This window comes from Phacochoerus africanus, chromosome 7 (genome assembly GCF_016906955.1).
Source record: "Phacochoerus africanus isolate WHEZ1 chromosome 7, ROS_Pafr_v1, whole genome shotgun sequence".
NCBI classification, from domain to species: domain Eukaryota; kingdom Metazoa; phylum Chordata; class Mammalia; order Artiodactyla; family Suidae; genus Phacochoerus; species Phacochoerus africanus.
Window position 1 is genome coordinate 91736387 of NC_062550.1, and position 243793 is coordinate 91980179.

At 41.9% G+C, this 243793-nt stretch overlaps 2 protein-coding genes across 11 annotated transcripts; one reads left to right on the plus strand and one right to left on the minus strand.

The window, feature by feature from the left end:
• Positions 1–52835: 52835 nt before the first annotated feature.
• Positions 52836–121848, minus strand: VEZT (vezatin, adherens junctions transmembrane protein). 10 transcript variants are annotated; one of them, XM_047788253.1, is made up of 13 exons: positions 121726–121848; positions 93451–93585; positions 89737–89823; positions 88499–88537; positions 84471–84646; positions 80898–81173; positions 78025–78162; positions 73852–73999; positions 67406–67737; positions 63546–63739; positions 59301–59401; positions 57613–57820; positions 52837–53881 (listed from the first exon to the last, which is right to left on the minus strand). In XM_047788253.1, exons 1-13 carry the CDS (start codon positions 121759–121761, stop codon positions 53367–53369), a joined length of 2385 nt encoding a protein of 794 aa, XP_047644209.1. In that variant the 5' UTR covers positions 121762–121848; the 3' UTR covers positions 52837–53366. The 10 variants fall into 10 exon arrangements, with proteins under 10 accessions (XP_047644217.1, XP_047644209.1, XP_047644208.1 ...); XM_047788252.1 differs by having other exon boundaries at positions 78025–78174; XM_047788254.1 differs by lacking the exon at positions 121726–121848 and adding an exon at positions 108313–108400 and having other exon boundaries at positions 78025–78174.
• Positions 121849–122388: 540 nt separating this feature from the next.
• On the plus strand, positions 122389–242909 carry FGD6 (FYVE, RhoGEF and PH domain containing 6). The gene is made up of 21 exons (XM_047788262.1): positions 122389–122426; positions 128235–130653; positions 162281–162434; positions 178082–178149; positions 178235–178265; positions 192984–193135; positions 195515–195671; positions 197789–197876; positions 213379–213429; positions 218775–218833; positions 218916–218987; positions 219665–219733; positions 220717–220800; positions 221710–221789; positions 227734–227836; positions 228319–228465; positions 229463–229565; positions 231755–231882; positions 236420–236548; positions 237478–237626; positions 241541–242909. Exons 1-21 carry the CDS (start codon positions 122411–122413, stop codon positions 241575–241577), a joined length of 4296 nt encoding a protein of 1431 aa, XP_047644218.1. The 5' UTR covers positions 122389–122410; the 3' UTR covers positions 241578–242909.
• The last annotated feature ends 884 nt before the right edge of the window (positions 242910–243793 follow it).

Consider the following 243793-nt stretch of genomic DNA (forward strand, 5'->3'; position numbering starts at 1 on the left):
CCTGGATTGGTCACTTCATCTTATCTCAGGTCTCAAGGATGTCACCTATAACTGCTCACAAAGTTTAGGCACTCTGAATTCTACATTTATACTGCTTTAGTGATTTCGGTTCCTGCCTTATATTCCATAGGAACCTCACACTATGAACATTCTGGAGATGTGAATTCTTCATGTGTTCATTAAAATGTCTGTAAATATCTTCTAGAAATTGATCTTTATGACAATGATGTAAGTAATTTAATGGACCAGTTATAGTTTAAGTGTTGCTTTAAATACTTTTCCCTTTTAGAACTTGGTAAAGCTTCTTTTCTTCACAATAAGGTGTTTTGCTTCTATAGCATTTGGAATTAAAAACTCTCCACTTGCCACCTTATTCATGGATTTCGCTACTAAACATTTCATACCCATTTCCATAACAATTATGCTGCCTGCTGAGTGTGTCAGAATAGAATTTGGTGACTTCAGGAGTTTCAGAAAGACCCTGTCTGCTCGGGCCCCCTCATCTCTTATGACTCACCCCTTGTTTGCTGACCTTCTGTCTCCAGGGCCATTGTACACATTATTCTGTGACTACAACCTCTTGTCTCAACTATTTCCATGACTGGTTTCCTCTTATCAGTTTAAATGTCACCTCCTAGGAGAGATCTTTTGTTCGTTTGTTTGTTTTAAACAGTTTTATTGAGAAAAAATTACATTCCATAAATTCATCCATTGAAAATGTACAATACAGTGGTTTTAATATATTTATAGAGTTTTGCAGCCATCACCATAATCTAATGTTAGAACATTTTCTTCATTGCTAGAAAGAAATTTTAGCAGCCACTCACCATTTCCCATCCTTACCTCCAGTCCTAGGCAACCACTAATAAAACTTCTGCCTCTATATGTGTTATTTCATGACTGGCTTTTTTCTTTCACATAGCATAAATCTTTCAAGGTGCATCCATGTTGTAGTATATATTAGCTTTTCCTTCCTTCTTATGGTGAAATAATATTCCATTAAATGGGTATACATACCCACTTTTTGTTTCTCATTCATTAGTTGATAGACATTGAAATTTTTTCTACTTTTTGGCTGCTATGAATAATGCTATTATGAACCTTCATTTACAAGTTTTCATGAGGACATATGTTTCATTTCTCTTGGATAAATACCTAAGAGTGGGATTATGTGGTAACTCTATTTTCAATTTTTCAAGGAACTTCCAGACTATTTTCTAAAAGAGCTTTTTCTGACCATCCATTCAAAAAAAACAAAAAACAAAAAACAAACAAACAAAAAAACCCCTGTCCTTCCCTTTCCTCACTCTAGTGATGACTTTATTTATTTCTTCTTAGCACCAATTATAATCTGAAATAAATTTTTATTTATGGGGTGTGTGCAACTAGAATGTGAATTCCATTATAGGAAGGCCCATATCTGCCTTATTCACTGCTCCACCCTCAGCATTTAGTATGTGCCTAGTGCTAGTGAATTTTAATAAATATTTGTTGAATGACTGAATAGTGAGTGAAAAAGATTTTTGGAAATATTTGTGTCAGGCTATTGGGAAAGGGTAGAGGGGATAGCGTGGCTGGGACAGGGTTTTAAGAGAGCCAGCCATAGAAATTATAATCAAAGGTGTTGTAGCAGTTAGAATATATTTTTGCTAAAAGTAGAGTAAGGATGCTTTGCTATAGCAAGTAATAGAAAAATACCATTTCAAATTGGCGATAGGATGGGCTCTAGATGCAGTATAGTTGGTGGCTCAGGGATGTCATCAAGGACCCAGGTTCTTTTCATCTTCCACTTGGCTGTCCTCGGCATCCTTTCTTCCAAGGTGATTCCCCTGGTGGCTACCAGTGACACTAGCTACATGCTCCTTTTCATGTCTAGCAAGGAAAAAAATACCCTCTTTTTCAATAAATAGACTTTCCTTTCAGTTTCTTGAGGCCAACTTTGTCACAGGTATACCCATGAACCAAAGGGTTGCAAGGGAATCCCATGCATTTTGAAATTAGACAACTCAGTATCTACCCTTGTAAATGGGATTGGACTCAGTGAGGAGCAAAGAGCTGAATGAACTGGAATTTGTTAGAAAGGAAGGAAGGGACAGAGAGTGGATGCTGGGTAGGCAACCAACACTGGGGCAGACAGAACTTGATTGGGGTGAGCAGCAATCTTTAAAGGTCTGATCAATAGGAAAGAACATGACAGCAGAAGAATTTCCAAAACTGTGGTGATATTCAGTGAAAGAAATGAGGGAGAAGTACCCAGGCCAGAGGCCAGCAAACTTTTTCCTATAAAGGTCCGGACAGTAAGTATTTTAAGCTTTGCGGGCCATACAGTCTTTGTTGCAATTATATTACTCTACCATTGTAACATGAAAGCAGCCATAGCCAACACAGAAACAAATGTGCATGGCTGTGTTCTAATAAAATTTTATTTACAAAACCAGGTAACAGGACATATTTAGCAAGCAAATTGTAGTTTGCCTATTCCTAGCCTAGACTTTGGAAAATATCATATAATTATCCTCACTATTGGAAGTTAGAATGGCATTTTCATTCTTATTTATGCCCTTATACAAGGATACTGACTAATTCTTTTCTAAGCTTGAGGATTCAACTTCTAGATATGTAATATTTTTTTAGCCCCTACTATATGTCAGGCTCATTTGCATTTCATTCTTTATCTAATTGCTCTCTTACTGCTTTCAAGATTTTCTGTTTGTCATTGGTTTTTGACACTGTACCAGATGCTGGAGTATCCGACTCTCCTAAGGTATACACTTCTTCTGTCAGTGTCCTTTTAACTGGGTCTAAATCTTTGCTTAAGTATCATTTATTAATGTTGGATTCTTATTAATCGACTCCTATATGAGCCTTTACTTTCTTCCCACATACTGCAAATGCTGGCTCTGGCTAAGGGTTGCTAAAGTTCTCTTCACCTCTAACCAGAGTATTTACTATTTACAGCTTCTTAGTGAGAAAGCCCACTCTGATTAGGAGGATTTACTGATGTTTGTATTTTTCTAAATAAAAGTAATTCATGCACATGGCAAAATTTTGGGGAGGGAGATTTCCATTATTTACAAGTAAAATTACATTTATATTACATGGAAATTAAAATTTTTCCTTCCTCTCAACCTCTTATTCCTTCTGCTGGTATATCCACAGCACAGAGTACTTCGTGTATTCTTCAAAATATGGTGGAGTTTGCATCCATAGACACATTTCATTATTTTTCTCTCTTTTATTATGGGCAGTTTAAATTTCTAGTGAAAAAAGTACTTCTTGTCCCAAAGTTTGAGCTAAAAACAGAGCCCTCATTTGTGAGGCCCTATGTTGGGCCATAAGGCTTCTGAGATCCCCTTTAGGACTAACTTATAGACAGACTTACAGACTTAATAAGTCAGCAAAGTTTGAATTGAAGTAAAAGTACATTCCAAATCTTCATTTTCTGGGTAGATGCCAGAATGTTCAATGTCCTAGACTTTAATATTGCCGAGAAATTGTCCCCTTGAATATTTGTTAAATGAAATTAAATCTCCAAGATAAGGAGTGCCTGTCGTGGCTCAGTGGTTAACGAACCTGACTAGTATCCATGAGGACATGGGTCCAATCCCTGGCCTCGCTCACTGAGTTAAGGATCTGGCATTGCTATGAGCTGTGGTGTAGGTTGCAGAAGCGGCTTAATCCAGCATGGCCATGGCTGTGATGTAGGCCGGCAGCTACAGCTCCGATTCAACCCCTAGCCTGGGAACCGCCATTTGCTGTGGGTGCAGCCCTAAAAAGACAAAAAAAAAAGTCCAAGATGAGAATTATATCCATGAAACAGACAAGGAGATGATTTCCCACCACTTACACCATAGAGTGTTTACCTTCCTCATCCTTTCCCTGTCTCCTTTGATAAAAGTAACTAAGCAAATGAATACAAACCATCTGTGGATGATATTTTGGAAACTTCACACAAGCCCCAAACACTAAGCCTCAGGACTAAGTCCTGCCCCTGTGTAATTTCATCCTAAGCACCACGGACCATTTCTTGGCAGAGAGTACTATCTGCTTTCAGCAAATCTGAAGGCTCTGAAAGAGAGAAAGCAAAAGCAAACCTCAAAAGCTGCCTCCAAAAGGAATTCATTATTTACTTATTAGTGATCTTTTAAACCAATCCCTCTTTGGCACATCTGTCATCCCATCAGAGGGGAGTCCTGGTGAGAAGGCTCAGCAGCTCGCAGCAACAGGAAGAGGAATAAAAAAGGAGCATGGACTGGGACCCTTGTTGCCAGGATCCAGTGTGTAGGGAAACACTGCCAGAAGGAAGGCAGCCGCTTTAGCTAGAGCTCCTCCTGCAGTGCTTGATGGATGGTTAGGGTCCTCCCTGAGGCTCCTCACAGGAATTAGAACACTGGGTTGCCCTGGGTGAGTGAAAGGGTAGGCAGTTTATGAAAAGAATGTGCTTTAGGTGTCCAAGGCTTGAGCCTATTTCTGCTTTTTTCATTGATTTGGTCACTTTGCTCCTCCAGCCCATCTGTTAGACTGCAGGTTCCTCTACTAAGCCCAAAGCACCCCTTTTATAGATTGAACTATTCCTATTCTTTCATTACATGGTGAGCCCTTTTATTGAACTTTACATTAGGCTGCAGATATTCTATTAAATAACATCCTTTAGCCTCTGTTCTCCCATCTGGGAAATTGGATCCATAGTGTTTATAGATGGATTTATGAGGACTTGATAATAAAAGCAACATTTTTAGAGAACATTCAAGTGCCTGGCTCTGTTCAAAGTGCTTTACATATATTAACTAATTTAGTGCTAACAGCTCTGTAAGGTGGATACTGTTGTTGTCACCATTTTAAAACAAGGAAACTGGGGAGTTCCCATCATGGCACAGCAGAAATGAATCCGACTAGGAACCATGAGGTTGTGGGTTTGATCCCTGGCATTGCCATGAGGATCCAGCATTGCCATGAGCTGTGGTGTAGGTCACAGACGCAACTCGGATCCCGTGTTGCTGTGGCTGTGGAGTAGGCCGGCAGCTGTAGCGCCATTTGGACCCCTAGCCTGGGAACCTCCATATGCCGTGAGGATGCGGACCTAAAAAGCAAAACAAACAAACAAATAAATAAATAAAAACAAAACAAAACAGGGAAACTGAGCCACAGAAAAGTAGAGAAGGAGTTCTCTTTGTGTTTCAGTGGTAACAAACCTGACTAGTATCCATGAGGACGTGGGTTCGATCCTGGGCCTTGCTCAATGGGTTAAGGATTTGGCATTGCCATGAGCTGTGGTGTAAGTTGCAGATGCGGCTCAGACCATTGCTCTGGCTGTGGCATAGGCCAGCAGCTGCAGCTGGCCTGGGAACTTCCATAAGCCACAAGTGTGGCCCTAAAAAAAAAAAAGGAAGAAGGAGTTCCCGTCGTGGCGCAGTGGTTAACGAATCTGACTAGGAACCATGAGGTTGCGGGTTCGGTCCCTGCCCTTGCTCAGTGGGTTAACGATCCGGCATTGCCGTGAGCTGTGGGGTAGGTTGCAGACGCGGCTCGGATCCCGCGTTGCTGTGGCTCTGGCGTAGGCCTGTGGCTACAGCTCCGATTCAACCCCTAGCCTGGGAACCTCCATATGCCGCGGGAGCGGCCCAAGAAATAGCAACAACAACAACAACAACAAAAAAGACAAGACAAAAGATTAAAAAAAAAAAAAGGAAGAAAAAAGGGTAAAGAAATATGTCCTTGTTCTCACAATTAGGGAATGGAAGAACGAGGTTCAATACCATTAACAGCCTAACTCTACAGTGTTTTTAAACCATTAAGCAACATTAAAAGCATGTATTTAAGGCTTGGCACATAGGAGGCTCCCAATAAATGTGATTTATAAATATAATTATTATCACAAGACTGAAAAATGTCCTGAGTGCAGTGGGATCACCTCACTCTGGGCATTCCTAGATGCTTAACAGCCATCTTGTGTCTAATAAATAGTGTCTTGCATCTAATAAACAGTAGGCCTGGGAACTCCTATATGCTGTAGGTATGGCTGTAAAAAAGAAAAAAAGTATAGGGACATTAAAATCAACACCTCCTTCACCACACAACTTCCACCTATCCAAATATAGATGGTTCTTGAATCCATGTGTGTATTTCCATCTCCCTCACCCCTGCCCTAGTCCATCCTCTCTTTTAGACCACTGACAGGATGTCTTAACTGGTCTCCCATGTTTAATTCAGTTCCTTACCAATCCGTTTGATCATGTCACCTCCTTGCTTTGTTACTAAACCCTTGTATGACTTTGCACTCATAAGATAAAATTCTTGATACAGCATAGGAAGACCTGCCAATCCCTCCAGCCTCATTTGTGCCCCTCTGGACTCAAGCTACACTGCTTTCTTTCAGTCCTTTATTCACTTAGCCCACAGTCTTCCTCATGGCTTTTTGTATATATTTTTGCATCCAGTTGGAACACAGTTCAGGGTCAACTGCCCACCCCTGATTCAATCAGCCAGGCCAAGGCATCAGGGCCACATCATATAGTAATCATGACGGGCAGAGCGCATTCCCATGACTGTCTAGTGTCGTAGTGAAGTGGGAGAGGATGTGTCTCAGAGAAGAGGAATCTTGATCAGCTGAGAGGTATATACCAACCTTTCCTTCAAGGAAGATATCCAGGTGGAGGCAAGGTGACTATCCACCAAGAATGTGATGGAAGGGAGCCCCATACTCTTAAAAGCTGTAACCTGGTGACTTCTATCACCTCAGCCAAATCAATGACCATGAATTTTTCTTGTTCTAAATGAGTCATGTTTCTGTCTTTTTTTTGTGGCCAGATAATATCAGTGATGTATAATCAGGATTCAGGCATGGTGGTCAGCAAAAAAGAAAGCATTGTAAGGGAATGGATGTGGCCCTCAAAGGAAAAACTTGATGATCCAGTTGAAATTTAAATATTATTTTACAATTTATCATTCTTTAGATTATTTCTTATGCCTTAACAATAAATTACTTTGAGATTCTAGGATACACCATTGGGGAAAAGAGAATTGAGAGGAGTGAATTATTCAGTTTAGCAGTCTACACCAGCCAATTGATCTGATAAGTTTTTATTGCAGTTATTCACTTCACTTGGTCTTTTTAAAATTAAAAAAAAAATTTTTAATTTATTTTTTTCTTTTTATGGCCACACTGGAGCATATGGAAGTTCTCGGGCTAGGGGTCAAATCAGATACAACTGCAGGCCTATGCCACAGCCACAGAAGCACCAGATCCGAACCACATCTGCAACCTATGCCACAGCTTATGGCAATGCCAGATACTTAACCCACTGAGCAAGGCCAGGGATCAAACTCACATCCTCATGGACACTATGGCAGGTTCTTAACCCACTGAGCTACAACAGGTACTCCACACCTAGTCCTTTTTTGATGGATTTGTCTTTGCTGAGCAGCGGTTATTTCCAACAGTAGTTTTTAAAAACTACAGATTAGGGAGTTCCTTCTGTGGCACATTAGGTTACTGATCCAGCATGTCTCTGGCAGTGTGGGTACAATCCCCACCTAGTGCAGTAGGCTAAGTATCTTATGTTGCTGTAGCTGTGGCTTGGATTTGATCCCTGGCCCAGAAACTCCCATATGCCACAGGTGTGGCTGAAAAAGAAAAAAATAAATAAAAATTTTTAATAATAATAAAAAAATTACTATTAGAAAAGCATTTTGTGGAGTTCCCTGGTGGCCTAGCAGGTTAAGGATCCAGTGTTTTCACTGCTGTGGCTTGGGTCACTGCTGTTGCTCGGGTTTGATCCCTGGCCTGAGAATTTTTCCTATCGTAGGAGCAGCCAAAAAATAAAATAAAAGGAGAAAAAGATAGAAAACATTTTAAAATGAAGAGAAAAACATTTCGTGCCTCCTATCAAAGCATCTTAAAAATAGGAACGCATACAACGTCCAGGGTGAAAGTCTCCTGCTTCTCAGCCTCACCCTGCAGAAATTATCTCTGTTAATAGCTTGATGTATACCTCTATAGATCAAAGATCAGAAATTCGGATAATCTGGAGTTCCCGTCATAGCCCAGCAGTTAGCGAACCTGACTAGGATCCATGAGGTTTCGGGTTCAAATCCTGGCCTCGCTCAGTGGGTTAATGATCTGACGTTGCCGTGAGCTGTGGTGTAGGTTGCAGGTGCGACTCAGATCCTGCATTGCTGTGGCTCTGGTGTAGGCCGGCGGCTACGGTTTCCATTGGACCCCTGACCTGGGAACCTCCGTATGCCATGGGTGCAGCCCTAAAAGACAAAAAGACCAAAAAAAAAAAAAATTGGATAATCTAAGAGTGAAGCTGCCAGGTAGGAAATAGGGTGAACTCCCACCTGTAGGGAGCAGCCTCTATGCAGGGCCAGAAGGCTGTTCCCAAAGCTTGCTATATTTTATGATTTTTTAAAAGAAAGCCATAAATTCAGATTTTTGTGTGAAATATGCTGATATTTTAAATTTGGCAATTCAAATTCTGACTAAATCAAGCATTTCTGAGATATCAATCTGTAACCTCTGTGTTAGACTTTTTTTTACTCATATGTAGTTACTGTGTGTGTGTGTGTGTGTGTGTGTACACGTACTGCATATGGCTGCAGGTGGTATATACCACACAGCCAGCCTTTGTGGCACCATTGATATGTAGAGCTGTGCTGTCCAGTATGGCAGCCACAGCCACCTGTGGTTATAGACCATTGAAATATGCTGTAAATGTAAAAATACACACCAGATTTCAAAGACTTAGTACAAAAAAAGAAAATGTAAAATATCTCACTAATCATTTTTATATAAGTTACATGTTTAAATGTTAATTTTTGGATAAACTTATAAAATTCACTTCACTAAAATTAATTTCACCTGCTTCTTAGTCTTGTTAAGGCAACTACTAGAAAATTTAAAATTACTCATAAGGCTCACATGTGGCTCACATTTCTACTGGATAGGCCATTGTGTAGAGAGTACCTCCAAGTCTCTGTCCTATACAATTTACAAAATCATCCATAGTATCATCCTACATGTACTATTTAGAGGCCATTTTTAAAGAGCTACTGCTTAGCTCTAGAGGTTAGGGAAGTAAAGAGTAAAGAAACTGTACAAGGTAAGCCTGCATGTGTAAGCTCTCTGACACTTAGGAATCAGGGTTCCCCTACCTTTCTCTAAAAAATTTAGGGTCGCTATGGGGTAGATAATTCAATTCAGATTACTTCAGCTGGCAGCCTTCATGGAAGTGAGTGTAATCTGCAACCAAACCAAAGTCCTTGTACGCTTAGAGCTGTTGACTTAATTAGGACACGTATCTATTGCAAGCCTTTTAAATATGCTCCACAAATCTGCAGATGTCCCCTTGAGCTTTAAGTAGTGGTTCATGTATCATTAGTTTTTCATTCTCATTCATAAAATATCTCCCAATTTTAATAAGTTTCATGATACTATTAAGGCTTGTAAAACTTCTAAGCACTTGGCAGCCATAAATGTCAAGGGAATCAGATGTTATCAACTATATCTTATAGAAGAGACCATCTGTGTCTCAGGGCTAGAATTAGGGCTCAAAAGTACCTGTAAATTGACCCAGAATCTTCTCAGTCAAAATGAATCTTTATTAATATGTAATTACATTAACTGCAAATCGTCCCTCCTAACTCTCCTTCCTTCCCTCAATAAATCGTAGCAACAAATGAATTGGCAGCACAAAACCCAAAACCTGTTCCTTACTCAGTGGAATTAGACTGAAACTGTTTGTGAATGTCGATCTGAGATTTCCTTCTATGCATTGTGTAAATGTCTGTTTTTCACCTGAATTGTGAGCGTGAGTATTCTGTGCAGGAAGTAGCAATTCTTTCTATTGCTCCCAGGTAAATAAGTTCATTACCGTGAGGATTTCTGGGCGCTTTGCCATCACCTTGGTCTACACATGTCATTTCCAAAGCATAAGGCTATCTCTGGCACCTGTAAAACGCAAGTCTTTTCCTCCACAGTTACCTGAGGCAGTAAGTCCAACAGTTTCTTTAAACATCTTTGTGCCACCTTCTCAGTGCAGACCAGAGCAGGAACAATGATGACTTATGTTTTAGCGTGGCCTGGTGATTTCTACAATAAGGATGCTGGAGTCTTGGCTAGTTAAAAATCCTACCATGACTGTTTATTGGCCTCACCTAAGAAATAACTGAACGTTTGGGATAAGGAGAGGTTAGAAGAGTTGGGAGAAAAAATAAACACTTAGTCTCTTCTAAGGCCATAATTCCTAAACTTTGGAGAATTAGTTTCTGGTGTCCTAATCAGTTGAATTGTTTGCACTTACATAATCTATGATTTCTTAAAACCTTTGTAAAGTTCACATCTTGTTTTTTAACTAAAGTGAAATTAATCAATTTAAAGTTACTTTTTTTGTAAGCATAAGAAACATTCTAAAGGAACTTGAAGATGTTAGAAGGTCATTAAAATATGGCTCAGAATAACTTAATAACCATTTCACATTTGCACAAAGTCTCTGTTGAAGAATTTTAAGCTAGAGGTTTTGTTTGTCAAGAATGAGACTAAAACATTAGTATCTCTAATTAGATGTAGCTAAGCAGTGAGTTAGCTTGATTAATTTTGATCAAAATTGTGGAGCTTTTATTTTTTATTTTTTGCTTTTTTTAGGGCTACACCAGTGGTAGGTTCCCAGGCTGGGGTCCAATTGGAACTGTAGCCGCTGGCCTATGCCATAGCTGTAGCAACACAGGATCCGAGCCACCCCTACACCACAGCTCATGGCAATGCCAGATCCTTAACCCACTGAGCGAGGCCAAGGATTGAACCCATGTCCTCATGGATACTAGTCGGATTCATTAACCACTGATCCATGACAGGAACTCCGAAATTGTAAAGCTTTTAAAATTTTGAGTGCATTTATGTGATCAGTACACATATTACAGAATGTGTATGATCACATATATCTTTTTTTTGGGGGGGACAGACATCAAAACTGTGTTACTCTTGGAGTTCCCGTCGTGGCTCAGTAGTTAACGAATCCGACTAGGAACCATGAGGTTGCGGGTTCGATCCCTGGCCTTGCTCAGAGGGTTAAGGATCCAGCATTGCCGTGAGCTGTGGTGTAGGTTGCAGATGCGGCTCGGATCCCGCGTTGCTGTGGCTGTGGCGTAGGCCAGCAGCTACAGCTTCAATTCAACCCCTAGCCTGGGAACCTCCGTATGCCGCAGGAGCGGCCCAAGAAATGGCAAAAAGACCAAAAAAAAAAAAAAAAAAACCAAAAAACAAAACTGTGTTACTCTTTAGGGTTACCATGGTTTTATTTCACATATGCTGAAGTTATATAACTTTTTGCTATAAATAGTGTCTTTATGTCAAACTGTCTTACCTCCTTGGGTTTTTATGAGCCATGTCACCTGAAAAGAGCTTACAGTCTGTCTCGGGCATTCCCTGATGTCAGTACCATGTCCAAAGAAGCCAGAGGGATATTCAAGGTCTATAAAATGAAGTTCAAGCAAATGAAATGCGTAACACAGGACACAACCTAAGTGCAAGATACTAATTTGAGATTTCAAGCAGAGATGAATTTTAGTTTTCGTGTTATTCTAGAGTTATTTTTCCCTTCTAACATAAGCTGGATTTCTTTTAGAAAAAGAGCCAGAGTCAAGCTGTTGAACACAGGCCCGTTTACCTGGAAGGAGCACATGCCGACTTATTTGTATTTAACTTTTTATAAAAAAAAATCCTAACCGTTTTAAAGTATACAGTTCAGTGGCATAAGTGCATTCACATTGTGGTGAAACCATCACTACCATCCATCTCCAGAACCTTGTCACCCATCAAAGAATGAGTCCCCATTTCTCCCCTTTCCTAGTCCGTGGCAACGGCCATTCTACTTTCTATCTCTATGAATTTGACTACTCTAGGTACCTCATATAAATGGGATCATGCAGTATTTGTCCTTTTGTAACTGGCTAATTTTACTTATCATAATGTCTTTAAAGTCTATTCTTGTTGTATCATGAGTCAGAATTTCTATCCCTTCGAAGGCTGAAAAATATTCCTGTGTGTGTGTACCAAGCACACACCATATAGATACACACACCATATTTTGTTTATCTATTCATCTCTTGGTGGACACTTGGATTGCTTCCATGTTTTAGCTGTTGTGCATACTACCACTACAAACAAGGGTGTACAAAGATCTCTTCAAGATCCTGCTTTCAGTTATTTTGGGTATATTCCCAGAAGTGGAATTGCTAAATCACATGGTAATTCTCATTTAAAATTTTTGAGGGACCACCGTACAGTTTTCCATAGCAGGTGTACCATGTGACATTCCCACCACCTGTACACAAGTTTCCAGTTTCTCCATATCCTCACCAACACTTTTTCTTTTCTTTTTGTAAACAGTTGCCATCCTAATAGGTTTGAGGTGGTGTATTTAACCTTTTAAGACTGTCTTTTTCCCATTTTATATTCTTGCCTCCTTTGTCGAAGATTAACTGACCATAGGTATCTGGGTTTATATTTAACTTTTTAAAAATCAACTTTATTGAAGTACAATTTATTTGTAGTAAAATGCATGCATTTTAAGTGTATACCTGATAAGTTTTCACAAATGTATACTCTTATATAACCACCACCACTATAACCAAGATATTGATAATTTTTATCACATCAAAAGTTCCCATGTGTCCTTTCCCAGACAGTCCTCTCTGCTCCTGGCCCCAGACAGCCGCTGCTTTCTGTCACTCCTTTTTGGGTGTGTGTGTCTTTTTTAGGGCTGCCTCCATGGCATATGGAGATTCCCAGGGTAGGGGTCTGAATCAGAGCTGTAGCTACCAACCTACACCAGAGCCACAGCAACGCAAGATCCGAGCCACATCTGTGACCTACACCACAGCTCAGAGCAATGCCGGATCCTTAACCCACTGAGCAAGGCCAGGGATAGAACTTGCATCCTTATGGATGCCAGGTAGATTCATTAACCACTGAGCCACAACCGGAACATCACTTTCTGTCACTCTTTTTTTTTTTTTGTCTTTTGTCTTTTTTTTTGTTGTTGTTGTTGCTATTTCTTGGGCCGCTCCCGCAGCATATGGAGGTTTCCAGGCTAGGGGTCCAATCGGAGCTATAGCCACCGGCCTACACCAGAGCCACAGCAACGCGGGATCCGAGCCGCGTCTGCAACCTACACCACAGCTCACGGCAACGCCGGATCGTTAACCCACTGAGCAAGGGCAGGGACCGAACCCGCAACCTTATGTTTCCTAGTCGGATTCGTTAACCACTGCGCCACGACGGGAACTCCTGTCTTTTTTTTTTTTTTAAGAGACACACCCACAGTTCTGAGGCTAGGGGTCCAATCAGAGCTATAGCTGCCAGCCTTCACCAGAGCCACATCCAAGCCGTGTCTGCAACCTACACCACAGATCACGGCAACGCTGGATCCTCAACCAACTGAGCGAGGCCAGAGATCAAACCCACAACCTCATGGTTCCTAGTCAGATTCATTTCCGCTGGGCCACAATGGGAACTCCTGTACATGTATTTTATTGAGTCATGGTTTTCTCTGGATAGATGCCCAGGAGTGGGATTACTGGATCAAATGGTAATTCTATTTTTAGTTTTCTGACGAATCTGTACTGTTTTCCACAGTGGTTGCACCAGTTTACATTCCCGCCAACCATGTAATAGGGTTCCCTTTTCTCCACACCGTTTCCAGTGTTTATTGTTTGTAGACTTTTTGGTAATGGCCATTCTGGCCAATGTAAGATGGTATCTCTTAGTAGTTTTTATTTGCATTTCTCTAATCATGAGTGATGTTGAACATCTTTTCATATGTTTTTTGGCCATCTCTATGTCTTCTTTGGAGAATTGTCTGTTTAGATCTTCTACCCATTTTTTGATGGGGTTGTTTTTTTGGTATTGAGCTGCAGAAGGTGTTTATAAATTTTGGAGATTAATCCCTTGCTTCATTTTGGAAGTATTTTCCCCCATTCTGTGGGTTGTCTTTTCATTTTGTTTAGGGTTTCCTTTGCTGCACAGAAACTTTTACGTTTAATTAGGTCCCATTTGTTTATTTTTGTTTTTATTGTCATTACTCCAGGAGGTGCATCTGAGAAGATATTGCTGTCATTAATGTCAGAGAGTGTTTGGTCTATGTTTTCCTCTAAGAATTTTATAGTATCTGGTCTTATGTTTAGGTCTTTAATCCGTTTGACTTTATTTTTGTGAATGGTGTTGGGAAGTGTTCTAATTTTCTTTTATAACATGTAGCTGTCCAGTTTTCTCAGGACGTTTTATTGAAGGGACTGTCTTTTCTCCATTGTATGTTCATGCCTTCTTTGTCATAGATAAGTTGGCCATAGATGTGTGGGTTTAATTTTGGGCTCTCTATCCTGTCCCACTGATCTATATTTCTGTTTCTGTGCCAGTACCTTACAGTTTTGATGACCATAGCTTTGAGGTATAGTCTGAAATCAGGGAGCCAGACTCCTCCAGCTCCATTTTTCTTTCTCAGAATGGCTTTGGCTATTCTGGGTCTTTTGTGCTTCCAAACAAACTTTAAGATATTTTGTTCTAGTTCTGTGAAAAAATGTCCTTGGTAATTTGATAGAGATTGCACTGAATTTGTAAATTGCCTTGGGGAGTATAGTCATTTTGATAATATTGACTCTTCCAATCCAAGAGCATAGAATGTCTTTCCATCTGTTTGTGTCATCTTTGATTTCTTTCATAAGCATCTTATAGTTTTCAGAGTACAAGTCTTTTTTCTCTTTAGGTAGGTTTATTCCTAGGTATTTTATTCTTTTTGATGTGAGGGTAAATGGGATCATTTCCCTAATTTGTCTTTCTGATCTTTTGTTTTTAGTTTATAAAAATGCAGTCAATTTCTGTGTATTTATTTTGTAACCTGTGACTTTGCCAAATTCATTGATGAGCTCTAACAGTTTTCTGGTAGCGTCTTTAGGATTTCTAGGTATAGTATCATGTCATCTAAAAATAGTGATAGTTTTATTTCTTCCTTTTCAATTTGGATTCTTTTTCTTTATTTTTCTTCTCTGATTGCTGTGGCTAGGACTACCAAAACTATGTTGAATAGTAGTGGTGAGAGCACCCATCCTTGTCTTGTTCCTGATCTCAGCAGGAATTCTTTCAGCTTTTCACCATTAAGAATGATGTTAGCTTTGGGTTTGTCATATATGGACTTTATTATGTTGAGGTAAGTTCCCTCTATGCCCACTTTCTGGAGGGTTTTTATCAGAAATGGGTGTTGGATTTTGTCAAAAGCTTTTTCTGCATCTATTGAGAGGATCATGTGGTTTTTATTCTTCAGTTTGTTAATGTGTATCACACTGATTGATTTGCAGATATTGAAGAATCCTTGCCTCCTATTTGATCATGATGTACAATCCTTTTAATGTATTGTTGGATGCATTTTGCTAGTATTTTGTTGAGGATTTTTGCATCTATGTTCATCAGTGAAATTAGCTTGTGATTTTCTTTTTTGTGGTATCTTTGTCTGGTTTTGGTATCAGAGTGATGGTGGCCTCATAAAATGAGTTTGGGAGTGTTCCTTCCTCTTCAATTTTTGGGAATCTTTTCAGAAGGATAGGTGTTAGCTCTTCAATTTTTGGGAATCTTTTCAGAAGGATAGGTGTTGCCTGTGAAGCCATCTGGTCTGGACTTTTGTTTGTTGAAAGTTTTTAATCACAGTTTCAATCTCAGTACTAGTGATTGGTCTGTTCCTCTTTTCTGTTTCATCTTGGTTTAGTCTTCGAAGATCATATGTCTAAGAATCTGCCCACTTCTAGGTTGTCTGTTTCATTGGCATGTCATTGCTTGTAGTAGTCTCTTATGATCCTTTGTATTTCTGTGATGTCCATTGTAACTTCTCCTTTTTCATTTCTAAGTTTATTGATTTGAGTCCTTTTTTTTTTTTTTTCTTCATGAGTCTGGCTAAGGGTTTATCAATTTTTTTGATATTCTCAAAGAATCAACTTTTAGTTTCATTGATCTTTTCTATGGTTTTCTTCATTTCTCTTTCATTGATTTCTGATCTGATCTTATTCTTTCTTCTGCTAACTTTAGGTCTTGTTTGTTCTTCTTTGTCTAGTTGCTTTAGGTGTAGAGTTAGGTTGTTTATTTGAGACTTTCCTTGTTTCCTGAGGGAGGGTTGTATTGCTATAAACTTCCCTCTTAGAACTGCTTTTGCTGTGTCCCATTGGTTTTGGATTGATGTGTCTTTGTTGTCATTTGCTTCTAGGTATTTTTTAATTTCCTCTTTGATTGATTCAGTGATCCATTGGTTGCTTATTACAATGTTGTTTTGTATCCACATGTTTGTGTTTTTTGCAGTTTTTAGCTTGTTGTTGATTTCTAGTTTTATAGCATTGTGGTCAGAAAAGATGCTTGATATGATTTAAATTTTCTTAAAGTTACCAAGGCTTTATTTGTGGTCCAGACTGTGATCAGTTCTAGAGAATGCTCTATGTGCCCTTGAGAAGAATGTGTATTCTGCTGCTTTCAGATGGAAAGTTCTATAAATATCTATTAAGTCCATCTGGTCTAGTGCATTATTCAAGGCTGTGTTTCCTTATTGATTTTCTGTCTTGATGATCTGTCCATTGCTGTGAGTGGGGTGTGAAAGTCCTCTGCTATTATTGTGTTATTGTCTGTTCCTCCTTTTAAAGTTGTTAGCACTTGCCTTATATAGTGTGGTGATCCTATGTTGGGTGCATATATGTTTCCAATTGTTATATCTTCTTAGATTGATCCTTTGATCATAATGTCCTTCTTTGTCTCCTATAATATTCTTTATTTTAAGGCCTGTTTTCTCTGATATGAGTATTGCTATTCCAGCTTTCTTTTGATTCCTGTTTGCATGGAATATTTTCTTCCAACTCTCAATTTGTATGTGTTCCTAGAACTGAAGTGGGTCTCTTGAAGACAGCATATATATGGGCCTTGTTTTTTTATACATTTATCCAGTCTCCGTCTTTTGGTTGGGGTATTTAGTCCATTTACATTTAAGGTAATTTTTTTTTTTGTCTTTTTGCTATATCTTTGGGCCACTCCTGCGGCATATGGAGGTTCCCAGGCTAGGGGTCCAATTGGAGCCGTAGCCACCGGCCTACGCCAGAGCCACAGCAACGCGGGATCCGAGCCGCGTCTGGGACCTACATCACAGCTCACGGCAACGCCGGATCCTTAACCCACTGAGCAAGAGCAGGGACTGAACCCGCAACCTCATGGTTCCTAGTCGGATTCGTTAACCACTGCGCCACGACGGGAACTCCCCAAGGTAATTATTGATATGTATGTTCTCATTGCCATTTTATTAACTGTTTTGGATTTGTTTTTGTTGCTCTTTTTTCTTTCTTCTCTTGTCCTCTTCTCTTGTGGTTTGATGGTTATCTTTAATGTTGTATTTGAGTTGCTTTTTCTTATTTGTGTGTGTATCTATTGTAGATTTTTTGTTTGCAGTTACCTTGAAGTGTTGATATAGGAGTCTTTATATATACAAGGTTGTTTTAAACTGTTGGTCTCTTAATTACAAAGTACATCTCCAGTATCCTGCATTTATACCCTTCTCTTCTTACAATTTCTGATTTTGGTGACATATTTGTGTGTGGATGATTTCCTACCTTTACTATATGTATGCCTTTACTGGTGAGCCTTGTCCTTTGTAATATTTTTGTTTCTAATTGTAACCTTTTCTTTTCTACCTAGAGGAGTTCCTTTAGTATTTGTGGTAAAGCTGGTTTAGTGGTGCTTAATTCTCTTAGCTTCACTTGTCTATAAAGCTTTTGATTTCTCCTTCAAATCTGAATGAGAGCCTTGCTGGGTAGAGTAATCTTGGTTGGAGGTCTTATCCTTTCATCACTTTAAGTATATCATGCCACTCCCTTCTAGCCTGCAGAGTTTCTGCTGAAGAATCTGCCAATAACCTTATTGCAGTTCCCTTGTATGTTACTTGTTTCTTTTCCTTAGCTTCTTTCAAATTTTCTCTTTGTCTTTAATTTTGGTCAGTTTGATTAATATGTGTCTCAGGGTATTCCTCCTTGGGTTTATTTTATATAGTACTTGCTGTGCTTCCTGTATTTGAGTGAGTGATTTCTTTCCCATGCCAGGGAAGTTTTCAGCTATTATCTCTTCAAATATTTTTTCTGTCCCTTTCTCTCTCTCTTCTCCTTCTGGCACCCCTATAATATGGTTGCTGGTGCATATAACGTTGTCCCAGAGTTCTCTGAGACTCTCTTCATTTCTTGTCAATATTTTTCTCTTTTCTGTACTGCATCAGTGATTTTGACTAGTTTATCCTCCACCTCGCTTATTTGTTCTTCTGCCTCCTGTATTCTGCTCTTGGTTGCTTCTAATGAATTTTTTATTTCAGTTATTGTATTTTGCATCTCTGCTTGCTTAATCCTTAAATCTTGTATTTCTTTGTTCAGAGTTTTTTGTAATTTATCAATCTTTGCCTCCAGTTTATTTCCAACATCTTGAATCATCTTCACTATCATCAATCTAAAGTCTTTTTTATGGAGGTTGATAATGTCCAGATCACTTAGCTGATTTTCTGGATTTTTTTCTTGCTCCCTTATCTGAGTCGTAATTCTCTGTCTTTTCATTTTGTATAGATTTCTGGTGTGGTCTCCTTTTTGCAGACAATGTAGCTGCAGCCTCTCTTGCTTCTAATGTCCGTCCCCCTTGTCACTGAAGTTGGTATAGGTGCTCTATATAGGCTTCCTAATGGGAAGGACTGGTGCCTGCCGACTTGTGGGTGGGGCTGATTCTTATCCCTCTTGCGGATGGGGCTTTCTTTATCTCTGGGTGAGATTAGAGGTGGCTGTGTGCCTGGGAGGGGGGTCTTTAGGCAGCCTGTTTGCTGATGGGTGGGGCTGTGATCACTCCTGGATTATTGTTTGGCTTGAGGCTTCTCAGAATTGATGGGTGGGGCCAGATTTTTCCAAAATGGCAACCTTGTCTTGATGTGGCCTCCTTTTTGTCTTCTGGAGTAGCAGTGCCTTTTACTTTATTTTGTTTATTTATTTATTTATTTATTGCTTTTTATGGCTGCACCTGTGGCATATGGAAGTTCCCAGGCTAGAGGGTGAATTGGAACTGCAGCTGCAGGGCTACCCCACAGCCACAGCAACATGGATCCAAGCCACATGTGCAACCTACACCACAGCTCAGGGAAACACCAGATCCTTCACCCACAGAGCAAGGCCAGAGATTAAACCCACATCATCATGGATACTAGCTGCTTTCATAAGCCGCTGATCCACAACAGGAATTCCCTATCAGTGCTTTTTAAAAGGTTCCCTAGATCATTTTAATGAAAAGCAATTGACTGGATGATCTTACAGAACCGTTCCAGCTTAAAAAAAAATACCATGACTTCATCTGCTAGGTTAGAGGTACTTTATTACAGTTTAAATTTAGGAATAAGAAATATGACTGATATTGTAATAATTATGATAATGCTAGCACTAATATTTATAGGCAGAGAGTTTCTTACCTTAACATGAAAAGTAAGTTTGTTGCTCTCGTTCAAATGACAGTTTACACAAGAGAAAGAGACTTAGGACAAATGAAGTGGGGCAGAGGCTGCATCTGTACATGTCTTTTGAGAAATATACTAAATAGAGAAGGCAAAGGTAGCTCATCCACTAATTTTACTATAGAAAAGTGAATAACTTCCTAAGATTTCAACCCATATATGCACACACAAAAAAATCTACTTTCAGTTTTCAAAATACATATCCCTGCCACTATGAACAATGAACAATGAGTCTTATTCTGTGGTAGGAAATTCTTCCCACAGTACCTGGCAGGTGATCAAATATCACCCAGTTCCTGCAAGCCTATTTGATCCTGCGAGTCTTGGCAGACTGTGTGTCATTGGTTTATAGTCTGTACTTCCTATAAACTTAATGGTAGTTTTAAAAAAATAAAAGTACCAGCATAATATAAATGTATGTCCTCCTTACATTGCTTTCATCTGTGACATCCAAATCAAAGCCTTGTCATCTGAGGTCTTACTAGATCCCTGTAAGAGAATATCAATAATTATTCATGATCACCTAAAACAAACAGGGTCTCATTCAAACACTGGCTATCAGTGTCTGACTTTCAAACCAAGAGCAAGGCCTCAGCCTGCCTAGCTGACTGTCCACTGGGTGACACTGTTGAACCATGTGAAATAAATGTGCTTTGTCCCTGGGCCAGCAAGCTCTGGGAAAGACTGCAGCCAGATGGAGTCCTGAGGGTCTTGGGGAGGTTCTGCCTTCCTTCAGGAGCAAGGCAAAATGATTCGATTTTCTTTGTCTTTAAAGGGAAAACACGAGGTGAATTGGTCTGATGTTACCATGTTGTATGTGGGTTTCTGTGGGCAAAGCAGTACAGAGAATAGACGGGATTGTCCATGATAAATTAATCTTCATTTTCCTGATAATTTAATGAAGGCAGGAAACTTGCAAAGAGCATTGTGAAAACTCAGCTGATGATTCATTTTAGTAGTGTACTCAGACGTGTTGGGTGGGACAGTTCTTTATCCAAAGTGTTCATTCTAAAGCAAACGTGCTAGAGTGTGGGATGTGCATTACCTGGGGCTCTGAAGATGGACAAGATTGTCTTTTTACAATGTTTTGTACAAATGACTGTGTCATGGTATTACATTATTCTGTCCATTCTGGATGTTATCTCTGTCTTCAAAAGGAGAAATAGACAGGGAACAACAAAGACAGTAGTGTGATTCCGTGTGATCAGTAGAAATGATGAAAGTATGTTATGACAGGAGTTCCTGTCATGGCGCAGTGGTTAACAAATCCTACTAGGAACCATGAGGTTGCGGGTTCGGTCCCTGCCCTTGCTCAGTGGGTTGGAGATCCGGCGTTGCCGTGAGCTGTGGTGTAGGTTGCAGACGCGGCTTGGATCCTGCATTGCTGTGGCTCTGGCGTAGGCCGGCAGCTACAGCGCCAATTGTGCCCCTAGCCTGGGAACCTCCATATGCCACAGGAGCGGCCCTAGAAAAGGCGAAAAGACAAAAAAAAAAAAGTGAAGAAAAAAAAAAGAAATTATACCATAAAACTCAGTTTTTAAAAAGTAGTTTTAGGTTTTTTCTCCTTTACTTTATTTGATATTATTTGATCCCATCTATTTTTACTAAATCAGTGTATTTATATTTTATTACACTTAACAAAGGTTCAGGGGAGGGGAGGTTGATGTTTAAAAATACCCTAAAACTGTAGTAGTATCTTCTTAGGGAGTTCTGCTTGGCTTCTAAGAACCTCGAAATACAAACAGGTTGTCTGGCCACGTGCAGATTGGGCTTTCACTCTCTGGGACTCACAGCAACATTGAGCAACACAGAACAAAGGGCCATGGAAGCAGGATATGAGGCTTTTGAGCTGTAAGTGGTTCCTTGTCCACTCTTTCCTCATTTCAAGGCTAATTCAGGCCTGAACTACCACACCCAGGCAGCCTGCCTAGGACACACTCTAAACATTTTGATATTTGATGTCCTCTTCAGTGTGTATTAAGGACATTTAATCAAAGTTTCTCTGTTCTCTACGCAGCAGGTATTCTCAACCATTTTATCAGCAGAAAGGGTAAAAGGATTTATGAGAGGAGGCCCTGGGCAGGGGAAGTTAAGAACTTTCTGGGACTCACCAGAGCAGAGCAGATTCTCCTGGAAAACAAACCCAATGTGAATACCTCTGGTGTATCTGCCTTCTTCCCCAGGGAGTCACAATGAAAGCAAAACTAATGAAGGAATGGGATAAAGCTGTGTGCACCCACAGGGACTCCAGAAACACCCTTAGCTGTCTATCTCTGTAGAGATGTGCACAAGATCCATTTATCTTCCTATTTCTTCTGCCTTCTTAGTGTTTCAATCACAAAGGTCTTTAGAGATTTATCTGGGTTTTTCTGTGAGAAGCCAGCACCACAGATTATTTGAGGAAGGGTTCTACTGGTATAACCCAATTTTTGGAAATGTAGAAAAGCATAAAGAAGGAAGCAAAAATTATTCATACTCTACTACCCAGAAATAAACGCTGTTAATGGGTTAGTGTATTTCCTTCCAATGTTTATACACATACACACACACACACACCCTGAATTAGGGTCTTAAGGTACATATAATAATATATTAAAAGCATTTCCCTATATCAGTATTGTTTCTAAATTCTATTATAGCAATAGCACTTATGTTGACTAAATATATTTCAATATATGGCTGTACCATGATTTATTGTTTAATAGATCTTTTATTGCTGGATATTAAATTATTTTAAAGAAGAACATTAAAAAGTTAGAACTGTAAAATGCTGGCGTGCATAGCCTTGCAGACAGTGAGCTCTCCTTTTCAGAGGCCAAACTATAATTTAGGGGATGTCTTAGAGAGAAGTCCTACCCTGCAAGGGTGACTTTTCTATTCTCTGGTCCTGTTTCTCACAGTATTTTCCCTCCTTCCTTGTGCTTCAGTCTCACCTTAACCTTAACGTCCTGGCCATCTTCTTCAGTGATTCTGAAAGCACTGTTTTTTTTTGTTTTTTTTTGTTTTTTTTTTTATGATTTAAAGAATGTTTTATTTTTTAACACACTGCCTCTGAATTTTCAATATAAAATCAAATTGCAAATATCTAATCAATCTTATTGATATTACTCTTTATACAGTGATAAGGGAAGCATATGCAGACACTGAGCATTGAATTATTGCACACAGAACTTTGTATCTTCTATTTCCTTTAGGAAATGTTTCCCAAAACAAAATTACCAGATCAAAGGGTATGAGCAGTGTGGGAGACCTCTATACTAGAGGAGATCGATTTAGCAGTAGAAATCACAAGCATGGCTGTTTCTGCATTTACCAGTGGGTGCTGAAAGCACTGGTTTTGCATGACTGTCTCTATCACAAGGCTTTGGAGCCAAGGTCAAGAATCCCTTCCCTAGCCCATCTGACCAGATACTCTCTAGGCCCAATAAACTTTTCTGTTTAATAGTTGAGTAGCTTGGCATCACATCATAAAAATGACCTAGGCCTTTAATGTTCTTTAAAATGGGATACTTTTTAGGATGGGCACAAGAAAGAGTTGGCAGAAGTTTAAATGTTTAGAACATGAAAAAAAAAAAAGTCCGTGAGAGGAATGCTCTTTGTGTACAATAGCATTAATATGTGTAAATAAGTGTGAAAATAATTCTGTTATGTCATTAGTTATAAAGTTTAGCAACACTGCTATTACCTTCTTCAGTGCCTCAATTCTGACCTTAATCTCTTTCGGGCAGAGATACTATTCTTCTTATTTTGTTGCATTCTTTATAGTAGCTACAAAATCAGTATTTATATAACTTATTTGTGCTAAAAGAGTATATTTGATATTTAGGATTCAAAATCAAAGGACATCCCTAACTTTTTCCAAAAGCCAGCATGTAGCTTCATTTCCTATTTGGAGTCTTCCTACTCTGCCGTCTTGACCGCCTCTAACATTTCCTATTTAGAGACTGCTCTTTAAGCTATGTGAGTAAAACTAAGCCAGCGATTTAAATTCAAAGAAAACCATTAGATATATTTCAGTAACTTTTATCATCAACCAAAGGGAATAAGCCACATTGTCCTAGGAATGATGTGTTTACAGAGAATTATAAACTCGATTCTAAATGTTTCTAATAGAACGTTGACTTGCAGAGCTTCAGACTCAAATAGCTGACTGACCCACTTCTGATCTGCCCTTTTCTCATCTTCTCCCAAGCTGGGTGTAACTTTGCACTTGCACAGAGGAACAGTGTTCTTTGTTTAGGGTCAAATTGCCTAGGTTTTAGAAAAAAAGACTTTTAGATCAAAATCTTCTGTAGCAAATTTCTTTAATGATCCTTTTCCTTCCTCATATCTCATGGTTTTCTCCTTTGACATTGAATTTGACTCAAATTTAGTACAGATGACTAATAATAACTTCCAGTAAATAACATTTTAGCTTGTAAAGCAGTCTGTATATCTCATTTTGTTGAATTCTTATAACAGTTCTGTAGGGTCAGCAAGCCAAAGGTGGTTTATCTCTTCCTAACTGAGGAGCCTGAGTTTGAGTGGTCAAGTGGCTCATCTGAGATTACACAGCACATCAGTCTTGGGGTTGGAATGGTAACTGCCAATCCAATACTCTTCCTACCGTACATAAAAAAAGTAGAGGTGGTGTAAAGTGATGCAATCATTGTGGAAAACAGTATGATAGTTTCTCAAAAAAGTAAACAGTAGTATCATATGACCTAGCAACTCCACTTCTGGGCGCATACCCAAAAGAATTGAAAGCAGGGACTTGAACAGCTATTTGCTTCAGAACAGCATTATTCACAAAAGCTAAAAGGTAGAAACAACCCAAATATCCATCAAGAGGTGAAAGGATAGGAAGTTCCCTTGTGGCACAGCAGATTAAAAAGATCTGGATTGGGGAGTTCCGGTCATGGCACAGTGGTTAACGAATCCAACTAGGAACCATGAGGTTGTGGTTTCGATCCCTGGCTTTGCTCAGTGGGTTAAGGATCCGGTGTTGCCGTGAGCTGTGGTGTAGGTCACAGACGTGGCTCGGATCCCACGTTGCTCTGGCTCTGGCAGAGTCCGGCGGCTATAGCTCCAATTAGACCCCTATCCTGGGAACCTCCACATGCCGAGGGTGTGGCCCTAGAAAAGACAAAAAGACAAAAAAAAATAAAAAAAAGATCTGGTGTTGCTGTAGCTGTGGTACAGGTCACAACTGTGGTGTGGTTCAGTCCCTTACCAGGGAACTTCTACATGCCATGGGTGCAGCCAAAAAAAAAGTAGATGAAAGGATAAACAAAATGTGGTATATACCTACATTGAAATATTATTCAGCCTTAAAAAGGAATGAAATTCTGATACATGCTGTAACATGGATGAACTTTGAAGATACTATGCTAGGTGAAGTAAATGAGACCCAAAATGACAAATATCGTATTATTCACTTATACAGGTACCAAGAACAGTCAAGAAAATAGAAAAGTAGCTACCAGGGCCTAGGCTTAGTGGAGAATGCAGTGTTCTTGTTTAGAGGCGACAGAGTTTCAGTTTGGAATGATGAAAACATTCTGTAGCTGGATAGTGGTTATGATTGCACAACAATGTGAGTATACTTAATGCCTCTGAATTGTACCCTTAAAGTGGGGAAAGTGGAAAGTTTTGTTATATATATTACACCACAATAACAAAAATGACAGGGGGGCAGTTAGGAAAAGCAGTAAATCTTGATTCTGGCCCTGGTTCTGCCTCAAACTGGTTGGGTGTCTACAGATAATTAACCTTTTTAATGAAAATTTTCTTTTCATTTCTTCCTTCCTTCTTTTCTTCCTTCCTTCCCTCCCTCCCTCCTTTCTTTCCTTCTTTCTCTTTTTGCTTTTTAGGGCTGCACCTGCAGCATAAGGGAGTTCCCAGGCTAGGGATCGAATCAGCTGCAGCTGCTGGCCTATGCCAAAGCCACAGCAATGCCAGATCCAAGCTGCATCTGCGACCTACACCATAGCTTATGGCAACACCAGATCCTTAACCCAATGAGCGAGGCCAGGGATTGAACCCACATCTTCATGGATCACTAGTCAGGTTCTTAACCAGCTGAGCCACAACAGGAACTCCCCGAAATTTTTTTATCTGTAAATCAAGTGGGACTGGATTAGATGATCTAGGTATCCTTCCAACACTAACAGTCGTCAGAAAAATGCATTTTTCTGAGGACAAACCATATTAAGATTTCTATTGGGGTCTCACCTGATGGTTGAACATTTGTGGAAAAAATACATCTCTCAGACAAGTGATAGAGAAAAATTGACATTTGCTATGCTTTCAGAAGTAGGAAGAAGTCCAGATAAAAGGACTAGATGCTTTCTGACTAAAATAATAATAATAATAGAAATTCCTGCTGTGGCACAACAGGATTGGTGGTGTCTTGGGAGCATTGGGACGCAGGTTTGGTCCCCTGCCCCACAAAGTAGGTTAAGGATCTGATGTTGCCTCAGCTGTAGCTTGGGTGGCAGCTATGGCTTGGATCTGATCCCTGGACTGGAAACTCCATATGCCGCAGGGCAGCCGAAAAAGAAAAATTATAATAACAATAATAAATTATAATAATTATTAGTATTATTTAGGCACCAATTAGAATCTAGAGTATATCAAGTTTGGTGGGTACAAATCAACCTCTTATACAAATATAGTTTATAACTTAAAGTAAACAAACTTCGTTTTAATAAATACCATTTCCAATTACAAATATTTATCTGAAGGATACAAGTCAAAAGCCCTTGTAACCATCACAACCAATCTTTGTATATCTCTAGAAAGCTCTTTGCCCTTTGTATCAAACAGCCCGAGAAACTCGACTTCATGATAACAAACCACCAAATAAGTGTAAACTTTATGGTGCTTATGGGTCAATTAATCTTTTTCCTGTTTTTTTCTTTCTCTCTAAAGATATCTGTTTAACTTTGTTTAAAATAACTTTGTTCAAATTCCTTATCATTTCGCTTAAGAACGCTTTTTGGAAATAACTCAACATTCCACAGACCTAGTGTTCCAAATAGATGGAAGAGCATCACGAATAAGAAGTGAGGATGATTTTAATGGCCCTCTCCTTGTCTCAATCCCTCCCTGCCCTTCTCGTCCTTCCACGGTCCCATGTCACCCTAGAGGCAGCAGGAGAGTGCCCCAGGCAGTGACTGGAACAAATCAGGGCCAAGTGGATGGGCTGTGATCATGTCAGGGTGAAGCTTAGACTGGGGACATAGATACGGATCACTTGGGGATCTGGGCTGCTGCCGGGTCAAGAGTGACTAGGGTGTGCATAATCTTTTTTCTTAAATCTAAGAGGTACTGGCTTACTGAGTATTTGTCTTGTTAAATTGCTAGGCTTTGCATCAATAATAATTTGTAGCCAGTGTTGAATGAAAGAACACTGGCCTTACAATTTTGTCTTCTCGCTAAAAACCAGAAAGAGAGAGGATGAACTGCACAAAGGAAAACGTGTTCTTTTGATCTGGATCGTGAAGGAGTCCAGATGTTGAAGAGGGCGTTCCTGGTTGGGGGCCCCTCCTGGAAGGTGGGCCTCTTCAGTGTTCTGCCACCAGCCCTCTTTGAACTCCACACATCCGCTCTTTCCCACACTTCCGCTCTTTCCCACACTTCCCTCTCTAAACTAGTGACCCCTGAAACTTCATCCCAGTCCAGACTTTTCACCTGAGGCTTGGAGCCTCTCCACTTGGAGATCTATTAGGTACCTCAGAGTCAGCAAGTCCAAAGACAAAATTCTTCTGGATTATAAAATGTAAGGTGGAGAAGGCATGAGGAGAGATACAAAAGATGAGATTATAAATAATGTAAGGCCTTGGGTGCCATGAAGGGAAGAAGAAGGAGAAACATGAACTTGATTTTAAGAGCAGTGAGGAACACTGTAGTATCTTATACGGGAGTGACATGATTATACAGCATGGTTTAGGAAGATCTCTCTCTTTTTTCTTTTTTCTTTTTCTTTTTTTCTTTTTTTTCTTTTTGCCTTTTCTAGGGCTGTTCCCAAAGCATATGGAGGTTCCCAGGCTAGGGGTCTAATCGGAGCTGTAGCCACCGGCCTACACCACAGCCACAGCAACACAGGATCCGAGCCATGTCTGCGACCTACACCACAGCTCACGGCCACGGCAGATCCTTAACCCACTGATGGAGGCCAGGGATCAAACCCACAACGTCATGGTTCCTAGTCAGGTTCGTTAACCCCTGAGCCATGACAGGAACTCCCAGGAAGATCTCTTTTGATCCAATACAGATAGTGAAACCGAGAGAGATGGAACTGTGGGCAGGGAGAACTTTTAGGTAGCAATTGAAACAATCTTAGTGAGAGAGGAAGGAGGCAGCAGATCTGGAGAGTGGACTTTTGTTTGGGCCAGAATGTTAAAGGAGGCACAGAGGGCCCCATAGCTAGTGAGGTGGTACCACTGATAATGTCTACGGTCCTAGGAAAATGCTAGGGAAGACAGCAGGGCTGCTTGGTCACCTGTCCTCTCTTTACCTAAAGAGTTTCATCTCACACTAAACCTCCTTCATTCCCTCTTTCCTCAGTATTTACTGAGTGCCTACTATGCACCAAGCACTATTCTTGATACCAGAGATACAGGCATTAGTAAAGAGACAAAAATTCCCTGTTCTTCTGGAGCATATATTCTAGTAGGGCAAGAGGTAGTAACAAACAAATATTATGTTGGGGAGTGACCAATGCTCTCATAAAAATAAAGTAAGATAAGGAAAAAGAGGGATAATGAGAAAGAACAGCAAAAAATGTGACCCCAGATTGCTGCTTAAAGAGTACTGTGTTTTGTTTTAGTGATTCCTGTAAGAATTAGTTCCTTCCTTTCATACCCCCAAGTCTTTAGAGTGAAAAATAACTAGCCCTTATAAGATATTAAAGGAAAACGAATCCCAGGTGGATTCCTACATATATAGAAAATAATTGTTTTTTGGCCATGACCACGGCATGTGGAAGTTCCTGGGCCAGGGATTGAACCCCTACCACAACAGTGACCTGAGCCACAGCAGTGACAATGCTGGATACTTAAACCACTGAGTGGCCAGGAAGCTCCTAGAAAGTATTTTTATTGAGATGTGGAGTTCCCATTGTGGCATAGGAAATGAATCCGACTAGTAACCATGAGGTTTCGGGTTCAATCCCTGGCCTCGCTCAGTGGGTTAAGGATTGGTCGTTGCCGCGAGCTGTTGTGTAGGTCACAAATGCAGCTCAGATCCTGCGTTGCCGTGGCTGTGGTGTAGGCCAACAGCTGTAGCTCCAATTCTACCCGTAGCCTGGGAACCTCCATATGCAGCAGGTGTGGCCCTAAAAAGGAAAGAAAAATTAGTTTTATTGAGGTGTATTTTGTATTTGATGAGAGAGACTGATTGCTAGGCTTTAAAGAAGATCTCTTGGAAGAGCCTTGAAAACTTTATGCTAAGTGAGGGAATCCATACGCAAAAGGCTACATGTTGTATGGTTCCATGTATATGACATGTCCAGAATAGGCCTATCCATAGAGACAGAAATTAGATTAGTGGTTTCTGGACGCTGGGGTCAGGAGGAAATGGGAAATGACTCCAGTGGGCGTGGGGTTTTTTTTAGGGGGATGAGAATGTTCAGAAATAGATAGTGATGATGGTTACACAACCTTGTGAATATATGAAAAAAACACTCAATTGTACAATTTAAAATGGAGATACAATGTTGATTATATCTCAAACATATTTTAAATGATTGGGAAAAAGGACTCTTCCCCAGTGCCACCTTCAAAAAAATGTCAAGAAGAATAGAATATAGTCAGAGTCAAGGCTGAGTCATAAAAATTACTTTGGCTAAAGAAGATATAAATTGATTTGCATGCAGAGTTATACAAATAGCATACAAATTAGACAACTGTTGGGTTCAACCAGCAAATGTTCCTGAACAAATTATTTTTTCCAAAGCTCAAAGACTTCCTACCTTTCTGAATTTCTAAACGTACTTTCTTTTTTGTTTGTTTGTTTCTTTTGTTTTGTTTTTTGTCGCCATTTCTTGGGGCGCTCCCGCAGCATATGGAGGTTCCTAGGCTAGGGGTCAAATCGGAGCCATAGCTGCCAGCCTACACTACAGCCACAGCAACTTGGGATCCAAGCCGCATCTGCGACCTACACCACAGCTCAAGGATCCTTAACCCACTGAGCAAGGCCAGGGATCAAACCTGCAACCTCATGGTTCCTAGTCGGATTCGTTAACCACTGAGCCACAACGGGAACTCCTAAACATACTTTCTATAGGCATTAAGACCTATATTTTGTTTCTTTTCGTCTTTTTTTTTTTTTTTAAAGCTGCACCAGGCTAGGGGTTGAATTGGAGCTGTAGCCACTGTGTCTGTGACCTACACCACAGCTCACAGCAATGCTAGATCCTTAACCCGCTGTGCAAGGCCAGGGATTGGACCCGCATCCTCATCAATACTAGTTGGGTTCGTTAACTGCTGAGCTACTATGGGAACTCCTATATTTTCTTTCTTAATCAGTTAAGGATCTTTGGTTCCAAGCAATAGACACCAAGTAACTTAAATGCAGGGAATGGTTTTTGAAGGATTTGGGGAATTCACGGAGTCAAAGACAGACTTCATCATCTCATTAATAAGACCCCAGATCAATAAGAAGACCCCAGGAGAGCAGAGCCAGGGCAGCCCCAAGCATCTCAGCAGCAGACCTTCTTCACAGTGCACTACTGCGAGTGGCATCAGCTTCTAGTACCATCCATCCCAGTATGTCTGCACTTTGTATGCAGCCTGTGAAACATGACGTCTGATTGGCCTAACTTGAATCACATGTCCAATAACATACAAAGTATTATCAAAAAATCACATGATCTCAAGTTTTGAAAAGGTTTTAATATGTGCAAACCTAAACTCCATAGTGTGACATGAATGGAAAAGCATAGCTGTTGAGAATTCAATGATTTTGAAAACCTGCTTCCTTTTTATAATGCTTCTTGTTGGTAAGGCTTGGTAATCCTTCCATCAGGACTCTTACTGGGTAAAGTGTTGAGAATCAAATTGCTCTTTGTGCTTCCAAGTAAATTACCTTTTCACCACTTTCCCCTGCCTGGTAACTTGGTGATTGGTTGGGAGAACTGAGCAAGTGAGGCTTAGGGAGCTTCAGTCTTCACACTTTATCAGTAAGAGCCATAAAAGATGGGCCACAGAGGCATAACTGCTTAGAAGTATTGTTATGGACTCCTACTTCTCCTCTAAGGAAAAAAAGTACTGCATAGAATTTATTTTATTTTTATTTTGTCTTTTTAGGGATACACCTATGGCACATGCAAGTACCCCAGGGTAGGGGTGGAATTGGAGCTGTAGCTGCTGGCCCATACCACAGCCACAGCAACGCTAGATCCGAGCCCCATCTGTGACCTACACCACAGCTCACGGCAACACCAGATCCTTAACCCACTGATTGAGGCCAGGGATGGAACCCACATCCTTATGGATCCTGGTCAGGTTCGTCACCTCTGAGCCACATCGGGAACTCCTGCACAGAGTTTAGGAAAAGAATTAGTATCAGAGTTTGGATTGTGTGCGGCTCAGCCGGTTAAGAACCTGACTAGGATCCATGAGGATGCAAGGTTCCATCCCTAGCTTTGATCAGTGGATTAAGGATCTGGCATTGCTGAAAGCTGCAGCATAAGTTGCAGATGCAGCTCCATTCAACCCCTTGCCTGGGAACTTCCATATGCCACAGGTGTAGCCCTTAAATAAATAAATTTTTAAAAAGACAGTCTGAGGAAAACCAACTAAAAATTAGGCAATTATAAATAACTGAATTCTCAGGAATTCCCATCGTGGCTCAGTGGTAACAAACCCAACTAGCATCCACGAGAATGTGGGTTCGATCCCTGGCCTCACTCAGTGGTTTAAGGGTCCAGCATTGCTGTGAGCTGTGGTTTAGGTCACAGATATGGCTCAGATCCCTCATTGCTGTGGAGTAGGTTAACAGCTACTGAATTGATCCCTAGCCTGGGAACTTCCCTTATGTCACAGGTGTGGCCCTGAAAAAGCAAAAAAAAAAAAAAAACGGAATTTTTCTTCCAGGTTTATTGATACATACCTGACATACAGTACTGTATAAATTTAAGGTGTGCTGCATAATGAATTGATTTACATACATGGTGAAATGATAATCACAGTAAGTTTTGTGAACAAACCATCATCTCATGTAGATACAAAATTAAAGAAATGTATAGAGTTCTCTTGTGGCTCAGCAGGTTAAGTATCTGGTATTGTCACTGCAGCGGCATGGGTCACTGCTGTGCCATGGGTCTGATTCCTGGCCTGGTAATTTTTGCATGCCAAGGGTACCGCCAAAAAAAAAATGTGAAAATAAGAAATAGAAAAAAAATATTCTTCCTTGTGATGAGAACTCAGGAATTACTGTCTTAACAATTTTCTTGTATAACATAACAGCAATTTAAATTATGTTTATCAGGTCGTACATCCCTAGGACTTATTTATCTTATAACTGGAAGTTTGTACTTTTTGACTGCCTTCATCCAGTTCCCCCTCCCAAACCCCCAGCTTCTGAAAACCAAAAATCTGAACTCTTTTCTCTGAGTTTGTTTTTAAAGTATAATTATCCTACAACACTATGTTAATTCCTGCTATATGACATAGTAATTCAATGTTTCTATACATTTCAAAATGATCACCAAGGTAAGTCTAGTTACAATATGTCACCATCCAAAGATAGTACGTATTTATTTACTCTCTTCCCCACATTGTACATTTTATACCCACCACTCATAAATCTCCCTCACCTATTTTTTCTATCCTCCTTCCCTCCCCTTGCCTCTGGCAGTCACCTGTTTATTCTCTGTACCTATAACTCTATCTGTTTTATTATGCTTGTTCTTTTTTTTTTTAGTCTACCCCCTTGGCATACAGAGGCTCCCAGACCAGGGGTTGAGTTGGAGCTATAGACACTGGCCTACGCCACAGCCACAGCAATGCCAGATCTGATCCCCATCTGCAACCTACACCAGAGCTCACAGCAACACCAGATCCTTAACCCACTGAGCGAGGCCAGGGATCAAACCAGTATCCTCATGGATGTTAGTCAGATTTGTTTTTGCTGAGCCATGGTGGAAACTCCTGTTTTGGTTTTTAGAGTCTACATGTAAGTGAAATCACACAGCATTTCTCCGTCTGACATTTCACTCAACGTAATACTCTCTAGGCCCATTCATATTGTCACAAATGGCAAGATTTCATTCTTTTTTTATTGCGGAGGAATATTTCATTGTGTATATATACTACATCGTCTCATCCATTTGTCTCTTAATGGGCACTTGGTTTCCTTCCATATCTTGGCTATTGAAAATAGTGCTTCAGTGAACATAGGGGTGCATATGTCTTTTTGAATTAGTGTTTTCATTTTCTTCGGATAAATAGCTAGGAGTGGATTGCTGGATAACTTGGTTGTTCTATGTTAATTTTTTTGAGGAACCTCCATACTGTTTTCCATGATGGCTGCACCGATTTATATTTCCACCAACAGTGCACAAGTGTTCCCTTTCCTCCACAGTCTCGCCGACACTTACTAGGTGTTACATACGTGTGTGTATGTAAACAAAATAACCATTCTGACAGGTATGAGGTGAAATCTCATTGTGGTTTGGATTTGCATTTCCCTGATGAATAGTGATGCTGAGCATCTTTTCAAGTGTCTGTTGGCCATGTCTGTTCCTTCTTTGGAGAAATTTATCTTCAGATACTTTGCCCATTAAAAATTTTTTTTTTATGTTGACTTGTATGAGTTCTTTGCATATTTTGGATACTAAGCTCTTTTGTATATATAGTTTGCAAATATCTTCTCCCATTCAGTAGGTGGCCTTTTCATTTTGTTGATATTTTCCCTTGCTGTACTAAAGTTTCTTGGTTGGATGTGGTCCCACTTACTTATTTTTGCTTCTGTTTCCCTTGCCTGAGGAGCTATCCAAAAAACACTAAGACCCATCGATGTCAAAGCGCTTACTGCTTATGCTTTCTTCTACTTTTCTGGTTTCAGGTCTTATTTATGTCTTTAATCCATTTCGAATTTATTTTTGTTCTTGTTGTGAAAGAGGAGTATATTTGATTATTTTGCGTGTATCTGTCTAGTTTTTCAAACACTCTTTATTGAAGGGGCTATAGTTTCCCCATTGTATACTCTTGCCTATTTGTCATTGATTAATTTCCCACATAAGTGTGGGTTTATCTTCAGGCTCTGTTCTATTCCATTGATCCATGTGTCTATTTTTGTGCCACTACCATACCGGATTTTTTTTTCTTTTACCATACTGTGTTTTTTTAATTGATTGAAGTATGATTGATTTACAATATTGTGTTAGTTTCTGGTGTACAACAAAGTAGTTCAGTATCTATATATTTTCATATAATATATATATTCTTTTTCATTTTGGATTATTACAAGATATGGAATATAGTTCCCTGTGCCATACATTATCATTGAATTTTTCATTTTGTTTCAAGTCTAGCACCTCCTTTAGTCATATCTTTGAAATCTTTTTTTACCAAGCTAAACTATATCCAGCTTTATCAAAGATACTTTTCATAAACAATCATAGTATTTCAGGCAGGACATGGGCAGACAATCATTAACAGTATACAGCAAGTTTCAAACTCCCTTTTTCGATGGACTACCAAAATCAGAAAGCCACTATAAAACCCATGAAGTCGTCAAGTAATGCCCTGAACAGGGAAAGGTTAGAGTGAGGGTTGACATCTCACATTTAGCATATTGTTTAACAGCCTTTCTCAACCTGACCCTTACTTTCAGGAAATGGAAATGAAAATGGTAGAATGATCAATCTGAAGATCCACAATCTAAAAAGGGAACCGCTGATCTTTTGAGGGATGCCATCTCAATGGTGACACTGGAAGGTCCAAATTGCCTGACATTCTGGTAACCAATTTTGTAAGATCAAGTCCCAGTAGGTCTCTCTGGGCTTAAGGGAGTCAAGCCTATGCTGAAGGTGGAGAGGGAGAAGAGGGCATAAAAAACTAATTTTAGTTTTCCACACCACAAGGCACTTGTGCCAAGATGGCTAATGTGTGTCAACATCAAGGAATCCCTCCTTCCTGGGAACCAAAAGGAATTCTGAAAACTAGATGGAAAAGGTTTTTTTCCCTGTGCCAATCCAGCTTCAGAGACATTCTGTTAGTGACATGTGCCCTTCCCCCAAAACAGCAATGAAGTGTTCTGTGTGCTAACAACATAGCTTAGAAAAAAAAGTAAAACAAAATTCCGCACTTTTATAAAACTTGATAAAAAACAGTATTTCAAACTGTGCAGTCACCAGAGGTACAGTTATCAAAAGTGCACACACTTCACTTGGCACCTCCAGCACCTTCAGCTCTCCGTGCCTGGTCTGTTTTGGCGTCTCCATTTTCTGAGGGTTATTCCCATCCTTGCCAGCATCAGCTTGCCCCTTTACCCCTTTGGGTACCTTCTCTCCCTTCTTTGCAGGGGAACTCCAGGGTCCTCTTAATTCCAACTCACTATTCAATATTTTCCTCAGACATTGGATAAAGAGGCATCTTGACTCAATTTTCCCAAATAGAACTCTTAATTCCCCCCCACATCTGCTCCTTCCAGCATATTCCTCATTTCAAGTGGCCCGCACCCAGTTTACTCAGAGCAGAAGGACTAAAATAATTCCTGACTTCTCCTTTTTCCTACCCTACTTGCAATCCATCTGCCAACCCTGTAGCCTCTTCCTTCCTAATATATCCAGAATCCAAGTAGTTATACCATTTCACCACCTCTGGGCATCATCCTCTTCGATCATCCTCCCTGCCTCTGCTCTTGCCCCGTCTACTGGCTGTCCTCCATGCAGAGATCAGCATAATCTTTATAAAACATAACTCAGATTACAGCACTTTTCTGCCTGGAACCCTCTAATGGGTTCCCGTCGCATTTGAAATGAAATCCCACATCCTTTCTATGGAGCACAAGGCATCTACTCTAGCCCCTGGCAGCCTCTCCTCTGCTTGCCCACTCAGCTCCTGCTGCCCTGACCTCCTTGCTCTTCCCACTCAGAGCCTTTATGCCTGGTGCTCTTTGCTGGTTGTTCTCCAGGTAGTTGCATCGTTTATTCTCTCACATAATCACATCTCTAGACAGATGCCACCCCCTCAGTGGCCTTCCCTTTCTGCTCTATTGAGAAGAGCCCCTCTCACTCCCCACTCCTCACCCAGCTTTGTTTGGTTCATAGCACTAATCACTACTTGGCATCTTATGTGTCTACCAGTTTATTATCTGATTCCCCCAGTGAAGGCAGGGACATTGTCCTTTTTGTCCATTCCTGCATCCCAGTGCCTAGGAGAGTGGCTAGAAAAATTGTAGACTTAAATAAATATTTTTTGGCAGAGTGAATGAATACTCACCAATCCTTCCAATAGGAATGTCAAACCTGTTTTTACTTTGCTTTGTTCCTTTCACTTATCAACAAAGTCTTTGTCTCAGCCCTTGGCAAGGCCCCAGGCTTTTATACAAGGCAGGAATTTCCCAATTAAAAAATAAATATTTGAGACATACAGGAAAAGAATATCCACTGAAATCATACCTTTTCACAGAACTAATTCCATGAATCTTGACAACAATCAATCCTATGAGATGATGTTGCTGTTTTACATATAAGGAAACTGAGCCTTCAAAGAGATCACACATCTAAGGGGTGGGGCTGAGGTTTGAACCCAGGCATCTTGACTCACAGTCCAAAATGGAGAACAGGAGGTGTCATTGGCAGCGTTGGGATATAATCCATGGGTAGATAGGGTGGAAAATTGTTTCCTCTTCGTTTTTCTGTAAATGCAAATTTTTAGGATTCCTACGGGAGAGCATTTTGGAGGTGTCTACCTATTCTTCGGACACATATCCCTTTTCCAATCTCTAATTAACTGAAAGAGTTGCTGTCTGGAAAAATATTGGGATATTGCATTAAGGTTAAGTGGTAAGTGCTTGAAAGGGCAGTTGGAATCTCTTTGCTTTCATTTAGTCAATATTTGGTCACCACAAGGCCATATTTAGTTTGAGGGAGCAAATCAGGAATTGTGTGCTTGGTTTGAGTTGTTTGTAAAAGTCTTTCAGTTCCAGTCAGTTCAATCCCTAGAACAATGGTATAACTGGTATAGTTTAAACATTTGACCTCTCACTACAATCAACCAAATAAAGTGGAACAGACTGCATCCCACAACTAGATAGTATCTCTTCAGTTTACAAAGTACTCTTGCAAAAAGATTCTCACATCACTTCATGAGTAATGAGGAACTGAAACAGTGAGGACAATGGTTTGGGGGTGGATGTCTAAAGAAATGAGATTAACAACTTTAATATGTGAGTGAACACTGCACAGAGGAATTACTTGCCCATTTAATTGACTACTTGTAGAACTTCTGTAATTAAATGAAATGCAGACTGAGTGGCTTCTGCTGCTTGAAATGGTAATTAGGATTCCTTTGGGTGAAGTGCTCACTTGCACACGTGTGTGTGAATGGGTGTCCTTGTATGTGGTGACCTATCCAGGAAAATAAGAGAAAACTAACAAACTACATAGAACAAACATCTAATTTGAAGTCAAAGAGACTTTTGGGAGAAATTTGTCTATGATTTTATTTATTTACTAAGAGACTTGGGCCCTTGGCCTAGATATTTAATTTATTTAAGAACTACTCCTGGAAGTTCCTGTCGTGGTGCAGTGGAAACGAATCTGACTAGGAACCATGAGGATGTGGGTTCAATCCCTGACCTCCCTCACTGGGTACAGGAGCCAGCATTGCCATGAGCTGTGGTGTAGGTGGCAGATACAGCTCAGATCCTGTGTTGCTGCGGCTGTGGCGTAGGCTGGTAGCTGTAGCTCCGATTAGACCCCTAGCCTGGGAACTTCCATATGCTATGGGTACGTCCCTTAAAAAAAAAAAAAAGAAAGAAAAAAAGAACTACTCTCCTCATCTACAAAATGGGAATGGGAATACTTATCTCACAGCGTGATTGTTGTGTCTAGTATAAAGAAGACCACTCAGTAAATGTGTAGTGAATTAAAAATTATTTTCATTTGTTACCATCCATGTTAACAAATTATTGTAAAGTCAGTAGTTCATTTGGATTGCTTTCAATGCTTATTCGAGTATTCTTAATATAATTTACTTATTATATTTGAACATGAATTCATTCCTAAGGTATATCTTGGGATATGTAAGAAATCAAAAAGAAATATTAACTTAAAGACAGGGATAAACAGGAGCCACATAACAAATTAAATAAATGTGGCCTATACCCTTCTCTGATATGTAGCTCATAAGGGTGAAAATGATCAGGCCTGGATAGTTACTCCACTGGAAGCATCCTCGCTTTGGTAGCTGTAGGAACGCTATAGGAGCCCATGTTCTGTTTACTGCACAGCAGATAAAAACTTCAAACTTCTCCAGTGCACTCAGAGCTCAGTTAAGTAGATTCTCAAGTCTACAAGCAAAGCAAAGTGAACAAAAAGATCCATTGATCTAGTCAATGATAATATTTTAAGCACTTGCTTCTTATGGCAACAGCTGAGGAGGGGTAAGTTGGTAAACATCAAAACCATGAGGAGTGCAGTGGTTTGGGAAGCGGATCTGAAGACAGCGTTACCACTAAAAATCAGGCAAAACGTCCTAGGAGACTGCAATAGCATCCCAAGTTGTCATAAACATTTGACATGTATTCGTCTCATCTTAATTAGAAATGGGAACTACTTCACAGGACCATATGGAAGTTCCTGGGCCAGGGAGTGACTCTGAGCAGCAGCTATGACCTACGATGCAGCTGGGGCAACACCAGATCCCTTAACCCACTGCAGCTGGGCTGGGAACTGAACTCACATCTCCACAGTAGCCCACGATGCTGCAGTCGAATTCTTAATCCACTGTGCCACAGTGGGAACTCCAAACATCTTTAATTTTGATGTAGAAAAAATTATATTTTTCCTTTTGTTGCTAAGTTTCCTCTTTTCAGGAAAGTCAATAATAACATACAATTCATAGGATTATCATGAAGATTAAATAAATACATGTGAATATATGCAAAGGGATTGGGACAATACTTGCCACAAAAGAAGCATTCAATAAATATTAGATGTTTGTGTGTCAAAGAACACTATCAAGAGAGTGAAAAGGCTACTCACAGACGGGGAGTAAATATTTGCAAAGCATATATCCAATAAAGGATTAATATCTGGACTATATAAAGAACTCTTAAAACTCATTAACAAAGTATACAAATAGCTCAATTCAAAAAATAGGCAAAGGATGTGAGCAGACACCATATGTCCTAATTCTGTCCCTCTGACCAAGGTTCTTTGTAATAAATTTAGACTGAGGTTTCATCCCTGGGGTAAAGATCTGGTGTTGCCACAAGCTGTGGCATAGGTCACAGATGCAGCTCTGATCTGGTGTTGCTGTGGCTGTGGCATAGGCTGGCAGCTGCAGCTCTGATTCAACTCCTAACCTGGAAAATTCCATATGCCACAGGTGTGGCCTGAAATTCTTAGACCTCCCCTTTCCTATACTGCACATTCATTACATCAGCAAGTCCTACTGGCTCTACCTTCAACATATATCCAGAATTTGATTGCCCCTCATTTCCTTCACCGCCGCCAACCCTCATCCCTCACAAAGATTTCTGCGGTAGCCAACAAGTCTCCCTTCTCCCCATCCCTGTCAGACGTCCACACTGAAGAATGCTTTTTAAACTTAATAACCCTCTAACAATCTAAGCCAAATCATGTCACTCCACGGCTTAAAACCCTCCAATGGCTTCCTAAGCCAAAGTAAAAGCCTTATTCATTCCCAGGCCCTCCTTGACTGGCCAGGTGCCTTTCTTACTGGACTCCAGCCATACTTACTTAGCTTCTGTTCCTGCCTCAAGGCCCTTTCACTTACTGCTTTTGCAGTATTTGTGTTTGTACCTATGTGTGTGCTGGTTCCCTCGCTCCCCTCATACCTGACCATCCTATATAGAAAAGTACTCTGCATCCTTCATATCTCTCCTGGCTTCATTTGCGAGGGGCTGACCCACCCAACATGTGAAGTCTGACTCCCCTGTAGTATTCAGTGAAGGCAGAAGCTTTGTTTTGTTCACCGCTCTGTCTTCAGCGCTGAGAACAGAGCCTGGCATGCAGCACTCACTCAGACTAAATGGCCGTTACCGCTTCAGTTTAAAAAAGAAGAAGAAGAAGAAAAAAAAAAAAGGTGTTGGGAGGGTGTGCAACTTAAAGAGTTTTAATGAATATAGAATATGTGATAGATAAAAATTCTTCAAAGCATGGAGCCTATGGGGAAAATAACATCAGGGGTCCTCAGTAAAATTCTGAGAACCTCTGCATTAGATAGTCTGGGTTTTGAAGTTCAAATGCAATTCAAACTCAACATGATTTCAGTACAAGAAACTTTTGAATTCTGGTATTATGTCTAGTCATACTATGGCCTCTGGACATACACAAATTTTTTTTTGTCTTTTTGCCATTTTTCTTGGGCCGCTCCTGCGGCATATGGAGGTTCCCAGGCTAGGGGTCCAATCGGAGCCGTAGCCACCAGCCTACCCCAGAGCTACAGCAATGCGGGATCCAAGCTGCGTCTGCAACCTACACCACAGCTCACGGCAATGCCACGCCGGATCCTTAACCCACTGAGCAAGGCCAGGGACTGAACCCGCAACCTCATGGTTCCTGTCGGATTCCTTAACCACTGCGCCACGACGGGAACTCCCTGGACATAAACAGATTTAAGGTTTTTCTCTAATGTTTGCATTTTGACCCGTTTATTTCCACAAGGACAGAAGATTGCCTCCTTTCCTCCAGGCCCCAGCTTCAACCTACGAGGTGATGACTTACACAAATAAATATAATCCCCAAATAACAACAAAACCGTGCACATTTACAGCTCATTGATTTCTTAAGCTACATTTTTTTTTCCTATTTACAAGTGTTTCACATTTATCCTGGTGAAAAAATTGGCTAAAAGTTACCCATATGTCTCTGTTTAAGAGGATTATGACTGTTCAATTCTTTAGATCTTATAAAATATTCGCATACATACTGTACATAGTAAACTTGTCACTGATTATAATTAATCATGTATCAAAGCTTAATCTTCTAAATTCAGGCAAGATAAGTTGCTTCATGGCTAATAGCCAGGCATGGGCATTAAAGAATAAAGCATTTCAGATCAAAGAACCACACCAAACTCTGTTTCAGCCAGGATTGGCTAGAGATGGTCCTAGAGGAAACAAGAGATTCTTTTTTTTTTTTTTTTTTTTGCTGAAGTGAAGATAAGCCAGTAAACTCTTTTCCCAGAGAAAACGCTGCAATCAGACATCCCTTCATGATGAAAAGATTGCTAACTAAGGGGAAAGAAGTAACATGTAATTATAGAGAACTACTTTTGAATTCTTATACTCCCCTATGAAGTACTTGGATTGCTTTAAAATATAAGGTATACTTAGTTCTTAGCAGGTTATGTTCTGTGCTGGAACCAGCTACATTGTTTTAAAACTGCTATTTCCCTCCCCTGCCACCTCTTCTTATCCTTTCTAATCTCTAAATTTGAACAGTTTTCAAGACGTTCATCTGGGCCTAAATATAAGCTCTCTTGCACCCTGGAACAGATGACAGATTGACTTTCATAGTAAAGTTATAGCTCTTTATTAAGAAATAGAAAATCTGAGAATTTTACTACTGGAAGAGGATTTTAGAGGTCTAGTCCAATTGATAATTCACAATTGTTGGGTTTTTTTTTTTTTTTCCTATAGAGGAAACTGTGGATCATTATGGTTAAGTGATTTGCTTGAGATTTAGAGAAGTAGTTTTGTCCATAATCCAACTCTACTGACTTCCAAATTCAGGGCTCTACTTTATCCTAGAGGCTAGCTATAAAATGAAATGTATGCACAAGCAGTTTAACATAATGGTGAAGAACAGATGTTGGTGTTTTTTAGAATTGATTGGGATACTGGTTCTGCCACTTCATGTGTATGACTTTGAGTGAGAAAACTATTGAGCCTGTTTCTTGTCTTTTTTAATGACCGATCCCACGGCATATGGAAATTCCCAGGCTAGGGATCAAATCAGAGCTGAGGTTGCCAGCCTACACCACAGCCACAGCAACGCCAGATCTGAGATGCGCCTGCGATCTATGCCGCAGCTCACGGCAACACCAGGTACTTTAACCGACCAAGCGAGACCAGGGATTGAACCCATATCCCTATGAGTACTAGTCAGATTCTTAACTAGCTGAGCCACAACAGGAACTCCCCTGAGTCTATTTATCTTTAAACAGTTTATTCAGGTTCTAGGAACGTGTTTGATACCTAATATTATTTTGTATATAAAAATAAACATTTTCTTGAGGGACACATTTAAGATCGCACTTCAAATAAATAGGACTAATTTTCATATGATCAGATTCTGAAAGTGTTTTATTAATTTTTACAGATGTACCTTCGGGGAAAATTGCTATTTGCCAATTTTATTTTCAATGGTTATAACACATCTGCTAAGGACCTTCAAAAGCAAATTGTGAAAACAAAGAATGATTATCATATGGAATATTTCCTACCCAATGACTTCAGAATCCTCTAACTATATAAAATCTACCTTATCTCACAATTTTAATTAACAAATCCCAGACAAGCGTCAGATTTCAAGAACTGCCTTTACAAATACTTATTCCTTGCCTCAAATCTTTTCTGCAAAGAGGCAGCTTATTTATTTAAAATAAAAGTTCAGTTCAAGGATGGCCACTTTCTCTTTAACGGGCATTCAGTTTGCAGAATCACTGTGGAATTACCATGAATGTTCCCAAGACTATAGCTAAGCTTAGAAAAGTTTAAAACGAATCATTCATTCCTTTGCAAAGGACAAGTATGGTCCATTGGATGTTAACTCCCTTCTTAGTTCGGTATGTCTTTTCTGTCAAGGAGGTCATATAAGTCAACAGATATCACAGGATTAGAATGTATCCAATGGTTGACAGTCACAGAGAATGATGACAATGGAGCTTTTAAACCTAATCTGAATCTGCTGTTTTCACTCCGATAAATTATCATGTCAGGCACTTGAAGAGAAAACAAACAAAACTTGGACTAATGAATCCAAGTCTTTCCTAGACAACTGCTATCTTTTGTGGGTATGTTAACAAATTTTGAAAACTGTAGTAGAAAATAGGGACAGAAGGAAGAGAAAAGGAAGTTTTATCTTTTGGCTAATTCATGTTGCAAACATTAGAATTAAAAAGGTACAAAATATAAAGAAGTACAGATTTTATTGGAGACTTCTTAAGCTTAGAAGGAATAACAACATAGATATGTGCAAACCTATCTTGGGTTTTTGTAAAATCTTTTGAAACAGTTGACAGAAATGCAATATGATGAAATACATAAAGAAATTACTGTTTTTTAAAAGGGTTATACTCTCAAGTCATCAGGTAGGGTTAAAAATGTACAGTTTTACTACATAAAACATAAAGTATCAAAAAGTAAAAACTAAAACATTTCTGAAAGAATATTCTCAAATGATATTTAAAAAATATGGCATAACACTCAAAGTATCTAAAGTGAAGGGAGACTTTAGAAACTTACTGTGTAAACAAGCCTGAACTCTGTAGGACCGTATACAAATTCTTATTTTTAGTGTTCAAAGAGAGTACGAAGGCCCCCGGCAACTGAGGACACTTGTTGCACATAAGTATAAGATGGGCTATGTCAAGAAATATAGTCAACTGCGCTCACAGATGAGTGCACTAATACAAGAATGCTGATGTTAGAACCTTTTCATGTTTGGGTAAATAGAAAATGTCATAAATTCTGGAAGAAACGGAAAATAAGGCTCACCTATTCTATGTAGTTCATTAGAGAAAAATAAATGAGAAGACTTGAGGCTTAAATTATGAGTGAATTTACAAGACAATAAAGGCATTTAAATCATTTAGCTTTGAAAAGGAATCAAAATCCAAAATTATCAGATCCAAAATCTACTGTTTAATCAAAAAACATATATATACATAGTAATATATATAGTGTTTTGATCTATGCAAATACAAAAACATTATGTAAAAAGAAAAACGTGGAGAGGTAAGTGCAAACCTAAGGTTACACTTTAAAAGGCAAAAATAATAGAGTCCATGGGATGAAGCATCTATGTAATGAATGTAGCAGAGAACTAATCCCAGGGTTGAGTTTTTTACAATGAGCCTCAACAAGCTCACAGTCCTGTGTTAAAGGATGCCCCACTGATCTAATTTTTCTGATGTGACAAGGCTTGGAAGAACAACACAGTTTGGGGCTCCTTTCACACAGAGTCCTTGATTAGTCTACAGTTATTTCAAACATGGTCTAAATCTGATGAAATGCCAGTATCACCAAAAGTATATATTTTCACTGTGTACAATAACCTTTGGATTTGGGGTCTTTTCAGTGCCTTTTCAGAAGACTTGTCCTCCAAATTAAAGAAAAACATGTATATAACTACAGTGATGTCAGAGTTATGATGTGAGACCATTAGGTGAATCACCTAGGTCAGATTATTTTAAAAATCTAGAGCAGCAGAGAACAAAAATAAACTTGCTAAAAACCTTACAAAACACTTTTGTAAAATATGAGGTATCAAGTCATTTCCACTCTCATCCTAGCTTTTCATCAACCTAGCAAATTCTAAGATAGAGCCTACAATGAGTCAACGAGGGGCAGTGTATCTACAAATGATGCTAAGGTTCTTCCCAGATCTGAACCTCAAAAAGCAAGCTGAAAGCAATATGCTAAGTTCAGTAGCAGATTAAAAGGGCAATCAAGAGTTTCCAAAAAATAAGAGTTTAGAATCACTTGGCAATGTAGTCTGAAAGCAAAGATTAATACTTTTCTGAAACTATGAAAAACTAGTTAAAAATTATATATATATATATTTGTGTGTGCGTGTGCACACGTGTGCACTTTTTAGGGCCACACCCATGGCATATGGATGTTCCCAGGCTAGGGGGCCGAATCAGAGATACAGCTACTGGCCTACACCACAGCCAAAGCAAGGCAGGATCCGAGCTGCGTCTGCGACCTAAGCCACAGCTCACAGCAACACCAGATCTTTAACCCACCGAGGAAGGCCAGGGATCAAACTTGCAACCTCATGGTTCCTAGTTGGTTTCATTTCCGCTGTGCCACAATGGGGACTCCTAGTTAAAAATAATATTAAAAACACTGATAAAAATAATATTGTTGAGTAGAAAGTCCTTGAGAAAAACAAAAACAGAAATTATTAATTTGGGGGAGAATTTATTTTTGGTGGCTAAGTTCTTTAACTTAAAAATAGAGACCTAATAATAAAGGTTTCAAGAACAATTCTCACTGGCAATTATTAATAACCATATTTATTACACACCACATTTCTATTGCAGTAAATTACTATAATGTCAAAGTCTGATAAGACTTTATCTTATTGTCCACTGTCATCCTTCTATTTTAGAAGAATTAACCAACCACTTCTTGCTAACACAGAGACACAGATACAGAAGAACGCAGGATGTCTTGCCAGCCTCAGGTAATCTTCGGTCTTCGTCCTCTTGATATTCCAGGAATGATGCGCGAGTTTAGGTTGGTTCTAGGATAGGCCCAGGGGCCTGGTTTGATCTGGGATCCCTGGGACCATACCTAGAACAAACCCAAACAAACCAAACTCCTTGGGATTGCTTTCAGCTCAGGTAGACTTCTGGGCTTTTCACTCGTATGGACCTCCAGGGCTGTACCAGGACCATAAGCCAGTCTTTAAAGGAGTGGGAAAAACATATCTGGAATTTTCTATACATTGCCAGATGCTAGTACTGTGCCCGAGTAAGCATTATTTAAGTCATAGCATGAATAAAAGGTACAGGTTGGTGAAATAAAAATGCAGAAAATACTGAGATTTAGAAATGGAATTATTTTAGGAGTTCCCGTTGTGGCTCAGCGGTTAACGAACCCAACTAGCATACACGAGGACTTGGATTCAATTCCTGGCCTCGTTCAATGGGTTAAGGATCTGATGTTGCCCTGAGCTGTGGTGTAGGTTGCACACGTGGCTCAGAACCCGCGTTGCTGTGGTGTAGGCCGGCAGCTACAGCTCCAATTGGACCCCTAGCCTGGGAACCTCCATATGCCGTGGGTTCGGCCCTAAAAGCCAAAAAGACAAAAAAGAAAAGAAAAGAAATGGAACTAATTTAGATTTACTTGGTAGGGGGAAAAGAATATGTAGTTTCTTGGGATATTATAAAAGGATAAACTGGTAGAAGACACATTCAGTTTTTAAAAATATGTTCAATGATAAAGTAATTTGTTGGTAGCTTTAAGAAATGCTACAAAAGTGAAAAATATCAAGTCCAATATAGTAAAATTATCCCTTGTTTTTAGAAGCTCTTAAAATATAAATGAGAGGGTAAATGTATTTCTATAACATCTTAGAATATACTCTTTTAAAAATAAAATATTCCAACGTGTACACAACTTAAATGCTGCCCTATTACAATACTATGTTTGATACATGCCAAATGAAATTCAGTAAATGGGGTGCAACAATTTAATTGCTGATAGGTTAAAATATATCAAAATTTATAGGATTAAAACATACCATATATATTTTAATTTATCACACATTTTAGTATATGCATAAAATCAACTCCTTATTCACATTAGACTTTTGTATATGAATATATCAATTCATCCTCTTTTTGGTTTATAGCAATTACACTAAGTAGACTCACTTCCCTCTTACAACTATTCTTGAAGAGAATCTTTCTCCATATACCACCAACTCAAGTTTGGCTTCATGACTATTCTGTAATGGCAGTCTCAACTCAAAAAACTGGTTTGGATCATCTATTTTTTAATAAATGTTGTATCACAATTCCCTTTCAGTAACACGGATAACTGAAAGCTGACTTTGAGGCATGGCCATAAAATAAGCAGCCTGATTTTCTGATTACCTTGTATATTATGGAAAGATGAATCAACATATGATTACTAAAACAGAATCAGCCTAACTTGGTAAAACTAAGTTGGTTCAATGCTAATCCCAGACAAATACCCCTTCCTAGACAGATTTGAATTTTACTTGCAAATATCATAACATGCGAATTTAATGTTTATTTTTCACTTGAGAAAAATCATCATACTTGATGAACATATTATAATTTAAACATGCAAAATACATAATGACAGTGGGACTTCAGTCATTCAAATATCTGTCAATATCATCAGATCTAACACTAACTTTTGGCAAACTTTTAACATATATTTTTGAATGAAAATAATGTCTTAAAAATCTGCATAATCAAAGAATAAATTATTTGGCCTGTCTGGAGTCTAAAAACCTTATTACTTCTCAGTTCTCTATGGTATTAATAATGAAAATTTCCTTATTTTCCAGGGCTCAACCTACTTCATGTTTTGGAAATGAAGATACAGTTCTCTAAAAACAAAACCAGCATAACAAAAACAACCCAGCCAAAGAAATTATTAGCAGCATGTGGTATTTAATTCAAATAGAAAGCACTATAGAAAATGCTAATTCAAGTGGACTGGTTTTAATCAGAGCCAAAAAATTAGAGGAGTGAAATATATAGAAGGTAAATATATGGAAACAAAATGGTTCATTTTGTACACTAACAGCTCTTCTATTTTGAGAACAGCTATCTAATTTAATACACTTATTACTATTGTTTTGGCTACGTCCATCATGTGGAAGTCCCCAGGGCCAGGGATCTAACCTGCGCCACGGCAGCAACCTGAGCCACAGTAGTGACACCATCAGATCCTTAAGTTCTCTAGGAAAGTGGGATACCTAGAATGGCTCATTCCTCCAAATATTTATTTAGACAGTTCTTACTAAATAAGCCATGCATGTTTAGTCTCAAACCAATAGCTTTAGAACATATATCTTGGTGAGCAGAGTTGAATTCTATTTACAGTGCTTTAAGTTTTATGTATGTATACTATCCTAGAATAGTTAGCAAGAACAAACTATATAACATTTCCCTAAAATACACACAATGATCTGTATAAAGATGACAGTCAAATTTTCTTGTATAGCTGAATTCATTAATGGAGAGTCCTAGAAATATCACCATATAAAAACTAACTAAATACTTTAAATATATGGCAATAACACATTCAACCAAGTATTTTTTAGCAAATTCTTAGTAAAGAACTAATAAACAAACCAAAAAAAGTATGTTAAGCAGCCAAACAGGTACCACAAAGTCCATGCACTTTACTGACAGAAAAGCCCCTTAACCTTTGTTCAGTCTACTTACTCTTATTTCAGACACAGTTTAGCAAGCTTGGCAGTCTGGTTTCTCAGTCCACAGCAGATTAGAAGCAGCAAATTAGGGGCCTAATGCAGGAGGCAGGCATACAAGACAGCAGCAAAAAAGTGACAGCTGATTATAAGGTAAAATAGAGAAACTATGAAAAACAGACATAACTCAAAAAGCATAGCAATGCAAGGTCACATAGAAAGGGGCATTATATATCTCAGTAGCCCCTGAGGGTGATTTCTGTTTATCACCCATGACAGGAAGTTATGCTCTTAAAGATGACAAAGAAAAAATGGATAAGTAGAAATACTTAGACTATTTCTTATAAAATTGTTTAAAAATTAATGATTAAATGGATTTGCCTCAGTTAATTGAAAATTTAACTTATGCAATTAAGTTACCTGTCAATGATGACATGAATGGGAGTTCCCATCATAGCTCAGTGGAAATGAATCTGACTAGCATCCATGAGGAAGCAAGTTCAATCCCTGGCCTCGCTCAGTGGGTTAAGGATCCAGTGTTGCCATGAACTGTGGTGTAGGTTGCATACGTGGCTCAGATCTGGCATTGTTGTGGCTGTGGCATAGGCCAGCAGCTACAGCTCCGATTAGACCCCTAGCCTGGGAACCTCCATATGCCTTGGGTGTGGCCCTAAACAGAAAAAAAAAAAAAAAAAGATAACATGAATGAATTGTTATGATTCATTTCCCCCCATATTTTCTCTTCTAAAATATTCAAAGCTTCATTTTCTAACTCTAAATGTGATCTGCATAGATACATTCTTATAGACAGGATTCAAATCAATCTTCAAGCTTTCTCTGGTTTTACTCATGGCATATCTACTTTAGTTCAAATAATAAGTTAGCTGAGCTATATACCACCGTCTTACGGTATTTTTTTTTTTTTTTTTTGCTTTTTAGGGCCACACTTGTGGCACATGGGCGTTCTCAGGCTAGGGGCTGAATCAGAGCTACAGCTGCCAGCCACAGCCACAGCAATGCAGGATCCAAGCTGCACCTGCAATCTACACCACAGCTCACAGCAACACTGGCTCCCCAACCCACTGAGCAAGGCCAGGGACTGAACCCACATCCTCATGGTTACTAGTCAGATTCATTTCCACTGTGCCACAATGGGACCTCCCAGGTATTTAATTCTTGTTTTGTTTGGATATAGGAACAGTATACTATGATTAAACCAGATCAGTTGAACTTTTCTTCCCACATGATTTCCAATAATTTATCAAAATACTTCATATTTTACATTACTAATGGTATATTAGTAAAAGTCAGTCACCAGAGTGAGATGTGCTCTAGGGTTACTTCTGATTAACACTCCAATGACTTATAATGTTATGAAACAGAACTTGATCCCTTTTATGCTTTAACATTAAAAGCTTTACCATTTTTATTGCATGAATCAGAATATTACTATTTATTTTGCAGAAAAACTAAGTTTTTAATTTTTTGACCTATTATACTAACATATTTACTAACTGATTGATTACTAACACAACCAGATCTGTTTTCCAGCCTCAGAAGTTTTATTTCCTTTTTAACTATCCTGAGAAGTCAGAAATCACAAAAACATCGTTTAGCAATTCAGAGAATTTGAGTTTTTCTGGGAAAACTCCCCATGATATTATTATATTAGCTGCACCCACAGCTTTTATATTACTTAAAAAATGATTTTTTAGGGCTGCACCTGCAGTATATGGAAGTTTCCAGGCTAGGGGTTGAATCGGAGCTGCAGCTGCTGGCGTACACCACAGCCACAGCAACACCAGATCTCAGCTGCATCTCTGACCTACGTTGCAGCTTGCAGCAATGCTGGATCCTTAATTCACTGAATGAGGCCAGGGATTGAACCTGCATCCTCATGGACACTATGTCAAGCTCTTAACCCATTGAGCCACAACAAGAACTTCACTCATAGCTTTTCAATGATGGATCTAGGATTTAAACTCAGGCCTGTTTTTCTGTATTGAACTGTTAAAACCCATTTTCTTAAATTTCCTTGGTAATTTGCCTTAAATGTGTTTCTCTTGATTACTTGCCTCCAATAATTTCAGAAATCAAATCTGAGTCAATGCATCTGTTCCTAATGAAAATTATTCAGATGCTGTAAGTACAATTAATATAATGAGGACTTAATTTATGAAGTCAGATAATACAGACAAATTGTGAAAATAAGCAGCGGACTGCAAATCAAAGATTATCAAGAGTCTGGCCCTAGACAGGCCAGATATATAGCATTTTAGTGAAAGCTGAAAGAAAAAAAGGATTTAAGATATGATAACTGTCACCAGGAGTTCCCGTCGTGGCGCAGTGGTTAACGAATACGACTAGGAACCATGAGGTTGCGGGTTCGGTCCCTGCCCTTGCTCAGCGGGTTAATGATCCGGTGTTGCCGTGAGCTGTGGTATAGGTTGCAGACGCGGCTCGGATCCCACGTTGCTGTGGCTCTGGTGTAGGCTGGCAGCTACAGCTCCGATTCGACCCCTAGCCTGGGAACCTCCATATGCCGCAGGAGCGGCCCAAAGAAATAGCAAAAAGACAATAAATAAATAAATAAATAAATACATAAATAAAATAAAATAAAAAAGATATGATAACTGTCACCACATCACTCATTGCCATGACTTTCCTAACAATAGGCAAAGGATAAAAACCTTGTCTTCAAGAGTGACCTTAGTGCCTCTTTCATGCATTCTTATGTTAAGTACTAGGTTTAAAATAAACTATGGAAATATTTATATTAAAAGCTGTCAGAATATTACTCCTTACAAGAATTCTTGCTAAATTTGGAGAGCATGATTCTAAGTTTTCCCCATAAAATATGTTTCCCAGAGGGCTTCTTTTGGACATTGGTTGGCATCTATTAAAACTAGTTACATCTACGTTAAAACTAGTCACTTTGTCTAAAACTCATAAGACAAAGTAAAATATTCTCATAAAAGTATAAGAATATCTACATTGACTTGTTTTATTTCCTAACATATTCATAGAAAGAAGAACAAAATCCTAGCAGAGGATACTCTTTCACCATACTATTTTACTAAGCAGAAACATCACCTAGGTCTCATTCCCAAATGACTGATTAAGAATAACTGAGCAGGAGTTCCTGTTGTGGCTCAGCAGTAACGAACCTGACTAGCATCCATGAGGACTCAGGTTCAATCCCTGGCCCTGCACAGTGGGTTATGGATCCAGGGTTGCTGTGAGCTGTGATGTGGGTCGCATGGCTTGGATCTAGCATTGTGGGGACTGTGGCACAGGCCAGCAGCTGCAGCTCCAATGCAATACCTACCCTGGGAACTTCCATATGCTGCGGGTGCAGCCCTAAAAAGACCAAAAAATACAATAAAAATTAAAATAAGACCTCCAATGTATTCTAATGCAGATGGCCCCATTAAGAAGAAGGAAAAACACTGACTTTTAGACTATTCTATAAGAAAATTAGGAATTTTCACAAGGAAGACAATATTTTCTCTTAGAAGTATTTTAAAAGATGATGAAATTTAAAAACTACATAAAAAAGAACATTCAATTAAAGTTACAAGACCCTTATCATGATTTCAAAAAGCAGAATTTTCATGGAACTAAGTAACAACAAGTAAATAAAACATTAGACTGGAAGATTAGAAATTCCTGATGAAGACTAGTCTTTCAAAATTAAAAAGCATCACCTTAAAGAGCACTGTTTAAAACTGATATAATATTATGAAGGTATTTTCCCCAACTGGTGTAATAAAAATGGCATAAAAGAATTAAAAATTATTAAACTCTAATTCTTGTGTAAGGTCACAGATTAAGAGAGATTACTAAATTTTCCCATAATTCTTCTAAATTCAAGGAAAAAAGTATTTCGAACTAAGCAGTTTAAAATGGAAATAAACTCTAAGCATTATTATTTAAGAATACAATAGTTACAACACAGGATTTTTTCCTTAAAATTTAGCTAACTATTTCTAAGTGATAAATTAGGCCCACTCTAAGATATTACAGCTCCCAAGAGCTTAATTATGGTTAAGTCTCAAAATTTCTGGCAACAGGCAGAATTACTTATAGTATAAAGTATTGCTACTATTCTTATAAAGCAAAACCAAGTTTTTCCTCAGGACAACAATAAATTTCCTTAGATTATTGGGAAAAAAAAAATCCCCTTTGGTTTATGAAAATTTACTCACTTGAAGTGCTAAGTTATAGGAATTCAAATACGTTTCTTAACTCTCAAGGCATACTAGGTTCTTAATTTCCTTCCTAGAATAGCAAGCATAAATTGAGTTTTTCCTACATTTTCCTCAAATAATGTCTATAAACTATGTCAATACATAGGCACTCTAGGTATTAAAAACCAACATAACTCCTGAAAATATCACTCTTTGAAAATGTAATCACAATACAAAACAGATGAGATTGTACAATTTGGAAAGCAACCCCTTTTAAGAGGTAGTTTATAAATAAATAAAGTGTTAAGGAGACAAGGATGCCTTCCAGGAAGCTGATAGGCTGTTTCCAGAACCTTATTAAAGTGAAGAGGGTAGTGCCTCAGGCTGGAAATCAGCAGCATTATAACCTGCTGGTTAATGGCAACATTTATCTCTAGGCAAACGGATAAAAGCAACTTTCTGCAAAGCTGGGGATAAGGCCTTGGACTAGTGGGATCCCACTTTGATGCCATCTCTTTTAGTTGCAACAAGAACAAAAAAAGATAAACACACAAAAATTTGAAAGGGTAGTTCCTAAAAAGGTACAGTATTTTTTCTTAAAAAGATCATTAGGAAATCTTAAAATTAACTACTGAATTCACATACAAACAAGGAAACATAAGACACATGTTATCATGTTAACACCCAAGTACTTTTGAAACTACTTTTTAGTTCCAAACCCCAGTACGCATCAATTGCATGAATTCAATTTTTTTTATTCAGAACGTGTATTTTTGTTTTACGACAGGTATAAACAAAAATAAAATACAAACAACTTGTTACTGACATAATAGCTGCAGTTATTAACTGCCAGAATACAGTAAAAATGAGTCATACTAAATGTAGATGTTCTTGCAACAGAATTATCCCAGTCATTTTATGGTAGTAAATTCTGGCAAGAAATGATAAATTCATTTGTTATTAAAGATACTTAAAGAATTCCTAAGATCAATCAGGTATGCTGCAAATAAAACAGCAGTTTATTCAAAAGAGCCCTTACCTTTCTCTTATTTTCCTAAAAATCTGCCATTTATAGGTAACTACTATTTTCAGATCAGTTGTTCAAACCAGGGTTCTTCCTGTAAATTCACATCTTAGCTTTAAAAATACAGTAAACTTACACTCATTTCCCTTTCCAGTGGACTAGCTAGTCTTGAAGTTAAAATACTTTCACCAAAAAAAAAAAAAACCAAAAAAACAAAAACCAAACAAACAAACAAAAAAACCCCAGCCATTTAAAATCCTTCATGTAAATCTTGGTTCTTACTTTTCTTCTACCTCATTTTTATTTTCTTGTATTATTTGTTCTTCCTCCTCATCACCAAAAGTCTGTTCCTGCATGGTGGCAAAGGAGAGAGATCTAGCAGCCACTTCTGCAGCGAGGCCAGCAGTGAAGGTAAAATCCGGTGACAGCTGTAGCTGTGCCAGCCTCTGCTTGATGGAGGGCTGGGATGAGTCCCGGGGAGTTGGTTGGGAAGGGGCCAGGCCACCTACATCTGCCTGCTGGGACTCATCTTCACTCTCACACTGGTAACACACTCTTTCTTCAGCTCCTTGGAAGAAGACTTCATTTGCAGAATTGTCTTTATTTTGACCATCTAGAGGGTTTTCACATAAATACTCAGTCCTACTACTTATTTCATTGTCAGTGGTGGAGGGTTTACTACTTTCCTCTTCAGTATCATTTTTACCAACTTTCCCCATATCTGAATCCACTGATGATTCTGAATTACTTATGGGTTCCACTGGGTCTACAGGAGAGAAGGATTTCAACACAGCTTCAAAGGAAAAAAAAAGAAAGAAAGAAAGAAAAATAATAACTAAAAACCCGGCAATGATTTAAACTTTAAACTCCCAGTATTTTTTTCTTAATAAATAAAAAGCTAAATAAAACTTTCTAGTAAAATCAATGTAAATTTATAAAACCAGAGACTATTATAAGAGATTAAATGCCTAAGTCATGAAATGAGATGGGGTTTTGATGAGTATTTTATGAGAATTTTAAAACAGCTCACGTGTTCTCCTACTCAAAATATTAAAGCAGTGGTTCTCAACGTGTGGTCCTTGAACCAACATCAGTCCGCATCACCTAGGAATTTGGTAAAAATGCAAATTCTTCAGCTCCACCCCAGACCTACTAAATTGGAAATCGACTGAGGACTGGCTGTGTTCTACAAGCCCTCCACTGGGTTCTGATGCACACCAGCATTTGAAAACCACTGTATTCAAGAATAAGCAGTGTTGTTTTCACTGATAGTGTCTTTGATAAAAGCCCTAAGAGTAATCCAGGTAATGATCCTATCATCAATACATATATATTTACAAGTTAAAACAGCATGGGAAAAAATACAACATACAATTCAGCTCATTTGCTGACCACCTAACAAGACCCTGATGAAAGTAAAGCCACAACTTCTACACATTTTGTAATGCCACAGAAAAATATAAAATTAAATAAAACCTGCATTCCAGATCAACTACTGTACAAAGCATAATACATAAATATTATATCCATACGGCAGAAGTTGTCCTTTCAAGGAAAATGAAGTTTTATTTAGCCCCTCTTGATGTTAGTAGGCAGTGGGTTGCTTGCTAGGCAGTCTCTCCTCCCAGTATGAGGGGTTAGTACAATACAATATGTTATGAAGCATGACGGAAGAAAAAGCACGTCTTCAAGATCTGGCGTTTATTTAAAAAATTATTTTGTAAAACATGTCCATTTCCAAGAAACAGATCCCTAAGCTGCAGTAACTCCACTAGAGAAGCAGCAACAACAGAAAAAAAAATGGCCACAGCAGGTTCCAGTGTAGAATTTCCCTCTCTAATTCCATTCGGACTTTACCCCTGTAGGCAGAGACGAAAACAACTCTGGAAGATGTACTGAAATTTTTCACGGGAAAGGCATTTTATGGTATCAGAAGATTTTTACTTATTTTCACAAACTAAATTAGCATTATTACCTTTGCAAATGTAAACTATCAAAAGCACATACCTGAAAAAGAGACACATTTCTCTCATCATTTTATCTTTACCCATTCTGTTAAGTGGATAAATTTAAAGCTATATGAAGACAATACTAAACAATAGAAAAGAATACCAGTTTATATACAATGCTATTTTCAGACTTCTTGTACAGTGTTAGTCTATAAGTCTGCTTAATTCTAAAAGAATGCAACATATATGAGAAGTTGTTCGATATTTCTGATTATTGCTAATTAAATGGGGGCATATAATCTGCATCATGCATCAACCAACTAGTGGGTTAACACTGCTAGAATGTAACCTGCAGGAAGGTGGAGATTTTTGTCTCCTGATCTATGTGCTACAATACAGCAGTAAATAGTATTTTATATCCACTTGAGTGAATAACTTGCTGAATGAATACTGTGGGGGATAATCAAGACCCTATTTAAGGAGACCGTAATTTAATTACAGAAACAACAACAACAAAAAATCGAATGCACAGAAAACAATAGTGCCTAAAACATAAAACTCTTAATTTCTTTTTTTTTATCTTTTTGTCTTTGGTCCTTTTTAGGGCCACACCTGCAGCATATGGAGGCTCCCAGGCTAGGGATTGAATCAGAGCTACAGCTGCCGGCCTACACCACAGCCACAGCCACAACAATGTGGGATCTGAGCTGTGTCTGCGACCTACACCACAGCTCATGGCAACGCCGGATCCTTAACCCACTGAGCGAGGTCAGGGATCAAACCCGCAACCTCATGGTTCTCAGTGGGATTCATTTCCACTACGCCACGATAGGAACTCCAAAACTCTTAATTTCTGATTTACATAGGCCCAATAAATGAATAAGCAGGTTGCAGGAACTCTATTTTCACTGCTGCTTCTGGGGAGTTCTTAATCTACTTAATACTTTGCTGCTCAAGATTTCCTTTCATTTCACTACAGTGGCCCTCTGGTGTGAGGGGCTGTGGTGGCAGTGGTGGCAGGGCTGGGGCTGTAAGAGGAGGACTCATAGCGGGAGACTGGTGGAGAGGACAGACAGCATTCTTGGTAAAGGGATCGCTATGAATGTTTTTCGTTAATAACAGCAAGTTTGTGGAACCATTGTCTAACTAGATAGATTTAACTAGAAGAAATAATTTATATCAGAAATAGTAGAGAATATAACTGCATATGATGGGCTCATAGTGGAGGGGCTTGAAAGCAGGACGAGGAGTTCAAATTCAGTATAGTAAGAAAAGGGGGAACCACTCTCGGTTTTTAAGATAGTTATTATCAATGTGCTGTTTGAGAAAAATATGAAAATAGCTTGCGAGAGCAGATGGAAGTCATCATAGAAGCTTAGAAGCTATCTTCTAAGAATGACTTCCACGTAAAAGGTACTGAAAGTGCAAGTCAAAAAAAAAAAAAAAAAAGAGGCAAGTCACCTAAGAGGCTGTTGTAATGTATGAGCATAATCTTATGAGGACATGGGTTATAAAGGGGGCCAATGGGAAGAAGGAGGAAGGATAAAATCAAGAAATGTATTATCTGGACAAGGGAGAAGAGGATTCCTAAGAGAAGCAAAGAGAACCATGAGGAACTTGCCAAGGACAGGTAATCTATATACGTCTAGTGAAAAAGTGAAAGGGCACAGAAGACAGTTGATTTTGAGGCTCCACATGCTGTAAAATGGAAGGGAAGCCCAACTCTATCTTCTGAGAAATCCACAGGAATTCATTCCTGAACTAGGAAGTAACTAGTGTGATATCGCTGAGTACTCGGCTTCCCCTCTTTTCTTCCCCTGCCTCCCATGACATTTGATTAGAGAAAAGAGGGTGGGAAACATACAGAAGTTTAAGGTTAAACTTTGGTATTATCAGTTATCCTCCTCTGTCCAAATCCAAGTATAGAGATATTGTGCACAGAAGCACCTCCTCTTCCCAGCCACTAAAGTGCTCAAATCTAAGTAACCTAGTGATAGAGCTAAGGGCCTGTGTCTTTTTGTGTTCTTTTTTTTTTTTGGTTGTTAAATGTTTGCTCATTTGTTTTGGCTCTGCCTGCAGCATGTGCAAGTTCCTAAGCTAGTGATTGAACCTGTGCCATAGCTATAACCAGAGCCACAGGAGCGACAACGCCAGATCCTTAACCTGCTAAGCCACCAGGGAACTCTGGGCCTGGGTCTTAATAGTCAGCATAGTTTTATTAATTGAGTTTTATTAAAGTAATTATCATATCAACATAAAGAGAACAGAGTTTAGAACCTCAAATTCACTAAATTTGAAAACTTTCCAACTAATTCACAACTTACCCACTTCAAAACAAATTTAGTGTAAAAATCAAATAACTGATGGAAAACTATGATTTCATATTCCAGCTTGATTATATGCCCCTCTTCTTTTATTAATCAAACTGATTTTGTGTCTAGAAGAAAAAGTACTAGATTTACTGTGATCCCTAAAATTAAAACCATAAGAATTGTATAGCTAAAATAAGGTTTATAGTTCAAGAGAAATGAATCCCTTAATTGAAATAATCTTTGACTCTGAAGTCAGTACTTACCATGATCACTAAATAGAAGTTGCTTCCACTTCTGCCTTTCTGCCTCTGATGCTTTAAATCCCAGCACAGATTTTAGTTCTTGGAGTACCCTCTTGGATTCTTCATGCTCACGCTTCTGTCTCTCTCTGTCTTCTTGAGACAAGTAATAAAAATCATCCTTTCCGAAATCACTGTCCATATCTATATCATCTACATAAGCTTCTAACTCCTGAAAATGAAGAAAATAAAAAGCACTTCATAAAAAGCACTTCAAGCAGACAATTTTCTAGTAGCAGTCATTTATTTACACCTATTAATTTCTAAGATTTAAAAAAATAAAGACTCTTGGAGCTCCCACTGTGGCTCAGTGGTAATGAATCCAACTAATATCCATGAGTATGCAGGTTTGATCCCTGGCCTTGCTCAGTGATCTGGCATTGCCATGAGCTGTGGTGTAGGGTGAAGACATGGCTCGGATCCCACGTTGCTGTGTACAGGATTTTTACGTATGCACACATACTGGCAACCACTACTGTGATCAAGACAGAAACATTTCCAGCCTCCCAGATGCACTAATTAAAAAAAATTCTATTACAGTTAATTTACAATGTTTTGTTAATTTCTGCTATACAGCAAAGTGACTCAGTTATACGTCTATATATTCTTTTTCATTATGGTTTATCACAGGATATGAAATGTAGTTCCCTGTGCTATACAGTAGGACTTTGTTTATCCATCTTATATATAATAGTTTGCCTCTGCTAATCCCAAACTCCCAATCCTTCCCTCCCTACCTCACCTTCCCCTTGACAGCCACAGGTCTGTTCTCTATGAGTGTTTGTGTTTCATAGATATGTTGATTTGTGTTATATTTTAGATTCCACGTATAAGCAATATCATATGGTTTGTCTTTCTCTTTCTGACTTACTTCATTTAGTAATGGTAGTCTCTATGTCTAACCAAGTTGCTACAAATGGCATTATTTCATTCTTTTTAATGGCTCAGTAGAATTCTATGGTATATATATACACCACATCTTCTTTATCTATTCATCTATCAATGGGCATTTAGGTTGTCTCCATGTCTTGGCTATTAACGAGCAGCTATGAACATATGGGTGCATGTATCTTTTCACATTATAGTTTTATCTGGGTATATGCCCAGGAGTGGGGCTATTAGATCATATGGCAACTCTATTTTTATTTTTTTGAGGAACCTCCACACTGTTTTCCATAGTGGCTGCACCAATTTACATTCCCACCTATAGTGTAAGAGGGTTCCCTTTTCTTTACACCCTCTCCAGTATTTATTGTTTGTAGACTTTTTAATGATGGCCGTTCTTACCAGAGTGAGAGGGTACCTCACGGTAGTTTTGACTTGTACTTTTCTGATAATTAGCGATGATGAGCATCTTTTCATGCCAATGCACTAATTTTTAATGTGTTTAATCACTTTTGAGTATCCAATAAATGGACAGTTAGATAAAAACAAGAAAATCTGCTGGCAGATTCAATGGATTCAGGTTCAAAGCACTAAGAACTAATGATATTATATAAGTTCAATGCATTGTATTGTGTTTTTGAAGCTCTTTAAAAATACAAATTCAACAACTTATTCAACAGTTATTCACGTCACTTCCAGAGAAAGGTTGGTAAGTTTTGTATGTAAAACTCTTCTTCAGGGAAGAAAAGGGCAATTTGCACCCTTACCTGCTCCTCAGGGATTGGATCTTCGTCTGCAATATGTAGAGTGGGCTGCACCAAGGGTACCATAGTACAGCGTGGGTTTTCACATGCCATTTCAGCTTTGCCTTACAAAGAAACAAGGAAATGAGCGAACATCTATTAAAGTTTACAAGAGCAACACCAGTAGACTTACAATTTAAGTTAAATCAAACTTTTAGAGAAGAAAACCTGGTTTTTCTCCCCCTTTTTAACCTTACCATGTATATGGCACACAGTAGGTACTCTAATAAATACTCACTGAACAGTCAACTTTGTTCATGGTATAGAAACAGGCCCGAGATAGACCATCACTCTTCCCTACAAAAAACAAACTTCAATCTTGCACTTCATTTATACTATTTGGAGAAGTTAGAATTGGAAATGAATTTCACAAGTAAACAGATTGAAAAGATCATCCAGGTGAGCCTAACTTTGATTAATTATTTAAAACTGGTGCTGGGCTTCTAATCTTGGGGTTACTTAGTCTTATAGTTGGATATCCATCTTTTACCACTATCTCTCTACTTTTAAAAAGTGGGGGTTAAGCTTCTAGATTTGTTTTTTGTTTTTTTTGTTTTTTTTTTTTTTTTTTTTCAGATCTTTACCTTTCAAGAGTAATGATAGATAAATGGTTGGGACCTGAGTTGAGGAAGACTCTCAGCTGACATGAGCTGGTATGGTCAAAGCAAACTAGGCTACAGGATGAGAACTCTCAGCATGTGTGAATCAGCAGAAATGTGACTTAGCCCATAGTGTCAGGTGACTGGTTACATAAAAAGAATTGACTAAAGTGCAGCGGCTTGATGTGGGATCTCAGTTCCCAGATCAGGGACTGAACCCAGACTATAGCAAAGACTATAACCTAGCCATTAGACCACCAGGGAACTTTTCAGTAAGTGTATATATTGAAACTAGTGAGAGCCACACTGCTCATAATCACAAAAGAGAGGAACAAATACAGAAAGGGGGAGGCCAGAATAAACTGCGTGGTATTGGAATTGAATTGGAGGTTTTGGTATGAACTCATGGTTTATAACATATGGATAGACAGATATAGAAATAGAGACAGATGTTGTGTCCATGTGTATACACAGATGTATCTCTTAGCTCTGTACACTGAAAAGTGGTAAAAGGAATAACATCCCAGTGGTTGTGAGCATACCTAGTACCTTCATTTCTAAATGGCATTTTCCACTTCAAGAAATGAAGGCTTCTTGGAGATAAGGCTGATGTTAGGGCTGGAGGCAAGGAAAATATAAGACAAAGAAGTATTCAAAGAATGATGGTGACATGAACCAACTTGAATGGGCTCTGTCTGGCCAAATTTCGGACAACCTGAGAACAATAAAAAATAACATACTATGATTTACTGAATAAAATAAGGATCCATACATCCATACTGATATAAATAAGTAAATAAGTGGCAAAGGGTGATGCTTAACTTTATAATAGCACATCAACCAGTAAGTGGAAAAGGGAAATGGAATTTAAAAATTATCATTTAGCAAACATGACAGTAATATCCAATTAAAGCAAGAACTACCAATGGATGCGAAAACTAGTGGGTGAAAAAAATTTAAGCTAATTTATTTTATTCACTCATAAAATTCACTTTTGGGGGTATACAATTTTATGAGTATAGAAAAATTAGAGCCATGGAATCAATACTACCACCACAATCATGATACAGACCAGCTCTATCACCTGAAAACATTTATTTATGCTTCCTCTTTATACTCTATTCCTCACCCTCCATAGCCAACAACGCCCAGTAACCACTGATGTGTTTTCTGTTCTTAATAAATTTTATCATGTTGAGAATGTCATATAAATGGAATTACTGGAGTTCCCTGGTGGTTCGGTGGGTGAAGGATGTGGTGTTGTCATGGCTGTGGCTTGGGTCACTGCTGTGGTATGGGTTCAGTCCTTGGCCCAGAAACCCGCATGCTGCGGGTGCAACCGGGAAAAAAAAAAAAAAAAAGGAATACAGTATGTGGTGATTTGAGTCTGCCTCTTTTCTCTTTTGATTAGCATAGTGTATCCTCCATCTTAATGATACATCAGTGGCTAATTTCTTTTTTTATTTCTGAGTAGTATTCCACTTTGTGGATGGGTATAATGGCTTATCTCTTCATCAGCTGAAGGACCCTTGGGCTATTTCCTGATTTTGATGGTATACTGTGAGTTTTTCAAAAATGCAAACAGAAATATTTAAAGGTAGTAGGGTTCCATGTATGTATCTTAAATGGTTCAGAATAATACCACAAAAGAATTTATAGACCAGATACACAGAAAAGGCAAATGTGGTAGAATGTCAACAATTAGGGAATCTGGATGAAGGGTACTTAGAATTATTCTTGTAATATTTCTATAATTTTGAAATAACTTAAAAAAAAGATATGGCTAACTGAAGCACCTGTTTCTTAAAAAATTCAAATGAACAATTTTTTTCAAGCTGTGTAGCCAAGGCTACTATGGGCATTTTAGCAAGAAAAGCTTGTGAATACTTGTATCTTACTTCATATCATTATCACCTATGAGCAAAAAACATGTCTACAGAGGATAATCAAGAAAGGGCTTATCACCTGCCCAGTGATCTGGAGTCAGTTTTAACCATCATGTTTTAGCAACTGACCTAAGATTCAGCATCTCAGAGTATGCTAAGGGAGGGGTGAATGGATGCATCTTTTAACATTCAGTGGTCTAAAGAGAGTTTCTAATATAGAAAATGTACTTAAAAGCTCTAGAGTTAAGTCTTATCAAAAAATTTATGTGCATAAATATTTGCAAAGATTAAAAATCCTTGGCAAATTTAACCTTTGGAGAAAAAAATTATTCACCGTACACATTTTCAAAATAAAGGAAATCTATTGGTACTATCAATTAGCACGTTAACATTTCCTTTGAAAAAAGTTAAAACTGGGGTTCTCTTGTGGCACAGTAGGTTAAGGATCTGGTGTTGTCACTGCAGCAGCTCAGGTCGCTCAGGTTGGCATGGGTTCGATCCCTGGCCCAGGAACTTCCACATGTCAAGGGCATGGCCAAGAAGAAAGAAAAAAAAAGATAGAGTTCCCATTGTGGCTCAGCAGGTTAAGAACCTGACATAGTGTCCCTGAGAGTGCAGGTTCAATCCCTGGCCTCACTCAGGGGGTTAAGGATCTGGCATTGCAGCAAGCTGCAGCATAGGTCACAGATGCAGTTCAGATCCAGTGTGGCTATGGCTGTGGGTGTAGGCTGGCAGCTGCAGCTCTGATTTGACCCCTAGTCTAGGTACTTCAATATAGTGCAGGTGTGGCTGCAAAAAGGAAAAAAAAAAAGAATAAAAAAGATAAAAAGTTAATACTTTTACTAAGAACATAAAACAATCACCAGCAGGACGATAAAGCATTAATCACCTTCGGCAGCCATCAATTTCTATACATAAATCTGATTAACCTCATCCTAAAGTTCCAAGGGATAAACATGGTATTGACGTGTAGCACAAATTTAAAAATTAATATGCCAAACATTTACAATGAAATTAGTGAAAGTAATAAAAAATATAAAATCTGGGTCGAAAGGAAAGCAGTTTTACAGAAAATTTCAAGACTGCCTCTTTACCTAGCGGTACAAGGCACTCTGATGTTACTGTTAAACACACTTAGTACTAAGTGGTAATATTAGTACTACATAATTATGGCATTTAAATACTGTTTCCGAACGACTGAAGTATTTTATCTTAAAAATAAACTCTATTTCCAGCCCCTGACTATCAAACTCGTTATTACACTAACTGGAAAAGAGTTTCTAATAATGGATTAATGATATTAAAACCTATTCATTTATTTAAATTTTGTTAAGAGGAGGTATATGGGAGTTTTCCTGTGGCAGAGCAGGTTAGCTATCTGGCATTGTCATTGCTGTGGCTCTGGTTGCTGCTGTGGCACAGGTTTGATCACTGGTCTGGGAACTTTCACATGCTATGGCCATGGCCAAAAAAAGAAAAAAGAGAAAGGTATATGATTCAGGGCATTTTCAAATCATACTCATTTTTTATTTATAAAAATAAGAGCCAAGACTTTCTATTCAGTGTCAGTTTGTACATGTTGAGTTCTACTTTTTTTTTCAGTAAACTAAGAAATTTTTGCCAAGTCAGTCTTATCACGTAGACAAGAAGTTAGCTAATAAAATCTCGTCAGGAAAGAGTAAACATGTCTGATGAGTACACCAAAACGACTCTCTCGTAGGTACCTTTTTTATCTGTATTTCTTCGTAGCAATTTGTCCACTTGAGAAATGGCCTCTTCCCAGCAATTGTTGCTTGCTTGAACATGGGGCTGAATCAACTTAAATTTCTGGTCTAGGATTTGATAAGCTTCTGACACTAGTTCTTGTGTTTCTTTAGTACAAACAAGCTTTTCAAGTTCATCCTCAAGAATTATTACCCTGAGTAATAAAGAAAAACAAACAGATTTCTAAACTATAAAATGAAATGTGTAATTCACAAGGTTTATTTAAGAACTAAGCATATAAGATGAAGAAGTTCTGGACATGAAAGGTGGTGATGACTACACAACAATGTGTATTTTACCACAATTTTTAAAAAAGCTTATAAAGAGTATCATATATTTATTCAACAAATATTTCTTGTATACATACCAGGCATTTTACAAACTGATTTCCTACTTATAAGAAACTTATCCCAAATCAGAAACATTATCAGCAATGTCATAAACAATTATTTTTATTTTTCTCTTTCAGCCACCCTTACAGCACATGGAAGTTCCCAGGCCAGGGATCAAATCCGAGCTGGAGGCACAACCTACACCATAGCTGCAGCAACGCCAGATCCTTAACCCACTGCGTTGGGCCAGGATCCAACTGGCATCTCCACAGAAACAAGCCAGATCATTAACCCTCTGTGCCACAGCAGGAAGTCCAATATAATTTAAAAAAATAATTCAAACTAACATTTTATTTTCATTTTACAGGTGAGAAATTAGGTCTAGAGAGCTGAAGAACTTGCCCAGGTTATACAGCTGAGAATCTGTAAAGCTGGGCTAAATCTAGGCACAAAATGACAGAGAGATGAAGAAGGGATTATAAGAATTTAGAAGAGGGGGTAGTTACTACCAGCCATGGGTACAGATCGGGAACGGCTAAGGAAAAGGTCCTTCTGAGGTAGCACCGAAGGATGGGAAAATCAGAGCATGTAGAGAAGATGAGGAAGCTCCCTCTAGATGGCACATGGGCAGAGGCCTTTACACAATTCAGCTGCCCTGGAGGAAAAGGGAGAAATAAAGACAGAAAGCAGACCGGTCCGGTCATGGCCAGCCCTTTCTGCAGCGGGTTGTACACAGTCTTTAGTCTGAGCCCCTATACTCCAAAACCAGTGCAGAGAACTTGTTCACAACATAGAAACTCAAAGATTTCAAAACCAAACTTATGGTAAAAAAAAGGGGAAACACTGTGAGGAGGGATCAAACGGCAAGTTGGGAATGACATACACGTGACCATGTATGGCATGGCTGGTGACAAGGCCCTACTGTATGGCACAGGGAAATCTACTCCATACTCTGCAGTAACTTACATGAGGAAAAAACCTGAAAAGGAATCGATGTAAGTCTATGTATGACTTACTCACTTCGCTGTACGCCTGAAACAAACATAACGTTGTAAGTCAACTACACTCCAATAACATTAAAATTAACAAAACAAAACCAACAAAACCCAAAAAACAAATATATGCCTCAGAAACAGCATCTGGCAGTGAGCACGCCAGAAGATGGAAGGACAGTTAAAGGGTCAAGCCCTAGTAAGCCAGGGAGAGTGGGAAGAGCAAAGAGCTCAAGAGGGAGGGAAAAGTGAAACAGAACGGTTTTTAGATGACTCCCAGTTGTGTGAGGTGGCGCTAAAGAACAAACCAGACATGATGGTTTGTGATGGGTTTACTCTGTAGTGAAAATATTTTGAAAGGTGACATACAGTGGCATACAAGAATATTTCTTTTTCTTTTCTTTTTTTTTTCTGGCTGTGTCTGTGGCATTTGAAAGTTCCTGGGCTGGGGATTGAACCCAAGCCACGGCAGTGACCCAAGCTGCTGCAATGACAATGCTGGATCCTTAACCTGCTTCACCACAACAGAACTTCAGATATTTCATTTTTAAACAGAAAGCAGGTAGTTCCCATTGTGGCTCAGAAGGATGCAAACCCAACTAGTATTCATGAGGATGAGGGTTCGATCCCTGGCCTCACTCAGTAGGTTAAGGATCCGGCATCACCACAAGCTGTGGCACAGGCTGCAGACTCAGCTTGGATCTGGCATTGCTGTGGCTGTGGTATAGGCTGGTGGCTACGGATTGACTGGACCCCTAGCCTGGGAACTTCCATATGCTGAAGGTGCAGCCCTGAAAAACAAAAACAAAAACAAACACCCCAAGAAACATTCTTTCCATGCATCATCCAGAGTTCCTGACCAGGCACTAAGCCCTTGTCATTTTCATGTCCGTCCAGTGTAGCACTCTTTCTTTCTAGGCCATCTTTCCACATGCTAATGCATTCCATCACACCCATATATATACATTTTAGGGCCCCACCTGTGGCATATGGGAACCAGGCTAGAAGTCTAATCAGAGCCGTAGCCACCGGCCTACGCCACAGCCACAGCAATACCAGATCCTAACCGTGTCTGCAACCTATTCCTCAACTTGGGGCAACATTGGATCCTTAACCCACTGATCAAGGCTAGGGATCAAACCCCAATCCCCATGGATACCAGTCAGGTTCTTAACCCTCTGAGCCACAACGGGAACTCCCTGACCTGTATATTTCTGATTCTGTTGACAAGCATTACTTCTTTTTTTTGTTGTCTTTTTGCCTTTTCTAGGGCCACACTCGCGGCATATGGAGGTTCCCAGGCTAGGGGTTGAATTGGAGCTGTAGCTGCCAAGCCTACACCAGAGCCACAGCAACGTGGGATCTGAGCCTCGTCTGCAACCTACACCACAGCTCAAGGCAATGCTGGATCCTAACTCACTAAGGAAGGCCAGGGATGGAACCCGCAACCTCATGGTTCTTAGTCGGATTCATTAACCACTGAGCCACAACGGGAGCTCCTTTCTTTTCTTTTTTTTTTTTTTTTAACATTACTTCTTTATAGACCCTGATTTGCCTATCACAACTTTTCACTGAAATCTTTTCCTTTCATGATGATCCAACTTTTGCTACTCACTCAAGTAGAGATGCCTTGTCTCCCATATGCCCTGTGGGAGACAGGGATTTCTTAGGCCCACAACGGACCCCTGGAACATCCTTGACTCATAGTTTCTTATGTTTTTCCCCTATGTCTTAACCATTACATCAACCTTATATACACATTTCAGACTCTGAACTAATAGTAAAAATTTATCTTCAAGTGTCTCTTTGACCTTAATCATCTATCCGTGTACATTGCATCCTTCTTCACTCCAGTAAACTCGCCTTTTGATTTTACTAAAACTTCAAGTTCCTTTTACCCATTTTCTTATCTTACAAAATAAACTGCTGTCCTCTCCCTTCCACTTCTTACCTGGTATCCAGGGTCAAGTACATCAGCTACAATCTTCTCAACTCATTAAATCCCGATGACCTTCCCCTGATTACAACACAACATGAACCCAATCATTTATTTCATCCAGTCCAATACTATGAGAATCTGCTGCAGAAAAACTTCACCGAAATGACTGGACCATACATTTTACTAAGGTGGAGTGCTGACAAATGCCACACAAAATGGAAGACCGGTAAATATAAACTGTGGATGTTACATTTTAAGTATTCAACTGGAGTAATGCATTACTCTTCAACTACATGTAATAATACTTCCCTGCTTTTGTCCTAGTTTTCTAGGTTTTCTGTTGAAGTCAGGAAAAGTAAAAACTATAAATGACTCCCCAAAATTACAGTACTTACAAATCACTGTTTGCTGTATTTGTAGCTATAAACCATCCTTCGGGCTGCGTGTCTCAATGTCGTTGCTTCTTTTTAGCTAGGACACAAACTCACAACCACAATGGCACAAGAATGAAGCTTGCTACTTATGGGAACATTTCCTTACACAACTTCTAAACTTACTCATTCAGTAATGCTTTTAGATGGAGCTGTAAGCTGCGTACTGCTGTATGAACATTATTCAGTTCTCTTGACTTTTGCTGAGTTTTGGACAAACGCTGGGGCACTGACTGGTGCTGAGTTTCAAAGTACCGATAGAATTCATAGCTGCGCTTAAGCTCTTCTAAGCAGGCAGAGTGAGCATGAGGTAGACCTTGCGTCACATCAGATAAGATACGATGAGGCGAAAGTGCTGGAGTAAGTAAGGGCCCAGGAGGTGAATTAGTCGTAGAAAGTAAAAGGGATAACCTCCTGAAGAACTCTGAACTCTGTGCCACCCACAGTTGGAACAAAACCTAAAACAGACAAACACCACCAAGAAAAAAGGGTGAGATCAATAAAATACTAGCCAACATTCAAAACAAACTACAAATTTGTTTATCCTAACTTATGGTTTAAACTTTTTTACTTTAAGTCATGAACATAGCTGAGTTTGAACTACTCAAGACACACAAGAATGTTACATCAAATTATGCAGTCATGGCACATGGGAACTTCTGATCTCAAAATAGCAGCTAACATCAGTGTATAATTTAGTGTAATTCTATCCTAAAAGAAAAGTCAGAGAAGTGTTGATAAAATGAGACCTAACTACAAGTGAGTGTTCTTTGATGAATTATTTTAAAAACATGCACTAAGGAAAAAAGGAGATAGTAGGAATGATGGACCTATATAAGTCCAAAGAAATGGGTCAATGATGGATCCAGAGTTTGGGGTTCAAAATCATACCATTATTTTGGGCTAGGAAATAGCTAAGAAATAGCAAAAATCAGTCATAGAGTGATCATACTCAAGAATGTCTGGCATGAGAAACTATAGTATTCATTCTTGGAATACACCCCATGAATCCAGACAGCAAAAAATTTCTCCAAATGGCCCTGTTCAAGAGGACAGTATCAAACAAAGACACAAGGAAACAATCCAGTATGAAGAGGAGTTAGCACACAACAAAGAAAGAATTGAACCATTCTGGGTAATTTAGATTCCAATTTTTTACAACCATGAAAATGGACATTATTTAAATTGCCTTATTAAATGAATTTTTCAATTATGCAAATAATGAATTGAGATAATTTAATGAAAATCTATTTTACTATTCTTTTTTTTTTTTAAATGCACAAGGCGAAAATGCCAAATTGCTAAAGATATGCTCTCTAGGAATTCTTAAACATAATTACAAGTCTATCTCACAAGTCTCCTTATTTAACCATTAAATTTTGTCACGAAAATGATCTTGTCACTGCTGTGGCCTGTGGTGTGGGTTCAATCCCTGGCCTGGGAACTTCCATATGTCATAGGTGCTGCCAAAAAAAAAAAAAGATTCTCTTTACTTTTTCATTCAGCAAATTTTTCTTGAGTGCCTGTGATGTACCAGGCAGTATCCTAGGTGCTAATAATACAGCATAGAACAAAAGTGAATCAGAGTTCCTGCTGTGGCTCAGTGATAACAAACCTGACTAGTATCTAAGAGCATGTGGATTTGCTACCTGGCCCTGCTCAGTGGGTTAAGGATCTGGCGTTGCCGTGAGCTGTGGTGTATGTCACAGATGTGGGTTGGATCCTGAGTTGCTGTGGCTGTGGTGTAGGCCAGTATCAACAGCTCGATTCAACCCCTAGCCTTCGAACTTACATACGCTGCAGTTGTGCCCTAAAAAAGACCAAAAAAAAAAAGTGAAACATATCCCTGTCCTGATGGAGCTTATATTCAAGTGGGGGGAGGGGGGTGATAGATATTAACAAGTAAAAGGTAAGTTTCTTGGCTGAGGGGGTGTGGGGAAAGTCGAGCAGGAAAGGGGAACAGCAAGTGTGTGTCTATGGCTGTGTACATGAGGGAAGAGGAGGAAGAAGCACAGGGAGCAGGGGCGGCTAGCAGCGTCTCCAAAAGAGTGCCACCTCCACGATTCGAGCCACCATGAGGGAAGAGAATTCCAAGGAGCGAGAGGATCAAAAGCAAAGTCCCGTCCTGCGAGGATACTTGGCTCATCTGAGGAGCAGCTAGGTCAGTGTGTCGGGGAACATGAAGCACGGGGGAGTGTGGTAAGTGATGAAGTAACTCACTGAAGAAAATCTGGTTTTTACTCTTAGAGAAAGTGGGAACCACAGGAGGGCTCTAAGCAGAAGAGTCGTATGATCCGAGTTGTGCTTTACCAGGATCATGCTGGCTGCTGTGTTGAAATCACAGGGAGCTGAGGAGCAGAGGAGACTACTGGGAGTTGCTGCAATAATCCAGGTGGGAGTTAACAAGTAGCTCACACCATACTGTTCGTGGTAAGAGGTAAGCAGAGGCAGACTCTGATTATACTGGGAAAACAGAACTGGCAGAATCTCTTGACAGATTGGTTGAGAATAAATGTGTTGATACAGATGACTCCAAGGTATCACACCACAGCAACTAAAATAAGTTCGCATTGCTTACTGCTATATTATCCAATTAAACCAAAATTCAGAAATATAGTTTTTTTCTATTTGTTCATTGAATAAGAGAAGCTGCTGTGGATGAGGGGATAACCATAGTTTATGGGCGATTAGGAAATTTTGTTGGTTTTTTTTTTTTTTTTTTTGCTATTTCTTTGGGCCGCTTTACTGTTCACAGGATATTTATTTATTTTGTCTTTTTGCTATTTCTTTGGGCCGCTCCCTCAGCATATGGAGATTCCCAGGCTAGGGGTCTAATCGGAGCTGTAGCCACCGGCCTACGCCAGAGCCACAGCAACGCGGGATCCGAGCAGCGTCTGCGACCTACACCACAGCTCACGGCAATGCCGGATCGTTAACCCACTGAGTAAGGGCAGGGACCGAACCCGCAACCTCATGGTTCCTAGTCAGATTTGTTAACCACTGTGCCACGACGGGAACTCTGGAAATTTTGATTTAAAGCATTTTCACAAAATACAGGGTGTTTTTTAAAAGCAGGAAGTATAAAGAATATAATTAATAATATATATTATAAAAGAAGTTAATTAAGGAATTCCTGTCATGGCTCAGCAGTTAACAAACCCGACTAGGAACCATGAAGTTGCAGGTTCGATCCCTGGCCTCACTCAGTGGGTTAAGGATCTGGCATTGCCATGAGCTGTGGTGTACGTTGCAGATGCAGCTTGGATCCAGCATTGCTGTGGCTGTGGCATAGGCCAGCAGCTGCAGCTCCAATTCGACTCCTAGCCTGAGAATCTCCATATGCCATGGGTGCAGCCCTTAAAAAAAAAAAAAAAAAAGTTGTTAGTATCTTAGTATTTTCTTATACGTATTTTTTAAAACAGAGTTGTGGCCATACTGAATATACATTTGTGTAACCTGACTGTTCCACTGGTTTCTCCAAGTGTTCATAAAATCTCTATAAGCAAGTTGTAGCTGCTACACAGTGGTTCACCATGCTGGATATACCATAATCCATGCAACTATTCCTCTACTGCTACACATTTAGGCTGTGTTCCATTTTTGACTATCATAAGCAAAGTTGATAAGCAACCTGGTACAGAAAGCTTTGCTATATTTGAAATAATTTCCTTAAGAAAGATTTGCAGAAATGGGGTTACTGATTCCAAGCATATATAATTTTTAAGGCACTTTAAGTGCCAAATTGCATTCTGAAACAAAGTTTAAGGAACTAAGGAAACCTTTAAGAAAATTATCATATCAGCCTCAGAAAAAGATGGTGGCAGCCAGGACTAGAGTGGAGGGGAAGGACTTGAAAAAAATGAATGAATTTAAAATATATATATATACATATATTTTTTGTCTTTTTGTTGTTGTTGTTGTTGCTATTTCTTGGGCCGCTCCCAAGGCATATGGAGGTTCCCAGGCTAGGGGTTGAATCGGAGCTGTAGCCACCGGCCTACGCCAGAGCCACAGCAACGCGGGATCCGAGCCGCGTCTGCAACCTACACCACAGCTCACGGCAACGCCTGATCGTTAACCCACTGAGCAAGGGCAGGGACCGAACCCGCCACCTCATGGTTCCTAGTCGGATTCGTTAACCACTGCGCCACGACGGGAACTCCTAAAATATATTTTGAAGGTGAAAGTGACACAAAAATCTATTCATAGCTTAGATGTGAGGGGTAAAAAGAGGGAAAAGAAGGATGGTGCCCAGGTTTCTAGCTTAATAAGTTGTGTGGTGCACTTGTTGAGAGGAGTTAGAATGAGGTTAAGAATAAGGGCAAATTTCAAGTAACAAGGAAAAAAAAAAGAGAGAACTAGAAGTTTTACATGGATCTGAAAATTTTAAAGATGTTATGGTTTATAGTCTCAAAACAAAATGGAAATTGAAAAGTATGCTGTTAACTGCACTTGCACTGATTGCCATGGTATCAAGTGAAGTTTAAAGACTAGAAACACACGTTTCTGTAACTGCTTTAAATTATGTTTTTTTGGTTGTTGCCTTTTTTTTTTTTGGTCTTTTTGCCATTTCTAGGGCTGCTCCCACGGCATATGGAGGTTCCCAGGCTAGGGGTCGAATCGGAGCTGTAGCTGCTGGTCTACGCCAGAGCCACAGCAACGCGGGATCCGAGCCGCGTCTGCAACTTACACGACCGCTCCGGGCAACACCGGATCGTTAACCCACTGAGCAAGGCCAGGGATCAAACCCGCAACCTCATGGTTCCTAGTCGGATTCGTTAACCACTGCGCCACGACGGGAACTCCAAATTACTTTTTTTCCATGCTATTTTTTTCTACTACTAACTCTAGAGCAGGTCACCAAATGAATATACCATAAATCATTACCAATCTCATTACTGAACTTTTGTTTCCAATATTTGCAGCCTTATTAATATTATGAACATATTTTGCATATATCTTTGACTACTTCCCAAGATGAATCTGTAAGCTTAAAACTGAGTAAAGGGTACACATCTTTATGAAGGCTGGTATTCACTGCTAAAGCGAAGCAGTTTATAATTTCTCCTCTAGTATGAGGTCTCTCAGAATCTTCACTAACAATGAATATTATCAGCTTTCGATATCTTTGACAAAATGTTTACTTACCGTGTTTTGTTTTGTTTTGTCTTTTTAGGGCCACATCCATGGCACATGGAGGTTCCCAGGCTAGGGGTCGAATTGGTGCTGTAGCTGCCAGCCTGTGCCACAGCTACAGCAACCCCAGATCCGAGCCGCATCTGCGACCTACACCACAGCTCATGGCAACGCAACGCCGACCCACTGAGCGAGGTCAGGGATCCAATCTACATCCTCATGGATACTAGTCAGAGTCGTTTCCACTGAGCCACGACGGGAACTCCTAGTTATTGTTTTTATCTGTTATTTTCATTACTAATAAGGTTGAAATTTTTTACCATATTTATCGGCCACTTCTAGTGTTTCTTTTGTGAACTGGCAATTCATGCACCTGACCTATCTTCAATAGACTTTAGTGCTCTTCATACTGAAAGAATTCGAGCTCTTTGTTATAAATTATTACATTTTTTCCTGAGCTTATTTACGTTTAAAGTCTGCAGCACTTAAAGTTTAGAAGTTTAATTCTTATGTTAAATATATCCTTTTATGTGGCTTTTTTTTTTTTTTTCCTTTTTAGGGCTGCACCCACAGCATATGGAGGTTCCCAGGCTAGGGTCTAATCAGAGCTATAGCCGCCAGCCTGTACCACAGCCACAGCAACGCTAGATCTGAGCCAAGTCTGTGACCTACACCACAGCTCAGGGCAACGCCAGATCCTTAACCCACTGAATGAGGCCAGGGATTGAACCCACAACCTCATGGTTCCTAGTCGGATTCATTTTCATTGCACCATGACAGGACTCCTATGTGGCTATTAATATATGAAAAAACTCTTGTTCTAAACAAGAGATTTTGGAGATTTCCCAAGGGAAGATATAGATCTTACAAGTTTTTTACACATTTGTTGGAACAAATGGCTAGTAAATAAAATCACTCATATTGGGTTTCTATTAAATTTACTTATGATATTTTCAAATGCTAATTTAATACAAGAAATACTTAGAGTAAGAATTTTAAGTATTTTAATATGAAAATACAAGAATCTCCTCATCCAGGAGTTCCCATCATGGTGCAGCAGAAACAAATCTGACTAGGAACCATGAGGTTGTGGGTTTGATCCCTGGCCTCACTCAGTGGGTTAAGGATCCGGCATTGTACTGAGCTGTGGTGAAGGCTGGCAGCTATAGTTCCAATTAGACTCGTAGCCTGGAACCTCCATATGCCATGGGTTCGGCCCCACAAAGACAAAAGGCCAAAAAAAAAAAAAAAAGAATCTCCTCATCCAATCTTTATGATGCTCTCCATCTTTAAAGGCAGCTTCAAAAACATCAGTAAAGCTATTATGGTAGCAGTATCCAGCAAGCAACAAAAGGCACAAGGTGATTTAGAGAGCACAGGAACAATCCAACCACATCTGTCTTTTCTCCATCCCTCCCTGTCCACAAATAGAATACCTTCAATGCAGGCAAGCTGAAGCCATCTGTAAGGTTATGTGCTTCCTCTTCTGAAATCTGCTCTTCACTAAGTCCAAGGCCCAGCTCCTTAAAAGGCACCACACAGATGTAGTTGGTTACATTATCACTCTCAGAGTTCAGGGGGTAGGTTAAATTAGGTTAAGGCAATCAACAAAGCCTTTTCATTAAAGCCCAAAGGGTATAATAAACTGTCCAGAATGACCTCTACAAATCTTCTGAACTTTGAGACATACATGTTTAAAAAAGAAACTAATCTTAAAATCTAATATATGAATATACCTCAAATCCTATAGGATGCATGAGAATATCTTTATAGCTAAAGAAGTAAAAGTTCAACACTTAGCTAAAGTGCTAATTTAGTTCTTTCTGACACCTACCCTTTGAAACTATATTTTGTACCTTATTGCATTTGTACTCAGGCCTCACCACTCCCTAGCAGATACTTCTCTTTTCCTCCCCATCTGCATATTGCTGGCCATCATTACCTGATGGTTATTTGAAAACTTACAACTACTGATATACATGACACTAATAAGCCTATTCCATTAGGCTGTTTGACATAGACTGCCTTTCTGTTTCTGCCTTCCTCTTCTGCGTGGGCCTCTATCAACATTACTGTGTGATTTCCCCCTCTTTAACTGTTTTTGCAAAGAATTATATCCATACAATTCTTGATATCTGAACTCTTCCTGCATTTATAGCATATTCCTTTTGGTCATATTATAATAATCTTTTGATAGAGTACTAGGTTGAGTCTATTTGAGTATTTATACTTCCATTTTTGAGACTGGTCTGTAGTTTTCATTCTTTGTAATACATCATGTTTCAGAACTGAGAGTATAGTATCTGCATAAATAAAATGATGTAGAGTAGCTTTCTATCTAATCTTTTCCAAAGTCTGAAATATTAAAAAAAAAAAAAAAAAACCCATCTGGACCAGGGAGTTAAACATTTTCTTTCATTCACTTAGTTTTTGAATAAATAATATATTCACAGAATTAAAAACTTATAAGGGGTATAGTAAAAATTGCTTCCTATTCCTATCTCTTAGCCACCTAGTTCCCCTACTCAAAGGCAAAGGCAGTCACGGTTACCAGTATCTTTAAGATATTTATGGATACATACAAACATAAAAGCATATCCAAATATAAATGTGTATATACATGGGGATATATATGTATATATACATACATGCACACACACTCTTATTTATCCCCTCATAACACATACATACAATCCTATGGACAAATGGAAGGGTAGTATAAATACTGCAATGTGCACTTCGCTTTTTTTTTAATTTAAAAGTATAATTTGGAGATCATTCCACAACAGCGTGTCAAGAACTTTTACCATTTTTTTTATAGCTGCATATTTTCCATTGTTTACATATATAAAGTGATGTTTGCTTTTTTAAATGCAAGTCTTTTCTTTTCTTTTTTTTTTTTGTTTTTTTAGGGCCGCATCCGTGGCATATGGAGGTTCCCAGGCTAGAGGTCTAATCGGAGCTGTAGCCACAGGCCTACACCACAGCCACAGCAACGCCAGATCCGAGCCTCATCTGCGACCTACACCACAGCTCACGGCAATGCCAGATCCTTAACCCACTGAGTGAGGCCAGGGATTGAACCTGCAACCTCATGCTTCCTAGTTGGATTCATTTCCTCTGCACCACGATGGGAACTCCAAATGCAATTCTTTTTATTACATGTCTGATCTCAAATTTTTGAATTCTTCCTAGGTAAGTTTTAGAGATTTGTATTTTGATATGAAGTGACCCATTTCCCCTACAGTTTCAAAGTTGTGGCCATCCAGTCGCATATACTATCCCCTTATAATAATTTTTTGTTCTGTTCTTATTCCTAATCTTGTATATTTCTACTCTTTTTACTCTGGGCAGGCATGCGAGGATTTATATACCTTACTGGCCTTTTCAAAGAAATGGTGTATATTTTTTTAATTCCTTAAGGCTTCTGGTATGGAGAATATAACCTGGCTCTGTCTACTTCTGAATCATACCTCCTATTCCAACTCCCAATTTACTGTGCTCCAGTCTTAGGGTATGATGGTCCTTTTTCTATAATCATGCTCAATTCACTCCTGCCACAAGCTTTTTATATTCGCTGGTCCATCTGACTAGAATTCCACCTTTCTTCTCATTCAAATTTCAGTTTAAATTCCCCTGTCATCCAATCGAAAACAGCAACTCACCAATCACTATCCTATTCCCCTGGGTATCTTGTCTGTCTTGGTCACTGATAGGTCCCCCGTATTGAGATAAGTGACAGGGAACTCATACAATTTGCCATCTTTGTTAGGCCCCCTCACTTCCCATCCCTCACTAAACTATAAGCTCCTTGAGGCAGGAACTGTGTCTATTTTGTTGATCATTGTGTATCTAGGGACTAGCATATCTTGGCATAATATTCACTGAGTGAATAACTACTTACAGTTAACATGCCACATTGTCATCTTTCTATCTGTTTCTAAATGTTTGCTTCCTTCTACTTGAAATGCAGACTTTTATCTTCAAGGCCACTTCCTACTCATTCCTTGAGGGTCAACTCAGATGTTATGTCCCTGAAAGCCTTCTCTGACTTCGCAGACCAAGTGCATTGTCCTGCTGTGCTGGAAGGCACCCTGGGCACTTACACTGTATTGTGAATATCTATTGACTGTACTCAAAAGTCTTTAAAAGTAGGTAGTACAAGTTGTTGCCCTGTCTTCCGGACACAGAGCAGGCAGGTGTTTTGTCAGTAAAGGAACTGAACAGATAAGTTCTTGGCTAAAATGAAAGTGGTTTTTCTCAGTTTCCGAAGAGACAGCACAGTATGGTATTAGTGTGTGTATAAGTCTAGACAGAGTAAATCTATCTATACACACATATACATACATATATAACATACATACATACAAAGATTTTGAAGTCCTATGTCTTACAGTTAAGACACAGCTTCACCTCTTACTAGTTGTGTGACAGTAAATCCCATATAAATTAGAGATTTTATTTAGTTTCCTCATAAAGTGGAGATAAGAAAATCTAGCTGGAAAAGTCTCTGTAAGAATATAATGATAGGACACAAAGCACTCTATAAACTTTTAAGCATTATATTTATCAATACTACAGTACCCAGCATACTGAAGGCACAGTCTTAGCATCCCATGTATTCATTCCTTATCTACAAATTTGAACTAAAGATCTTACAAACTTTTCTTTTTCCTTTATTTTGTCTTTTAGGGCTGCACTGAGGCATATAGAGGCTCCCAGGCTAGGGGTCTAATCAGAGCTACAGCTGCCAGCCTATATACCACAGCCACAGCAATGTGGGATCTGAGCTGAGTCTGTGACCTACACCACAGCTTGGGGCAACACCAGATCCTTAACCCAGTGAGCGAGGCCAGGGATTGAACCCATGTCCTCATGGATACTAGTCAGGTTCGTTAACCACTGAGCCATGACGGGAACTCCAAGATCTTATAAACTTTTATTTTCTGACTAACAGAACTAATTTCTTGATTTAGTAAATTTAAGAGACAGCCTTATTGCCAGGCAGTCTTTAAGTGCTTATTATATACTGTCTAAGCACCTTATTTGCACTAATTAATTTGCTCTAACAAAAACAGTCAGAAAGACTGCGTTATTATTGTCATTTTACAAATAAATAAAACAAGGTACAGAGAGTTAAGAAACTTGCTTAAGCACTCATGCAGTGACTGATACAGCCAAAACTTAGACTTAGCCAATCCGACTCTAGAGCTTCTGTTTTTTTAAAAGGGAAGGATTTCCTGTTGCCAGTTTATTTCCATGTCATGATGCAAAATTGCCATGTTCAGTAATGTTTTAAAAATGTCTGACCTAGGGAAGGTAGGTTCTTTTGACTTTATTCTTTGGACCAGCAAAGGGAGAGACTTCAAGTTTTTCCTTGTTAAAAACGAGCCACATGAGAGCAGAAGAACTTTCTTCCTGTCTTTTACTGTCATTCCCCCTGGAATGCATTTCTAGTTTTAAAAAAAAAGTGATGATGGAAATCAACCTCAAAATAGGCAATTTCAGCTTATAGTTAACTTTCACAGGATACAGCTGTAATGTATAGATATTATATTCAGGACTCTGGAAACAATATTTTTTTCTTACATATAGACAAAAAAGGATATTTTTTCAGCATATATAGGGTAGCTAGCCTTGCTGCTTGAAAGTTGGCTCTTACAGTCCTGTAGACAGCTTTCCGAAGACCGATGAGATGCTGACTGGGATGCTGTCCAGCTTTATTAAATGGGCAAGCAGCACTGACCCTGTCAAGCAAACTTGAAAAGTAAAATGTGATACAACTGTACAGGTGTCCTAAAGTTTTTGTTTTCTAAATCCACAATTCTATTAGTCTTAGGAAACAATTCCTTTTTCATGATTTTCATTAGAAAATTATTATAAATATCCCAACTCAGGTCTCATAAGTAGTTATTTCCCTGAAACATTTACAGCCATCAGAAAAAAGACAAATTGAAAATTTAAAATCTCAAAGAATAAAAGCTTCCTCTGATATGTGGAAACAATGAATTTTGATTGAAATATAGTAGAAATGTAGGAATACTTAAGTCTGAAACTACAATTTCTTATATAGACACTTTCTCTGCTGGAATAATAATACTGTGGTACGACTTTACATTTCAAAACCTATCTAGAGTAAGCATGAAAGCCTTAATTATAAACACTTTCACATTCTTAATATACATTTACACATGTTCATCAATCTTATTTTTTGTCATTTGTACAGAACAATCGAATACTGTATAGAAATACATTCTGTACACTCATAAAAGTAGGGTAAAATGACTTACCCACCTGCAGCCACTGGCACTTACCTACTTAAAATGAAGTAGGGGACGCAGAAAGATAACAGGACCAGTGGCCAACAGGGGAATGCAAGTAGAAAGGCAAAGTAAGGGTTACTGTGTGGTAGCGTAGCTACTCTCAAAACTGTTCAAGAGGAAGCACATTTACTAGCACTTTCCAAAAGATCAGTGGGGGTACCTATTTACAACAATGTTATATAATAGATTATGCTTTTATAAATGAAACTCTGAATGATTTCACATTACACAGCTGTCACGGCAGTAGGTTCGTCACCTAACTAGTAATTTCTCCCAAGAGCAAAATAAAATATTGGAATCTATAAATGTCTTACACTATAACCACAAGTTTGCAAAATAAGACATCTAACTCAAAATTTTAGAAAATGTTAAACCAAACTAAAACACATTCAGGCATTAAAAATTAAGAGAAAACAGGACAATGGCTGATAGGCTTATTTCAAAATAAAGGAATGAGGCAAAAAAGGATTAAATTATTTGCTAGAGAGGAAAAATTGAGGCAGAATAAAACAGCACTGATGTTTGTGTTCTATTTTATTAAATCAGCCTTTAAAATATTTCTAAAAAAATCATGGTTCAATTTATTATTCCTCATAATTTTTCCAATCCATGTCCCAGTTAGATGGAGAGAAGTACTATTTTTCCAAAAACTGTCCTGCCTATCTGCATTTGAATAGATAGAAGTCATAAAGCAGAGGGAAATCCTGTCTAACTAACCCATTTTAGCTCTTCATGACAATTCTATACTTATGTGTAAAGGTGGGACAATGACAAAAGGCACAGGATCTTCTATACATGTGTAAGCATTAACTGGACGCAAGGCCACTTAACCAGGCAGTCCTCTGGATAAAATGCTGTATAAATCAGGATAAAAAGGAGCTACTACTTACTTAGTATGATTTTTAACTTTTAAAATTTGACCATTAATATTTGCTACACTCTATTAACAAGAAGTGGCCTTTAACTACCATAGAAGGATAAAAATTATTAGCCACTGAGGACTGTAAACATTTTGAAGGGAATAAAATCTCCCTTATGTCTCAGGAATTTTAAACACTGTTCCAGAACACAACAGAGTGAAGAATGAGATGGGCTACTGGAGACTCTTCAACTTCCTTGCTTCATGATGTTTCAAATACAGCTTCTATACCAAGATTATTTATGTACTACTCTAGAGCAGAGCAGCGAAGGATGCAATGCCCACCAAATGTTCTTCTGCCCTACTCTTTTCATGAATTTCTACATACAACTAATTAAGAGCAATAATTGTTTTTTATCACATACTTTCTTCCACCTACAGGTTGTAAAGGTTGTATGAGTTATATAAATTATTAAATATACTATAGTACTATTGTCATCTGTATTTACTTGGCAGCCCAGTGTACAGAAAAAAAGCTTTAGACTCAGACGGAATGAACTTGAACATGTGCTCTACTACTTGTCATCATATGCATTTAGTTGTATGCAAAATTGTCTAGCACAGTATATGGAACATAAGTGGTGCTCAATAAACTTATCTTTCCCTTTAATAATAGAATAAGTAGCCTAACTATCCAGTAGCTCAATACACTTACAGCTACACTGGTGAACATTTAATGTCCTTTGGGAATGTGAAATATCATTATTTGCATGATATTCTGAGGGCATCAGTGCCATAATATCTGCTAATATTTACCTAAAGAATATTATTAATACATGGCAAGATTTTTCAAAATGAATTCATGTCAGATACATTATCTATAATGTAAACTGAGTAAAGAGAGCATGTGGCAAGTGAGTAAAGGGAACAAACATTTAATGGATAACTACTACATGCTAGGTTCAAGGTTCTCTATTTTATATATACATACATAAATATATGTAAAAATGCTGTTAGGGTCTCTCTATGTATTATCTCATATAATCACAGGGTAACACAGAAACAGTCATAATTCTCAAAGCACTCTGGTTTCTCATAATAGGCAAGCAGAATCATTCTACTTATTAAATATAGCATATAATATATTTATTTCTTCACTTAGCAGTTAATGGACTTTAAGAAGTGCTAAAACGAAATCTAGTTTTTTCTGTAAATGCAAGACAAAAATGAAAATAGGTAATAAACATTCTAATTTATGTAGTAGAAAAGAATTATTTAAAAAAATGAAAAATGAACTCACAGTGTAAATCCTCTAGAAATGACTTCAGTTTCTTGAATAAGACGTAAAGCTTTTCTTACGAGGTTAGTAAAAGCTCGGCTATTTGTTGTTATATCTTCCAAATGGACAATGTATTTTTTTAAGGTTATCTGTAGTCTGGCTGTCCTCCATAATCTCAAAGCTCTTATGATCAGATAAACAGATAGAATCATTCCCCATACCAGCCAGGAAGATACAATCCACCAAGTGGGAAGCATAATGAGCAAACTAATGAAGGCAAATAGCATTGAGACATCCCTAGAACAGAGAAGCCAAGAAAATGATAGCCATCAGTCCAGAGAAAGATGAATTACTTTAGCCAGTAATTCAGGTTTTCTAAAATAGATAAAATGCTAGCTTCTTTCTAAAGCATGACTTTAAAAAATATATTTTAAAAGCAAAGTGAGGAGTTCCCTGGTAGCTTAGCAGTTAAGTATCTGGTGTTGTCACTGCTGTGGTGCAAGTTCAACCCCTGGCACAGGCATGGCCAAAAAAAAAAAAAAAACCTAAAAAGTAATATGAAACAGTTGAAAAATATCTAGCACCACTGTCTAGTTGCTAGACATAATTGTCGAGAGCTAATAAGTTTATTAGGTAAAGGACATAAACAGGTGCCTTCTGAAAAAACTTAAAAAAAAAAGATATATGGAGTTCCCGTTGTAGCACAGTGGAAACAAATCCAACTAGGAACCATGAGGTTGTGGGTTCGATCCCTGGCCTCACTCAGTGGGTTAAGGATCCGGCATTGCTGTGGCTGTGGTGTAGGCTGGTGGCAACAGCTCCAATTAGACCCTAGCCCAGGAACCTCCATATGTCGCGGGTGTGGCCCTAAAAGGACAAAAAGACCAAAAAAAAAAAAAAAGAAAAAGAAAAAATGTACTCTTTAATCTAAAAGCAAGTTGCAGATTTAAAACTTCAATTTTAGGAGTTCCTTTGTGGCTCAGTGAGTTAAGGATCTAGTGTTGTCACTGTAGCAACCTGGGTCACTATTGTGGCACAGGTTCTATCCCTTCCACATGTCGTGGGTGCAGCCAAAAAAACAAAACAAGACAAAATCCAATTTTAAATATAAAAGTAAAAAACTTTTTTTAACTGATTTTTATTTAAAAACATTAACTTTTAGAGTTCCCTGGTGGCCTAGTGGGTTAAGGATCTGGCACTGTCACTGCTATGGCTTAGGTCACTGCTGCAGCATGGGTTTGATCCCTGGCCCAGGAACTTCAAGATATTATGGGAATGGCCAAATAAAATAGCAAAGCCAAAAAGACCCACTAATTTTTAATATTAAAATACTTTACTATTTTGAGGTATTATGAGGTCTTTTCCCCTAAAATCAGACTTCGATTATTTGTACAAAATCAAATCATATCTAAAGAAAACAAAAGCATTTTTCCAATTAGAAATAATATACACTTGATGAGTAATTGTTTTCAATGAAGTCATCTAATTTTAAATAATTATCATCTCAATTCTAGAATATATATATTTATTGCAGCCTATGATATGGATAGGTTCTGTATTTTTATACACTTTAACTGAAGTAAAAATATCTATCACATTTTTTAAAGTTAGGTCAATACAAATCTATAGACTAAAATACATCTTTAAAGCAATGAAGCTTTGATGAAACTCTATATAAAAGAAAGAGGTAAATACACAGGAGCTGTACCTGAGGACATCTGAAAAACAATATATGAAGACAGTTATGATCAATCTATAAAGTCACAGGTAAGAATGCCCTAATTTCCCTTGGAATCCTTTACTGTTAGAAAATACTGTAATATCATAAAGCAAAATCTCATCATATACTTTTATGTATTTATAGCAAAGTTTAAAGTATTTACAGGCCTCAGAGTAGTTTAATCACATTTGTGGCTAAGGAAACTTGAATGTAAAATTGTAAAATTCTTAAAACCTATGGTTTCCTCCAGCAGCTTAAGTTGTTCTGTTTTAAAAGTGTAAGATGCTTTGTTTCATCATGATGGCATCTGAGTGACTACACATTTGGAAAACACCACACGTTGCTATCTGTACAATACGAAGCTTCTTTTTTTTTTGTCTTTTGTCTTTGTTGTTGTTGTTGTTGTTGCTATTTCTTGGGCCGCTCCCGCGGCATATGGAGGTTCCCAGGCTAGGGGTCGAATCAGAGCTGTAGCCACCGGCCTACGCCAGAGCCACAGCAACGCGGGATCCGAGCCGCGTCTGCGACCTACACCACAGCTCACGGCAACGCCGGATCGTTCACCCACTGAGCAAGGGCAGGGACCGAACCCGCAACCTTATGTTTCCTAGTTGGATTCGTTAACCACTGAGCCACGATGGGAACTCCCGAAGCATTTGTTAATGTGACAGGAAAGGAAGATAAATTCAGAACACTGAGGACAATAAATTAACTACCTGTATAACTTGAAGAGTTAAAGCAATAATTTAGTTCACTTAGTAAACTTATACTTCAATAGGAAAAGGATAATAAGAGTTCTATCTATATACTCTCTTTTTGTTATTTATATATATGTCTTTTTTTTTTTTTTAACAGATTTTGGCCTGAGACTTCTGCATTAGACACAAATTCTTCAAACGGCTGACAAGTTTTAAGACAGTCTGAACTGTCTCTGTTCCCTGTGATCTCTTCTCAGCCGACAAAGCAGGAACTGACTGTTTACCTCAATGTCCCATCCTATGCTTGGTGTCTCTACAATGTGATGACGATATAATCTGTTAGTTGTAAAGAAACATAAAGTACTGGAACATATGTGTATAGGCATACAGGTAAGACAGATTATTTTTCAGCATATGCTGTACCCTCTTGTTGGATTGTTAAACACAGAACTAGGAGTTCCCGTTATGGCTCAGTAGAAACGAATCTGACTAATATCCATGAGGACACAGGTTCGATCCTTGGCCTCAGTGAGTTAAGGATCCGGCGTTGCTGTGAGCTGTGGTGTAGGTGAGCAGCTACAGCTCTGATTCAACCTGAGAACCTCCATATGCTGCAGGTGCGGCCCTAAAAAGACAAAAAAAAAAAAAAAAAGGAAGAAAAGGAAAAAAATGCAGGAGTTCCCATTGTGGCTCAGTGATAAGGAACCTGACCAATATTCATGAGACAACGACATGGGTTCGATCCCTGGCCTTGTTCAGTGGGTTAAGGATCCACCTTGCTGTGAGCTGTGGTGTAGGTCACAGACACAGCTCTGTGTTGCTGTGGCTGTGGTGTAGGCCAGCAGCTGTAGCTCTGGTTAGACCCCTAGCCTGGGAACTTCCATATGCTTCAGGTGGGGCCCCAAAAAACAAACAAAAATCAAAAAACAACAAAAAAACCCACACAACTAATAATACCGAGTTGAAATATTTAATAAACAAGTTGGATTTTTTTCTCCCTTCATTTTACGTAGTATCTACTTTAGAAAGTACCTCTTTTGAAAAGCTCTGGCATATCATTACATTAATCACAATGCTAAAAATGTTTATAATGCCTTTACAGTAGAGAGCATGATGATGGGATTTCCTCTGCTAAGACTACATGTAAGCAAAGGATAGATGTTTTTTGGACAGTACCAAATATTAGGGGTTGCCAGGGAGCCAAGTGTTGGAAGGTATCCATTTTCCTGTTGTTGAGATTGCCCTGCAGACAGGATACTGGGATCAAGTAGCTCAATCAGCTCCACATCCTCTTGTAACAAGACTTCCTGTTGCAGGATGGTATTTAGTGAGTCGAGTCGGAATCCAATATCCTTGCCATTAAAAGACCGGAAGAGAAGTTTAAATACATGCATAATTTTATCTTCAATATTAAGCTCCTACCATATGAATAAAATTAGAGGTAGTATAGACTGCAAGAAGAAGAAGCAATAGTCCATCTGTTTTCAGTATGACACATAGGGCTTTATTTTTACTGTAAAAGTGAAACAATAAAGACGGAGGTAGACATTACTGAGCCACCAGAAGTGGCTATTTTTAATAAAAAGATGTTAAGTAATTACAGATTAATAAATCTGTGGAGTTAAGCCTAATTAATTACATTGTTGGAAAACAACATGGAAAAGACAATACTGTGACAGAAAAGATGCTGTCCCTGGATACTGCAACAATACAGCCAATGTCTAAGAACTACATCAGGATGAAGGCTTTCTAAAAATGGACATTCAGATGTTAAAAATATATCAGTAAGGAATGTAATGCAAATGACACTCACATGTGCAGAGCACTTTCTAGTTTACAAAATGCTTTCACATATACCAGCTCATTTACTCCTCCCTTTTTTCCTTCTACCCATTTAATAAGGAGTATCTTACACATACCAGGCAACATGCTTGAGAGTAAAGACATAAAAAAATGAACAAGATGTACAAGTTTTCATTCTTAAAGAGTTCATAGTTTAATGGAGTAGTTACAGTACGAAGTGCGAAGAAGTGTGATGAGGTATGACTAGGTTATTACGGAAATGGCATAAAGGACCAAAACTTGCAATAGTCAAAGCAAGTCAAAGAGGGGATACCTAAGCTGAGTCTTAAAGCATGAACAAGAACTGACCCAATGAAAGAGTTGGAAGAATGGGATGAAAGAGAATGAAAGCAAGCCTCTTCAAGTTTGAGGACCTGCAAATCACCAATACTAGTTTTGTGCAGAGTGTACACGGCGCAGAGGTGAGAGATGAAGTAGCGATGTTAGAGCAGATACACTAATTCCCACAGTAACCCCAGGATGCACATTTTCCTCCTCCCGTCTCCATTCTACAGAGGCGACAACTGAAGCTCCCAGAAATAACTTTCCGGAATTCTGATTTCAAACCCTAAATCTTTGGTAATTGACTCTTTCCCTGAATATAGTCTATCAGAAAATTTCAAGGTCTATATTGTAATAAATTTGGGAACAGAGTGATCCTATTGTACATTAAAAAAATAAAAAGAACATTAGTGGACAAGGCAATTAAAGTAAAACCAGTTAGGTCTGGGGTTGGCTCTTAATCACTTCCATACCCAGGCTAGCCTGAGTCCATCTTCGGGACTTCGGCAGGAATGCAGTGATCCTGACAACAAACTATGAGGACACAGCCTCTTGATCATGAGTAAGACATCATTTTTATCACTTTTAGATAAAAAGATGACAATGTTAGATCTATTTGGATGTATTTCTTTTTAATTATCAAAAAAAAAAAAAAAAAAAAAACCCCTCAGTGGAATATTGATCTTCCTTTCAGCCCAGTGTGGCTCTTCTCTGCCCCCCTGCAGCTTATGGAGTTCCCAGGCCAAGGGACGGATGCAAGCTGAAGTTTGAACCTACACCACAGCTGTGGCAATGCTAGATATCTTCACCCAGCTGGCAGGGGTTGCGTGCCAGTGCTGCAGAGATGCCAGTGATCCCTTTGCACCATAGCAGGAACTCCTGGTGTGGCTTTTTTGCCATCTACTGACATACCCTGCCCATACTTCTGTAGCACTTCTATGTTTCACCTTTGAACTACTGCCTGTCCTCCCTTACAATCCTAACTTTAGAAGCTACTTAGTTTTCTGACTTTCCATCCCACTTTCATAGAGAGAACAGCACAACTCACTTTATACTACTGTTGGAGATGGGGAGGTGGGCAGTGGGCTGCAGGGTAGCAACTGCAGGTGGGCAGTGGAAGGCAAGGAGGGCAGGAGGTCAAACATGGCAGCTTTCCAAGTATTCTCTGAAATAAATCTTCACATATTGGCCTTATAGTTCACTTTGGATTTCCCAATCAGACATGACCATATTTAAATACATATATTAAAAATCAAACTTTTGCTACAAAACCTCGAAATCAGGCCTTTTTTGAAAACCTTATGTATTCATATATAGGTAAGTTTAAAGAAGCCTACTTAAATTCAGGCTAAGGCTGAAAGAGAGGGGGAAGCTTAAAGTAGAATGGGAGCTCTCCGCCTTCACAGATCCTTTTCCCGGACATGCTAATTAATCAGGTCCTCACTTTCTTCAACACCACTCCTTGGTTCAGACCTGTTGCAAAACTGGGATAAAGCCTCCCCAGACCAGTATGATGTGAGGCAGTATTATGGGTGTTCTGTGCAGGAGGGGAGGGGTACTATATGAAACTTGTCTCACTCTGAGTGCTGAGACGTAGTATCTGGGTGTATGACTTAATCCCACAATTTAAGCAAGTTAATAACCTTTCTGTTCCAGTTTCATCATCTGCAAAATGAGAATAGTACCCACTTCATAGGGCTGTTGCAAGGATTAAAGAAGTCAGGACTGGTAAACTGCTGAGAATATCTGGCACACAGTTAAGCACTAGTAAGTTTTAGCTATTAGTCTTCTTAGCACACATGAAACAATTAAAAATACAACAAAGAAAAGCATACATAATACAAACATAGAACATAGCATAGATAATAATTATAAGGTTGTTGAAGAAAATCAGAGAGCCACTAGGCTGAAGTTTCTAGAAAAGGCCTTCAGGAAGAGCTAGTATTGCTTATTGAAAAGATTCCAATAATAGAAAAATGCAAAGAATTTCACAGTATAATAGTACAAATATAGACATAGAGAATAGGTAAGGTATAAAGGAAAGAAAGACTATATTGGGCTGATGAAAATGCTGGTGGATAAAGCTGGAAAGGTAGATTAGGGCCAGATTACGCAGACTCTTTTAGGCCAAAGTGATAAAATGGACTTGATGTGATGGATAGTGGGGATCTTTATAGAACCTAAACAGAGAAATGGCATCAGAAGATAACTTAGGAACGTCTCTGCCGGGATAGAATGAAAGCAAAGCTAAAGAATAAAGAAATTTGGCTTCTAGGGATGGAGAACCGAACTTATTCATGTGTCAATATGTGTCAATGATCTTATACACTGTTTAATATATAGTGCTATTTAAAAAAGTTGATGAGGATCAAATGAGAGAACGTGTGAAAACATTTTATAGGCTAAAAAGGGCTTAAAAAGTGCCAATATCATTAATATCATAGTTGCTATAATGAATTTTTAAAAAATCTTTAAGAAGTACTACCTTAATAAAAATGACTAATGTGGAGTTCTCTCATGGCTCAGCAGTAACGAACCTGACTAGGATCCATGAGGATGCAGGTTCAATCCCTGGCCTTGCTCAGTGGGTTAAGGATCCGGCGTTGCCATGACCTGTGTTGTAGGTCGAAGATGTGGCTTGGATCTGGTGTTGCTGTGGCCGTGGCGTAGGCCGGCAGCTGTAGTTCCAACAATTTGACCCCTAGCCTGGGAACTTCCATATGCCGCAGGTGCAGCCCTAAAAAGCAAAAAGAATAATGGTGAAGTGTTCAGCTATCATGGAGCAATTGCCAGCATCTTTATAAAAAGAAAAGAAGGACTAGCTCAGTCTGTATAGCTAAGATATTTTTAATATTTCAAAATCAAGGGCAAAAGTCAAGCAATCTCATGCCAGATGCCCCAACTAAGTGCTCCTATAGTTCTCCACAATATAGGCACACAAGGGATGCATACAGAAGCTGGCACTTTACACTGAAACATGACATGAAACACGTGACCAGTGACAACTGGGAGTGAAAAGATAAGGACTATGCGGACTATACTTAAACCACAGAAGATGTATATGGATCCATATACCTTACCACAGTTCTAGTACCACTGAAGAATGAGGATGGCTCCACCTGGATAGAGATGATATTTTACATAGATGACAAGACACTTCACTGGCCTTCTCAACACACCTACAAAATGATACCTGAACAGAGAACTTGCCCTTATTATGGATTGCTACAAAGTAATTTTAGTCAGTCAAAACTAAAAGAAACTCAAGCTAGAGAGGTGGTACATTGTAATGGAAAGAACCTGGGCTTGGAAACTGAGAGACCTGAGTTCAAATTCTGACTCTATCACTTTCTAGCTGAACATTCTTGAACAATTCACTTAATAAGTATTCTTAACCAAACTGAAATGTCTGAACTTCAGGCTTTCCCAGTGGTAAAATACACTAAACCTTATACAGCATTTGGATTACTGAATCAAAATTGTGAAAGCACTTTGTAAACATCGCTTTACAGAAGACAATGTACAAGAATGATAATTGTCATCATAAGGTCACAGGCCAGCAGAAGATCCTGAAACCTGATCACCTGTGAGAGCCATGAGAATTTTTAAAAATTAATTAAAAAAAATTTTTTAATTAAAATTAATTTAATTTTTTAAATCTATACTACCTAGGACATAAAAACGTTGAGGTACTCCCTCCTGGGGCTCAGAGATGAAGCAAGTATTTGGGGCAACTCTGTGATTTATCAGTCTCAGAGGACTAAACTTTATATATGAAATTGTCAGAGAATGATAGATTAATGATAAATAAATTAGGGAGGAATCACTTTTGATTTTGCCCAAACTTGGTAGGCCTAAGCTATGGAATAGACAGTAAAGTTGCCAATGCCAAGGGGAGAGATGGCACTAAAAAATCAATTGCATTCCTCGCCGAGAGGAATACCTGTCTGTGGAGGAAGGCGGCAGCAGGAAATGAGTAATCTAACAAACAGGGTTTCAGTAACTACCAGAATATCCTATTTTAAGTAGCTTTTAACCTCCTGGAAGACCTAAGAAACAATATTAATGAGTCCAAATGCAAAGATCCACAGTTATTGAAGAACTCCTTCCCCCCGCTCCCGCCCCCGGCTTAGGTGATACAAACTTTATGTATTTAACACTTCGTGGAGTGAACAGTCTCCTTTTGGAGAACAACCCAGAATTTCTAATCAAAATCAGTCACTGCTCAAATCAGCAGCAGAACAATCTCTGATTCATCGATTCTCCCATTAACAAACTGAAGCCCTGAAAAGTGTCAAAAATTAGAGTGAACACTTACCAACTTGTGAAGTAAGTCATCATTCTTATTGCACTGAGCTAAAATCCAACTTTTGATGATTTCAGCCACTTTTAACAGGATGCCTTGCTGAAGGAGACGAATGACATTGTATAGGATTATTAAACCATACTTAAATAGCAGAAAAACTTCAAATAACTTACTTCTAATTAATCACAATTTTCATCAGAAAAGGAAAGAAAAAAAATCATCTAGGGTATGTGCTTCACCAGTATTTATCAGCCTTCTTATTAGATCCCATTTGCACATCAGGATCATTTGGAGATTTTAGTTAGAAAGATACTCCTGGGCCCCCCAACTAAAAGTTCAGATTCAGTAAGTTTGGAATGAGCCCTGGAAACCTAATTTTAAAAGAAGAGTCAGAAGTCATCGTGAAGCAGCCAATTTTTCTTGGGCACACCATATACTATCTAGGTCAGCGTGAGGATGGTGGATGGGTATGTAGTTCAAAACAAAACCCAAGTACTCCAAGTTCTCAAATATTAAGAACATTTCATTCTACAATACTGAGGCAGAAAGATATTTTACTCAATTTTAGAAAAACTGTCTCATATCAAAATAAAAGTTATATTACTGAATCAATCAAAAATTTAATTTACCTTAATAGCCCATTTCCTGTTCAGGCCAGTAAATGGAGTTTACATTCATTGAGGGACTACTATATCCCAGGTACTGAAAAAGGGTCATGGAAACAAAGATGAATACACATAACTGCTGTTTCAGGAACTCAGAAGAGACAGTACAAATAATTGCAAACCAATGTGAAGTCTGGCAAACTGTGGGAAAAGAGGTCAAGAGGAGCTGACACTTGAGCTGAGCCCCAACAGATGAGTAGGAATTTAATAACAAAGGAGGGAAGGACATTCCAGGCAAGGGAAAGGACGAGTCAAGGAGAGAGAATGGAGGCACATGCCATGGGGATGGTGGCACAGTTTGAGAGAGCTAAAACCCCCCAGGAAGAAGGGCATAGTAATGAAATCTAAGGTACCATGAAATAGGTTTTAAAAGACTCTGGTCTTATGAATAGTTTAGAATGTAACCTATAGACTGTGAGGAGTCACCAAAGGTGTTTATGTAAGGAAGAGAAAACAATAAAAATCAGCACTTTAGAAAAATAACTGGCAACAGTGCAGAGGCTGTGCTAGCAGGAAACGAGGGTAGCCAAGAAGCGTGATTAGGGGCCATGATAGTCCAGCTAAATAATGATAAAGGATTGAACTAGGATAGCAAAAATGGCAATAAATAAGGATTTGATTTTAGAGATAAAGAAACTGAGTCAATAAATCACTTAGTGAGCAAATCAATGCCGGAGTGATGGGAAATTGTAAGATAATTGAGAGTGTGGTAGTTTGGGAATATAGAAAGAACACTTTGTTTCAGAAGTGCTAAGAAAAAAAACCCGCTTTAGACATGTTGAATCTGAGTTTTCTGGAGCCCCGGCAGATGCAAATGTCTAACAAGTATCTGAAACTCAGTGAAAATGGAGAAGGGGGCAAAAAGGGGACAAGATCCCTCAGAGAAAACCGGCCGAGGGGACTGATGCTAAAACGCTATGGAAGGAATGTTTAATAATAATCACAGGAAAAGAAACCAGAAAAATATACAGAGAATGAATATTCATCGTAAGAATACTAGTACAGACTACTCAGTAAGTACTTAACAGTCACATTTTTAAAAAGTTTAAAAAGGTGATTGATGCTAATAACTGTTTCACCACGAACTCAAACAGAAAATTTGCTTCCCGAAGAAAATTACTGGTACCTTCACAGCTTGAACAGAATTTGGGTGAAAATTCTAAAAATATATCTTCTGAGAAGAAACAACAAATCTTTCAAAAATTTCGCTGCTCTAGATTTAGAAAAACTCCATTTTAGTAAGATATAGCTCGTACAGTTGAAATGTGTAACATAAAGGCTAAACAAACTTCTAGACATGTGGTAATTTTAGAAAACACCCTCTGGCTATGCTTTTTACCATTCCTTAATTTCTGAGAGGATGAAACTTTTAACACTTATTTATTTATAAATTAGTAATGTTTCCATATGTAAAAATAACTGTCATAAATGAAAAAAATTAAATACTTACAAAACACAACTTGGTGCACAGGTGCACCTGCCTACAGACACACACAGACACACACACACACACTAGAGGTCAACGTCGGTCTCCTACCCAACACTATCTCTTGGCCTATTCTTTGTCTTTTGAGGCCAAATAATCTTAAATACAAATTTTAATCTATAAATAATCTTTATAGATATATTTTTAGATTTTGCTTTCAAAACTTTTCCCAGGAACATTCATATTTGAAAGGAGCAAGAAGAAAGGGTTTAAGTACAGAGGACTAGCAAAACTGGTTCTAGTCCCTAACTCCACCTTGTTAGTCAAAAAAAACATTTCTCTGGTGTTTACTCAGCTGTTGCAAGGGGGCCCACCTTAGTTACCTCACATTTTAGAATTTTTTTCTAGGAGGAAGGAAAGCTCCTTCCCTCTCTATCACAGAATAAGTGACTAATTGAAAACTTTAAAGCCTTCTCCTGAAAGTAACTCAGTCTTATAATAAAACACTGATTAAACTAGAATGCTCAAAAGAGTTCCCTGGGGGCTCAGTGGGTTAAGGATCCAGCATTGGCACTGCTGTGGTTTGGGTAGCTGCTGTGGTGCAGGTGCAGTCCCTGGCCCTGGAACTTTCACATGCTGCAGGCGAAGCAAAAAAAAAAAAGAAAAAAAAAAGAAAAGAAAGAAAACCAACCCAGAATGCTCAAGAAATGAGGTAATCTGGTTATATTTTTTTCTAGCAAACTAGAATTCCTTTTGCTAAAACTGAAATGTACTGGAATATTTTCTTATTTTAGTAAATACAGCCAATAGAACATAAATCAATCTAGTGAATGCATTTTTTTTTTCCTTTTTATGGCAGCACTTGTGGCATATGGAAGTTCCTGAGGTAGGGGTAAAATTGGAACTGCAACTGAGGCATATGCCACAGCCATGGCAACACCAGATCCAAGCTGCATCTGTGACCTATGCCACAGCTTACAGGCGTAACACCAGATCCTTAATCCACTGAACGAGGCCAGAGATTGAACCCACATCCTCACGGACACTATGTCGGGTTCTTAACCCACTAAGCAACAGAAGGAACTCCTAGTGAAGGCACTTTATAGAACATCTCAGCCTCACAGTGCTGTACATTAGCTCTAAAAAATTTACTGTATAAAAGTAAATGACATTGCAGGTAGAAAGGGCACGAGATATTTAGGTAAATATACCCACTCCATCACATATCCTTGAAACTGTTTATGAAATACTAATTTGCTTCTTATAATTTGGATTCTCCTTTAAAAATGTTTTTAAAAATTCTACCTCAAGAGTCCTACAGTTGCATTCTCATTAAGGTTTTAGTTTATTTTTCTGGTTTCTTCCAGATAACTTCAATATTTAAATAGGTGATATTTTAAAATCCTCAATCATATTTCATTATACAAATCAACCATGAGATAGTCCCAAATAGAGAGCATTCATGTTTATCTAAACAGACGTACTACTGATGAAATAAAAATGAAAGTCTTACCAGCGTGGGGGAGGACATGGAGGTGCCAACAAGGTGGTTTTTGCAAGGATAAGAGTAAAGGCAGTTTAAATAATCAGTAAAGAACACAAGATTGAGTCATAGAGATGAGTATGCCTTCTTACTTTTGGCAGCGCTCTTGCAGGAGGCTTTGCTTGTCCCTCTGTCTCTGTGCATTTTTCTGGTTTTGGTGACAGAGAAGAACATATTTCAAAGTCCGTGTGTCCCAGATCCTGTAAGTACTGGTAAAGTGGAGAATTCTGAAAGAGACATAAAATATAGTCCAAGATTGTTACTATAGTTGACCCTTGAACAACATGGGTTTGAACTGCAGGGGTCCACTTTTATGAAATTAAATACCTCTTTCAAAAATAAATACATACCACCGCACTTCATCATGGAAGCTGGCTGAGTCCCTGGAAGGGGAACTGAGAAAAGGGGGCCCCGTTGTAAAGTTATACAGGGGTTTTCGATAGTGCAGGGGTCAGTGCCACTAAGTCCCCTATGTTTCAGGGGTCAACAGTATTTCACAAGTTTCAGAGACCAAATTCTCTATTACGACAAGAATGCCCAAATTCTTTAAGGCTTATTCTATAAAGAACTGAATTATCTGTCACGATGCTACTTAACATTAAAAAAAAGGTCAACAAACGATTCAAAAAAGTAACCCAAAAAAGGAAAAACTCAATAAAACACAGATTTTTTTTTTAAGGGACTACCAAGAAGAAAAAATGAATTTAGGAATATAAATAGGTTTGTTAAGCAATTTCTTTGTCCAAAATTTTGTAGTATTAAAATAGATCGCTTCAAAATAGCTAACCCTGGCTAAAGACAGCCCCAAAGAGAACCTACAGTGAAAAATAGTTATTACTTGAAGCGAAGAAGTAAGCAGTGATCGTCCTGTATCATTTATAATTTTAACATGCCATCAATTGATTAATTCATTCAGGTACAAATGTGTGTTATCAATCATATGCCAGCACTGTAAACAAACTTAAAACTCCAAGAAAGTTACCTAAAATAAGCTGACATACAAGCGTATGGCAAATGAGAGATAGCATAGGTTAATAACACAAACTCTGAAGCCAGACTACGGGTTCAGAGCCTAACTCTACCTCTTGCTAGCTTGGCAACCCATGGCAATGAATAATCCTTCTATGCTGTGGCTGTCTCCCCTAAGAATAGGAATAATAATTAACACCTAGCTCACAGGATTCTTATGAGGACTAAATAAATAGAAAGCATTTGGAACAGTCCCTGGCACATAGTTTATACCTCAATTTATACCTCAGTTTTATATAAGCTCTGTGGAAGGAGCACAGGTTTTGGAACAGACCAAAAAACGAAGTAAAAAGAACAAAACCACCCTAACTCCATTAAGCCGAAACATGGTCATCACTATTGGGTGAAAACCCACAGGACAATTCTTCCTAGATCAATGGCAAGCTTAAATTTTAACTTTTTGTCTTCTCTAAAGCACAGAGTTAGCAACAGGTTTAGAATAAATCTTGGTTCCATTCAACAATATATTTAATACTTAAGAAAGACCTTCTATCAGGTGTTGGAGATAAAATAACAAAAGCCACCAAAACTGACAACAAACAGCCATGCAGATGACGTAGTGCTATGTGGCAAAAGCTCATCTCAGTTAAGGTTCACAACAAACTCTAAATTATTACCATCATCACTACTGTTGTTCCCATTTCATGGCCGAGGAAACACTGACTCAGCTAGAGAATGCAGGTTAAGTCTGACTGCAAAGCCAATGCTCTGAAATATGCTGTATTACCTGAAATTACAAATAGTCCCTCCAGCATCTAGAGAGGAAGACACCAAAGAAGCTTACCTATAGTTTAGCACAGAGACACCAAGCAAATTAATAAGTATAGGACTGTACTGGTTGCTATGGAAAGAGAGGAGCAAGGCAGCCAACTTAGACCAACACTTCTAGGGAATATATATTTGAGTCTGGAAAAATGAGAAGAGTGGGAATTTGCTGGACTGATAGCAATTTACTGGCTATCAATTTGAAAGAACAGGAGGATGAATCAAATGCCTTCCTTTTAAGCTATGCTTAACCTCTCCTTTGAGAACAAGAAATAAACATTTTTTAAATAAGGAGGAAGAACTTCAAGTCTTATCCCTGTATCAGACTTAAAATCTCTGATGGCACAAATGGTTCATCTTTTTTATTATCCATAATGTATCTTCAAATATTGCCCTAAGTTACTTAATCTGCATTTTCAAGCTGAACTGTGAGCTCCACACCCTGCTCTGCCTCCAGAGCGGCAAAAAACCAAGAACACTAGCTCTTTGGGGCTGACCTTTTGAAAAGTTTACATACTTTAAAAAAAACAAACTTGTTTTTAAGGCAATGGAACCTTTTCTTCAAATGAACTCCCATGGGGAAGAACAATAAATATGATGGATCAAAGTGGAGTTACTCTAACTCAAGGGTCATCAAACTTCTTCTGTAAAAGGCCAGATAATAAATATTTTGGCCTTTTCAGGCCACACAGTCTCTGTTGCAACTAATCAACTTGGCTGCTGTAGAGTGAAAGCAGCCACAGCCAATACACAGACCAGGGAATGTGGTTATGTTCCAATAAAACCTTATCAATAGAAAATTTGAACTTCTTATAATTTTCATGTGTTACAAAATATCACTCTTTTGGTATTTTCCTCAATCATTTAAAGATGTAAAAGCGTTCTTTGTTCACCTGAGATATAAAAACAGGCAGGCACAGAGGGGTAAAAATCTGGCCCAACAGCTTGTTTATTGACTCCTGACTCAAGGTCCACGGCAAATTGTTCTCTGGGAAAAGGCTTGGTGGGCAGGGACAAGGTTAATTTCTTTGGCTTCAGATTTTAACTCCCTTTCTTACAGCACACTTAGCTGATGCTGTCTGCATTGACTCCAGTGACTCTTCCTATTCCAGCTTTGTCACGGCTCACAAAATAACAAAATAGAGTACCTATTAACATTTGTGTGTGTGTGTGTGTGTGTGTGTGTGTGTGTGTGTGTGATTAAACAGAGGAGAGAGAAGGAATATTTTGTTCTCCCTTTTCTCTCTGCACATCAACTAAAGGCATACGCACTCAGTTTGACCACCATAGTCTGCAACAATTGCTATTTCGTGTTTTGCAAAATAGAAGCATTAATTATTTACCTTGTACACTGCTGATAATGTCCAATAGTGTCATTGGATACAGTAATTCTATCAGTAGCTTATCTCCAAACATGAAACGTCTCATTAACTTTTTGGCTGCTTCACAAGCTGAGGGTCAAAAGTGTGGCACATCCATTTGTGCTATGCAACTATGAATGATGTCTTAGCAGTTCTGGTTTCTTCCATATCTTTAGTGACAGAATTTGTCACTTTCAGCCTAGAAAGCACTGTTTTATAGTTCTTGAAAATGCTGGCTTGCCAAGGCCATCACTGCGCTTTGACTAAGTTTTTGGCAAAATTTCAGAGTAGACCCTGGAAACCAGGGATGCAGGTGCTGCAGGTCCACTTAAATATTAATTCCAGTCATCCTCTTATATCAAAAGTTTGCACTCTTCTTGCTTTTTGGCTGTCAATGCAAATTGTATCACTTTCTAACATATATAAACTCAGACTGTATGAATACTAAAGCTCTATTTACTATGTTTATAGTAGTATTCTGCGTTGTAGCATTTATTTTACTGTTTTATTTCTACTTTTATGATTCAGTCACCTTTGAGCCAAAAGAAAATTGAAAATCTAACCAATGAGGAGTTCCTTTGTGGCACAGAGGGTTAAAGATCTGACAATGTCACTCACTGTAGTGGCTTGGGTTTGGTCACTCACCTAAGAATTTCCACATACCATGGGTGCAGCAAAAAAAATTTTTAACCAATAATAATACATAAATGAAAAACAAACATCCTTTGGTTAATGAATTGAATGTTAGCCAAGATGAACTGGCTAAGGCAGACCTTGTAACACATGAGCAATTTTTAAGAATGCAAAGGGATTTTTAGTAAAATTATTATTTTATATTAATTTTTAAAATGTTTGGGATATAGAATTATCTTTTTCTCTGAAAGTGCCAAACAACCTGTTCACTCTCTGAAAGCTCTCAGAGAATGGAATCATGACCAGTGGTGCTCAATTTTGTTTTTTGGTTTCAAGACTGCTTTATGGTCTTAAAAATTATTGAAGGTCCCACAGAGCTTCTGTTTATGTTGATGTCTAATGATATTTATCACATTGGAAATTAAGGTTGATCCAACTTTAGAAAGGGGCTTTTTTTTTTTTTTTTTTTTTGGTGGATGGTAAGGCAGAGTAGGTGGTGAGAGGTAATTTTCTCTAATAACACATTTTTCCTTGGTTCATGCAAAACAGAACCACAAATGTTTCAGTTAAGTTGTTTTCTTAAAGAGAAATTATTAGCACTGGACTCAGACTGTAATTTTGTCGTATTAGAGAATGTTACTGCTGCCAAAAGAAATATGAGAAACCCCAGACACAGCATGTGGGAGCTTATCCTCAGGAAATCCTTGTGGTCTACTATTCCTGTAAATTTTAGCTGACAGAAGATACACATCATAGCACCAGAAAGAATTCTGCTAAACGAAAAAATGCCACAAGTCTTTGGTTGTGCTAAGATTGTCCTGATGGCTGAAATATATTTTTGTAAGAAAAAGAAGCTAAAATAGACAGGAAACCCCAACATTTTTGCTGAACAAGCACTGCAATAAAACGCCTAAGTCCAGACTACCTGCTCTTCATGCTTCCCCCAAGATAACAGATCCCACACGAATGGGTATATAAAGTCTGAACCACTCCTTTCATGCACTGTTTATTTTCTGCATGGTTTATGGTGCATTCTGTAGAAGTGCTGGTACAATTATTGCTGGTTTGCATTTAAAAAGGAAGATTAGTGCAGAAATGGAAGTGATGGGTAAAATGCTTTTATCATTAGGTTCTCTCTTCTAAACTGCTTTAAGCTCTTATAGATAGAACAAGATATAACCTTTCAGGTTTAAATACTAATAAACATCCCCCGTGTGGCAGGTAAGATCTAGGCACAGGGGCAAAAATGAAATAGGTGAGGCCTTTGCTAAAAGCATGATACATTCAGGTTTCAAGAGTACTAAGGAAAATACTGAGCAGTTTGATACTTTCTAAGTAAGCTACCATATTTCAGGAAAATCCTCTCTGGGTTTTAGCTGCCCTGAGTACAAAATAAGAATGCTATGGCATTCTTTTTTTTTTTTTTTGTCTTTGGTCTTTTTTTGTTGTTGTTGTTGCTATTTCTTGGGCTGCTCCCGCGGCATATGGAGGTTCCCAGGCTAGGGGTTGAATCGGAGCTGTAGCCACCGGCCTACGCCAGAGCCACAGCAACGCGGGATCCGAGCCGCATCTGCAACCTACACCACAGCTCACGGCAATGCCGGATTGTTAACCCACTGAGCAAGGGCAGGGACCGAACCCACCACCTCATGGTTCCTAGTCAGATTCGTTAACCACTGTGCCACGACGGGAACTCCCTGCTATGGCATTCTTAAACTTGTTCAAGTGATAAAACAAAAGTTAAAATGTTCTTTGGGAAACAACATAAAAGAGTGGTATGTTAAAATAAAGAACTCCGTGTTAACTCAGATGCCATTTTATCAAATGTAATCAGCCAAATCTAGAATATGGAAAAGTTACAGATCAAATTACTCAGTTCCTTCAACAAATAAATGGTTAATAAAGGTAGAGGAGGTGGAGAAAACTGCTAAAGACTAAAGAGACATAACACCCAAATGTGATGGGTGGACTTTGTTGGGATCCTGGTTGGAACAATTATAAGTAGGTTTTTTATTTATTATTATTTTTTTTTGGTCTTTTGTTGTTGTTGCTATTTCTTGGGCCGCTCCCGCGGCATATGGAGGTTCCCAGGCCAGGGGTCAAATTGGAGCTGTAGCCACCGGCCTACGCCAGAGCCACAGCAACGCAGGATCCGAGCCGCGTCTGCAACCTACACCACAGCTCACGGCAACGCCGGATCGTTAACCCACTGAGCAAGGGCAGGGACCGAACCCGCAACCTCATGGTTCCTAGTCGGATTCGTTAACCACTGCGCCACGATGGGAACTCCATAAGTAGGTATTTTTGATACTTGAGGAAATTGAAACACAGACTAGGTTTTAGACAGTATTAGGGAATTATTAATTTTATTAGATAATTGTATTGGGGTTAGCATTTTTTAAAAAAGAGAGAATGTACTTATCTGTTAGAGACGCATACTAATTACAGGTGAAATTAGGTAATGTCTGAGATTTGCTTTAAAATACTCCATGAAAAAAGGTGGGGGTGGAAGGGGAAGAGATGAGACAGACAGTTTGGCAAAATGTCAGCAACTGCTCAAGCTGAAGCTGGGTGATGGGTACATGGAACTTTCACTGTTATTACTCTCCTTTTATGTATAATGTTGAAAGTCCATTATAAAAAGTTTTAAAAAATCAGATGCTAGGTTTTCCTAGAGTGTGGTATAAAAGATTTAAGAAAATACAATGGCAGAAAAATGTAGAACTGAAAAATTTTAATTTTAATCTGGGAAAAATAAAACTTTATTAAACTTTAGAATTGAACACTCAAGCCTTTATAAACTTCCATATAATGGTAGTGATACTTTTTGTATCTACTGAAAGAGAATATGACAAAAAGCAAATGTTAATTTAGTGACATCTGTAAATGAACTTGAGTGTTAATCATATAAGCACCAACGAGTTTAACATATACATATTTAATTTATAAAAATATTCATATCACGACACTGTAAAACAACTATACTTCAATAAAACTTTTAAATACGGCAAAAGGGAGTTCCCATCATGGCACAGCAGAAATGAATCTGACTAGGAACCATGAGGTTGCAGGTTCGATCCCTGGCCTAGCTCAGTGGGTTAAGGATCCAGTGTTGCCGTGAGCTGTGGTGTAGGTTGCAGACACGGCTCGGATCTGGTGTTGCTGTGGCTGTGGTGTAGGCCAGTGGCTACAGCTCCAATTAGACCCCCTAGCCTGGTATATGATCTCCATATACCACATGTGTGGCCCACAAAAGACAAAAAAAAAAAAAAAAACCCAAATCAAAAAAAATAAACAAAAAAGTGGCAAAAAGGAGTTCCTGTCATGGCACAGCAGAAATGAATCTGACTAGGAACCATGAGGTTGTGGGTTCAATCCCTGGGCTCACTCAGTGGGTTAAGGATCCAGCATTGCCATGAGTTGTGGTGTAGGTCGAAGACATGGCTTGGATCCTGCTTTGCTGTCACTGTAGTGTAGGCCAGCAGCTGCAGCTCCAATTTGACCCCTAGCCTGGGAACCTCCATATGCCACGGCTGTGGCTCTAAAATACAAAAATAAATAAATAAATAAATAAATAAATAAATAAATAAATAAAAATGGCAAAACAAAAATTCAGTTAACACTGGGCAAATGTTTGGATTTGCAAACTTCCTGTAACAATGCCCAGGCCACTCAAAATTTCGAGTTACCAGTCTTAGTGGAGTTACAAATAAATGGCTAATTACCTGTCAATGTCAATTATTCTTATTTATTTTCAAAAATTAATGTGAAGTTTGTGGAATAAACAATTCTCAATTAGGTGACTTCAGAGCCATGTTTAGACAGTTAAAAACAAAAAGCAAAACCACAAAGTCCCAGTAAGTTCCTACAGAGCAGTAGTTCTCAAAGTTGATTTTGCCCCCATCCCCAATTCCACCACTTGGCAATGTCTGAAGGTATTTTTGGTTGTTATAACTGAGGTGGAGGGGAGTGTTACTGGCATCTAGAGGGTATAGGTCAGGGATGAGACTCGACATCCTTCAGTGCACTTGGATGAGCCCCACAAAGAGTTATCCAGCTCAAACCAACAATGCTAAAGTTGAGAAACCCTGTTTACAAGGAAACACAGACTGAAAAAATTCAAAAAAAATAAGTAGCCCAGAAGCTGGTTTCATTATTTACTCCTTACTTTGGGAAAATGAGATTCAAAAAGAAAAAGCCAAAATGAAAAATTATTTATTCTTCCATGACTTGCAATTCAAGAACTCAACAGGCTCTCTAATAGTGAAATGAGTTACCTTCAAAATAACTGCATTAGGAGTTCCCGTTGTGGCTCAGCAGTTAGTGAACTTGACTAGCATCCACGAGGGGGTTCGATCCCTGGCCTCTCTCAGTGGGTTAAGGATCTGGTGTTGCCCTGAGCTGTGGTGTAGATCTCAGATGTGGCTCGGATCCCGTGTTGCTGTGGCTGAGGTGTAGGCCGACAGCTGTACCTTCAACTGGACCCCTAGCCTGGAAACCTCCATATGCCGCGGGTACAGCCCTAAAAAGACAGAAAGACCAAAAAAACAAAAAACTGCACTAGAGTTTATGCATTAACATTTTAACCAGCCACCAATACTACATAAAACCAAAGTAATTATAGCACCTGCTCATATTTGGAGAGTAATTCTTTTTCTTTCTTTCTTTCTTTTTTTTTTTGTCTTTTTGTCTCTTTAGGGCCGCACTGCAGCATATGGAGGTTCTCAGGCTAGAGGTCCAATTAGAGCTGTAGCCGCTGGCCTACGCCACAGCCACGGCAACTCAGGATCAGAGCTGTGTCTGTGACCTACAGCACAGCTCAAGGCAACACCAGATCCTTAACCCACTGAGAGAGGCCAGGGATCCAACCTGCGTCCACATGGATGCTAGTTGGGTTCGTTAACCGCTGAGCCATGACGGGAACTCCTGGAGATTATTTCTAAATGAACTTCATGTTCATCTAACTGAACTCCAGTTTTCCAATAAAATAATTTCCTTATTAAAAAACTTCTGTTAGGGTCTCAAGAAAAGAAACACCTGGAGTTTCCATTGTGGCTCAGCGGGTTAAGAACCCAATGTCACCTCTGTGAGGATGCTGGGTCAATCCCTGGCCTCGCTCAGTGAGTTAAGGATCTGGCATTGCCATAGCTGTGGTGTAGGCCGAACCGGCAGCTCCAGTTTAACCCCTGGCCTGGGAACTTCCATATGCTGCAGATGTGGCTGTAAGAAGAAAAAAATAATTGAAAAAAAAAAGAAAGAAAAGAAACATTTGTCTGACTAACTAGGCCACATATGTAACCAGGAAAGTTAGGTATCTGAATAAATTTAGCTTCTTCCACAAATGGCATCTTACTAAGAAGAGGTTTCCTTCGGCTACTGGCACACCTCTCTCTGTCAGTACTATAGGCCCACAAGCCAGCACCTGCATCAGGCTGAGAAACAGCCAGCACAACCCCAAGATGCTCTTTTCACACTGACCCCGATGCATCCTCTGGACACTAGTCTTCTCTTTCCCAGAAGTGCTGCTCTCAGAAGAGCTGGGTATCCTTTCAGAAAAGCAATTCGTAGTCTCCAACAACTGCTGGCCAAGTTCTGATTCTAGTTCCTCATCAACTATTTACTCTGTCTTCTAGTTGCCAACCACTAAGTGATAAGACCATTCCACCAGAAACGTTTAGAAAAAGGGAAACTTAAATGGCAATCATCATTTGTTCATCTACCACTAAGCAAATATTTATTTAGCACCTACTGTATGTCAGGCACTAGAGTTAGAATAGTTTTCTGCCATTTATTTCTCTCTCTGGATAGTCAAGAAAAAGTTAACTATTTTATCTATAAAAGGAAACTAAGTTCAGCTGCTCAACTTCATGGATTTTTTTAAAAAACTGCCTTGCTATTTTTAAATTAAAAATTCAAACAGTACAAAAAAGACGCAAAAATGCAAAATATATGGAGTGGATGGGATGAGCTATAATATATATAGTGTGAGAGGAGGGCCCCATAGAAGATCAATATTTTAGAAAAAAGTAAAGACAAAGCTGGAAAATAAAAAGAGTAACAGTAAAAGCAGCTAAGATTTGTTAAGTTGCTTATATGTTAGGCATTAAGTTAAGTGTGTTTTAGATCTCATTTACTCCTAACAATAAACTTTCTTTTTTTTTTTTTTATTTTTTTAGGGCAGCACCCTCGGCATATGGAAGTTCTCAGGCTAAGGGTCAAATTGGAGCGGCAGCTGTCAGCCTACATTACAGCCCCAGAAACGCGGGATCTGAGCCACAGCTCATGGCAACGCCAAATTGTTAACCCACTGAGCAAGGCCCGCGTCCTCATGGATACGAGTCAGGTTCCTTACTGCTGAGCCACAGTGGGAACTCCCTAACAACAAATGTGTAAAGAGGCATTCTTGGAGTTCCCATTGTGGCTCAGAGGTAGCAAACCCAACTGGTAACCATGCGGATGTGGGTTCGATCCCTGGCCTCGCTCAGTGGATTAAGTATCTGGCATTGCTGTGAGCTGTGGTGTAGGTCACAGACACAGCTCTGATCCTGAGTGGCTGTGGCTGTGGCTATGGCCAGCACCTACAGCTCTGATTGGACCCCAGACTGGGAACTTCCATATGCCATAAAAAGAAGCAAAAAAAAAGGGCATTCTTAATATTTCTCCATTTGGGGGTATACAGAGGTTAAATAACTTGTCCAAGGTCACCCAGCAGAATGTGAAGCTAGCGGGTCTGAGTCCAAAGCCTACACCCTTGATCAGAACACAAAAATGCCTGAAGAAAAAGCAGATCTAAAAGGAACAACTAAGATTTCTCTCTCAAGTTTGTGTTACTATTTTAAAATATAGGTTTTATTATACAGGTGTGGTGAAACCAACAGAGCAGGAGACAACTGCCACTGGAAAGATAGTTTGCTACAGTCACAGACACCAAAAGAAGGAAGCAGGCCATGCCGTGGGGGAGGGGAGGGCCCATGGGAAAGCATCAGGATCAGCGGTTGGGAGAAGAGCAGAATGAAGGTAGAGAGCCTTTATGGTGGTTTCTGTGGGAGGAATGGGCAAGGCAAGGTAAGCAGGCTTAAGACTGGCTAGATGGATGGTTTCAGCAGGCTCTGCAGCATGGGGGCTGTCCCTGGGAGGGCCTGGTACCTGACCCTGGGTGATCAGGCAGATATGGATAGTAGCCAGAAGAGCAGTTTGCTGTCTTTTAGTAACATGGGAGGAGCAATCCCAAGGGCCCAAGTTGGTAAATGAATCAGAATAAACAAAAGTAAAAGACATGGCTAATAAATATCAGATTTCATATTGTGTAAGGTCTAAAATGCAGGCCCCGCATAGCATAATTTTTAATTCAATTATGTACCTACGTCCTCATCTCAAATTATGACCCTTTCACTGGTGGAACAGAACTATAGTCTCTTAAATCTGGAAACATATCAGGATTTTTTTTTTTCCCCTGTGAAAATATTTTGGAAAACTGGAGTTCCTCCAAACCTTCATAGAACTGGTCTTATGATCTACAGGTTCTGTTTATTCATCCTTAAGAACGTTCTATATTTATTAGCCTCGGGTTAATAAAGTGGCAACTGGGAATAATTCAGGCAGAAACCAGAGGGAAATTTTCAGGCACATAAGAAAAAAAATCATCAAAAAGTAGTATATTACCCATTTAGAAATCTAGTCACCAAAGGTGACAGAACATAGCAGGCACCAGTGTAAACAGTATCAGCACACAAAATTAAAGCAAGTATTCCAGTGCTGCAGTTTCCTCCAGATTATGGGGGCCAGAAGCAGTGGACATCTGGAAGTGGCCCTTGACCTGCTCCCTCTGCCCATCTCTCAGGTTACAGCGGTGTTTACCTCTGGTGTGGAGATGTGAGTGGAGGCACTTTCTGTTTGCTGCTACCAGATACACTTTTTTCTCACAAGAGGATCACCAGTGTAAGTTCTCCTTGCTTTTGTTGATTCCCTCCCCACTAATTCCTTCCCAAACAAAAGCAGCACCATATGCTGAATAACCACACCGTGCCAGGCCCTGTTCTAAGCATTTTTATTTACTAACTCTCATCTTTACAATAACCTTTCAGGCAGAGCTCATTTAAGATATGATGAAATCAAGGCACAGAGAAACCAAGGTAAACTTTGCAAGGTGACAGAGATAGTAAATGCTAGAGCCAGTATTTGAACCTAGGCAGCCACACAGAGCCAAAGCTGTTATTTACTCCACTACTTGCAAGTAACTTAGAGTAAATAAGTTCATTAGCTTGGACTAATAAAGCATTTCATTTGTTTGCATATTTTTTAAACCAGAAACCAGACTTAGAAAATTCAAAGTGGGTCAGCATAAGTCTCCCGATAACATCTATATTTATTACTAATCATTTCTCTTTCAGATGAGCTATAAATTCATATGAATTTGCCTCAAATTACACAAGTCTAGAAACTGGCTACAAAGAATCTTGGGACTATAAAAATAATAGTACTCCACTCTTATAAACTACTTTCAAGTCCAGCTCACTGGATTTTTAAAACAACTCTTATGGCACCGAATAGAAAATATGGTCAACATACGATAAAACTAATTTCTTTAATTTATCATAAATCCACAAAAAGATAAAGATTTTAAAAGCTGCAAAAATAAGTAAATGCCATAAAAAGACAATTCAAAGGAAAAGCTATATATAAACAAGTGACTACAAATGAAGACTTTACCCTTGATGGAAGAAATACAAACTAAAACAAAGATTTTTTTCCCGGTAGTTGGCAACAATTAGGAAGTTTGATCTTATTTAGTGTTGGCAAGGGTATAAGAAAACCGGTATTTCATACACTGTTAGTGGCAGTTTGTTTGTAAAAATATAAATGTATAGGAGCTCTCCTATGGCACAGAGGGTTAAGGATCTGGCCACATCACTGCAAGTGGCTTGGATCGCTGCTGTGGTGGGGTTCAATCCCTGGCTCAGGAACTTCCACATGTTGTGGCAAACACACACACACACACACACACGTTTATATGCACCGCCTGGCAATTCTACAGGGCATCTGTTCTATGGATATAATATAAAAGTATACTTAATTTAGTTACAAGAATTCTAATTACTAGTAATCATTTAAGAACCCCATTGACTTTTTTTTTTTTTAATGTCTTTTTGTCTTTTTAGGGCCACTCCTGCGTCATATGGAGGTTCCCAGGCTAGGGGTCGAATTGGAGCCGTAGCCACCAGCCTACGCCAGAGCCACAGCAACACAGGATCTGAGCCGCATCTGCAACCTACACCACAGCTCACGGCAACGCCGGACCCTTAACCTCCTTAACCCACTGAGCGAGGCCAGGGATCGAACCCGCAACCTCATGGTTCCTAGTCAGGATTCGTTAACCACTGCGCCACGACGGGAACTCCCCCATTGACATTTAAAAGTCACTTTATACACTATTTCCATGTGTATTACACATATATTTGCATAGATGTATATATAAATATAATTGCATTAAAAATGATCTGGAAGGGAGTTCCCGTTGTGGCCTAGGGGTTAAGAACCTGACTAGTATCCATGAGGATGTGGGTTCGACCCCTGGCCTTCCCTAGTGAGTTAAGGATCCCGTGTTGCCACAAGCTGGCAGTGGCGTAGGCCAGCAGCTGCAAGCTCCAATTCAGTCACTACCCTGGGAACTTCCACGTGCCGCAGGTGTGGCCCTAAAAAGAAAGAAAGAAAAAAAAGGATCTGGAAGAAAACTGATTACAATGATTACTTCTGGGGAGAAAGGGGGGATTAAGGGAGGGCTGATGCTTTCTCTTATTTACCTTTTCTACAATGAAAATATATCCATGTGTTATTTGTGTGGAAAAAGGCGCCCAACATAAGGCTTGATTAAAAAGGTGTTGAATTTTTAATTTAGCAAGTGAACAGAATGATCCTGAGCACTTTTCTGTACCAAAATTAAGGATCTACTCAACTATCACACAGACTTTGTTTAACACATCGGTACTATATCAAAGCGATTACTATTAGGTCTGGCCAAATGCTAACTATTGTCAGGCGTCAGATGTTATTTGATTTCTGCAAGTCCGTATCAAACACAAAAAGCAATAGGAAAAGAGCGACTGACAGAAGATAGTAGGAGGCAGGAAGCACTGGCACAGAAACCTGACCCGTGTTGCAGAGGGAACTGTTAATGGAGACTTCACACCTATAAATCCCTGTTTCCCTGGAAGCCTTTGATTTCCATTCTCTTGTTAAGAGAATTTACCAAATTACTTACAGGTAACTTTTCTTTAAAAGTCTGTATCAATTTTTATTATTTGTTTTTATTATAGTATTTCTTCAGAAAAAAGAAGTACTATAGTATACCGTAAGTTATATATTTTTTAAAAGTTTCTACCATACCAATAGAACCTCTAAAAGAGCTTTTATTCAAAACAAAACCTTTAAGGAAAAAGCTACCTGTAATTAAAGGAATTTGATGGAGAATATTTGCCTGGAAATGATTACTTATTAGCTATTAAAATATTTAAAATGTCTTTTACCTTTGAATATAGCTTAAAGCTGTAGGTCTAAAAGCAATTATCCCACACAGAACAGGTATTTCTTGGAGAAGGTGATTGAAAAGGATGAACTCCTGTTGTCAGTTGTTAGGATTTCCTTATTTCTTCCCAGCTAACTGCAGAACCCCACAGAACAAGCAGATGAGGAAGGCTGTCAGCGCCAAATGACACAGGTAGCTCTTGTCTCTATTTTTCACGAAGACGCTTTTGGTATATAAAGTGCTATAACTGCCACAATTCACAAAACCCTACAAAGAAAAATAAATGTCCCCACTACCATTAATTAGGTGGCCAATATACTAAATTTCTGTAATCCTTTCACTTATCTTTAATCAGTACACACAGGCACAAAGTATAATTAAAAAATAACTACTTATGCCCCCCCCCAAGCCTTGAATAATGTCATAGAAAAGTACCTTGCAAAATTAAAGATATCGTAAAATAACAGGAAGTACTTTTTTGGGGTGTACACATTTCCATACAACTTCTCAACTGCTATTCCAAAAGCCCCAAATCCATGTGTTAATTTAATTGTTCCTCATTATCAGCCAGGCAAAAATCCAATCACAGAATTCAGTATGATTAAGCTAAAAGGGTCCATAAAAATTGGTCGAGGAATACTCACAGACAGCATCGTTCTAATTTCTCCAGTTGACCTGGAGGAGAAACGGACTGCCTCTTGACCCTATTCTTTGGAGCCGTGCACGTCTCTCTTTGATGGATCCCACTTGTTTCTCTAGAACTACCTACAAAATGGCCACTGAACTGGAGGGCGTGTCTTCATCATTACTAAGCATTTTCCTACCAGAAGCAGCTCTTTGCAAAAGCCTGAACACAATTTCTTCTGGGCTACTCGGTAATTCTCCGTAACTAAGGAAGTAGTAACAGGCATAGCGGGATGTTAAAAATGCCATTATAGACTATTACTTAATATTTACATATACTTAGGGTTTTTTGTTTTTGTTTTTAAACCAGCAGCAGATAAGACATAGTCATACATTTTCCTGGCTGTAGGCTTCTGCTATATTCCAGTCAGAAATGTATCCTATCCAATTAATCTTTCATGAAATGTTATAAACAAAAAAAGCTTCAAAAAGATTAACTTTCCATTTTTTCCTATGTAGTAGTACAAACATACTTAAGTACAACAGTATCTAGTCCAAAACAAATCACACCCATCAAAAGAAAGATGAAGAGATGCAAAGGGAGAAAACTTGGCTTATAGGCTCCACGGATTAAAAATAAAGAGCAACAGTGACTTGGTTTTAACTAGGGTAAGAGAAGATAGTAAGGCTGACTGAGCTCTATCTTTGATGCTACTCCTTAATATTATTCAACATCTGGTTCATCACTTGGCATACACTGGGCATTTCCTGAGTGCAGAGCAGAGGCAAGATGAGAGAGTAAAACTATCACTTTCAGCTGCTGGAAAAAAACACGAGAGCCAGGTTGAACACATCGCCGAAATGATGGGTGTGAGAAAAGCATGCAATAAACATTACAATGAAGTTTGGATATTATTTAATTACACCCAACTTTTTCTTTTTTCCTTATCCCAAATAATAACAATAAAACATTTCTGTGGAGACAGAATTTGTGGTTCTATTAAAAGATAGAGAGTCTTTCTCTCAAAATGATTCATTACTCCCTATCATCAGGGAGATTCTGTACAGGAAAGTAAAACCAAAAGGACACGGCAGCAAAATATATACTAAAGCAGAAAATCAACTAGAGCTGTTGGAGATATGAGGTTAACGACTGTGGATTTATCAAGCAAAATCCCAACAATAAGATACAGTTGGCCAGATTCTGTCAGTGAAATAAATTACAACGTGGATTTAAAAATAAAGGATGGGGACTTCCCATCATGTCACGGCAGAAACGAATCTGACTAGGAACCATGAGGTGGCAGGTTCGATTCCTGGCCTCGATCCCTGGCCTTGCTCAGTGGGTTAAGAATCTGGGGTGGCCGTGAGCTGCAGTGTAGGTCGCAGATGCAGCTTGGATCTGGCGTTGCTGTGGCTGTGGTGTAGGCCGGCGGCTATAGCTCTGATTCAGCCCCTAGCCTGGGAACCTCCATGTGCCACGGGTGTGGCCCTCAAAAGACAGAAAAGACAAATAAATAAAGGATGTCCTCAAATATATTACTCCAAATAAAGGCTAATGGGCATTTTGATCTTCTGTAGTGGGAAGAACAACAATCGGTATATAAGCAACATTCTAAGAATCCAGAGGCAATGAAGTCACTATACAATACCTGTACTCCTGTGGCGTACACTGAGCTTTCGACCTTTTCTCCTAAATCCTTAAGGCATGATTTTGCTTCTGGGAACTTAGAACACCTGGTACAGAACCAGGAAAACTAAAATTGAGCCACGGTTTTCATCTAAAAATAGACTGGAAATGAGCAGAATCTCTTCCTCTATTTCCTAAGTAATAGAAGCCTCCAGGCATCTACTCTCATTTACTCAACCAACCTACCAGATTCAAGAAAATTTTAATATGAAAGGATGAGCTGGTATAACTCCTTTATAACTGATGGGAAGCAAGCTTTAGAGAAATTAAGTAATTCATTCAAGATTAGCATTGCTAATTAATGTCAGTCTCTTGACAACCAGTCTAGCCCCCTTTCCACAATGTTTTCCAAAAAATGAAAGTCATTAATAGAACTACATAAGATACCAAGATAACCAGTAAAAATAATTTAAGAACTGTATATCATAGTTTGAGACAAAGGAATTTGCATTTTAATAAGTGCAATAAAAATACACCAGAGAGATATCTACCATCTTTTGCAATATTTGCATGTTTTTGAAAATGTGAAAGTCTATTGGAGCTCTAAGTATATGTGATGAAGCAATGTAGAAGAAATAACATGATCCAGAGAGAAAAAGTAAAGATTTGTCCCTCAAGAAAAATTTTTATAATTTATGTTAAATCAACATTCTTACATATCTGGTAACTAGCTTTGGTCTGAATGGTCAATTTTTTTATGTCAATAGAGTTCTGATTTAGTAACTCCATTAAGAAACATTCTATTTCACAGTGATAAAAGCATGAGTTTTGTCATGTTTCTGATCTCAGTTACTATTCAAAAGTAAAGTAGGAGTTCCCGTCGTGGCGCAGTGGTTAATGAATCTGACTAGGAACCATGAGGTTGCGGGTTCAACCCCTGCCCTTGCTCAGTGGGTTAAGGATTCGGCATTGCTGTGAGCTGTGGTGTAGGTTGCAGACACGGCTCGGATCCCACGTTGCTGTGGGTGTGGCGTAGGCTGGCAGCCATAGCTCCGATTCGACCCCTACCCTGGGAACCTCCATATGCCGCGGGTGTGGCCCAAGAAATGGCAAAAAGACAAAAATAATAATAATAAAAAAAACAAAAACAAAAGTAAAATATATAAAATTCCAGAGCTTTATGTACTACAGGTAACTGAAAATGTTTTCAGGAAAAAGATGATACAATAATACCTAAAATTTTTTTACTTATTCCAGGCAGCAAGCTCCCTTATCAAGACAGCAAATACTGTCAATGTATACACACACAGACAAAACCAGTTTCCTTCCATTGGTCAAATCAATAATGCACGCAGGAAAGAATCTGCAAATGTTACTTATTAAAGTACCTTACTGTTCTTTAGAGATGTATAACAACCTTTAAAAATATAAAGAAAAGAGAATCTCTCAAGCAAGAGAGGAATTTTTTTTACAAGTTTTCCTCATACGTGGGAGATTGCACGAGAGCCATCTCATGTTCATTTGCCTAATTTAGTGCTGGGGGACAGGGAAAGCTACACCTGGACACACTGCCAACAAAGGGTTAATATTTAATAATTTACTGAGAAGTATGAAGGATGAAGGAGGGAAAGAAACCAAGACAAGAAAGGCTTTCCCAGTTCTGAACAATTACTTTCCCCAGTCGTGAACAAAGAAAAAAGAATGAAAAAAGGAGTTCCAGTACAGAAAATATGGTTACGGCGGACAGAGAATTCACGCAGTTCCTTGAGGACAACACTGTCTCTATAGGAAAGTTACCAAAGATGGTTTAAATGCACTCTAAATACTACAAAGAGGTAGAAACATTAGTCCTTGAACTCAAAAGTTCTTGTTTTCAAGTACTCTTCCCTCTAGGAGTAGAGGTCAAGATAAGACCAATGACTCAAAGGTTCTGGAGTTCATCTATACTGAAAAAAATCTGACAGCTATGGAAGAGCAATGTCGGAACTAATCACCTGAGCTAACAAGAGAATTCTTCCTCTCAAGACATTATAATTAGAGATTATAATAAAAGGGTAAAATGACAACATTCACATTGCAGTACTTATTTTGCTTAATATCCAGGTTAGATGTGGTATCCATCCTTATCTAAACTTTGTCCTACTGCTGCTTAGCCTGAGAGGTTCGAGTGTGAGGCAATGTTGTCCTTCCCACTTCAGCCTCTAGGGGGCAATCAGGCTCCAAGAGAAAGGATACTGGGGAATCTAGCCTTGAAGAAATGAAGATGGTCCTAGGTCAAGCACCAGGAATTGGGCCTGGGAACCTCATTCTTCCTTCCTTTCCTAATTCCTCTACTGCACCATCTTCCAGAGCACCCCCAGTCTACCCAGACTGGGAAGACTCAAAGGTGACCTCTGGAAAGAAAATACAAAAGATCAAAATTAGAAGAAAAGATAATAAAATTCACTAATAATCAAGGACACTGGCATTAAACCAAGATATTTCAAAAAGTTTTAAGTAGGGAGAGGATGTGATTAGAATACTTTCCAAAACTTTGCTTGATTTTGAATTTTAACATAGCACATGACTCTCTGAGTTAGTTTTAAGACATAAACAAGACTGACTTCTGATTCTGAAAATCACTAAAATAACAGCATTATACCAAATATACCAAAAATATCCCAGTTAAATTTTCGTAGAGGAGAGGTTAGGTCCTGTCCTATGATGGACATAGTGAGCTGGTCTGTTCAACCTCCATCCATGCTACACTCCTTCCTAGTGTGACTCTTGTATTAAAGAGATGAAAAAGCTAAATGAGATATTTTCTAAATTATATTGCAGCTAGAGTTCCAGATATAAATGAGGGTTGCCAATTTCGAAGGAAGCAGAAATCCATTTCTTGCTGCCTTTCCCCCTCCTCCTCCCCACTAACACAACCATGGAAGCCTACAATTTCTAAAGCAGTATTCCAATATGCATTCTCTTGCTTCCTGGTAATGCAGAGGCAGTTACGGTAGAGGCAGTGGACAGATAACCTGAAACATACTGCACAGGCTTAGTAGCAATCAAGTGGTAGATGGCAAGGAAATACGTCACAGGTTAAAAAAGCTGAAGATTCCCTCTAGTCAAACAGCCACTATTGTCACTGCATTGTAATACCTTGAAAGACAAATCATATACCCAACATGCTTTCTTTCACCTCTGCAAAAGAAGGCTCTCTGCCTGTGGCCTGAGATTCTTGTTGACTGAAAATGGTGATGCGGTGGGGGTGGGGGGAAGGGGCAGTGTTCTCAAGGCGGGAAAAGCCAAAAGGCAGGAAATAAGATAGTGGCCTCCAGCTTTTCCCAAAGGCCCTCCCTCAAGATAACGGGAACCAGCCCAGCTGCTAAAATCTGATTAAGGATACCTTTCCACCCAAGCTTCTTATTGCAGATGATGCGGAGAAATGATCCAAAACAGAACCAGTAAGCAATCCACAGACATCAGATTTGAGAGCTAAGTCTGTTTTTCTGTTTGTTTGTTTTTAGGGCCTAACCCTTGGCATATGGAAGTTCCCAGGCTAGGGGTCGTAGGGGTTGAATCAGAGCTACAGCTGCCGGCCTACATCACCTCGACAGCACCTCGGGATCCGCGGAGCATCTGCAACCTACAATACAACTCATGGTAACGCCAGATCCTTACCATGCTGAGCAAGGCCAGGGATCAAACCTGCATCCTCATGGATCCTAGTCGGGTTTGTTAACTGCTAAGCCACGAAGGAAACTCCCTTGAGAACTAAGTCTAAATGAGCTCTTTGACTGTGCTTACTTGTGTATACGTCTGCCTAGAAGCAAACAGCCTAGAAGTCTACCTTTCAGGGAACTATACCGTTAAGGAAACCAAAATCCTGCCAAAATTCGTACTTATTTATCCTCTAAAGCAGCTCTTGGGCCCACAACCTACACCAGCAGGAATCAGACTGTGGAAGGTGTGCCGTCCCCAAGAAAGATACACTACCATACCCATTTCACGGAAGCTATAGAGTGCTCAAGATGAGGAGGTAAGTTCTCAGAGGGCACAAGCAAAGGTCATGGAGGACAACGGATAAGAGTTAATCCTAGAGAACAGGACAGGCGCCACAAAATCGGTTAACCAAGAAGCCTTCTTGAAGGAAGACTGCAAGAAACAGATGGCACACTCAAAAGGGACAACTGAAAAGAGTTTATAAAGAAATGACCGCTTATCTACAAAGCCGTAAGATGGGGTAAGGCAACCAAGAGGGGAGAGTGAGGCACCAAGGGACGAGCAACAGCAGGAATTTATTATCTTCCAAGGGCCTAAAAGCCAAAGCAAAGAAGCAGCGTCGCTGAAGAAGATGAAGAGATGAAGCTAAAGGAATCCTCCAGCAGGACCCGTGGCTTTAGGTACAGGAACACAATGGCTCCCCAACAGTAGCCCTGCTGGGAGGAACGGAAAATATAAATGCCTCTCCATTGGTCTCTCTTCTACCCTCTTCCAAAAGTCTGAATATCTGTGTCCTCCCAAAATTCTTCTGTTGAAATCTAATCCCCAATGTGATATTCTTTGGAGGTGGGGGCCTTTGAGAGGTGCTTAGGCCATGCGGTTGGAGCCCTCAAGAACTGAATTAGTGCCTTAGGAAGTGGGTTCTCATTAGAATTCAACCACATTGGCACTCTTATCTTGGATTTCCCAGCCTCCAGACTGTGAAAAATAAATTTTTGTTGTTTATAAGCCACCAAGTCCAGGGCATTTTGTTATAGCGGCCTGAACAGATCAAGATACCTCTGACTTAAAAGTCTGCCTAAATGGACTCCACAGGACAAGAGAATACAGGCGATACAGTCCATAATGAGCAGGGTAGAATTACAGGCCTGGAGGGCGCAGGCCAACAGTTATCATTAACAATAACATCCATTCCTACCCATGCACTTGGAATCGCAAAGGCAATTACAAAGTCATGAGACAAATTACATTTCAAAACTTATAAAAGACAGTTGGTGCAGCACTCTGGGAAGTGTATAACCTTCTTAGCACTTAAGTCTTTAACTCAAGAAGCTACAGGAAAAAGCTCAGCAAAACTGAAGAGAGAAAATAGATAAAAGTAAAAACCAAAAATTCAGCTGGAGTTCCCGTCGTGGTGCAGTGGTTAACGAATCCGACTAGGAACCATGAGGTTGCGGGTTCGGTCCCTGCCCTTGCTCAGTGGGTTAACGATCCGGCATTGCCGTGAGCTGGGGTGTAGGTTGCAGACGCGGCTGGGATCCCGCGTTGCTGTGGCTCTGGTGTAGGCCGGGGGCTACAGCTCTGATTCGACCCCTAGCCTGGGAATCTCTCCATATGCTGCAGCAGCGGCCCAAGAAATAGCCAAAAAAAAAAAAAAAAATTCAGCTGATGGAGAGTTCCCACTGTGGAGCAGCAGAAATGAATCTGACTAGGAACCATGAGGTTGCGGGTTTGATCCCTGGCCTGGCTCAGTGGGTTAAAGATCCAGCACTGCCGTGAGCTGTGGTGTAGGTCGTAGATGCAGTTTAGATCCTGCATTGCTGTGACTGTTAACAGAAGTTGGCAACTAACAGAAATACTTGAGCTGGTCTTACAGAACAGCAGAGAAGGGAATGGCTTGTTAAAACCCCTCTGCTTACAAACCGCCTTCACGTGAACTATTTTTTTCCCCTCTCTTTAACTGCATACTCTCCAGGCTTCACTTAGCCTAGGCCATACACCACAAGACTCCTTAATCACCCATAGATAACACCTCACACATACGGCTGACTACAGTAATGGGGGCAGGGGCCTAAACGGTTTTTCAGGAACTCAGAGTCAGCTCTTGTCCAGTTCAAGCTGGGTTAAGACTTGTTGGGACCACGGACCGTAAGCCTGAGCTTGTGCAGGTGTTGGACGAATGCCCTTTTGATGTTAGAGGGCAAAAACCTCGCCCCCCAAATCATGCTAAGCACCTCCATTTTGAACATCCATCCCATGAAGAAACATGTAACACAGATACACTTGTCCAGATGTGGCACAGGACGCCGAGTACCTCAACTTTTTTCCCCTAACCCCAATCACCTTTCCTTGAACCTAAGACTACCCTACTCCTTTATCCCAGAAATATCTCACCCTTTGGAGGGGAGATCTGAGACTTGTGCTTCTCCCTTGGCTGCTCTGTGAATAAACCCTCTGCTGCAAACCTCAGTGTCTCAGCACCTGGCTAAGATCCACCTTACCAAACCAAGACTTAATTAGACTCTTGGCATCTTCCAAAAATGTAATGGAGCAGGACCCTACGGGGGCTTCCTGGTCCCAACATACTCCGCTGTAGCTCCTCTCTAAGGTATCCAGATAACAGTATCTCAAACACATTTCCTGAGTTTTTCAGATGCTAAAAACTACCAGCAAAGGGAAAAAATCAACTGCTTGAAGATCAGGAGCACACAGACCCCAAGACCCACGGGCACTCAATGATTGCTAATGACAACCACACTGTTAGCCCAACATCAACCAGTCAGAGAATTGCGCACGAGCTGATCCCAAACCCTGTGACACCCCTCCCTCACCTGGCCTTTAAAATGTTTGCTGAAACCCTTGGGGGAGTTCGGGGGTTTTTTGGAGGGATGCAGAAGGTATTTGTTTTCCTTACACGGCCCCGCAATAAACTTTTCTGTGTTCCAGCCTCCGATATTTCCATTTGTTTGACCTCACTGTGTGCTGGGCACACAAACTCAGGTTTGGTACAGAAAGAGAACCTTAAGCCCCTCAGTCAGGAACTACTCCATCAGCACTAGTGAGGGAATCTGCCCGCCATCCCCTGAAAGAACATGACACTGACACAACCAATCCATTCTTTGCTAGCCTGACTTCCTGGTCCACTGCCTTCCGCCTGTAAAAGTCTTTCATTTTTTACAGATGCTCTCTATCTGCTAGACAGGATGCTGCCTGATTCATACATTGCTGAAAAAAGTAAGATCTTTTAAATTTACTTAGTCAAAATTTGTTTGTTTGGTTTTTTTTTTTGTCTTTTTGCTATTTCTTGGGCCGCTCCCGCGGCATATGGAGGTTCCCAGGCTAGGGGTCGAATCGGAGCTGTAGCCACCGGCCTACGCCAGAGCCACAGCAACGCGGGATCCGAGCCTCGTCTGCAACCTACACCCCAGCTCACGGCAACGCCGGATCGTTAACCCACTGAGCAAGGGCAGGGACCGAACCCGCAACCTCATGGTTCCTAGTCGGATTCGTTAACCACTGCGCCATGACGGGAACTCCGAAATTTGTTTTTTGATAACGCTAATGAACTTTTGTTTTTTGTTGTTAATCCATCTTTCATTACAGGGGTCTCAGGCAAGAACTCAGAAGAGCAGAGAGAAAATTATTTTATCCTCCCCTATGTTCACAGTTTGTAAAATCAGTCCTAGAACACAGAAAGTGATAATAGCAAGCGGCTTGATTCATTTAGGAGGCAAGCAATACAAACGCTCACGGATTGGAAGATTCAATGCTATAAAGATGTCAGGTCTCCCCAAGTTAATCCTAGATTCAGAGCAATTCCAGTCAAATCTTGGTAAATTCCTTTGTTCAGAAGTGAAAATGACAGGCTGATTCTCTAAAACTTCTTTGCAAATACAAAGGGCTAAGCATAGCCAAAGCAATCTTGAAGGAAAATAAAGCTGAAAGATTTTATTCTATCAGATACTAAGACCTATTACAAGTTATAGTTATTAAAATAATTTGGTATAGGCACCAGAATGGTCAAACTGACCAACAGAAAAGAGAACACTCAGAGACAGAGCCACACATAAAGGTATCCTGATTTATGACAAAGGTAACATTGCAGTTCAGTGAGGAAAGGATGGTCTGGTCAGAAAATGCCAGGTTAACCAGCTCTCCATGTGGGAAAAAAACATATGTTGACCTTTACTTGATACCATACAAAAATCACTTCCAGATGAACGGCAGATCTAGAAGCAAAAGGTAAAATAAAGCTTTTAGAGAAAATAATTTTTTTGACCTCAGAGTAGGCAAATATTTCTTTCAAGACACTCACCATAAAAGAAAAAGGTTTACTTGGATTATGATAAAGCTAAGAACTTCTGGTCACTGAAAAACACTATTAAGAGGGGGTCACACACCTCCTAAGATATTCGAGGTACATATATCCAACAAAGGACTTACAACCGCTATGTATAAAGAACTCCAAATCCATAACAAGAAGAACTCAGAAGAAAAACATGCAACAAGCTTGAATTGGCTTCACTAAAGTGGATAGACAACTGGTCTTCAACCACATAAAAGACTCTTCATTTCCTTAACAAAGAAATGCAAATCAAAACCCAGAAGAAATACCAGTACACATTCAACATAATCGTAAGAAGAAAGGCTGAAATTTGCAAGGGTTGGTGAGGCTGTAGAGCAGTCGGACCTCACTTAACACTTGGGGTAGGAGGATCCATCAGTACAACCATTTCAGAATAACATTTGGTAACATCTACATACGGTGAGCATATGTATTTCCTAAGACTCAGCCATTCCACTTCTAAGTATAAACGCAACAGAAATATGCTCAACAAGACACATATACTGGAAGGTTCAGAGCTGCACTATTCATAATAGTCTCAAACTGGAAACTACCCAAAGGCTCTTAATAGCAGGGTGGATTAAAAAATGGTCACACAGGAGTTCCCGTCATGGCGTAGTGGTTAACAAATCCAACTAGGAACCATGAGGTTGCGGGTTCGATCCCTGGCCTTGCTCAGTGGGTTAAAGATCTGGCGTTGCCGTAGCTGTAGGTTGCAGACTCAGCTCGGATCCCACGTTACTGTGGCTCTGGTGTAGGCTGGCACCTACAGCTCCGACTCGACTGCTAGCCTGGGAACCTCCATATGCCGCGGGAGCAGCACGAGAAATGGCAAAAAGACAAAAAAAAAAAGTCACACATTCCTATGGAATACGACTGAGAAATAAAAAATGCTCACATGACCATATGGATGCATCTAACAAAACTAGAGAGCAAAAAGTCAAACAAAAAATGAGAGCATGTCCAAATAGAATTGCATAGTGTGTAAATTACAAAAACAGACAAAAGGAGTCTAAGTTATTCTAAGTCTGAATAAGTCCTTGGGGTGGGAAGAAACAGCTGAAAGGGAGTAACAGGGAGCTTCTGGGGATCTTCTGCTGTGCTGGTGATATTCAGTTACTTAATTTGGGTACTAGTTACATGGGTGTATTTAACATGTGAAACTCATCAGTCTGCCCATTTATGGTCTGTGCACTTCTCTTATGACTATTATCTGTGGTAAAAATTAATGTATGTAACAAAATGCAAATTAGACAACGAACTGAAAACTTTTTTCTACAAGGCTAAGTAACAGGAAAAATTTATGCAAATCATTTTTTTGTGTGTCTTTTTAGGGTCCACACCCACTGCATATAGAGGTTTCCAGGCTAGGGGCCCAACTGGAGCTGTAGCTGCCGGCCCACACCACAACCACAGCATCACTGGATCCAAGCTGCTTCTGCGACCTACACCACAGCTCACAGCAACGCTGGATCCTTAACCCACTGAGCAAGGCCAGGGAACGAACCTGCATCCTCTTGGATACTAATCAGATTCATTTCCAAAAAAAAAGGGAAAGAGAAAGAAAGAAAGGAAGAAAAATGTTTCCAATAAATGCACAAAATGTAAATTAGAACAGCAGAATGCTAATTTTCCTATCAAATTAGCAACGATTAAAGGAAACTAATAAGGTTTTTGGAGAAGATCTGTTGAAAATAATACTCTTATTCCCAATGAAAACCTGAATTGAGATGATCCTTTGGTTTTGGTCTTAAAAAATGTTCATACCCTTGAAAAACTGGTTTCCCTTCCAGAAATTATTCTAAGGAAAAATCAGAGATGCAGTTAAAGATGGACTTATGTCAGTGTTGACTACAATGGTATTTTGAAAGAATAAGAAGGAGAAAATGGTTACATTATGATACAAATACATGACGACATTATGTTATTAATGTTTTCAAAGGGTAATGAATAGGAATAGACTGATGATCAGGTTAAGTGAAAAGTACATACAAAATTCTATGTGGTATATTTTTTGTGTTAAAAAATATCAGATGTACAATTAAAGATATATTTGAGTTGGAGTTCCTGGGTGGCCTAGTAGTTAAGGATCCAGTGTTGTCACTGCTGTGGATCAGGTCACCGAGGTGGCAAAGGTTTGATCCCTGGCCTGGCAACTTCCACATGCTCTGGGTGGGGCCAAATTTTAAAAAAAGACACATTTGAGTAGAAAAAAAGTCTGTAAGAACACATACTATGAGATTAATAGTGGCCATCTTTGGATGGTAGAATATTGAGTGATTTTAATTTTGTGGCTTGTTTTCTACTGAAATGTTCTCTGAGCATGTATTACTGTTACATTCAGATATCTAAGGAAATAATCAGGTTAAAAAAAAAAAAAAATCCACCCAGTCAGTCCCCTTTCTCTAAGCAACACAGATTTCTGTCTCTCCTTCATCTCCCACATTGAATCTTCTGTTTCCTAGATTTTACCATAGAACAATCTGTCCAAGCCATTATTCTATTTTTTCTTCTTGAATTTCCAAAATTCAGGTGTTTGTCTTCCCTACTGACCTCCTCAAATCCAGACTCTTCCTTTTGGTAAAAGGGCCATATCTTTCACTACTTCTCCATTCTAGCCACATGGAACCACTTTACAGAGTGACACTTACCACTCACATCCCTTTACACCAGGTATTTCCACACCTCCCAATCTTGGCATACTGTTCTTTCCCTATAATGCATTTTCTCCCTTCCATCTTTCTAAACAGATTCATAGTCCAAGATTCACCTCCGATATCCATTTACTGGGTGTAGCTTCTCCAAGGCCACAAGAACAGACCGGGGCGGGGTTCCAAATCAATCCTCCAACGACAGTTTGGATGTATTTCAACATTTCCCATTCAATAATGTTTATTGCCTAGCTCTCTAACTGTACGGAACGAGATGTTTCTTTTCTTAAATTTCTTAAAATCCAGTTGGACGAATGGACTTTAGTAAAGCATACATATATGCTTTATTACAGGGGTGCGAGTTTTCACCTGTGTCTGATATATAAATGGCATCAAAAACATTAGCCTGTTTTTTTTTTTCCCCCTTTCCTTTTCATTCAAGATGGCAGAGGACGTCTTAAAATAATCCCACACAAAAGCACTCACACTGGAGCCTCGAATCAGAAGAACTGGCTACACCTAGCGTAATAGCAATAGGACAAAAGAATTAGATGCTGAGAAGCCCCGGCTCTAATCATCCACAGGAGGTCCCACACACAGATTTCCAACTACTTTAGAAAACTAGCACCTGCAGCCTTCATTCCAGGGCCACGCCTCGACCGTGAGTGGTGATCTGGGGCACCTCTGGATACTGACCCCCCAAAAAACTGAGGACGAAAAAGGGGGAGGATAAATTGTATGGGTGAGTATCCAAAACGCACGACTGGGCTCCGCCCCAACCAGGCGCGGACCCCCGCCCCGCGCGCGCCCGGTGCAGCGCATCCAATTCCCGGGGAAGGTACCGGTGGGGCTCTAGCCCATCGGCCGGGCTGGGAATTCTGGGAGGGCCTGAGGCAGAGGCAGGACGCGGCGAGAGTGCCTCCGGCTACACCTGTCAGGCAGCGGCCAACGCTAGGCCCGGAAATTGCCGGGATTCGGGGACAGAGGCCGGCTGGAGTGTCACCCAATCCCTCGTCTCAGGATCGTCCCTCGCCTGGCCTTCTTGCCTTCTCCCTCGTCCTTCCCAAACAAAGGCAGTTCACACCCACCGCCATTTTCTCCTTACCTCAAAAACCACCTCTTCGTCAAAATCCGGTGTCATCCTTCTCCGCCATGCCACCAGCCTCAGCACGATGGGAAATGAAGGCGGGAGAACAGGCTGCACCCAGGCGTCTGCTGCGCCCGGTCGCCGGTGTCCAGTAAACTACAACTCCCAGCATGTTTCGCAGCTCACGCCCCCTTTTCTGGCCGGCTCATTGGAGCAGAGCTTCAGCGTGTGGGCGGGAGGGGCGGGAGCGGGATGAAGCTCGGGGCTCTCTCATTGGACGAGGCTGAGACTTTTGTCCGCCTTTTACGGCCACGACTAGCAGGGGGCGCTTGGAGCTCAGGTTTTTTTTTTTTTTTTTTTTTCCTTGGAGTTTAGAAGGGCGCGCGCCCGCCAAACCTCGCTGAGCGCCGCTCGTGCCCGCGCCTGGCCGTCTTCCCGGAGCTCGGCTGGGCGGCGCTGGTGCCCGCCCGCCCGTAGCCTGCGGCTCGCGTCCGGGAGCGCTGCCGGGTCCCCGGAGGCGGCCGCATCCTTTGTGCGGCGCTCAAGTTGCGCTGCGGGGCCGCGGGACGGCATGTGGGCTCTACGGCGGCTTTTCTCTTCTGCCCAAACTCTCGAAACAATGGACTGTAAGGGGAGCGGGGATTGAAGGGGGGGAACGGGGATTGAAGGGGGCGAGCGGGGAAGCGAGCTGCACCGGGGAATCATGACTTCTGCCGCGGGTAAGTGACGGCGCTCGCGCTGCGGCTGGAAAGTTAGTACGAGCGCTGCAGGTCTTGGGCTTGGAGCACCTTTCTCCTCTGGGGTGGGTGGCGGTGTGCCCTCTACCTTTCCCGAGGACTGTGGCAAGTGCGGAGCAGAAGTGTTTGCTGCGGGGTTTTTTTCGTCCCTTCCTGCCAAGAGGGGCTCTGGAAATCGTTTCTTTTGGGACCTCCTTTTAAAGGAAGATCCATGTCGGGTGCTCCTAGCGCCAGGTGAAACGTAAGTGTGACAAGTAAAGAGGATGTTGACTTTTCCCTCCTAAAATTTGAGCGACTTTGCCGTTGCGTGTGAAAATAGTTTAGATTCCCATGTTAAGAAATCAGTTATTCTAGGAAAGGGCAGTGTTCCCGGAGTGTTGAACTCGGCGACTGGGCTGAGTCGCTTTAACCCTAGTATCGACTGGAAACCCTAACCCTTATTCAATAAAGAGGTTTAGATACTGTTACTCCTGTCCTGCTGGTTTTCCGCCAATTACCTGAGAAGCAGAGGGGTAGGATTGGCGATCGCAAGGATTTTGTTCATCTTCACCCAATTTTTAATGGATTTTTTTTCTATTTATACCTGGTTAGTGTAAACAAAGCCTTGTTTTCTGTCTGCCGGCAGTTCTTTCCCTTCACCCAAATGGTAAAGCTTGTACCTTTGTGTGGACTGGAGAATTTGGGACATTGTATTTTTGAACATTCTTAAGGAACAGTTATTTTCCAAAACAATTACTAAAGTGGTGTGAAATTAACTTTAGAAGAGCATAGATTAATTTTTAAACCAGAACTTAGTGTATTCGGCACTAAGGTTTTTTATAACGTTTTTGCCCACGTTGTAAGAAATAAACTTTCATTAGACATTTTATAGTAAAATAGTGTAAAGCTTCCTGGCAGAGTTGATTCTAGATCAGCACTTAGGTCTCAGATTAAATTGTCTTAGCTTTTCTTGGCATTTGTTTTAAATTCCTGCAACTTGAAACTGTCAAATAGCACTCTAAATGTTCTGATTTGTATTATTTCTAAAGCCTAGATATGTTAGAGTGTTGTACTGCTAGGTGTAGTCAGATTACAACTAAGGAGGCAAGCATAGCCAATAAGAATTAGAAAGCAAGCAGTGAAGTGGTCCAGAGAAACACGCTGTGGATCTTTTATGATGGTGTATGTATGTGTAGGAGGTATGTCATATGCTGCAAATTGTTCTTTATAAAATCTCTTCCTTACCAAAGGGAGGCTTTCTACTCACTTGAGGTGAATTATTTTCATCCTCAATTTCTGTGCCTCACTTTAAGTTTTATTAATGAATGTCTCACTTTAAAGTGGTTGGAATTTTAAAATCCTTGCAGCCAATTTTAACTCTGTAGTATCAAAACATTTAAAACACCTTACATCTGCCAATTTTCAATTCCAGTCCTAACCGCTTATAATGAACAGAAGCATTTAATTTAACATATAAGTGTGTAAACCTGATCTAAGTTTCAATCTGGAATTTTATCGTTCTGTCTTTGGAATTACCCCAGAATAATGCAGGCAATTTTTATATTGTATCATCTTTACAATTAAAGAACTCCCCAAACATTTTTGTGGTGTTTTAAAAGAGGGATACTTCCGGTGTGGAGCTGAGTTAGTTGCTTTTTAGCATGGCTTGCTGAGAAGCATTAAGGACTTTTTGTTCCCTCATCTGTTAAGATTTATTATAATTTTGTCTCATGCCTAAATGGAGAATGTAGAAAGGAACTGGGCTTTTCATTCCATCCTCCTCTTATTAAGTGGTCATCATTCTTTAGGTATTTATGATGCTCTTTAGAACAATATTCAAATTCATTCAAACTTAGGGAAAGATATTTGCATTGGGGGAGGGGATGTTTATTGACCTCACATCTAATCTGTGGAATGTGAAAGGGTTGGCTTAGTTTCTATGCATCCTAAAGAAGAGCTCGCTTTGTTTTTCTGCATCTATGAAAGAGGAGGTCCACGGTAGAGATTTTCGAATTATTCTAATCAGTACACGAACAAGGTATTTCGTATCTTTTTGGACATGTGCAGGTCTCAGTAATGCCTGTGCTTTGCTTTTTGGCGAGTCCAGTAGCTAAGAAGGTGTGCACGTGGACTGTAGCCATATGTGTGTCACAGATGACAAGTATGTTTGCAATTGTTAGTAAAATGGCACTAGTGCTTTACTTCTTACCTTATTCCCCCGTCCCCTGGAGCCAAACAGCTGTGTAAATAAAAGATTTGCTGCTGTGCTCAAAAAACCTTGGGGTCTAACTGTTGATACAGTATTAAGATCCAAAGGTGCTAGATTCATTTCCAAACATCGTGCACTTATTTCAAGAGTTTGACATTGGAGCAGACCGAAATATAATGGCTTGTTATTTTTTGAGTTGTGTTTCTTTGGCAATAATAATAATGAATTCAAATATTGCTGAACTAGTGACTTACTTGAACACTTGTTCCTTCTAATAAATTAAGAACTTAGTAATCCTGTTGAAGTTGATTCCTGCGAACTTTTTAAAATATTATGCTACGTTTAAATGGCTTTTTTTTTTTTTTTTAAGAGATAGCGAGTTACTGAGATGTATTAAACAGTCTGTGCATGTGGTAGCTCTGCCCTTCTCAGGCCCTATTTGCAGCATTGGGGTTACAGCAGAGAAACAACGTGCCTGCCCTCCTGGAGCTTGCCTTCCCAGTGGTGAAGGCAGAGAGAGATCCGCTGGGGAGAAATCACACAGGGCAAAGAGGCTAGAGAATCTAAGGGCTCTCCTGCAGCAGATCTCTCAGGAGTTATTATGTCAAAATCATATAGGCTGGAGTTCCCTTCGTGGTGCAGTGGTTAACGAATCCGACTAGGAACCATGAGGTTGCAGGTTCGGTCCCTGCCCTTGCTCAGTGGGTTAACGATCCTGTGTTGCCGTGAGCTGTGGTGTAGGTTACAGATGCGGCTCGGATCCCGCGTTGCTGTGGCTCTGGTGTAGGCCGGTGGCTGCGGCTCCGATTAGACCCCTAGCCTGGGAATCTCCATATGCCGCAGGAGCGGCCCAAGAAATAACTAAAAAGACAAAAAAAAAAATCGTATAGTCTTTAGAGATCTGTTCAACCGCCTCATTTACAGGTAAGGAAACAGACAACACCAAGGCACACAAATAGGTTAGCCAGCTCTGCCAGTGATGTTACTGGCTTTGTCCAGTACACTGGTAACCAACCAGGTAAGCTGAAGTTTCCAGTTGTTATTTAATTCAGTGAGTGTGCATTGAGGCAGTTAGGTACATGGGCTGTGCTGTGTTTGTTGGTAATCAACCGTGGCTCATATGCAGTGAAGTGAATTTCTAGGACACTAAGAGAGAACAGAGATTTATGTTTCTTGGATGCAAACTCATGTGCAAAACAGGTCTTTTAAAAAAGAGTAAAGTTGATATCAAAGATTAAAAAAAGATTGAAGAAAAATAGCAAAAATTGGTTGGTTAAATGATCCTGAAGCTTCTAAAAAGGCTATAAGATTCAGAAAATAAAAGATGCATTTAGTAAGACAGGGTTTTTGTTTGTTTTGTTTTTAATTATGAAATACACCTACCACAAACTTACCGTGTATACTGGTTTTAAGTGTACAGTTTGGTGTTTGGTGGTGTTAAGTACATTCACCTTGCTGTGCAGCCAGTCTCTAGAACGCTTTCCATATTGCAAAATTGACTTTTTTTTTTTTTTAATAGAAAATAAGATAGCCCTGTTGTGGCTCAGCAGTAATGAACCCAACTAGTATCCATGAGGAGGTGGGTTTGATCCCTGGCTCCACTCAGTGGGTTAAGGATCCCGTGTTGCCCCGAGCTGTGGTGTAGGTCGCAGGTGCGGTTCAGATCCCGCATTGCTGTGGCTGCAGCGTAGGCCGGCAGCTCTGATTAGAACCTGAGCCTGGGAACTTCCATATGCCGAGGGTGTGGACCTAAAAAGCCAAATGAAAATAAAAATAAAACAAAATCGATTTTTTTTTTTAATGCCTCCAAACTGCCCAGAGGTAGGATGTTTTCAGAATGGCTATAGAAATGAAATCAATGTGACAGTCTGTCAGTTTTCCTCCTCTTGGGGAAGGTGAGAGGTTGAAAAGAGGCCTAGGGCATTCATAGTGCTCTTGAGACTTGACTTAATACATCAAGGGTTTGATTGAACAGACCATCACACCAAGCTTTATCCTTAGGCTTTGAATGGTTTTAAATTTTTTTCTCCCTAAAAACAAAATCACAAGTTTATTGAATACTGCACTGAAATTGTATAGCTCTGGGAATTTGTATTATTTTGGAAATATTCCATATCTCTTTTATTGTAACATTGTACTGAGGAATTGACTAAGGCATCTGTTTCAAGTGAACTTGGTCGAACTTGGTGCCTTAGGGGTTTGGGGAAATTCTTCTTCGGTTGGTAAAAGGAAGTGGAGCACCTACTCTTGTTTTTCCCCCTCCTCATGTCCCTGTAATATCTTCCCAAGTTGGAGTGTTGTGACTAATTTCCTTTGTTTCAAAGAAAGTCATCACTGAGTGAAGAATCAAAGCCTCTGTGTACTCAAGTGCTTAAACAATATCCAGCAGATATTTTGAAAGGTTGGCATTTATTTTTTTCGCTAAATTAAGTTTTCGTTACGCTTTAGATCCTGTTGGAGGAACAAACTGAAGTATCAGCAGCATAAGATAAAATAGCTTTTGCCTCCAGTCTTGGGAAACGTGACTGGGTGATGAGGGGTGGATGGTATAGGTGAGAAAACATAAAAGTACTTTTTTATATAACACCAAGGAAGAATGGCTATAATAGGAGCTACGGTCATCTTTTAAATGTGCTATTGGTGATTAGTGAAGGGTACACAGCATAGGCACCTGGAGCAGAGCCCAGGTATGCGACTTTAAAAAAAAATAAGTAAATAAAGCTCAATGAGGAATGACAGTGAAGATTCCCATTTGACAACCCCTGCACAGAAAAAAATACCCACTTTATCATGAGCCTCAAATAATTTAGTTTCATTCCTTGTCAGTCTTTAAGGCTGGGAAATTTCTCATTTCTGTATTCCTTTTTAAGGTTGTTTTGGGGGTCTAGCGAGATAAGTCATTGACAAAGGGCATTTATACAACTCTATTGTATATTATTGGAGGTAGAGAAGTACTGCTTATTCACCTGGAAGCTTGAACCCTGAATAAACCTTAGGCAAATTCCCCTTTTAGCATTCCTCAAATGAACTCAAGTACTTTCTCCAAGTATAATGGATCCCAAGCAGAAGCTAGTTATTTGATTTAGTGTTGACTGACAATACGGTAATCTGTTCCAGAGTCAGGAGAAAAACTGTATTGGAATTTTTCAGGAATGTACAGTGAGTTTACCAAAAGCTATGAGTACTGGAATTGAAGGGCAACTTAGCAGGATTTTCAAGAGTAATAATTGAAAATATTATTGTAATGTAACACGATCTCCTTAGTAAAATGCAGGTTCACTATATTGTCAAAAGTTCCCTTTGTGGCACAGCAGAAAGGAACCTAATAGGAACCATGAGGTTGCGGGTTTGATCCCTGGCGCCGCTCAGTGGGTTAAGGATCTGGCGTTGCTGTGGCTGTGGCCTAGGCCAGCAGCTGTAGCTCCCATTCGACCCCTAGCCTGGGAACCTCCATATGCTGCAGGTGCAGCCCTAAAAAGACAAAAGGCACACACACACACACACACACACAAAGGTAAAAATATTAGCAGATTTAATCATTTACCATCTTGTGCTTTGGTTTTTTGGTCCTCAAACTTTTTTTTTTTTTCTTTTCTTTCTAGAGATTAAGAAGCCACCCGTGGCCCCTAAGCCAAAGTTTGTGGTGGCAGCTAATAAGCCAGCTCCACCTCCTGTGGCACCTAAACCTGATAGCGTGGTTTCTAGTGTTCCACAGCCAACAAAGAAAACCAAACCAGCAATAGCTCCAAAACCAAAAGTTCTGAAGGCCTCACCTGTTCAAGACGTCAGGCAGTCACCATCAAGGAAACTCCTCGTGAACCTGGAAGAGCAGCAACAGGAATCATCTGAAAGCACTGACAGCTCTGGCTGCGAAAACCCCGGGCATCGGAGCAGTGATTATATTTTACCAGTGTATTCCTGCCGTCCTGAGTGTAACCATAAACTTGGGAATAGGGAGACTTTGTGTGTCAAGCAGCTTGTCTTAGGGTCCCTGGAAATGCACGAACACTTAGAACATCGTCAGGTTGATGAGTCTTGTTCAGCTGTGAAGTCTCAGGGTAAATGTGACGCTCGGGGTGAAAAGGTGAAGAGCCAGAGTGAAGTGATTTTAAAGGCAAGCATCCTGGAAGAGAAGCTCAAAGATGTTTTAACGCAGCGAGCATCCCCTTTTATTTTCCCGCAGAAGCAGAGATCCACAGACAGTCCAGAAATGAATGATGGCTGGAATTCCACCAGACAGTTCAGAATCGACTTTGCGGATTTGTCACCTTCCCTGTCCCGCTTTGGGAAAGTTCCTGATCACCACCGTTGCCACCTACAGCTTCCTAGCGATGCGTGTCAGCATGTTGAAACGAGTCAGAATGACAGCGAACAAAGCAATGGTTGTCTTCATGCATCTGAACAAGAAGCTCTAGAAAATGGTAAAAGGAGCACTGTTTTATCATCAGGTGGAGAGAGGAAGAATTCAGAAATCAGAGACCTTGGTCCCTTGGAAATTCACTTGGTGCCGTGTACCCCCAAATTTCCAACTCCTAAGCCCAGAAAGGCACGTGCTGCACGTTTATTACGCCAGAAACGTATAGATGCGTCCAGTGAACATACTGAAGAACCGGCCACTGTAGACAGTAGCTCTTGTCTTTTCGAAGATAGTTTGAAAAACAATACAATCAGTGTTTCTCATCAGAATGTTTTGTGGAACCAGGAACAGGTGGACCAAGCGAAGCCAGGAGAGCAACGTGAATTGAATGTGGACTTCGACGGTGATAGACAAACCTTTGTCAATTCACAGAAAGCCTTGTGTCCCGAAACATCTTCCTTTGAAAAGACGGCACCTCCTTTAGGGACAGACTCTAATTTGAGTTCCGACAACAGGACAGGAGATGGTTCTAGTGTGTCGCTTGCTGTGGACCAGGGGACCAGTTTTATAAGATGCAGTACTCTGTCTATGAGCCTGCCCAAGCAGCTCAAGTTAGCCTGCAGCGAACATTTGCCTGCTGCCTGTAACCCGGGAGTGTCTGGCCCCACACTGCAAAAGGAATCTGTGGTAAAAGATGAAAGTTCCTCAAGAATTGTCCCCAAAAAGCCTCAGAGACACAGCTTGCCTGCTGCAGGAGTACTTAAAAAGGCTGCCTCAGAGGAGCTTGCAGAGAAAAGTTCTTACCCCTCAGATGAAGACAAAAATTCAAAGAAGGGTCTAGAAAGAAATCATCTCTGTGCCCCAAGCCACGGCATATCATCCGCTTCCGAGATGGCTAAACAGGCTTCAGAGAAGCCCGTGTGGAAGTTACCCCATCCTATTATACCCTTTTCCGGGAGCCCGCAATCCCTAAAGTCTGCCACCGCCTCCTCGGACGGTGAGCCCACCACCGCCCTGGCCAAGCCAAGAGCCAAATCATTATCCGCTGTGGACATGGAAAGGTGCACTAAGCCTTGCAAGGACGCTCAGAAGAAGAACTCTTTAAAGAAGTTGCTCGCCCTGAAACTGTCCATCTGTTTCATGAAAAGTGACTTCCAGAAATTTTGGTCCAAGAGTAGCCAACCTGGAGACACAGCCTCAGGCAGCCTTGTGGGAAGGGAGCGGAAAGGGAGCGAAAGTGATGGGCCCAGCTCGTTGGTAGGAGAAGAGAAGAGAAATAAACCCACCAAGGCGCACTCGGCGGATAACCATGGCCTGGAATCCCCAAAGAAGAGGAAGACGCCTCGGGGCCAGGCCAGTGGAGCTAACGGACCCCGAGCTGAGTCTCTGGATGACCAGATGCTCTCCAGGGAGCCGGCATCCCAGGCGCCTTGCAAATCGGTTACAGGTGGCTGTGCACCCGAGTATGAAAATATACGCCATTATGAGGAAATACCAGAATATGAGAATTTGCCGTTTATTATGGCTGCGGGGAAAACGTCAGACGTGGCCTGGCAGAATTCCAGCAGCGTGGAGGACGCCGATGCAAACGTGTATGAGGTGGAAGAGCCGTATGAAGCTTCAGGCGGCCAGCTGCTGCTTGGACGCAGACATCAGCATTCCAGGTAACACACCGGTGTCAGACAGACACTGCCCTGCCGCGTGGGTGTCACTGAAATTAACCTTCAGCAACCCTGTGAGATGGGTTAATGTCACACGCGGGGAAAAATCACGCGGGGAGAGAATGGTTTAGGTAAGCGTATGCAGTCTCTTTGTCTCGTCTCTCGGGATTACTAGCAGTGCAGCCTTTAAGCAGTTGACTTCTTTCACGAGCTGATTCAAAGACTTTGAAACAGTAGGCGTAGTGTCGGTACGGCAAGGAAGACCTAGAGCAGAGACAGCCCCGTGCCTCTAAAGCACCGCTTGGACGTCCTAGTGAGGCCCTTGGGGAGGACATTGGCCCATTCAGTGAGGGTTATTTGCTAGAAATAAGAAATCCCTGAAATTGTTAAAATCTGTGCTTACCTACAGTATGGCGCCTCTGTCAGATAAAACCTCTACGTTTGCAAAATCCACTACGCTTTGAGCATTAGTTATTTCTCTTGTTGGAGGCTAATTACTAACTTCAGAGGGACACAGGAAAAACTGCCAGAAAACAACTACTGTCCCTTTTCACTTTTGAATATATACCTCTTACCCCTGGACCTTCTCGCTCTGTCTTAATTAAACCCTTCCCATCTTTGTTGGTCCAGCTCAGCCATCCTGGGCTTCCTGAAACTTCTACAGTTACCTAGTGGGAAGTGTTTACTTCCTATTCTGACCTTCCAGTTAGGCTGTGGTCTCCTTACAGCCTTTATCTTGGTCTGTTTTAGGGCAGGGATTGTTTACGGATGTGTCTGACTGGTATTCGGTTTTAAGCTCCACGAAGAGTTCTGGCCGCACCTTTTTGTCCTGCCTGAGGCCAGGCACGGGGCTTGGGAGGGCTCAGTAGATGGCCGTTGAGGACACGAGTGAGTGAATGAGGCAGAGGAGGCGACCACGGGAGCAGCCACCTTCTCTCGCCAGAGGCCCCGAGGGAACCTTGGCCTCATATCTAAAGTGTTCTGTGCTTAACACAAAGCGCCCAGACCCTCTTTGAAGTCTTTGTGTTCTTAGGTCGCTAACTTCAAGCCTTTGCGTGCTTGGGTCTTAAAATAGGACTTTTGTAGAAATATTCACCTGTGTGGCACCTCGGAGGGCCTCAAGAAAAGGATTATTGGGCGAATTGAGGAAATACAGTTATTAAGTAAAGTCTTGGTCATTGCTGCTCTTTGAGCACGTCTCCTTACTCGGAATCCTTGGACTCCCTGCTCCCCAGCTGACGGCCTTCTCGTTGGCAAGCTGTCTGCTCCCTGAAGGTGATCCCCAGGCAGAAGCCTCTCCTGTGGCGTAAATAGTTCAATAATGGAGAGTAAAGTGTCCACCTTGGTTTTTTTGGTTTGTTTGTTTGTTTGTTTTTATCTTTTTGCCATTTCTTGGGCCGCCCCCACGGTGTATGGAGGTTCCCAGGCTAGGGGTCCAATCGGAGCCATAGCCACCGGCCTACACCACAGCAACGCGGGATCTGAGCCGCATCTGCAACCTACACCACAGCTCACGGCAACGCCGGATCCTTAACCCACTGAGCAAGGGCAGGGACCGAACCTGCCACCTCATGGTTCCTAGTCGGATTCGCTAACCACTGCACCACGACGGGACCTCCTGTCCACCTTTGTTTTAAAGTCTATTTTCATGCCTGCTCTTCTCGCCGTGCAATGGTTTTGTTAGCGCTGCCCTCCTTTTCATCAGTGTTTGTGTGTTATTGTGTAGGTGCAAGGAGGGAGTTTAGCATGTGACATGCTCCTGTCCAGAGCAATGAAGTTTGTCCTTGAAATTGGAGGGTTGGCCCTTGGTCGGGTTTCTTGTTGGCCCTAAGGCGTGATCTGGAGGGTCTGTCATTATCTCTAACACCAGCTGTGAACTCCTCTGGTTTGCCTCTTGTGCCTTTGGGCACTGCTGCTCCAGTTGGGGGAACCAGGAGGGCAGGGGTTCGCGTGCCAGCCCGGCCAGCGCAGCGGGCATTCCTGGAGGGCTCTTTCTCAAGGCCACAGGAAACCCAGGGCGCCTTTGGGCAGACAGGTTAAAGGCGTTAAGTAAGGCAGCCTGGTGAAGCGTGGGCGACTCTGCTTCTGAATGTAGCTTTCCCTGGAGATGTCTGGTTAGGCCTGGAGCAGGGAGGCCCAGGCGGGCTCGAGGCTCCTAAAATGTGCCCGCTGAATCAAAAGCCTTCAGTCAAAGGGCCAGACCAACAGTTTTGCCTGGAAGGTTGTACCTTTTGTAAACAACATCGCTGAGAAAGAGGCAGCCAAATTCAAGCCTTCCTGAGGAGGACCGCCCCCGAAATAAGGTAAATGAGAACTGGGGCGCCTGCTTCAGGTGAGCTGCGTGGATCCAGGAGGCAGTCCTGTCTGTTGATCTGACTGTTGAAAACACAGCCCTGTGCTTGAGAGTAATTAACTCAAAATCTAACCCCCTAGGTTTCTAAAATGCTACGACCAAATACAGATGAACCTTGTTTAAGATTTTTTTTTTTTTTTTCTGCTAAAATGAATCAAAGGAGTGTCTCTAACAGTGTCTTGGGCCTTGGGGCGGGGGTGGGCGTGGGGGAAAAGGCTTCTGGATCTTAGGGCAACTGGTTCACAGAGACAACGCGCGCTAGTTTTAGTGCATCTACGCACGTAACCAAGCAGATTCCGGATTAGTAAACAGACAGTTGCCAAGCGGGAGGGTGGCCCCCGTGGGCAGCTTCTGTAGAGTTGAGATGTTTAATGAATCCAGCCACTTCACATGGGCACATCGATGACACCCTGTTTATAACTGAGCAGGAGAGAATGGTGGGCAGCCCCCCGTTCCAAAAAGGATCCTGTTCCTAAGCGTTTCTGATGATGTGGAGCCCAGAGTGTGTTTCCCCAAAGAAACCGCTGCGGAGCTGGTGGGTAACGAATCCATTTGAGCCCCTCTGGGACGTAAACTGCTGCTGCAGCGGCCTCCCCTTCCCGCGTCCCAGGTAAACTCTCCCCCACAGCACTTGGTGCTGATGTAGGCGAGTTGGCCTGGGTGTTGGGGGAGCAAATCCGCTGCTTCCGAAGCAGCAGGGTTTGTGGAAGGGGTGAGGTGCCTGAGGAGGAATGAGGAAACCCGGGGCTGGGCTTGCTGGGGAAGCGGACTCTGAGGCCCTGAGGGTGATAAGAAGGAGAGAGCCCGGGGGCCGGGCTGGAGGAGGCTGTAGATTAGATTTTTCTTTCCCTCCTTTTCCATGATTTTTCCTATCCCTCCCTTTTCACACTCCCCAGTCCCCTTTGTGTGAGTCTGCTAATTGATTTTCTAGCCTCAGGCAAGAAAAACTCCCGTGGAAAGAACGGAGGGAGGGGGCCGGATGGGTAGGAGTGGCGCTCAGAAGGCTGAGCAGCCAGAGGTCAAGGTGAAGGAAGGTGAGGCCATAGACACAGAGCTTCAGGTTTCCTAACCTGGTACATCCACTGGGTCCCTGTTCCGGCTTCCCAGCAACAGTTTTGTGGGAAATAAGATTATGAGCCCCTTTGGAGGCTTCCAGTGTGTTTTGGGAACAGTTAGGCTCTTCCTCTGAAATGTTTCAGACCTCAGAAACCCAGAACAACTGCCAGGCCGTGGGCCCTCCTCCCTCGCTGGCGTGCAGGTGATGAGTGCCCATTTCCTGCTGTGATTGTACGGGTTTGACTTCTACCGGGAAGTTCCTAAAGTTTGGGCCCCTGAGAGTGAAAAGTTAGGGACAAGTTGCAAAACAATTGTGCCCAAACATTGGAATTTTCCTCTTAAAATTGTAGCAGAGGAGTTCCCATCCTGGCTCAGCAGAAACAAATCTGACTGGCATCCATGAGGACGCAGGTTCGATCTTTGGCCTCCCTCAGTGGGTTAAGGATCTGGTGTTGCACACCTATGGTGTAGGTTGGGGATCTGGCATTGCTCTGGCTGTGGCATAGGTGGGTGGCTACAGCTCTGATTTGACCCCTAGCCTGGGAACCTCCATATGCTGTGGGTGCAGCCCTAAAAAGACAAAAAATAAATAAATAAAAAATAAAATTAAAATTAAAAAAATCGTAGCAGATTTCTTGATTCTATAACCAAGAAAAACTTTCCCAGGAAACATTCCAGCTTTTTCCTCTGTTGTTTTAACTTGCTCTTATAAGCACTTCACAGAAAATGTACAGTGATTGGGCTTTCAAGTGCTCAGTGTATTTACTGCACAACGCTGACCACGTGTCAGAAGTGAAAGGGGTGCCACTCCCTAGGAGTTTCTGCCCAGTGAGACAGCTCGGTTATAGGACACCATGGTTTTATTAATCTTAGTTTTGTCTGAGTTGCACCCCAAGTAGGTCATTAAAGATGACTTCACAGAGATGGTGACCTTTGACCCCAGGCTTATAAAAGTGGACACGATTAGATTGGGCATTCAGGGGATCATTTTCTAACCTCAACGTCATTGTTTATTTTCTCCCTACTTTAAGCACAAAGCTGGGCTTAGGAATTCTCTCGTCACAGGGCAGATTAAGAATCCGGCTTTGTCCCTGAAGTGGCTCAGGTTGATGCTGTGGCAAGGGTTCCATCCCTGGCCAGGAACTTCCACACACCATGGGTACAGCTAAAAAGAAAAACCGAGAAAAGGAAAAAAAAAGACCTGGGCTTAAAGAGCTGCCAAATGGCATTTCCAGTCTCAAATCCCATTATGGCACTTGTGCTATAAATCTTCACGGAGTCTACAAGATAGCGCCCTTGGGTTACATTTACCATCTGGTGGTATGGTTGGATCCTAATATAACGATTAAAGTATAAATTAATAGCCCTAATGAGCGTTTCCATGGTTGTCATAGCACCAGTAAGATTAAGCACCGTTAGAGGGTGGGGGTTGGGACTCATATGTCTCAACATCAGCCCTTTCCTGTGAGTTATTTTCAGCAGCAGCTCAGGAAATATCAAAAATTTGTATGGCTTTTTAACTTTGTGTTTCTCGTGTTGGAACCGAAGCCACACGGTTTTGGCAAATCTATTTGTTTACATACATTTGACCCTGCAGCTAGAAGCACTGGATTTTATTTCTTGGTGATAAAGCTTTTTGTTTTCCTTTTAAATTTGTGTTAGGAATTAGCTAAATTAATTTCTCGTTTTGTTCTGTTGGGGCCACACCCATAGCATGTGGACGTTCCGGGGCCAGGGATCAAATCTGAGCCTCAGCTGCAGCCTGCACCACAGCTGCAGCAATGCTGGATCTTTAACCCACAGCGCAGGGCTGGGCATCGAACCTGAGCTGCAGCAGTGACCTGAGCCACTGCCGAGACAATGGCTGGGTCCTTCACTTGCTGTGCCACAGCAGGAACTTCTAAATTGCAGTATTTTGTCCACCTATATTACTTTGGTCTCATTCTCGCCAAAATAGCAAAGTGATAGTTTATCACATATACATGTTTGTATGTGATAGAATGTCACTTTACTTTCAGGGGGGCATATTTTCAGTCAGGAGTGGAAGAACTAATATCCTACATTGTGATTGTACACACACACACACACACACACGCACCCTGTCTTCCTTGATAAGAATACAGTTTTGAGATAGCTGATATTTGCACTGAAGGGTGGCGTTATTTTTAGAGCTAATTGATTGGTTTTCCATTGTCAGGTTTTCATTAAATTTTTGAATATTAAAGATCAAACATTTTAAAATTTAGCCAAAGTTATGGTTTTGTTTTCATAAAATTGAAATTAATTATGTCAGTTAGCTATAAATTGCTCTGCAAAGTGAGCGTCTGACCTCTTTCCTGGACAAGTGTTCTTATTGTGAGCCTCTTGGGAAAGGGCAGATGCGGGAAGTGACAGGGAAGGCCCTCATTCTTTTCCTGAGCATTTTTAATACCTGTGAGGATCTGATGGGTGAAGATAATGAGACAGTCCATTCGCTGGTGAATGGATTAAGCCCATTAGTAGGATGTTCGGAATTCAGTGCATTTTTGCAATGGAAATAACTGTGCCTAGGAGTTGGATTCCCAGCCCACCCATCAGAGCATCTTCAGCTTCTAATATGTGAAAAACGCTAATGGAAAGTCATAGGAAATGAGACAGGGACTCTGGGATTAAAACAGAGCCGTAAAATTAAATAAATAGGGTTCTTTTTGGACCCTTAAATGCCGGTGCCTCCAAGGAGGAAAAGGTTGGTGTGTTGATGAGCACGTTGAGGAAGGAGGAGGGAGCAGAATGAGAGGCGGAGAGGGTGACTTTGGCTCAGCAGCCCTCGGGCCTGCAGGCTCTTGCTTGTGCACAAGAGGATGAGTGTACTCATAGTTCAGGGACTCATAAGCAGTGCCTGTGCTTGTATAGTACTTTGGTAAGCGTTCTGCGTTCTTCCAGATATTTCTTTAAAATGTGTCATCTTTTCCTGGAGTTGCATAGACTAATTTGGTATTTAGGGAGAGCCTTTTACTTAAAAAGTAAACATTTTTATATGAGCCTATTTTATTTTATTTTATTATTATTATTATTATTATTTTGTCTTTTTGTCTTCTTAGGGCCAAACCTGCGGCACGTGGAGGTTCCTAGGTTAGGGGTCAAATTGGAGCTGTAGCTGCTGGCCCCTGCCAGAGCCACAGCAATGCAGCATCCGAGCCGTGTCTGCAACCTACACCACAGCTCACAGCAACACGAGATCCTTAACCCACTGAGCAGGGCCAGGAATTGAACCTGCGTCCTAATGGATACTAGTCGAGTTCGTTAACCATTGAGCCATGATGGGACCTCTGAGCCTATGTATTTTAATACTTTCTTGAAACTATATTAGGTACAAAGAAGAGTTCAAGTGATAGTATATTTGGGTGTGGGAAACTACAAAGCAGTGCTGACCTTTTTATTAAATACTGAGTTTAAAAGTTAAGTTCAGGAATGGAACTGCCTACTTTCTTCTGGATGGTATGGAACAACTTTGGGTGGTTTAGTCTGGGTCTGGTAATTGTGGGTCTCTGCAGGGAAAAAAAAAAAGAAGAAGTATTTGCAAGTAGTTTTGACATCAGGCAGAGACAAATGGCTGTCACTGGAGCCATAAAAATTGGGTTGGTTAAACAGTCAGTCAGTGGAGAAAAGTCCTCTGATAGTATTTCCAGAAAGGTCAGCTGTCTTCTGAAGGTTGCTTTCAGATTTCTCATCCCTTCTTGTTTGCCCATATTATGGATCCATACAAGTGTGGATTGGAGTAAGGCTGTATTAGGTGTTATTACCCTTTTAAATATAGGGAACCTGAAGCCTGTTGGTGGTGACTTCAGGACAAACGGACAGAAATGGAAATGCGACTGGATTAGTGCTTCTGAGCCCTAACGTTCAAAGGTCTGTTTACCAGACTCTCCCATTTATCAAAGTATTTTGGTTTCTGCTACAGGAAAGGTGAAATAATAAACACTGAACAAAGAAAGTCAGTTTCCCCTGAATGTTTGGATAAAAATTAAAAGGAAAACGAACACATTTAACTTTTTTCTGTTTGAAATGATACAACTCCTGGTTCTTTTAGCTCCTGTGGATTCTGTGAAAACCATGTTTTACTCAGGTCATGTGTTTTTTAAAGTCCTTTCTTGGTAACATTTTTATAATGGTCCATATACTTTGACACATGTTACTATCATTTGAAACATTAGGAATTAAAGAATAGACTTGGTTTTAATAAACTTAGAATAGCTTGGTTTTTGTTTTGTGTTTTCTGATTTTGGGGTTTGTTTGGTTTTTTGGCTTTGGTTGTTATTTTTGTTTTTCTTAATCTGAAAAGCAGTTCTGGTTTGAACTGCATGGCAACTGTAATTTCAAGCCCAGGAACGTAGCTATAATGAATAAAGAAAGAATAATTGGTAACTGGTTTTGTGGGTTTTTTTCCCCCTCTTTCTGTTGGACCTTAGATGTATCTGCAGTCACGAGGAAATAGAGATTTCAATTTAAATGAGTAGCTTTTTCACTACCTAATTTTTCTTTCAGTAGCTCCACTGTTGGAAGCAGGAGAATAAAGCACAGTTCCTCTCTAACGCCTAGCAGGTTGTGGGAAGGACACCCTGGAGGGGAGGGAGGGATAAATAATGACCTCGTTCATTCGTCCAGGTAGCAGCTTTTGGGTGAGGGAATTTAAACAGAGGCCTTTTGGGTAGTTTGCAAAACATTGGATATTTAATGGCTTTAGGTTAAATGAAGTTACACCATCACTGCATTTTAGAACTGCAGGAGTCATTACAAATCAGCCAGTCCAGCCTCCTCATTCACTGATAAAACGGAGCCCAGCCAGACTTGTTGACTTTCCCCACCCCACAGGGATGGGAAATTGCAAAATCACAGCTCCCACCCGGTACTTCAAAATACCACATTGCCACTTCTGAGGCTGTCGTGGGAGCAGGACAGAGAAAGTCAGCAAGATTTAGAAAACGCAAGTGACTTGAGTTGCAAAAAGTTTCAGGATCCGTTGCTTTTTGCTCCTCTGCTGGACAGATTTTGACAGATTTTATTCCCCCGTCCGGAAGGAGGGCTGCCACACAGCCGCCTGTGAGCATAGGGTGATATGGCTCCTATTTTTTAAATAGTAATTTCAGGGAGGCGAGTGTTCAAAGCAAGCAAAAGTCTTCAGCCAGCACATATCTGCTTCTCCTCATATATGTTAACAAAAGCTTGCTTCCCTTCAACCCTGTGATTCAAGTCATCAATCCAGTTTTGTCCCCACTTCACCAAAAATTCATCGATCAGACAATATCAAGGATAACAAATGCCGTTAACTTCCAACAGCATGGATTCTGTGTTTGGTAGTAATGGCTGTTTGCTCGATATTTCTCATGTGCTCTGAGCTCTTCCGAGAGTTATTTATCCCTCTTATCCTCTAAGACATGAGCTTCTTTTACCGATGAGGAAACGAAGCCTCAGTGAGGTCTAGTGACTTGCCCAGGGGCACACAGCTGACACGCAGATGAACTGAGTATGGAACCAAATTTTCTGATCCTGAGACATAAGGATTTTATTTTATTTATTTATTTATTTATTTTGTCTTTTTGCCTTTTCTAGGGCTGCTCCTGCGGCATATGGAGGTTCCCAAGCTAGGGGTCTAATTGGAGTTGTAGCCGCTGGTCTACACCTCAGCCACAGCAACTCGGGATCCGAGCTGTGTCTGCGACCTACACCACTCCTTACGGCAACACCGGATCCTTCACCCACTGAGCAAGGCCAGGGATCGAACCCGCCACCTCGTGGCTCCTAGTAGGATTTGTTAACCACTGAGCCACGATGGGAACTCCAAGACATAATGACGTTAAATCAGAACATGCTCGTGTTGCAGACTTCTGGGAATCGTCTCCCCAGAGCACCCTAATTGAAAACAATATCACTTTGCTCAGTTGATTCATTTTCTAAAGGGAAAACACAGGGACACCTGCAGTGATATGGATAGATGGTAGTGAGCATTTTCAGAGGCCCCAGATTTTTCATGCAAGAAGAACTCGAGTTTTGAAAGCTTTTCTGGTGAGGAAATAGATGGCTCAGTGGTTGGAAACTGAACTGCTTATGCCATGTTTGCATTTGGTTAAGTTCATAGCGTTTGCTATTCAAAACAAGTTAAAACGGTTCCTCTCATCTCCCAGTTTGCATGTGGATGTTAACGACCCAGAAAGGGTTATGCATGTTTCATGTTCCCCCACTGATTGACACGACAGTTGCTGTTTTATCTGTTATCCTTGCTCATCATTCTCTGTCAAGTGCTTTCTGAGCTCTAAAGCACCGCAGTTTAATATGAATCGCTATTCATGAATTCCTCAAAGTCAATAATTTTCTAAGGCTGAAATGCCTTTTTATGATAACATAATATGCTTATTATCTTAATGAAAAATTGGAGTGGTAGGGTTTTCTCCCCAAAGGGGAAGGTGATACACTCTCTCTCATTGAAGATTAAAGGAGATAGGATTTCTGGAGCCTTTTGAATTAGGGCTAAATTTTTTTTTTTAGGGCCGCATCTGCAGCAAATGGAAGTGCCCAGGATCAGGTCAAGTCGGAGCTGTGGCTGCTGGCCTGTACCACAGTTACAGCAATGCGGGATCTGAGCTGCGTCTTCGACCTATGCTGCAGCCGTGGTGAAGCTAGATCTTTTTTTTTTTTTTTTGTCTTTTTTGCTATTTCTTGGGCCGCTCCCGCAGCATATGGAGGTTCCCAGGCTAGGGGTCCAATCGGAGCTGTAGCCACCAGCCTACACCAGAGCCACAGCAACTTGGGATCCATGCTGCGTCTGCGACCTACACCACAGCTCATGGCAACGCCAGATCCTTAACCCACTGAGCAAGGCCAAGGATCGAACCCGCAACCTCATGATTCCTAGTCGGATTTGTTAACCACTGTGCCACACGACGGCAACTCCGAAGCTAGATCTTTAACCCACTGAGCAAGGCCAGGGATGGAACCTGTGTCCTAATGGATACTAGTCAGGTTTGTTGCCAGTGAACCACAACAAGAACTCCCTTTGTGACTTTTTAACTCAGCATCTGTGTTCATCCTGCCTGAGTTAAAGTCCTTCTGGGAGTTTCCATTGTGGCTCAGCAGGTTAAGAACCCAACTGGTGTCCACGAGGATGTGGGTTCAATCCCTGGCCTCACTCAGTGGGTCAGGGATCTGGCATTGCCGTGAGCTATGGTGTAGGTCGCAGATGGGGCTCGGATCCTGCATCGCTGTGGCTGTGGTGTAACCTGGCAGCTGTAGCTCCTATTCAACCCTTATCCTAGGAGCTTCCATATGCTCTGGGTGTGGCCCTAAAAAAAACAGGATAAAAAAGACAAAAGAAAATTTTAAGAATGCTGATCATGACACTCTAAAGCGAGCTTGGTAAGAGCTGTGCTTGGCTGTTAAAGGTAGGTAACTGTACAGTTTTTAGTGTGTAGACGTAGACACGTGTATACCTCACTGCTCTGTGTCACTTGCTTGCTGCCTCTCCTCTTCCCTGTGTTTTATGCTAAAGCAGAGGATAGAAAAGGGACAGTGGAGAGCATTGCTCTGAAGGCTTTTGTTATAGGAGCAACCCGAAATCCCGTGGCCTCAATCTGCCACTTTTCCATGACTCTGAAAGACTCCTCCTATGACAGTTGCTTTCAAAGGTGTCTCGTTCTCATGTAGATGTAGTGACATGTTAACTGCTAGAGGGGATATTTCCAAGTGTCTTAGAAATCACTAGTGGCTAATAGAGTTGGCTTTTAAAATTTTATTTTAGAGCATTTATAGAGAGAATTTTAGTGAAACAGATTTTGCTTTTATAGAAATTAATAAATGTAATTTTCCCTTGGATAAACCAGAAACGAAATAGGTACCTCTAGTTATGCCTTCGTCTTGATTGGTCTCAGCATTTGGAAATTGTGGGAATGGAGTGGAATCAGACTAGAAGTCAGAGAAATTAAGGACAGTTCCTCCCTATAAGGAATTTACACTCTAGTATACTGTTCTTTAATTGAAATTGTTATTGATATAACTAGAGAGTCACATGCGTTTGTAAGAAGTAGTACGGAGAAAAACTAAGTATCCTTTAGCTAGAGTCCCTTAATGGGGACGGAGTAAGATAGCTCCATCAGGATATTAACATCGATGTTAATATCCTGACTTAAATATCTGCAGTGTGTTTATACATTTAGTTCTGTATAATTTTATCAGGTGTGTACGTTTGTGTATACACAAGTCACAGTCAAGATACCCTATAATCCCATCACTACAAAAATCCGTTTCTTTGTCTTTTTAGGGCCGTACCCTCGGGCATATGGAGATTCGAAGGCTAGGGGTCTATTTGTAGCTGCTGCCGACCTACATCACAGCCATAACAAGGCCAGATCCGAGCCATGTCTGCGACCGACACCACAGCCCACGGCACTGCTGGAACCTTAACCCACTGAGCGAGGCCAGGGATCGAACCTGCGTCCTCATGAGTGCTCGTCAGATTCGTTTCTGCTGAGCCAGGATGGAAACGCCCAAAACCCTTCTTTTGTTGCCCTTCTGTAACTACATCCACCTCCCACCTCAATCCTTTGCAGCCAATAATCATTTCAACAATGCTCTATGTAATGGAATCTTACAGTGTGTAACCCTTTAGGGTTGGCTTTCTTCATTTAGCACAGCGCACTGGAGATTCAGCCCAGTTGTTGCATTGCATCAATAGCTCCTTCCTTGCTATTGCTGAGTAATACTCCAGTTAAAGGGCATCCAGTTAAAAGGCCATTTCCGGAGTTCCCGTTGTGCCGCAGTGGTTAACGAATCTGACTAGGAACCATGAGGTTGCGGGTTCGGTCCCTGCCCTTGCTCAGTGGGTTAATGATCCGGCGTTGCCGTGAGCTGGGGTGTAGGTTGCAGATGCGGCTCAGATCCCGCGTTGCTGTGGCTCTGGTGTAGGCTGGTGGCTACAGCTCCGATTCGACCCCTAGCCTGGGAACCTCCATATGCTGCGGGAGCGGCCCAAAGAAATAGCAAAAAGCCAAAAAAAAAAAAAAAATATATATATATATATTAGGCCATTTCCACTGTTTGGCTCTTACAAATAAAGCTATGATGGACATTTATGTATAAGTTTCAATGTGATCATATATTTTCATTTCTCTGAGATCAATGCCCAAAAGTACAATTGTGGGATATGTGGTAATTGTATGTTTACTTTCATAAGAAGCTACCAAATTGTTTTCCGGAGTAGCTCTGTCATTTTACTTTCCCATCAGCAACGTATGAGTGATCCAGTGTCTTCATCAGTGCTTGTTGTTTGTCCTCTTTTATGTAGTTATTCCCATAGGTATGTAATGACATCCCATTTAGGTATAATTTGCATTTCCTTGATGGCTGATGATAATATCTTTTCATGTGCACATTTGCTATTTGTTTTTTTTCCATCTTTTGTCTTTTTAAGGCTGCACCCCTGCTATATGGAGGTTCCTAGGCTAGGGGTCTAATCAGAGCTACAGCTGCCAGCCTACACCACAGCCACAGCAATGCTGGATCCTGAACTCACTGAGCAAGGCCAGGGATCAAACCTGCACCTCATAGTTCCTAGTTGGATTCATTTCTGCTTCACCACAACGGGAACTTGCTATTTGTAATTTTTTTTTTTTTTTTTTTGGCTGCACCCATGGCATGAGGAGGCTCCCAGGCCAGGGATTGAACCCTTGCCACAGCAGAGACCTGACTCACAGGAATGACAACTCCAGATCCTTAACTCACTGAGCCACCAAGTAATTGCAAAATCCTGATTTCTTTTGCCCATTTTCTAAGAAGAATTGTTATTATTGGTTTTTTTTTCAAAGAATTATTTTGTAATTAAGCATCATTTGATGGCTTACTCCCTAGATAATAAGTTCAAACTCCCCAGCTTAGTATACAAGACTTTTTGTTGGCCTTTCTAATCTCACAAGCTTACCCACTTACATAAGACTGCCCGTCATTCCCACACGTCCCATTCCCCTTTCTTAGCTTTATTGTAATACCTGACATACCCTTTACCCCAGACAGATTATCTCTCAGTCTTCTAGACCTAATTCATATCTTACCTTTCAAGGAAATCTCCCCTTCCAAAACAGGAAAGGTAGGAGTTCCCATTGTGTCTTAGCACTAATGAGCCCAACTAGTATCCACAAGGACGGGGATTCCATCCCTGGCCTCGCTCAGTGGGTTAAGGATCCACCGTTGCCATGAGCAACCGTTGGCATGGTAAGTCATATACATGGCTTAGATCTGGCATGGCTGTGGCTGTGGTGTAATTTATTCCTCCTGCCTGCCACCTTTCTTTCCCCTGTTGCAACAATAAATTTGTTTTCTGTGTCTGTGGGTCCATTTTCTGTTTTATAAATCAATTCCTTTGTGTCATTTTTTGAGATTCCACTTATAAGTGATACCATATGATATTTGTCTTTCTCTCTCTGACTTCACTTGGGTGATAACTAGGTCCATCCATGTTTCTTCAAATGGCGTCATTCCATTCTTTTTTTATGGCTTAGTAGTATTCCCGTGTGTGTGTGTGTTGCGGGGTGGGAGAGTGTGCGTGCATCTTTTCAGATTAAGGTTTTCTCCAAATATATGCCCAGATGCAGGATTGCTGGATTGTATGGTCGTTACACATTTAGTTTTTTAAGGAACCTCCGTACTGTCCTCCATGGTGGTTATACCAATGTACCTTCCTCCCGACAGTGAGGGGGGTTCCTTTTCTCCACAGAGAGACGCTTCAGTTTGTCATGCCACTTTTTTCCCAGTGCCTCAAACAGTGTCTGTCATATGGTAGGCACACAGCAAATGTTTGTTGAAAGACTGAACGAGGGGGAGAAGTTGCACCATTCCCTTCCATGGTATATTGCCTGGCACATCCTGTTGGTCGTGTCGTCAAAGCAATAGGTGACACTTACTGTCTCGATTGTATGCCAAGCGGTACAAAGCACACCTTGCCTCCATGTGCTGTTGTACAGCGCTCACTCTCACTCAGCAAAGCTCTTTGTTAACCCGGCCCCTCGCCCCTCCCTCCTAAAGGGGAAACAGGAGATACACGAAATAGGAGCGTGAAGAGGGTAACAGATGATAAGCACCTTTGCATCCATGGCCCCGACACATACCTCCCGGCGCGAAATAGGTGGTCACATCTGAGTAAATAGCTGTCAGGTTAAATATTGCTCTTACTTGTGTGAGGTCAGAATACAGCTGCATTTTAAGTAAACCAGTGTCCCACTGACCGGGCGTCCAGAACGCACAGGAAACACCTGTTAAGTTTGGAAAGCAGTTACACGGACTTGGAGAATTACTGCTGTTCACTAAAGCAAAGCTCCCTTGCAGAAGACACGTCGAGTTAAAAGGCGCCCCACATGTCTGTCTTTACGAGCTATGTGCTGAGCACTGTGCCATCGGGTGGGATGGCAAAGCACAAAACGTCGCATGGCTCTCATTCTGCTGTCCTCTGTCAGATCTGCAGAAAGGAGCCGTGGGGGTCAATTCCCTCAGCAGCAAAAGCAGCTTTTAACAGTTTCTTAGGTAGTACAGATCTTAAGATCTTCATGTACTATTGAGAAAACACGGACAACTTTATCACTAAAGAAATCAAAATTGCTGCAGGTACGGCCTCAAGACAAAAAATCAAAATTTTATAAACTCTTCTTGGCGTTCCCATCATGGCTCAGTGGAAATGAATCAGACTAGCATCCATGAGGACACAGATTTGATCCCTGGCCTTGCCCAGTGGGTTAAGGATCCAGCACTGCTGTGAGCTGTGGTGTAGATCGCAGACACGGCTCGGATCCTGCGTTGCTGTGGCTGTGGTGTAGGCCAGCAGCTTGAGCTCTGATTCGACCCCTTGCCTGGGAACCTTCATATGCTGCGAGTGCAGCCCTAAAAAAAGAAAAAAAAAATCACAAACTCGTCTTAAATAAAAGACACCCTCTTCCCTGTGTCTTATACATGTAAGACTGAAAGTGAAAAAATCTGGGCAGTCTGTAGGTACCTTGGAGTTAGCAAAGATTTACTAAGATGTCTCAAAGTCAAGAGCCTGGTGGAGCACCTGGTACAACTTTTGTGTGTATGGGGAAAGAGCAGAACGACATTGCTACAGAAAATGTGGTTTCCCTTATAGGGTGAATTATTCATAAAATTATCTCAGGATTTGAACATCTGTCTGCCAAAATGTCTTATTTCAGACTCATTTCTGTTGTCTCCTCATTAAGTGTATGGCAGCCCTGGGATGGATTAGTTGGGTATCCAGATGGGAAAGAAGAAAGAGTCTTACCTAAGAAAGTTAGGAAATCTTTTAGGAAAATGTTAAGAAAACTCCTTATCTTTATCTCTTAGTATTCTCACTCTGCAACAGGTAAAATCCCGTGTCTTAGCTGTTTAGAAACCAGGTAAAATATGCTTATGGATTTTTGCAGATAACCCGTGAAAGCTGTTTGACAGATTACATCTTTCCTCCTATGTATTACTTTACCGTTTTTCAGTATTTAACAGAAGTACATACTGTTTCTAATTAACAAGTACTCCCGCGAGTTCCCGTCGTGGCTCAGTGGTTGAGGAATCCGACGAGCATCCATGAGGATGCAGGTTCGGTCCCTGGCCTTGTGCAGTGGGTTAAGGATCCAGCGTTGCCGTGAGCTGTGGTGTAGGTCACAGACAGGCTCAGATTATGGGTCACTGTGGCTGTGGTTGTGGTTGTGGTGTAGGCCTGCAGCTACAGCTCCAATGGGACCCCTAGCCTGGGAATCTCCATATGCCGCAGGTGTGGCCCTAAAAAAAAGACTGAGCAGCATATATGGGGAAATATAAAAGGAATTTTTAAAGTGAAAATTGGTTTGAAGGCTTTAGTGAAGAAATAAAAAAATAAAGATCTGAAGAGTAAACATTTTGTATCACTAGCAAAGAAATGGGTTTTGATCTTAATATGTATGAAATCTTTTTGTGGGACAAAATTTAAATACTGTAAAGAGAAGAAACTACAAAGCTCTAACAGGATTGGGAGCTTTTTTGATGGCAAAGTGACTTTAGGTATGTTTTTACACTGAGTGGTGACTCGATGAACTGTTGTTGCTTTCACACTGTAGGCGAAAATGAGATCTTAGCCGTTTTCTTGAATGTGACTCTGGATAGTAGTAATTCTAGGCTATTTTAATCCATGTTGAGCCCTCTCACTGTTAAGCAAAGTATTTTGATAGACTCTTTTTATCCTCTACAAATTAATGTCTTCTCTGCCTGCTCATTGAAATCTTGGCCCCTGAAACTATTTCTGCTGGCCTTTCTGCTAATGTTCTGTGCGTGGATTCCATAAGCAGAATCTAAGTGTGAACCGAGGTACTGGAATTTATAGAAGCCTCCATTTCACTCTGATGCGAAGGTAAAGCTAGTCTTTCTTCCCTGGGTTTACTTTACAGGTAAACCTAGTGTTCTCCCTCATGGAGAAACACCAGCCACTCTAAAGGGACAGAAGTGTGTTCATTTATAAGCTGTCTACAGGAAACACACACACAGAAGTCATTGCTGTAATCCACATGTCAGTGTGATCCAGTTTTTTTGCGTTTTGTAGGGGGGTCCGCATGAGGATGCCTGTCTACAGTCTATCCTTTACCCTTGCCTTTGACCTCTTCTTTCCAAGTATGAAAAAAACACTGTTTATAAATCAAAATCATTTAAAAAATACTATTGCATTTGGAGTGGATAAGCAATGAGATCCCGCTGTATAGCACAGGAAACTATCGCTAGTCACTTGTGATGGAACAGGATGGAGGAGAATGTGAGAAAGAGACTATGCGTATATGTATGTGTGACTGCGTTGCTTTGCTGTACCGTAGGAAATTGACAGAACACTGTAAACCAACTGTAATAGAAAAAATAAAAATCATTTAAAAATACTGTTTATGAGAAATACTTGAAATAATCCAGATAAATACGCTTGGAGGAGAGAAAATGGGGGTTATCAATTCTTAATGTATTATTATTATTATTTTCTTTCCATGGCCACACCTGTGGCTTGTGGAAGTTTCCAGGCTAGGGATCCAGTCAGAGCTTCAGCTGCTGGCTTATGCCACAGCCACAGCAACACAGATCTGAGCTGCATCTGTGACCTACACTGCAGCTTGTGGCAACGCCTGTTCCTTAACTCGCTGAGCGAGGCCAGGGATCGAACCCACATCCTCAGAGACATCAGGTCCTTAACCTTTTTGTCTTTTCTAGGGCCGCACTCGCGGCACATGGAGGTTCCCAGGCTAGGGGTCTAATCGGAGCTGTAGCCAAGCAGTCTACACCAGAGCCACAGCAATGCGGGATGGGAGCCGTGTCTACGACCTACACCACAGCTCACGGCAAGGCCGGATCCTTAACCCACTGAGCAAGGCCAGGGATCGAACCCACAACCTCATGGTTCCTAGTCAGATTTGTTAACCACTGTGCCATGATGGGAACTCCCAGTCCTTAACCTACTGAGCCATAAGGTGAACCACTATTATTTTTTAATTATGAAGAAGTTATATAGAATTTTTTTAAGTTAAAAGTGCATTATGTGAATAGTAAAATTGTTCCTTCTTTCCGTCTCATTACCCCTCTCCATTCCAGTTGAGAAAGGAGGGCTTTGGGGGTTTTGTTTGTTTTGCTTTGTAATATGGAAAGTTTTAAAATAAGTGGAAAGTTTAGGCGTAGTTAATCTCTGTCCCTAAAGGCTGTTGTTATCTTGGAGGTTCTGGAGATAAGCCGAGGCTGTCAGCCCCGTTTCCCCCTGGGCAGGAAGGGAGCCTTCCTCCTGTGTGTCACTTCAGTGCCTCATGCTGAACCGACCCCACCAGGAGCTCAGCAGATGGCCAGGGTGACACGTCACAAGCAAGGAGCAGATGACACTTCGTCTCCACCAGCTCCTTATTTTTCTCCTCTCTCCCTCTCTTCTGGTGTCTTCATTTCTCCTTACTTCCACCCTTTCGCTCTTCTTTTTTTTCTTTTGTGCTTTTAGTCAGTGACTCAGAACAGAGGATCCACGTTTTTTGTTTGTTTGTTTTTCTTTTTTTACTTTTTTTTTGGCCACCCCGCAGCATATGAAGGAAGCTCCCAGGCCAGGGAATCAGATTCCAGCTGCAGTTGTAACCTAAGCCGCAGCTGCGGCAAAGCCGAATCCTTAACCCACTGTGCCGGGCTGGGAATTGAACCTGCATCCCGGCACTCCCAAGGCACCACTGGTGCCATTGTGCCCATAGTGGGAAATCCAGAGGATCCCTGTTTTGAAGGGCTGTTTTTACCCGGCACTTTCTGCCCTGTGCGGTCCCACGCAGGTCTGTACAGGCACTTTGCTTCCCGCTGCGAAGTGAACTTCATGGTAGCAAAGGAATCAGAAACTTCATTCTGTAAATGACACCTGCTTCTTAGGTCATTCACAAGCCATTTCTACCTGCATTGGTCGTTGAGGTCATTGTTGTGGTCCTGAGGGATGTGAACAGACGGATGCGGCTCGCTTTTAGAAAGGGACTTGTATCTCGAGATCTCGTGGGATACCTTGAAGTCATTTGTGTTGCGGACTGACCTTCTTTTTGAAACTGGAAGCTCGATTCTGATAGGTGTGAACCTGATTTTGCTAAGCTCTGACTCTTACCGTTATAAGTAGGAAGCTACCAAAACGAAGCCGTGAAATTAAATGTGGAAAACAACCCCCGGAGTGACCTGCACAACCACAGCTCACATGATCTCATCGCAGGAGTTCTTTACTCAGACATGTGCGCGGGTGATGAGCTGTTTCACATGACTGATAATGCAGAAGCTTCTCTCTGCCAGTCCTTTTTGATACATGTCTAAACTTTTCAAGCGTCTAGAGTAATAATTTTTTTGAAAATATTAGAAATGACCCCCTGAATATATATGTATGAGGAGCCAAGGGAGCTTTCTCTGTCCCAGGCATTGTTAGCGCATGACTTGTATCAATTCATTTAACCTTCTCATAAAGCCCTGTCGGGTAGGCACTGTGACTATCCCCATTGTATGGATGAGGAAATCGAGGCATGGTGAGGTTCAGAGTCAGTTTCACTGAGGTAGTGTTTTGCTCCAAAGCAGAGCATTTCTAGCAGCTCCTCCTAGAAAGGGATGAAAGCGTGATGAATGTTTGTGACCCTGCCAAAGCGAATCTGTTTATCTCACTTCTTTTTGTTTGTTTGTTTGTTTTGGGCCATGGTGTGCGGTGGCTTAATGTGGGCTCTCAGTTGGCAGACTGGGAACTGAATCTGGGCTGCAGCAGTGAAAGCATCAGAATCCTAACCACTAGACCACCAGGGAACTCCCTGTTTATATCATTTCTTTTTCTTTTTTTTTTTTCCTTTTTGGAAAGCCTGTGGCCTGTGAAAGTTCCCAGGCCAGGGATTGGACCCACGTCGCAGCAGCCTCCCAGGCCACAGCAGTGACAGCTCTGGGTCTTTAACCTGCTGAGCTGTAGGGGAACTCCGTGCTTGTTTGACTTCTTGAATGCAGGTCTTGTTCTTACTTCCCTTCCATTTCCTCTGACTCTAGCTTTAAAGATGTTGACCCAAGTTTTATAGACATGTTATGAGTTTTCTTTGTTTCCCGATCTAGGGAGCTAAAGATAAAGAGTGTAACCACGGAGTTCCTGTTGGGGTGAAGTGGTTAACGAATCTGACTAGGAACCATGAGGTTGCGGGTTCGATCCTTGGCCTCGCTCATTGGGTTAAGGATCCGGCATTGTCATGAGCTGTGGTGTAGGTTGCAGACGCGGCTCAGATCCCAAGTTGTTGTGGCTGTGGTGTAGGCCGGTGGCTACGGCTCCAGTTCGACCCCTAGCTTGTGAACCTCCATATGCCGAGGGAGCGGCCCAAGAAATGGCAAAAAAAAAAAAAAAAAAGATAAAGAGTGCAACTAGCAGAAAGGTACACTGATCCTGAAAGTAGAGGGAAAAATGCATGTCCTTTCCCCATACCCTCTGCGGCCTCTCGGTCTTGAAACCGTGGGCCTGTATCCCCAGGGCACCCTGAGGAAATGGGTTTCCTGTGGTCTTTGGGGTTCTTGATGAGTCCTTGTTGGTCTAGAGCAGACCCTTAAGGTAGTCTTTTGTGGATGGTGTCTGTGGAAGTGACAATACAATTATTCATGTATAGTTTTAAATGAAGCAGTGGACGGATTTACTCATGAGCGATAATTTAACCTTCCCCTCTCTGGCTGCCGATGGGCTCTCAAGAAGCCTGCTATCCTTTTCCCCATGTCAGTGGGAAATCCCAGTTACAGGTTGTGGTTCCTGTTAGAAAATGGGCACACTCACATAGGCTTGGACAGAGTAAGATCTGAGACTATAAGCAGATGTCCTTTGGGTTTAACTACTGGTTTCCTCCATAGTCGGGTCTGCATTTAATGGAACATTTAATTTTGTGTAACATGAAATACGTCATATTTCTGTAACACATAACACTAACACCCTTAACTTGAGAATGTCTTGAGTTTATCCTGGCAGAGGCTAGTCTGTATGGATATATAAGCAGAGTGGAAGGGGGTATTGGTAAGGCTCGGTTTACATACCCTTCAGTATGAGTTCTCAGGATAATCCAATGAGAAACCACCAGTGCACCTGCTTGGTACTTAAGGATTCCAGAAAATGGCACCCTCTGTGGTGGTTGTTGCTTCTCTTTCTTTTTTTGGTTTATGCTTTTTTTCTTTTTAAGGCCCCCTCCCATGGCATATGGAGGTTCCCAGGCCAGGGGTCACCTCATGTTTACGAGTCGGATTGGTTTCCTCGGCGCCACAACGGGAACTCCCTGCGGTGGTTGTTTTAACCACCTCCCAGTCACCCTGTTGGTGAGGGAGGGTTGGGGATGGCCAAACATATGACACCGGACAGATGACACTGACAGCAGTTTATCAGTCACACATGCCACCGGGGGCCAACCCCCTCACATAAACGGCATTGAGGTGGCCCTTGGGAACAGTGAACCACCAGGGCCTCTGGGAGGCAGACTTTGTCTTATCAGGAGGGTGTAGCGACTCTTGGTTTTCAAGGGAGAATGTGATTGACTCGTTTGAATAATTTCTCGCATTGCCAAGGAACTAGAATCCTCTATGCAGGGATAAGCTGGAACAGTCTCTGTGGGAAAGGTTTGCAAGGGGACTTCCTCTGAGGGAGCAGAGTGGGAAGAGCCCCCACTTGGAGCGAGGCCGTCTGGGCCTCCTTGGTGTCCCCCAGACGCCGGGGCAGACCCCTGTGGCAGGCCTTACCCCTGCAGTGGTTTCATACTGACTCACAATCTAGAGCATAGCGGGCCAGGGGACATGGGCATATCTTTCAGACGTCTCGCAGCCGTTTCAGTGACTCAGGATGCTGATGAAAAGACGCCCCAGAAGCAGCGCGGCCACCTGTCAGCGAAGGTGCTCGGAGCGTGAGCGCGTCGTCTCTGCCCACGTGCCTCTTGCACTCCGTCCGCACGCCCGGCTCTCCCACGAGGTTCCCTGCTCCAGGGTTAGAACCTGGTGAAGCCAAGGCCAGGGGTTGGGGTTGGATCCCCAGCGCACACCCTGGAGAGATGCTTGTCTCTTCCGTCTGTCCTGCTTGCCCGCCAGGTTAGCAGTAGGAGCCTCTCTCTAGCCACTACATCTCTAAGGTCTCATCACGCGGAAATCCACGCACCCCCACCCAGCCCCCTCCCGCATCACTTCCGACCTGCCCTTCGAGCCTCCGCTCCCACCACTTGCCCTCCTGACCTTCCCCGCTTAGGACGCCTCTGCTCCCCTGTTCGTTCCCTGGAGCCAGGTCTCCCCAGCGCCCAACCTCCAGTCTCTCTGGCTGCCCACGCCTGCAGGGGGGCCTGTTTCTCTGGGCTCTGTGGCCCTCAGGGCCTGTGCGCCGCCTTTCGCATTAGGCCTGCGCTTCCTTTTAGTTGTTGTCTTTTTAGAAAATGGTTCCTGCCTTGACCCCGCTTACCGTGGTTATCCTGATTCCTTTGCCTTCATCAGTTGCAGAAAGTTGCACTTACCAGCAAAAAAGAGAAGTAACCAATAGATTTTACAGTTTGAACATTATCTGTTAGATTATCTTCATCCAGCCCCTAAAATAATGTATGATGCATAATAAGCCCGCCATAAATATTTAGTGAAATGAATGCCATAGCAGTTTTATATATATTAAATGTTATAAAATATAAATGTGAAAAATGTATATTGAAGCATTTTTTGTTTTTTGACAAAATAAACACCATCTTCGCTGCCCTAAGAAAACTGGATTGGGAACCCGCTGTATTTTATTTGGAGACGATTCTAAGCTCCACTGAATACTTTTCTGTTTCATTAATACATACTGCAAAGATTTCTGTCTGTATTTCTTGAAGAACATTTTAAAGAATCATTCCTCAAACCCCTAAGAAAGCAAACTTGCTAGTAATTAAATGTTTTGCACCTGTTTTAGCTGGTGCTTGCTGCAGGGGGCCTTTTCTTTTCCCCCTTGTTTTTTAGGGCCACCCCTATGGCATATGGAGGAGGTTCCCAGACTAGGAGTTGAATCGGAACTGCAGCTGCCGGCCTACACCACAGCCACAGCAACGCCAGATCCGAGCCATGTCTGCAACCTACACCTCAGTTCACGGCAATGCCGGATCCTTAACCCACTGAGCGTGGCTGGGGTCGAAGCTGCATCCTCATGGATACCAGTTGGGTTCTGTAATCTGCTGAGCCGCCATGGGAACTCCCCCCCTGTAGCAAGAACAGCTCAGGCTTGAAACAGATGCCTCCCAGCTAAGCTGATTGTGCTTGGCCTTGGACTCCTCCCGTTTGCTTAAGGTTGGACACATGATCCATACAGGCCCGGGGTTCTCCCACCACCCAGACAGAGCTCCGTCGGAGGTGCCTCATAGTGTGGTGCTCTTGGCTGTGGTCTAGTCCGTGTTCGTGTGGTGACTCTGGGGCCCTCAGACGGTTGAACAGTCCTTGACAACCATTGTTTCTCTTTTTCCTGCTGTCGGCTGGCTGGCCGTGCGCTTGGTCCTCCTACCTGTTGCCTAGAGACTCTGTGCTCAAGGGCTGGGAGGGAAGGTGGTCTTTGTACCGTCCCCACCCAAGAAGTCCTTAAAGGACTTGTTCAGTCCCTGTCCTGGGAACTTCGTGCCAGAGGCACAGCCAAAAAATTTAAAAAAAGATGTAGCTGAAGGGAAAAAAAAAAAAGGCAATCTTGAAAATGTGTAGAGAGCTAAACCCTGAGCGTGGGGAGAAAGGAACAGGAGGTGGTTATTTCCCTTTTTCTTCTTTCTTTCCCCTTTTTCTTTCCTTTTCCTTTAAAAAAAAAATAATCCTTATCTCCCTGGAAAGAAAGAAGCTATCCCTACGCAGTTGCTCTGAACCATCTTTTATGAAGTTTTTCAAAGTTTCTGAATTTGTGGGATGTGTGTGTGTGTTATCTTTGAAAAAGTAATAAACGTAATGGAAATGTTTTTTAAAAGCACCAGAGGGTAGATACTGAGGTCTCGCTTGTCTCAGACCCTTAGTCCTCGAGGCAACCATTGTTATTAGCTTCTTCTGCCCCTTTGTAGAGATACCTACCAGCCTGTTTGTGGTTGTCTGCATGTGTGTACATTTTACATGCATATGTGTGTATGTGTACACATACCTGCACGCTTATGTATGTGCATCTGTGCTTTTACGCAGATGGATACACGCTGCTCTGTGCCTTGACTTCTTTTTAATCTAGCAATATTCTTAGAGAGCAACCTCTATCATTGCACATAGACCTATGTCATGTTTAAAACGGCTGCAATGGCCACGAATGGAAACCCTGTTTACAGCTGCGTCTTTGTTGTTAAACCTAAATGACTCTAAAATTGTTCACATAAAATGGGTGTGAACATCTGGATAGATTTTCTTCCACTTTAAGGAATTTTGTATCCCATTTGTTTTTTTAGCCAGTTTTCAGCCTTGTCCCGCGATGACGGTTTGGAAGAGCAGCCCCAGGGTACTCATGCTGATTTGGTTTTTGTCAGTAGAGAACAAATAGTTTTAGGAATCCTAGTAATAAGCGCGTTTCTGGGGAAGGGGATGGCAATGGCATTTATAAGGGTAGACGTTGCCCTTGGAAAATGACACAGGCTTGGTTTTCAAAGTTGATCCCTGAAGGCTGGTATTCTTTCCTACAGAGTCACCCAAAGCCAGTTTGTAAATAATCCTCGAATGTGTATTTTGAGAGGTGCTGGATATTTTTCTGTGGGTTCTTTTTCTGAAGCTGTAGAATCCCAGCTTACTCGTTTTATTTTATTTATTTATTTTTTATATTTTTTGTCTTTTTGCCTTTTCTAGGGCCGCTTCCTGCTGCCTATGGAGGTTCCCAGGCTAGGGGTCAAATCGGAGCTGTAGCCGCTGGCCTACGCCAGAGCCACAGCAACACAGGATCCTAGCCGCATCTGCAACCTACACCGCAGCTCACGGCAACGCCGGATCGTTAACCCACTGAGCAAGGGCAGGGACCGAACCCCCAACCTCATGGTTCCTAGTCAGATTCGTTAACCACCGAGCCACAACGGGAACTCCCCTGCTTACTTGTTTTAAAGGCTTGGTTGTTAACCCTCTAAAATTCGTGAACCGATGAGTGAACACACTAACTGTGTACACTTCACACTTCAAGGTGTTCTTTTCTTTTTTTTAAACTTCTTTTGGGGGAATTCAAGTTGTGGCTCAGTGGTAATGAACCCAACTAGTATTCATGAGGATGCAGGTTCGATCCTTGGCCTTGCTTAGTGGGTTAAGGATCTGGTGTTGCCCTGAGCTGTGGGGTAGGTCACAGATGTGGCTCAGATCTGGCGTGGCTGTGGCTGTGGCATAGGCTGGCAGCTGTGGCTCCAATTCGACCCCTAGGCTGGGAGCTTTCATATGCTACAAGTGCAGCCCTGAAAAGGAAGGTGGGGTGGGGGGGATACGACAAAACACCCCACAAAACTTCTTTTTGGTAACAAACTCTTGCTGTGCTATCCCTTATTTTCGAGATTTTTTTTTTTTTTTTTGGTATTCTGTAGTGATCAAAACGTTCAACTTCAAAAAGTGAATATATTACGTTCATATGTTAAATTATATTTTTTACTGAAATCAAGATACTAAAATTATTAATTTTTTTACGTTAAAGCTTGCCCTAAACTTTAGGGACTCTCAGATACTTTTTGGGGGAAAGAAGGTCTGCTCCCAGGCTGCTGTAACATCAGCAGTCCACAGCCCTACGTGTTAGGGAAGCATCAGTGTTTATTTTTAGTCAAAGCTGTTAGTCGCGGCCAAGACCTGGCAGATGATCTGGTTTGCCTCTCAGTACAGAGGGGTCCCACTGGTTGCACCTGATTTTGGCTCAAGTCGGAAAAGTTTGTTTCAGACTCCGTGTTATCTCTTAGTTCTCTCACCCTGGCTCTGCCCACACTTAAAATAATTATGCAAGATCCTATGTTTGGAAAACCTAAAAACATGATGTGACTATATGAGTCTTGCTTTATTAGAGGAAAAAATTGCCTGTGTCAGGCTAATTCGCAAGTCGTGCCATGTGTCCTAAAAAGTAGAGGGAAAACGTGCCTATTTTAGGGCTGGTTCCTGGGAAAATCCTGGAGGGGAGGGAGAGAGCAAATTCCACACGTACTGCGCTATCAAGGAGGGGACCTGAAAATGCGACGAGGAATGGTTTTTAAATTGTTTTTTGTTGATTCGATTTGTGGTTTTCCTCCTGACGCTGGAATCCGCAACTCCAATAAGGGCACTGAAGTGGAGTCAAATGTGTCCTGAGGAAACTAAATAAAAACCATTTTCCAGTGAAAATCATAAGCCTCTTTTATATACTTGGCCTATTAAAATACATAACTTATTTCCAAACAATTTTTTTTGGCTCATTTTTCCATGGAATGTTAGTTAATCCTTTACGTTTTCCTTGGTCGTTTTTCCCGTTCTTTCTGTGGTAAATATGAAAGCAGCCAAAGGAAACACAGAGAGTCACCAAGTCATAATGAGACAGCATTTGCAAAAGAATTCGAACAACATCCTGAGCACTACTAGCCTGTGTCTTTTCCCTTTGGTCCAGGAGTAGAAAGAAGAGGAAGAGGAAGATGACAGACGTTCAGATTTACATGTTGTGACTTGAAAATGAGAAAGAAAACTTTGAAGGCGAGAATGTAAGAATGAACTTCTTTCCTCATGTTGGGGAGGAAGTACCTGGCATAATCTTTGTCCAAGAGGCTCCGAATAGAATCACAGGCAAGAGAGGAAAAAGATAACAGCCCAGGACAGGCTGCTTTCAGCGCTTCGGAAGCATTCTTCAGGGCACTCTGCTCCCTTTTCCGTCCTCTGCCTTCTTTGGCCTTTTCTCCTCCCCTTGGCTGGACTCTTTAATTCAGTAGAGGTTCACAAGGATGTTTCGGTGGTGAACCCTGGCAACTTTTATGCCCGGCTTGGCATTGTGCATGTTTTATGTTCCTGAAAACTCTTTGAGGCAATGGATTAAATCAGTGGTTTTTAAAAAGACAATTCTTTCTAAACAAAAGAAGTCATCCTGGATGTGACATCTTAGCCGAAAAGGAAATTTGAGGTGCTTCCAACAGAAGGTGTACCGCTTGTATACAGAAAATAACATAAACAGGAGTTCCCGCTGTGGCTCAGCGAGTTCATGGTCCAGCTTGTCTCTGTGGCGTTGATGCTTTGATGCAGGCCGGCCCAGTGGGTTGAGGATCCCACGGTGCTGCAGCCTTGGTGTAGGTCACAAGTGCGACTAGGATTCTCTCCCTGGCCTGGGAACTTCCAGGTGCCCTGGGTTCAGCCGAAAAGGGGGGTGAGGGTGGGGAGAAGAATAACATAAACAAATAAGGAACTTTTTTTAAGTGATGGCATTAAATAATCGTCGCTCCAAATGCAAGGATCCTTGTCCTGTGAGATCGAAGGAAGAGTTGCCTAATGAGTAGAGCTTCACTTCTGGCTTTTCTTGTCTCTGTTTTTCATTCTGGTGTACAAAAAGTATTTTCTAGAAACACGGCTCCTTCCTGGTCAGAAGGAAACCTGACTTGGGAAGGGTGGCCTGGGGAAGTTGAGCCCAGATCTGACCGTTTCTGGTTGATGTGCAGCTCACTTGCCTTTTACCTCAGTCATCAAGCAATGAAAAAACTAGGCAGGAAAATGTGGAGGAAACACGGTGTTGTGTTTCTTTCGCACAAAGCCGACCGTGCTAGGATGTGAGCTCTCTGACGGCGGGAAGGAAGTGTAAGGAGCGGAGGAACCCAAACTCAGTGACCAGCATGGGTGAGGAATCCATGGCTCATGATCAGAAATCTAAGAGGGTTGAGATAGCTTTGAAGGCTGTTCCGGGTTATGTGGAAAAGTAGCCTAAGCTGCCGTTTTTCTCTGGTTGATCACGTGGAGATGAACAGGCATCGGGATAGTAGGTGCCGGCTTTCCTGGTTCTGCTGCTAAGCCCCTTATCTTCCCTTTAAAATCAGGTCCTTTGTTGACATGTTTCTGTTTTGATTGAGGCCACCCTCATCCTGCCCGGGACTGTTCACGAAGCCTTGAGGAAAGACTCGAGAGTGATTCCCCCACCGCCTTACCCAAGCCCTGGTGATTTTTCGCCCCCTCACATCCAGCCCTTCCCCTCCACTCCCGATGCACCGCCTGCACTATTGAAATTACCTCCTCCTCTTCCACCAGTGTCCCTGTGCCTACCTCTGTTTCCCCCTTCGTTCTTTGGGGTTGGGTTACGAGATTACTACTCTTAAAAATGCCCCTTTTGCTCTACTCACTTTCCTTCCTCCTAAGCTCCAGAAATGGCTCGTCCTAATTGGTCTCTATTGCTTACCATCCGAGTATATGGGGGGCTTTTTTAGCTTCGACTTCAGCTTTGAGATCGTCAAGGCGCGCTCACTGATGCTCATCAGCAGAGTTGGCCTTTGTTCTTGTTGGGTAGGGGAGGGGGCAGGCAGGTGGCTGTTAGAGCTGGATGGACCCAAGAGGTGCCATTCTCTTGCCTGTTGACAACTAACCCCAAAGAAGTGTGGTGGTGACATGCAGCTTGGGGGTCCGTTAAGGAAATCTTTGAGGGTTACAGGAAGATTTCCGTCTCCTCGCTGAAGGCCCACAAGATAAATACCCTCTTTAGCTATCGTTCATGCGCCTTAAAAGCATGAACCTGGCACCTGTCGTCTTCTCCAAGCCTGATCGTAGGAAACTTACAGGAGACGGCTGCTACAGCCACAGTGGGTTTTTTGGTTTGTTTGTTTTCTGAATACCAACATTCCCACTTCTGTACCATTGATGAGGATGCCCAGATGTCCCTTCTCCTTTAAGCCGTTCAGTCTTTTTGCCTCCAGACCTTTTTTTGTGACCACCGTTACCTCGTGTGCTGCCTCACCTGCTGACATTGAACACCTGTTGGTTTCTAGTAGCGTTTTTGTTCATTGAGGGCCTATGGCAATATCAGGTAGTGTGCATGGGATTCAACTGAAAAAGACAAGATCCTTGGCCTTAGAAGTTTATTTCTTAAAGAAGGAAACAAATGTACCACCACGTGGGATCGTATGGGACTGAGACGAGCCAGGTAAACTAATCTGGGGTAGGGAGGGGGTCGTTAGGAAGGGTCTCTGTGGGTAAGCAATCTCAGAGCTGAAATCTCCCAAAGGTTTACGGTAGTGTGGTTTTACTATTTAAGACTTTTTGTCCCCTTGTTCTTAAATGTCAACCTTTGTAAACATTTATATCCCTAAACGGCTGTGGCAGCCAAGTGGTTATTAACTTCCAAGTAATAGTTTTCTGAATGTTGAACAAGGAAAACACCTCTCAATGCCCTTTAGACAAAATAAACCTAATTTCCTCGCAGGCGCTACAGCCCTGTTACTGATTATTCAGAATTTTTATGCTGTTGAGTCCAAAAGAGATCACAGAGAGGCATGATCCAGAAAATCAAATTACTAGGAATTTGTTACAACCGGAGTGTGATTCAGTGGGGCGGGACAGGGGCTAAAGTTTTCTTTTTCTAAAAAGTTTCCCGGTGATGCCGAAGCTGCTCATAGATTATGTTTTGAGTAACAGAGTTTCAGAGGAGAGCAAGAATTACGATTAAAAACCGGTTAAATATATATTTTCTTCTGTTTATATGGAAGCATCCTGCAGTCTGTACACACTAACTCTCATTTACTCTCACTCATTAAATCAACTAATTACCCAGCCGGATTGGGCCCATAGCCCTGCGCCCAGAGACAAGGGAATCCTGCCAGTGCTCTGAGCAGAAAGCTTCTGCTCTCCGCCCCCCACCCCCACCCCAGGGGTGAGTCTTCTCCCTGTCATGGGGAGCTGTGTATGATAAGGTACGCACCCATCTAATTGAGGCTGTGATATGACTCCCTGAGGCCCCCAGCCACTGAGTAATAGGAAACCCCGTCTTTGGCAGAAGGAAGTGTTCCTTTTGGCGTTTTGCCTCCATCCAACTGGTTTGCAGAACAGTTGGGCTCCAGGAATGGCTTCTAGGGCAAGTCTGTATCCTACAATGTGTAATCAGGAACTGGCAGAAAATTTATCTTTAGCTTTTAAGATTCCCGTCAGAAATTCTCCTGACTTGTAGGAGCCTTGGCAGTTGAGCGACCTGTCCATGACCTGGGAAAGGTGCCTGCCAGAAGGAGATGCAGCTGTCTCTTTATTTTGCCTGAGTGTTTCTCCTGATGATTTTCTCTAGATCTTTTACTGGCTCTTCTAGTCTGCAGATATTCTTGTAGACTGCAGACAGGAAAGCTGTTGTTACAGGCTATTTGTTCCTGAGTCTGTACAACTCAAGCAAGACAGAGTTGTTTCTGGTGCCTTTTTTGGGAACTTTCCTATGGAATTCCCCCCGCAGATTGGAGTGCATTGTACACTGGCTTTTAGAGTCAAGAGATCTGTCTCAGTACAGAGTCAGAAGTGTTGACGATGCCAGGCTGGTGAGGTAAATGGCCTGGTAGAGGGGTTTTCTTTCTTTTTTTTTAATTACTCAGTGAATGGAGTACATTGATAGTGGAGCAGTGATCATCACAGCACTTCCATCCCCAATCCCCAGCGCATCCCCCCACCCCCAAGGTAGCGGGGTTTTCAAACTCGAGCCTGGAACCCCGAGGGGCCCTGCCCCTCCAGAGGGTTTCTGATTCAGCAGATCCAGAGCAAGCTGGACAGTCTGTACCCATCCTGAGTCCTTCCTGTGTCTTGTGATGTGGTTCCATGCAAGGCAGCTGGCGATGACCAGGGAGGTGGGCGCATGTCCGCAGCAGCGCACGCGTTGCGGCTGGTGATCGCCGTCCTCTCCTGCCAATCCTTACAGATTTACTCGTTACTTAAAAACCAAACCAAACCACTGAGGCTCAAGGAAGCAGCATCTCCTCTAATGCTGGCACATTAGCCTGGTCGAGAACCCAGCCCACCTCTTGGGAGGCTTCTTGGTTTGCGCCTGTAGTGACCTGATGCTCGAGAGGAAGGCGTATGGAGACAGATGAGGGCAGCTGGGAAGCTTGCCTCTCACCTACCTTCCTTAATCTTTAACACTTGTATATCATTGTAAAGGTTCATTTCCACCTACCGTTATTAAAAAATATTGGCCCTCTTCCCCGTCTCGTACGACATAGCCTGGAGCCTGTCTTACACCCCATAGTTGGTGCCTCTCGCTCCCTACCTCAGCCTCGCCCCCGACCCCTCCCTGGTGGCCACTCGTTTGTTCTCTGCATCTGCGCGTCTGCTTCTTTTATTTTATATTCGCTAGTTTGGTGTAAAAACACATGTTTTTTAAGATGATCCATTTTAAACCCCAAATGAATTTGGGTTTGGCAGGTGAGATGGGGAAAGCGAAGGCAGAGTTTGGTTGATCTGGCCTTTCCGTCCCTCCAGATCCCTTAGCCGTGCCTCGCTTGCTTCCATCACATAAATAAGATGCCTGGCTTGTTTCTTGTTTGCTTGCTTGCTTCGGAGGAGGGCCGCACCCACGGCTTAGAGCTAGGGGTCAAATCGGAGCGATAGCTGCTGTCCTACCCCACAGCCACAACAACACGGGATCTGAGCCGTCTGCGACTTACACCACAGCTCACGGCTCCGCCGGATCCCCGACCTACTGAACGAGGGCCAGGGAACCCGAATCCTCATGGATACTAGTGGGATTCGTTTCTGCTGTGCCACATCGGGACCTCTCTGGCCGATTTGTTTGTTTTTAGTCACATTGCTTGTTCTCGAAGGTGACTCATGAGATATTGTCTATTACAGCGGTTCTGGAGCCTCCCAGGAGGGACACGATGATCTGGACCTGGGTCTCGGTGACCTTCCTTCAGAGGAAGAGGAAGTCATCAACAGTTCCGATGAAGATGACGTCAGCTCTGCCTCTAGTAAAGGGGAGCCTGACCCGCTGGAAGATAAGCAGGTATGTGTTGGTACTGAAGTGTTTCTACTTTTGTGCTTGTTGGCCTCTCAGGACACTTGGAAGTAATATTTATCAGCATGATAGACATAAAATCCTGGCTTGGTTTTTTAGAACTTATCACACATCTTTCTAGTTTAAATTTAGTTCCTGCTGTAATTCCTGCTAAGATGTTTTCATATTTCCAAGAACATATTGCCTAGAGATTATTTAGTAATTTTTTTGGTAGCTGATTTTTTTTTGTTTGTTTGTTTTGGTTTTGGTTTTGGTTCTTAGGTCCACACCTGGAAGTTCCCAGTCGAGGGGGTTGAGTTGAATCAGAGCTACCGCTGCTAGCCACAGCCACAACAGTGCCAGATCCGAGCCGAGTCTGTGACCTATACCGCAGCTCACAGCAGCTCTGGATCCTTCACCCACTGAGCAGGGTCAGGGATCAAACCTACGTCCTCATGGATTTAGACAACCAACTAGTCAGGTTCATTTCGCTGAGTCACAGCAGGAACTCTAGATTATTTAGTCATTTTTGACAAATTATTTTTGGTAATGCCCATTGGTTTTCTTTTGATAACAAAAAGCCCCCTTAGAATTGCTCCTTGTTCTGCTAGTGATTCTACTTGAAAGAAAGAAATGAGATGCATTTCAGACTCATTCAAATCTTTTTAGGATAGAATAACGGTCGCTGTCAATGGGACATCAGGATTTGCTCTGAGATAATAGAGTATGTGTTTCCTGTGTACCCGAAACAGGATTGTCCATGCGTTACTAATTAAGGTGTGTCACAGATACATGGAGGTCCATTATATTCTTTCTTTAGTTTTATATGAATATCGATTTCATTTTAACTCATAATTCTTTGGATAAAGACATAATTACCGTGGAAAAAATTGGTATATCACCAATGTCCTCGAAATGTGTTGGAATGTACGAGAAGGTGGAAATGGAAAGGATTCACCTGGTGAGCTTATCAAGCCACAGAGAAAAACCCATGTGACTGACCCCGGTGCCATCCTTTATCAAACCATTGTGCTTCCTGTTTAATGTACTTTTCCTTTGTTTAAATTTACTTCCAGCCTTACATGAATGGCACATACTGTGCAGTTGTCTGGATTGAAGTCCTAGCACCACCACCTGTGATCTGGGTAATCAGGCAAATCGTTTAGCCGCTTTAGCCTAAAGAGCTCCATGTTATTGAAGCAAAAGATAATACTTCTCTTATAGAATTGTGACAGCTAAATTAGTCGATATGTGTAAAGTCTAGACTAGGATACTGTCTGGTATACATGGTGAGAACTCGATGACTATTATTTATTACTTATAAGACTTCATTTCTACACTCTGTAAAGTACTGGGTCATGGAGTTGGCAATCGCACTTGTTTCTTCTGGGGGTGACGGAAACATCCTAAGGTTAGATTGCGGTGAGGGTTACACGACCCTGAACATATTAAAAACATTGAATTGGAGTTCCTGTCGTGGCTCAGTGGTTAGCGAATCCGACTGGGAACCATGAGGTTGCGGGTTCGATCCCTGGCCTTGCTCAGTGGGTTAAGGATCCAGCGTTGCCGTGAGCTGTGGTGTAGGTTGCAGACGCGGCTCGGATCCCGCATTGCTGTGGCTCTAGCATAAGCTGGTGGCTACAGCTCTGATTCGACCCCTAGCCCGGGAACCTCCATATGCCGCGGGAGTGGCCCAAGAAATCGCAAAAAAAAAAAATATATATATATATATATATAAAACAAAATAAAAACATTGAATTATATACTTTAAAAGGGCAAGAATGCATTTTATGGAATATGAATCTCAGTCAAGTTGTTAAAGAAAATTAAAAGTCCTGATAAAGGGAAAATGATAGTGCTAGTGAGAGGGTAGTACAGGGGCATGCATATCATGTGGTCCTGTGTGTATCAGCCACGGGTGGGCAAGTAATTTGGTTCTAGACAACCAACAAGTCAAGGAAAGAAGGCAGTGTCAGTCTCCAAAAGAAATCTTTAGAGTAGAAGCACGGGAAGAGAGCTTTCATAATAACTTCTTTGATTTTTTTTTTTTGGTCTTTTTAGGGTCGCACCAGAGGCATATGGAAGTTCCTGGGCTAGGGGCTGAATCAGAGCTGCAGCTGCCAGCCTACACCACAGCCACAGCCACGCCAGATCTGGGCCACATCTGCAACCTGTGCCGTAGCTTGTGGCAGCACCAGATCCTTAACCTGCTGAGCAAAGCCAGGGATTAAACCTTCATCCTCATGGATAACAGTTGAGTTCTTAACCTGCTGAGCCACAATTGGAACGCATCTGCTTTTTTTTTTTTTTTTTTTTTTTTGCTTTTTAGGGCTACACTTGAGGCACGTAGAGGCTCCCAGCTAGGGGTCGAATTGGAGCTGTAGCCTCTGGCCTACACCACAGCCACAGCAGTGCAGGATCCGAGCCACATCTGCGACCATACCACAGCTCATGGGCACAGTGGATCCTTAACCCACTGAGTGAGGCCAGGGATTGAACCTCTGTCCTCATGGACACCAGTCAGATTCTTTTCCACTGAGCCATGACGGGAACTCCCTGGAACTCCACTTCTTTGATTTTTAATTTCTCAATTTACACAGTAGGAAAGTTATGTTCCCCTGAGTTGTTCTGAGGCTCAGCCAGGGTAATAGTTGCCAAAACACTTTATTAAGTCAAGAAGGTTTATGTACATTAAACACACAGAATACATTTCTAGATGTGATAGGTGGTATTAGTTTCCTAGGGAAGATGTTGCAAAGTACCACAAACTGAGTGGCTTAAAACAGAACTTTATTCTCTCGTAGTTCCAGAGGTCAGAACCCCCAAATCAAGTTGTCAGCAAGGCCGTGCTCCCTCTGAAACCTGCACAGGAGAGTCCTAGTGTAGCTCTCCCTTGGGCTTTGCCGGTCAGCCGTGCAGCTCATTGGCCCACAGCTGCAGCACGTCCATCTCTGTCCCCGTCGTCACACAGTGTGCCCTCTGCATGCATGTGTGTCTGTGTCTCCTCTTATAAGGACACCAATCAGATGAGGGGCCCACCACAGTCTAGTGTGACCTCATTTTAACTTAGATCTGAAACAACCCTATTTCCAAATAAGGTCACACTCCAAGGTCGTGGGGCTTAGGACTTGGATATGTATTTTGGGAGAGCATAATTCAGACCGTAGTAGGTGCTGTATTCCATGGACGTGTAATGGGCACATCACTGATAGGGGTCCAGATGCCAATAACATTTTCTCGTGAAAGTGCCAGCCTCTGTCTTCCAAGGAGGAGAGAAGGAAGAATGTGTGCTGCTGTGCCCTTGTCTCCACGTCGTGAAGGAAGCGCAAACTGATGTTCCAGAAGTCATTCCTAGCGCGGCGAAGACACCACCACGAAAGGAAGCCGACGACCCCTGCCCACCCCTGTGGGCCTGTTCTTGTCTGTGTGCAAGTTATTGCGCTTAATCTTCACAGTCATCCGGGACATAGATACGGCCTGTGGCCTGTTTCTGTTTTCACATGAAGAAAGGGGCTTTGTTTGTTTTTGTTGGTTTAAAACAGGTGAAGTGGGAGTTCCCGTCGTGGCGCAGTGGTTAACGAATCCGACTAGGAACCATGAGGTTGCGGGTTCCGTCCCTGCTCTTGCTCAGTGGGTGAAGGATCCGGCGTTGCCGTGAGCTGTGGTGTAGGTTGTAGGCGCGGCTCAGATCCCGCGTTGCTGTGGCTCTGGCGTAGGCCGGTGGCTGCAGCTCCGATTCAACCCCTAGCCTGGGAACCTCCATATGCCGCAGGAGTGGCCCAAGAAATAGCAAAAAGACGAAAAAATAAAAAATAAAAATAAAACAGGCGAAGTGTACTTAACTGGCCTCAGAACCTCCTGAATTGAGATTTTTTTTTTTTGTAACCCAAATTCGTTTCTGCTAATAACTTGATAGAAGCCACAGAATCTGAATGATGCTGATGGAACCTATGTTAATGTCTCTTTTTTTCTCAAGTTTTTAATTTCATAGTTTTTGGTCTTTACTTTCAGTGCTTAGAAATGCTTGTTTAAAGATGAGATCCGTTCATTCCACTTGGCTGTGGTTAGGGGATTCACTACCGTTCACCCCTCCCAAATATGGACTCCCCTGCCTTTTGCCCCCCAAATTTTCTTTGTAAAAGAGCTCACATGTTATGTATTCTCCTGAAGAGAGAGGTGGAAACCTAAGAGAACGTTGTTTTGTAGAAGTTAATCGTAGCGTCACCTCATTTTGAGGATAATTGGATAAGATGTGTCTCAGGCAGATCTGGCTGTTGAGTTTTTTGCTTTTTAGTTGAACTCTTGAGTAATATGGCAGAGCCCTTTTACAAATTTTGTTTAAAAATGGTGGATAAATTTCACTGAACTTGACTCAGAGTGAACAGCTATGAAGAGAACAGAGTTAAGAAACGACAAAGCTGGGCTATTATCAGGAGATTGGAACATAAAACTGGATTTCAGATCAAAAGGTTCTGCGCTGGAATTTGTTTGAATTATTGTATGACCTTGACGAAGTTATTTCATTTGTGGCTCATGTTTCAGCTTCCACAGCAGTGTACTTTGGGGTGATTCAGTTTTTTAACAAGCAGTCTCCTTTGAAATGTGATTTAATTCAAACGAGGATTTTCATTAACTGAAAAGTTAGGAGGCCAAATATGGCCTCTCTCGTGAGGTTTTACACTGGGACTATTTTTCCCTCATTGTTTGACTTGGATTAGAATTATTGTTCTTACAAGTTGGAGTTAATATAAGAGCTTTTTATCTTGTTTGGTTCTTTAGTTGTATTTGACTTTCTGTTTTGAGTGTAATCCACTGAATTATTTTCTTTTCTGATTTTTTTTTTTTTGTCTTTTTAGGGCCGCACCCGCAGCACATGGAAGTTCCCAGGCTAAGGGTCAAATCAGAGCTACAGCTGCCTGTGTACAGAGTCACAGCCACAGCAACGCCAGATCCTTAACCCGCTGAGCAAGGCCAGGGATTGAACCCACATCCTCATGGATACTAGTCGGGTTCCTTAACTGCTGAGCCACAATGGGAACTCTGCATTGAATCATTTTCTAGTAGTTACTATCCCCTTAACTCTGTTGTCTTCCTAGTTTAAAAGGTAAAATAGACAGCAGAATACACAGACTTCCAGAAGTTTAGAATTGCAAAAGGCCTTAATCATCGAGTCCAACACTCTACCCTTTTCCAGGATGAAACAGCTATAATGAGCTTATTGTTTGTTCGTTTGAGTTTACATTTTCATGTTACTCAACGCATATTCAAAAGCAGTGTGCTCTGGTCTTAGATTATGAAACCGTGGCAGCCACCCTTGTACACTTGCTTTTTTTCATGCATCTTAAGTGCATAGTGAACCAGGCACTGTTCTGTGTGCAGAGCAGTGCAAGCGTGAATAAGGTCACATACCAGAGAGGATTCAGACATGTCAGCAGATAAACACAGTCTGCGGGGGAAAGTCCCATCAATTCTAGACTAGTAAGAAAAGAATCTTGTTTGGAGATGGTGAAGAGAGACTATCAAGGCCACCTTGGGAGTTTCTGTTATGGCTCAGTGAAAACAAACCTGATGAGTATCCATGAGGACGAAGGTTCGATCCCTGGCCTCACTCAGTGGGTTAAGGATCCGGCGTTGCCATGAGCTGTGGTGTAGGTCACAGACGTGGCTCGGATCCTGCGTTGCTGTGGCTGTGGTATAGGCCGGCAGCGACAGCTCGGATTCGACCCTTAGCCTGGGAACCTCCATATGCCGCAGGTGCAGCCCTGAAAAGAAAAGGAAAAAAAGGCTGCCTTCAGAAAGGAGAAAACCTTTGAGTGCCATCTTCCAGGATGAGGTGGAATACGACAAGCTGAAGTCTTTGGGAGAAGGGGAGGTGGTGGAGAGGGACGTCAGAGCAGAAGGACACACCTGTAAGGGCAGAGCACACTCGGAGTTGCAAGGTGGTTCCCGTTTGGCTGGGGCAGAGGGTACACAGTGGAGGGGAGCAGGAATGAGACTAGTGAAGATAACTAGACACGCTGCGGAGTGGCCTGTGCACAGAGCAAAGGAAGTTCAGTCTTGGTTGCCCATAGGTGGTAGGGAGCTGCTGATGTGGTCAAGCGGAGAACTAATGTGATTATATTTGCATTTAGCACTCGTGCTCTGGTGGTGGGGTAGAGAATGGGTTGCAGAGGGGTAAATCTAGAGCAAGGAAGCCACTGGGGTTTTTACCATGTTGTAGGCAGGCAATAAGGAGGCAGGAGTTCCCTTCATGGCTCAGTGGTTAATGAACCTGACTCGGATCCATGAGGATGCGAGTTCGATCCCTGGCTTCGCTCCTTGCGTTGGGGATCCTGTATTGCTGTGGCTGTGGTGTAGGCTGACAGCTGCAGCTCCAATTCCACCCCTAGCCTGGGAATGTCCATATGCCACGGGTGTGGCCTTAAACAGCAAAAAAGGGGGGGTGGTTGGGGAAGAAATAAGGAGGCACTATGGAAGAAAAGGGAAGGATTAATGAAATATTCAGAAGCACAAATCGACGGGGCTCAGTGACTCAGTTGGGATCATAAAAGGTGGCGAATAAAGTGGAGTCCAGGTTTCTGGTTTTGGTCCGTGGGCATCTGCAGTGACTAGTGTGCAGGTTCTTCACGGCTTGTTTAAGGAGAGACTGGAGGTCATCAAATGCTTTATTCTTTGTGGCTCTTTCCCCGGTTATGGTCACCCCCCACTGCCTGATTATGATCCTTCTCGCCTCCAAGATAACAGCGTGTTTCATAGCCGTGCTTATGTGTGGGTAATTGTAGATATGGTTTGTTCCTTTGTTCACTTCTTGAAGGCTGGAGCTATTTCTTATTTCTCTTTAATTCCCTCTTCTGACATCTACTTTCATGCCCCATTTCAGATCTATAAAAGCAGAATTCCCAGCTCCCTAGGAATCTGAACTTAAAGAGCTGGCAGTACTACCGATCAGTAGTGTTTTCAGACTTAACTGTAGAGCAATGAATCAGCCGACGGTGGAGCTGTTTTCTTCTGCAAACTTGCTATCAAATGATGGATAGTCAGTTACTAACTTCAGATGGAGTACGAATGGAACTTTTTTTTCTTTTTTGGCCTTTTTAGGGCTGCACCCATGGCATAAGGAGGTTTCCAGGCTGGCCTGTGCCATAGCCATGGCAACTCCGGATCCTTAACCTACTGAGCGAGGCCAGGGTTCGAACCCACATTCTCATGGATACTAGTCAGATTCGTTTCCACTGCACCACGACGGGAACTCTGGTACTTTCTTCCTCTTAGGAATGATCTCAGAATAACAAGAAGGATAAGGAATACAAATTCTGCTTTCAGTGGTATTAGGAGACGGCTAAAACCCCAAATCACGTATGTGAGTAAGGGCTACCATTCCCATCAGCTAAGGTTCTGATTTCTCTGCATCCTTACCAACCCCTGTTATTTTCTGAATTTTGATTATACCTTTCTGTGGGTATGAAGTAATATCTCATTGTGGTTTTAATGCATTTACCTGATGACTAATTACGTTAAACACCTTTTTATATGCTTGATGGCTCTTCTTTTGTCGTTCATGAAATGTCTGTTCACTTCTTTTACCCATTTGTATCATTCATTTTTATATATGGTGTCAGAGTATACATTCACCTTTTTGCTTGTGAATATCCAGTTGTGTCAGTGGTATTCAACCATTTGTTGAAAGGGGAAGAAAAAAAAAAAAAACCTCCCTTTTCCCTTTGAATTGCCTTGACAAATTTGTCAAAAATCCATTGACTGTAAATTTGAAGGTATACTGCTGTCCACTTTTTGCCCGTTGATCTATGTGTCTGTTTTTATGCCAGTACCTGCCATGTTTGCCCCAAGTTTATAATCTCAGTTTCTAGAAAAGAAACATGCTTTATAGTCACCAGTCTCAGTACTGCCTCCTAATCACTGCCACTTGCCATGCGAACACCTGAGGCCTGGCATATTTAATGTTTACATCTTAGGGTTTTAATCAGAGTTCCCCTTGTGGCTCAGTGGGTTAAGAGTCTGACTAGTATCCATGAGGACATGGGTTCAGTCCCTGGTCTCACTCAGTGGGTTAAGGATCCAGCATTGCCACAAGCTGCTGTGTAGGTCCGAGATGCAGCTTGATCTGGTGTTGCTGTGGCTGTGGCATAGGCCTGCAGCTGCAGCTCTGATTCAGCTCCTAGCCTGGGAACTTCCATATCCCGCAGGTGCGGCCCTAAAAAGAAGAAAAAAGTAGGATTTTAAGGTTGAAAGTTCAACACTGATTAGACAAAGGAGGACTGTCAGGCCCACAGTAGTTTTCTCCTAATGTTTTTGTCCGCTGCTATAGCAGAAGCAGGATAACTGTGTAAGGATGACATTATTATGAGTCACTCTGCACAGTTCTCTCTACCCGAGGCCCCAGCAGAGCAAGGTCCTAAAGTGGGGGGCGGGGGGGGGCAGAAAACTTTCAGAGTAGAGAGTTACCAAGGGAGGAGTGATTAAAAGAGGAAAGGAAGTAAAGGGTAGATGCCAAAAATGAAGTACACCAACTTGAAATGTTTGTGTAGAGCTGACACATTTTAAATGGTTCTGCTATTTAAATATTTCAGCCCCGACAGTGTGCCTAGATTTATTTAAAGCTACTAATAAAACCCCCTCTTGAGCTTTAAGGGACATCACATCATTTGAAAATAGAGAGTACAGGATCAAGACGTCATTTCTTTCCATGGTTCAGGCTTCTGTTTTTAATGTTCATGTATTTCTTCTGGCTTTCTGATTTCTAAAAGATATACTGTATTTTACAAATATTAAAGATCCTAGCTGTGGATGATACAGAGAAATCATTGTAATAGTTAGGAAGCATTGACTTGCTAAAATACTTTCCAAAGTAATTACCTGCGTGTGAGTGTGTGTACGGCAAACACGGTCCTGGCTGTTAGTGCAAGACCGATGTGCGCTCTTGAGGATTCGGCTGTGCTCATTCAGACTGCCTCCTGAGGCTGGAGTGAGAAGCAGTGAGGTCCTGCTGTATAGCACAGGGAACTGTACCTAATCACTGGTGATGGAACGTGATGGAGGAGAATGTGAGAAAAAGACTGTGTACATATGTATAACTGGTCACTTTACAGCAGCAATTGACAGAACATTGTAAATCAACTGTAATTGTAAAAGATTTTTTAAAAGACTGCTTCCTACGGAATATTATCTACGTGTGGTTTAAAAAGTAGGTGGATGAAGTTGAGTGTCTAATGCCCCATTTTGCTCAGTTGAGCAAAACTTATCCAACCTGTTAGTAGCAGTCATTCAACAACCTGGCTTAGAGAAGAGGACAGAATAGGGGATGGAGGTCAAATTCAGCTGTCTCATTGTCCCTTTTAAAAAATTAGAGTTTGGGGAGTTCCTGTTGTGGCGCAGTGGTGACAAACCCAACTAGTATCTATGCAGACACGGGTTCAATCCCTGGCCTCACTCAGTGGGTTAAGGATCCAGCGTTACCATGAGCTGCGGTGTAGGTCACAGACACGGCTTGGATCTGGCATGGCTGTGGCTGTGGCTGTGGCGTAGACTACAGCTCTGATTTGACCCCTACCCCGGGAACCTCCAGATGCCTCAGGTGTGACCCGAAAAAGCAACAAATAAAAAATAGAGTTTGGGAGCTAAGGCCAGGTAGCAAGGCTTACTGGACTGGCTTGTTATTTACTCTCAATAATTGTTGGTTCTTTATAGATTATTTTTATAAGCAGTTGGTTTCATCGTCTACTTTGAATATTTTTTGCATAACAATATTTATATTCTGGTGGAAGGTTAGGATTTCTTAATATTGTAGTAAGTTCTTCTGTAGTAACATATGAAAGGGACAAATACGGTGAGATTAGTGTTTACTCTGGAGAAGGAGGGGAATTTTAATGTTATATATGTTTGTTTCATGAAAAGATTTAAACCAAATATTGTAGGATGTTTAGATGTGTTGAATCTTGAGGAAAGGGGAGAGGAGAAGAAACATATGTGGGTCCCATGTTTAGCAGTGAGTGGTTGTAAGGATATGCCATAATTAGCCAGAGATAAGAAAGAGAGATTCAGGGTGCAGAAGAAGAATTTCTAGGTTAGATATTGAGAAATCCGGGTTCTCTTTCCAACTCTGCTGGTAACTGACTTTGAATCCTGGCACATCCCTGTTGTAAGTGGGTCTTCTTTGGAATTTTACTCTTGGCCCAATTATCACTTTATATAGTCCTGGTGTTTGATTTCCTTCGCTTCCATGACTTCAGTTACCACTATGATACCATGGTTTTTAATATAGTTTAAAAAAAAAAAAAAACACTACAAATAAAGCTCTTTTTTATATTCCTTTTGTTTTCCTTTTTTTGTTTTTCATTTGTCTTTTTAGGGCTGCACCTGCAGCATATAGAAGTTCCAAGGCTAGGGGTTGAATCAGAGCTGTAGCCGCTGGTCTATGCCAGAGCTCATAGCCATGCCAGATCCTTAACTCACTGAGAGAGGCCGGGGATTGAACCCACATCCTCATGGATGCTACTTGCATTCATAAACCTGCTGAGCCATGATGGGAACTCCCCAAAAACCCAAAGGTTTTTTGGTTTTGTTTTGTTTTGTTATTTTGTCTTTTGTCTTTTTAGGGATGCATCTGCAGCATGTGGAGGTTCCCAGGCTAGGGGTCGAATTGGAGGTACAGCTGCTGGCCTACACCACAGCCACAGCTGTGTGGAATCCAAGCCGCATCTGTGACCTACACCACAGCACAGGGCAACACAAGATCCTTAATCTGCTGAGCGAGGCCAGGAATTGAACCTGAGTCCTCAAGGAGACTGGTCAGGTTCATTAACCACTGAGCCACAATGGGAACTCCAAAACCCAGGATTTGAACATGCTGTAAAATCTTGAGAAGTCCTCTCCCCATTTCACTTGAATGTCACCGTTGCTTTAAGTAAGTTCACAAAAGCGTTTTTTAAATTCTGATTTTATTGAAGTCTAGTTGATTTACAATGTTGCGTTAGTTTCTGTAGAGCAAAGTGATTGAGTTATACATGTAGCTGATAGTTTGCATTTGCTCCTCCGAGACTCTCAATCCGTCCTTCCCTTCCCCTCCTCTTCCCTCCCATTTGGCAACCACCAGTCTATTCTCTGTGAGCTTGTTTCTGTTTCATAGGTAAGTTCGTTTGTGTTCCATTTTAGATTCTGCATTTAAGTGATATCATATGGTATGTGTTTTCCTCTTTCTGACTTCACTTGGTGTGGTAATCTCTTAGGCCCATCCATGTTGCTGCAAATGGCGCGTTTCATTCTTTTTTATGGCTGAGTTATATTGCATTATCTATATATAATCATATATAGATATATACATGATCATATACAGATATAGATATACACCACTATGTATCTATTCGTCTATGGACATTTAGGTAGTGTCTATGTCTTGGCTTGTGTAAACAGCTGCTGTGAACATCAGGGATGCATGTATCTTTCTGGATTACAGTTTCGTACAGATAGATGCCCAGAAGTGGGATTGCGGGATCATGTGGCAATTCTCTTTTTCAGTTTTTTAAAGAACCCCCATACTGTTTTCCGTAGTGTCTGCACTAAGTTACAGTCTCACCAGCAGTAGAGCGTAGGAGGATTCCTTTAATAAAACCGTTTTAGTGTATGTACAGAACATAAACAGACATGCTTTAAGCAAATCATTAAAATATAATTTTCTGAAGGGTGTCATTAATTGTTTTTTGTTTGTTTGTTGCTCTTGTTTGCTTTTTAGGGCCACATCCATGACACATGGAGGTTCCCAGGCCAGGGGCCCAATCGGAGCTGTAGCTGCCAGCCAGAGCCACAGCAGCACGGGATCCAAGCCGCTTCTTCGACCCACACCACAGCTCACGGCAACGCCGGATGCTTAACCCACTGAGCAAGGCCAGGGATCAAACCCGCAACTTCGTGGTTCTTAGTCGTATTTGTTCCCCCTGTGCCATGAAGGGAACTCCTTCATTAATTGTTAAATCACATCTATTTTTATACTTTGGTTCTGACACTGAAATTCTGGAAGCAGGTGAAAACAATTTTTTTCCAAATAAGGAAGATTTAAAAAAAAACCTCTTAGAGGAAACCATAGGCAGAATACTCTTTGACATAAATCACAGCACTATCTTTTTATTGATCCACCTCCTAGCAAAATGAAAACAAAAACAAAAATAGGCCAGTGGGACCTAATTAAACTTAAAGCTTCTGCACAGCAAAGAAAACCGTAAAAAAGAGGAAAGACAACCAGAGAATAGTAGAAAATCTTTGTAAATGAAGTGACCAACAAGGGATTAATCTCCAAAATGTACAAACATCTCATACAGCTTTATAACCCCCCTAAAAAAAAAAATCAACCCAATTAAAAAATGCTCAGTTCATAGCAGACAGTCCTCCAAAGAAGGCAGACAGATGGCCAAAAAGCACATCACTAATTGTTAGAGAAATGCAAACCAGAATTACAGTGAGCCATCACCTCACCCTAGTTAGAATGGCCATCATCAAAAACTCTACAAACAGGGCGTGTTGGAGGCGGGTGTGGAGGAGAGAGGAGCCTCCGACACTGCTGGTGGGAATGTGAGCTGGTGCAACCCCTGTGGAGCACAGTATGGAGGTTCCTTAAAAAACTAAATACGGAACTACCAGGTGATCCAGCAACCCCAGTCCTGGGCATCTCTCTGGAGAAAACCGTATTTCAAAAAGATGCAGGCTCCTTGATGTTCACTGCAGCGTTATTTACCGTAGCCAAGGCATGGAAGCAACCTAAACGCCTGTCAGCAGAGGACTGGATAAAGAAGATGTGTAGGCGTTCCCATTCTGGCTCAGCAGAAACGAATCCGACGCGTATCCATGAGGACCCAGGTTTGATCCCTGGCCTCGCTCTGTGGGTTAAGATTCCAGCATTGCCATGAGCTGTGGTGTAGGTCGCAGACGCGGCCCAGATCTGGTGTTGCGGTGGCTGTGGCGTAGGCCAGCGGCTACAGCTCCGATTCGACCCCTAGCCTGGGAACCTCCATGTGCTACAGGTGCAGCCATAAAAAGCCACTAAAAAACCCAAAAACAAACAAACCAAAAAACAGTTCCAGTGCAGGTAATACTGTTCCAACACATGAGACCTCTTGTTGGGGACCTTAGGTAAACTATTTCGTTTTTGTTTAAACCTAAAACCCTTGAGAGAGGTGGTATTCAGTTTACAGATGATGAAGCGGCACCTCAGAGGTCTCAAGAACCTTAGGTTACAAATAATGTATGGCAGGGCAGGAGCCCAAACTTGTATCCTTGCAGCTTAAAGGGTAGGTACGTTCCACATGCTTGTTGCCTGCCCTACAGAGTCCTAGACATGGATGCGGAGAAGATTGGACATGCAGGGCCTGCAGGGGACTTACTGGTGGAGCTGCCTGGGGGAGGAGCAAGGATGGCAGGGAACAGGGGTGGTAGGAAAAGCCTCTACCCTCCCTGCAAGTATGACCCTGTGTTAGGAGACAGGGGAGGAGGGACTGGCAGCGCTGAGAGAATCTTGGCCAGGCTGCTGGGAGGGTCTAGGTCAGGAAGGGGGCCTGGGTCTAGTACCCCTTCCTGGTCAGCATTGCTGAGGGCAGCCCGAGGTCCTTGCTGCAAGGGACTCTGAACGGACAGCAGCTGGAGGCTGTCAGCTTGACTCCCTGCAGCAGGTTGTCTTGAGGGGCTGCCTGAGCAGGGCAACCCCGGGGCCCACACAGCCCTGTTCTGCCCTGGTGTGGGGGTGGAGGAGAGACCGACAGTGCCAGTAAGCAAACGGATACCCCCCCCCAGCGAAAAAAGAACTAAGATAGTCCTTTGAGTATGTGATGCTCAAAGAAGCAGCTGTGCTGCTATGATCTGTGATTTCACTTTAGAAAAGAAGACTTCACACTATTATTACTTTTAGAGACTCAAACATTAGGTAAAACTTTGAGATAATCTGAGAGTTCACTTCCTTTCTTTTTTTTCTTTTCACTCTCAGGTGTGCAACATAGCGATTCGCAATTTTTATAGATTATGCTCCATCTAGAGTTATACAGTATTGGCTGTGTTTCCTGTGCTGTGCAGGCTATCCTTGTAGCGGATTTATTTTAGACGTGGTATTTTGTTCCTCTTAATTTTTTATTTTTTATTTTTATTTTTTTGTCTTTTTAGGGCCACACCCATGGCATATGGAAGTTCTGAGGCTATGGAAGAATCGGAGTCACAGCGGCAGCCTATACCACAGCCACCGCAACCCAGATCCTTAACCCACTGAGTGAGGCCAGGGATCAAACCTGCATCCTCATAGGTACTAGTCAGGTTCTTAGCCTGCTGAGCTACTACGGGAACTCCTACCATGATTTTTTTTGATTTTATGAGTGACTGACCCCTGGATTGTCAATGGTCACTTTTTCTCCTTGTCGTATCCAGTGTGTGACATTGCCCTGTCCATCTGCACTCTGCAGCACAAAATAACTGGGTCCTGGCATTGCTGGCTCGAAGGTGGAGAAGCCTTTCTCTCTAAAACCACATCTGACATTTTCAACCAAAACGTCAGCACATTTTCCTTTTAATGGCAGGTGTCATATTTTTCACCTTACATGAAATACCTAACATTTGCAACTCCTTGTTTATCCTCTTGCTCTTCACTCTGGATCTGTCATATTTAGATCTTTCACCAGAACAGACAAGGAGAGAAACTCCTCTCCTTTTCTCGAATGGCCTGAAGTCAAAGCCAGCTCTATCGGTATTTTTTTTTTTTTTTGTCTTTTCTATGGCTGCACCCGGGGCATATGGTGGTTCCCAGGCTAGGGGTCTAATTGGAGCTGTGTTCTCCAGCCTACACCACAGCCACAGCACCTCGGGATCCGAGCCGCATCTGTGACCCACACCACAGCTCATGGCAACGCCGGATCCCTAACCCACTGAGCGAGGCCAGGGATCAAACCCGCCACTTTATGGTTCCTAGTCGGATTCATTAACCACTGAGCCACTATATCAGTATTTAAATGAGAATACAACAACAATAAATATTGCGACCTTATTCCTAATTACCTCTTTTTTTTTTTTAATGTTCTTTTTTTTGTCCCTGCTACAGCGTTTAATTTCCCCACAAAGCAATACACAAAGTAAAAGAATTTCTTTTCAGCTCTTTAGAATAAAACTGCCTTGACTGTAAGAGCATATTTCTAAAGTTTTACGTAAATTGAGAGAGCTCGTGGCTCTGATCCTGGGAGGTGTAGTCCTTTTCGGATGCACTTAGAGGGGCTTCATCGAGGGCCAGGCTCTCGGGCACAGTCCTGTGACTATTCCTTAGTCTTAAACCCCTGGTGTGCGCCCCAAGAACTCGCATTCATACGATGCCTGTCTGTTGGAATGTGGCTTCGGTCTTGAGCCGCTGACACTGTGCCCCGCCTCGGCTCTGGGGCTTCTTCGGCCAGGCCACCAGTCGGGCGCTGAGGACAATGAGGAGTACCCATTGCTCTCGGCGACTCCTGTATCGCGGCTTCATAACCGCATCTCCTTCTCCACGTTTGCCATTTGAGGCGTTGAATTGTATGAAATGTGTTCTCATTGAAAGCTCCAAGTTTCGGAGCTGGAATGTACATCGGACTAACTCCGGGCTTATCCTTTTACGAGTTCATGTTTTCTGAATGCACCCTTATCCACAGGATGAAGACACTGGGCTGAGAAGTAAAGTCCATCATATTGCCAAGGAGATCATGAGCTCAGAGAAAGTGTAGGTATCTGGTTTACAATTCAGAAGGCTCTTTGGTTCCCCACTGGCTCACTTCAAACATGTCTCTTATTGCTGTTTTTTGCAGGTTTGTGGATGTGTTAAAACTTCTGCATATTGTAAGTATTGGCTAATATTTTCTTGAAGTCTAAGACTATCCCCTTATTTTTCCCTGTCCCCCAACATCTTCAGCATAATTAACCTAAATATACTTAAATTAACATGTGTGTATGTGTGTGCTTTCTGGTACATGTTTATATTTTTCAATTCACACGTATATGTAAATGGAGACATTTTCTAAATGCGGATGTGTCATTATGTGTAGTGTACCCAGGCGATTTCTGAAAACAGGCTTTGCATCTGTGTCTTCAAAGTTCTTTAACTTTCTGTCTTCATGATAAAGGGCCTTTAAAAGGATAATGTCTCTTCTCGGACGTTTGCAGATGTCTGCTACGGTAGAATTCTGCGCTAGCAACCGATAAAGAAGGTCATGATTAAGAGTTCAAAACTGTTCTATCTGAATAAGCTTCTAGAAAGAGTTGAAGTAGACAGTTTTACAACTAACTTTTTAAAGTCCTATTTTCAGTTTTGGTAATTGTCAACTTGAACAAACCTGTTGGGAAACAATTAGGATATGTGTCTGGCTGCATGTTCATTTTTCGCACGCACTCCTTTGTACCTGCAAGTTTTCACAAGTTCTGTTACTCATCGGCAGTTCACGTGCTTTTAGTGTTACTTGATTTTAATTATATTTTGGCGAGATATGAGGATTTAACAAAAGAAAAGGTCGACGTAGAGGAAATAAGAAAAACAAATGGAAGTGAATTGAATGAACCGTCTAAGAAATTTACTTAGATTATAATTATTGACATCAGCTTAAACTGATCAGACGTGGTCGGTTAACAAAATAAACATCCATTTGTCTCTGCAAAGGGTATCATTATTTTCAGTTTTCTTTTTAATGGATATATATAAATATGAAAAGTGGGCTATGCTTGAAGGTGATTCACATTCACCAAATGATCCCCTTGTGCTCTGTACGCAGCCCAGTGGACAAACGAAGGCCTGATTCCTGTGTGGAAAATACTCAAGCTTTGGAAACCTTTTCTTCAAAACTTCTTAACAGTGCTAATTTTTTTTTTTTTTTTTTTTTTTAAGGGCCGCAGGTGCAGTATATGGAAGTTCCGCGGCTAGGGGTCAAATTGGAGCTGTACCTGCCAGCCTACACCACAGCCACAGCAATGCTGGATCCTTAACCCACTGAGCAGGGCCAGGGATTGAACCCACGTCCTCATGGATACTAATTGTGTTTGTTTCCGCTGAACCACAATGGGAACTCCTGCTAATTTGTTTTGATAAATTATTTTCCCATAGTAGTTCCTCACACAACCCTTGACTATATTGCTAAGTTCCCTTTTTAAGCTCAATTTTAAAAGATGACGGCAATACCAAACAAATTTGTTGATAGGCATCTTGTCAGTTCAGATAAATAAGAGTAAGCTTAATAAATAAATGACTTCTCAAATTAAACTCCATGTATGTTTGCTGCCATGCCTTCTCTAACTGTACAAGCAGTTGAGAGGGAAAGAAAATGCTAAATTGCTGCTTACTGGAAAACTCAAAACATATCTCCAGAATAAGCAAATTGTATCTGTTTGACATACTTTCTGATAGACATGTTTGGATAGAAATAGATCCTCTCCAAGGAAATTTTAAGCATCTGCAAGTGAATTTATAAACTCACTTGCAGATGCAAAAAAAAAAAAAAAGCTATAGCAAAAAAAAAAAAGCTATAACTTCATTGTGCTGTTTGATCAAATCTTGCTTGGAACATGTGTTAAGAATGCTTGTGGTATAGTGCTTTTCACACTTTGTGGTGCGTGAGTAGATTTTTAAATTATCCAGCTAGAGTAGACCAGAACTTTTGTAAAATACAATAAAAATGCATGGCCTTGTCATATTGATAGAAGAGTTTCCAACCCCTCATTCTCACTTTCTTGAATAATATGCTCGCATGCCAGTAACAATCTGTAGACCGCAGTTGGAGAAGCACAGGCTTAATAGATTCTGTTTCTTACCTACTGCGTGAGTTGTAGAAACTGGTTTGACCTGTGTTTAGCGTTCCTCGTTCGTGAAATGGGGAGAAAGGAGCCCTTCTCTCAGGTTGTGAGGGGTCAGTGGCATAACGTGGAAGGAGCTGGGATTGCGCAGTACATCATAGGATGTCAAATTGCCTTTATACTTTCTTCTTCTTCCTCCTCCTCCCACGTAGGGCATCTGTGAATGGGAAGCATTCATTTTAATGTTACCAGGCAGTGGACGTTTTCTAATTCTGTCACTTTCAAATTGCTCTTTCTCCTTTGTACTAAAATTTCATCTGAATGAAAAGAGTTCTGATTCCAGCAGGTAGAGGAGCAATGAAAAGCTTTGCCAGTGTGTTGGTTTGATTTTTTAAAAAGTAAATGTCCTGGTTCCTACCTCTCTATTTTCTGAGCAAAGCACAAGCACTATAAGAATAAACCACTAGACCAAAATATCTCCCTTATCATCTCAGATCTGATAGATGGCCTTGGCCTCGTCTCTGCTGATGCTGAACAGAGTGAATCATCCATTACTCACCTTGATTTGTATGTATTCAAAACCTCCTAAGCCTTTAATCTAGAAACGAGAGCAGATCATCGGCCAGTGTCATGTTAACATACTGTCTGGTATGTGCAGACGTTAACTCTGCAGAGCCCGACGCTAGTGAGTATCTTAACAGCCAGACATTAAGCAGGTTGTGAGCCATCACCAGGAGGGGTTTGTCACCAGAGTAATGTGGGTGAAGCCTAAAGCACCTCTTGTTTCAGTCCAAGCCAAGAGCATCTCTTGTTACAATCCAACACTCCCACCATGCTGGCAAGGTTCGTAGTTACTCTTCCACTCACAGAACCCCCACACAGATAGCACGTGGATAGTTTTAATCCTGAGCACCACCACTATCTGATTTCATCTAAAGGAATAAACTCCTGGGGTATAGGATAGAATATGCCTACTTGGAAATATCTAACAGTCTTTTGGAATTCCCTGGTAGCACAGCAGGTTAAGGATTCTGCGTTGTCGCTGCTGTGGCTAGGTTGCTGCTGTGGTGTGGGTTTGAGCCCTGGCCTGGGAACTTTGGCATGCCATGGTTCTCGGCACAGCCAAGAAACAAAAAGCAAAGAAAAACTAAACCAAACTAAAATAGCTAACAGGCTTTAGATAATCCAGTGGGTATTTTTGGAAATCAACCAGATAGCCAAGTGCCTTGGGAGGAGATGATTTCCCATAATAGTTTTCCATATTGGACACTCTAGAGTAGCCATGAATAGATGATTCTGTGCGACAGAGATGCTCCGTGTCTGCACGGTCCAGTGTGGTAGCCATACCTTAGAACTTGTAATATATTACTGTGTAGCTCAGTGACTCTTTATTTGTCACTCTCATATGTCACTGTAGCTCACTATCACTTCTTTGTGTTGAATATGCTGAGCTAGGTGATACAGCTCATGAAAATGTTTTCACATCTAAACGAGTGAATTTTATCACTTGAGCTTTATTATATTGGGATTAATTAGAGGTTTTGTGATTGAAAATATTCTTAAGATTCTAAGAATCAGTGTACTTGGCTGAGGGCTTTGGTTCATCTTTCTGATATTTGGGAGGAAAAAACTGGGCTTGCAGGGGCAGGAGCAAGTCTTTACCATTAATGTTTTTTGGGTTTTTGTTTTTGTTTTTGCTTGAGTCTTTTTTTTTTTGTATTATTATTTTTTTAATTACTCTAATGAATTTATGTAGTTATATAATGATCGTAACAATCCAATTTCATAGGATTTCCATCCCACAGCCCAAGCACATCCCCCCACCCCCCAAACTGTCTCCTCTGGAGACCATAAGTTTTTCAATGTCTGTGAGTCAGCATCTGTTCTGCAAAGAAGTTCCGTCTGTCCTTTTCTCAGATTCCACATGTCAGTGAAAGCATTGGATGTTGGTGTGTCATTGTATGGCTGACTTCACTTAGCATGATCATTTCTAGCTCCATCCATGTTGCAAAAAATGCTGGTATTTTGTTCCTTTTAATGGCTGGGTAATATTCCATTGTGTTTATGTACCACATCTTCTTGATCCACTCCTCTGTCCATGGACATTTAGGTTGTTTCCACGTCTTGGCTATTGAAAATAGTGCTGCAATGAACATCGGAGTACATGTGTCTTTGCGAGTCATGGTTTTCTCTGGATAGATGCCCAGGAGTGGGATTTTTGAATCAAATGGTGATTCTATTCTTAGTTTTCTGAGGAATCTCCCTACTGGTTTCCGCAGTGGTTGCACCAATTTACAATCCCATCAAGAGTGTGATAGGGTTCCTTTTTCTCCACACCCTCTCCAGCACTCATTGTTTGTAGACTTTTGGATGATGGCCATTCTGGCTGGTGTAAGGTGGTACCTCATCGTGGTTTTGATTTGCATTTCTCGAATAATGAGTGATGTTGAACGTCTTTTCATGTGTTTTTTGGCCATCTGCATGTCGTCTTTGGAGAGTTGTCTGTTTAGATCTTCTGCCCATTTTTGGATGGGGTTGTTTGTTTTTTTGGTATGGAGCTGCAGAAGGTGTTTATAACTTTTGGAGATTAATCCCTTGTCAGTTGATTCACTTGCAAAGATGTTCTCCCATTCTGTGGGTTGTCTTTTTGTTTTGTTTAGGGTTTCCGTTGTTGTTGTTGTTGTTGTGCAGAAACTTTTAAATTTGATTAGGTCCCATTTGTTTATTTTTGTTTTTATTGTCATTACTCAAGAGGTGGATCTGAGAAGATATTGCTGTGGTTTATGTCAGAGAGTGTTTGGCCTGTGTTTTCCTGTAAGAGTTTTATAGTTTTTTTGTTTATTAATGTTTTATGTGGTACCTATGCTGCAGTATCTACCATGAGCTCTTGGACTTTGATCTGGATTTGAAAAAAGGTCCAATGTGCCCACTTGTCTCTAAGTCAATACGCTGTTGAATCCAGAGAGAAAAGAGATTCTTAAAAGGCAGTCTTTCCTTTTTCAAAATGGCAGTGCTGGAGTTCCCTTGTGGCTTAGCAGATTAAGAGCCTGACGTAGTGTCCATGAGGATGCAGATTTGATCCCTGGCCTCGCTCAGCGGGTTGAGGATCTGTCATTGTGGTGAGCAGATGTGGCTCGGGTCCCGTGTTGCTGTGGCTATGGTGTAGGCTGGCAGTTGCAGCAGCTCTGATTCGACCCCTAGCTTGGGAATGTCCATGTGCCACACGTGTGACCTGAAATTAAAAAAAGAAACAGAATGGTAGTGGCATCCATGTCGCTGCCAAAGCCCCAAAACTAGGCTTTGTTCTTCATTGCTTCCTTTCACCCCTCCAACCAAACCATCAGCAAACCTTTGGATTCTGTTTCCTCTTTACTGCCACCACCCTAGTCCAGAATAGCCTCTCTTACTCACAGCAGCACCAGCCTTTTCACTGGGCTTCCTATTTCCATTCGCGCCCCGCCCCCCTCAATCTGTTCCTTAAACTTTTTTTTCCATTCAAAGTATGAGGAGTGATTTTCGTTTTAAAATCTTTAAAATAAATATATATATTTTTTTATGGCAAAACCTGCTTTTTATATGGAGGTTCCTGGGCTGGGAGTTGAATTCAAGCGGCAGCTGTGGTGATGCTGGATCCTTTAACCCATTCTGCTGGGCCAGGGATTGAACCCACTCCTCCACAGCCACCTGAGCTGCTGCAGTCAGATTCTTTTTTTTTTTTTTCTTCTCGTCTTTTTGCTATTTCTTTGGGCCGCTCCCGCGGCATATGGAGGTTCCCAGGCTAGGGGTCGAATCGGAGCTGTAGCCACCGGCCTACGCCAGAGCCACAGCAACTTGGGATCCGAGCCGTGCCTGCAACCTACACCACAGCTCACGGCAACACCGGATCGTTAACCCACTGAGCAAGGGCAGGGACCGAACCCGCAACCTCATGGTTCCTAGTCGGATTCGTTAACCACTGAGCCACGACGGGAACTCCTGCAGTCAGATTCTTAATCCACTGTGCCACAACAGGAACTCCCAGGACTGATTTTCTTCTTCTTCTTTTTTTTTTTTTTTGTCTCTTGTCTTTTTAGCACTGCCCCCTGCTACCCACACATGGAGATTCCCAGGCTAGGGGTCTGATCGCAGCTGTAGCCGCCTGGCCTACACCGCAGCCACAGCAACGCGGGATCCGAGCCATGTCTGCAACCTACACCACAGCTCACAGCAATGCCGTATCCTTGACCCACCGAGCAAGGCCAGGGGTCAAACCCCAGTCCTCAGGGATACTCGTCGGGTTTGTGTGACCACTGAGCCATGATGGGAACGCCTCAGGAATGATTTTCTTAAAATAGATCATGTCACTCCCTCCTTAAAACTTTTTAAATAATTCCCATTACGTCGAGGATAAAACCCACCCTATCTACCAAGGCCATCTCTTCTAGTCCGCTTTTGACCCGTCTTGGTTATTGTCTTTGCATAACATTATTAATGGAGTTCCCTTTCACTGTCGATAATGACCTGGTTTGGGTAGTAAATTATGATTCCCTCTGCCTGTTAGGTGCTCTGTGGTTTGGCCTCTGGTAAGGAGAGGAGACGGTGCTGAGAGAGGCCTTCTCTGCCTCGAAGTCCCATGTTCTAGCCACACCAGCCTCTGTTCACTTCTTCGTTCAGTTCTCAGGTTGTTCCTGCTCAGAGATTCTGCCAGTGCCCTTTCCTAGAATATTCATTCTTCCTTCGTTGTGTTCATAGCGAGTTCCTTCTTTCTGCTTCCAGGCTGGGTCTAACCCGACTTCTGCAGAGAGGTCTTCCTTGAGCAGCCTTTTCAACTTCCCTGTGTTTGATTTCTTCTTGACACTTAATGTGTGTTGTCTAGCTGTTTCCCTGGTTTTGGTCTCTACTAAAACCTAAGCTAGGCTCGCGCAGGGATCCAGGATCTTCAGAGCCTGGCATCAGTTCTGATCAGTAGAAGGCCCTCGGCAAAGGTTACTGAACGAATGAATGCCTGTGACTCATTGCTAGTGGTTAGGAATTCCGCTTCTGCCACAATGTGCTTGATAAATTAGTCACGGCTTGGTTTCTTCTTCTGGAGTTCCGCTGTGGCTCAGTGGTTAACGAACCTGACTGGTATCCATGAGGACGCAGGCTCGATCCCTGGCCTCGCTCATTGGGTTACGGTTCTGGTGTTGCCTGAGCTGTGGTGTAGGTCGCAGATGCGGCTCGGATCCTGAGTTGCCATGGCTGTGGCGTTGGCCAGCAGCTGCAGCTCCAATTGGACCTCTAGCCTGGGAACCTCCATATGCCACAGGTACAGCCCTAAAAAGACAAAAATAAAAATAAGAATAATAATAACCACATAAAGTTGATGGGATGGTTAGATGTGATCAGACAAAATAAATGTTAAGCACTTCATTAGTTTTAGCTGCAGGCTAAGTGCAGGTCTTTCAAGATAAAGTGCTGTTATTTAGAATGTATTTATATCATTTAAAGTCCAGGAGTTCCTGCCGTGATGCGAGAGGGTCAGCAGTGTCTCTGCAGCACTGGACTCAGGTTTAATCCCCAGCCCAGCACAGTGGGTCAGGATCTGGGGCTGCCTCAACTGCAGCGTGGGTAGCTCCTGCAGCTCAGATCAGGTCCTTGGCTGAGGAACTCCATGTGGCGTGGGGTGGCAAAAAGAAATACGTACTGTTTAGTTTTGAGGTTATCAAGTAAGCTTTTACTCAAATAAGTCAAAATCAAGTTTGTTCCTGAAAAATACCCTATTAGGTTTCTTCTTCCATTAGAAAGTAAGTTCCATGGAAGCAGGAATTTTTATGTTTTGTTTATTGTTATCCTATTAAATTGATGTCTGTTAAATGAATGATAGGAAATCAATGAATAGTGTTTGGTTTGGTAAAACTCTAGTGATTTATATTTCGTTATCCCTTTTGTAGCAAAAGTTATGGAATCCAGAGGTTGCTATTATACTGTATATAAATGCCATTTTCAAGAAAAAACCCTTAGATATCCCAATATAATTAAGAACAAATGAGATGCAGCTTTTTGTTATCTTTCTCTCTGGTGTGAGACTGGTTTCACAGACATCTCTGTGAATTTATAAATATCCAGGTAGCTTGATTTAAAAAAAATGTATTTTGGGAATTCCCTTTGTGTCATAGCAGAAACAAATCCGACTAGTATGCACGAGGATGTGGGTTCTATCCCTGGCCTTGCTCAGTGGGTCAGGGGTTCGGCGTTGCTGTGAACTGTGGTGTTTAGTTCCCAGATGTGGCTCAGATCTCACATTGCTGTGGCTGTGGTGTAGGCTGGCAGCTGTAGCTCTGATTTGACCCCCAGCCTGGGAATTTCCATATTCTGAGGGTACAACCCTGTAAAGTAAAAAAAAAATAAATAAAATTAAATAAAATTCAAAATTTTTAAAAATATATTTTGAAAAGGAATGATCAGAGACTTTGAGGTCTTTTGGACAAAGGTGGGCTGATTACATAGATAAGTGGTGCTTCTGATGAAGCACCTTTTTTCACCAATTTCTTTAGGTTGGGATATACATTGTTTCAAAAGTTTGAGAAACTCTAAATGAAAATACATAGAGTTCATGCCAAAGCTACTTTGACATTCGGATGTCTAATAATAAATAGAATATATCCTTTTTAAAAATGCATTATAGGAGTTCCCTTGTGGCTCAGGGGGTTAAGGATCCAGCATTGTCACTGTAGTGGTTATTGCAGTGGCTCTGATTTGATCCCTGGCCCAGAAACTTCCATATGCTGCAAAAAAATGCACTATAAAAAGAATACAAACCTTCCTCATAGAAGCATCTAGTTTTTAACCATCTTAAAATGACTTCATCTTGTTTGATTTGAATATGTGTCTTTTCAGTCTTGTGAACCATTCCATTATCATTTGTTCTTTAGTTATGAACAGTGTTCCATAGCATCTATTTGTTTTTTATTTTTTATATAATTTTTGCTTTTCAGGGTCACACCCGTGGCATACGGAAGTTCCCAGGCTAGGGGTCAAATTGGAGCCACAGCTGCCTGCCTGTGCCACAGCCACAGCAACACAGGATCTGAGCCGCATCTGTGACCTACACCACAGCTCCCAGCACTGTCAAATCCCTGACCCAATGAGAGAGGCCAGGGATCGAACCTGCATCCTCATGGATACTAGTTGGAATCGTTTCCGCTGCGCCCCAACTGGAGCTCTCTTTAGTGTCTGTTGACATGGCTACCAAACCTTCACTTTCGAGCAGCTTCCTTCATGAAGACTGTCTTTCACTGAATGAAGTTCATGGTTAAGAGTGCCCTTGTCTTGCAGCTGAGATGTTTGTTTTCCTCTCCTTGGTTTGGTGTTTCCTTCTGTTTAATATACTGCTGTTTGAGAGCTCTCTTTCCAAGCTTCCAGGGCCTTGTGTATCTTGAGTGGTGGTAATGTGATCATTGAAAATACCCAAATCTCCTTTAATGAAATAAATGGCCTTCTACTGGGCACTCTCTGTGTGCCTGGCAGCATGGTATATTACCTACATTATCTATTTTTATCCTCATAACACCCTACAAATAGATGTCATTTCTGTTTCTTTTTCTTTTTAGGGTGGCATATGGAAGTTCCCAGGCTAGGGATCAAATCGGAGCTGGATCTGCTGGCCTACGCCAGAGCCACAGCAACACCGGATCCAAGCCACATCCGTGACTGACGCCACAGCTTGGGACAACGCTGGATCCTCATCCCACTGAGTGAGGCCAGGGATTGAACCCACATCCTCATAGGCACCACCTCGGGTTCTTAACCCACTGGGCCACAACGGGAACACCCTCGTTTCTGTTTTTTAAATGAAGGAAGTAAGGTAACTGCCACTACTAAATGGCAAAGCCAGACTTTGAGGAGTTCCTATCATGGCACAGCAGAAATGAATCCAGCTAGGGACCGTGAGGTTGCGGGTTCGATCCCTGACCTTGCTCAGTGGGTTAAGGATCCGGCGTTGCCATGAGCTGTGGTGTAGGTCGAAGACTCGGCTCTGCTGATGTTGTGGCTGTGGCTTAGGCTTGCAGCTGCAGCTCCGATTGGACCCCTAACCTGGGGACCTCTGTATGCCACGAGTGCAGCCCTAAAAAGCAAAAAAATTGAAAAAATAAAAATTGTTACTTGAAATCTCTACCATGCTGTACAGGGAGGAGTGTGTCTCTGAGTATATTGGCTTACTTTCAGAATTCTTTCAATGGGCCAGGAAGCTGGAGAAATTCTAGTTTTTTATCTTCTAAAGATGATCATTTGGGATGTATTGTGATGATTTCTGGTTCACGTTGTTGAGGGGGCTGGAGATTGGAGCTAAAGCGTTGGTTCCGGCCCTGTTTTGTGCAGTTCCCAGGCGTGTCTCTGCCTGCCATCTCCGCGTCTGCACCTAGAAGGGGAGCGGTAACTTCGCCGGTCGGGTATTTTCATTTTAAAACAAAAGCAAATTGTTAACGTGGAACCTTTATCCCCTCTTCTTGTGCTTCTTAGTATCACCCTGCTTTATGCATGTTTATCAAAGCTCTTTGACCTGAGCAGCTGCTTTGCTTTTGCTCCGTGTGAAGTGATTCTTAATGCTCTTCCTATGGCCGGGAGCCCTGCAGAGCTCCCCGTCTGCCCATCTGTCCCTTTGGTCTTTGTAATTCACTGTGTCATCATAGTGGTGAAGCAATGCCCTCAGGTCAGGAAGCCCAGGCCGGACAGCTGGTTGTTAAGTCACTTTCTTTTCCTTGGCCCTGGACATACAGAGCCTGACCTGACCACCAAGGCCATCTGTTTCGTGCTTCGTTGCTTTAGTTGCCTGTGGTTGGTTTTACTTGCATTGATTTTTGCTTGCTCTTGCTTGAGTGACCAGAAGTGGTTAGACTAGTATGTTAATACCTCAAAGGAGCTGAGTATTTTTTTTTTTAAGTTGATCTGGTTCTTATTTGTAGGCTTTCTGGGAATTATTAAGAATAGTATTATGATAACTCTTTTAAATCCAGAAACCTGGAGGCCCCGTTGTGGCACAGAGGAAACGAATCCGACTAGGAACCATGAGGTTGCAGGTTTGATCCCTGGCCTCTCTCAGTGGGGAAAGGATCCGGCATTGCCGTGAACTGCGGTGTAGGCTACAGACGTGGCTTGGATCTGGCGTTGCTGTGGCTGGGGTATAGGCCGGCGGTTACAGCTCTGATTCAACCCCTAGCCTGGGAACCTCCATATGCCACGGATGCGGCCCTAAAAGGACAAAAAAAAAAAGACAAAAATAATCTGTTTCTGAAAAGGGCAAGTTGAGCAAGCGTTTGATTATTTTGGTTGCAGACTAGCGTGTAGGTGGTTCAGTTTTACATACAGAATCTTTGGTGGGCTTTATGTTAGCATAGACTGAAGCATAGGCAGTTGATATCAAAGAACTCCCTTGCTTACCTAACATACTTACACTGCAGCTCCCCTCACCCCCTTTTTTAATTACCCAGTTTCTCCAGTGTGGAAAAGTGTCCTCTGGTTCTAAGGGGAAGCGCCAGTCCTGTGGCCTTGCAGCATCACGTGTTTAGTCAAGGAGGTGTTGATGAATTGAGATTCTTCTGCCCCAGAATAGTTTTGCCTCTGGCACTTAAGCGTCATCACACTTTCCCAAATTATCCTGGCTGTTAGCATTTAGAAAAAGAACCAGACATGTGTTGTAATCATCCTTTCTATTAAAAAATGAAAGAAGTTGTCTGCTCCTTCCAGTGGCAGCAGATCTGGAAATGGTAGCGGTGTGTGAAGAGCTGCGAAGTGAAGAGATGCTGTGTGTCGTGCCTGTGTGAATACTTACCTCTGGCACCGGGGCCACCGACGTGGCTTTCAGGGAGTGGTCGCCCGAGACGTGAGGAATGAGACGGGGGCCAGGGCTGCCCCTTGCAGTTAAGCAGGCCACGCGTTGCAAGTTGGTCCCTTGGTCTGAGTGGCATCAGCCTGGAGGAAGGGATGCCCTTTTCTATTTTCAAAAAGCCGCCACGAAGAGTGGCAGTGGCCCTGGTAGTGCCCGCTTAGAATGTGTAACTTTTTGGGTCTTAGGGATGATGTTTAATAGCTGGATATAAACGTTCTGAATTCTTATGGCCTTTATTAAACATCCTTCTTTGAGTCTTCTATGTGGTATACTTCTCTTTTATTCTGACATGCTGCTCATACTTTTTGAAAAGGCACTGGGGCCCTTCACTCCTCCAGAGCTGCCCACACCCTCCAGTAGTACCGGGAAAAACTAAAGTTTTGCCTGGTATGTGATGTGGGCCTCCAGTTAGAGGTGGTTGTCTCACCAGTCAGTGCAGTGTGGACTGGGCTGGTCTCTGTTGAATGTGTCTTAAATAAACACGTTTCCTTTTTGGCAGTGGTGGTGGACATAGGGAATGCAGAGTCTGGCAAGAGCTGGGTCAGACAGACTCCTTAAGCTACTTAGCAGCTAATGTCTACTGTCACTGCCCTGGCTGAGGAAATGCCTTCCAACCGGAAAATAAAAGCCATCCTGATGCCAAGGGACAAACATATCATCACCTATCATAGCCAGTGAAAGGGCAGTGCTTCTGGTTTGGCTGAACAAGGAACGCTTGCGTCTAAATTATATTCATCATTAAACCGGTAAAAGAAAAACAATGCTATAGAAGATGTTTAGCTGTGGTGTTTTGAATACACGTACAGTTGAAGATGCTGTAGTCTCGGTATGTCAGTCTGTTCTACATAGTTCTGCCTGCCGGAAAGTCTAATGACTCTCAGAAGCGTGAAGTTAGCTCTCTTTTCTCTTCGCAAATGTGTGTGCTGATAGAAACAAGCTGTTGGGAGATGGAATCTGGCCTCAGTCCATTTGGTTTCTGGAGCTGTTTTGTGTGGTTTTGGGGATTGTAGTTTATACAAGTAATGAATTCTTCTTTTATGTTACAGCAATTCGTTTGTAAAAAATAAAGTACTTTGGTTACTGGTGTTAAGTCATTGGTTCCTTTGGGCTAATGTTTGGGGCTGGTGGAAGTTCGTACCAGGTCTTAAGGCCTAAGTGAAGGGTTTATTAGCACTCGTTGAGTATAGGATTTGACTTGTCTAAAATGTACCTTAGAAGAGGAATCTTTTTGTGTCCTTTTTTTTTTTTTTTTTTGGTCTTTTTGCCTTTTCTTGAGCCGATCCTGAAGCATATGGAGGTTCCCAGGCTAGGGGTCCAATCGGAGCTGAAGCCGCCAGCCTACACCACAGCCACAGCAATGTGGGATCCGAGCCGCGTCTGCGACCTACACCACAGTTCACAGCAATGCCGGATCCTTATTCCACTGAGCGAGGCCAGGGATCGAACCCGTGTCCTCATGGGTGCTAGTCAGGTTCGATAACCACTGAGCCATGACGGGAACTCCATGTGTACTTTTCAATTGTATATGAGATTGTCCTTCACAAGAAGCGTATGGAATACTGATGGTTAATGTACTATGTAGGGGGCAGGTGTGGAAAGGACCAGGGGACAAAGCCCGATCTTTTCGTTTGATTTGCCCAGTGAATTCCGGAAGGGAAAGCACAAAGAAAGGAGAGAGAAGATGAAGCCTAGTAGAGAGTCAGTCTCTTTCACCCAGGCTTTGCTTTACGGTTTTAATGAAACCTCCTGTTTCTAAGAAGGCCCCGTCTTTGTTTTTGGATCCTCAGGACTCAGGAATAGAGTCCGCTATTGTTTTTCTTATCCCCGAGGGCGGGCCCCAAGATACAGTGAAATCTAGACAAATACCATCTCCCGCCCCACCCTTTCCAAGTCCTCTGGAGTTTTAGGGTGGGGCGACGTGGACCAGTCTTAAAACATGGTTTAAATAGTTTTATAGGAAAAAGTCCGGGTAAAAGAATAGGATGCAAAGAGTTTTCATCTGTGAAAAGTATCAATTCTGGTGACTTTATGGGGAGGTTGGCTAGAGGGAGAGGCGAGTTTCAAGTCTAGAGTTAAAATGTGTGGTTGACTCTGCATGGCACATTCATCACAGAAAGCTTTCTGAGCAGCATCTAATTAAAGTCTCATAACCCATTGAACAGATGAGGAAAATGGAGCTAGCTCAAGGAAACCCAGTAAATTAGGAGCAAGGGATTTAGTATTCTCTGATTATCAGGAATATACCACCCTCCAAAATGCCTCATTTAGAATGTTCCAGCACTTGGGTTGTAATTACTGAACGCGGACAAAGGGGCGCTTCCAAAGGAAAGTTAATCAAGATCTCCAGCAGACTCCCCACTTCCCGGCCTTTTGGCCGCCCCAAGGCGCATGGTGTTTCCAGGCCAGGAATCGATCCGGCTGAAGCTGCAACTTAACCCTGCAGCAGTGCCAAATGCCTAATCCACTGGGCCTGGCCAGGATCAAACCTGCATCCTGGTGCTTCAGAGAGGCTGACTGTCCTATGGTGCCACAGCGGGAACTCCCCATGGACTTTAAAATAAATGAATTTTGTTCATATAGAGTATTGAAATAATTTTAAGAGCTACTTAGAGTTGCAGTACTATTTCCAGATACCCCCTTAGTCTAATCGCTCAGTTTGGAGATCAAACCAAAAGATTTTCAAGAAGTAGCACACGATCTGTTTTAAAACCAAATGTTCATCCAGCTGCTGTGTGTGTGCGCACGTGTGTGTTTAATTCCCTAATTAAGTGGGATAGGAGGAAATGGGTGCTTTCAATTTGTAATTCTACACCAGAAATTCAATTTGCAATTTATGCTCTTTTAGGGAAAAGAGTGTGTGGGGAAAAAGCTTTTTATTAAGTTCTGTGTGTATATATGTATATTGCTTTCCCTCCTCTGAACTGTAACAGGACTTCCGGGATGCAGTAGCCCATGCTTCCAGGCAACTTGGGAAACCAGTGATCGAGGACCGGACCTTAAATCAGATCCTGTACTACTTGCCTCAGCTGTATGAGCTCAATCGAGATCTGCTGAAGGAACTGGAGGAAAGAATGATGAACTGGTAAAAATGAACCGACGAGCTTTCTCAGAGTTTCTAATTTTATTTCATTTCATGTTTTTGGCTGTGCCCACTGTATGTAGAAGTTCCCAGACAAGGGATCAAACCCATGTTACGGCAGTGACCTAAGCCACTGCAGTGACACCACCAGAGAACTCTGTCACGAGAGAACTCCTCAGAGTTTCCAAATTTTTTTCTCTCCTTTTGTCTTTTTAGGGCCGAAGTCACGGCACATGGAGGTTCCCAGGCTAGGGAGCTACAGCTGCTGGCCTACACCACAGCCACAGCAATGCCAGATCCAAGCCACACCTGTGACCTACGCCACAGCTCACAGCAACACCGGATCCTTAACCCACTGGGCAGGGCCAGGGATGGAACCCTTGTCCTCATGGATACTAATTGGGTTTGTTAACCACTGAGCCACAGAGGGAACTCCCAGAGTTTCCAATTTTAGAGGCCAAAAGCTCCCTGTGTGTGACAGGGAGCTGTTGTTCCTTTCACTGAGTTTTTCCAATACATTGCATTTTCTTGGCAATTGCTGTAGATCTTTTTAGATGACCAAAACTCACTGGTGCCGGTGAATTTTACTCAGTACTATAAAGTTTTAAATTCTTTGGTAATGTTACCTCAAAAGCAAGACGGGCCCATATTCAGATAGTTTAACTTTGCATAGGTGGCTTTTTTTTTTTGTCTTTTGTCTTTTTGTTGTTGTTGTTGTTGTTGTTGTTGTTGTTGTTGCTATTTCTTGGGCCGCTCCCGCGGCATATGGAGGTTCCCAGGCTAGGGGTCGAATCGGAGCCATAGCCACCGGCCTTCGCCAGAGCCACAGCAACGCAGGATCTGAGCCGCATCTGCAACCTACACCCCAGCTCACGGCAACGCCGGATCGTTAACCCACTGAGCAAGGGCAGGGACCGAACCCGCAACCTCATGGTTCCTAGTCGGATTCGTTAGCCACTGCGCCACGACGGGAACTCCTAGGTGGCTTTTGATAGTCAAAATTTTTGAGAATGGGAGAGGTGAGTTGATATATTCACTTTGGAAGCATTTTGAAGTGTCTTATCTCTGCTTTTTTGGAGCTTCAAATCAGGAAACTGCATTTTGGAAAGGAGGCCATTCACTGAGACAATAGGAAGACTTGTTGTTTGGTCTAGAAAATGTGTGCATGCATATGTGACCTCATTGCAGATGCTGTAGATTTCAGAACAGGAAAAGAGGACCAAAGGTTAACTACTTTCACTGTTCTTTAGATTGCAACAGAAACTGTGGTGACATATTTGGAAATGTGTAGACAGTTTGGTCTGGGGGATTGAATTTATTGTTGAAGTCCATGGGGAGCCTCAAATCACTGGAATTACAAAACGGTATCACCTATTTTCATGATAAAAATCTCCCTCCAAGCTTTCTTTATACCTAATCCAGGAAAATACTGCTTCCTGTTTTGGAAATGTCTTGCCCCCACATGTTGGGAGAATATGCTAAGTAGTAATTCATTCTTAGCTGCAGGAGTTCCCACTGTTGCACAGTGGGTAAACCATCTGACTGCAGTGGCTTGGGTCGCTGCAGAGACGTGGGATCAATTGCTGGCCCAGCGCAGTGGCTTAAAGGATCCCATGTTGCAGCTGTAGCGTAGGTCGCAACTGCGGCTTGGATTCATCCCTGGCCCGGGAACTTCCATATGCCACGGGTGCATCCAAAAAAAAGAAGAAGAAGAATATACTTAGCTGCAGCCTAAGTGTAAACTTAGAGTTTAAGGGCTGAGAAATGACTAAAAGCTGTTTTTTTAAGCATGATAAAATAAAATGTAATTATAAAGAGTTTTCCTGGCGTTCCTGCTGTGGCTCAGCAGGTTACGAACCTGAGTAGTATCCATGAGGACTTGGGCTCAATCCCTGGCCCTGCTCGGTGGGGTAAGGATCCAGTGTTGCCATGCACTGTGGTGTAGGTTGCAGATGGGGCTTGGATCTGGCGTGGCTGTGGCTGTGGTATAGGCCAGCAGCTGCAGCTCCAATTCAACCCCTAGCCTGGGAACTTACATATACCATGGGTGTGGCCCTAAAAAGTAAAAGAGAGAGAGAGAGAGTTTTCCTGTATATACTTGTTCTTAAAAATGTCTGTGAATTGGCTTAAGTCTCTGGCGGTAGAGAAGAAGGAGCCGGCAGGAGCAGGGATGACAGTCGGAAGACTGGCAGAGTCCAGGCAGGATGTGCTGGCGGCAGTGGCAATGGTGAAGTGTGGGCGTTTGGGGATATTTCTAACAAGGGGAGAGAAGAAAAGATAAGCTGGTGACTCGGAAATGGGACTCTACTCGTCACTGGCTGTGTTTTGGATATTGTAATGATTCTCTTTTTCTATTTTTGTCTCTCTCTTCCCTACCCTTAGGACTGAACAACAAAGAATTGCTGATATCTTCGTAAAGAAGGGACCGTATCTAAAAATGTATTCCACATACATCAAAGAATTTGATAAGAATATAGCTCTGCTGGATGAGCAATGCAAGAAAAACCCAGGTTTTGCTGCTGTTGTTAAAGAATTTGAGGTATTTTTGCTACCATTTCGGTTTTGAAACTAAAAATATCAGTGAATGCCTACCGCCCCGAACTAGAAAAGTTGTAGGAGTATTAAGATGTTGCTGATCTCAGAGTTCCTGTCATGGCACAGCGGTAACGCATCTGACTAGGAACCATGAAGTTGCAGGTTCGATCCCTGGCCTCGCTCAGTGGGTTAAGGATCCAGCATTTTCCGTGATCTGTGGTGTAGATCGCAGATGTGGCTCGGATCTGGTGTTGCTGTAGCTGTGGTGTAGGCCGGCAGCCGTAGCTCTGATTTGACCCCTAGCCTGGGAACCTCCATGTGCTACAGGTATGGCCCTAAACACACACACACACACACACACACACACACACACACACACACCCCTACCTTTATAATCATTTGTTAGCTTTTCTTTTTTCCCTTTCTTCTGAAGTCTTCATGGAATTCAGAATGGCAGTGTGAAATAAATAGCCACGGCAACTGATAACTGACCCCGGTTTTCATCCACTAACTTATTCTGTTGCTTTGGCAGCAAGAGAAAGCATAAGATGGGAAAGTTGGCCGTCTGGGTTAATGATGTTTGCATGATAGATGCTTTCTTTCCTTTGTTTATTTTGTGTCTTTTTGCTTTTTTAGGGCTATACCCGCGGCATATGGAGGCTCCCAGGCTTGGGGTCAAATCAGAGCTACAGCTGCCGGCCTACACCACAGCTACAGCAACACCAGATCCGAGCCACATCTGTGACCTACACCACAGCTCATGGAAATGCTGGATCCTTAACCCACTGAGCGAGGCCAGGGATCGAACCCACAACCTCATGGTTCCTAATCAGATTCGTTAACCACTGAGCCACGATGGGGACTCAGGTGCTTTCTTAAATAACATGCATTATTAGTATAATTTTATAAATTATTCTGCATACCAGACCCTAGAGGTACATATTTAGAAAAAATAAAACTGTCTGAGCAAATGTGAAAGAACTCTTCCCTTCCCATGTGAGCTGTGTAAGAATCCCAGGACACCTTAAGATGCAGGGACATTTCTGCTTGGCCACTGCGATGCCACCCCACTGTAAATGCCTGTGTTGGCGATTGCAGCTGAAGCTCAGAAATGGGCTCAAGAATGAATCTTGTACACACAGGAAAAGAGCTTTAAAGGCAGAATCAAATGTCATTGTGGTCAAGTCAAAAGAGTTCTGAAATGAGGTGTTCCTCAATATACACAATGTGATTTGGGGGCTGTCTCTTAGAGCCATTCATCTGAGAAATAAGCTTACCTTCTCGGGCTTGCACGAGAAGGTTTGCTTAGCAAGGCTGCTTTTCAGGCTGTCTTTAATTTCTGCCCTTCTCCCCATGACCACTAGTTGTTATTATGAGTAGGTTCAAGATAGACTCTGATGATTATTTGAATCCAATTTCTCATAGTTTTATTTCTGCCACCTGGTTGTGCAGACCATGCATTTCCTTCTTGGGCCTGTGTTCGTGAATCCACGGACATAACTTCTAAGTGGGAGCTGCTGCCAGAAGTGGGCTCCATTGGCCTACAATGCAGACTGCGGCCAACCACCCTCCACCCTCTGCCAGAAGGATGTGAACAGCCTTTCCCAATGAGTCATGGATTTCCGAGACCTGCCTGCAAGAGAGTGGGGGTGGGCTTAGCGGTGAGCCGGCTCTGATTTCCCTCTTAGTGTAGGAGCTGTGCCTTAAAATCAAGGAAGCCTCTCTACGAACCCCCCTTCCAGAGTTGCTGGGTATTTAGAGTTTGTCTTCCAAGAGTTTGCTTTGTGGCTCCACCATAACAAACCCAACTAGTATCCATGAGGACGTGGGTTTGATCCCTGGGCCCACTCAGTGGGCTAAGGATCTGGTATTCCCATGAGCTGGGGTGTAGGTTGCAGATGGGGCTCGGATCCTGCTTTGCTGTGGTTGTGGTGTAGGCTGGCAGCTGAAGCTCCTATTCAACCCCTAGCCTGGGAACTTCCATATGCTGCGGGTGTGGCCCTAAAAAAAAAAAAAAAAACACCAAAAAAGAAATAAAGTTTGTCTTCCTGTGCACTTGAATCTGGGTCCCTTGCTTCCTAGGAAAACGCGTGGGTTTATGTTGGATGCTTTTCCTTTCAGATGAGCCCGCGCTGCGCTAATCTGGCCCTCAAGCACTACCTGCTCAAGCCGGTTCAGAGGATCCCCCAGTACAGACTGCTGCTGACAGGTGGGCCTCTCCCGCAGGTTACCAGCCACGCACCTCCTGTCCCTCTTGGGAACCCCTGCCTTGCCTAAGAGCGCCTCTCTTTTTCCCTCCACCCAGTAGCCGCTTTACCTGCCTTAGCGCTGGCCTGTGGCCTCACACGAGCTGGGCCTGGACTGCACTTCCGCCAGCCCTTCGGTCGTCCCGTGCGTGCTCTGCTCGGGGCCTCCAGGCACGTGCCTTCCGTTGGCTCACAACCTCTGTCGCCGCCCCAGCCCCCCAACCCTGTGTCACTGGCCCAGGTTCTCGGCATTCATCCCAGGGAGGCCCTTGCCCAGCCAGTCAGGAACGAGGTTGAGAGGGTCCCTCCCCGTGTTTGTGGATCCCCTCCCACGGCCCTCCTCACTTCGGTCGCAGGGTTGTTGCGAGGACTGAGCGATGAGCTGTGTGTTAGCTGCTCATCGGGGTGGGTAGGATCCGTGAGCTTATCTCCATCCTCGTGTCTGATCACTGTCGCATCTTCTGCGAGACTGGGAGCGTCAAGATTAAGGGCTGCGTGTCCAGGTTACCATCATAATGGTAAAAAAAAGAAAAAAGAAAAAGCCGCGATGTGAGCGAAGCCACGCACTGTGCTCGGAACTTCCTATTCATTGGCTCTTGTTTAAGCCTCACCATAGCCATGCTTATATCACCATGTTGTTTACGTAGGTGAAATAACAAGCTAATGGTGACTAAGTGGTTTGGCATCACAAAAAAGCTTGTATGGTGTGAGTACCAAACACAGTATGCAACACATGCTACTAGGTCCTCTGTGGTGTTTGCTGGAATGTACTAGATGTGCAGTGACTTTATATATATAACATGTGTTTTAAGAATTGTGTCCAGGAGTTTCTGCTGTGGCAGTGGGTTAATGATGCAGCTTGTCTCTCTGGAGGCGCTGGTTCAAGCCCAGCACAATGGGTTAAGGATCCAGAGTTGCTGCAGTTGTGGCACAGGTTGCAGCTCCAGCTCAGATTCCATCCATACGAAAAAGAAAAAAAAAAAAAACAGAATTGTGTCCAAATGCACAGGAATATTCAGATGCCACTGCAGCTCTCAATTCAATCAATTGTAATTTTGTGTAAATAGATTTTGAGGTTCTTGGTTCCTGTTAGTGTTCTTTAGAAATGGCCTGCGTACTTTTATCCTTAATCACTTTCTCTTAAGCCAAGAGCAACACTGAACGAGGGAGCTCAATTCTGGAAAGCCAGGATTTCCTGATTTCCCTTTAGGCGGAGCCTTCATGCCCCCCCCCCAGCTAGGTTAGTGAACCTCTGATGAGAAGCCCCTGCCTTTCAGACTCAAGACTGGCTACCCTAGGCGTTTCTCCTTCACGTGAATTTCTAACTGTGCATCAGGCACTAGATTTCTCTCTGTGACATAAGGCCAACCAAATAATTTGAGGATATCCTGTCCATCTGTACTTTTTTTCCTCTGTCTTTGGCAGAGATTAAGAATACACAGGACAAAAGGAAGTACCCATGTGTGTGCTGTGTTTTTGCTAGATAAATTCAGTGTTGTATCATAAATGAGCTATTGAATGGCTTAGGCTATTTCTACAGCTGTCACATGAAATAACTGTTTTTTTGCAGCAAAAGCCAACTGTGGTTCCAAATGGGAGAAGGATGGAGCAAAGTTCTGAAATTTTCATGGAAGAATATTTTTTTCCCCACACTATGACGGACCTAAGTAAAAGAGCCACATGTGTTTCATGTGGATTTCATGCTGTTCTTCTCACTGATTAATGGTGAAAGCGCAGCAGCGAGTTTTTACATATTCTCTTTAAGAGGACATATTTCACTTATTTTATGAGTAACCTAATGTGCACTTGGGGTTGTTTCTGTCTCTAATTTTAAAGCCCTTTCCCCCACCCCGGCTTCTCTTCTCTTAACTTGGAGAATCTCCATTATTTAAATGATGTGCAATACTTTCTATGTAGTGGACCCTTAGTCATTGTGAATTCATGGAAGGATGGAGGTGACAAATGGCTTCTTCAAGGTCACAAAGTCAGAGCTAAGGGTAAAGAGAGAACATCGTTTTCGAAGAGAAATAATGGACTTTCTCCTCTTCGTGCTGTGCCTTTTCTTCCATTGACTCAAATTCTGCCCTTCCTCCAACCCTGCCCGGAAGTCTTCCATCCCCCGAAGCCACCTCTGGCTGCTCCCCTTCTCCCTGAGCCTTCGCATCCGCGCAGTGTGGCTGAGTAAATCCTTACTGGATGCCTCATGAATTTGCTCATATCTGTGTGACTTGTATATTGATTCTTTCATTTGATTATAAACTCCATGAGGTCAAGGAGTGAGTCTTGTTATTCACAGTTAATAATGTCATGCATCCCAGTATATCTGGGTCAGTTTGGGATGCCTTGGAAGCTGTTCTGGAATTAATGTTGATTGGTTTTAAGCTACATTTAAAACCTCCCACTGGAGTTCCTATTGTGGCTCAGTGGCAACAAACCAGAGTGGTATCCATGAGGACATGGGTTCGATTCCTGGCTTTGCTCAGTGGGTTAAGGATCTGGTGTGGCCGTGAGCTGCGGCATAGGCCAGCAGCCACAGCTCTGATTCAACCCCTAGCCTGGGAACTTCCACATGCTGCAGGTGTAGCCCTAAAAAAGAAGAAAAAAAAAATTCTCCCTAACCAAAATATTTTTAGCCTAAAGGACAACGTTGAGAGAGAGAATTTGGGGTATCTTCTCTTCTGCAGAGAGGTGAGATGTTTTTGCCCTGGGCAACACATATGGTACAGCTAAAGCGCCTATGATTGTGTGTAGTCCTAAGGACATATAGAGGTGAATACCAACAGTTTGTTTTACCCATAGTTTTATTTAAAATTCTAATTTTCCAATACTCCTTTTTGTTATGTTCTTTTTTTTTTCTTTTTTTTTTTTTGTCTTTAAGGGCCACTCCAGCAGCATATGGCGGTTCCCAGGTTAGAGGCTGAATCAGAGCTGTAGTTGCCGGCCTACCCCACAGCTCATGGCAACGCCAGATCCTTAACCTGCTGAGTGAGGCCAGGGATCAGACCCACATCCTCATGGATGCTAGTCGGGTTTGTTAACCACTGAGCCACGACGGGAGCGCCATCCTTTTTGTAGTGGTCTGATTGCTCTCTATTTTGCAAAATATTTTTACTTTGGTTATCAAAGTGCCTTTGTCTGGGCACTTACATTTTTCGAAGTTGGGTTTAAAGTCTTACGTCTGCGTCTTTTCCAACATGTGAGTTAACGGGATCCTCATCGTTGGATGCACAAACTCAGTGATTTCACCCTCCAAACAACCTTGTGAGGGAAGTCCTTTTTTTCCCCTTTAGAATTTGTAATTCCAGAGGCCCAGAATATACAGGAGCAGGGAGCAGGAGTGAGACTGTTTGATTTATTAGTGAGTTTCAGGCAGAGAAAGGGAGGATTCCCTCGGACTCAGTTTAGGAGATGTGCGCCCACCGTGGTTTCCTGGGAAAGGAAGGCTGAGCAATGCAGGGGTGACTACAGATGAGGTCAGATCGTTTCTCTGGGATGCTTTTAGGGAAAGGTGTGTGGCCACCCCCAGGTCCAGCAGCCCTGCTCCTGCTCTTCCAACACCCATCCTGTTGTCTTGCAATGTTCTCTTCAGGACATAATTTGGGTTTTTATTGGATATTTTACTTAGGCTATCTCTTCCTTCATTGTCGTAAAAAATTTCCAACTGAACTTTTGGTAATTTTTTTAAGCTCAACTCAAAATAAGATCAAATAGAATTCCCTCTGTGGCGCAACAGGATTGGCGAAGTCTGAAGGACTGGGATGCAGGTTCAATCCCTGGCCCTGCACAGTGGGTTACGGACCTGGGGTTGCTGCAGCTCGTAGGATGAAGCTGCCGTTTGGATCTGATCCCTGGCCTGGGAACTTCATATGCCTTGAGGCAGCCAAAAAAGAAAATAATAATAATAAGATCAAAGAAAATGTGTTACGTAATGAAAGGCTTATGATTGGAAGTTTTTTTTAAAGTAGTAAAATTAAGTGATTTACTTAATTTTAAAAAACACACAGGAGTTCTTGTTGTGGCTCAGCAGTCATGCACCTGACTACTATCCAGAGGATGCGGGTCCAATCCCTGGCCTCTCTCAGTGGGTTAAAGATCCAGTGTTGCCATGAGCTGCAGTGTAAGTCAGAGGTGTGGCTCAGATCCGCGTTGCTGTGGCTGTGGTGTAGGCTGGCAGCCAAAGCTCCAATTCGACCCCTAGCCTGGAAGCCTCCTTATATCGCCAGTGTGACCCTAAAAAAGACAAACAAAACCAAAAACCAAAAAGCAGACGCTGCTGTAGGAGCAGCATTAATTTTTTAGCGCTGCTTATTTCCTTCCTCCTCATCTCTTCAGGGCAGAGACCATCTTTTTTTATCCAAACTCGGTGCCTGCATAGATTCTGTGTAACAGGAACTCAGTAAAGTGAAAGCCTCAGGGAAGTAAATACACTCTTTTATGTGAGGCTGAGACTCCCTGCGCCATGGTGCCAGTGAACTTTTGATGGATGAATGGATCGATGAATTGCTTTTAAGAGTAGAAGGCTCTTCCAGTTACCCAGAAGCAGAACGGTGGAAAGGACTGAAATACTTGCCTTTTCTCATCCTTCCTCCATTGTAGGATCTGCTGACGGGTTTTCCTCTGCCTCTGCTTCCTGCTCTTTCCATTTCCCTCGTTAGGCTCCCTGCCAGACCTTTCTAAACGCCAAGTTGCGGCAATAGCTGCCTACTGGTCCCGCTGCCCTTACCACTCCCCTTCCAAGGAAGGAAAAACAACTCCTCCCGCGTCTCCCCTTTGCTCTCCCACTGCCACACTCAGCACTTCTGACCCCGCGCCTACCGGATTTTTTCCTGCACCAGTCGATTCTCTTCAGCACCAGCTAGCTGTTCTGTAATTTAATTCAATTCTGACATCGTCTGCTGCCGGAGACCGTGGGCTCAGCCCCTCTGGACTGACCCTCCCAAGCTTCAGGGGCCATTGCTGTCACAGTCCCGGGCTCTAACCTATATTTCTGTCCCACCAGCTGTAAATCTGGGTTCCCATGACTTTCTTTTGGGGTTGAAAATTTGCTAGATTGGCTCACAGGACTCAGGGAAATAGCTATTTACATTTACTGGTTTATCATAAAAGGATATGGAGTTTCCTGGCAGCTCAGCGAGTTAAAGATTCTGCATGGTCCCTGCTGTGGCATGGGTTCAGTCCCTGGCTCAGGAACTTTTGCATGCTGTGGGCACAGCCAAAAAAAAAGAAAAAAAAAAAACAACCCTTAGATAAAAGGATGTGGTGGAGTTCCTGTCCTGGCTCAGTGGAAACGAATCTGACTCTATCCGTGAGGGTGCAGGTTTGATCCCTGGACTTGCTCAGTGAGTTACTATGAGCTGTGGTGCAGGTCACAGACGTGGCTCAGATCTGGCATTACTGTGGCTGTGGCGTAGGCTGGCAACTACAGCTCCCGATCCCCCCCCCCCAGCCTGGGAACCTCCATGTGCCGCAGATGCATCCCCCAAAAGGCACACGCATACACAAAAAGGATGTGGTAAGCATACAGGTGAACACCCAGAAAGAGATGCAAGGGCAAGGGGTGTGGGCTGGAACTCCCTCTCTGGGCACGCCAGCATTCTGGAAGCTCACCAAGCCATGTAGTCTGGGAGTTTTATGGAGGCTTCGTCACAGGGGCACGATCCATCATTAGCTGCACTTTAACTCCTCTCCCCTCCCTTTGAGAGGGGCTGAAAGTGTTCTGTTTCTAAGCACGGCTTGGTCTTTCTGATGACCAGTCCCCATCTAGGAGCTCACCAGGAGTCTTCTCATCATGACCAAAGACTCTGCTGTCACCTGGGAAATTCCAAGGGAGCTTTGTGTCAGAACTAAGGTCAAAGACCAGGAGTTCCCACTGTGGCTCAACGGAAACGAATCTGACTGGTATCCATGAGGACACAGGTTCGATCCCAGGCCTCACTCAGTGGGTTAAGGATCTGGCGTCGCCATGAGCTGTGGTGTAGGTTGCAGACTCAGCTTGGATCCCACGCTGCTATGGCTGTGGTGTAGGCCGGCGGCTACAGCTCCAATTGGACCCCTAGCCTGGGAACCTATATATACCACAAGTGCAGCCCTAAAAAGACCAAAAAAAAAAAAAAGAACCAGGGTCAAAGACCAGATACTAGGACAAAAGACGGTCCTAGTTCTCTTGTCATTTAGAAAATTATAAAGATTTTGGGAGCTTTGTGCCAAGAACCAGGAGCTGGGGCCCTCCAGTCGGCCTTAGGTATTGGCAGATTCGAACCCACAGATAGAGGGCAGATGGGACTCCGCCCCTTTATCTGAGGGCATTGACCATCCACAGATTTGGTGTCCGAGGGGAGCGCTGGCACTCATGCCCCACAGATACCGAGGGATATCTGCATGTATATATCCTTTGCATCATTTTACAGACGTGCTTTTATTCTGAAATTAGGAAAATTGGCACCTTGCTTATCCTACCGCAGTGACGGAGAGCTGCCATCACACATTTGCCCAGACCCACAGAACGTACCCCACCGAGAATGAACCCAGTGGAAACTGTGAATGTGGGGTCATTACGATGGGTCCACGTAGATTCTTCTCTTGTAGCCCGTGTCCCCCTCAGACGGGGGGTGTTGGTGATGGGGAGGCCACGTGGCTTTGGGGGCAGGAGATAGATGGGCAAGCTCCATACCTTTCCCCTCAGTTTTCCTGTAAATGTCAAACTGCTAAAAAATTAAATCCTACTCTAGAAAAATACAAAATCGTACTTCTCCACAGGATAAAGACCACGGGATAAACGTGTTCTTTATAACCATAGACCCGAGCAAACCTTTTTTTCCTCTGCTCTAAGTGCATTCCGTCTCTTTCTCTTTCCTGAAACTGGTCCTTCAAGGCCAGATTCTCTCCTCCATTCGTCAGTCACTTACTTACTCATTCAGCCCATATGGATATGGGCTGGCCCTGAGCTGGGCACCAGCAAACACTGGCTGACAACACGGTGTGGCCCCTGCCCTTCTGGAGCTTACGGCCCTGCTCTTTGGGGCCATGCCCAACCACTCAGGCTCCCTCCTGGCTCTTTTTCTTCTCAATTCCTAAAATTTATGTTGTTCTGGTCACTTGTTTGAGGGAGACTCTTCTGAGGATTTATTTTATAAGGGTCAACTTACATTCTTTGAAGGGATCTTTTGTGCCTATAAAAAATATTCTAAGTATTACTGGAAAACAACCACAACACCAAAGTCCCTCTTCATCTTCTACCATCCAGAAAGGACCATCACATATCCTTTTGGGGTTGTTTTTTATTTGGGGGGAGGTGTTTGCTTTTGGGGGTTTTTTGGTTTGTAATTATGTTACATGCAGTATAAATTTTTCAACGAAAAGCCTTTTATTTGTGGAAATTGACTACATTGGTGTTGCAACAAGTTGAGTCAGCTGGGGATCATGGTGGAGAAAACTATAATGAAAAATATAATTTAAAAATTCCTCTGAAATATCTTTTCACTTCTGTGTTTAAAGGGGGAGTAACAGTCCTTTGAACTTGGATTAAATTTGGATCAGGTAGTCTCTTTGATCTTGTTCAAAATATTTATGTTATATTATAAGTGGCTTTAACAACATATTATATTACTTCTCCTATAATCTTTGCCTTTCGTCTAGGCTGATATTAACTCCCTCTAGGTTTTAGAAATCCAGGATTTCCCCTGTTGGTAGAAAATGGGATATTGAAAACATCTGTTATAGCGTTCTGAAACTAGACATTTGAGTTATGAGCAGACTAATAAAGCAGATTTGACAAAAGATCAGGATTGAATGAATGCAGGGCTTTTAAAAATCGCTTACTGAAAATTGAAACTTCTGCTTCTGAAAATTGAAACTTCTCCTTGGCAAGTGTTTGTTTTAAAACCATGAGCTAATTGTCTACATCAAACATCATTCGAACACTTCCTCTAGAGCAGAACCTGATGAAAGGTGGGGCTGTCTGGACACCAGTCCAAGAATGTAGTTTCTGAGGAACCCAAAGGCCTATGATAGAAGGCAGGTCCATCCATGTGAAATGGGAGGGTGGTAACATTCAGAATTCCCATTGTAATGAGCTCAGCTCTTGTTGTGTTGCAATTCATTTTTAACTGTAGTTGTGAATGAGGTATTTTGTGAGAGGATATGTAATAAATTATGTCCATGAAGTAGTTAATACTATGGAAAGACTTTGGGATATAAGAAGTAAGCACATTTTCTCTGCCTATTTGAGTAAACGATAGCTTTTAAATTGAATCTCACTTTCTCCATAGAACAGGGGTTCTTGGGTTCTTAACCTTTTTCAAGTTAAGCCTGGATCTCCCTGGGAGCCTGGGGAAGCCTATGGATCTCTTTTCAAAATAATTTTTTGTAAGCTACAGGGTAAAATTGATAAGAGTAAAAGGAAACCAATTGACTGAAGTGAAGTTCTTTTAAAGCAGTTTTAAAATGTGACAGACCAATACATGTGTTTCTTTAGATAATACATTCAATATGAAGGTCCGACGGTGGATCTAATAATTACCACAATCTGCAAGTGGTATCAGAGTAAACAATACTTTTAGATTTCTGCAGCAGCAGTAATGTGATATTAAAAAAAAAAAAAAACATGACGTCTGTAGTGATAAAGTCCTAGTGCCATTGACAATACTGTGGTTTGTTGCCTGTTTTCATAATAGAAGGAACTTCTCTATGTCACTTAGAAGTTTTAGAATGTTGTTTGGCTCTGCCCAAGTTTGCAAATCTTCAGAACCTACCAGTAGACATTACAACAAAGCCATTCATTTTCCAGTTCTCGGTATAGGTTTGACACAAGCAGCCAAGTCCCTCTATTGCTGGGACTCGCCAGAGGCCTAGCAAGCTGACTCTGTTGCTCAAGAGTTTCCCTCAGCGCCTGTCAGAATCATGGGTTCGCACCAGGAACTGTTCCAGTTGGAGAAAACGCTGAAATTCAGACTCAAATTCCCTTTGGTGTCTATATTTGCTTTATTTTTCACTTGGCTATTTTTTGGGGAGTAGTAAAATATACTTCTCTCCCTAAACCTAAATTTGCTCTCTGTCGATAGTCAGGGCTGCGGGGTCTAAATATGCATAAGAGATTCTTTAAGTGGGGCTTGACTGTGTCAAGGCCGTTTCTATGCATGCGAGATTCTCACGTGATAAACTGGCAGCCTTAACGGCTGCCACATGTATCCACAAAGAAAAGCAGGCTCAACCAGGTCAAAATATTGGATAGCTTAGGTTTGGTGGGAGACTTTCCTGTGGTTGGACTCCGCATTCTGGATATCGCTGGCCAGTCTGTCCAGCTAAAAAGGGCCCCAAAGGGAGCGTCTATCCCCTGTAAGATCTGCTCCAAAATTTGGCCATAGGATGAATGTGGAGGCAGGTTTGGTTTGTGAGTCCTTTGGGGGTGCTACCTCAGGCCCAGATTTAGCAAAGGCTAAGACAGGCTGGGGCTGCCTCCTGTGGCTGTGGCCTGACAAGGGCTCCCGGGCAGAGTTTGAAGCCCAGGCTGCCTTCTGCTCAGGACGTTGTACAGTCTGGGGCTGCGTCAGTCCAGGAGAAGCGGGACTTTGGGTTCCCAGGAAGGCATCGCCTGTTTTCCAAGTCATGAACCCTTGATCCCAAGGGCCTGGAAAAGTCACCTCTTCTAACTTGGGCCACACATTCAGGGACAGGAATTGAACTGAGATTTGAAAAGTGGGAGAATGAGCACAGGAACTAGAGCGCTTTTTAGCCAGACCCTCAGAGAATCGTCTCAGCCGCCTGGTGAAATATGGAGCAGGGAGCGCTAACTCTGAGTAAGTGTCTCTTAGTCCGTCAGAAATTCAGGGAACGTTTGTTGACTATGCACCAGATTTTGTCCTGGGTGTTGGGGATATAAGGACAATTAATTCAGGTTCCTGGTTCTCGTGAAGCCCACAGTTTAGCGTTTGTGCATAAAAGGATACTTGACGCTATAGAACCATCAGCTTAGCGTCTAACTGCAAACGCTCCATATTCTCATTAAAGTTAACTTAAAATCTTGTGATTTTATTGATACATATCAAAATGATTTTGTATCTAGTAATAAATAGAATAAAAGAATTAATGAAGATTCTGAAAGGGAGGCATCAATTAGTACATATTCTAAAACAGCAGTTAAAAAGACATAGTACCATTGTAAGAACAGACCTACTGGTTCAAAATAATAATTATTCTGCCACTGGAACAGGGAGGTAACTTGAAATAGGCTGTTGTTGATAAGAATCTAATGTGGAACAAGTAGGAAGTGAGAGACAATGGAATAAGAAAGGGGATCCCATGTGCCTCAGTAGATTAAGGATCTAGTGTTCTCTGCACTGGCTCAGGTCACTGAGCCAGTGCAGAGAAAGAGAGGAAGAATGAGGAAGGAAGGAAGGGAGAGGAGTTCCCGTCGTGGTGCAGTGGAAACAAATCTGACTAGCATCCATGAAGATGCAGGTTCGATCCCTGGCCTTGCTCAGTGGGTTAAGGATCTGGCATTGCTGTAAGCACAAGTCAGGACAATTTTAGGTGTGCTTTATTTGTTTGTTTGTTTGTTTGTTTATTTTCTTTTTTATGGCTGCACCCACAGCATATGAAATCTCTGGGCCAGGGGTTGAATCCAAGCTGAATCCTTTAGCCCACTGCCCCAGGCTGGGTATCAAACCCTCACCTCGGAGTTCCCGTCGTGGCGCAGTGGTTAACGAATCCGACTAGGAACCATGAGGTTGCAGGTTCGGTCCCTGCCCTTGCTCAGTGGGTTAAGGATCCGGCGTTGCTGTAAGCTGTGGTGTAGGTTGCAGACGCGGCTCGGATCCCGCGTTGCTGTGGCTCTGGCGTAGGCCGATGGCTACAGCTCCGATTCGACCCCTAGCCTGGGAACCTCCATATGCCGCGGGAGTGGCCCAAGAAATAGCAAAAAAAAACAAACAAAAACAATCAAACCCCCACCTCCACAGCTACCTGAGCTGCTGCTATTGGATTCTTAACCCAGTGTGCCATAGGGGGACTCCCAGGTTTGCTTCTTGTAAATTTTGAAATTTTTGGCAAACAAGCTTTTATTGACTAGACTTACTATTCTCTAGATCTCATAAATCTTTTTTTTTCCCCCGATCCAATTACATATTTAGGGAGGAAAGAAGGAATCTGGATAATACAAAGCAAGACATGTCCTCAAATACGAAACACTTGACTTTGGAATGCTACCTGTTCTATATGCTTATTTACTCTGCTCTGCCATCAGCCATTTCTCAGCACACAGTCCAGGAATCTGACTGGGCGTTGCTGAGTAAAAACTCCCCTTTCCCCACAGATGACTCATTTTTAGGAAATAGTTACTGTACCTCTTGAATAGTTTTCTGCTTGAAGTTTTTATTTGTTAATTAGGCAATCAAAGGAGATGGTAAGGCTTACTAGGAGCCCATAAATTGAAAACTCAGACGTCTGATAAGATAGAGTATTTATCGGGTCCTCATTCTTTCACTCTGGGCCTCGTCTATGAGAACAAAGTTAACTTTCATAGCCCTTGAGGTTGTACTTGCCATGTTTCAGTTTTATGCTGCTAATGTTGGGTACTGGTGATGATGGGGTTAATCAACGTTTATTAATCAATGATGCCCCCTGGTGGCCAGAAAATATATTTTGTGTTGCGCATGCTTGTGGCACCCTTTTTTTTTTCAATATGAATAGCACTTGAGCATTTTTGTTATTGAAGTGTTTGTCTGTTGTTTCTTATAGGAATTCCCGTGTCTGTTGTTTCTTATGGGCCAGGGATTGCATCCAAGCCATAGCTGCAACCTAGGCTGCAGCTGCGGCAACGCTAGATCTTTTAACCCATTGTGTCTGGCTGGGGTTGAACCTGCACCTGCACAGCAACCTGAGCCTCTGCAGTCTGATTCTTAACTCATTGCCCCACAGTAGGAACCTATATTATTGAAGTTTTGAAAAATGTCTAGTTTGATTTGGCAGAAACAGGAAAGTTACAGAACACTGCACGTCCACCATGGCAAATTGAAATGACTCCTCTGCTCTCCTCATTTTTGAAGGGCACTTCCCGCAGGGTGCTGGGTCCCGAGTGGTATGTAGTCCGCAGTGCCTTATGACCAACACAGGTGTGTCTGTCTGGTTTCCTTTCCTGGGTTTCACCTGGGTTATGACAGTCCCTGGGGCAGCTGGTGATTTCATCGCTCCTCCCGTCTGACTCAGAGGGTGATCAGTCCCAGTCTCATTCTGCAGTTAAGGCACTGAGTGGTTCTTCACTGAGGTGGGGGTCATGGTCTTGTCTTCCTAGAAAAGGTACAAGTGCTCAAAAGGAGGATGGACTATGACAAGATGCCCTGAAAATATGGATGGATGGATACATTGGAAAGTTGCATTTCTAAAATTCAGTTTGATAACGCTGAATTTTGAAAGTTGAATCTTAAGATTTATTATTATTATTATTATTATTATTATTGGCAAGGAAAGTAAACCTAACTCCGTTATCTCCTTGAGTAATGATGTGATTTTGCAACATCTTCGTGGTGGGTTTTCTGCTCAGCCAATTTGTGTGTTTGCACTTTGTGCCTGAGTGTCCAGGGTGGCGGGCACCCGCTGAGCCTGAGTCCATGGAAAGAAAATGCAGCTCAAGCTTATCGGGCTCGGCACAGTGATTCTGAGGTCAGCACTTCCTAGTATAGCCCTCTTCCAGTGGCCTCTTTTGGTTTAGAGAAATGTCTCCGTGTGCATGGCTATGCTTCTGTATTAAAGAACAAGAACTGAGGACGAAATGGAAACTTGCCATGAATCTGGTACTTCCGTAAACGTGCTTTCGTTCCCACACTCTTCAGCTCACTTAAGGAACATCACTTTTGCTTAATCGAGGTAGCCAAGGCCTTGAGGACATCTAAGAAGAGTAAGTTTTCCTCCCTCACGTAAGAGGACCTAAGAGTGAGATCCTACCTAAGCCTCGCGCTCATGAAAATTTAGATATTTGGACTCACGAAACATAGCTTACATGTGGAATGCATTCTGAGTGGGGTCGGAGTGAGATTAAGTCCATTCTTCATCCTCAGATGAGACTCAGTGTAGTGTATGATCCATGCATTTTGTTAACTTGTGTGGTTTTCTTGTTTATTTGGTTGGACGAATGCTCTCCAGCTTGTGTGTTCAGATTACTCTCAGATCTAAATGGCTCGTGATGGTCTCTGGCAAGCTAGAACCTACACTGTGGTGCCCAGAAGCTTGAGGCCATGGTGCAGGATATCTCATCGGGGCTTATTGCCAGGGCTGGGTATTTCTGATTGGCATGTGTAGACTCACACAGGTTCTTGGGTCACCGTCTCAAAGATGCTTAGTTTCCGCAGTTGGGTGTGTGTGTTCACGTCATGTATTAAGTTTGAAAAGCTGGCGCTAAGTTGCCCTTTCTGCCTTTGAGCCTGATTTCATACATCCACGGAATGAAATTACATCTTTTTCGTGCTATTGCTAGATGGAGACTGGATCTGATAAAAATGCATTCCGTCTTTCTCTTTTTTTGGCCACACCCATGGCATGTGAAAGTTCCCAGGCCAGGGATCAGATATGAGCCACAGCAGTGACCACGCCGGATTCTGAATACTAGGCTACCAGGGAACTCTGCCTTTAGTGTTTTAACATGCCTTTCCTCTCTCCATTTCCCAGCTCCCACCAGCATTAGGATTCATCTCTGTCTTTATTGCCTTTTACCGACGCTTAAGACACAATCCTGTCTTTTTTTTTTTTTTAAAGCATTTATTTTTATATTCCAAGCATTGTCTCTTGTATGCAAAGGCCATGCCTTAGTGCTATGAGAGGTAGAAAGATGAATCAGATGTGGCTCCGACCCACAAGGAGCCCTGAGTCTAAAGAAAAAGAAAATGATACCACACAGTGAGTCACTCCTGTGTAATATCTTATTCAAAGGGAAAAAACATTTCTTTCAAGTGGAAAGTTTGGTAGGAGGGAAGGAATTTGAGATGAGCCTTGAAGGATTATGAGTTGCATTTTTATATGCAGAGACAGAGAAAGGATTCAGAAGAAGGGAACTCGAGAGACACAAAGTATGAAGCCGGGGAACACATGGGAAGTGTTTAAGGGATTGTTGTAGAGTCAAACTTTGGTAGAACAAAGGGCCTGTGTCAGGCAGTAACAAGGGAGAAAGTCGGAAAAGTGAACGAGGGCCATGTAGCATGGACTTTAAATTCCAGGAAATGGAATGTGTTTTAATTTGATAGTTAATGGGAAGCCATCGACATACCTGAACAAAGAAGGAAATATTATCTAGAAACCCCGTCATATTCCTTGGTGTTAATGACTTATTAAATAGAACCTATTGTCTTAATTTTTTTTTCATACTGTAAGACCCACTATATACCGTGTTGCCCACTTACAGGCTGTCTTCATCTAGACCAGGGTTTCTCAACTGCAGCCCTATTGATGTTTTGGGTCGGATAATTCTTCGTTGCAGGACTGTCCTGTACATTTGTAGCATGTTTAGCAGCGACCCTGACTTCTAACCACAGGATACCAGCGGCAGCCCTTTTCCCCAGTTGCCATGGTTAGAAATGTCTCCAGACACTTCCAGATGTCTCCTGGGGGGCAAAACCACCCGCATTTGAGAACCACTGTTCTAGACACACATGGTGCATTTTTCTGATGTCTGAGCATCGTTAGACTCTTGAAATCGGCAAATGTCATGGTCCCTTAGCAGTCAGTCTATAATGCTTGAACTTCGGTACTAAATCTACATCTCATCTTGAGATTAAGGTATTTCCTGGAGTAAAAGTGCTGGACTGGGCATCCTGAGACCTGGATTCTAGTCCTGGCTGTGCCGCAAAGAGGTTGTACTACTTGGGTGAGACCGTATACTCAGCAGCCGGATGCCTCAACTCCAAAATCACCAGTGCAAGCTTTGAGATTTGTTTCTAGCTCTGATTCTGTGTCCTAATTTCACATTGATTCCAGGGCTTTATTCTTTCAGGGTTGTTTTGTTTGTTTTTATTTTGTGTTGTTTTGTGGTTTTGTTTTTGACCACACCGGTGGCATGTGGAAGTTCCCAGGCCAGGGATTGAACCCATACCACAGTTACAACCTGAGCCACTGCAGTGACAATGCCAGATCCTTAACCCACTGAACTATGCGGAAACGCCTATTCTTTTATTCATCTTTTTTCGAAAGTTAGCACAAGTTAATCAATTAATTAGTTGCACTTTTTAAAAAAGGAAGTGTAAACCAAACGATTATCTATATGAAGCAATACACCGACTCAACTAAGAAGGACATATGTAGAATTCCCTGATGGCTCAGAGGATTAAGGATCTGCCCTTGTCACTGCTTTGGCATGGGTTTAATCATTGGCCCACAAACTTCTGCAGGCTGCGAGCACGGCCAAAAAAAAAAAAAGGAAGAAAGACATGTTTTTTCCTTAGTGCCTTTTATTGTACTAAATGCTGTTTCTTTTTCCTCTTCTAGATTATTTGAAAAATCTCTTAGAAGACTCTGGAGATTACAGAGATACCCAAGGTAAACAATTTTTATGGTCTCATGTAACAAAACCCATATATACAACTGCATTTTATTCATAAGAATCCTCTTTGTATGTATTTTTTATTTTTTTAACAGTTTGAAAAATGTATTGATATGGTTGCAGATTCCACTGTACACTTTAAAAAACAACCCCTTGTAAGTTTTGGTATATGTCCCAAAAAGAAAGAATGTCCACAGTTTTCTGAAAAGGCTATGAAATATAGCCTTCATTCTTCCTATCTATATAAGGCTTAATTTTCTTCCTGTCCTTCAGCCAAAACAGCTAATCCCAGCAGATTGAATGCAAAAGTGATAATGATAATTCAGTTGTCTTCTATTAAGCCAGGCATTAAAAAGTTTTGCAAAAATATGAAACAATGCTACTTTTCCCACTAAACTGTTCTATTTTAGAAAATATTTTTCATTAACATATTATTTATATTGCTATGTAAATGGCCTTATTGCAATTTTGAAAGGAATTAATACATAGCACTTGTCTTAAGTAATACAACTGTATCTAATTTCCGTTTTTTTTCTTCTTTGGGCGTGTGTTTTTATTTTTTTATTTATTTTATTTTATTTATTACTCAATTTTATTACATTTATAGTTGTACAATGATCATCACATCCCAATTTCATAGCATTTCCATCCCAAACCCTCAGGCATCCCCTACCCCCCAACCTGTCTCCTTTGGTAACCATACGTTTTTCAAAATCTGTGGGTCAGTGTCTGTTCTGCAAAGAAGTTCATTGTGTCCTTTTTTTATATTCCACATATAAGTGATAGCATGTGATGTTGGTGTCTCATGGTCTGCCTGACTTCTCTTAGCATGATAATTTCTAGGTCCATCCATGTTGCTGCAAATACCATTGTTTATTTCCTTTTAATGGCTAAGTAATATTCCATAGTGTGTGTGTACCATATCTTTTAACCCCTTCTTTATTACTCAAATGAATTTATCAATCTGTATTTGTGTAATGATCATGACAATCTAATTTCACAGGATTTCCATCCCACAGCCCAAGCACATCCCCCCACCCCCCAAACTGTCTCCTCTGGAGACCATAGGTTTTTCAATGTCTGTGAGTCAGCATCTGTTCTGCAAAGAAGTTCCGTCTGTCCTTTTTTCAGATTCCACATGTCAGTGAAAGCATTGGATGTTGGTGTCTCATTGTCTGGCTGACTTCACTTAGCATGATCATTTCTAGCTCCATCCATGTTGCAAAAAATGTTGGTATTTTGTTCTTTTTAATGGCTGAGTAATATTCCATCATGTATATGTACCACATCTTCTTGATCCACTCCTCTGTCCATGGACATTTAGGTTGTTTCCATGTCTTGACTATTGAAAATAGTGCTGCAATGAACATCGGAGTACATGTGTCTTTGCGAGTCATGGTTTTCTCTGGATAGATGCCCAGGAGTGGGATTGCTGGATCAAATGGTAGTTCTATTCTTAGTTTTCTGAGGAATCTCCCTACTGGTTTCCGCAGTGGTTGCACCAATTTACAATCCCATCAAGAGTGTGATAGGGTTCCTTTTTCTCCACACCCTCCCCAGCACTCATTGTTTGTAGACTTTTGGATGATGGCCATTCTGGCTGGTGTAAGGTGGTACCTCGTAGTGGTTTTGGTTTGCATTTCTCTAATAATGAGTGATGTTGAACATCTTTTCATGTGTTTTTTTGGCCATCTGTATGTCTTCTTTGGAGAGTTGTCTGTTTAGATCTTCTGCCCATTTTTGGATGGGGTTGTTTGTTTTTTTGGTATGGAGTTGCAGAAGGTGTTTATAAATTTTGGAAGAGAATCCTCTTTTTAAAAGAAAAAATTCTTGTTTTGGACAGATTAAAACAGAACTCGATAAAGTGGTAAAGGGGTGCCAGAAGCAGGTGAAACTGTAGGAACAAAAGGTGCATGGGCCAGCCTCCTGAGAGAGTTGAGTGGTCCCAGTATAGTCTGTGCTCAGGAAGCTTCATCCCCCTGGGCTTCATGTCTCTCCGAGCCAGGGGTGAATTCACCTTCTCCAGATGTCCACTGCTTTCAAAAGCAGAGATTCAACCAGTTGATCTGTAAGGTCCTTTCATGTTTTAAAATTAGGAATCCGTAAAGTGACCAAACTACGCAAATTAGAGATGAGGTCTAAAATAGCCTATTATTCTGGGACTCTTCAATGATGGGCATCAGCCGTACCATCCTTCCACGCCCTCACCTTCAGCAGTACTTTCGAGAAATGGTCCATTACAATGCAAGGGACTCATTGATTTTCACCAGATAATTTGTGTGTCTGTCTGTCTGTCTGTCTCTTTCTCTCTCTCTCACACACACACAAGAATTAATTCTGTTCGGGATAATGGTACTTCTTTTCATTTATCCCCAAACTACCTCTTTCAAAGGTCAGAGGTATATCCCTGGCTCTGAGGTGTAGAAACACATTAGACAAACCCGTTTCCACCCCATTTTATGAATTTTGATCACATCCTTTACATTTTCAGATGACAGAGCTAAAATGTTTTTTTCATACATTTTGTAGAGATTCATTTTATTCATCATTTTACTTTTCATTCTCTAACATCTATTTGCATGTGTTATGCTTTTACCTTTTTTTTTTTTTCTTTCTAGGGCTGCACCCAGGGCATATGGAGGTTCCCAGGCTAGGGGTTGAATCAGAGCTGCAGCTGCCAGCCTATACCAGAGCCACAGCAACGGCAGGTCTGAGCCTTGTCTGCAACCTACACCACAGCTCACGGCAACACCGGATCCTTAACCCACTGAGTGGGGCCGGGGATCAATCCTGTTTCCTCATGGATGATAATCGGGTTCATTACCATCGAGCCACAACAGGAATTCCTGCAAGTGTTATACTTTTAAACATGCTTTTTTTTTTTCTAAAGGAAAAGTTTGGAGTGGGAAATATGACATGCTTTTTGTCTTTGGTAAACATATAATTTAGTTGAAGAAGGTCTTTGATACCCATCAGATAAGGAACAAAGCAGATAGCTTTCAAGTGAGGATGCACTGAGCAGTATAGAATCATTGGGGAGAGGGAGAAGAGCCTGAAGATTGAAGAGGCAGAGCTTAGAGAGACGTGGGGCCAGAAATGAGTTGACTGGCGTTGGGGAACGAGGGGGAAGAGTGGACAGTCCAGGTCAGAGTCTGTCTCGGAAAGATAAATACTTTAGACAGATCTTAGCAAATAGGGCCTCAAGAAAACATCTGTCCGAGGGCTTCTGCTTTCAAAGAAAGTGAGTTATTAGCTCCATTGTATAGACAAAACAAATACGGGACCAGAGCTCACGGAGCATGTTGAAAGGAAATTACATACCTTAGCAAAGCCATGGCTTGGGATCAGCAGTGAACAGTGAGGTGCACAGAACGGCCAGAGGCAGTGCAGTCAAATTGTGAGATTGCCGGAGGCTGAGGGGAAATGAGACTGATAGACCTTTGGAAGGGAAGCAGGAGAGGAAAAGGAGCAGAGCCATCAGGGCCTGCTAAGGGAGGACATGGGGAAGGGAGCAGTGCTTAGAGACCAGGTGACCAAACAGCAGCAGCTTTATTACGACGTCCGTTCATTAAATGGTGACACTTTTCTCCTGTCTGCTGGGAATGCAAGCAAGCCAGGAAGAGAGGAATACGTTTCGTTCCCCGCTTGAATATCTGCCCTTGGAGTGCCAGATGCACTCAGTTCTTTTCTTCTTTGCTTTCCTTTTGTCTTTTTTGGCCACCCCACGGCATGTGGAGTTCCCAGGCCAGGGATGGGAGCCAAGCTGCAGCTGAGTCCCGTGCTGCAGCTGCGGCAACACCAGATCGTTTAATCCTCTTCGTGGGGGGCTGGGGATCAAACCCAAGTCTCAGTGCTCCAGAGACACCACTGGTCCCATTGTGCCATAGCAGGAACTCCCAGATACAGGACATTTTGGTATGTGTGTTTGGGGTCTCTATAAGGAAACAGTGCCTTCCATTGATAATGCTGATAGTAATACATTTGAAGAATATAGAGGAGTTCCCCTTGTGGCGCAGTGGTTAACGAATCCGACTAGGAACCATGAGGTTGTGGGTTCGATCCCTGGCCTCGCTCAGTGGGTTAAGGATCCGGCGTTGCCGTGAGCTGTGGTGTAGGTCGCAGACACAGCTCGGATCCCGCATTACTGTGACTGTGGTGTAGGCCAGCGGGTACCGCTCCGATTAGACCCCTAGCCTGGAAACCTCCATATGCTGAGGGAGCGGCCCTAGAAAAAGGTAAAAAGACAAAAAAGAAAAAGAAAAAAGAAAACAGTCCTTGTGGAGTTCTCTTGTGGCACAGTGGGTTAAGGATCCAGCATTGTCACTGCAGCAGCTCAGGTTGCTGCTGTGGCTCAGGTTCGATCCTTGGCCTGGGAACTTTTACATGCTACGGGCACAGCAAACAAAACAAAACAAACAGTCCTTTTATTGGGGATTACTGTCACTGCCACAGCAGCGTTGAGAGAGCACCCTTCCCTCTTTAACGCTCTGCCCGTTTTCCCTGTGGCAGTGCCCCTGTCAAACGGAATAACCTTCTCCGTGTGGATTCCTAATTAGTATTGCAGGCCGTGTAACCCCCCGGCTCCTGCCCACTAAAGACCAGTGGACCCTCCTTGTCTTTGTGGCAACCCAGCAGGGGACACTGCAGTCTTGGACTGGGAGCAGCTGTAGCCCCGAAGGAGACCGAGCACAGGCTTCTCCCTTTATGCCCTGTTATGGAGACGACAGGACCGAAGCATTCAGCAACATTTGATAAAGGCAGGGAGTTCATAAAAAGAGTAAAACAGATGACGCTCAGCAACCCACCTCACAGAATAATATGTGTCGTTAGGTCTTGTGTGCTTCCATGTGGCATTTCTTCCCTCTCGGGCTCCGCCTAAGAGAAGGCAGCTAAGCCCTGCCCCTCTTAAACAGCTGATTCTCACAATTCTGGTTTCCTACCCCAGGAGCGCTCTCTCCCAAGGCAGTTGATCTTGGAACAGCCCTCAGCGTCCAGGTGCAGTCCTATCCTTATCCTTCTGAGTTTCAACAGAGTAATCAAATCTCAGTACCAAACAACCCTGTATTCATACTGTTGATATACATGCGTATGTTTCTTTAGAGTCTTTCTTTGGCTAATTTTTTTCCTAAGTACTATTTTTGCCTGTTTTCTCCTTGGTTTTGCTCTCGTCAAAGGTCCTCGTCTGTATTTCTGCCTGCTGACTGTTAACTGAGCTCCTCCTGTGGCTGGTGGCGATGAACTGGCCAGCTCCTTGTCTGGAGTTGCTCAGTGTTGCAATTCATTGGTAATAATGACCAGATGCCTCTTCTGCCCCCATATATTTTATCCCCATGTATTTTAGATGCCCTTGCTGTGGTTATCGAGGTGGCCAACCATGCCAACGACACCATGAAACAAGGAGTGAGTATCTTCATTTCAGTGGCTGCCATACTCTTGAACCTGGGAGCCCCTGCCTTCATTTGCTCTGTATCCCTTTCCGTAGGACAACTTTCAGAAACTGATGCAAATTCAGTACAGCTTAAATGGACACCACGAAATAGTTCAGCCTGGGCGGGTAAGTGTTGCAGGCACCGTTTGTAGCTGCTTTCATTTGCGTTATGAAAATACGCCATGTGTTACTGTTGCTCCTCAGTGACCCAATCTGGATCAACTAAGTTCATTCTATCCTTTCAAAAACATTCATAATTTAAGTCACCATGACAAGAAGTCCAGTTCAATTAGGAGAATGGCAAGGGACCCCACAGAGCATCTGATTAAATTGGGTAATTTTATTGTGTAATCCTAGCTGACCTCACACAGCTTTAAAGACAGTTTCATTTAAAAGCCTTAATGTAAGAGAGGATTATGAGGGAAGGAAGAAAATTGGTATTTTAATGCGCTTCATAGAGCATAAACGTGGCCCAGGGAAGGAATTCAGGAGCCTTACAAAATGCACTTGCCAGGAAGTTGGCCATGCCTCAGGATCGTGTCCGTTACCTTTCAGACCACATGGTACCCCTAGGCTCAGTACTGGATTTGGGAAACTCTACTGGCTTGTCCAGTTCCTAAAGGACTTATAGGGTTTCGAAAAGAAGCTATGACTGTAAAAAGTCACAAGGAAACATGTCCACCCAGCCTCTGCCCACAAAAAAATCCTGGGATAAGAGGATTGAAAAGGAACTTACATGTATATGTACATTATGGTTGTGTCATGATGGTTGTTTGAAATGGGTCTTTGTTTGCATGAATCAGGTTTTTCTCAAAGAAGGAACCCTGATGAAGCTGTCTCGGAAAGTCATGCAGCCCCGAATGTTTTTCCTGGTAAGTGGCCACCTGTGTTTCTGCTGAGTCCAAGGCAGGGATCATTGCCTAATAAAGGAGACACTTGCTCAGGACAGATAAGCTTAGCACATTCAAATAGCAGTTTTAGTTTGACCTTTGGCTGTATTGCTTATTGCTTGTCAAGTATAGGAAGCAAAGTTGTATGATGCATAGCTTTTTTGATGACTGCACCCATGACATATGGACGTTCTGGGGCCAGGGATTGAACTTGAGCCGCAGCTGCAGCAACGTCAGATCCTTTAACCCACTGTACCAGGCTGGAGATCGAACCCATACCTCTGCAGAGACCCTAGCCGCTGCAGTCAAATTCTTAATCTGCTGCACCACAAAGGGAACTGTGAAGTTTACTTCCTTTTTGACTTGAGTTTATTTCAACTCTGATTTGGGAAAACTGATTCAATCAGCTCTTTGTTTTGGCAGATTGTAAAACCTTAGCGGGATTTAAATTTCAGAAAACACTCCATCTGTTACAGAACTTGGAAAAAAAACACATTTTCTGGAAACCGTCTTTTTTAGTAATGTCCCAATGAAACATTCCAGGTGGGGGGTTCCCATCATGGCTCAGCGGAAACAAATCTGATTGGCATCCATGAGGATGTAGGTTCAATCCCTGGCCTTGCTCAGTGGATTAAGGATCCGGTGTGGCCGGGAGCTGTGGTGTAGGTTGCAGACGCAGCTCAGATCTGGCGGTGCTGTGGCTGTGGTGGAGGCTGGCAGCTACAGCTCCGATTTGCCCCCTAGACTGGGAACCTTCCTGGGCCCTGGGTGTGGCCCTAAAAAGACAAAACAAAAAAACAAACAAACAAAAAAAACGTTCCAGGTGGTTCTGGTTTTATAAGCAGAATACAGGTATTTTATTCAGAGAGTTTTAAATGAAGAGGTAATATTGTTTCTTTATTCTTGTGTCTTATCTTTGTAGCTGAAATTTCTTTATCATGTCCTTGAAATGTTTCTTCTTACAGTTTAACGATGCCCTGTTGTATACCACACCGGTGCAGTCTGGCATGTATAAACTGAACAACATGCTCTCATTGGCTGGAATGAAGGTCTGTGCTTCTGTTAACAGAGATTTTTTTTTTTTTTTTTTACCCAAATATATTTAGAGCAAACCCTGAGGGTCATCATTTTTCTCACACCCTTACCTCTTCTCTCTCTGTGTGTTACTGTTCCTCAGTCGGTTTATTCATTTTTGTCGTCATTTGTTCCCTCATACGTTAATGCAGTCATCACACATCTACTGAGAACTACTATAAACAAAACATGTTATTGGTTTGGTGGAAAATTCAGACATGAATTGAAGCCCGATTGTTTATGTCTCCCCTTTACTCCCTTCCCCACCCCCACCCCTAGGAGTTCAGCACCTAGTTAGGAAGCTAATGGGTGATGGGGAGAGTGATGGTAGGTCGGGGATGGGTGTCAGCAGCCAGGGTGTGGGGCAACCTTAGCTATGCTGCAGAGATGCGACTTTCTTTTTTTCCTTTTCTTTTCTTTCTTTTTCTTTCTTTCTTTCTTTTCTTTTCTTTCTTTTCTTTCTTTCTTTCTTTCTTTCTTTCTTTCTTTTTCTTTCTTTCTTTCTTTCTTTCTTCCTTCTTCCTTCCTTCCCTTCTTTCCTTCCTTCCTTCCTTCCTTCCTTCCTTCCTTCCTTCTTTCTTTCTTCTTTCATTTTTTGCTTCTTAGGGCTGTACCCATGGCAGATGGAGGTTCCCAGGCTAGGGGACAAATCGGAGCTGCAGCTGCTGGCCTACCCCACAGGCACAGCAACACCAGATCTGAGCCACGTCTGCAACGTGCACCGCAGCTCGTGGCAACGCCAGATCCTCAACCCACCGTGCAGGGCCAGGGATCGAACCCGAGTCCTCATGACTACTAGTCAGGTTCGTTACTGTGGAGCCACAGCAGGAACTCCTCGATTTTCAGTAGGATGAGTCTGCTCCAATAGTTCTGCTTTCTTGCAGGTCAGAAAACCCACCCAAGAAGCATATCAGAATGAATTAAAGATTGAAAGCGTAGAACGTTCCTTCATCCTGTCAGCCAGGTAAACTTTAAAAACATGTATGGATGCACATTTGCCAGTATTATGGGGTCAGACATCTCCAGTGTTTTCCACATTTAGGTTAACCACTCTGCTTGGTTTTTGTCTGTTTATTTTGGCCACGCCTGCAGCATGTGGAAGTTCCTGGGCCAGGCATCGAACCCAAGCCACAGCAGTGACAGTGTTGGATCCTTAACCCACCAGGCCACCAGGGAACTCCTAGACTTATTTTTTTCCCCCTTCTTTCCTAATACCATGAAGTTTACTCTTGATTTACTGTATAGGTAGAATGTCGAAGAGCCAATGGAAGTACAGAGATTTAAATGTTCCTCTGAGTGGAATAATAATGCTGAAAAGGGCTTTGCTCATCTTTTTTTTTTTTTTTTGTCTTTTTAGGCCCACACCTGCAGCATATGGAAGTTGCCAGGCTAGGAGTTGAATTGGAGCTACAGCTGCCAGCCTACACCACAGCCGCAGCAACATGGGACCCGAGCCGCATCTGTGACCTACATCACAGCTCACAGCAATGCCGGATCCTTAACCCACTGAGCGAGGCCAGGGATCAAACCCGAGTCCTCATGGACACTAGTTGGGTTCATTACTGCTGAGCCACGATGGGAACTCATTTTCTTTTCTTTTTTTTTGTCTTTTTTTTGTTGTTGTTGTTGTTGTTGCTATTTCTTGGGCCGTTCCCGTGGCACATGGAGGTTCCCAGGCTAGGGGTCGAATTGGAGCTGTAGCCACCGGCCTACGCCAGAGCCACAGCAATGCAGGATCCGAGCCGTGTCTGCAACCTACACCACAGCTCATGGCAACGCCGGATCGTTAACCCACTGAGCAAGGGCAGGGACCGAACCTGCAACCTCGTGGTTCCTAGTCGGATTCGTTAACCACTGTGCCACGACGGGAACTCCCGGAACTCATTTTCTTAAGTGAATATTTCAGATCCTTTTGTGATGATACGTAATTTAAAAAAAAAAAAAATCTAGTGTTTTGTAGATTACTAGGAAGCTTTCATGTAACATAAAATCTGTGAGGTAGATACAAAAATGAGGAAGACTAAGTTATGGAAATACTGAGTTGCTTTGTGAAGGATCACAGCTGGCAAAGTCAGGGTACGAATAGAAATGTTTTGCTTTTAAATCTGATGTTATTTCTGACACCACATTGCCTCAAATTGGAACTTACAGTGACTGATGTGGATATCAAAATATATTGCCATCATGTCAGTCAAGCGCTCAGGAGACCTGAAGCTGTGTGACTCAGGCTCATATGTTATTCAGTTATTGGCCGAGTGGCAGACGTGGATGTGTAGCCAGATTTGACTGGTGAAGGGAGAGACACCCACAGCCATAGTTTGTTCCACTGCTGGATCTGGATGACAAGTCTGGGCAGCTCTCAGACCTAACCATGGATGTAATAAAAATTGTAGGAGTTCCTATCATGGCTCAGTGGTTAATGAATCTGACTAGTAACCATAAGGTTGCAGGTTTGATCCCTGGCCTGGCTCAGTGGGTTAAGGATCTGGCACTGCTGTGAGCTGTGATGTAGGTCACAGACGTGGCTCAGATCCCGTGTTGTTGTAGCTGTGGTGTAGGCCAGCAGCTGTAGACCTGATGCGACCCCTAGCCTGGGAACCTCCAGATGCTGCAGGTGCAGCCCTTAAAAAAATATATAGATATAGGTATAGATATAGATAGATAGATAGATAGATAGATAGATAGATAGATAGATAGATGTATAATCTGGTTGCTGTGTGGAGAGTTGTTTGGGAGGGGAACTGAAGGGATGGGTGATGGGACACAGGAAATCGGGGCGGGGCTGGGGGACGCCGAGCTGTGCCTCCGGCTTGCCCAGTGTATTGGGTCATGGTACCATTCGCTGTGGTGGGGAGCGCTGACTAGGAGAGGTGCAGCTTTGGGGCAGAAATCAGATACTTGGATTCAGAGGTGCGTATTGACTAGGAGAAGCCTGTGAGTCATCAGAATGGGCTCAGCAAGAAGGCAGTTGATGTCAGATCCGGCTGTCAGAAGGAGGACTGGATTAGAGGCGTGTTATCAGCTCATCAGCTCAGGGATGACGACCACAGCCAGGAGCCTGAGCGAGGGTGCCCAGAGACACTGACTCTCCTAACATTCCCCCGTTCACGCTGTAGTCATCCCTTCTGCAAAGCCTTCCCTGCCACCTAAGTAAGGGGATTTGCTCCTGTTATCTATCTTAATAGAGTAAGTACTTATTTTTTTGTCTCACCTCAATTAGATAAGAGCCCTTGCAGGTGAGGTGTGCTTTGTGTGGCCAGTTCATGGCATAGTACCAGCCCATAGTAAGCTCCCAGGGCATGGTTTTTGTTTTTGTTTTGGGGGTTTGTTTTGTTTTGTTCTGTTTTTTATCTTTTTAGGGCCACACTCACAGCATGTGGAGGTTCCCAGGCTAGGGGTTGAATCGGAGCTGCAGCTGCTGGCCTACGCCACAGCCACAGCAACACGGGATCCAAGCTGCATCTGAGGCCTACACCACAGCTCACAGCAACACTGGATCCCCATCCCACTGAGCAAGGCCAGGGATTGAACCCGCGTCCTCGTGGATACTAGTCGGGTTCATTAACCACTGAGCCCCGAGGGGAGCTCCCCGAGGCCTGTTACCCAAGTGAACTGGAGTGACATGGCCTTTGGAGCCCAGAGCAGCATCCCACAGGTCACCCGAGAAGTAAACAGTGTGGCAAAGTCTAACACACCCAAAATCCCTTCGATTGTAGAGCTTTTCCCCTTAGAAGTTCTGGTTTAAGTGGGTTTTGATGTGAGGAAGATGCCCATTCTTCCGCTAACCAAGTCGCAAAACCAGGGCTAGAGTGTCTGCACTCGATGCTGCAGGCAAATGTGTGTGGTCTGTGAGAAATGTGTTATCAAGAGCCGGGACACATTGTTTTGGCAGAAACCCCACCCAAGAGAGAGCCAGCGCTAATTAAATGAGAGAGCAGCATATGCGACGTGATTCGCTCAGTCGAGTCACATTCCACGCACTCCCAGGGCTCCAGAAACATCAGATGGCAATCCTCAAATTAGCTCTCTGCCTCTCTGCTTTCTGTCTCCTTTTCCGGTGAAAAATTGGGGCGGGAGAGAGGGCAGGGGTGGAGGGGGGATAGTGATATTTGATGAATGTTTCCTCGGAACCTGAACCTATTTCTCATCGTGTGGTTCTTCAGAAAACAGGGACAGAGGCCAGGGGTGACGTGGTGGCGAAGAGTTTAATCCTTAGCCACGCTTGGGTCTCCCACCCAGTCCTCCCCAGTCCCACAGCCTGTTAGCCAAAGTGCCTGGACTGGGAGTTCAGGCTTGGTGGATGCAAACTGTTGGGTTTAGAATGAACGCGCAGGGAGGTCCCACGGTGGCGCACAGGGCACTGGGTCCCGTCTCTTGGGAGAGCACACGATGGGGGAGGATACAAGGAAGAGAATGTGTCTGTGGTATGGCCGGGTCCCTCTGTAGTATTGCAGAAATTGGCACAACACTGGAAATCAACTATACTTTTAAAAAAAATCTGAAAAAAAACAGAAAAAAGAAAATCATCTTACCGTTTGAATCCTCAGATTGCTTATCTGCAAAAGGTAATGGTGTGTGATGTATGGATTGGGGCAGGGGGTGTAAGGTCCAGTATATTCCATAGGGTAGCTCTGAGGATGAGATGTGATGACATTTGCAAAGGAAGCATTTAGCACAGTTGGCTGATTTGCGCTCAACATTAAGTAATGGGCAGCTCGTTGGGGCGGCGACGATAGAAGAGTAGACATAACTGAGGCGGATTTTGTTTGGTTTAGAGAGAAAGGGGCTCTTTCTGTTTTACTTTGCTTTTAGTATCTAACGAAACTTCAAGAAATACACTAGTTTTAAAATTCCATTTGTATACCATGTGATGTCACTTATGTCTGGAATCTAATATATGACACAAATGAAATTACCTACAGAACAGAAACAAACTCATGGCCATGGAGAACAGGCTTGTGGTTGCCAAGGGGGAGTGGGAGGGAGTGGGGTGGACTGGGAGTTTGGGGTTGGTAGATGCAAACTATTGCATGTGGAGTGGAAAAGCAATGAGGTCTTACTGTATAGCACAGAGAAATAGTCTATACAATGTGAGAAAAAGAATGTGTGTGTGAGTCATATATATATATATACATACACACACACACAGCTGGGTCACCTTCTGTACGGCAGAAATTGACAGAACATTGTAAATCAACTATAATAGAAAAAATAAAAATAATTCTTTTTGCAAACCGGATATCTTCCTTTTAATACCCATATGAGTGCATATTCTAAGAGGCACTTAAGCCATTTAGTAGGAAGGTACATTTCTGAGAATGATTGTGGGGAAGGGAAGGGAAGTGGTTTTTTAAGCGCCTCCTCGACCTGCTCAGGATTCATCAAAATATGCCTATTCACATCATCGTTTATGACGGAAATTTTCATTTTAAAGTCTTGGAGGGTGGCATGCTCACAGCATGTGAAAGTTCCCAGGCCAGAGATTGAACCTGCGCCACAACAGCAACCCCAGTTGCTGCGGTGACAGTGCCGGATCCTTAACCTGCTGTGCTGCAAGAGAACTCCTGCTTTAAAGTTATTGTTTAAAAGTTCAAACATATTTAAAATCAGAATGAATAATACAATGAAACTGCATCTTCAGTTACCCAGATTCAAAAACTACCAAGATTCTGACACAGATTTTCCTCTTTTCTAAAGTATTTTAAAGCAGATTGCAGCTATCAGATCATGTCACTCCTACATACTTTAATACGCTTCTCTGGGAAAAAAAAGCACATTTTCTTATTTAATCACAGTGAGAGGAGTGCCTGCAGGGCAGGACCCGTTATTATGATGGATTGTATTATGATGGCGTTTTAAGTTTATTATTAAATTCTCTGTCTCTGTCTCTCTACAAACAGACACACACACATACACACAACCTAAAATGTGCCTCTCACTCTTGAGTCTGCAAAACAAAATCTGCTGATACTAATGATGATTCTGAGTTACCATAGAATTTTTTAAAGAGGAAGTTATGGTTACAAAACCATAGAATAGTTATTCCTTTTCTGAGCAGGCTCTCCCCCTATTTGGCCCCTTTCCATACGTTTGAACCACATGGCTCCTGATGACTGAGAGTGAGAACAGCAAATGTGATGGGCTGATTCGGTGGAAGAGCCCCAGTAGCCACTAGAGTTTATTTCCCCTGTTAACCACTCCTTAAACATCTGTTTATGACACTAAAAATGTGTTTCCTTTACTCCGGCACTCTTTCTAGAATATTTAGTAAAGTATTAAACTAAACATGTTTAATATTCACTGCTATAAACTTGATTTTGACACTTGATTCCTTGGATTTTTTTTTTTTTTTCCTTTTTTGGCTGCCCCAAGACATAAGGGGTTCCAGGGCCAGGACAGAGATCAGATCTGAGCTGCAGTTGCAGCCTGAGCCGCTGCTGTGGCAACGCCAGATCCTTAACCCACTGTGCTGGCCGGGGATCAAACCTGCATCCCTGTGCTCCCAAGGTGTCACTGATCCCATTGTGCCCCAGCGGGAACTCCAGAATATTTTTAACATCTGGGATTATATCTCAGGAAACTCCTTGGTTGTATAAATAGTCATAATTATTAATTGCATGAATAGTCCTTAAGCCAAACAAAAAATACTTCCAAATTTAGGGGACTTCAAAAGCCATTCAGCAGAAAGCAGTACTCTTGGAAAGAAAAAAAAGCATTGTGTTTGCTAAAATGCCATGTGTTCTGAAATGCCTGCTCTGATTGTTTGCGCACATAAACCTGAGTTGTTGCCTGTGACTGGCATTGTTGGAGGGTGGTAGAGTCTGTTGCTATGGCCAAAGAAGAAGAGGAAAAAGGCAAAGAATAAAAGCCGACATCTGGTTGATAGACCCTTCTTTTGCCCCCTACAGTTCTGCCCCAGAAAGGGATGAATGGTTAGAAGCGATTTCCAGGTCAATAGAAGAGTATGCCAAGAAAAGAATCACATTCTGTCCTAGTAGGAGTCTTGATGAGGTATTGTCTTTCCGTTCTTATGTTTTTTTCCGTGCATTTAAAACAGTTTTTAACCTTAAAGAAACGTTTCCCAGGGGGTTAGAAAAGCAACATGTGCTTCACCGAAGAACTGGAGATGTGCCTATAACTTCAGAGCTAGATATTGATACTGTTAATGTCTAACTAGTCTGTGATAGCGTATGGTACATGGATATTTTTTCTAGTTATAGATCCTCATTGTAGAAAATTTTAAAAACGCAATGTGGCCTGAGGAAGAAACTCATTGCACTACCACAGGCATCTTTTAAAGTTAATCCCACACGAGAGGATTATTGGGAGGCAGCTAAGTTTAATATCCTGAGAACATGAGAAATACGATCGTTCGTATTTCATCCACCTTCTTAATGGTAGCATGAGCATGGTGAGCTGCCGGTGCCACACGAAAAGGCTTGATGTGGTAGTAGACACACACATAGAGATAATCAGACGTCCTTCTTTCACAGGCAGACTCAGAAAATAAAGACGAGGTGAGTCCTCTGGGATCCAAGGCTCCCATCTGGATTCCAGATACCAGAGCCACCATGTGTATGATCTGCACAAGCGAATTTACCCTGACCTGGAGACGACATCACTGCCGGGCCTGCGGAAAGGTGGGCACGGATCACCCTCATCTCCCTTGTGATTTGCGGTAGCTCCGTGCTGGACATAGTGAGGACGCATGGTTCCCCTTGGAAACCATTGGCGGGGGGGCGGTGTTGGGAAGGGGAGATGCTGAATCATGGCTGGTGTCTCCTCTGAATATTTAGGCATGAGGCACTCTTGTTACGGAACTTCCCCTTTCCTATCCCAAGATTACTTTAGAATGTCAATAATAGACAGTTTTCATGTTAAAAAAAAAAACCTATCAAATTTACAGTTAAATAGATGCCCACATTTACAGACAATGATTGACACTGTAGTTCCCATTGTGGTGCAGCAGGAGAAGGATCCAGAGTTGCTACAGCTGTGGCATAGGGCGCAGCTGCAGCTCCGATTCAGTCCCTGGCTCAGAAACTTCCGTCTGCCATGGGTGCAGCCAAAAAATAAAAGAAAGAAGGACACTGCATTTATCTAGGTACTAAGTTATTTAGTAGGAGGCAACTTTTCAGGTTGAAGTTATCGGTAGTGATGTTTCTAAGTCTTCATGACCTTATGAGTAAAATGAACATGGTGACAGTGACATCAGAGAGTTCCTGGAAGGATGTAACGGGTCTTATTTAGAGAGCATTTAGCACAGGCCAAACACTTGGAAGAGATGCAGCAGAGGTGGTCACGGTTCCCACGGTGATGAGCACAGTGGCAGTGACGGTAAATACAGCTTCCATGGGATTCGCTGCGCCCCAGGCGCTGTGCTAAACCTTTGGCCCGCATTGACCCCTTTGGTATGTTCTTTTCTATAGTCAGCCCTCAGTAGTCGTCTGTGGCCTCTCCATCTTCAAGTGTGGTCTTGTGTGCGTTCACTACGTGCCTGAGTGCCATTCAGTCAATTATTGAGACTCAATGACCATGAAAATATTACGAAAAGTAGACAGCAGTACCGATTGTAACGTAATTGATGGTTTGGATGCAAGGGTTATTTTAAATGAAATAATTCCAATGTGTTTTCAGATCGTCTGCCAAGCTTGTTCGTCAAATAAGTATGGCTTAGATTACCTGAAAAATCAACCAGCAAGAGTATGTGAACATTGTTACCAAGAACTGCAGAAATTAGGTAAAAAGTAAAAATTGAACTGAACATTCCTTTATTCCCCAGATGCTTTCAAACGACCTTCTCAGGCACATTAGCAATGTGCTTGGTGATACTTATCTCAAAACATTAAGTATTTTGCTTTTTTAACTTAGTTAAGCCTTCTTGACTCATATTTTGTGCTAATTCCAGGAAAAGTTGGACTGAAACTTATTTTTACTCAGAAAACGGTTTTGCTAAGGATACTAATTGTAGAATTTAATCATTGGATGAGATGCTATGAACGGTTACAAAGGAACATTAATTTGCAAGTAATTTTCAAGTTTCTAGTTTCACAGCTCTGTGCTCATTGCAGATCATTTGGAGTTCCCATTGTGGTTCAGCAGGTAAAGAACCTGACAGTATCTGTGAGGATGTGGGTTCAATCCCTGGCCCCACTCATTGGGTTAAGGATCTCGTGTTGCTATGGCTATAGCGTAGGCCAGCAGCTATAGCTCCAATTGGACCCCTAGCCCGGGAACTTCCATATGCCGCAGGTATGGCTGTAAAAAGAAAAAAGAAAGCATTTTTATCTATCAGTAAAGTAAGTCTCAATGGAAACAGACTAGGTGGGAGTTCCCGTTGTGGCTCATCAGTATCAAACCCCACTAGTACCTCTGAGGTTCGATCCCTAGCCTTGCTCAGTGGGTTACGGATCCGGCATTGCCATGAGCTGTGGTGTAGGTTGCAGATGCGGCTTGGATCTGGCGTTACGGTGGCTGTGGCGTAGACCAGCAGCTGCAGCTCTGATTTGACCCCTAGCCCGGGAACTTGCATATGCTGCAGGTGCGGCCCTAAAAAAACAGACAAACACAAATAAAAACATACTAGGTGGCACTTTGTTAGCCTTGTTCTAATCCCTTTAGTGAGGTTTTGTTTTATATCTAAATGTGCAGCTTTTCACCACATACAAAATGATCAATCATAGCTGCCTGTTCATTATTTGCAAGTGTCCATCCCTACAGTTGCGATGAATGCAGCTCAGGTCACTGTTTTGGGAAGAGATCTTTATAGGTAAATGCATAAAACTTACAGGATCTAAATTTGTAAAAGATTATCCTTCCTACCAATGAAAAATAGCTTTTCATCAGAAAATGAAAATATCTAAGTGCGGACGTGCTATTTCAGAATCCATCTATTTATAGAGGAAGAGTGTACCGTCTGTATACGTTTTCCAGAGGACCCGTCCATCTAAGACTTTGCCCTCCTTATGTTCCTCCCCGTGTTGTCTGGGTATATAACATAGGCTCGACCATTCAAGATTCGTTTTTCAGTCCTTCTCCCTCATCACCCTCGCCTGGTTCCTCAGTAAATCTTGCCAAATGACCCTCTGAAAATCTGTCTTGCTCTGGAGTTCTTCATCTCAGCCCTAGCAAAGGCTTCATTCTTTCATCTGGGCGATGGTCCTAATTTCCTAACAGGTTTGTCTGCTGCGAACCCTTCCTCTTTCCTACGGCCAGGTGTATTTTTCTAAATTCAGTCTGCTCGTGTCACTCCCCAGCCCCAAAGGCCTTTGGTTTCTCACTGCCTAAAAGACAGTCCTGAACACCAGCTCCTTTTCCAGCCTCATCTCCAAGTAGACAATCTAATTTCACATCTCTGTGCTTTTTGCTCATACTGACTCTTCTTCATGGCGTGTTCTTCCGTCTCTTTTTTTGTTTGGCAAACTCCCACTTGTATCTTAATGAGCACCTCCAAACTCTCCTTGTCCTCCCAGCCTGCCCTCAGCCTCTGCAGTCAAAATGAATTACTTCCTCATCGTCTCTTTTAGTCCCTTTTCTAACATTTTGGTCATTGTAATATTACTGTTTGGTCATGTATCTAAATGCTAAATGATCTTGTTAGCTTTTTTTTTTTTTAAGTCAGGAGGGAAGTGTTTTTAATTGAATTTTTTAAGTTGATAGTACAGCCACATGTTTCAGAATTCTAAAGGCACAAAAGGGCAGTCCTTTCATAGGGATTGCCATTGAATAAGCATAAAATCATAGACCCTGGAACGTCTTCCTTGCACTCAACTTCCAGTCATTTATCTTCCTTTCCCAGGGGCCTCAATGTCATAAGTTTCTGAAGTGTCATTTCATGGCTGTTTTATGCAACAGTGTGTATTGGTTTGGATTAAGTTAAATTGCAGAATGCTTACCCTTGGCTACACAAGTGAACCTGGTTTGTTTTAGACCACCAGCACGCCCCAAAGATCGGATCTCCTGGAAATCACAAATCTCCATCCAGCACCTTATCCTCAGTCCTGCATAGTATTCCATCAGGGAGGAAACAGAAGAAGATCCCAGCTGCTCTTAAAGAAGTAAGTGTTTCCTTTAAACCTGAAACCTGATAGAGGCTGAATTATTCATTCCCTTATAATACACTGTTCTTCTTTCATAAAGGAAGCTACCGCTTTAAGACATGCATTTTCGTACTGGCGATGGATACGGCTAAGGCCTCACTATCTGGCTGGATCTCCTTTAGGACCTGAGTCATTTGGAAAATGACCATGAAAATGTTTGGAGAACCTCTTACAGCAATGATAGAAAGTAAAGATAACTTGGACACACAGGAATTTTTTAAATTACTTTAAGGAGGGAGTTCTCTCGTGGTGCAGTAGGTTAAAGATCCAGCATTGCCACTGTAGTGTCTTGGGTCGCTGCTGCGGCATGGGTTCGATTCCTGGCCCTGAAACTTCTGCATGCTGTATGTGTGGCCTAAATAAACACATAGAAATAACATTGCTTTGAGGAGACCCCTTGCCAGAGGGAAGCAGTCTATAGTATATTTGGGGCATTCTATTAGCATTTATTCATTTGCATGGCTTGTTTTTAGTAGTCTTTAGTTGGTTATATACAGCTAACGGTAGGTTGTTCTTCCTTTAAACCTAAAAGAAAAAGAATTTAAGTGATACTAGTCTACAGAGTTAGACCTGCCACTAGTAGAAAACCAGACGCATCACTATTTTCCCGTCCCGATTACCCAAGTTCAAGCAGTCAGCCAGTGTCAAGAGATCAGGCAGGGAGTTCCCACCATGATGCAGTGAGTTAAGGATCTGGTATTGCTGCAGCTGTAGTGTAAGTAACGGCTGCAGCTCAGATTCAGTCCCTGGCCCAGGAATTCCCATGTGCCACTGGCCTGGCAAAAAAAAAAGAGAGAGAGAGAGAGAGATCAGACAGTACTGCCTTTCTGGTCACTCCTATATTGATTAGTTTATTAATTATTTCCACCTGTGCTAGTTTTTGGCCAGGAGAGTAGAGTTTTATTTTTTTATTTCTTATTTTATTTTTTGTCTTTTTAGGGCCACACCTGCAGCATTTGGAGGTTCCCAGGCTAGGGGTCTAATCGGAGCTGTTGCTGCTGGCCTACGCCAGAGCCACAGCAACGTGGGATCCGAGCCGCGTCTGCAACCTACACCACAGCTCACGGCAACGCCGGATCCTTAACCCACTGAGCAAGGCCAGGGATCGAACCCGCAACCTCATGGTTCCTAGTCAGATTCGTTTCTGATGCTCCACGGCAGGAACTCCAAGAGTAGAGTTTTAAATTTTGTTCTCTTGCTTGGTTACTGTGGAGGTTTTCTATCATGGAAAGTATAAGCAAATAACTACATATTAGACTAAAATCTTGTTTCTTATGTAAAGTTGGGTGTCTTTCATCATGGCCTTTGAAATACTGGGAAGTGATTTACAGATAATCTCAGTCAATAGTTAAGAACAGGACTTAAAGTTCCATTTGCCGTGTTTCACATGGAACTGGTTAAGCCAATAGAGTGAATATTCGGAACTCTATCTCTTCATCACACAGTTCCTGAATCTAAATCTACATCCAGAAGCTTAAACTTTCTTAAACAACTGAAATAATCTTCAGTTCTCTGTAATTTTTTGCCTCTTCATGCTGATATCACAGTTTATAAATATAATTTTTACATGTGCCCCCCTCTTTTTTGTTTTTGTTTTTGTCTTTTTTTGCCATTTCTTGGGCCGCTCCCCTGGCATGTGGAGGTTCCCAGGCTAGGGGTCTAATTGGAGCCATAGCCACCGGCCTACGCCAGAGCCACTGCAACGCGGGATCTGAGCCGCGTCTGCAACCTACACCACAGCTCACGGCAACGCCGGATCGTTAACCCACTGAGCAAGGCCAGGGACCGAACCCGCAACCTCATGGTTCCTAGTCGGATTCCTTAACCACTGCGCCACGACGGGAACTCCCTGCGGGCCCCCCCCCCATTTAGTCTAAACTCCACAGCATTGGCTACAAAAACTCTTTATGGTCCACAGACTAGACTCAACCTAATTCCAGTTATTTTTTTGTTTGGTTGGTTTTTTTTCAGGGCTGCACCCTTGGCATATGGAAGTTCCCTGGCTAGGGGTCGAATCAGAGCTACAGCTGCTGGCCTATACCACAGCCACAGCAAGCTGGGATCTGAGCATCTGTGACCTACACCGGTCCCTGCAATGCCGGATCTCCTTACCCAATGAGCGAGGCCAGGGATTGAACCCACATCCTCATGGATTCTAGTCAGATTCATTTCCACCGAGCTATGAAGGGAACTCCCCATTCAATTTCTTATACATGCTGCAGATGCAACCAAAGGAAAAAAAAAGTGTGAATCCTTGAAGCTTACCCAAACTGTGTGGAATCAGAAACTTTAATGAGCATTCTTGGTGATTCAGAACCATTGCTTTGGCTCATTTGTGGCTCATTTAATTTATCCAGTTCAGTGCTATAAAAGTCAAATGCTGGGGGTTTTTTGTTTGTCTTTTGCTTTTTAGGGCCACACCCAAGGCATATGGAGCTTCCCAGGCCGGGGGGTCTAATCAGAGCTACAGCTGCCAGCCTACCCCACAGCCACAGCAACAATAGATCTGAGCCGTATCTGCGACCCACACCACAGCTCACAGCAACTCTGGGATCCTTAACCCACTGAGCGAGGCCAAGGATCAAACCCGCAACCTCATGGATACTAGTCAGATTCACATAACATAAAATTAATCATTTTAAAGTATACAATTCAGTGGTATTTGCTGTATTCACAAGGTTGGAGTAATAGTAGTATCCCGGTGTCACTACATTTTAAGAGAAACTCCTTTGAAGATAAATATTCTAGTTTTTTTTTTTTCTTAATTGTCGATAGTCTCATACAAGGATTTATTTCTGTATACAAGTTTACTTGCATGTAACAGATATTTCTAATGTACCATTAGATATAAATTTTCCACTACACAACATATCATCCTTTTCATGAAATTTGTAAGAAATTAATACAATTACTACGTAACTGAAGATTAATACAATTACTACCTTAAAAGTTCATAGAGCACATTTCTGTTCATTTTCTACTGCTATGTAACAAATTACCACAAATGTAGGGGCTTAAAACAGCACACATTTATTATCTCAGGAACTTAAATGGGATCTCTGCAGGATGGCAGTCAAGGTGCCAGCTAGGAGGCTGACTCATGAAGGGGCTGCCTGCTCCTGGAGGCTGCCCTCGGCGCCTTGCCACATGGGCCTCCCCAGAGGGCTGCTTACTTCTTCAGCCAGCATGGCATACAGTTTCTAAAGCCAGTCTGCTAGCAAGATGAAGTCCTTTTTTTTTCTTTTTTTTTTTTTTTCTTTTCAGGGCCGCAGGGGTCAATTGGGAGATAAAGCTGCTGGCCTATGCCACAGCCACGCAGGATCCCTGACCCTGACCCACTGAGCAAGGCCAGGGATCAAACCCTGGCCTCAGGGATACGAGTCAGGTTCATTTCCACTGCACCACAGTGGGAACTCCAGGATGGAGTCTTACGTAATGTAGCATAATAATTATGGGAGTGACAACCTGTCACCTTCACCATATCCCACTGGTTAAAAGCAATTATAGGTCCTGGCCACCCTGGAAGGGAGGAGGTGGTACAGCAGCCTTGGGAGGCAGTTCCTAAATTTGTCTTTTATAGCTCATCTTTTCCCATATTTAAAAAGAAAAGTTTTCAACAGCCAGATTATACTCATTGTACCTAGAGATTAAACCATTTTCAGCCTTCTGTGAAGCAAAATAAGCTTCTTTTCTTTCAGGCCAAAATTTGAGGAGCAGAAACTGGTCCTTGAAATCACCATTAAAAATAGAATTTTCTCTTTACTTTTATGTTGATATAGTTTTTAAAAGTCCAGAAAGTTATTTCACGAACAGAGTTAAAAGTTTAAGTAATTTACCCTAAGACCCCCGAATAAGAAAAGCAATACACAACACATACAGCCCCCCAAATACAGCTTTATTTATTTATTTACTTTGTCTTTTTAGGGCCGTACCTGCGGCATATGGAGGTTCCCAGGCTAGGGGTTGAATCGGAGCTGTAGCTGTTGGTCTATACCACAGCCACAGCAACACGGGATCCGAGCCATGTCTGCCACCTACACCATAGCTCTGGGCAACACCAGATCCTTAACCCACTGAGAAAGGCCAGGAATCGAACCTGCATCCTCATGGATGCTAGTCAGATTCATTTCCACTGAGCCACGATGAGAACACCTGAAATACAGCTTTAAAAAGGCATTTTTTTACCTTTGGAATTATTGCTTATCTCCTGGTGAACACAGGTAAGCCCACAAAGAAACATACACATGCACACACAGTTAAACCAGGTAAAATTCTGGAATTGCTTCTAAAAGGAAGGGTTTTATGCTTATGGTAGTGGCAGGATTCAATTTGTACAGTAGCAGACTTTGAAAATAAACAATTTCATTCTGAAACATTATATTATTATTACTATGGTTATTGCTTTCAGCACCAGTGATCAAAAGCAATTTTGTTACTTTACATCTTATTTCTGTCTATAAATCATTAAACCGTGTATGGGGTTTGCTTATCTTAGGTATCAGCAAACACAGAAGATTCTTCTATGAGTGGCTACTTGTACAGATCAAAGGGCAATAAAAAACCTTGGAAACACTTGTGGTTTGTCATAAAAAATAAAGTGCTGTATACATATGCTGCAAGTGAGGTAAGAGCTGAAATCTGAACATGAATAATTTGGGGGTCTTGTTATACTGTGCCACCTGAAAATATTTACAATGTTTGCTTTATTTGTTTTGTCTAGGTTTTTCATTTTGCTTTGCTTTTAGAAGGGGACATGTTGCTGTTATTTTTGACATGAACAGTGTCCTTGTTTTGTATCTAAAAAGCTCTTACCGGAGTTCCCGTCGTGGCGCAGTGGTTAACGAATCCGACTAGGAACCATGAGGTGGCGGGTTCGGTCCCTGCCCTTGCTCAGTGGGTTAAAGATCCGGTGTTGCCGTGAGCTGTGGTGTAGGTCGCAGACGCGGCTCGGATCCTGCGTTGCTGTGGCTCTGGCGTAGGCCAGTGGCTGCAGCTCCGATTCAACCCCTAGCCTGGGATACTCCATATGCCGAGGGAGCGGCCCAAGAAATAGCAACAACAACAACAACAACAAAAAGACAAAAGACAAAAAAAATAATAATAATAATAAAAAGCTCTTACCCCAAAATGTTAGGAATTGTCCATAGTGTTAAAATGTAAGTTTTGGGGGTCTCATATGACGACTGACTCGTTTACAGAAGGTAGAAGTTTAATGGGACTGGGGTATATCACCTTTCTGAGCTAAGTTTTCTGCATCCAGAAAATTTAAGTAATATAATTACCTACATCTTGTGGTTGTAGGAAATAATGTGAAGTTCAGTGGATATGAACACACTGAAAACTGTCAGCACAGTGTCTGGTTCGAGGGCTCGGTGGGGAGGCTCAACCCAATAAATGTTCTTGAATAAATGGAAAGTGGGTAAATTGCTAGAATTACCATTATTTTACATATATGTATATGGAATTAAATTGGAGCTATAGAGATCAAGAATGTGCAGATCTGAATTTTCTGTCAATTGAAAACCCCCCTCCCTTTGTGTCTTTGTAAATTAGGATGTGGCCGCTTTGGAGAGTCAGCCTTTACTCGGATTCACGGTCACTCAAGTCAAAGATGAGAATTCAGAGTCTCGAGTCTTTCAGTTACTGCACAAAAACATGTTATTTTATGTATTCAAAGCCGATGATGCGCACTCCGCTCACAAGTAAGTAATTGAGAAAGTCTGTTTTTCTTTCATACGTGAGATTTCAAGTTGTTCCTTTAAGTGATTGATCTTAAAAAAGAACCTCCTTCCATGCATAGGGTCAGTGAAGAATTTAAAGCGGAGATCCAAATTAGAAAGCTGTAACATAGTATTCGCATTCTTTGGCCTTGTGTTAAAGACAGGCAAGAGGACGTGGAAAATTTTCAGGAGGCAGAGGGGGAAAGAAAAATAGGTAGTCCTGTCCAAAATATTTTGTGTACCCGCCCGCTGAGGAAGCAGCATGATGCCGCTGTGCTGAACTAGCGAAAGGGAAGCCGAGGTATTTGACCTCTCCTCCAATGAGGTTAAGAATCTTCTCTGGAAACCTCCTAGGCCTCTGGCAAGCCAGGGATTCAATGGTGCCTCGGAACAGCGGGAGTTGAAACAGCTGCTTGCCGACTGACTGCTTTGGGGAAAAGGTCAGACGCATTAAGAGGCCCCCATGCTGTTCCAGGGGCTGAGTAGAAGGAAATGGATATTTTAGATGAAAAGGCTGACATGGTGTCTTCAAAATTCCAAGAATATTTATTTAGATGTCGTGTGGTTGCTTAACAGAGAGACGCATATCTCTGTGAAACCAAAGTCCTCTCTGAACAAAGCAGTTCTGTTCACTTCTATGTCATTTGATTTTTTTTTTTCTTTTTTCTTTATTTTTTGGCTCTACCCATGACATGCGGAAGATCCTGGGCCAAGGATCAAACCCACACCTCAGCAGTGACAATGCCAGTTCCTTAACCGTTAGGCCACCAGGGAACTCCCCAGTGATTTTTATTTCTTGCATTTTTCAAATTTCTTTGACTTTTATTTTGACCTCACAAAATACACATTTTTGTTTTCCCTAAGAGATGCTGACGTTTTCCCAATAGGCTTAAAAAGCACACAAAGATAAAAAAGAATGCTTTAAATAGGGAAGGTTTGTCATTTCTTAAGGCAGTTAGAATTAATGTACCAGAGTTATATATGCCCCTGAACGTTAATCAGGTACTGTGTTACAAATACTCAATCAGAGCTGTTGTTGTTTTTTTTTTTAGTCTATATTAGGATACAGCCATGCACAACTGTTACTCTAAATCATTCCTTTTGTGTACTGAAGAATATTTAAAAATTATGACCCAACTATTTTTTCTTTAAAATTACTTGGGTAAAATAGTAATTGACCTAATATTCTCTTAGATATTGTATTTATCATTATTTTTATCTGTATTCATTGTTAAGCTGATAAGCGTTTGAGTAGACATCCTTTTCTGTTTTTTTCTTTCTTTCTTTTTTTTTTTTTTTGGTCTTTTTGCCATTTCTGGGGCCGCTTCCACGGCATATGGAGGTTCCCAGGCTAGGGGTCGAATTGGAGCTGTAGCCACGGGCCTACGACAGAGCCACAGCAACGTGGGATCCAAGCTGTGTCTGCAATCTACACCACAGCTCACGGCAACGCCGGATCCTTAACCCACTGAGCAAGGCCAGGGATCGAACCCACAACCTCATGGTTCCAAGTTGGATTCGTTAACCACTGCACCACGATGGGAACTCCTAGACATCTTTTTCTTTTTTTTTTGTCTTTTTGCCATTTCTTTGGGTCGCTCCCGCAGCATATGGAGATTCCCAGGCTAGGGGTCTAATCGGAGCTGTAGCTACCAACCTACACCACAGCCACAGCAACTCGGGATCCGAGCCGCGTCTGCAACCTCCACCACAGCTCACGGCAACACCGGATCGTTAACCCACTGAGCAAGAGCAGGGACCGAACCCGCAACCTCATGGTTCCTAGTCGGATTCGTTAACCACTGCGCCTCAACGGGAACTCCAACATCTTTTTCTTATACCATTAAGTTAATACAGAAATCCCTTCAAGACAGAGTTGAATGCACTTGGGTGAAGGGATTCAGCTTACGTGTAATTTAGCATTAATACAGGCTAAATTATTGAGGAGTTCCCTGGTGGCCTAATGGTTAGGACTTAGCACTTTCACTGCCACAGCCCGGTTTTGATCCCTGGTCTGGGCACTGAGATCCCACATCAAGCTGCTGCATGCTGCTGCCAAAAAACCCAATGCAGCCTAAATTATAAGTTGCTCTCTGAGGTTAATAAGATCATGGGTTGCTCTCTTTGCACATTACAGAATGTGAAAGTGTGTGTGGGTGTGTTTTCTTTTTTGGCTGCATCATATGGAGTTCCAGGGCCAGGGATCTCAGCTGCAGCTGTGACCTAACCTGGATCTTTTAACCTACTGTGTGGGGCCAGGGATTGAACCTGCATCTGAGCACTGCAGAGAAGCTGCCAATCCAATTGTGTCACAATGAGAACTCCTAAAGTGTGGTAATTTTAATGGAAACTTTTGACTTTTTTTTTTTTTTTTTTTTAGGGCCGCACCCATAGCATATGGGGGTTCCCAGGCTAGGCGTCGAATCAGAGCTACACCACAGGCACAGCAACACGGGATCTGAGTCACATCTGCAGCCTACACCACAGCCCACGGCAGTGCCAGATCCTTAACCCACTGAGCAAGGCCAGGGATCGAACTCGCAACCTCATGGTTCTTAGTCGGATTCATTTAATGGAAACTTTTGCCTTTTTCAAAACCTTTTTATTATGGTGTAACATCTATGTCACTTGCATATTAAATTTAATTTTTAATTCTTTAAATTTAATCACAGGCTGCTTTTACTAATTAAATTTAGTGATTTCAAATGTTTATGGTAAGTTGTGAGGCAATTAGACTATGAGGGAAATACAAAGAAGTTACCTTGAAGTGTCTTCTGAATAATTGTGGCTGTATATGTTTTCAGATAAAAATTTGAGACAAACGAATGTTAGAAAGACTTCTATGAAACTTTGAGACATTTTTATATTGCATGCAAACTTCATTATTTATTTACCTATTTATTTTTAGGGCTGAACTCATGGCATATGTTAGTTTCCAGGCTAGGGGTCGAATCAGAGTTGCAGTGGCTGGCCTACACCACAGCCAGAGCAATGCCAGATCCGAGCCACGTCTGTGACCTACACCGCAGCTCACAGCAACTCAGAGTCCTTAACCCACTGAGCGGGGCCAGAGCTCACACCCACGTCCTCATGGATGCTAGTCAGATTCATAACTGCTGAGCCACAACAGGAACTCCTGCATGCAAACTCTAGATCCCCTGGGAGTAGACTACTGGAGGCTAGATTCCCTTTCATTGAAAATATTAGAACAAGTGTGGACTATGGATGCCCAAGGAATCTCTGGTTTGTAGAATTAAGGATGAGGATATAGGAGTTCCCGTCGTGGCGCAGTGGTTAATGAATCCGACTAGGAACCATGAGGTTGCGGGTTCGGTCCCTGGCCTTGCTCAGTGGGTTAACGATCCAGCGTTGCCGTGAGCTGTGGTGTAGGTTGCAGACGCGGCTCGGATCCCGCGTTGCTGTGGCTCTGGCGTAGGCCGGTGGCTATGGCTCCGATTAGACCCCTAGCCTGGGAACCTCCATATGCTGCGGGAGCGGCCCAAGAAATAGCAAAAAAAGACCAAAAAAAAAGGATGAGGATATAGGGACAGAGCTGGTATTCCTAAAAACGAAAATGGGGTTGAAATAAAGACCTTTGCAGATATATCCACTTCCCAAGTCAATTAAATGGCATCACTAGGGCCTCATAGAGCTTTTACATGCAATGGCCCCTTCCTCATGTCATGTAGAAATAAGAGTTGCACCTTGCAGGCCAAATTTTGGTCCAAATTATGAAATAAAGGGTAGTTCTTATACATACCGAATTCTCGTTTGCTATAGAAAGATCTCACATATACTGCTAGGGTGACTGAATCCACAGGCACAGCTGTTGTCCATATTGTCTTAACATATGTTGGATGATTGCATTTTACAAATCTAACAAAATTCTCTTATAGGTGGATAGAAGCATTTCAGGAAGGCACGATATTGTAGCTGTGTTGGTTTCATCTCTTGTGTGATTCCAAAGGGTGGACTTTCATCAGAATAAATACAGTACAAAAATTTTATATAAATGAACACTGCCAAGATAAATCCAAAATCTTCATCAAAGAAATTATTTTGTTAGGTATATGGTAATTTTTTAAATGTTTGTTTTTATGTATGTTATTTATTAAAATTTTGATGTTTACTTAATGGTCAGAATTGTTTCTGAGACTCACACTGAATTCTAAAGTAACTTTTCTTTAGAAACCAGAAAAGTTATCTTAATACTGTATATTGTATTAACTTTGTGACACAGTCCATACTGCTTTCTCAATGTGTTTTACAGCTGTTACTTTGTAACATTCTCACTAGTGATAAGACTTTGTAAATAAAAAACACACATCAAGGAGCAAAGTTCCATGCAGTGTTTGGTTCGGAAATTATGACTTAATGAAAGTGCTGAAAAAAAAAAAATGCATGTCTTTGAATCAGTAAATTTAGATGAATTTTTGTATCTTTTAATGGGAAAACACATGGCCAGTTTCTACCTCAGTAACTGTGAAATGAAATTCCAGTAAATTATCTAAAGTATTTCTAGTGTTATGTACCTCTTTTGGAATGCGATAACAGAATCTGAATTTTTATTTAATTGGACTATGAGTAGGAAAAAGGATATTTTCGTTTGCAAGGGAACACAAATAATCAACTCTCTGGCCTTTACATTATGTCTAAGCTTTTTTTAAAAATTACCATTTTAGGGAGTTCCCATCGTGGTACATTGGAAACGAATCCGACTAGGAACCACGAGGTGGCAGGTTCGATCTCTGGCCTCGCTCAGTGGGTTACGGATCCAGTGTTGCCGTGAGCTGTGGTGTAGGTCGCAGACACGGCTCGGGTCTGGCATTGCTGTGTCTGTGGTGCAGGCCGGCAGCTGTAGCTCCGATTGGACCCCTAGCCTGGGAACCTCCATATGCCATGGGTGCGGCCCTAAAAAGACAAAAAAATTAAAAAAATAAAAACTACCATTTTAACACAAACATAAATGTATTATTTCTTTTAAAAGCAAAATATGGCAAGCACTGTATTACATAATGTCCCTTGCTATTGTAAGAGTTCTGACCACAAGTTAGTGGTGATATTTGTATCTAAAAAGAGGGCTATATTTCCTATGATACTGTGATTTTAAAAATGAACTAGACTACCATATCAACAAAAGCACAGATTCTAAGCCAGTATTAGGTGAAATTGTATAGTATTCACTTTTAAAGTTTTTTTTTTTTTTTATGCCACTTTATGTTATGTCCTCCTTGGTAATTTTAAAAAATATATATTTTTCTTTAACCAACTGTTGGTGACCTCATTAAGAGGGGCTTCATATTCCTAATTCTGGTGCTCATACATATGAACTACTCTGTACGTTAAATTGTTGATGAGCAGAAGTAAAATGAGGTTAACACTATGATTAAAATCATTCCTGATGTTTATAATATATATTTATTGACTGAGCTTAAACTATAAATTATAAGGCAAGGTTATCAGCAGAATATTTCATTAAAGGGCACAGGAAATTTCCCTTCTGCTTTTATATAAAGCATTTCCTAATTCAGGAGAATATCAGTGATTGCCAAGAGAATGAATGAGTGCCTTTCGGAAGCCTTCTGGATGTTTGTTCCAGCACTAGGATCTCTCCCAAACCCAGAGTTGGCTGCTGTGGTTTTTCTGGCTATTGCCTGCTATGGAATCATTTTAAACCCTCTTGCGTCCTCACTCAAAGCCCTCACATCCTGTCTCCCGTGTCTTTGTCCCCTAGTTCAGCTGACACTTCTTTACAGCTCATGTATTTTGACCAAGACAGCATAAACAAGGCTTCCATGTTAAAATCCCTGCAGTTTTTAGTGCATCCTTTTTGGAGACCAAGGTTATGCTTTATAAAGTGTGTCCTTCTGCTTCATGGGGGCTAGCAGTTTGCAAAACATAAAGTCATTTGAAGTTCCTCCCTCCCGATCTTACACTCTCCACCTGCTGACTACAAAGTTGGGTTTAATCAGAATCTAAAAATTATCTGCCAAGGCTACTACTGTGTCTTCCAACAGTTGGCTGAGTCAAGAACCAGTTAAATATTTAAATATAAGAAACAGTGCACAAACTTTTAGTAATTCTCGTAACTACATGTGAAACTCATGTGCTAGCTGTTGACTTAGCCCCATGGAGAGCTTTGAAAAATA

Excerpts from the sequence above, each read along its gene's own strand:
- VEZT (XM_047788252.1), bottom strand. The coding sequence starts at position 121,761 with ATGACACCGGATTTTGACGAAGAGGTGGTTTTTGAG. Across the intron at positions 88,538-89,736 it reads ATGACTTACTTCACAAGTTG|GTGGAGCCATCCTCATTCTT; the intron begins GTAAGTGTTCAC and ends ATCTCTATCCAG. Across the intron at positions 84,647-88,498 it reads TCAGTGGTACTAGAACTGTG|GATATTGGATTCCGACTCGA; the intron begins GTAAGGTATATG and ends TTTAATGGCAAG.
- FGD6 (XM_047788262.1), top strand. Across the intron at positions 218,988-219,664 it reads AAATAGTTCAGCCTGGGCGG|GTTTTTCTCAAAGAAGGAAC; the intron begins GTAAGTGTTGCA and ends TGCATGAATCAG. Across the intron at positions 237,627-241,540 it reads GATGCGCACTCCGCTCACAA|GTGGATAGAAGCATTTCAGG; the intron begins GTAAGTAATTGA and ends ATTCTCTTATAG.